This window comes from Nomascus leucogenys, chromosome 10, assembly GCF_006542625.1.
Source record: "Nomascus leucogenys isolate Asia chromosome 10, Asia_NLE_v1, whole genome shotgun sequence".
In the NCBI taxonomy this organism is placed as follows: Eukaryota; Metazoa; Chordata; class Mammalia; order Primates; family Hylobatidae; genus Nomascus; species Nomascus leucogenys.
This window is the reverse complement of record NC_044390.1, coordinates 60,135,026-60,372,572: the sequence shown is the minus strand read 5'-3', so window position 1 is coordinate 60,372,572 and position 237,547 is coordinate 60,135,026. Positions and strand designations below refer to the sequence as shown.

General features: G+C 52.7%; 6 protein-coding genes and 1 pseudogene across 12 annotated transcripts; 5 read left to right on the top strand and 2 right to left on the bottom strand.

Annotated features, from left to right (window-relative positions):
* The first annotated feature begins 3,996 nt into the window (after positions 1 to 3,996).
* On the top strand, positions 3,997 to 120,059 carry DNM2 (dynamin 2). The gene is given in 22 exon segments (XM_030820851.1): positions 3,997 to 4,376; positions 46,355 to 46,428; positions 59,918 to 60,067; positions 63,466 to 63,669; positions 64,884 to 64,982; positions 71,098 to 71,258; positions 74,934 to 75,076; positions 81,676 to 81,811; positions 83,335 to 83,402; positions 84,025 to 84,163; positions 86,442 to 86,528; positions 90,047 to 90,117; positions 93,659 to 93,710; positions 96,366 to 96,377; positions 100,063 to 100,176; positions 107,748 to 107,857; positions 111,564 to 111,675; positions 112,852 to 113,016; positions 117,190 to 117,422; positions 118,293 to 118,327; positions 118,330 to 118,543; positions 119,143 to 120,059. Coding segments are annotated over 22 exon segments (2,610 nt in total). The 5' UTR covers positions 3,997 to 4,215; the 3' UTR covers positions 119,213 to 120,059.
* A 537-nt stretch (positions 120,060 to 120,596) lies between these two features.
* On the bottom strand, positions 120,597 to 124,763 carry TMED1 (transmembrane p24 trafficking protein 1). 2 transcript variants are annotated; one of them, XM_030820853.1, is made up of 5 exons: positions 124,467 to 124,544; positions 123,942 to 124,059; positions 123,733 to 123,830; positions 123,411 to 123,594; positions 120,597 to 121,372 (listed from the first exon to the last, which is right to left on the bottom strand). In XM_030820853.1, the coding sequence occupies exons 2-5, from the start codon at positions 124,014 to 124,016 to the stop codon at positions 121,154 to 121,156; spliced, it is 576 nt and encodes a 191-aa protein (XP_030676713.1). In that variant the 5' UTR covers positions 124,017 to 124,059; positions 124,467 to 124,544; the 3' UTR covers positions 120,597 to 121,153. The 2 variants fall into 2 exon arrangements, with proteins under 2 accessions (XP_030676713.1, XP_003275798.1); XM_003275750.3 differs by lacking the exon at positions 123,942 to 124,059 and having other exon boundaries at positions 124,467 to 124,763.
* Positions 124,764 to 133,865: 9,102 nt separating this feature from the next.
* LOC115837072 lies at positions 133,866 to 134,279 on the top strand (annotated as a pseudogene).
* A 5,924-nt stretch (positions 134,280 to 140,203) lies between these two features.
* Positions 140,204 to 162,103, top strand: C10H19orf38 (chromosome 10 C19orf38 homolog). Its single transcript, XM_030821868.1, has 7 exons — positions 140,204 to 140,341; positions 142,069 to 142,377; positions 147,892 to 147,984; positions 150,506 to 150,533; positions 151,964 to 152,007; positions 154,909 to 154,946; positions 161,530 to 162,103. Exons 1-7 carry the CDS (start codon positions 140,299 to 140,301, stop codon positions 161,677 to 161,679), a joined length of 705 nt encoding a protein of 234 aa, XP_030677728.1. The 5' UTR covers positions 140,204 to 140,298; the 3' UTR covers positions 161,680 to 162,103.
* Positions 162,104 to 163,937: 1,834 nt separating this feature from the next.
* Positions 163,938 to 216,590, top strand: CARM1 (coactivator associated arginine methyltransferase 1). Of its 2 annotated transcripts, XM_012509316.2 has the most exons (16): positions 163,938 to 164,179; positions 197,523 to 197,648; positions 200,909 to 201,015; positions 201,975 to 202,079; positions 205,037 to 205,147; positions 206,759 to 206,936; positions 209,296 to 209,386; positions 209,585 to 209,666; positions 213,100 to 213,185; positions 213,382 to 213,471; positions 213,948 to 214,085; positions 214,171 to 214,260; positions 214,346 to 214,458; positions 214,550 to 214,627; positions 214,875 to 214,943; positions 215,115 to 216,590. In XM_012509316.2, exons 1-16 carry the CDS (start codon positions 163,960 to 163,962, stop codon positions 215,255 to 215,257), a joined length of 1,827 nt encoding a protein of 608 aa, XP_012364770.2. In that variant the 5' UTR covers positions 163,938 to 163,959; the 3' UTR covers positions 215,258 to 216,590. The 2 variants fall into 2 exon arrangements, with proteins under 2 accessions (XP_012364770.2, XP_030676706.1); XM_030820846.1 differs by lacking the exon at positions 214,875 to 214,943.
* YIPF2 (Yip1 domain family member 2) lies at positions 215,695 to 221,778 on the bottom strand. Of its 5 annotated transcripts, none has more exons than XM_030820848.1 (10): positions 221,589 to 221,710; positions 221,458 to 221,518; positions 220,875 to 221,035; positions 220,702 to 220,788; positions 219,110 to 219,197; positions 217,512 to 217,628; positions 217,272 to 217,438; positions 217,014 to 217,196; positions 216,791 to 216,926; positions 215,695 to 216,710 (listed from the first exon to the last, which is right to left on the bottom strand). In XM_030820848.1, the coding sequence occupies exons 2-9, from the start codon at positions 221,492 to 221,494 to the stop codon at positions 216,810 to 216,812; spliced, it is 957 nt and encodes a 318-aa protein (XP_030676708.1). In that variant the 5' UTR covers positions 221,495 to 221,518; positions 221,589 to 221,710; the 3' UTR covers positions 215,695 to 216,710; positions 216,791 to 216,809. The 5 variants fall into 5 exon arrangements, with proteins under 5 accessions (XP_030676708.1, XP_030676707.1, XP_003275799.1 ...); XM_030820847.1 differs by lacking the exon at positions 221,589 to 221,710 and adding an exon at positions 221,720 to 221,778 and having other exon boundaries at positions 215,718 to 216,694; XM_003275751.4 differs by having other exon boundaries at positions 215,718 to 216,694; positions 221,589 to 221,717.
* A 20-nt stretch (positions 221,779 to 221,798) lies between these two features.
* On the top strand, positions 221,799 to 223,306 carry TIMM29 (translocase of inner mitochondrial membrane 29). The gene is made up of 2 exons (XM_003275753.4): positions 221,799 to 221,988; positions 222,065 to 223,306. The coding sequence occupies exons 1-2, from the start codon at positions 221,895 to 221,897 to the stop codon at positions 222,751 to 222,753; spliced, it is 783 nt and encodes a 260-aa protein (XP_003275801.1). The 5' UTR covers positions 221,799 to 221,894; the 3' UTR covers positions 222,754 to 223,306.
* Positions 223,307 to 237,547: the final 14,241 nt, after the last annotated feature.

The following is a 237,547-nucleotide window of genomic DNA, read 5'->3' as shown; positions in this document are numbered from 1 at the left end:
ATGAAGGCACAGTGAGAAGCTCAGCAGGTTTGTGAAAAATACATAAGGGCACAAATCCCATTCACCTAATCACCTGATCGCCCTCCAAAGGCCCCACCTCCAATTACCATCATGTTGGGGATTAGGTTTCTTGGTGTGGTGGGTGATGGGGTAGAGGGCTGGTCTATAAACATTCAGACCATAGTAATCAGTAAATAAACAGGCCCAGGATCTAACCCAGATATGATCAGTTACAGAACTAGTGATCTTCACCAGCCTGGGCAACATGGCGAAACTCCATCTTTACAAAAAATACAGGTGGTGTGCATCTGTGCCCCCAGCTACTGAGGAAGCTGAGGTGGGAGGATCGCTTGAGCCCAGGAGGTTGAGGCTGCAATGAGCCGCAATTGCACCACTGCACTCAAGGCTGGGCAGCGGAGTGAGACTCTGTCTCAAAAACAAAAACCAGTGCTCTTCAAAAATGAATTTTTTGAAATGGAAAAAGTAGGCCAGGTGCAGTGGCTCACACCTGTAATCCCAGTGCTTTGGGAGGCCAAGGCGGGCAGATCACTTGAGGTCAAGGAGTTTGAGACCAGCCTGGCCAACATAGTGAAACCCTGTCTCTACTAAAAATACAAAAATTAGCTGGGCGTGGTGGCACGTGTCTGTAATCCCAGCTACTCTGGAGGCTGAGGCAGGAGAATCACTTCAACCCAGGACTCGGAGGTCGCAGTGAGCCGAGATTGCACCACTGCACTCCACCCTGAGAGACAGCAAGACTCTCCATCTAAAAACAACAACAACAAAAAAGTTGGGCGTGGTGGCTCACACCTGTAATCCTAGCACTTTGGGAGGCCAAGGAGGGCAGATCATGAGGTCAGGAGTTCAAGACCAGCCTGGCCAACATGGTGAAATCCCATCTCTACTAAAAATACAAAAATTAGCTGGGTGTGGTGGCACGTGCCTGTAATCCCAGCTACTCTGGAGGCTGAGGCAGGAATATCGCTTGAAGCCAGGACTTGGAGGTTGCAGTGAGCCAAGATCGCACTACTGTACTCCAGCCTGGGTGACAGAGCAAGACTCCATCTCACAAAAAGAAACGAAAAGGAAAAAAAAGTCCAAGCACGGTGGCTCACACCTGCAATCCCAGCACTTTGGGAGGCCAAGGAGGGAGGATCATCTGAGGTCAGGAGTTCGAGATGGGCCTGGCCAACATGGTGAAACCCCATCTCTACTAAAAATACAAAAATTAGCTGGGTATGGTGGCATGCACCTGTAGTCCCAGCTACTTGAAAGGCTGAGGCAGGAGAATCATTTGAACCTGGTAGGCGGAGGTTGCAGTGACCTGAGATTGCATCACTGCACTCCAGCCTGGGCGACAGAGCAAGACTGTTTCAAAAAAAAAAAAAGTGAAAAAGTAATACATGTATGTAATCCACAATTCAAATCACATCAAAAGTGCAACTACTTTTATCAATTTGTGTATTTTTCCAGCAATTTTCCATGTGTACATATGGTTTTCATGCATGTCAGCGTCCTTCACACACAGTTCTGTACCTTGCTTGTTTTTTCCTCAGTATATCTCAAATTATTTATACTTGAGTACATGAAGAGTTTCCTCAACGTTTTTTGTTTGTTTGTTTGTTTGTTTGTTTGTTTTTGAGATGGGGTTTTGCTCTTGTTGCTCAGGCTGGAGTGCAGTGGTGCGATCTCAGCTCACTGCAACTTCCGCCTCCCGTGTTCAAGCGATTCTCCTGCCTGCCGTGTTCAAGCGATTCTCCTGCCTCAGCCTCTTGAGTAGCTGGTATTACAGGCATGCATCACCACGCCCGGCTAATTTTTTTGTACTTTTAGTAGAAACGGGGTTTCACTATGTTAGCCAAGCTGGTTTCGAACCTCTAACCTCAGGTGATCTGCCCTCCTCGGCCTCCCAAAGTGCTGGGATTACAGGCATGAGCCACCGCACCTGGCGCTTTTTGCCTATTTCTTTGAGACCTGGGGTTTTGGGTCACAAAACAGGCAAATGCCATGAGCCACCCTTCTCCTCTTTCTCCATCTTCTTGTGCTGCCTCAGGTCAGAGCACTTACCTGCTCCTGCCTTCTCACTGGGTTTCCTTATCTCTGGCCTATTTGTCTCCAGAGGGGTCAAGACACTTCAAATCCTCCTGTTTGTCTCTGTCCACTGTCAGGAGTTCCAGTTCCCAGAACCCCAATTTTGCCTACAAAATAGCGTGTCTTTTCACGGGGAGAGGATTTGTTGAGTTTTAGTGGGTTCTCAAAAAGATCCAAAGCCAGTTGGGGGGGTTCACACCTGTAATCCCAGCACTTTTGGGAGGCCGGCCTGTGAGGGTCGTTTGGGCCCAGGAGTTTGAGACCAGCCTGGACAACACAGCAAGACCCTGTCTCTATAAAAAATAAAATAGAGGCCGGGCGTGTTGGCTCACGCTTGTAATCCCAGCACTTTGGGAGGCCGAGGCGGGCGGATCATGAGGTCAGGAGATCGAGACCACGGTGAAACCCCGTCTCTACTAAAAATACAAAAAATTAGCCGGGCGTGGTGGCAGGCGCCTGTAGTCCCAGCTACAGCTACTCGGAGAGGCTGAGGCAGGAGAATGGCGGGAACCCGGGAGGCGGAGCTTGCAGTGAGCCGAGATCGCGCCACTGCACTCCAGCCTGGGTGACAGAGCGAGACTCTGTCTCAAAAAAAAAAAAAAAAAAAAAAAAAAGAAATAATTAGCTGGGCATAGTTGCACACGCCTGTGATTCCAGCTACTCGGGACGCTGAGGCGGGAGGATCGTTTGAGTCCAGGTGCTTGTTGAATTGAGCTATGAGTGCACTACTGCACTCCAGCCTGGGCAACAGAGTGAGGACCCAGTTTCTAAGAAAAGAAGATTCATTGGCTAGACGCGGTGGCTCACGCCTGTAATTCCAACACTTTGGGAGGCCAAGACGGGCCGATCACTTGAGGCCAAGCGTTCAAGACCAGCCTGAACAATAGGGTGAAACCCTGTCTGTCTACTAAAAATACAAAATTCGCTGGGCGTAGTGGCTCTCATTTGTAATCCCAGCTATTCGGGAGGCTGAGGCAGAATTGGTTGAACCGGGGAGGCGGAGGTTGCAGTGAGCCAAGATCGCGCCACTGCACTCCTGCCTGGGTGACAGAGTGAGACCCCGCCTCAAAAAAAGAAAAGAAAAAAGATTCATGCTCTGCTAAAGTTGAAGAAGTGGGGGAAAAACGTTGGAGTGTTAGCGGCGTCAAGATCGGGCGTGAGCAGAAAGGGCACAGCATTTGCAAAGGCGTGGAGGAGTGATTTTATTGCGTTCTATCCCTAGGAAGCAATGACTTGGCCTCTACCATTTGCAGAGCGCATTGGGACCCTGCTCCCAGAGCTGGTTTGCAGTCTGGGAACTGAGATGCGCTCTGGGACTTGTAGTTTTCCCCAGTGCCAGGAAACTCAAAAATCGAGACATCGGATCCTACCACGAGGTGTCGTCCTTGAGCGAGTACGGTGGGATCTATCCTGCACTTCAGAAGACTGTTGCAGACATCTAACAATCACAAGGAAGAACGGGTTTTTCTGATTGACAGATATGGTTCTCAACGATTGTCAAGAGGGCGGGATGTTAAAGCCCGCCCTCTTTTGCCTGGTTGGCTGGAGCAACGAAGTGATATTTATATGAACCAATGGGAAATTCTTAGGGAACTAGGTAGTAGCTCAATCCCCAACACCATTGGTCCACATTGTCTACTGGCACGCCTGCCTGCCAATAAGATGGTGCAACTTCGCCAATGGGCAGAGCCAACGTGCATTTTTCTGAAACACCTCCTTCCTCTCTTGACAACTTGCTTTCTGCCGCTATTGGCTCTTGAACAACAGTGACGGTTCTTTTGTCCAATAAGCCAGCAAGACGGTCCCAGGGGGAAGGTTTACGCAACCATAGGCCCGTGCCTCGTTTTTATTGGCTAGTGTATCCGAGTGGCGGTGCAGCAGGCCAATCGCGTGCCGCGCGAGTGCTTTGGGCCCAGCCCCCGGGGCCGGGGCGGGAGGTCGCTCGGGTCGGGTGTCGCCTGAGAACCGGATGAGGCGGCGACCGTGAGGCCGAGCCGGGAGCGGGCGTCTTGCCGAGGCCCGGGCGGGCGGGGAGCAACGGCTACAGACGCCGCGGGGCCAGGTCGTTGAGGGTCGGCGGCGGGCGAGGAGCGCAGGGCGCTCGGGCCGGGGGCCGCCGGCGCCATGGGCAACCGCGGGATGGAAGAGCTGATCCCGCTGGTCAACAAACTGCAGGACGCCTTCAGCTCCATCGGCCAGAGCTGCCACCTGGACCTGCCGCAGATCGCTGTAGTGGGCGGCCAGAGCGCCGGCAAGAGCTCGGTGCTGGAGAACTTCGTGGGCCGGTGAGCGGGCGCGGCAGGGATCGCGGGCGGGCGGCGGCCTAGGGCGCGGAGGGCGGACCGGGAATGGCGCGCCCTGCGCCGCCGGCGTAAGTGCGGCGCAAGTGCGGCGCTTGCGTGCCCGCGGCGGGGAACCGGACGGGGTCGGGGAGGCGGGCCCTGTGGGACGCCCTGGGCAGAGGACTCCCTGCAGGGGCTCTGGAGCGGGCCCGGGCCCCAGGGGCGGCGTCACGGGCCGGGGCGCAGTAGGACAGGAGGTGCGCTGGAACCCTGCGGTCCATCTGGTCCCAGCTTTTGTGGGTGAACTCTGCCATCTGGTTGGCCATGGGTCTGGGGTAGATCCCTCTTCTGCTCTTTCGGGCTGTCTGTTTATCAGAGGTGAAACCGGCCATCTAGATATCTATTGGGGCGACCCCTGTGGTCTGGCTGGCTTGTTCTTGTATCTGGAGCTGCCCTCGCCGTCTGGTTGGCTGTCTCTCTGTCCTGGGCAAGCCTCCCTGCCACCACCATTTGGTTGTCCATCTGTCCAGTCCCACCTGGCAGCCCCTTGCTGTCTGGCTGGCTGTCCAGGGTGACCTCTGCTGTCTGGCCGCCCATCCGTGCCCCTCACAGACTTTAACACTGAGCAGTCCCTCTGTTGGGTGACACCAGCTGGCCTCCACTGTCTGAATGGCTAGCTGACTCCTAGGGGACCCTGTTTGATTCTCTCTGGCCGACTCTTACAGCTTGGTTCCTGGCTAGCGCTGGCTCCTCTCTTCCGTGTGAATTCTTCTGTCTGTCTGGCCATCTCCTAGTCTGCCCATAACTACCCCTGAGTGTCTGGCCCAACGCCTCTGGAAAGGGGTGGCAGGAGAGTAGAGGGGAGAATAGAGCTGAAGGATGAGGTTTGAACCCTACTTCCCCTCTCAGCTGGAAGGAGGACCCTGGGGTACCTTACTTCAGGATTCCTTTCAGGGTGCTAGAACACAGGGGCCCGCCTCCCAACTACAGCCTGCAAATTGAGGGCCCTCCTTTGGAGCCTGGGAAGGGGCTTCTTGCGGGATCAGGCCTCAGTGGCTAGCGCTGGGATGTAGCCTTCTCTGGACAGCCCTGAGAAGCCGCGGTGTGCCCATCTGTCCAGTGGGCAAACTCCACTCTTTGGGCTGTTTCCAGGATTCAGGAAGCAAATGAATGAGAACAGCCCGTGCAGCCACCTCGCCCTCCCACCAATCCCTCTTGCCTTTCTCGTCTCCCAGATGGGCAGCCACTTCTCCATTCCAGGAACTACTCATTTGTGGTGGTGTGGCTGCCAAATGGTAACATCCTCCTCCTGTCATTATTGTCATTGTTATTGTTGTTATCAGTGTCAAGGGATAATGTTCTTTCTTGATTCAACATCTTGAATCCCAAGTAAGGAGTGGGGTGGAGGCTGTGTTACCATCCCCACCTTAGCTGAGCTGGGAGGCTCAGAAGGGACTGTGTTCACCCAAGGCCACCAGGCTGGCATAAGGCCTTGTGTCTGCCATCCCAGAACCTTGGGGCTTTGCTCCAAGCAGCACAAATCTCATCTTTTGCTACCTTGTCTCTGGCGCATTGCCTTCTGTCTACCGTGGTGGAAAGGTGTGGACTCGCAGCCAGCTGGGCCTGGCCTGATCCCAGGCTGGACTGTGGTGTGGGCCCCTTTGAGTGACCATCTTCCTGCCTGCCCAGGCTTCTGCTGTGGGTGGGTGGGGGGCGGTGTTTGCAAAGCTCTGTCTCTTTCACTTGCCTTGTGACCTTGCACAGGTTGTCTTGGCCTCTCTAAGTGTTGATTGACTCTCCTAAACAAGTTTTTTGTTTTTTTTTTTTTTTTGAGACGGAGTCTCGCTCTGTCGCCCAGGCTGGAGTGCAGTGGCGCGATCTCTGTTCACTGCAAGCTCCGCCTCCCGGGTTCACGCCATTCTCCTGTCTCAGCCTCCAGAGTAGCTGGGACTACAGGTGCCCGCCACCGCGCCCGGCTAATTTTTTGTATTTGTAGTAGAGACGGGGTTTCACCGTGGTCTCGATCTCCTGACCTTGTGATCCACCCGCCTCGGCCTCCCAAAGTGCTAGGATTACAGGCGTGAGCCACCGCGCCTGGCCCAAGTTTTTTTTTTTTCGAGACAGAGTCTCCCTCTGTCATCCAGTCTGGAATGCAGTGGCGTGATCTTGGCTCACTGCAACCTCTGCCTCCTGGGTTCAGGCGATTCTTCTGCCTCAGCCTCCCGAGTAGCTGGGATTACAGGCGTCCACCACCACGCCCAACTAATTTTTGTATTTTTAGTAGGGACGGGGTTTCACCATGTTGGCCAGGCTGGTCTCGAACTCCTTACCTCAAGTGATCCTCCTGCCTTGGCCTCCCAGAGTGCTGGGATTACAGGCGTGAGCCACCAAGCCTGGCCCCAGGAGTTCCAAGACCAGCCTGGGTAACATGACAAGATGCCATTCTACAAAAAATAAAAAAATTAGCCAGGTAGGGCAGTAGTCCCACACCTGTAGTCCCAGCAACTCAGGAGGCTGGCCCTGGGAGGACTGCTTGAGCCCAGGATGTCCAGACTGCAGTGAGCCGTGATCGCACCATTACCCTTCAGCCTGGGTGACAGAACCAGATCCGGTTTCAAAAAAAGAAAAGAAAAAGTGCTTACCTAACGCAGCGCCTGGCACATAGTAGGTCTACATGGATGGGGCTATTGTTGTTTATCTGGCTGGGTCCTTTGCTATCAGGGACAAAAGCTAACCAAAATGAAAGTGCTTTCACGTTACACACTTAAGCCTTATGAGGGCAGCATTGCTGTAATCCCCATTTTACAGAGCGGGAAACTGAGGCTCAGATAGCTGAGCAGAACACTCTTACTGGAGGCCGTAAAGTGAGGAGTTAGGTGCTCTGGGTTGGGAACCTGGGTCTATCTCCCGTCCTTACCTCTCCTCAGTCCCTCTACCCCTTGCCTTTCTCTGCTGTCTACCGTGGTGTCTGGCAGCTGCCAGCCAGTATGGAGCTGGCTCCTGTGGCAACCTCCTAGAATCCTGCAATGCAGGAGTTGCTCATTATATATATATTTTTACAACGAGTCTCACTCTGTTCCCCAGGCTGGAGTGCAGTGGCGCTATCTCAGCTCACTGCAACCTCCACCTCCCGGGTTCAAGCGATTCTCATACCTCAGCCTCCCGAGTAGCTGGGATTACGGGTGTGCGTTACCACACCTGGCCAATTTTTGTATTTTTAGCAGAGATGGGGTTTCACCATGTTGGCCAGGCTGGTCTTGAACTCCTGACCTCAGGTGATCCACCCACCTCAGCCACCCAAAGTGCTGGCATTATAGGTGTGAACCACCATGGCTGGCCTCGTTAAGAGTATTAATTCAGTACCTGAAAACCAAAGTTGTAAAAAGGCCTCTCTTTGGGTATGAGGGGCTCAAACAAGGCTTACTTTTGTTTTGGCGGGGGGTAAGAGATAGGGTCTCTCTTTGTTGCCGAGGTTGGAGTGGAGGGATGCAGTCCTAGCTCATTGCAGCCTCGAACTCCAGGGCTCAAGCAATCATCCTGCCTCTGCCTCTAAAAACACTAGGATTACAGGTGTGAACCATTGAGCCGAGCCTGGATTTTCTGAGGATGTGGTCCGAATGGGAACAGCCCAGTTAGTTCAGCCCTATAGCTGGAGGTCCAGATCACTGGCTCTGGGGGCCAAGGCCTGCCTGCTGGGTCTTTTGTTTTACCTGCGTAGCTTTTGTTTTTAATAAGATTTTCCAATGTTAGATTTCTAGTCAATATCCAGATTTCTTGTAGTGCTAAGACACTCAGATCTATAGAGTTTTGAGTTGTCGTGCACAGGCTGTGGGCCTAAGGCCTGGTTCCACCACGTCTGGCTGTGCGACTCTCCTACGTGGCTTTGGCGTTCTGGGCCTCAGATTCCTTTTCTGTAAGCTGAGGGTGGTAACTGGTACCCTGGGGCCTAGATGGGTGATGTGTGCCGAGTGCATGTGTCTTATACTCATGGTTGCTGTTGTTGTAATCAGTGTCACCTGGCCTTGCTGAGCCTTTGTCCCTCGTGGCACTAATGGCTTTGATTTCAGAAGCAGCAGTCACTGTCCCATCAGACTAAGAGTGGCCACTCCAGCTGCCACAGTCCCCACTACTCCCTAGCACTCACCCAGGCCTAGATCATATTTGCTTGGAGCCTCCTGGCCCTGGAACCTTTGAGTTTGAGACCCCTGTCTTGTCTGCCCTGCACCAGCAGATAGAACTTTGGCCCTAAGGAGAAAGGAGGGCATCACTCCCTCTTGACCCTTGCCATTTAGCCTCAGGGGCTGGCCAGAGGGAAGGCCTTAGGCATTCCCTCACCCTAGCCTCCCGAGTAGCTGGGACTACAGTCGCGAGCCACCACACCTGAGCCACAGAAGGGCAAGAAGAGGCCGAGGCCTCCAGCTCCCATTGCATAGTATGAGACTGGTCCTGTGAGGGAGGTTTACCTCTGCCAGCCTCAGTTTCCTCAGCTAGGAAATGGGCCTGTTGACAGATCTGATTGATCTGTTTCAACTCATAGGGCAGGTAAAGTCACCTAGTGCCAGTCATTGCATACCTGTGAGACCTTGGGCAGGGGACTCAATCCCTCCACTTTATTTTTATTTTTTGAGATAGGGTCTTACGCTGTTGCCCAGGCTAGAGTGCAGTGGCACGATCTCTGCTCACTGCAGCCTTGACCTCCTGGGCTCAAGCGATTCTCTACCTCTCAGCCTCCTAAGTAGCTGGGACTACAGGCACGTGCCACGCTTGGCTAATTTTTCTTTTTCTTTTTTTTTTTTTGAGACGGAGTCTCGCTCTGTCGCCCAGGCTGGAGTGCAGTGGCGCGATCTCGGCTCACTGCAAGCTCCGCCTCCCGGGTTCACACCATTCTCCTGCCTCAGCCTCTCTGAGTAGCTGGGACTACAGGCGCCCGCCACCACGCCCGGCTAATTTTTTGTATTTTTAGTAGAGACGGGGTTTCACCGTGGTCTCGATCTCCTGACCTCGTGATCCGCCCGCCTTGGCCTCCCAAAGTGCTGGGATTACAAGCGTGAGCCACCGCGCCCAGCCTCGCTTGGCTAATTTTTCATTTTTTGTAGATACAGGGCCTTGCTGTGTTGCCCAGGCTGGTCTCGACCTCCTGGCCTCAAATGATCCTCCTGCATCAGTCTCCCAAGGTGCTGGCATTACAGGTGTGAACCACTGCGCCCAGCCTCCTCTTCGTTAAAATACAAGTTACAATAGCACTTCTTTCCCTTTCTTTCTTTTTTTTTTTTTTGAGACGGAGTCTGGCTCTGTCACCCAGGCTGGAGTGCAGTGGTGCGATCTCGGCTCACTGCAATCTCGCCTCCTGAGTTCAAGCAATTCTACAGTCGCAAGCCACCACAGCCAGCTAATTTTTTTTTTTTTGAGTCGGAGTTTCATTCTTGTTGCCCAGGCTGGACTGCAATGGCACGATCTTGGCTCACCGCAACCTCCCCTCCCGGTTTCAAGCCATTCTCCTGCCTCAGCCTCCTGAGTAGCTAGGATTACAGGCATGCACCACCACGCCCAGCTAATTTTTGTATTTTTAGTAGAGGCGGAGTTTTCCCGTGTTGGTCAGGCTGGTCTCGAACTCCCGACCTCAGGTGATCTGCCAGCCTTGGCCTCCCAAAGTGCTGGGCTTACAGGCGTGAGCCACTGCGCCCGGCTAATTTTTCTATTTTTAATGGAGACGGGGTTTCGCCATGTTGGCCAGGCTGGTCCCAAACTCCTGACCTCAAGTGATCTTCCTGCCTTGGCCTCCCAAGGTGCTGGGATTACAGGCATAAGCCACCGTGCCCAGCCCCCTCTTCTTTAAAACAGGAGTTATAATAGCACTTCTTTCCCTTTCTTGAATAGGGATTAAGTGAGACAGTTTGGAGTGCTTGGCATAGAAGTGCTTAAAACATTAGGTGTTGTTTGTTCATTAAAAAATGTTTCCTGAGTACTTTTACTGTGTGCCTGGGGACATGGCCCTGAGCAAGTTACCAGAACTCCTGCTCTGGAGGAGCTGGCCTTTCAGCAGGAAGCAAATAAAGGAGAAACGTGGGCCACTCGGTGGCTCAGGCCCACAATCTCAGCTCTTTGGGATCCAGGCAGGAGGATCACTTGAGCCCAGAAGTTGGAGACCAGCCTGGGCAACATAGTGAGACCCCGTCTCTACAAAAAATAAAAAACATTAGCTGGGCATGGTGACACCTGTAGTCCCAGCTACTCAGGAGGCTGAGGCCAGAGGATGGCTTGAGCCTGGGATTTCAAGGCTGCAGTGAGCTCTGATAACGCTACTGCCTTCCAGCCTGGGCGGAAGAACGAGACCTCAAAAAAAAAAAAAAAGGAGAAACATGGTTGAAGGTGATAAATATGATGGAAAAAAGGATCAAGGAGCAGGATGAGGGAGAGATCACAGTTGGAGGGGGTACATTTTATTTTATTTTATTATTATTACTATTTTTTGAGACGGAGTCTCACCCTGTCTTCCAGGCTGGAGTGCAGTGGCGTAATCTCGGCTCACTGCAAGCTCTGCCTCCTGGGTTCACGCCATTCTCCTGCCTCAGCCTCCCCAGTAGCTGGGACTACAGGCGCCCGCCACCATGCCCGGCTAATTTTTTGTATTTTTAGTAGAGACGGGGTTTCACCGTGTTAGCCAGGATGGTCTCGATCTCCTGACCTCGTGATCCGCCCGCCTGGGCTTCCCAAAGTGCTGGGATTACAAGCGTGAGCCACCGCGCCCAGCCAGAGGGGGTACATTTTAAATAGGGAAATTGGTGACGTTTGAGCAGAGCCTTGAAGAAGGTGAGGAAGGAACCCTTGGAGACAGGAAGAGAATCCAGTGCAAAGGTCCTGATGTGGGAGGATGCCCGGAGGCCAGTTTAGCAGGCAGTGGAGGGAGATCAGATCTGGGAGATATCAGGGTGAGACCAGGCCTCCAGGAACATTGTGGGCAGGGAGGCTGTCTGAGCAGAGGGAAGTCAAGCTGGTGGCGCTGCTGCTGTCCCTCTGGACCTGGCCAAGCTTAGGGCTCTCTACTTTGATTTCCAGCTTTAACTCAATTTTCTCAGTGAGCAGACTCCAAAGGCATGTAGGCTCCCCGTGCCATTTTTCTTTTAATAAGAAGCAGCTGTGCCGGGGATGCTGACGTTTCCAGCTGCGTTTTTATTTGGCTTTTGGTGATGTGTCCCTCCAGGGATATGTGGATGAGCCGCGGGGGCACTGCCTGTGCCTCAGTGGGTGCCACACCAGTGCACATCGGATGCCCGTTGGCCCCTGTCCCTGACAGATGGAGGGGCATGTGATGTGTTCCTTGGGCTGGTTTGTCCCTTTAACGGATCTTATTAGTTTAGAGCCACTTGGAAATGACATCTTCTGTTTCCAGTGACTTTCCTTTTTTTTTTTTTTTTTGAGATGGAGTCTCGCTCTGTCTCCCAGGCTGGAGTGCAGTGGCGCAATCTTGGCTTGCTGCAAGCTCCGCCTCCTGGGTTCACGCCATTCTCCTGCCTCAGCCTCTCCGAGTAGCTGGGACTACAGGCGCCCGCCACCACACCTGGCTAGTTTTTTGTATTTTTAGTAGAGACGGTGTTTCACCGTGGTCTTGATCTCCTGACCTTGTAATCCACCCGCCTCGGCCTCCCAAAGTGCTGGGATTACAAGCGTGAGCCACCGTGCCCGGCCTGTGACTTTCTTTTTGGGCAAAGACAAATTGCATCTTGAAAAGGCCATACATGGCCGGGCGCAGTGACTCACACCTGTAATCCCAGCATTTTGGGAGGCCAAGGCAGGCAGATCACAAGGTTGGGAGTTTGAGACCAGCCTGGCCAACATAGTGAATCCCCCATCTCTACTAAAAATATAAAAATTAGCCAGGTGTGGTGGCGCATGCCTTTAGTCCCAGCTATTTGGGAGGCTGAAGCAGGAGAATCACTTGAATCCAGGAGGTGGAGCTTGCAGTAAGCGGAGATCACGCCATTGCACTCCGGCCTGGGGGACAGAGTGAGATTCCATCTCAAAAAAAAAGAAAAAAGGAAAAAGGAAAGGCCGTGCAAGACTTGGTCAGGGTGGTCTGCAGTGCTGGGCCTGCTGGAATTGGTACAGTCCAGAGGCATCTGAATATGGAAGGCTTGGTGCTGCCACACACCAAAAGAGTGACCTCACTTCTCTGGGCCTCGGTTTCCTCATCTGGAAAATGGGAACATGGTGGTCTATGCCTCCTGGGAATGGACTGAGAATCACATAGCAAATCGTTGTGAAACAGGCAGCATCTGTGATCTCGTTGGTTGGCTCTTGTCTCCTTTTATCTGGGATCAGGACTCTGATGACAGTTGTAGGTTTCTTTTCTCTTGCTCTGTCCCCCAGACTGGAGTACAGTGGCATAATCATGGCTCACTGCAGCCTCCAACTCCTGGGTTCAGGTGATCCTCTCACCTGAGTCTCCTGAGTAGCTGGGACTATAAGCATGAGTCACCACACCCGGGTAATTACAAAAAAAAAATTTTTTTGGCAGGGCACGGTGGCTTACACTTGTATTCACAGCACTTTGGGAGGCCGAGGTGGGCGGATTACAGGGTCAAGAGATTGAGACCATCCTGGCCAACATGGTAAAACCCTGTCTCTACTAAAAATCCAAAAATTAGCTGGGCGTGGTGACACTCACCTGTAGTCCCAGCTGCTCGGGAGGCTGAGGCAGGAGAATCACTTGAACCTGGGAGGCGGAGGTTGCAGTGAGCCGAGATTGCACCACTGCACTCCAGCCTGGTGACAGAGCGAGACTCTGTCTCAAAAAAAAAAAAAAAAAAAAAAAAAAAAAGTTTTTTTTTTTTTTTTTGTAGAGACAGGGTCCTACTTTGTTGCTCAATCTGGTGTCAAACTCCTGGGCCCAAGTGATCCTCGTGCCTTGGCCTCCCAAAGTGGCAGGATTACCAGTGTGAGCCACCGAACCCAGCCCTAGTTTCTTTTTCCTTAAAGAGAAGGAACTCATCATTACTCTGTTGATATAAATGGAGCGCCTATCAGTGCAGGCAATGTTCTAGCTCTGGGGATACAGCCAGGACCAGGACACACAGGCACGCCCTGTTCTCCAGATCCTGAAATATTGACCAGAGGTTGTTCCTGGTTCCTTTGTAAGTGGAAATCATGGCAGCAAACAAGTAATTGGCCATGAGAGTTATTTACACCCATTTTGTGTATGGTGATGAGAAATGGGAGAAAAAATGCCCAGCAGCGGATCACCAGAGGTCAGGAGTTCGAGACCAGCCTGGCCAACATGGTGAACCCTCATCTCTACTAAAAATACAAAAATTAGCCAGGCATGGTGGCAGGCACCTGTAATCCCAGCTATTTGGGAGGCTGAGGGGGAGAATCGCTTGAACCTGGGGGATGGAGGTTGCAGTGAGCCGAGATCGCGCCGCTGCACTCCAGCCTGGGCAACAGAGCGAGACTCTGTCTTAAAAAAAAAAAAAAAAAAAGAAAAAAAACCCAGTGATAGGGGATTTGGCCAGATAAGCATGTCCAGACAACCGACTATCAACTCGCAACTCAGAGGGATCTGGAAGAATCTTTAATGACCCAGAAAGCTGCACAAGACCTGTTAGGTACCAGATGAAATGGGCTGTGGGATCCTGTCTTGTTTAAAACGATTGTATTTGCTCAGTGAAAAGACCAGAAAGACGTATTCTGCCCTAACCCCACATGTGAATTGTCTCCCCATGTGATTCTTGGTTTGTTTTTGCTGGTTTGGGGATTAGGTTTATAATCAGGAAGACAGATTTCTCCAAAGCTTCGCTCTAGGCTGTCCAAGTGCTTTTTCAGAGTTACTTATTGACGGATAACGGCCCTTGATAGGTTCATAACATTGAAATCCCCTGGTAATAGCCTGGATTGTTTCTGGATGAGGGCGGAAGATGGCCTTGGGGACAGTACTAGATTTAGAGAGGAGGTTTTCTTTTCTTTCTTTTTTTTTTGAGATGGGGTCTCACTGTGTTGCCCAGGCTGAAATGCAGTGGCGTGATCACAGCTTACAGCAACCTCAACTTCCTGGACTCAAGGGATCTTCCCACTTCAGCCTCCCAAGTAGCTGGGACCACAGATGTGCGCCACCATCCCCAGCTAATTTTAAGAAATTTTTTGTAGAGGTGGGGTCTCATTATTTTTTGCCCAGGCTAGTCTCAAACCCCTGGGCTCAAGTGATTCTCCTGCCTTGGCTTCCCAAAGTGCTGGGATTATAGGCGTGAGCCACGGCACCCGGCCTAGGTTAGATTTAGAGTTTTCAGAGTTGGCTTAGGAGGTAGAGGCTGGCCTTTGAATGGAACCCTGTCTCGCTGTCGCTCTCAGCATTTATATTTGGCTCAGAGCCACATCTGCCAAACTTCTGCCCGATTTGAATGAAAATGCTGAAATTATAGGCTCCTCGGCTGCTGAAAAAAAGTGAGAACATCATGTAAACCGTAATTTACTGGGGTTGCCAACTACAAGCTGTAATTAAGCCCTTATTGTGTTAAAGCTTTGGAAAAATCCAAGCCAATAATGAGATATTTATAGGGCATTAGCTACAATCTGAATAAAGGGAAAATGTGGCCCTGCGTCTGAAGCAGGACTGCAAAGAGAGGAAAGACGCCTGCTTCCGGGTGCGTTTTGGGTTTCTGTGAATATTGGTAACTAGGTCCTTGCTGGGTGGTGGGAAATTTTCCCCTGTGGCGTCACCCGTAGCTTGAACCGGGAGCTGGATGAGTTTCAGTTTCATCTGCTGCTGGACATTTATGATGTTAAGAGCCAGTGTTTATGGAGAATCACTGTGTGCCACATGTGCAAAATCTGACCAGTGTTTTCTCTGCCCAGGGGTGGCAGCTGCTGCTCTTAGCATCCCTGCTTTATAGGTAGAGAAACTGAGGCCAGAGAGGGAGACTGGCCTGAAGTCACACAGGGAGGAGGACACAGGAGTTGGAGCTTGAACTGGATGTGGGTCCTCTAGAGCTGAACATCTGGGGGCCTCAGGGGTGGGAAGGTGTGGGCCTGACTCTTGAGAGCAGGGTTGAATGGTGGGCACCATGGCATTTGTATCTGAGGGCTGGGCCGAGATTACAGAGGGAGCGAGCAACGTGTGGCTTTGGGGATGCATCGAGGTTGTTGGCTCTGTGTCCAACCGGCATGTTGTAAGCAGCAACCACTCCACCAGTTGCTGGGCACCCAGCAGGGACTGGGATGGACAGGACAGGTGAACAGTTAAATGAGCAAGAACATTCTGGGGCAGGCACAGGGGCTCACACCTGTAATCCCAGCACTTTGAGAGGCCAAGGTGGGCAGATCACTTGAAGCCAGGAGTTCGAGACCAGCCTGGCCAGCATGACGAACCCCGTCTCTACCAAAAATACAAAAATTAGCTGAGCATGGTGGTAAGTGTCTGTCATCCCAGCTACTTAGCAGGCTAAGGTGGGAGGATCTCCTGAGCCCAGGAATTTGAGGTTGCATTGAGCTATGATTGCACCACTACACTCCAGCATGGGTGACAGCAAGACCCGGTCTCAAAAAAACAAAAAAGGCTGTATGCAGTGGCTCACGCCTGTAATCCCAACACTTTGGGAGGCTGAGGTGGGAGTTCGAGACCAGCCTGGCCAACATGAAGAAACCCCGTCTCTCCTAAAAATACAACAACTTAGCCGAGCATGGTGGCGGGCGCCTGTAATTCCAGCTACTCGGGAGGCTGAGGCAGGACAATTACTTGAACCCGGGAGGCGGAGGTTGCAGTGATCCGAGATCACGCCACTGCCCTCCAGCCTGGGCAACAAGAGCGAAACTCTATCTCAAAAAAAACAAAAACAAAAATATTCTGAAGAGTGAGAAGCGGTTTGCCCTGTACTGCATTGGGAGGGGGAATGGCTACAGGGGGCTGCTTCACATGTGGCTTGTTGGGATGGGTGTCCTGCAGTGGAATAGCCCCGCCAGGACTTGGGGGAACAGCATCAAAGGACAGGGAAATAGCAGGTGCAGAGGCCTCGCACACACCCGGCCCACTGAGTGCCCCCTGCGGACCGGAAAGGACCAGTAGGCACGTGAGAGTTAGGACACTGCCAGTGGAATGCCGACTTTTCTAAATTTGAATTACGCAAGTAGAGCGTGGAGACAGTGTTCTTGGAAAAAGGGAAACCATTACAGATGAGGAAGAGCACACTGCCCAGCCCGTCCCTTCCTCCAGCTCCACCTGGGAGCACCACTGCCACTTCAGGGTATACCTAGCCAGACCCCTCTGGTGTTTCTGTACTTAGGTACATGCTGGTACCTATAGAGAATACGTGGCACCATTACGGGTGGTTATTTATTTATTTTTTTGAAACAGGTCTCACTCTGTCACCCAGGCTGGAGTGCAGTGGCACAGTCATGGCTCACTGCAGCCTCGACATCGTGTGCTCAAGCCATCCTCCTACCTCAGCCTCCTGAGTACCTGGGACAACAACCACATGCCACCACGCCCAACTAATGTTTATGATCTTTTGTACAGATGGGGTTTCTCTATGTTGCCAAGGCTGGTCTCAAACTCCTGGGCTCATGCAGTCCTTTCACTTTGGCCCCTCAAAGTGCTGGGATTCCAGACGTGAGCCACCTCTCCCAGCCATGTGCATATATTTGTTGAACGAAAGTAGCTAAAGGCCGGAAGTGGTGACTCACGCCTGTAATCCCAGCACTATGGGAGGCCGAGGCAACATGGCTTGAGCTCAGGAGTTCAAGACCAGCCCGGGCAACATGGTGAAACCTCGTCTCTACCAAAAATACAAAAATTAGCAGGCGTGGTGGTGCATGCCTGTACTCCCAGCTACTTGGAACCCCGAGGTGTGAGGATCCCTTGAGCTAGGGTAGCAGTGGAAGTTGCAGTGAGCCCACACTGCGCCATTGCACTCCAGCGTGGGTGACAGAGCGAGATCCTGTCTCAAAAAAAAAAAAAAAAAAAAAGTAGCTAAAAACCAGAATTGAGTGAATTTCACTGCACAGTCATGGAGGGGACCAGGCAGAGGACAGCCCTGGGTCTTGGGTTTGGAGACTCACAGCCTGCCTGGGGATGCAGGGACCCTGAAGCAAGGACATCTTCCTGTGGGGGAAGTGGATATTTGCTCCGTCTATACAAAGAGTAATAACAGTAATAGGCTGAGACCCTGAGGCTGGGCAGCATGGGTGTCTGTCAGCATTGGCTTCGAGGGCTGTAAGATGGGGCTAGCAGCGTCTCCTCCAGGGCGTGAGTGAGGCCCTGTATGGCAACCCGTGGGGTGCCCCCTCTGACTTTTGCTTCCTGCCTGGCTGCTCAGTGGCCCTGGCAGGGGCGGGCGCCACTGCTCTTTCTGTTACAAGAGACCTCCTTTGGATAAATCTGAACCCGCTCCCATGGCAAACCTATGGGGCGGTAGACAAGAGGCCATCAGAGCTGTCCCAGGCCCTGGTGACACCTCCACGCCCAGGCGAAGGAGGAGCAGGCTACTTGGAGCCTGCCCTGTGACACACTTTCGCAGTGATGAGAGCCGTTCAGGGCTGCGATCCTGGCGGGCCAGTCAAGCGGGCAGGAGCAGCCCCAGCCGGGGTGACCCCGCCTGCTGGGTGATACGCCCTGGCACAACCAGGCCAGCCCTGGGGGAAGCCCCCAGGGTGGATCAGGGAGGGACACAGCTGTCCTGGCCATGAGACCTCTGTCTTTTGTACGGATACACAGGGTCCTTCTAGAGGGTCGCAGCCTCCACCCCCGGGAGACCTCCCAGCTGGCCGTGCAGGCAGGATCCTGCAGCCACCAGGACACTGCCTTTCCAGGTTGTTCTTTTCTTTTTTTCTTTTCTTTCTTTCTTTTCTTTTTTCTTTTTTTTTTTTTTTTGAGACAGGGTCTTGCAGTGTCGCCTGGGCTGGAGTGCAATGGCATGATCTCAGCTCACTGCAACCTCCACCTCCTGGGTTCAAGCAATTCTCCTGCCTCAGCCTCCTGAGTAGCTGGGATTACAGGTGTGCACCACCACGCCTGGCTAATTTTTTGTATTTTTAGTAGAGATGGGGTTTTGCCATGTTGGCCAGGCTGGTCTCGAACTCCTGGCCTCAGGTGATCCACCCGCCTCGGCCTCCCAAAGTGCTGGGATTACAGGCGTGAGCCACTGTGCCCGGTCCCCAGGTTGTTCTTTTCTACATCAACATCAGGGGACAGTGATTGAGAGAGGCCACAGTGACTGAGAGAGGCCACAAGCCACTGGCTCAGCTTGAGGAAGGTTTCCTGTGGTTTGGGTTGATGTATCTCTCTGTCTTGCAACACTGAGTTCCCTGTCGTCTGGGCGGAAGCCAGTCAGACGGAAGCCTGGCTTCTGCGGTGCCTGCCCTGGTGGCCTGGACAGGTTGCTGGGAAGCTCAGGTCAGGCTGCTTTCTAAGGTGGGGAGGCCCCACCTGGAATGTGCTCCCAGCACTGGGTGAAAATCGATGCACAGGCTTGAGTTTTTTTTTTTGAGACGGAGTTTCACTCTTGTTGCCCAGGCTGGAGTGCAATGGCGCAATCTCGGCTCACTGCAACCTCTGCCTCCTGGGTTCAAGCGATTCTCCTGCCTCAGCCTCCCGAGTAGCTGGAATTACAGGCGTGCACCATCACACCCGGCTAATTTTTTGTATTTTTAGTAGAGACTGGGTTTCACCATGGCCAGACTGGTCTTGAACTCCTGACCTCAGGTGATCCGCCTGCCTCGGCCTCCCAGAGTGCTGGGATTACAGGCATGAGCCACCACGCCCGGCCTGCACTGGCTTGATTTTTAAACTCTTTTCTGTTAAAGGAGTTATTCAACTGTTTACTCATTGTATAAAAAAAAAAAAAAAAAAAAAAAAAAAAAAAAGCCGGGCGCGGTGGCTCACGCCTGTGATCCCAGCACTTTGGGAGGCCGAGGTGGGTGGATCACAAGGTCAGGAGATCGAGACCATCCTAACATGGTGAAACCCCACCTCTACTAAAAATACAAAGAATAGCTGGGCATGGTGGCGAGCGCCTATAGTCCCAGCTGCTCCGGAGGCTGAAGCAGGAGAATGGCGTGAACCCAGGAGGCGGAGCTTGCAGTGAGCCGAGATCGCGCCACCGCACTCCAGCCTGGGTGACAGAGCGAGACTCCGTCTCAAAAAAAAGGAAAAACAATTCACCCTGTCCGGAAGTGCACAGAGTAAGGCTGAGTGTCCTTTGCATGGGAACAACCTGTAGCAGTCTGTGGCTCTTGCCAGATTTTTTTTTTTTATATATATATTTCTAGGTGTGACTACCCCCGACTCTAGTAACAAACGCTCCCGCTCCACAGTCCAAAGTCTCAACAGAATGTGACTGCCTTGCACCAGATCCCTGCTATATTTAGTGCCTCCAAGGATGTTTGGCTTTTGTTTTCTGTTTTTTTTTTTTTTTTTTTTTTTTTTGAGACAAAGTCTCGCTCTTGTCCCCCAGGCTGGAGTGCAATGGTGCGATCTCGGCTCACTGCAAGCTCCGCCTCCTGGGTTCAAGCAATTCTCCTGCCTCAGCCTCCCGAGTAGCTGGGATTACAGGTGCCCACCACCACCCCTGGCTAATTTTTGTATTTTTAGTAGAGATGGGGTTTCACCATGTTGGCCAGGCTAGTCTTGAACTCCCGACCTCAGGTGATCCACCCGCCTTGGCCTCCCAAAGTGCTGGGATTATCGGTGTGAGCCACCGCGCCTGGGCTGGTTTTTTTTTGGAGGCACGGTCCCACTCTTTCACTCAGGTTGGAGTGCAGTGGCATGATGTCGGCTTACTGCAACCTCCCTCTCTCAGGCTCAAACAAGCCTCCCAACACAGCCTCCCAACTAGCTGGGACCACAGGCGTGAACCACAATGGCCAGCTATTTTTTTGTATTTTCGGTAGAGACAGGGTTTCACCGTGTTGCCCAGGCTGGTCTTGAACTCCTGAGCTCAGGTAGTCGGCCTGCCTCAGCCTCCCAAAGTACTGGGATTATAAGCAGGAGCCACAATGCCCTGCTTAGAAATAAATTTAGATTTAGAGAAAATAAATAAGCTTTAAATTTACAGAAAGTACAAGGATAATACAGAGAGCTCCTTACATCCTTCACCAGTGTCCTCCAATTTTACATTTCTTACAACCAAGAAATTAATCTAGCTACTCAGGAGGCTGAGGCGGGAGGATTGCTTGAGTCCAGGGGTCAAAGCCCAGCTTGGGCAACATAACCCTCTTCCCTAAAAATAAATGAATGAGGCCGGACATGGTGGCTCACACCTGTCATCCCAGCACTTTGGGAGGCAGAGGCAGGTGGATCACCTGAGGTCAGGAGTTCAAGACCAGCCTGGCCAACATAGCAAAACCCCATCTCTACTAAAAATACAAAAAATTAGCCAGGTGTGGGGACGTGTGCCTGTAGTCCCAGCTATTTGGGAGGCTGAGGCAGGAGAATTGCTTAAACCTGGGAGGCGGAGGCTGCAGTGAGCCGAGATCGCACCACTGTACTTCAGCCTGGACAACAAAAGGAGACTCCATCTCAAAAATTAAAAAAAAAAAATGAATGAATGAAATTAACCTTGGTATACTACTATTAAGTGAGGCCTGGTGGGATGTGGTGGCTCACACTGTAATCCCAGCACTTTGGGAGGCCAAGGTGGGCGGATCACTTGAGGCCAGGAGTTTGAGACCAGCCTAGCCAACATATCAAAACCCCGTCTCTACAAAAAATTGTCTGAGTGTGGTGGTATACCTGTAGTCCCAGCCACTCGGGAGGCTGAAGTAGGAAAATTGCTTGAACCTGAGAGGCCGAGGTTGCAGTGAGCCGAGATCAAGCCACTGCACTCCAGCTTGGGCGACAGAGCGGGACACTGTCTCAAAAAAAGAAAAAAAAGCGAGGACCAGGTATAGTGGCTCACACCTGTAATCCCAGCACTTTGGGAGGCTAGATTGCTTGAGCCCAGGAGTTTTAGACCAGCCTGGGCAATATAGTGAGACCTCATGTGTTAAAAAAAAAAAAAAAAAAAATTAGCTTGGCCTGGTGGTGCTCACCTGGAGTCCCAGCTCCTCTGGAGGCTGAGACAGGAGGATCACTTGAGCCCTGGAGGTCGAGGCTGCAGTGAGTGATGATTGCGCCATTGCACACCAGCCCAGGCAACAGAGACAAACCCTGTCTCAAAAAAAAACAAAACTCAAAGCCAGAATATATAGATTTCTTCAATTTTTCCCATGTGAGACTAATTTAAAATTTTTTTTTTTTTTTTTCTTTATCGAGGTGGGGGTCTTTCTCTCTGGAAGTATACATACTGAGAAATTTTATTTTTCAAACAAAATCACTCCTTTTCCTGTCTTAGGACCGGACATTGCCTTTAGTTGTCAGATCTCCTTAAGCCTTTTTATGGTCTGGGAAGCAACTCAGCCCTTCCTTGTTTTTTATAACCTTGGGAAGTCATGGAATGTCCCTCAATTAGGGCATATCTGGTATTTCCTCATGGTGAGCCTGGGGTTGTGAGTTTTGGGGAAGAAGGCCATTGGTGAGGTGCCCCTCTCTTCTGTGAATCTTTTTTTTGTTTGTTTGTTTTGTTTTTTGAGATGGAGTCTTACTCTGTTGCCCAGGCTGGAGTGCAGTGGCGCGATCTCGGCTCACTGCAAGCTCTGCCTCCTGGGTTCACGCCATTCTCCTGCCTCAGCCTCCCGAGTAGCTGGGATTACAGGCCACCACCGTGCCGAGCTAATTTTTGTATTTTTAGTAGAGACGGGGTTTCACCATGTTAGCCAGGATGGTCTCGATCTCCTGACCTCATAATCTGCCCGCCTTGGCCTCCCAAAGTGCTGGGATTACAGGCATGAGCCACCACGCCCGGCCTTCTTCTATGAATCTTATCGGGAGTATATGATACCAACCAGACTGATAAATTATTGACAGTGATAACTGGTGATGCTGACCTTGATCTCTTGGCTGAGGTAGGCTTGCTAGGTTTCCCCACTGGACAGTTACTAGTTTGCTTCTTTTCATACTCTGTCCTTTGGGATCATGGAAAATTTTATTTTATTTTATTTTTTTGGAGATAGAGTCTCCCTCTGTCATCTAGGCTGGAGTGCAGTGGTGTGATCTTGGCTCACTGTGACCTCCGCCTCCCAGGTTCAAGCGATTCTGCTGCCTCAGCCTCCTGAGCAGCTGAGACTACAGGCGCCCACCACCACGCCCGGCTAATTTTTTTTTTTTCAAGAGATGGGGTCTCGCTGTGTTGTTCAGGCTAGTCTCAAACTCCTAGGCTCATGTAATAATCCTCTTGCCTCTGGCTCCCAGAGTGCTGGGATTACAGGCATGAACCACTGTGCCCGGCCTTTTCTATTGAAAAGACCATCCTTTCTCCCTAAAGTTGCTTTTGTCTGGAATTAGTTTGCCATATTTGTGTGGGTCCATCCTGAACTGTCTGTTCTGTGACATTGACGTATGGCTCTGTCCTTTCGCTAAAACCACATTTCTTTCTTCTCTTTTTAAATAGAGATGGGGGCTGGGCACAGTGGCTCACGCCTGTAATCCTAACGCTTTGGGAGGTGGAGGCAGGTGGATCACTTGAGGTCAGGAGTTTGAAACCAGCCTGGCCAACATGGTGAAACTCTGTCTCTACTAAAAATACAAAAAAATTAGCCGGGCGTGGTGGCAGGTGCCTATAATCCCAGCTACTTGGGAGGCTAAGGCAGGAGAATCACTTGAACCCGGGAGGTGGAGGTTGCAGTGAGCCAAGATCGTGCCATTTCAGTCCAGCCTGGGCGACAGAGTGAGACTCTGTCTCAAAAAACAAAACAAAAAAAAAAAAAAAGAAAAAAAAATAGAGATGGGGTCTCACAATGTTGCCTAGGCTGGTTTCAAACTCCTGGGCTGGTGATGCTCCTGCCTCAGCCTTCCACAGTGCTGGCATTACGGGCATGAGCCACCACACCCACTCATTTCTTTATTGCTGTAGCTTTATAGTAAGACTTGAAATCAGGCCATGTGAGTCCTCTTTGTTCTTGTTTCTCAAAATTGTTTTGTCTAGTCTAGTTCCTTTGCCTCCACATATATATTTTAGAGTCAGCTTGTTGATTTCATAGAAAAGATCATTGTGTATTAGTACGTGGAAAGCCGCAGTATTAGTTTTTTTTTTTTTTTTTTTTTTTAAGACAAAGTCTCTGGCACCCAGGCTGGTGTCCAAGTGGTGCTGGGATTACAGGCATGAACCACTGTGCCCAGCTGGTACTAGTTTTTATAACTGTATTATTCCATCCACTGTCACTACTCCCCCAGGGCCAGTATAGTTTCTGCCTCCTCAGTCTTGCATCTTTAACCCTGTCCTCACCCCGAGGCTGTTCTCCCTTCAGTGGACAGAGGGAGCCTGTTAAGAATATCCTTCCTAGTTGGGTGCCGTGGCTTATGCTGTAATCCCAGCACCTTGGGAGGCCGAGGTGGAAGGATCTCTTGAGCCCAGGAGTACGAGACCAGCCTGGGCAACATAGCGAGATCCCCGTCTCTACAAAACATTTAAAAATTAGCCAGGCATGGCGGTGCATACTTACAGTCTCAGCTACTCAGGAGGCTGAGGTGGGAGGATTGCCTGAGCCTAGAAATTTGAGGCTGGAATGAGCTGTGATCCTGTCACCGCACTCCAGCCAGGGAGACAGAGGGAGACCCTATATCCTTCCTCTACTTGGAATCCTCCCTGGCCCTCAGTTCCCTCAGGGTAAAAATGAAGTCCTCCCTGAGGCTCCATGATGTTCTCAAGCAGGTGAGGCACTGTCCCACCTCATGGCTTTTTCACATGCTGCTTCCACTGCCTGCACTGCCCTTCCCCCCAGATAATCCTGTGGCTCATTTCGTCAGCGCTCTAAGGCTTCTGCTTAAAAGCCTCCTTCTCAAAAGGCTCTCCCCTGGCCACTCTGCTCAAACACCCCACCCTGTTCTCTCTGTCCCCTTCCCCTGCTTAATTTTTCTTGGAACCACTTGTCATTCCTGTCATTGTTCCACCTATGTGTTTGGTTTCTTGTTTTCTTTTTTTGGGCCGGAGTCTTGCTCTGACTCCCAGGCTGGAGTGGAGTGGCGATCTTGGCTCACTGAAACCTCTGCTTCCCCGATTCAAGCGATTCTCCTGCCTCAGCCTCCCAAGTAGCTGGGATTACAGGCACACGTCAACATGCCATTATATTTTTGTATTTTTAGTAGAGACGAGGTTTCACTATGTTGGCCAGGCTGATCTTGAACTCCTGACTTCAGGTGATCTACCAGCCTTGGCCTCCCAAAGTGCTGAGATTACAGGCATGAGCCACCGCACCTGGCCTGTTTGTTTGATTTCTCATTCTGTCGCCCCCCACTAGAAGGGGAGTGCCCAATGGTAGGGCCATGCCCCTGGCTGTAGCCCAGTCCCTTGCACAGTGCCTGGCATGGGATAGGTGATTGGGGCACCCATCTCCCTCTCGGGATGCACTCATTAATGTACTTGTCAATCACTGAGCAGGACCCACTCAGCAATGTCTGCTGCGCCTGCCCTGTGCCAGGCTCTGACCTGAACTGCCACCCATCTGGAGTCAAACAGGCCCGGTTGCCACCGAGAGGAGTTAGGCCTGGCAGAGGACACAAGCATTAGTCTCACACAACAGAAGGAAGTAGGCCGGGCGCGGTGGCTCATGCCTGTAATCCCAGCACTTTGGAAGGCCGAGGTGGGCAGATCACCTGAGGTTGGGAGGTGGAAGTTGCAGTGAACCAAGATCACGCCACTGTACTCCAGCTTGGGTGACAGAGTGAGACTCCATCTCAAAAATAAATAAATAAATAAATAAAAAGGAAGTGGAGACTTTCATTAAGATCAGTATCAAAGGGCACGAGGTGGCAGGGCATGGTGGCTCATGCCCATAGACCTGGCACTTTGGGAGGCTGAGGTGGGAGGATTGCTTGAGCCCAGGAGTTTGATACTAGCCTGGGCAATATAGTGAGACCTCATGTCGACAAAAACAGACAAAACAAGAAAAAACGGGAGGCAGGGCTGCAGGAGGGCGGGATGAGGACTGGACACAGTTCGAGGCCGGGCCCTTCCTGGGGATCCCAGTGGTTGTTACTCCTTAAGAAGGACCTGGCCTGGTGTGGTGGCTCACGTCTGTGATCCCAGCACTTTGGGATGCTGAGGCGGGTGGATCACCTGAGGTTAGGAGCTCAAGACCATCCTGGCCAACATGGCAAAACCCCATCTCTACTAAAAATACAAAAAAAAGTTAGTTAGCTAGGCGTGGTGGCGGGTGCCTGTAATCCCAGCTACTTGGGAGGCTGAGGCAGGAGAATTGCCTGAACCCGGGAGGCAGAGGGTGCTGTGAGCTGAGATAGCGCCATTGCACTCCAGCCTGGGCAACAGGAGCAAAACTCCATCGCAAAAAAAAAAAAAGGCTGGGCTCAGTGACTCACGCCTGTAATCCCAGCACTTTGGGAGAGTGAGGCGGGCGGATCACGAGGTCAGGAGATTGAGAGCATCCTGGCTAACACGGTGAAACCCCGTCTCTACTAAAAATACAAAAGATTAGCCGGGCATGGTAGCGGGCGCCTGTACTGTAGTCCCAGCTACTCAGGAGGCTGAGGCAGGAGAATGGTGTGAACCCAGGAGGCGGAGCTTTCAGTGAGCCGAGATCGTGCCACTGCACTCCAGCCTGGGTGATAGAGCAAGACTCTGTCTCAAAAAAAAAAAAATAAATAAATAAATAAAAGAAGGACATGTTCCCTTGTTCTTCTATGGGGACATGGGGAGTTGATCCTCTACTGTTTTATTTTCCTGAAATATTTTTATTGAAATGTAATTCACATACCATAATACCTAATCCTTTTGAAATATACTATTCAGTGGATTTTAGTATATTCACAGTTGTGTAACCAGCACCAGTATCTGATTTCATAGCACTTTCATTTCCCCTAAACCCATACCTATGAAGCAGTTCCTCCCTCCCCCAGCTCCTGGAAGCCACTAATGTCCTTTCTGTCTGTGAATTTGCCAATTTTGGATATTTCCTATAAATGGAATCTTACAGTATGTGGCCTTTTGTGTGTGGCTTTGTTTATTTAGCATCATGTTTTCAAGATTCATCCATGCTGGCTGGGCGCAGTGGCTCACGCATGTAATCCCAGCATTTGGGAGGCTGAGGCGGGCAGATCACTTGAGGCCAGGAGTTGGAGACCAGCCTGCCCAACGTGGTGAAACCCCTTCTCTACTAAAAATACAAAAATTAGCTGGGTGTAGTGGCACATGCCTGTAATCCCAGCTACTCTGGGTGGCTGAGGCACGAGAATCTCTTGAACCTGGGAGGCAAGGTTGTAGTGAGCCGAGATCACTCCATTGCACCACTGCACTCCAGCCTGGGCAACAGAGCGAGACTCTCTCTCTCAAAACAAAAAAGAAAAAAAAAAAAGAATTCACCAATGAAGCCACCTGGGCCTGGACTTTTCTTTGTGGGATGTTTTTTGAATACTAATTCAATTTCTTGTACATCTATTGAATTTTTCTGTGTCTTCTTGAGTCAGTTTCAGTAATTTGGGTCTTCCTAGGAATTTGTCCATTTCATCTAGGGTGTATTTAATTTGTTGGAATAGTATTCCCTTATCATCTTTTTTATTTCTGTAAGGTTGGTAGTGATGTCCCCTCTTTATTACTGATTTTTGTAATTTGAGTCTTCTCTCTTTTTCTCTTGGTTAGTCTAGCTAAAGGTTTGTCAGTTTGGTTGATCTATTCAAAGAGCAAATTGTGGTGGTGGTAACTTTCTCTCTGCATTTTTTTAAGTCTCTTTATTTCTTCTCTAATTATTTCCTTCTTTTCTCTTTGGATTTGGTTTACCCTCCTTTTCCGAGGTTCTTGAAGTAGAAGATTATTGAAATCTGAAAGTATTTGAAATCTTTCTTTTTTTTTTTTTTGTTTTTGTTTTTTTTGAGACGGAGTCTCGCTCTGTCGCCCAGGCCGGAGTGCAGTGGCGCGATCTCAGCTCACTTCAAGCTCCGCCTCTGGGGTTCGCGCCATCCTCCCACCTCAGCCTCCTGAGTAGCTGGGACTACAGGCGCCCACCACCATGCCTGGCTAATTTTTGTATTTTTGGTGGAGACGGGGTTTCACCATGTTGGTGAGTCTGGTCTCAAACTCCTGACCTCAGGTGATCCACCTGCCTTGGCCTCTTAAAAGTGTGGGGATTACAGGCGTAAGCCACCGTGCCCAGCCAAAATCTTTCTTCTTTTTAAATACAGTTGCTTACATCTATAAATTTCCCTGTAAAGACTGCTTTAGCTGCATCCTATAAGTTTTGATATGTTGTGTTTTCATTTTCATTTATCTCAGTGTATCTTCTCGTTTCTCTTAGGATTTCTTCTTTGATACATAGGTTATTTAGCAGTATGTTCATTTCTATATATTTGAGAATTTCTCAAAATGTCTTTCTTGTATTCATTTCTAACTTCAGTTCACTGTGGTTGGAGGAACTACTTTGTATGATTTCAATCTCTTTAAAATTGTTGAGTCATGTTTTATGGCTTGGCCTCGAATACGGTCTATCCTGGAGAATGTTCCATGTGCACATGATAAGAATGTGTATTTTACTCTTGGGTGGAGTGTTCTGTACACATCTGTCAGGTCTTATTGGTTTCATATTTTCTATTTCCTTGTTGTCTTTTATTTGGTTGTTCCATCCATTATTACTATTTTTCTTACCTGATACCAATGCTGATATCCGTCCATTATTGAAAGTGGGGTATTGAAGTCTCCAACTTTCTTTCTTTCTTTTTTTTTTGGAGACACGGTCTTGCTCTGTCTCCCAGGCTGGAACATGGTGGCATGATCATAGCTCACTGTAGCTTCTGTCTCCTGGGCTCACATGATCCTCCCACCTCTGCCTCCCGAGTAGCTGGGACCAGAGGTGTGTGCCACACCCGGCTAATTTTTGTGTATTTTCTAGAGGCAGGGTCTCGCTATATTGACCAGGCTGGCCTTGAACTCTTGGGCTCAAGTGATGGTCTCATCTTGGCCTCCCAAAGTGTTGGCATTACAGGCATGAGCCACTGTGCTCAGCCCCAAATTGGCCAATATTTCTTTCGTCCTATGCTTTTTCCCTTCTCCCTCCCTTCCTCTTTACCTTCCTCTTTCCCTCCCTCCCTCCCTCCCTTCCTTCCTTCCTTCTTTTTCTTCTTTTTCCTTTTCTTTTATTTTCTCTTCCCTCTCCCCTTCTTTCTTTTCCTTCTTTCTTTTTTTCCTTCTTTGTTTTTGCTTGACTGCAGCATCATGAGAGAGTCCTGTGCTTTTTTATAGCTGCAAGTATTCCTGGGTCCAGCCTACTCCCACTAACACTGATCACTCTCCCACTTGAATTTTTAGGTTATTTCTAGTTTTTCCCCTCCCGCCAGACTTGGGGGTCCACACGCTTGCATGTCTGCTGTGCTCAGGGCGGATACCCTGCAAGGGAGTGCCATGTTGCATCAGAAGCGGATTTAGAGTGACGTTGCCAGGCCCACCAGGAAAGGCTGTGCCAAGGCTCTTTGCTGGGGTGCCAAGAAGAAAGGTCTGTGCCTGTTGTGGTGCCAGGCATTGACATCCTTCACTCCCACCCCTGTCACCCTCATGAACTAGTCCTGTGGAATAGGGCCTTATGCGTGCTAGACCCTGGGTTTGTCCTGCTGACAACCCCATAGTGTGGGTGCTGTTATCCCCATTTCATAGAGAAACTGAGGGCTGGGGAAGTGGCAGCCCTCATTCAGTTCCTGCCATGAGGCTGTGGCTGAGCTGCCAGGCTGCAGAGTCTTCATCCAATGATCTTGCTCAGTTGTCCCCATGAGGAAGCTGAGCCTGGCCTTCCTGTCTGTGGAGTTCAGGGTTTCCTTTCCTTGTGTGCCCCTGGAAGTGCTGTGTGGTGACCGGGATGGTGCCCGGCAGGTGGGGATTGGACGCCGGTTGGATTGGTGCCTCATTGGTCAGGAGGGCTGCTCTTAGCTGTGTGCCAATAGACTGGATGACTTAATCTCTGTAGCCTCGGTTTCCCCATCTGCAAAACAGGGTTGGCCACAGCCCTGTGAAGGTGGAAGAAGGCCCTGTGTGCCTGGAGCTTTGTGCAGTGCCCTGGAGATGCTAGCTTGTTTTTCTTTCTTTCTTTTCTTTTTTTCTTTTTTGAGACAGAGTCTCCCTCTGTCATGCAGGTTGTGGTATAGTGGCTCAGTCTCCGCTGACTGCAATCTCAACCTCCTGGGCTCAAGTGATCCTCCCACCTTAGCCTCTCAAGTAGCTGAGACCACAGGCGTGTGTCACCATGCCCGACTAATTTTTAGTAGAGACGAGGTTTCATCATGTTGCCCAGGCTGGTCTTGAACTCCTGAGCTCAGGTGTTCCGCCTGCCATGGCCTCCCGAAGTGCTAGGATTACAGTTGTGAGCCACCATGCCCGGCTGTGATGCCAGCTTCTTTTGCTGTGCAGCAAGCATTTGCTGAACACCTGCTGTGTACTACATAGTATGCTGAAGGCAGGGCAGCGAACAAGACAGATGAGATCCCTGTCCTGTGGAGCTGATGGTCTTGCTGGGGGCCCGAGGGGTGGGAAGGAAGCACAGGTGCTCGGGTGAGAAAAAACATCATGCGGCCAGGCATGGTGGCTCACACCTGTAATCCCAGCACTTTGGGAGGCTGAGGCAGGTGGATCATCTGAGGTCATAAGTTCGAGATCAGCCTTGTGAAACCCCGTCTCTACTAAAAATACAAAAATTAGCCGGATGTGGCCGGGTGCGGTGGCTCACGCCTGTAATCCCAGCACTTTGGGAGGCTGAGGTGGGCGGATCACAAGGTCAGGAGATTGAGACTATCCTGGCTAACATGGTGAAACCCCGTCTCTACTAAAAATACAAAGAATTAGCCGGGTGTGGTGGCGGGCACCTGTAGTCCCAGCTACTCGGGAGGCTGAAGCAGGAGGATGGCGTGAACCCAGGAGGTGGAGCTTGCAGTTAGCCGAGATTGCGCCACTGCACTCCAGCCTGGGTGACATAGCGAGACTCTGTCTCAAAAAAAAAAAAAAAAAAATTAGCCAGGTGTGGTGGCGTGCGCCTGCAGTCCCAGCTACTTGGGAGGCTGAGGCAGCAGAATTGCTTGAACCCGGGAGGTGAGGTTGCAGTGAGCCAAGATCACGCCATTTACTCCAGCCAGGGCGACAGAGCAAGATTCTGTTTCCCCAAAAAAAAAAAAAAAAAATACAAAAATTAGCTGGACGTGGTAGCGTACGCCTGCAGTCCCAGCTACTCAGGAGGCTGAGGCAGGAAAATCACTTGAGCCCAGGAGGCGGAGGTTGCAGTGAGCCAAGATCCTGCCACTACACTTCAGCTGGGGTGACAGAGCGAGACTCCGTCTAAAAAAAAAAATCTTTAAAAATCAGGCACACTGTGTGGTCTGACTTGCAGTTTTCCAAGCCTGTGGGGCAGGGATGGGGGCAGGGAGCCTAGGGGGAGGCTTTGCCCTGAGAAGGGAGACTTGGCCTCAGGACATTAGAGCCAAACAGAGGAGGAGGGGATGGGTCTGGATGTTCAAGGCGGGATCTGCCAAGAGATACGCTGTGGGGGTGGGACAGAGACCCCAATAAGTGGGTGGGGCTGTTCCTGTCATGTGTGACATTTTGGACTGGGTCTGCCTGGATAGTTCCATGTGGCCTGGCTCCCCATCACACTAGGAGAGTCTCAGGGGCGGAGGGAACTGGAACGTGTCTGCCTGGAGGTCACTACCTACTCCCCTGGAATGAAGGGGCTCCAGGAGGCTGGCTGTGGAATGCAGACTGTGGGCAGTGCCCAGCTGCCTGCATCTAGTTCACTTGGGCCCTCAGGGTGGTACAGAGCTGGAAATCCATACATGGCTGACCACCCTGTAAGGGCTGCAGACACTGAGTGTTCACTTTGCCCTGGCAACCGGAACTGTCTCCTCCAGTCCTCACCACACCCCGTTTTACAGAGCAGGACACCCGTTGCAAGATGGGAGAGACTTTGCTAACAAGGTCTCATAGCTGGCACGCACCAGGCTGGCTGGGGGACTCAGTGGGGAGCAGTTAGGATGACATCGAGGACACCCCTAGGAGGGCGGAGTTGCAAGCTCCAGGACCCCACATTTGAGCAGTTTCCCCGTCACTCTTGAAAATGCTGCTGGGCCGGCCAGTTTCTTTGGGGTTTCTCAGTACTGAAAGTTACAAGGTCAACACTGGCCTGCAATCACAGTTCTGTAAAAAAGTTATAAAAGCCTGACATTCAAATCACGCTGGAGACTATAAAACAGCAAGTTTTCCATTTGCACACCTCTCATGACCTCAAGCCTGCTGTCCATACACAAGAAATGGGGATGTGCAGAAAAAAAACCCGCAGTGGAGGACATCATCCTCCATGAATAATCGGGTCTGTGCATCGCACTTGACCTTCAGCACTGCAGCCTGCATTGCTCCCCGGACTAGCTCCCAAGATTGATTTAGCCAGCTCCCTGCCAGTGGACATTTAGGTCATTATCGGTTTTCATTCCACAAAGTACTGCCCTCAGGGAGTCGGCTGTCCTTGCCAAACCACTGCACTATATGTTTCTGGGTGCTGGGGAAAGGGCGCTTAAGACCCCTGCCCTCAAGGTGTTGATATTCTAGTTGGGACTGTTAGATAAATAAGCAGTTAGGCTGGGCACGCCTGAAATCCCAGAGCTTTGGGAGGCCGAGGTGGGAGGACCGCCTAGGCAGCATATCACTACAGAAAAACACAAATAAAAAAAGTTAGCTGGGTGTGGTGGCAAGTGCCTGTAGTCCCAGCTACTCAGGAGGCCGAGGTAGGAGGATTGCTTCAGCCCAGGAGTTTGAGGCTGCAGTCAGCTGTGATTGCATCACTGCATTCCAGCCTGGATGACAGAGTGAGATCCTGTCTTTGAAAAAAAGGGTGCAAATAAACCAGAAAAGTACCAGCTAGTGGGCAGTGCTGTGTTTAGAAGGAAAGCAGGGCAACATGAAGGGGAGGTAGGCATCAGTAGGGGACAGACCTCTCTGAGGAGGTGACATCTGAGTTGAGTCCTTGGTGACCGGAGGTAGCCAGGATTGTGGAAATACTTGGAGGAGATGAGATGGTTTTTCCAAGCAGGAGGCCAGCATGTGCAAAGGCCCTGCGACAGCAATGTCTGGCCTCCTTGCTGTTTCTTTTTATTTTATTTTTTGAGACAGAGTCTCACTCTGTGACCTATGCTGGAGTGCAGTGGCATGATCTTGGCTCAGTGCAACCTCTGCCTCCCAGGTTCAAGCGATTCTTGTGCCTCAGCCTCCTGAGTAGCTAGGAGTACAGGCACATGCCACCACACCCCGCTAATTTTTCTGTATTTTTAGTAGAGACAAGGTTTCACCATGTTGCCGAGGCTGGTCTCGAACTCCTGATCTCAGGTGATCTACCCACCTCGGCCTTCCAAAGTGCTGGGATTATAGGTGTGAGCTACCACGCCCTGCCTTTTTGCTGTTTCTTGACCACCAATGTGGCTGGAGGCAGGGAGTGAGGGGGTGGTGGGGGAGGAGGGCACGGAGGTGACAGGGCCATGGGGGACACTTGGGAACCGTCAAATGTTATGAGCAGAGGAGGGTCATGCTCTTACGTTGTATCAAGTTTTCCTTTTTTTTTTTTTTTTTTGAGACAGAGTTTCACTCTTATTGCTGAGGCAGGAGTGCAATGGTGTGATCTTGGTTCACTGTAACCTCTGCCTCCTGGGTTCAAGCGATTCTCCCACCTCAGCCTCCCGAGTAGCTGAGATTACAGGTGCCACCACACCCGGCTAATTTTGTATTTTTAGTAGAGACGGGGTTTTCCATGTTGGTTAGGCTGGTCTCGAACTCCCAATCTCAGGTGATCCACCCGCCTCGGCCTCCCAAAGTGCTGGGATTACAGGCGTGAGCCACCGTGCCTGGCTTTTTTTTTTTTTTTTTTTTGAGACAGAGTCTCACTCTGTCACCCAGGCTGGAGTGCAATGGTGGGATCTCACTATCTCAGCTCACTGTAACCTCTGCCTCCTGGGTTCAAGCGATTCTCCTGCCTCAGCCTCCCGAGTAGCTGGGATTACAGGTGCCCACCACCACGCCTGGCTAATTTTTGTAATTTTAGTAGAGACGGGTTTTCGCCGTGTTGGCCAAGCTGGTCTCAAACTCCTGACCTCAGGTGATCTGCCCGCCTTGGCCCCCCAAAGTGCTGGGATTACAGGCATGAGCCACCACACTCAACCAATTTTCTTTTTTTTTAATAGTAGAGACAGGGTCTCATCATGTTGCCTAGGCTGGTTTCAAACTCTTGGGCTCAAGAGATTGCCTGCCAAGATGCTGAGATTATAGGCATGAACCACTGTGCTCAGCCTGAGTTTTACTTTGATTCGATGGGGCGAATGTTCTCTTTTGGGTATCATGGTAAGAGCTTCACAAACCCTTCCACCTCCTCTCTGAGGCAGGTGGCATCATTCCCACATAACAGATTGGGAAACTGAGGCACAAAGCGGTTACCTGACCTGCCCATCTTGTCCAGAAAGGAAATACTGGATTCCAGCCAGGGCCTGGAGAGTCCCAGAGCCATGATCACAAATTGCCACAGGTCACCTCCTGCTTTTGCTCCCAGCCTGGCGTGTCCCTTGGATGAGACCAGGGAGCAGGTGATGCCACGGCTTGAGTGCCAAGGGCGGGCCTTGAGCTGGGAGCTGCAGGATTCCTGAGCAGGGAGGGGCCGCTGGGCTGGGAATGTTGCGGAGGAGTGAGGCCAGGAGTGGATTGTGGAAGCCGAGAAGTCTCCTCATCTGTAAAATGGCAGATTTGGCCCATTGTTCTGCAAGCATTGGTCATCTGCCTCCTGCCTGGGTGTGTGTTGGGTACTGGGGAGAGAGCAGAGAAGGGGCCGCTATAGGACCCTGCCCCCATGAGGCTGTCACTCTAATAGGATGTTGAGGTGGGGGCAGGGACAGACTGCAGCTGGGTGAACACATCAGGAACCTGGATGATGCCAGTTGTGAGTGGCACTGAGCATTGAGCGCGTTGATGTGTGAAAGAAGGGGAGCAGCTTCCTATGGCGGCGGGGAGGGAGGGTGCAGTTTGCTGGGAGCTGCCCGCCTGCTCTGTGAGTGCTGCAGGAAGAAGGTTCCAGGCTGAGGGAACAGCCGGGGCAAAGGCCCTGGGGCAGGACAGTGTCTGGTGTGTTTCGGGAACATGGAGGAGGCGTATGTGGCTGGAGTAAAGCCAGCAAGACAGAGAGTAGGGGGAGGTGAGGACAGGAAGGTGACGGGACAGGTTGTGCAGGGCTTGGGGGGTTGCAGGGAAAAGTTTGGCTTTTATTCCAAGTGAAGCGGGAGCCCGAGGAGGGCCATTAACAAAGGGGTTTACAGTGACATGGTGTGCACAGGCAGATTGTGGGGACCAAGGGCGCGACTGCACTGGTGTAGGCAGGTGACAGTGGGACATGCTGACAGCCTTGGACGTGCAGGGAATTGAGCAGAATCAGGCCTGATGTGGAGGTGAAACCAGCAGGACTCGCGGCTGGACAAGGCGGGTGGGTGAGGGCCAGGGGGAGCCCCAGGTCTGCAGCCTCGTGAGGGGTGTCTCCCCTCCCTGCCCTTTGGGGTGACCACAGGGATGCAGTGGCACCTACCTGAGGACACCGTGTGGGCCGGGCACTGTAAGGCTTGGGCATCCTTGCTGGGTGACCAATGGCTATTGTTGGAAGGATGAGGCAGGGACCGAGGTGGGCAGAGGAGGCTGGGTGTGGAGCCCCACTTCTGCTCCAACAGAGCCACAGAGAAGCCCCCGAGGTGGGTGCGGGTGACTGCGAGTCTGCCTGTTTGGTGTCCCACCCACGTTCGCGTCCTGGCTCTGCTCCTCCCTTGCTGAGCGTCCTGGGCAAGTCCTGAGATTGAACCTCAGTCTGCCTGTCTGTGAAATGGGGCTTTTGGCCCTGGCATCCTTGTGACTTTCAACCCCTCTGCAGTTGTCAGAGGATTTGCTGCTGTGTTGCCCGAGATGGGGTTAGAGACAGCCTGTCGGGCGGCCAGCGTTCCTTGTATGGCTCTTATCAGAGTCCTGAGAGAAGAGGCCAGGGTGGAAATTGGACCTGGAGTGTGGGCTCCTGCCGAAGCCTCTTCCTGTGGCCAGTGCCATGCTGAGGGCTGGCTGTGGTGTTACGTGAGCCCTCCCAGCCACATTCAGGCTCAAAGAGACTGTGCTGAGCATATGGTGACAAGGAAGGGATCCCAGCCCAGGGTCCTGGCCAGGCCCTGCCAGCACCAGGCTGCATAGGTGAGGGGTGGCTGGCCCTGGGGTGCTTGCTCTGGGCCACACTGCTGACTCACCCTCCGTGGGCTTATCTGTTGATTCTCCCTCCCATGAGAAGGCTCTGGATTTGAGCCTGCATCGTTCCTGCACGTAGCCGTCCCCACCCTCATAGGGGCTGGAAGTCAAAAGGCGTCTGGTGGAGCCTTGTGGTCTGTTCAAAAGACGGTAAATAAACAGCCTGGGCTTCTGATCTGCTGGATTCAACCTGGCACCTCTCCCATCGCTGCTGGGTGCTGCCTCCCAGCTGCACCCTTCCCTGCCTGTCCCCTACCGCCTCCCTGGAGTGCTTATCCCCTTCCAGGGAGAGGTGGCCCACTTTAGAGCTCAGAAACCTGCTCTGGTGGGGTGAAGTGACTTGAGCCAGGCCAAGCAGGTGGCTGGGCCCTCTTTGGCAGACAGGAAGTGTCCTCCCATTTCATGGATGGCCATGTCAGTGCCCAGAGAGGGGTAGAGACCTGTCCAGGGCCACACAGCCCAGGAGGGGCGGAGCTGGACTTTGAACCCAGGCTGCATGGCTCCACTGTCTGGATTCTTCCTACCCATTCAACAAACACTTAATGAGCACACACTGTCTGGCAGGCACTGTTCTAGGTGCTGAGGATCTAGCAGTGACCAGGCCAGGTGCAGAAGTCTTGGCGTGTCACAGGACTAGACCTCCATCAGAGGCCGTTTTGCTGGGAGTGGGAAGGGGTGTGTATTTGGGAGGGAGGGGCGCAAGCCATCACACCTGCCCATGGCCAGGTAGGCAGGGCCTATGGGAGGGTTTCCTGGCAGAGGGAACACCCCCTGCAAAGGCTTGCAGGTCAGCAGTGCCAGAGAGAACTCAGAGGAGGCAGGTGCAGGGGGTGGGGCTGGGGAACCCGGTCAGCACTGGGACTAGGACTGGACAGGACGGGCTAGGACCAGTCACTTGGTTTCTGCAAGAGAGAAGCTTGGAGGCAGGATCTTCATTTTAGAAAGGTCACTGGGGAAGGAGGGAGGATGGGCCAGAACCCTGGGCCCTGGCCTGGGCCCATGGATAGGAGGCCAGGTACTGAAATGATGCAGTAGTACTAGGCTAGGTACAGTGGCTCACACCTGTAATCCCGGTGCTTTGGGAGGCCAATGCGGGAAGATTGCATGAGGCCAGAAGTTTGAGACCAGCCTGGGCAACATAGCGAGACCCTGTCTCTGCAAAAAATAAAAAAATTAGCCGGGCATGGTGGTGTGTGCCTGCAGTCCCAGTTACTTGGGAGGCTGAGGTGGGAAGATCACTAGGGTCCAGGAGTTCAAGGCTGCAGTGAGGTATGATTGTGCCACTGCACTCCAGACTGGGCAGTGTAGGAAAATGCCATCTCTAAAAAAAAAATTAGCCAAGCATGGTGACATATACCTGTAGTCACAGCTACTCAGGAGGCCGAGACTGAGGTTTGCCTGTACCCTGGAGTTTGAGGCAGTAAGCTGTGATTGTGCTGCTGATGCAGCCTGGGCACAGAGTGAGATCCTGCCTCTAAAATAAATAAGGCCGGGCGCGGTGGCTCATGCCTGTAATCCCAGCACTTTGGGCTCCTGAGGCAGGCGGATCACCTGAGGCCAGGAGTTTGAGACCAGCCTGGCCAAAATGGCAAAACCCATCTCTACTGAAAATACAAAGAAATTAGCCAGGTGTGGTGCTGGGCGCCTGTAATCCCAGCTATTTGGGAGGCTGAGGCAGGAGTAAGCTGAGATTGCGCCACTACACTCCAGCCTGGGTGACAAAGCAAGACTCCATCTCAAAAAAAAAAAAAGTTAATAAAATACTTAATTGTGCATCTCCTGTGTGCCAGCCCTACTCTATGCTTTGGGGATGGAATGTTGGAGGATCCCACCTTGGGGAGCTGAGATAGGGGTATGGGGTCTGTGTGTGAGCCAGAATAAAACGCAGCTAAGTGACATTTAGCATGTATGTTAGTTCCACAGAGAAAAATGAGGCATGGGGGGCGGAGGGGGGAGAGGTGTGAATGGGGGTGAGAGAAGTATCTGAGGAAATGTCATTTGAGTGGGATCACTCTGAGCTTGGCAAGGTTACCCTGTCTTACTGACCGGGAAACCTAGACCAGAGAGGCCAGGAAGCCCGCCCAGGATCACACAGCACGGAGGTGGCCAAGCAGGGACTGGAACGCAGGGCAGCCTGGGTGCACAGAGGGCACTGTAGCAGCAGCAAAGGGAGAGGAGAGGAGTAGGTAGCTTTCAGTACTCTCAGAATGCGGATGGGATCAGGGAGGAGGAAGTAGATGACGGAGGTTGGAAAGTCACTTCCCTCTAAGTGGCCAGTCAGTGTTCTGGGCAGAGCTGCTTGGGAGGCGGTTTCTGGAAGGCTCCAAGTACTCCTGCTGCTGTGTCCCAGAAAACCCTTAGGGCCAGGCCCCTCCTCACCAAGCTCCTAGGAGATTTCTGGGGGGCTCATTTTGGAGGCAGTCCAGGCCGAGGGTGAATGTTGCTGCCCTTTTCATGCAGCAGTCTGGGAACTTTTAGAAGCAAAATCGGATGAGTCCCAGGGCTCCTGGCTCTCTCAGCCTGGTATGCGAGGCCTTCTGCGCCTGCCCTGCCCTGTCCTCAAACTCTTCCCTGAGAGCTGTGTCTCCGTCGCCCAGTGCCCGACTTAGAACTGTTAGGAATAACGCTCAAAATTTTAAGGAAATTGAACACTCGAACAAAGGATTTTTAGCAAAGCAATTTTACTTCTGTACAGAGGGGTGTTTCTCCTTGGCCAGTCGCCATGAGCGCACACCTGAACAAAGGGGCACGAGAGCTTTTATTCCTGACGCAAGTCCTGCCCCATGCCCTTTCCCCATTGGCTGGGGTCGAGTCGTACAATCTAAACTAATTTTGGTTGGCTAAACATTTGAATTTTTGTAGATAAGGTGGGCACGTAAAAGAGAGAGGAAAGGGAAAGGGGTGTCTGTAGTGAGCTAGAAAGTTAGTCTTCTTTTTAAATAAGGGAAGGAATGTGAGCTGGTACTGGTAACGCCTGGTACTGTGGCATGCCTGGGCATCTAACAAAGGCAGAAAGGAAAAGGAAAAAAAGAGTTGGGGGGGTACTATGAATTAAAAGATTGATCAGGCTATTTGAACAGAAACCTCATCATATTCCACACTACCAATACCCCAGGCCCAGAAAGTCACCTCCTGCGTGTGCCCACAGCTCTCTGTGTTCTCTTGGATGTCACTCCCGCCCTATGTTCTGAAGCTGTGATTGTCCCTTGTCTGTGCTGGGCACTGGTGGCGTCTGGGGCATCACCATTGTCCTCACGGTGCCTGGCGCCTCAGGCACAACTAAAGCAGAGTGACAGGACAGCACAGGCCACAGGCAAACACCAGAGGTTCAAAGCCGGGCCCTCGCTGGGAGTTACTGGAGGGTCCGCCCAAGACGTGTTCGCTCAGAAGGCCAGGTGCCCTGGTGGTTAGACAGCTCAGGCCCTGTGGCTTCAGTCCATGTTCATGCCACCCCCAGATGCTGTGTGACCCTGGGCAGGTCCCCACCCTCTGGGCCTCATTTGCATCTGTAAAATGGAGCCAGCAGACCCATTTTAATGGATCCTGTCATGGTTAAATGGGTTAATAGGCAGGTGCAGTGGGGTCGTTGCAGGGAGTTCAACACCAGCCTGGACACCACAGTGAGACCTTGCCTCTGCAAAAAACTTAAGGTGGGCCGGTGTGGTGGCTCACGCCTGTAATCCCAGCACTTTGGACTCCATTGCAGTCCAGCCTGAGTGACACTGCGAGACTCTGTCTCTTAAACAAACAAACAAACAGAAAAACCAGAAAACTTAAGGTGGTGGTGGGTACCTGTGATCCCAGCTACTTGGGAGGCTGAGATGGGAGGATCACTTGAGCCCTAGAGTTGGAGGCTGTAGTGAGCTGTGACCTTACCACGGCACTCCAGCCAGGGCAACAGAGTGAGACCCTGTCTCTATTTAAAAACAAAACAAAAAAGAAAGCAAAAAGGTTAATAATCCATGAAAAGTTCTCAATGCCTTGCTTGGCATAGAGTCAGTGTTGAATAGCTATTAGCTACTCTAATGTTTTGAACTCAGTAATGCGTGTGTATGATGTGGAATTCAAAGATGTCAGAGAACATGCAGTGGCTCCTTCCCCACCAGGCCCCAGCTGCCCCGGGTCCTGTTTTGTTTCCCTTTGGTTGTCTTAGTCACAAAGTACAGATTTTTTTTCTGTACCTTTTCCCTTTCTCTTCTCCTTCTTCCCTCCCCCTTCTCCCCTCCCCCTCCCCCTTTCCCTTTCCCCTTTCCTTCTCTTCTTCCTTTCCTTTTCTTTCTTCAGTAAAACTGATCGGTACCAACCTTTTCTTTTTTTCTCACTTAGTATACCCAGAAGGTGTACTAAGGTGATGTTTACTAAAATTAACTGTAAAAGCCTGGACAAGATAGCAAGACCCCATCTCTACAAAAACTAAACTAAACTAAAATTAGCTGGGTATGGTGGCCCATGCCTGTGGTCCCAACTACTAGAGAGGCTGAGAGAGGAGGATGGCATGAGCCCAGGAGGCTGAGGTTGTATTGAGCCATGACTGCACTACTGCACTCCAGCTTGGGCAATAGAGCGAGACTCTGTGTGAAAAAAAAAAAAAAAAGGACTGTAAAATGACTAAAGACCACTAACATAACCCCAGAAGGGAGTTACATGTCTAGAAAGGACAGGCTCTTTCTTTTTGCGTGTCTGTTGCTGCATAGCGGCATGAATAGGCTATAATTTATATATAAATATACATATTTTATTTTATTTTAAAGGTTTTTGTTTTGTTTTTCCCCCTGAGACGGAGTTTCGCTCTTTGTTGCGCAGGCTGGTGCAGTGGCGCAATCTCAGCTCATTCCAACCTCCGCCTCCCGGGTTCAAGCGATTCTCCTGTCTCAGCCTCCTGAGTAGCTGGCATTAAAGGCACCCACCACCACGACCAGCTAATTTTTGTATTTTTAGTAGAGACGGGATTGCACCATGTTGGCCATGCAGGTCTCAAACTCCTGACTTCAAACGATCCACCCACCTCGGCCTCTGAAAGTGCTCGGATTACAGGCGTGAGCCATTATGCCCAGCCTTATATCTTATATATAAGGTGATTGAAAATATATGTTTTCTTTTTGAAAACATATATTTTCAATCAGCTTCCTTAGGTCAAACGTAATTTATATTTAACTAGTCCCCCGTTGCTGGACTTTAAAATTCTTTGAGATCTGAATTTTTCGTCTTATTGAGAAACTAGCAGGGTTGTAACAATTCTGTGGGCAAATTTTAATGGAATGTCTACCCTGTACTTTTGTATCTGAATCTTCACAAACATGTTCTCCTCGACTTGTGACCTTTTCCTGAGATTTCAGTTAGATATAGTTAATCGCTTAAGTCTTTTTTTTTTTTTTTTTTTTTTTTTTGAGATGGAGTCTCACTCTGTTGCCAGGCTGGAGTGCAGTGGCGCTATCTCAGCTCACTGCAGCCTCCACCTCCCAGGTTCAAGCAAGTCTCCTGCCTCAGCCTCCTGAGTAGCTGGGACTACAGGCACCCGCCACCTCGCCTGGCTAATTTTTTGTATTTTAGTAGAGACGGAGTTTCATCATGTTGGCCAGGGTGGTCTTGATCTCCTGACCTCATAATCTGCCCGCCTCAGCCTCCCAAGCTGCTGGGATTACAGGCGTGACCCACTACGCCTGGCCAATCGCATAAGTCTTAAACATATACCTTGATTTTCTTTTCTTCTTCTTCTTCTTCTTCTATTTTTTTCGAGACAGAGTCTCCCTCTGTTGCCCAGGCTGGAGTGCAACGGCGCAATCATGGCTCACTGCAGCCTCAGTCTCCCGGGCTCAAGTGATCCGCCTGCCTCAGCCTCCCGAGTAGCGGACACTACAGGGGAATGCCACCATCCGCAGCGAATTACTTTTTACTTTTTGTAGAGACAGGGGCTGGTTATGTTGCCAAGGCTGGTCTTGAACTCCTGACCTCAAGTGATCCACCCACCTTGGCCTCCCAAAGTGCTAGGATTACAGGTGTGAGCCACTGCTGCAAGTTTTGATTTTCTAATAAATGATTGTACCTTGGTACCTACTGGCTAGATCAAGATGCAAGACTTCTTCATGGTCTCAGAAAGTCCCTCCTGCCCCTTCTAGTCCATTTCCCGAAAGGGAACCACTGCCCCGATTTCTATCTCCAGAGACTAGCTTTGCCAGTTCAAGTTCAAGTCCACCCTATGACTCAGCAAGAGAAACAAGGACATGTGTCTACAAAAGGCGCATATGAAAATGTTCAGAACAGCTTTATTTGTAATAAATTCAAGCTAGGAAGACCCCAAATGTCCATCCAATGGTGAATAGACGAACAAACTGTAGTCCATCAGTGCAATGGACAGATTCGACCATGAAAAGGAATGAACGTCAGACACACTAAGCAGACAGGATGTCTGTGATTGCATCACATGCTGCTCCTGTGTTGTTTTATCATTGACATCTTCCATTTGCACACTTCAAAAATAGTCATTGAAAGGATGGAGCAGGGGCACTGTTGTGAGGGGCATGTGCTGTCACCGCCGCTGCTGGTGATTCAGTGTCTAGCTAGCGCCGCATGGTTTCTAAGATGCTACATTTGTCTTTTTTTTTTTTTTTTTTTTGAGACAGAGTCGTTCTGTCACCCAGGCTGGAGTGCAGTGGCCCGATCTCGGCTCACTGCAACCTCTGCCTTCCAAGTTCAAGCGGTTCTCCTGCCTCAGCCTCCCAAGTGGTTGTGATTACAGGCACCCACCACCACACCTAGCTAGGGTTTTTTTTGGTTTGTTTTTTGTTTTTTTTTGTATTTTGTATTGTTTTTGTTTTGAGATGGAGTCTCACTCTGTCACCCAGGCTGGAGTGCAGTGGTGTGATCTTGGCTCACTGCAACCTCTGCCTCCCGGGTTCAAGCCGTTTTCGTGTCTTAGCCTCCCGAGTGGCTGGGACTACAGGTGTGTGCCCCCACGCCTGGTTAATTTTTTTATCTTAAGGCGGGGTTTCACCATGTTGGCCAGGCTGGTCTCAAACTCCTGACCTCAGGTGATCCACCCACCTCGGCCTCCCAAAGTGCTGGGATTACAGGTGTGAGCCACCGCGCCCGACCTGAGACGCTGCATCTCTGATGTGCAAGATGCCAAGTGTCCCTGCCTCTCAGGTCCCTACCTGTGAGCTAGGTGGCCTGGGGCTCTGGGAGGGCCAGGACCAAGGCTACATGTAGTGTTCATAGGGTTAATCCCCTGAGACAGCCTGGTGTCCACTGTGACTACTGTGACAGAGAGACAAGGGGCCATGCTAAGAGGTGACTTTGGGGTCTGTCACCTGCATGGGGGAGCCCCCTCGCTCCTTTTCCCTCGCTCTGCTCACTCCGCCTCCCGATTGATGTAGCTTTCTCCCTCAGTCCCCCTGCTCAGAGAACCCTCTCCAATTATCCCAGGCCCCAACCCCTCTTACCCCTGCAGTATGTCTTCCTCGAACCCACCCCCGTCAGAATGTTGGCGCCAGTGTCACCAGCACCTCCCAAGTGCTCTGGAGCCAGTGAGAAAGGTTTACTCCTTTTCATGCAAGCCATGAGCTGTGATGTTGTCCAAGTCTGTATCCTGTTTGTGCCTCAGGCTCCTCATCAGCCAAATGGGAGGCTGATGGAAAGGGAGTAGAGCTCAGGCATCAGCTTGAACTGGGGCATATGGCGTGACAGGCCTAGTGCCTGGCAGGCAGGGCCCTTGGGCTCTTTGTCATCCTCAGGAGTGCGGCTTGAGGACAGGTAGCATCCCAGGCCTGGAGAGCCGACTGTGCTGCCTGTGGCTGCAGAGACAGGATGCAGAAGCCAGGCCCATCCCCCAGGGCCTTGCAAGTGTCTGCAGGACGCTCCCCTCTGTTTTGCCTCCTCCCACCCCCCTGGCTCTTCTCTGTCCAGCCTGCCCTCAGGTTGTGACCATCCACCTCCCAGACTGCCCTGGAATCTGCCTACGGCCTGTCCACTGCCCTCCGTGCCCCTGCCTGCCATCTCTCTGGTTTCGTCCCTGATGTCACTCACATGAACCACAGCGGTCACCCCCACCTGCCTCCTGCTCCTGCCCTCTCCCCTGCATCAGCCAGAGGGGGGTTTAAAAGCTTACATTTGTTAATAATCTGACTAAAGCTTACATTTATTGTAATCCATCCCTAAATCCCAGCTGGTGGCCTTGCTCTAACAGTGATGACCAGCCTCCTCATCATAATCCCCAGCACCGCCACCCCCAATCCCCCAGCGCTGACCACGGGAGGCTGCTTCTAAAACTTCAGCCTTGCTCTGCCAGCAGCACCCCTGGGGGGTCTTCATAGCCCTGTTGCCCATCAAGATCCCTTTTTTCATGCAGTCGAGGCTGCAAGCCCCCCCCCGAGGGCTTGGGCTGACTTGTTGTGTAGTCACTGCTGTGTCTCTGCACCCAGCCAGAGGAAGCGCTGCAGAAGTGGTGGGACAGCCCCCCAGCTGACGGGCTGGAACCCATCATCCAGGGTGTGTGGAAAGAGCACATCTGCCCCCGACTCCACCCGCTGGGTAATACATTCCCAGGAATTTCCAGTGCCCAGTCCCAGCTGAGAAACAGGTCTTCTGGAGCCCTCCAGCACCCTCATCAGGGGTTCCCAGCATGGGTAGGGCCACCTGCCAGCTGGGAATGATTGTAGTGCTAGTGGTACTCGCTCAGGGACCCAGGATGCTGTCTGTCTTGTTCTATACAGGACACAGCTGTACAGTACCAATTGCCCTGTGTCCTGTACAAATTTTCAACAATCCAAACATTCATCTAGGTGCAAAATCTGTTTGAAATTCCCTGTGTTGGCCAGGCGCGGTGGCTCACACCTATAAACCCAGCACTTTGGGAGGCCAAGGCGGGCAGATCACCTGAGGTCGAGTTTGAGACCAGCCTGGCCAACACAGTGAAACCCTGTCTTTACTAAAAATACAAAAAATTAGCCAGGCATGGTAGCCCATGCCTGTAATCCCAGCCACTCAGGAGGCTGAGGCAGGAGGATCTCTTGAACCCGAGGCAGTGGTTACAGTGAGTTGAGATCGAGCCACTGCACTCCAGCCTGGGCAACAAGAGCGAAGCTCGGTTTCAAAAGAAAAAGAAAAAGAAAAGAAATTCCCGGTGCCTAGAACCTTTCACATTTTGTATGAAACAACAGAATTTCCTTTCGAGCCTTTAATGTACCCCAAGCCCCTGTTTCTACTTCAGTGCTCACTGGGAAGCCTTCGTTTTCCTTTCTGAGTGTCGTACAGGGTGACTTCCTGTCTTCCTCCTTGCTGGAATCCTGGTGTATTCACTGTAAGTCAGAGCAGGCTACTCCCTATGTCTTCTGGGGTGGTTGTGCCTGAGTCTTTTCCATTGTAAAAGACATGGAATTCCTTCCTTCCTTCCTTCCTTCCTATCTTCCTATCTTCCTTCCTTCCTTCCTCCCTCCCTCCCTCCCTCCCTCCCTTCCTCCCTTCCCTCCCTTGCCTCCCTTCCCTCCCTTCCCTCCCTTTCCTTCCTTTCCTTGATGGAGTCTTGCTGTGTTTGTCCAGGCTGGAGTGCAATGGCGTGATCTCAGCTCACTGCAGCCTCGGCCTCCTGGGTTCAAGTGATTCTCCTGCCTCAGCCTCCTGAGTAGCTGGGATTACAGGCATGTGCTACCACACTTGGATAATTTTTGTATTTTTAGTAGAGACGGGGTTTCGCCATGTTGGCCAGGCTGGTCTCAAACTCCTGACCTCAAGTGATCCGCCCACCTCGGCCTCCCCAGAGTGCTGGGATTACAGGCGTGAGCCACTGCACACGGCCAGGATATGTATTTTTCTTAAACAGCTCTGTCGAGTGGTAATTTACATTCTGCGAAGTCGATCCATTTCAGAATTAGTGGTCTTTAGTCATTTTACAGTCCTTTTTTTTTTTTTTTTTTTTTTTTTCACACAGTGTCTCGCTCTATTGCCCAAGCTGGAGTGCAGTAGTGCAGTCATGGCTCAGTACAACCTCAGCCTCCCGGGCTCATGCCATCCTCCTCTCTCAGCCTCTCTAGTAGCTGGGACCACAGGCATGGGCCACCACACCCAGCTAATTTTAGTTTAGTTTAGTTTTTGTAGAGATGGGGTCTTGCTATCTTGTCCAGGCTTTTACAGTTAATTTTAGTAAACATCACCGTAGTCCAGATGTAGAACATTTTTGTCACCCCAGAAAGCTCCTTCCCCTCCATTGGCAGTCACCCCTGTTCCCACATCCAGGTATCCACTGATCCGCCTTCTGCTTCTGTAGACGTGACTTTTCTGGACATGAAACACATCCTATTTTGTCATCAATAACTTTCCTTGTATTTTACCCATATACATGTGGCATTGTGTTGATTTAAAACACATAGGAAATGTGTTGATCTCCTGGGTATGGGGGAAATTTAACAATTACATGCCAGGGAATGGGCCCCCTGGGAGTACGGGGGGTGGGGCACAGCCTGCCAGAGGGAAATGGTTCTGGTCACTATGACTGTCCATGCAGACCCTCCTGAGCTCTTCAGGCCTCAGGACCCTCCAAGACCAGAGCATTCTCCAGGGCCCAGCTGGGGTTGGTGCCTTTGCTGAGGTCGCCCAAATTGCAAGACAGAGTTGCTCCACCACATGTGGTCACACTTCCTGCCCCTCGATCCGGACGTGTGAGTAATTTCTGTCCCTTTCCCCCCGTCACAGGGACTTCCTTCCCCGCGGTTCAGGAATCGTCACCCGGCGGCCTCTCATTCTGCAGCTCATCTTCTCAAAAACAGGTAAGGTGGGGCGGCCTGAGGTTCAGCAGGAAGTGGATGTGGATGTGTGGTGGCCAGGAGTTGCTGGGGGCGGAGGGTGGAACTTGGGTCCTGAGCTGTCATTGGACATTGAATCCACGTGTTCCACGTGTGTGAGGAAGTTGAAAAACGGCTCAGTGAACACTTACACACCCACACTGCAAGCCCTCAGCTGTGACCAGAATGCCAGGTGCCATGTGTGCTTTCTTTTTTCTTTTTTTTTGAGACAGAGTCTCACTCTGTCACCCAGGCTGAGTACAGTGATGCGATCTCGGCTCACTGCAACCTCCGCCTCCCAGGTTCCAGCAATTCTCCCGCCTCAGCCTCCCAAGTAGCTGGGATTACAGGCATGACCCACCACGACCGGCTTATTTTTTTGTATTTTTAGTAGAGACAGGGTTTCACCCTGTTGGCCAGGCTGGTCTTGAACTCCTGACCTCAAGTGACCCTCTCACTTCGGCCTCCCAGAGTGCTGGGATTACGGGCATGAGCCACTGCACCGGCCCCATGTATGCTTTTCATGTGTTATAGATAACCCGATTTTGCTGAACGCTTTCAAAGTCAGTAGCAGATGTGGTGACACATCCATCCTTCATGCCCCAGTGCACCTCCCCATGCAATAAAGACACCTGTCTACAGAGTCCCAGCACCATGCCCCAGAGAATGAGTCATTCCTGCATGTCATCCACGTCCCAGTTTCTACTCAGCATGTCACCAGTTGTCCCCCAGATATCTGGCTGATTTTATAGCTGCTCTGCTCAATCCCATGCTATATACTCTTTTGTAATCTCTTCTTCTCTTTTCATTAAAGCAGCCTCCCCATAATCACTTTTTAAATTTTTTTTAAGAGACAGGGTCTCACTCTGTTCCCCAGGCTGTGCAGTGGTGTAGTCATAGCTCACTGCAGCCTCGACCACCTGGGCCCAAGCAATCCTCCCATCCTCCCCCATCAGCCTCTCGGGTAGCTAGGATTACAGATGCACACACCACCACACCCAGCTGATTTTTTTTTTTTTTTTTTTGTAGAGGTGGGGGTTATGTTACCCAGGCAGGTCTTGAACTCCTGGCCTCAAGCAATCCTCCTGCCTCAGCTTTCCACAGTGCTGGGATTATAGGCATGAACCATCACGCCAGCCCTTCACCATTGCTTTTTTTTTTTTTATTTTATTAATTAATTAATTTATTTTTTGAGACGAAGTCTTGCTCTGTCGCCAGGCTGGAATGCAGTGGCGTGATCTCGGCTCACTGCAACATCCACCTCCTGGGTTCAAGTGATTTTCCTGCCTCAGCTTCCCGAGTAGCCAGGACTACAGGTGTGTGTCACCATGTCTGGCTAATTTTTGTATTTTTAGTAGAGATGGGATTTCACCATGTTGGCCAGGCTGGTCTTGATCTCTTGACCTCGTGATCCGCCCACTTCGCCCTCCTAAAGCGCTGGGATTACAGGCGTGAGCCACCGTGCCCGGCCGCTATTGCTTTTTAATCAGACTTTGACTTTTAGGGAGACCCAGCCTGTTGAATATAGTATGGCCTATGTGTGGATTTTTTCCTGTTCTTTCCTTCCCTGGTCTCAGTGTATTTCTATTCTTCCCACCCGAGGCTGACATGAGGTGGGCGTGTATCCCAGCTGGAAACCCCCTCGGGCCTCCTTGGGAAGGATCTTGGGTCAGAAGCTAGACCCAGGAGAGGTAAGGGTCTCCTTACCCCTTCCCTGCTAATCTGGAATATCAGCTCTGGGCGTTCAACACTCAGTTTGTGTTAATGTCTCCTTGCGGCCCTTTTAAACACTCTCACACTGGGAAGGCAGCTGACACACACACCCCCATTCTATAGATGGGGAAACTGAGGCTTAGCCATTTTGCCTGCCTTTCCAGTGGGCCCCAGATCTGGGACCTGCATCCAGGCAGATCTGACCTCAACGCCAGCCCTCAGCTTGGCCTCCCAAGCCTCCTCACTTTGATCCTCTGTCCCCGCCCAACCTGGCGAGAAGGCGTGTCTCCAGTGAGAGACAGCAGCCGATTGGCCCACCACCTCTTCTTTATGAGCTCTGCCATTTCGTATGCCACCGATGGGCCAATGGGCTGCCACCTCTGGGTTCAGGCATCCAATCAGCTGTGCCAGGAATGGGTAGCCCCAGAGTCCTGAGAGTCACTATGGAAATCAGTCTTGGTAGTTTTCTGTTTCCCATTGAGCAGGATGGGGGACAGATGTGCAAACTGCATATGTTATGTTATGTAATGTAATGTTATGTTATGTAATGTAATGTAATGTTATGTTATGTTATGTTATGTTATGACGGAGTCTCACTCTGTCACCCAAGCTGGAGTATAGTGGCGGGTGATCTTGGCTCACTGCAACCTCCGCCTTTCAAGTTCAAGCGATTCTCATGCCTCAGCCTCCTGAGCATCTGGGACTACAAGCACGAGCTACCACGCCCGGCTAATTTTTTGTGTTTTTAGGAGAGACGGAGCTTCACCATGTTGGCCAGGCTGGTCTGGAACTCCTGAGCTCAAGTTATCTGCCCGCCTCGGCCTCCCAAAGTGCTGAGATTACAGGCGTGAGCCACTGCGGCCGGCCGCAAACTGCATTTTTTTTTTTTTTTTTTTGAGACGGAGTCTCACTCTGTCGCCCAGGCTGGAGTGCAGTGGCGTGATCTCGGCTCACTGCAAGCTCCGCCTCCTGGGTTCAAGTGATTCTCCTGCCTCAGCCTCCCGAGTAGCTGGGACTACAGGCGCCCGCCACCACGCCCAGCTAATTTTTTGTATTTTTAGTAGAGACGGGGTTTCACCATGTTAGCCAGGATTGTCTCGATCTCCTGACCTCGTGATCCACCCGCCTCAGCCTCCCAAAGTGCTGGGATTACAGGCGTGAGCCACCGCGCCTGGCTGCAAACTGCATTTTTAATGAGTCCCTGGTGATGCTGCTAGTCACTGGTCACACCACTGGGAGAGCCTGCCCTGCTTGGTTTAGGCTTGGAGTGGAGACTGCCCAGGTTCCCAACACGGCTCCTAGGGAGGGACTGCCACTGCATTTCCTGTCTGGACAGTGATGACAATAACACCACCTTGTTAGCCTTAAAGAACACGTTATTTAATACATGTCGGGGAGGAGGGGAGAGAAGCAGGCAGAGAGCCTCAGCCAGGAGGGAGCACAGAGCACAGGCCTGCCCGGTGCCTGACCCGGATGAACGATGATGGGTTCCTGATGTCTGTCCCCACCTTACAGAGGAGGGAGCGGAAGCTTCTTGACCACTTGCCTTAGGGCACATGGGAACGTTGTCTTTAAAGCTCACCCTTAAGCCACCTCTTGGGGGAATGTGGCCTTAGGCCAAGGTGTGACTTGACCAGATCCTGTGGCTGTTGGTGGAAAAGGGACCACAGGGGCCAGTGCTGAGGCCAGTGCCCTGAAGGAGGCAGGAGTAGGTGCTGGAAGGGGTGGGGGCAGGTGGGGGATGGGTGTGGCAGCTGTGGTGGAGGTGGATGCATAGTTGCGTCCTGTTGGACTGGTTGAAAAGGGAGTTCCGGGGTGTCCCACATGGGTGAGGCCCTTTCCTGCCTCCCAGCTTGCACCCCTCAGCCCCACCTGATTATGGCATTTTCAGTCTCTCTCTCTCTCTCTTTTTTTTTGTTTTTTTTTTTTTTTTTTTGAGATGGAGTCTCGCTCTGTCACCCAGGCTGGAGTGCTGTGGCGCGATCTCGGCTCACTGCAAGCTCTGCCTCCCGGGTTCATGCCATTCTCCTGCCTCAGCCTCCCGAGTAGCTGGGACTATAGGCACCCACCATCACGCCCGGCTAATTTTTTTGTATTTTTAGTAGAGACGGGGTTTCATCGTGTTAACCAGGATGGTCTCGATCTCCTGATCTCATGATCCGCCCGCCTTGGCCTCCCAAAGTGCTGGGATTACAGGTATGAGCCACCGCGCCCGGCCCTTTTTTTTTTTTTTTTTGAGACAAGGTTCTGCTCTGTGGCCCAGGCTGGGGTGCAGTGGCACGATCTTGGCTCACTGCAACCTCCACCTCCCAGGTTCAAGCAATTCTTCTGCCTTAGCCTCCCAAATAGCTGGGACTATAGGCGCACACCACCCAGCCCGGCTAATTTTTGTATTTTTAGTAGAGACGGGGTTTTACCACATTGGCCAGGCTGGTCTTGAACTCCTGGCCTCAAGTGATCTGCCCACCTTGGCCTCCCAAAGGGCTGAGATTGCGGGCATGAGCTACTGCGCCTGGCAAATTTTTAAATTGAGAAGAAGTCTTGCTGTGTTGACCAGGCTGGTCTTGAACTCCTGGGCTCAAGCGGTCCTCCCATCTCAGCCTCCCAAAATGCTGGGATGACAGGGGTGAGCCCCTGCACCCGGCCAGGCTCCACTCTCTTATTGCTCCAAGTAGGTGGCCACTTGGTGCTGGGCCTTAGCTGATCTCCAGGGAGGCAGTGTGAACACCTGGTGTGGTCCCAGCCCCCGAGCCCCAGCCTGTGAGTGTCTGTTGGATTCACCTTGGGGTTGGGTGCCTAGAGAGAACATTCTAGGTAGGGAAACAGCATTAGCAAAGCGGTGTGGGGAGGCAGTGAGGCTGGGGAGGGCCAGAAGGCAGGAGGGACTGGGACTGGCAGGCATGTTGAGGATTCAGGCAGTGGGAGCTGGGGTGGCATGCATGATGGGGGGAGACCACTGGCCGCCATGTTTAGGAGAGACAGTCAGGGACCAGAATGCAAGTGGGGAGTGGGGGATAGGGGGCTGGCATGGTGCCAGGCAAGAGGCGATGGGGGCCTGGCCCTGGTGGTGCCAGCAGATGCCAGGCAGTCTAGACTGTCTTCCAGGCGAGGCATGAAGCAGCATCGGCACCCTGGCTGGGGGAGGTGGGTGGGAGGTAGGACGCCCTACTAAGAGGAGAGGAAAATGAACACATTGCGGGCATCAGTGATTGCTGGGGCTGGCGGGGCCTTGTGGGGTATACACCAGACCACGTGGCTCCTAGGGATTGGAAGCTGGCTCTCTGTGACCAAACTGAAAACCAGGCTGCCACCCTTTACTGGCCCGGGACTTATTAAAGTGACTTCCCTCTCTGTGCCTTGGTGGCTTCATCTGTAAAATGGGGGTGATGGTGGCGCTGCCATCGTGGCCATGGCACCCCATTGGCTGTGGTATGGCTGTCTCTTCCTATGGGGTCTGATGTCCAAAGACAGGGCCCCCAGGGCGCGGCCCACATTCCCCTCTGGTTCCCGCAGCTTGCCCTCGTTCCAACCATCCCCAGTGAACCATAACTTCTAACCATAGAAGTTTAAACATTACCTAAAACCATAACCACCAGGAAGTTTGGTGGCCCATGGGTGAACCCTGCCCTCATTGGGAAGCAGCCCCGTGAACTCTGGGTGCCTGGGACTGTTCCTGTGTGGAATGTGCACAGCGAGGCCCTTTGAGCCACCCCTCCCCACCGCCCTTGGCCTTGAACTGGCCTTTGGTGTGCTCACCGGAACCAAGGAATAGATGTCTCCTGGCTCCAGGGCTTCCCATTGGCCTCAGAATCAAATCGAGCCTCCTTCTCAAGGCCTTGTGGCCCTTGCCGGTCTCTGGGACCTCACCTTCTCCTGGTCCCCAGCCACTGCCACCATCCATCTCTTTCCTCATTCTCAGGCCCAGCTTGCTGATTCCCACTGCTGGGCCTCTGTGCTCACTGTGCTACCTGCCTGGAACGCCCTATTCCCTACATGCTGCTGTCTCTGCTGCTCACCCCCACCTGGTCACTTGCCGCCTTCGTTGCCCGACAGCACGAGTTATCCTGTTCTTGTTTTTTCTTAATGGACTCTCTCTGCGTCAGCACACGAGGGCAGGCATGCAGATCGGCTCTGCCCAGCACAGGGCCTGGTGCCGAGCAGGTGCTCGGCAGGTATGGCCGAGTGAACGAGCTCAAAGGGCTGGTGCTGTGCCCCTTCTTGCCTACTGGGCGGGAAGTGATGGGGATTACTTTACCAAGCACCTTCCCCTGGTAGAGCCTGGCCCATCGCTCTGCCATTCCATCTGCAGCCTTGTATCTAGAGAGCAGACCAAGCTGGCGTGCGTCAGGCTGTGGGCTGGCTGGGATGCCGGCCCAGGCTGTCACCTTCCCAGTGGCAATGTGTCCCAGACTGGGAGATGTTTGCGTATTGCCTCGGATTAGAGAGAACTCAAGGGCTAAATGGGCATGAGAAGTGTTGTGTGCTGTGCCAACTTCTTGGTCTGCTGAAGGCTCTCAAAAGTCCTGCAGGAGTGGATCCTGCCTGCTGGCGTGGTAGCTAGGGTCTCCTGGCGGTGGCTGATCCCCAAGTTGTTCCCTGTGGTCATGCCTGCCCACGCCAGGTTTGGGAAAGGCAGATCTCCTTGCCTTGCCTTCAGGGCCAGCCTGGTCATTGTGTTCTTTGCTGGGGGAAGGGTGAGAAGATCCAGGGCAGAGCCCCAGTGTGCAAAGCACTGGGACCCTGGCCCAGCCCCTGAGGGTTCCCTGAGACTAACAGCTGAGCCGCCTGTATGCTCCTGGTGGGATTTGATCGCAGTCGTATGGGAGCCCCGGCACTGGGTTCTGTGTCATTGCATTTTGGGGAAACTGAGGTGCTGAGAGAAGGGTAGGAACCTGGAGCTGGATGTCGCTAGGCTGTGAAACCATGAGGCACCCCGAAAACTCTCCTCCCTCTCTCCCTCTCCTCACCTCCCCAAACCCTGCTGTCTTCTCTGTCGGGCTAAAGGCAGGTCTTCCCAGCAGGACCTGGGCATTTCAAAATTCTTAAGCAGTGCCAGCAGGCACATGAGCAGTGTGCTTTGAAGATAGGGAGGCCCATTCTCTGACCAAGGGCCTTCAGTCACTCTGGGGCTCCAAAAGCTCCTTGGAAACAAGAGACTCCAAAGACCTCCAGGGTCACCAGGCCAGAGGCTGCTTCTTCATGTCCCAGGCCCCCAAACCCTGAGAAGGTGGCAGCTTGCATTTGTGGCTCCCTTCTGGGGACACCTTCTCAAAGGGCCTGAGGTGCAGGGGATTGACTGTTTAGCACAGTGGGGCCCCAGTTGGGGGTTCCTGGGGGTGATGTCCTCCTAGGTTAAAGCACAGATTCTTTTTTCATGGAGTTTAATTAAGCAGCTGCTGTATACGAGATGCTAGGGGGAACTGTGATCACACCAGGTCCTTGCTGTCTCAGAGCTCCAGCTTCAGTAGGGGACACAGGCTTGGAGGGAGGCAGAACCTCTCTCAGGAAAAACCCACAAGTGCAACCAGTGGGCCCACAGTTAGGAGGCCCTGTGGTGGGCGAGGACGGCTGACTCCCTGGCCTTGGCATCGTGATTGCTGGATGACCGCCCAGTTTAATCCTTTATTCCTGCTGTGCGCCAGGCTGGGTCCCTCGGAGTCCCCAGGGCCTGATCACGTGCCAGCTTCGAACCTCTCAGAGGGGGCCCGGGCTGACCCTCTTCCCAGGGAGCCCTCCTGGCTCAGGGTGCCTGGTGACAGTGGGGGTGTGTGTGGAGCTATCAAAATGCTTTGCAGTTTGCTGAGGAATTGGAGGAACAGGCTTTGGTATCTGGAAATGTCCTGTCTGTGGAGGGTGGCTGTGGGGTGCAGCTTGATGGCAGGGACCGGGACAGGCAGAGCCAGGGGTGGCTCAGTGGCATGGTGGCTGGGCCTCGGCTGCTGTGGACAAGTTGACAGGGAACTCATTGTTAAGGCCTCTGACTGATTCTTTGGGCCAGTGGATTGTTAAAAAAAAAAAAAATTAAAAAAAAAAAATCATCTCATCTCCAGCACTTGAGCGCATGCAGCGCTCCAGAGCCCCAGGCTAGGCCGTCCGCTCTATTTCTCTTTTTGTGATTGTTTTGAGACAGGGTCTCTGGCCTCCCCTTGTCATCCAGGCTGGAGTGCAGTGGCGTGATCACAGCTCACTGCAGCTTCAACCTTCCAGGCTCAAGCCATCCTCCCACCTCAGCCACCCATGTAGCTGGAACTACAGGCTTGTGCCACCACGCCCAGCTAATTTTTAAATTTTTTTCGTAGACGTAGGATCTTGCTATGTTGCCCAGGCTGGCCTCCAATGATTCTCCCACTTCAGCCTCCCAAAGTGCTGGAGTTATAGGCATGGGCCACTGCGCTCAGCCTGGTGGAAGCTTTTTTTTTTTTTTTTTTTTTTTTTTTTTGAGACAGAGTCTCGCTCTGTCGCCCAGGCTGGAGTGCAGTGGCACAATCTTGGCTCACTGCAAGCTCCGCCTCCCGGGTTCACGCCATTCTCCTGCCTCAGCCTCTCCGAGTAGCTGGGACTACAGGCGCCCGCCACCACGCCCGGCTAATTTTTTGTATTTTTAGTAGAGACGGGGTTTCACCGTGGTCTCGATCTCCTGACCTCGTGATCCGCCCGCCTCGGCCTCCCAAAGTGCTGGGATTACAAGCGTGAGCCACCGCGCCCGGCCGCTTGGTGGAAGCTTTTAAACCTCTATTAGGCTGGGCATGATGGCTCACGCCTGTAATCCCAGCACTTTGGGAGGCCGAGGCGGGCAGATAACCTGAGGTCTGGAGTTTGAGACCAGCCTGGCCAACATGGTGAAACCTCGTCTTTACTAAAAATATACAGATTAGCCCGGTGTGGTGACATGCGCCTATAATCCCAGTTACTTGGGAGGCCAAGGTACGAGAATAGCTTGAACCGGGGAGGCAGAGGTTGCAGTGAGCCGAGATTTCACCACTGCACTCTAGCCTGAGTGACAGAGCAAGACTCAGTCTCAAAACAAACAAACAAACAAAAAACCTTTGTTGACCTGGCATTCAGCATTTACTTCCACCGTGCCAGGGAGCCCTGTGAAGAAAGGCAGGCAGCTGGGGCGGACCTGGTCGGTGCCTGGGCCTTTTTCTCTGGTGTGGTTCTGTTGCTCACTGACCCACTAGGGAAGAAACCACGGTTTCCTGGCACCTGCTGTCCATATCCTTCGCCCGCATGGAGGGGTTGGCCGACAGCAGAAGGATCTTGGAGGAGAGATCACAAAGAACAGCCCCTGCTGACCAGGCGTGGTGGCTCACACCTGTAATCCCAGCACTTTGGGAGGCTGAGGCGGGTGGATCACAAGGTCAGGAGATCGAGACCATCCTGGCTAACACTGTGAAACCCCGTCTCCACTAAAAAATACAAAAAAATTAGCTCAGGCGTGGTGGCGGGTGCCTGTCGTCCCAGCTACTTAGGAGGCTAAGGCAGGAGAATGGCATGAACCCAGGAGGCGGAGCTTGCAGTGAGCCAAGATTGCACCACTACACTCCAGCCTGGGTGACAGAGCAAAACTCTGTCTCAAAAAAAAAAAAAAAAAAAAAAAAAAAAAAAAAAAAAAGAACAGCTCTTGTCTTCTCTTATCCCCTGTTGGTTCCCAGCCTGCATGTGACAACCGGGGAAAGTGCCGTGCTCCAAAGTCTGGCGTGTGGGTCTGGCCGCCTGGTTCCAGCCCCATCTCGTGGCTGCCCCTGACCGCACGGACTTGGGTTAGGCAGGTGGTCCTTCCTGGGCCCGTTTCCTGGTCCCTGCGTTGGGGGATGGCCTGAGGTTCTGGGGGAACCTTTTGCAGCTCAGACACCTAGATTCAGCTTGCTGGGGGCGGGAGGTTGTAAATGTCCCCTGAAGCCTGTGGCAGCTGGGCAGGCAGAACCTCCATTTTCCCACCTAACATGCATGAGTGTGCCCTTGGGGACACAGCAATGACCAAGGCAGATGGGCGTCCCTTCCCTGGTGGCATGGACATTCAAGGTAAAGCCCTCTATATTGACTTCTTCTCACCCTTTGTCAGATGGTAGTAAGTGTTATGGGGAAACGAAGGCAGGGGAGGAGGGGACTGGGTGGAGCAGTTGCTGTCGGGGGAGAGACCTGCAGGAGGTGGGGATGCTGTGTGACTTGAGAGAGTAGCTTGCCCTCTCTGGGCTCCTGCCTGTGTGTGCTGGGGGATCGATGGCGCCCACTGCCCCGGCGCTCTCTTTGCCACATCATTCCCTGGGGCCTTCTGCCCACCAGCTGCTCAGACCATAGCTGTGCTGGCTCTGCTCTTCCTGTGCAGGTATTGACTCTGAGTCCTCATACAGCCTGTTATGATGCGCATTTTATAGATCAGTAGACTGAGACCTGGGCAGGCCTTCTGACTAGACTGAGCTCATTACTGCACATAGCATGCTGCCAGCACATGCTGGGGTCTGGGGTGCTGGAGCCGCAGGTCCTGGCCCCATCAATACAATCCAAAGGGAGCCGGCTCTGATGAGGAAGAGGCCAAGATGCCCCACTCAGGGAAGTCTTCCTGGGAGAGTTGGTAGCCAGGCAGGCCCAGGAGTAGTAGGAGGTGGGGCTGGGCTTTGTAGACACCACACTTGGCGAGGCAGAGGCCTGCTGGGGAGCGGGCCTGTGTCCTTGCCACCAGCCCATCTTCCACGCCATGTCCCCTTGCACTCTTTGAAGGGAGATAGTCTCTTTCGGGGCTAAGCTGGGGTCCTGGAGCCAGAAGAGAACTGAGATTTGCTGTGGGGGGTTGGGAGCTGTTCCATTTTTAGTGGCTGCTACAGGAAGAGCGGCCGAGTGTTTCCCCTTGTCCCTGCAGAAGGCTGGAGTGTAACTGTCCTTGGGAACTGGGTCAGCTGATAGCAGGGCTGGGGGTGGGGGTGGGGATCCTGAATCCTCCAGCAGACGTCCTCATTGCCTCTGATCTGGGTGGCCAGTGCCTGTGCTGGACACGGTCCTCAGTCATCGGAGCCCACTGAGTCTCCCCCTGACCCTGCAGAGAATTTCGAAGAGGCGAAGTTCCTTCCAGTGGCCTCACAAAGGCTATCTGGCTTAGGAGCCACTACCTGAAGCCAGAATTTCTGAGTTCCAAGTCCCAGCTCCATCACAGAACTTGGCCCAAGGCCCTTAACCTCTCTGGGCCTCAGTTTCCTTATCTTTGAAATGGGGATCTTAGAGATGCCTACCTGTCAAGGGACTTGTGGGGCGCAACGGGACCACGCGCAGGGCCTGGCCAGAGTGCCGTAGTTTCTTCGGTTGCCATGATGGGATGGTGAAACTCCTCACACTCTTCTTTTTGCCTTGAAGATTCTAGACCTGGCTGGGTGTTCATCTCCCTTTTTGCCTTTGCTTGAGGCAGTTTATGGCATGGCTGTGTTATTCATGTCGCCAGGTCTCCTCCTGGTGGACGTTGAGGCCATTTTCGTTTTTTTGCTCTTAAAAACGACAGGGCAGTGCACATCTTCGTATCTCTGCGGTGGGTCAGGTCTCTGACCTCTTTGCCAGTGTGACTTATTACCGCTTTCTTTCTTTATTTTTCTTTTTGAGACAGTGTCTTGCTCTGTCGCCAGGCTAGAATGCAGTGGTGTGATCATAGATCATAGCTCACTGCAACCTCCAGCTCCTGGTTCAAATGATCCTCCCACTTAAGCCAATATTAATCTGTTTTCATGCTGCTGATAAAGACGTATTTGAGACTGGGCAATTTACAAAAGAAAGAGGTTTAATGGAGTTACAGTTCCACACAGCTGGGCTGGAGAAGCCTCACAATCATGGCGGAAGGCAAGGAGGAGCAAGTCACATCTTATACGGATGGCAGCAGGCAAAGAGAGTGAGAGAGCTTCTGCAGGGCAACTCCCGTTTTTAAAACCATCAGATCTCGTGAGACTTACTCGCTATCACAAGAATAGCACAGGAAAGACCTGCCCCCATGATTCATTGATCTCCCACTGGGTCCCTGCCACAACACAAGGGAATTATGGGAGCTACAAGATGAGATTTGGGTGGGGACACACAGGCAGACCATATCAGCTTCCCAAGTAGCTGGAACTACAGGTGTGCACCAACATGCCTGGCTAATTTTTTAAATTTCTGTAGAAACGGGGTCTCACTGTGTTGCCCAGGCCAGTCTTGAACTCCTGGGCTTAAGTGATCCACCCTCCTCAGCCTCCCACAGTGCTGGATAATAGGCATGAGCCACTGTGCCCAGCCATTTCCCCCTTATTTTTAGCATCACTACAGTAGCTGTGATCTCTGAGCTTTGGGGATCTCCCCTCCCCAACGTTTTACTCTGAAAATTAGAACATCTGGAAATGTCAAGGCTTTGTACAGTGGATACCTGTGTACTCAGCAGCCACCTTCTGTGATGAACATGCCTTATATTTGCTTTGTCCTGAATCTGTTATTCGGGACTGGATTTCTCTGGTTTCCTGGTGGGACCTACACTGCTTGTCAGTTACTTATTTTGTTCCCCTTCATCTCAGTCTTGCTGTGGCTTTCAGTTAGCCCCAGGTCTTATATACATTCTGGGTTATACCCAGAAAGCATTTCTCCTGGAGGGTTTGTATCTAGGTACGGGACCCTCTTGAATAGCCAGGGGGAGAAGGAAAGATGCAAAACCAGCTCTGAGGAGGCGGGGGGGTGCCCCTTCCCTATACCTGTTGGGCTCCTTGGGGAAGAAGGACAAGTGAGTGCCATGGGAAATACCCCTGGGGATTTTGTGGAGCTGGAATGTGCTGGTGAACCATGGTCCCACAAGGACTTGGGCATCGAACTCCCTTGACTGGGACTCACAGCAAGGAAGGCTCTGCAGCATCACCTTAATCAAATGGACTCACCCTCTCTCTGGGTGATGTATCCCGGTACTTCCTCTTCTGTTCATCAGTCAATCAACAAATAAATGGCTGGGCATGGTGGCACATGCCTGTAATCCCAGTGCTTTAGGAGGCTGAGGCAGGGGGATTACTTGAGCCCAGGAGTTCAAGGCTGCAGCCATCTGTGATCACACCACTGCACGCCAGCCTGGGTGACACAGCGAGATCCTGCCTGTAAAAAACAAAACAAAAAAAACTAAAGAAACTTTGGTCATTGGTCATGTCTACCTGTTTATTTTTTTTGGGGGGGGTGTTCATAATATGTCATGACGTATATTAATAGTTTGCAAAGTGCCACATGGGAACGTAATCTTCAGGATCTGGAAAAAGGCTCAGTCTATTTAGTCTATAGGAACCCCCGCCTCCCCCAAGACCCTTGTCATGAGAATGAATCTCTCACTCCCAAATTCCTAGGGTGACAATGACTGGGTCATTATTTTCTTTTATTTATTTTTATTTTTTTTTTTTTGAGACAGAGTCTCGCTCCATCTCCCAGGCTGGAGTGCAGTGGCGCGATCTCGGCTCACTACAACCTCCACCTCCTGGGTTCAAGCAATTATCCTGCCTCAGCCTCCTGAGTAGCTGGGACTACAGGCGTGTGCCACCACGCCCAGCTAATTTTTTGTATTTTTAGTAGAGACAGGGTTTCACCATGTCAGCCAAGATGGTCTGAATCTCCTGATCTTGTGATCCACCCCTTTCCCTGCCAAAGTGCTGGGATTACAGGTGTGAGCCACTGCACCCAGCCTGGGTCATTACTTTCATTCAACAAAGCATTTCTCCCCACAGTCCATGTGCACCCTGCCCACAGCTCTTTCTCATTTTCAGCATTTCTCTTCCCTTTCTAGAATATGCCGAGTTTTTGCACTGCAAGTCCAAAAAGTTTACAGACTTTGATGAAGTCCGGCAGGAGATTGAAGCAGAGACCGACAGGGTCACGGGGACCAACAAAGGCATCTCCCCAGTGCCCATCAACCTTCGAGTCTACTCGCCACACGGTAGGCAGCACGGGTGGGGACCCATCACTGACCATTTCTGGTCGTTCATGGACAGTGCCATGAGTGAGCCTGTGTACTTCCACTCATGGGTAGCATGTGCCCATTCACAAACAGTTGATATTCACACGCACATAGCCCCCTGATCTGTATCTTCCCACTTGTGCTAGGTATGTAGTACCCAGACCTCTGTCTCAGCTTGAAGAAAGAGCATGCCAGGAAGTTGTTTGGAGTGGTGGGGGATTGCAGCTGTTTCCCCCTTTTACCAAGGGCAGCCACCACTTGGCTCAAGGCAGCCAGATCTGCTGGTGCCTCAAGAGAGGCCAGAACCAGTCTTCTGTAAAATATCCTGTTTTTGTTTTTTTTTTCAGACAGAGTCTCGCTCTGTTGCCCAGTCTGGGGTGCAGTGGCCTGATCTCTGCTCGCTACAACCTCTGCCTCCCAGGTTCAAGCAATTATTGTACCTCAGCCGCCCAAGTAGCTGGGATTACAGGCATGCACCACTACACCCAGCCAATTTTTTTTTTTTTTGAGATGGAGTCTTGCTCTGTCGCCCAGACTAGTGGTGCGATCTCAGCTCACTGCAGCCTCTGTCTCCCGGGTTCAAGTTATTCTCCTGCCTCAGCCTCCCAAGTTGCTGGGACTAGAGGCGACCGCCACCACGCCTGGCTGATTTTTTGTATTTTTAGTAGAGATGGGATTTCACCATATTGGTCAGGATTGTCTCGAACTCCTGACCTTGTGATCTGCCCACCTTGGCCTCCCAAAGTGCTGGGATTACAGACGTGAGCCACGGCGCCCAGCCAAATTTTTTTTTTTTTTTTTTTTTTTTTTTGAGACAGAGTCTCGCTCTGTTGCCCAGGCTGGAGTATAGTGGCACGATCTCCACTCAACGCAACCTTCACCTCCCGGGTTCAAGCGATTCTCTGGCCTCAGCCTCCGGAGTAGCTGGGATTACAGGTGTGTACCACCCCACCTGGCTAATTTATTTATTATTATTATTATTATTATTATTATTTTGTTTTTAGTAGAGACGGGTTTCACCACGTTGCCCAGGCTGGTCTTGAACTCCTGAGCTCAGGCAATCTACCCGCCTCTGACTCCCAAAGTGCTAGGATTACAGGCGTGAGCCACCACGCCCAGCCCACCCAGCTACTTTTTTGTATTTTTAGTAGAGATGGGGTTTCACCATGTTGGCCAGGCTGGTCTCAAACTCCTAACCTCAGGTGATCGCCTGCATCTGCCTCCCAAAGTGCTGGGATTACAGGCTTGAGCCACCTTGCCCTGCCAAATATCCTGATTTTAAAACTCTCCATTCAAACAGCAGCCCGGGGCCATAGACATCCTCTGGCCCAGAGGCACAAATTGCTACCACGATGGGTTCCTTGCGGTAAATTTTAAAATTTGTTTTTCAATAAATGATACTTGCATGTGGCTCAGAATTCAAAAATTACAGAACGGTATATTGCAAAAACCTACCTTGTCAACCAGTTTTGCACACATATTTTAGGTTCTTCAGATGACAATACAAACATGAGCTGGGTGTGGTTTCGCACACCTGTCATTCAAGCTACCTGAAAGGCTGAGTCAGGAGGGTCACTTGGGCCCAGGAGGTGGAGGTTGCAGTGAGCTATGATCACATCTGTGAATAGCTACTGCACTCCACCTGGGTAACATAGCAAGACCCTGTATCTTAAAAAAATGTGTAAGCAAAAAACATATTAAACAATTGTGATTGTATCTATGTATATGTTGTGTATGTGTTTATCACTCCTTTTCCTTAAATTGTTAGCATAACATAAAAATCATTTATGGTTTTTTTGTTTTTTTTTTTTTTGCGGCCGGGTGTGGTGGCTTACGCCTGTAATCCCAGCACTTTGGGAGGCCGAGGCAGGCGGATCACGAGGTCAGGAGATCGAGACCATCCTGGCTAAAACGGTGAAACCCCGTCTCTACTAAAAATACAAAAAATTAGGTGGGCGTGGTGACGGGCGCCTGTAGTCCCAGCTACTCGGGAGGCTGAGGCAGGAGAATGGCGTGAACCCGGGAGACGGAGCTTGCAGTGAGCCAAGATCACGCCACTGCACTCCAGCCTGAGCGACAGAGTGAGACTCCATCTCAAAAAAAAAAAAAAGAAAAAAGAAAAAAAATCATTTATGCTTTTTCTGAGATGGAGTTTCACTCTTATTGCCCAGGCTGGAGTTCAGTGGCACAATCTCGGCTCACCGCAACCTCCACCTCCTGGGTTCAAGTGATTCTCCTGCCTCAGCCCCCCAGGTAGCTGGGATTACAGGCACGCGCCACCACACCCGGCTAATTTTGTATTTTTAGTAGAGACGGGATTTCTCCATGTTGGTCAGACTGGTCTCGAACTCCCGACCTCAGGTGATCTGCCCGCCTTGGCCTCCCAAAGTGCTGGGATTACAGGTGTGAGCCACTGCGTCCGCCTATGCTTTTTTTTTTTTTTTTTGTATGCCTCTCAGAATGTTTCTTTATTCTTTTTTTTTTTTTTTTTGAGACAGGGTTTCACACTGTTGGCCAAGTTGGAATACAGTGGTGAGATCTTGGCTCACTTCTTTTCCTCCTAGGCTCAGGTGATCCTCCCGCTTAGTCTCCTGAGTAGTTAGGACAACAGACGCACAGCATCATGCCAGGCTATTTTTTTATATTTTTGGTAGAGATAGGGTTTCGCCATCTTGCCCAGGCTGGTTTCGAACTCCTGAGCTCAAGCAATCTACCCATCATGGCCTCCCAAAGTGCTGGGATTACAGGCATGAGCCACCGTGCCCGGCCTCATCCATTTGTCTTTTGTTTTTGTTTTTTTGACAGTCTTGCTCTGTCGCCCAGGCTGGAGTGCAGTGGTACGATCTCAGCTCACTGTAACCTCCACCTTCTGGGTTCAAGTGATTCTCATGCCTCAGCCTCCCGAGTAGCTGGGAGTACAGGTGTGTGCTACCATGCTCGGCTAATTTTTGTATACTTAGTACAGATGGGATTTTGTCATGTTGGCCAGGCTGGTCTCGAACTCCTGGCCTCAAGTGATCCACCCACCTCAGCCTCCCAAAGTGCTGGGATTGCAGACGTGAGCCACCGCGCCCAGCCTCATCTGTTTCTCCATAATGGATGGGCTGAAATTTATTCAGTCATTTAGATCTATTCCAGTCTGAACTGTCCTGATTTAGAACTGTGTCATTGAAATGGAGTAGGTAGAAGGTATCCGTAGGATGGGATCCTAGAAGGGGAGTTACTGGATCAAAGCTGTGGTTCAGGCGGAGTGTCAGGCGACATCCTCAGGTCTGAGCCTCGCGCAGGAACTTTGGTAGTCAGCTGGGTAGCTGTGGGCCTGTTTGTGCCTCCCCTCTCCTGGCTCTGAATGCCTTTCCCTCTGGTTTCCCTCCCAGTGTTGAACTTGACCCTCATCGACCTCCCGGGTATCACCAAGGTGCCCGTGGGCGACCAGCCTCCAGACATCGAGTACCAGATCAAGGACATGATCCTGCAGTTCATCAGCCGGGAGAGCAGCCTCATTCTGGCCGTCACGCCTGCCAACATGGACCTGGCCAACTCTGACGCCCTCAAGCTGGCCAAGGAGGTCGATCCCCAAGGTAACCCTGAGCCCAGGGCAGCAGTCCCCTCTTCCAGGTGCCTCTGAGCATGGGACGTGCCCAGCATCCTTGGTTCCAAGTCACTGGCATTCTCTTTAATACATGACCGCTTTAGGAAAAGGCCTCCTGGAACACGGCACTTCCTCCAAGAACCAGCAGTGCTGGTGGGCATCCCCTGGGAAGTCACTGTGTGGCAGTTGGACAGTCCTCTTTGGACATGGCAGTGCCCATGTTGCCAGGGTGGGAAGCTAGCCTAGGGCTGAAGGAAGGGCCCAGTACTCCATGGCCCAGATGCGATCTTAGGTCCCATCTAACTGTTACTCTGCTCCCTGAGACATGGTCCCCTCTTAGTCAGAACGGGCACTTCAGTCCTAACCTGGATAGCTGATGTGAGGACTGTTGAACGTTTGGGTTGTTTCTGGTCTTTGCATGGTGAGATCGTCTATTTGCCTTCGAGTTGACACCCCTGGGCCCCTCTAGTCAGATCCCTCTACTGAACCCTCACTGCAGAATGTGAGCAGGAAGGGGCCCCAGGGAGGGCACAGCTGTGGCCCCCTTGATGCCCAAATTGGCACCCACCAGAGATCTTCACTCTGGCTTGCATCTGTCCCCAATGTCTCATGCACATGCCACACATACAACACACATGGTTAGCACAGAGCCAGGCCCTCAGCCCCCGTGGGAGCAGTTGATCTGCAGAGGTGAGACTTTGCTAGGAGGACATCCTTGAGTCTGGAATGACTTGTGGAGAGGTGGAATTGGATGGGATGGTTTCCAGAGTGGAATTTTAGCCATTCAGGCAAGAGGTAGCCCTGGAAACAGTCGTGTCAAACTCAAATGTTCCCTTGGGACTTTGCTGCCACTTGGAGAGTCCAGCATCAAAATCTGGCCCAAGAATCATGTTTACGTGCGGTTTCCCCAAGCCTGCAGCAGCAGAGGTTGTCCTTAATAACACAAGTGGCAATAACGGCCAGCATTTGTTGAGTATTTGCCGTGTGCCAGGCTCACCCTTATGACCACCCCGTGAGATCAGGGCTGTGACCATCTTCATTCGACATGTAGGAAACTGGGGTCCAGGCCTGTGACATTCTGGCTTTCCCAGGTGATGTGACCTGGAAGTTTCAGGGCCGACTGGACCCCAGGTGGCCTGCAGCTGCCAGCCAATGCTCTTTCCTGGTGGCAGCCTCTGACCTCTGACCTCTGGGCTCTTTCAGGCCTACGGACCATCGGTGTCATCACCAAGCTTGACCTGATGGACGAGGGCACCGACGCCAGGGACGTCTTGGAGAACAAGTTGCTCCCGTTGAGAAGAGGTGTGGCTTTGAGGGTGCTGGGGAAGCAGGAGGACGGGTGGGGTCCTTATTATTACTGAAACCCTGGCACCTGTTCCCTGCCTGCCTGGAAGTCACTGCTTCTCCATTTCACCGTAACTCCTTCTTTCTTTTCCCTTTGAGCATATGTATCTTTTTCTCCTAATTTGTATGCATTCATTTTTCAAGTGTACAGTTAACACCTGCTTGTTTCTGAAACGTTAGAAAACAAGTGTATAGAAAGAGGAAACTAAACTCACCCGCAGCCACACTTCCACCAGACAGCCACTGGTGAATCTTCTGCAGCTCCCAGCTCCCCAGGGTTTATAACTTTAATTAATTTTTTTATTACTTTCTATTATGAGCCTTCCCTTCCCTTCCCTTTTCCCTTTCCTTCCCCTTTCCCTTTCCTTTCCCTTCCCTTTCCCTTTCCTTTTCCTTTTCTTTTTTTTTTTTTTGAGACAGTTTTTGCTCTTGTCACCCAAGCTATAGTACAGTGGCACAATCTTGGCTCACTGCAACCTCCGCCTCCCAGGTTCAACTGATTTTTCTGCCCCAGCTTCCGGAGTAGCTGGGATTACAAGTGCACACCACCACGCCCAGCTAATTTTTGTATTTTTACTAGAGACGGGGTTTCACTGTGTTGGCCAAGCTGGTCTCAAACTCCTGACTTCAGGTGATCCACCCGCCTTGGCCTCCCAAAGTGCTGGGATTACAGCCATGAGCCACCGCACCCGGCCTATTATGAGCATTTTTTTTTTTTTTTTTTTTTTTTTTTTTTTTTTTTTTGAGACGGAGTCTTGCTCTGTCACCCAGGCTGGAGTGCAGTGGCGCGATCTCGGCTCACTGCAAGCTCCGCCTCCAGGGTTCACGCCATTCTCCTGCCTCAGCCTCTCCGAGTAGCTGGGACTACAGGCGCCCGCCACCACGCCCGGCTAATTTTTTGTGTTTTTGGTAGAGACGGGGTTTCACCGTGGTCTCGTTCTCCTGACCTCATTATCCGCCCGCCTCGGCCTCCCAAAGTGCTGGGATTACAAGCGTGAGCCACCGCGCCCGGCCGCATTTTCAAACATTCCCAAAAATGTAGAAAAGAGTTCAAAGAGTCCTCGTGGGTGGCTTCCCCAGCTTCGGTGGTTACTAATATCTGGCTAATAGTGATTCCCCCAAATATCCTAACCTGCTATTATTATTTTCTTCCTGGAAGATTTTATTTTTTCATTTTATTTATTTATTTATTTATGAGACGGAGTCTCTGTTGCCCAGGCTGGAGTGCAATGGCGCAGCCTGGGCTCACTGCAACCTCCACCTCCCAGGTTCACGCCATTCTCCTGCCTCAGCCTCCCGAGTAGCTGGGATTACAGGTGCCAGCCACCACGCCTGGCTAATTTTTATATTTTTAATTGAGACAGGGTTTCACCATGTTGGCCAGGCTGGTCTCGAACTGCTGACCTCATGATCCATCCGCCTCGGCCTCCCAAAGTGCTGGGATTACAGGCATGAGCCACCGTGCCCAGCCATCTTCCTGGAAGATTTTAACACAAATCCTAGGCACTGGCTGGGCGAGGTGGCTCACGCCTGTAATCCCAGTGCTTTGGGAGGCTGAGGCAGGAGGATCCCTTGAGGCTGGGAGTTGAAGACTAGCCTGGGCAACATATCAAGTCCCTGTCTCTACTAAAGATTAAAAAGTTAGCTGGGCATGGTGGGGTACACCTATAGTCCCACCTGCTTAAGAGGCTGAGGTGGGAAGATTGCTTGAGCCCAGGAGTTCGAAGCTGCAGTGAGCTATGATCACACCACTACACTCTAGCCTGCACAACAGAGCAAGATCTTGCCTCTAAAAAAAAAATAAAAATTCTATAAATCCTAGGCATTGTAGCATTTTACACATAAATACCCACATTTCTTTTCAAATACTTCTCCTTGCCATCCTGTTTGTTTTTTTCTATACCATTCATTTGTGGAAGAAACCAGACTACATCCCACATTTGGGATTTGGCCAATTATTGTTCTCTGTTAGCTGGTAATTAGATGGAGACAGAGGCCTGATCAGGTTCAGGTTCAAGTTCAGGTACAGATCTTCTGATAGGAGTAACCTAAGTATTTTTTATTTTATTTTAAAAATATTTGAAATATTTTGGGTTGGGCGTGGTGGCTCACACCTGTAATCTCAGCACTTTGGGAGGCCGAGGCGGGCGGATCACGAGGTCAGGAGATCAAGACCATCCTTGCTAACACAGTGAAATGTTGTCTGTACTAAAAATACAAAAAATTAGCCAGGCGTGGTGGCACACGCCTGTAGTCCCAGCTACTTGGGAGGCTGAGGCAGGAGAATCACTTGAACCCAGGAGGTGGAGGTTGCAGTGAGCCGAGATTGTGCCACTTCACTCCCAGCTTGGGCGACAGAGCAAGACTCTGTCTCAAAAAAAAAAAAAAATTTCAAGCATTTTATTTTATCAGAGCAGCAGTTTTAGGTTAATAGCCAAACTGAGAGGGAGATACAGAGATTTCCTATCAGCCCTGTAGCCCACACATCTATAACCTCCCCCACTTTGAACATGCCCAGCAGAGTGGTGCATTTGTTAGAACTGATGAGCCTAGATTGACCCATTGTCACCACCCCCACCCCACGTCCATGGTTTTACATCAGGGTTCACTCTTGCTGTTAGAAGTTTTTTTCTTTCTTTCTTTTTTTTGACGATGTCTTAGTCTGTCACCTAGGCTGGAGTGCACTGGGACAATCATAGCTCACTGTAGCCTGAAACTCCCAGGCTCAAGTGATCCTCCAAGCTCAGCCTCCCAAGTATCTGGAATTACAAGCATGTGCGATTGCTCCTGGCTAGGTTTTGTTTGGTTTTGTTTTGCTTTGTTAAGACAGAGTTTCATTCTTATTGCCCAGACTGGAGTGCAGGGGCACAATCTCAGCTGACTGCAACCTCCGCCTCCTGAGTAGCTGGGATTACAGGCACTCGCCACCACACCCAGCTAATTTTTGTGTTTTTAGTAGAGATGGGGTTTCACCATGTTGGCCAGGCTGGTCTTGAACTCCTGACCTCATGTGATCCATCACCTCAGCCTCCCAAAGTGCTGGGATTAAAGGCATGAGCCACCGTGCCCAGCCTTCTTTTGTATTTTGTTAAAGCCATTCCTGCCCTCTGGCATCTACTCTAAGCTGCCGGCACCTCCTGCCTTTCCCTTCATGCTTAGCCACAGTCATTTAGAGCATTTCGTTTACTCGTGGGTTTTCCATCTTGATGTCTGAGATAGATGTGGGGAAAAGTTCAGACCTTGGTTGCCACCATCCCCCAGGACTGCTGAGACGTTGAGTGGTGAGGCGACCCCGGATCCCAGGGGAATGCTGTCAGAGCTAAAATCAAAACCTTGTTTAGCTGTGAAGATCCGGAGCTGAGAAGCGATTCTGTGGCTGGCTGAGGTTTGGGGAGAATTTGCTGGTGCTAAAGAGGAAAGCAGACCCTACTCAACCCCACACCCTACTACAGCCACCCCGACCCGGCTGCCCTTGGACACTGTTACGCCTCCACCTTGGATCCTAAGGGGCTTTGGGGTCTGTGGGCACTAGCCGGGCTGAGGATTTGGTGATATGGGCCTCTTTCCCTTCCTCCGGACTCACTGATGTCCATGGCTGCCCTTCTCTGCCTTCCTTCCTGTTTCCAAGAACGAAGGCGCTTCCACTCTCAGCTCACTTGTAGGCCTTCTCCCGCTTTGTGACCTTAGGCTTCAGAAGCCCTCCCACTGGACCCTTTTTCCTGGCGTACTAATGACTCACAACTCCTCTTCCTTTACGGGAACCAGGCTAGGCGTGGTGGCTTATGCCTGTAACCCCAGGATTTTGGAAAGCACAGTTGGGAGGATGGCTTGAGGCCCAGAGTTTGAGACCAGCCTGAGCAACACAGCAAGACCCCATCTCTCTCTTAAAAAATTATCCAGGCTGGGCACAGTGGCTCACGCCTATAATCCCAGCACTTTGGGAGGCCAAGGCGGGTGGATGAAACCCCAGCTCTACTAAAAATACAAAAAATAATTAGCTGGGTGTGTTGGTGCATGCCTGTAATCCCAGCTATTTGAGAGGCTGAGACATGAGAATCGCTTGAACCCGGGGGGCGGAGGTTGTAATGAGCTGAGATTGCACCACTGTACTCCAGCCTGGGTGACAGAGTGAGACTCTGTCTTTAAAAAAAAAAAAAGAAGAAGAAAATCCGTGTGTGATGGTGCATGTGCCTGTACTACCAGCTACTCAGGAGGCTGAGTCCGGAGGATGGCTTGAGCCCAGGAGTTCAAAACTGTAGTAAGCTATGATTGTGCCACTGCTATGCAGAATGGGCAACAGAGTGAGACTCCATCTCTTAAATAAGTAAATCAACCCAAATCCAAGCCAGATGCTTTTCGCTGGCCCCTGCTGTTTCCTTCTTTGTGCTGTCACACAGGTGATGGTGACTTTGGCTTCACAGGGATCTAGGTTCAGATCTTGGGTCTCCTACTGTGACCTCACCTTGGCATGTCTCCGTTTCCCTCCTCCCTCTTGGATCCGAGAGAGATCTGGCGAGGATGAAGAGCCGTGACATCCCACAAGACCCTTCAGGATAGATGACAGGCACCTCTCCCCTGCTTCTCAAGAGAAACATGCACAACCCCACTGCAAAGAAAATGGAGCATAGGCCAGGCGCTGTGGCTCACGCCTGTAATTCCAGCACTTTGGGAGGTCGTGGCGGGCAGACCATGAGGTCAGGAGTTCAAGACCAGCATGGCCAACATGGTGAAACCCCGTCTCTACTGAAAAAACTAAAATTAGCCAGGCGTGGTGACGCACGCCTGTAATCCCAGATGCTCGGGAGGCGGAGGTTGCCGTGAGCTGAGATTGCGCCACTGCACTCCAGCCTGGGCAGCAAGAGTGAAACTGCCTCAAAACAGAAAACCCCACAAAACAAAAACCTAGCCAGGAGTGCAGTGGTAGGTATTCCACTTGGATTCTTTGCAACAGTGTGTATTGAATTATCCAGCTTTTCTCCCCCACATGTTGAAGTGTTAACTTTCAGTTCTACCTCCTTCTCGGTGTAGTTTTGGACTTTCTTTTCAGTTCCATTGATCTCTCTGGACATGAATACCCTGATGTACCCAACTGTTTAAAATATACTCGTTTGATAGTGGATTTTCGCTCTTCCCTATTGCTCTTGATTTTAAGATGTTATTTCTTTTTTTTCTTTTGAGACAAGACCTCACTCTGTTGCCCAGGCTGGAGTGCAGTGGGGTGATTACAGCTTGCTGCAACCTTGAACTCCCAGGCTCAGGTGATCCTCCCATCTCAGCCTCTCAGGTAGCTGGGACTATACACATGTGCTACCACGCCTCGCTAATTTTTGTATATTTTTGTAGAGATGGGGTTTTGCCATGTTATCCAGGCTGGTCTCGAACTCTTGGGCTCAAGCGTTCCACCCGCCTCAGCCTCCCAAAGTGTTGGAATTACAGGCGTGAGCCACTGCACCTGGCCTTGAGATTTTTTTTCTTTTTCTTTTTCTTTTTATTCAGAGTCTTGCTCTGTCGCCCAGGCTGGAGTGCAGTTGCATGATCTTGGCTCACTGCAACCTCCGCCTGCCGGGTTCAAGCGGTTCTCCTGCCTCAGCCTCCCGAGTACCTGGGACTATAGTCACGCACCACCATGCACGGCTAATTTTTTGTATTTTAGTAGAGGCGGGGTTTCACCATGCTGACCAGGGTGGCCTCGAGCTCCTTACCTCGTGATCTACCCACCTCAGCCTCCCAAAGTGATGGGATTACAGGCGTGAGCCACCGCACCCAGCCGAGATGTTTTCTTAGCTATCTTTGAATCTTGGCTTGTAGATTTCATCTGCCCCAAAGCTTTTTTCTGTCCCTGCGCACACAGGCTGGATGTTATCTCTCCTTCCTCCAAATACTTAATGTTGCTCTTCACAGCTGCCATGTGCATTCGCACCCTCTGTGTTCTTTCTGAGTAACATGTTATGACATAGTCTGTGAGTGCCTCGTGGGACAGGATCCATCTCTATACTTGAATCTTGCTCATCCCCATGCCAGGTCCACTTGGCTCACCTAGCTTTGCCCCTGACCTGACTGCCTCTCCCCACAGGCTACATTGGCGTGGTAAACCGCAGCCAGAAGGATATTGAGGGCAAGAAGGACATCCGTGCAGCACTGGCAGCTGAGAGGAAGTTCTTCCTCTCCCACCCGGCCTACCGGCACATGGCTGACCGCATGGGCACACCACATCTGCAGAAGACGCTGAATCAGGTACTGCAAGGGTTTGTACAGTAGTGTGCAGTGGCATAGGCTGTGCACTGCACAACAGCTGCAATCCTCACTGGCACTTGTTTCAGGCTGGAGCAGCACTTGTTTTAGCAAAATGGGTTCAGTCCACATTTATGTGTGCTGTAATAAATGTACTTGGCCAGGCGCAGTGGCTCACACCTATAATCCCAGCACTTTGGGAGGCCAAGGCAGGAGGATCATTTGAGCCTAGGAGTTTGAGACCAGTCTGGGCAACATATGGAGACCCCCATCTCTAGGAAAAATAGAAAATATTAGCTAAGCGTGGTGGCACATGCCTGTAGTCCCAGGTACTCAGGAGGCTGAGGCAGGAGGATCACTTGAGCCTGGAAAATCAAGGCTTCAGTGAGCCATGTTCATGCCACTGCTCCCCACCCTGGGCAATAGAGTGAGATCCTGTTTCAAAAAATTAAATAACTAAATAAAAGAAATGTACTTGATTCAGGGTCTGGTGAAGAGTAGTGACTTGGTGCTGCTGCTACTACAACCATCACTGTTATTATTACCAATATTTTAATTACCATTGTAATTATTCAGTCATTTACCCAGAAGATCGTATGCATTGCCTGGGGTTGGTGACAGGGGGGTTAATAACTCTTTTTTATTTATTATTATTATTATGTATTTTTGTTTTTTGTTTTTTGTTTTTTTTTGGAGACGGAGTCTCACTCTGTCACCTAGGCTAGAGTGCAGTGGCATGATCTTGGCTCACTACAACTTCCACTTCCCAGGTTCAAGTGATTCTCCTGTCTCAGCCTCCTGAGTAGCTGGGATTACAGGTGTGCACCACCACACCTGGCTAATTTTTATATTTTTAGTAGAGATGGAGTTTCACCATGTTGGCCAGGCTGGTCTCAAATTCCTGAGCTCGAGTGATCCGCCTGTGTCAGCCTCCTGAAGTGCTGAGATTACAAGCATGAGCCACCATGCCTGGCCTATCGTTCTCTTCTTATAAGTAATATATTCACATTGTGCATAAACAGAAATGGTATTAAAAGCTATACAGTAGGCCAGTGTGTGGTAGCAGGGGCAAGGCGTTCCTCCGCGCTGTTTTCTAGCACTTTCCAGGATGGCAGCAGAGCCTCAGCAGCACTCCAGGAGTCATCTTTTCATGCACGTATCAGGGGGACACAGTGTCCACACGAGAGCAGGTTCCTGTCCTTGTGGAAGGCATAATTCTAATGGGGGAGGCTGACACCCAACAAACCGCCAGATAAATGCATGATCAAGCATCCAGTAGGGGCGCGGGGGCCAGGAAAAGAGCCGCCCAGAGAAGGCAGCTCAGGAGAGCAAAGAGGGAAGTCAGTGTCTAGAGGGAGGGGCCCTCCAGGAGAGGAAGCTGGGGTCTGCCTGCAAACGGGAGTAGGGAGAGGAAGGGAAGTAAAACTCTGCAGCTGGCTGGGGCCTCCTGAGAGCCAGCAGCGAAAAGCCCCCTCCCATGTGGGGTGCTTCCCAGAGCAGCAGTGCCCCTTCCTCTCCATTTGCTCATGACCTAAGTGCCCTAGTATCCTGTCACAGACCAAGGGATGGCCAGTGTAGCTCCCTGCCTTTCTAGGCAGCCCACACAGATGGGGGTCCATGGCCAGGGCTGCAGGGCAGGGACCCCTGGTCACGGAGGTCTTTGGGTTACCCCACTTGCTCCATGCCATAGATATGAGGTTCCTTCATGCCTCTTTTCTAGCTTGCCAGACACTTTTTATTTTATTTATTTATTTATTTATTTATTTATTTATTTATTTTTATTTTTTTTTGAGATAGAGCGTCACTCTGTTGCCCAGGCTGGAGTGCGGTGGCATGATCTCAGCTCACTCCAACCTCCGCCTCCCAGGTTCAAGTGATTCTCGTGCCTCAGCCTCCCAAGTAGCTGGGATTACAGGCATGCGCCACCACACTCAACTAACTTTTGTATTTTTAGCAGAGACAGGGTTTCACCATGTTGGCCAGGCTTGTCTCCATCTCCTGATCTCAGGTGATCCGCCCGCCTTAGCCTCCCAAAGTGCTGGGATTACAGTCGTGAGCCACTGTACCCAGCCCGGCCTTTCCCCCAACCCCAGACGGAGTCTTGCTCTGTTGCCCAGGCTGGAGTACAGTGGCGCAATCTCTGCTCACTGTAGGCTCTGCCTCCTGGGTTCACACCATTCTCCTGCCTCAGCCTCCCGAGTAGCTGGGACTATAGGCACCCGCTACCACACCCGGCTAATTTTTTTCTTTTTTTTTGTATTTTTAGTAGAGACAGGGTTTCACCGTGTTAGCCAGGATGGTCTTGATCTCTTGACCTCGTGATCTGTCTGCCTTGGCCTCCCAAAGTGCTGGGATTACAAGCGTGAGCCACTGCCCCAGGCCAGTGCCCAGCCTTTTTGATTTTTCAGACAAGGTCTTACTCTGTTGTCCAGGCTGGATTGCAGTGACACAAACACGGCTCATTGCATCCTCAGCCTCCTGTATTCAAGCGATCCTTTTGCCTTAGCCTCCCGAGTAGCTGGGACTACAGGCGTGTGCTGCCACACCACAAACTAAGATGGAAAGATCTCCCCTGAAAAGGTGCAGAATGCACTCAAGATGAGCTCCCTGGCTGCATCTGCATCTACAGAGAGAAGCAAGAAAGATTCAAAATAGACAAATGTGGGCCAGGCACGGTGGCATAGCTACATCTACAGTACCTAGCTAATTTTTAAAAGTTTTTTTATCTTTGGTAGAGAGAAGGTCTCACCGTGTTGCCTGGGCTGGTCTCAAACGCCTATCCTCTAGTGATCTGTCTCAACCTCCCCAAGTGCTGGGATTACAGGTGTGAGCCACTGCACCCAGCCTTCTCTATTGTAGGACAGATGGCCAAACTCTGCTTTACACTTTTCAAGTATAGGCTGATTTTATGGCTTTGTTTTTCTTTTTCTTTTTTTTTTTTTTTGAGACAGAGTCTTGCTCTGTCACCCAGGCTGGAGTGCCATCGTGTGATCTCGGCTCACTGCAACCTCCACCTCCCGAGTTCTTTCTCAGCCTCCCGAGTAGCTGAGACTACAGGTGCCCACCACCACACCCAGATAATTTTTGTATTTTTTGGTAGAAACAGGGTTTCATTGTGTTGGCCAGGCTGGTCTCGAACTCTTGATCTTAAGTGATCCTTCTGCCTCAGCCTCCCAAAGTGCTGGGATTACAGGTGTGTGCCACCGTGCCTGGCCCACATTTGTTTATTTTGAATCTTTCTTGCTTCTCTCTGTAGATGCAGATGCAGCCAGGGAGCTCATCTTAGTGCATTCTGCACCTTTTCAGGGGAGATCTTTCCATCTTAGTTTGTAGGGCCTATCCCCATGTGTGTTCATTGGCCCCTGTGTTCCGTGGTCTGGATGGACTGTCCTTGCAAGCGGTTGCCTGTCCTCCAAGGCGTGGATATGCCCAGTGCCTGATGTCGGCCCTGTGGGCTGTTTGTAGCCTCTTACGCTCATGGGCAGCTCCATGCCATCTCCTTTCCCAGACACAAGTGTGTCTGTGGCTTGATTTATCTGTTGCTGTCTCTCAAGGCTGTGTGGTGTGGTGGCCTCATAGTGGCACCCTGGCGTTGGCCCTTGGTTGGGGGAGTGTGTCTGCCACTCCCTGGTCTCCTGCCCATGCCACCGTTTCTGATCTCTGACCTCTTTCCTGCAGCAACTGACCAACCACATCCGGGAGTCGCTGCCGGCCCTACGTAGCAAACTACAGAGCCAGCTGCTGTCCCTGGAGAAGGAGGTGGAGGAGTACAAGAACTTCCGGCCCGATGACCCCACCCGCAAAACCAAAGCCCTGTTGCAGTACGTACCCCGGCACCCACCACCACCACCAGCCTGGCCCCTGCCTTCCATCAGCCACAGGGCCCCCTAGCCTGGGCACCACTCATCACTTGTTCACTCATTCATTCAGCAGACACTCACTGCAAGCCTTCTGCATGCCAGACTCCATCCTAAGCATGGCAGTCGCCCCAGTGAAGGGGACAGGCGTCCATCCCTTTCCCCTGGAGTGCTCAGAATGGGGGGAAGTGGGATGAATGGGACAAAAAATAAGAAAGAAAATGTATAGTGTGTTAAATGTCAAAATATGAAAGTGGTGCATTAGCCAGGCGTGGTGGTGGGTGCCTGTGGTCCCAGTTGCTTGGGAGGCTGAGGCAGGAGAATGGCGTGAACCCAGGAGGTGGAGCTTGCAGTGAGTCGAGACTGCGCAACTGCACTCCAGCCTGGGCATCAGAGCGAGACTCCATTAAAAAAAAAAAAAAAAGGCTGGGCGTGGTGGCTCACGCCTGTAATCCTAGCACTTTGGGAGGCACTTTGGGAGGCTGAGGCGGGTTGATCATGAGGTCAGGAGATTGAGACCACGGTGAAACCCCCTCTCTACTCAAAATACAAAAAATTAGCCAGCTACTCAGGAGGCTGAGGCAGGAGAATGACGTGAACCTAGGAGGTGGAGCTTGCAGTGAGCTGAGATCGCACCACTGCACTCCAGCCTGGGCAACAGAGTGAGACTCTGTCTCAAAAAAATATAAAAAAAAAATTGCAAAATTAGCCAGGCATGGTGGCACATGCCTGTAATCCCAGCTACTTGGGAGACTGAAGCAGGAGAATTGCTTGAACCCGGGAGGCGGAGGTTGCAGTGAGCCGAGATCACGCCATTGCACTCCAGCCTGGGTGATAGGGCAAGACTCCATCTCCAAAAAAAAAGATAAGCATTGGCCAGGTGTGGTGGCTCACGCCTGTAATCCCAACATTTTGGGAGGCCGAGGCGGGAGGATCACTTGAGGTCCGGAGTTCAAGACCAGCCTAGCCAACATGGTGAAACCCCCGTCTCTACTAAAAATACAAAAATTAGCTGGGCGTGGTGGCAGGTGCCTGTAATCCCAGCTACTCGGGAGACTGAGGCAAGAGAATCGCTTGAAGCCAAGAGGCAGAGGTTGCAGTGAGCTGAGAACGTGTCACTGCATATCAGCCTGGGCGACAGAGTAAGACTCCGTCTCAAAAAAAAAAAAAAGAAGTTGAGTGTCAAGTGAAGACCTGAAGCAGGTGAGGGCAGGACCCGTGTGGGATTAAGCCCAGCCAGTGCAAAGGCCCTGTGGCAGGACTGGGCTGGGCATGTCAGAGGAAGACCCTGTGGCTGGATGGAGTGAGTGAGGGGAGTGGGAGGGGGTGATGGAGCAGGCTATGCAGGGCCTTGTGGGGCCTCAGGGAGGACATTGGCTTTTGCTGTGAGTGAGGTGGGAGCCATGGACAGTTCCGAGCGCAGGAGGGTCAGGACTGACTCAGGTGCTCACAGGCTCCCTGGCCGTGGTGGGAGAAGAGACATGGGAGAGGGGGTGGGAGCCAGACCTTGGCTAGGTTAGGTCCCTCTCCGGCTCGGGCTCTTAAGATCCACCCCATGACTTGGTTGGTGCAGCTGCCTAGCTGTGAGGTTGGGGAGCAGGTGTGCCCCCACAATCCCAAATTCTCACTCGGGGACTCTTCTGCCTCTGACCTTTCGGCATTTGGCCTGTAAGGGACCCTGAGGCACTGGAACAGCTGGACCAGAGCAGGTGACAGGGACTCCTGGGTAGCTCATACTGCAGACGGTGCCATGCATGAGGCACTTCCCACAGGGACACCAGGAGGACACTGCCTCCTCTGGCCATCACAGTCCTGGCATCCCCCCACCCCCTCTGCCAGGCAGCAGTGCATGGTCGTGGGCTTAGGGGCCAGAGTGCTTTTATGCTCAGACATCCTTGACTACGTTACAAAACACTTTCTACAGAGCAGATAGTGGCCCTTTGCAGGCTTCAAGAGGAGATTCATAGCCGGGTATGGTGGTGCACCCCTGTAATTCTAGCTACTTGGGAGGCTGAGGCAGGAGAATCGCTTGAACCCAGGAGATGGATGTTGCAGTGAGCCAAGATCGTGCCACTGCACTCCAGCCTGGGTGACAGAGCAAGACTCTGTCTCAAAAAAACAAACAAACAAACAAAAAACACAAGATTCAGCCTACTAGACTGAAGGAAGTGTTGTTGTGGAGGATTCAGCCTGAGGGTGGACGTGGGCCTGCTGTGTGACCACAGGCAGGTGATTGGACCTCTCTGAGCCTCATTTTCTGCACCTCTAAAGTGAGGGTCATAGCAGCTGTCATCTCACATGGCCATGGGGACAAACTGGCAGATTACAAGGTGCCTGTAATCCCAGCACGTGGGGATGCCAAGGCAGGAGGATTGCTTAAAGCCAGGAGTTTGAGACCAGCGTGAGCAACAAAGTGGGATCCTGTCTCTGAAATTAAAAAAAAAAAAAAAAAAAAATTAGGCTGGGGACGATGGTTCACACCTGTATTCCCAGCACTTTGAGAGGCCTCAGTGGATGGATCACTTTAGGTCAGGAGTTCAAGACCACCCTCACCATCATGGTGAAACCCTGTCTCTATGAAAAAATACAAAAATTAGCCAGGTGTGGTGGTGGGCACCTGTAGTCCCAGCTACTTGAAAGGCTAAAGCAGGACAATCACTTGAACCTGGATGGCAGAGGTCGCAGTGAGCTAGGATCACACCACTGCACTCCAGCCTGGGCAGACAGAGAGAGACTCTATCTCAAAAATAAATAAGTAAATAAATAAATAAATTTAAATGCTACTTGTTAAGCCCATGGCAGGACTGGGCCAGGGGATGCCCATCACAAACAGTCCCTGTCCCCCGGGGCTTAGCATGTTACGTCATTTATAACCAGTTGCCTTGCAGGGCCCTCCCTGCCCAGGTTGTTTTGACCTCACCATGGAGAAGCGCCACTGTTATCTGTGTCCCCTGTCAAGAGCTGGGCCTTCTTGCTATAGCATTTTTTCTGAGGGTCCAAGGTCCTCATGCAGACATAGGCGGTCTTTCTCGGTTCGCGCCTTACAAAAGAACGAGAATTACGGTAATAGACGTCCCCCAGCCTGAATTCTGTACTTGGTTTTTCTCTTCTTGTTAAAGCAAAGCCTGGAGCCTTCTGTCTCCACCTGGCTCAGCCCACAGACTGTTCACGTATCCCAGTGCCCATGAGTTTTTTTTTGTTTTTTGTTTTTTTTTGCCTTAACTGATGCTAGTAAGTTCATCTGTGACTGTACAGGCAAGGATTCCTGCAGGGCAAAGACCCCAGCAGAGGGATCTTGCGTTGAGGAATGTACGTGTTTAAAATTTATTTTTTATTTTTCATTTTATGAGTCTCACTCTGTCACCCAGGCTGAAGTGCAGTGGCATGATCTCAGCTCACTGCAACTTCCCGGGTTCAAGCAATTCAAGCAATTCTCCTGTCTCAGCCTCCTGAGTAGCTGGGATTACAGGCATGTGCCACCACACCGAGCGAATTTTTGTATTTTTAGTGATGACAGGGGTTTCACCATGTTGGCCAGGCTGGTGTTGAACTCCTGACCTCAGGTGATCTGCCCACCTCGGCCTCCCAAAGTGCTGGGATTACAGGCATGAGCCGCCGCATGCGGCCCTCATGTATTTGTTTTTGAAACAGGGTCTCGCCTTGTTGTCCAGGCTAGAGTGCAGTGGTGCAGTCCCGGCTCACCGCAGCCTCACCACTTGGGCTCAGGTGATCCTCCCACCACAGCCTTCCGAGTAGCTGGGAGTAATACAGGTATGTGTCACCATGCCTGGCTAATTTTTGTATTTTTGTAGAGACAAGTTCTTACTATGTTACCTAGGCTGATCTTAAACTCCTGACCTCAAGCAAACCGCCTGCCTGAGCTTTCTGACTATGAGATCGCAGACGTGAACCACCACGCCCGGCCTTGTTTTTTAAATTTTTATTTATTTTATTTTATTTTTTTGAGACAAGGTCTCTTGCTCTGTTGCCTGGGGTGGAGTGCACTGGTGCAGTCATGGCTCAGTGCAGCCTGGACCTCCTGGGCTCAAGCAATTCTTCCGCCTCAGCTGCCTGAGTAGCCTGATCCTCTGGCATGCACCACAGCACCTGGCTAATTTTTAAAGTATTTCTAGAGACTGGATCTCGCTATGTTGCCCAGGCTGTCTCAAACTCCTGAGCTCAAGCGATCCTCCTACCTCAGCTTCCCGAAGCGATGGGATTGCAGGAGTGCACCACCATGCCCAGCCCAACTCCCCCTTTTTATAAGGACACCAGTTATATTGGCTATGAGCACGCCCTGTGATATTCTCTTGACTGATTACATCTGCAGTGACCCTGTTTCCAAATAAGAGCACATTCTGAGGTACAGGGGGGCAGGATTCAACCCGAATTCCGTGGGACACCGACCAGCCGGTCACAATTGTCCAGAATGCTCTGATTGTGCAGCGTGGGTTGGGCCCGTAAATCACCTCCAGGGCCCCCAGGAGGCTGGTGCCCAGGTGTGCTTTGTCCCCTGTGGCTGAGAGCAGGTCTCCAGAGTCTCCATCCTTGCCCAAACCCCCCCTGCCCAGTCTGTTGTCTATCATTAGTTTAGTGCTGTGCCTTTGCTGACCTTGGTCCTGGTTTGGTCCACAATTCAATTTTCCATTCCAGGCCGGGCGCGGTGGCTCACGCCTGTAATCCCAGCACTTTGGGAGGCCAAGGCAGGCAGATTACTTGAGGTCAGGAGATTGAGACCAGCCTGGCCAACATGCCAAAACCCCATTTCTCCTAAAAACACAAAAATTAGCCGGGCATGGTGGCAGGCACCTATATTCCCAGCTACTGGAGAGGCTGAGGCAGGAGAATCACTTGAACCCGGGAGGTGGAGGTTGCAGTGAGCCGAGATTGTGCCACTGCACTCCAGCCTGGGCGACAGAGCGAGACTCCATCTCAAAAACAAAAAACAAAAACCAAAAAAACAAATTCCCCATTCTAGGTGAAGCATTAACGTAGGCCTTTGTGTGTCTCCTGGAAGGAAATTAAATGTGCACATCCTTTGCTTCAAGAGATTCTGGGGATCTGGGCAGCTTGTGCTTGCCTCTCCCAGTTGGGGTATGAAGGAGACCCCCCCTTTCTTTGGCAGCCCAGCCTTGGTGGCCCTGACAGTGGTCACCATTCGAGCAGCTCCCCTTTAGGAGCAAGTCCCCAGGTACTTCAGTAGATCATGTTTTTTGGGAGGGAAACTGATGAAGGGAGACAGCCCAGTACCCTAGGGAGAGCAATTAGGAATGCTTAGGAAAACTAAAACGTGAACAAGATCATCCTACTTTTTTACTATTTACGATGCCACTAGGCAATGCTGAGAGACTCTTTTTAAGGGCCAGGCCCGTTCTAAGGGGCGACACATGTTATTACCACTTTTTGTCCATTAGATGAGCAATTTTTTACCAAAAAAAATTTTCTTCCTTTTTTTTTTTTTTTCTTTTTTTGAGACAGGGTCTCACTCTGTCTCACCCAGGCTGGAGTGCAGTGGTGCGATCTTGGCTCACTGCAGCCTCCGCTGCCCAGGTTCAAGCGGTTCTCCTGCCTCAGCCTCCCAATTAACTGGGACTAGAGGCGTGCACCACCACACCCGATTCGTTTTTGTATTTTTAGTAGAGACGGGGTTTCACCATGTTGTCCAGGCTGGTCTCAAACTCCTGGGCTCAGGTGATCTGCCTGCCTCAGCCTCCCAAAGTCCTGGATTATAGGCGTGAGCCACCATGTCCAGTATTTTTTTTTTTTTAATAAAATGAGGTCTCACTGTGTTGCCCAGGGTGGTCTCGAACTCCCAGACTAAAGCCATCCTCTCACCTCAGCATCCTAAAGTGCTAATATTGCAGGCATGAGCCACCGCACCCGGCCAAGAAAACATTTTAACTTGTGTGAAACCAGGTGTCTTTGCAGAATTACCATTAGTGGCAGCATTGTTTCTTTTTTTGTGGGCACACAAAGTAACAGTGCATTTTAGGATCAGTGACTTCTTGGAGGTAATGAGATCTAGAAACATCTTCAGTCCCCACCAAGGAGGTAGACGTTGTTACCCTCAACCCATTTTGTAGATGAGGAATCAGAGGCTCAGAGGGGCAAAGTCCTGTCCGAGGCCTCACATCCCATCAATGGGGTAGGACCAACCCCAGCAGGCTGGGAGGTGGCGGGAACCTGCGGAAGCCACCTAAATTGTGCGGAAGTAGCAACCTTTCCTTCCCAGCATCCTGCAAATCAAGTTGAGCTTCCGGGCAGAGGTGCTGAGCTTTGACCCCTGAACTTCACTCCAGTCTTCTGCAAAGTGGGAGGAATAAGTGGGCTTTCTCAGATAGAATGGGTGAATAATCGGAACAGGCTTAGCTTGAGCCTGACTCGTAGCCAGCATTTGCCATTGGGAGCTCTTGAATTTGGTTTATTTGTTTTAATATAGACAGAAGACATTTTGCTGCTGAAAAACGGTAAAAGAACAGTAAACCCTGGCTTGACTTGGAACATCATTCCAGAGCAGTGTGGAAACCACCGCTTTGACACTTGCTTTTTCCTTTTCCTCATAGGATGGTCCAGCAGTTTGGGGTGGATTTTGAGAAGAGGATTGAGGGCTCAGGAGATCAGGTGGACACACTGGAGCTCTCCGGGGGCGCCCGAATCAATCGCATCTTCCACGAGCGGTTCCCATTTGAGCTGGTGAAGGTAGCACGCCCCGGGGCTGGGCCCTCCCGTCTCTGGTCAGGCACCCTCCTGCTGGCCTCGAGCCAGGCCTCCTCCCAGGCAATAAGGTCTCAAGCTCCTACCTCTAGGCCTGAACCTGTGGTGGGCAGGGTGTGGCCTGGATGAGGTGTCCCCATGGCCTTCCTTTCCCGACACTCAGCTTTGAGGTTTTGGGCAGAACCATATGAAAACCTCTGTGTTTTTCCTCTGACAAGAGCCAATATACATTCTTTGCAAGATACATAGAAAATACAGATAAATTTACATGAGAAGATGTCCCTAGCATGTCGTTGAAGAAAGAAAAAATAGGCATTGGAGCCAGCATGTGCAACATAGCACTGAGCTGATATATACAACATCCTTATGTATGAAACTGAACATGGATGTCTACAAGTGTTTCTTTGTATTTGCAAGGATGTTTGCAAAAATGTCAGCCCTGGGTGCTGGGATTTGGGACTTCTTTTTCCGTGTGTGTGTGTGTGTGTGTGTGTGTGTGTGTGTGTGTGTGTATGTGTGTGTGATTTGCTTGAAGTTTTATACTGTTTACAATGAGCACATAACATTTTTTATAAAAAAAAAAAACAAAAAACAGTACTTTTTTAAAATCAGAGGAGCAAGACCAAATGCAGTGGCTCATGCCTGTAATCCACGGGAGGCCAAAGGGGGCTGATCACTTGAGCCAGGAGTTCAAGACCAGCCTGGGCAATATGGTGAAACCCCATTTCTACTAAAAATACAGAAATTATCCAGGTGTGGTGGCGTGTGCCTGTAGTCCCAGCTACTTGGGAAGCTGAGGTAGGAGAATCACTTGAGCCCAGGAGGCAGAGGATGCAGCAATGAGGCAAGATCGCACCACCACACTCCAGCCTCAGTGACAGAGCCAGATCCTATCTCAAAAAAAAAGAAAAGAAAAAAGAAAAAGCAGGGTGTGATGGTGCATACTGATAGTCTGAAAAATCTAAGTTTACATGAATTTATATTCCCACCAATATGATGAGAGTGTTGGTTTCATGTCATGCTTTCTGAAACTGTGTTTTAATTAATTAATTTGTTTATTTATTTTTATTTTTTTGAGACAGGATCTTGCTCTTTCACCCAGGCTGGAGTGCAGTGGTGCAATCACAGCTCACTGCAGCTTCGACCTTCCTGGGCTCGGATGATCCTCCCACCTCAGCCTCCCGAGTAGCTGGGACTATAGGCATGCACCAGCCCACCTGGACAATTTTTGTATTTTTAGTAGAGATGGAGTCTCACTGTGTTGCCCAGGCTGGTGTCAAACTCCGGGGCTCAAGCCATCTGCCTGCCTTGGCCTCCCAAAGTGCTGAGATTACAGGTGTGAGCCACTGTATCTGGCCAGTTTTCAATTTTTTTATAAAATTTTGACAAGTTAAATATTCTGCCTTGTGAATATAGCCGCACGTGGGAGAGAACATTCCCCAGATGCACGCCTGCCACGGGGGCGCCCTGGGTGCCTCCATGCATGTGCTTGGTTTGTCTCTTCTCAGATGGAGTTTGACGAGAAGGACTTACGACGGGAGATCAGCTATGCCATTAAGAACATCCACGGAGTCAGGCAAGTTCCACGAGGAGAGTCACCACTGTCCCTTCCTCTCCGCGGTGCCACCCCCCAGCTAATTGGGTCGCCCACACCTCTGAGTCCCTAATCGTTAGGCCTTAAGAGGGCTCTTGGATGGTTTTCAGTAGCTGTGAGCCCCTCCCTGAGGGTCTCCAAGGGCACGTGAGGGTGGATGTGTCTTAGTCCTGCGTCCGTCGCAGGCTTTGGGGCTGTCTGCAGCTCCTGATCAAATAGGGCTTAGTTCCTGCCCAGTCGGTTGGTGTGAACCTCATGCTAAACTAAGAAAGCTCACTGCAGATTTACCTGGGGAGGGGTGGGGCGGCACTGAATCAGGGTTTTGGGAAGGCAGCATGAGTCCCCATCACGGCTTCCTCGTGAGCCTCTTGGGTCCCCTCCTTATTCTAACAAAGGTAGTTGCTCCAGGTGTCTGCCCTTCCATCGCTGTGGGGTCCTCGGGTCACCCCGAGGGTTTCTGGGCAATGGAACTCAGGCATCTGACCCCACACATGACGCAACCTTCGTTCCTTGTTGGGGACCCAGCCAGGGCCAATGAAATTGCTGACCATCCTTTGTTTCTCTCTGACTTATCTCCCCTGACCCTGGGTCTGGACGGTTTCAGGACCGGGCTTTTCACCCCGGATTTGGCATTCGAGGCAATTGTGAAAAAGCAGGTCGTCAAGCTGAAAGAGCCCTGTCTGAAATGTGTCGACCTGGTTATCCAGGAGCTAATCAATACAGTTAGGCAGTGTACCAGTAAGGTATTGCTCCCTCGGCAGGGTGACTCCTGACCTTGTGGAAACGGGGGTACGGGGGTTTGGTATCAGGCTTCCAGCGCCTCATTGGCCCTCACTGGTGCTTTTTCTCCCCATATCGCTTGGTGTCCGTGAACTTGGCCTCTCCCCAGAGGCTGGGGCAGGAGCATGTCGGCCTGGGCCCAGGCACACGGGAGTGCCAGGCCTCCTGGACTGGCCAGATAGATGCACAGTTGTCCCTGGGACCCTGATACCAAGCCTAGCATGTGTCTGATGAAATTGGGGTTTCACTGGGCTGTTGCTTTGCTGCCTCCTGGGAAGCAGAGAGGGACCCCCCGCGTCAACTGCTGGAGGCTGAGCTCCTTGAAGCTCCCTGGCTGTCACCCCTTCTTGACCAATGCCCGGCATTCTCACACTTCCCTGGAGCCACCGACTTCTCTGTCCCTCAGCTCTGGGAATGGCCTGAATGCCAGCGACATCATGAGAGCCAGCTGGGCTCCTAAGTGCCCCTGCCCACCCCCTGCACCCCATGTTGTCCCCCAGGGGCAGCCCATTTTTGGATCCACTCAGTCACAGTGCTTCTATGCGCCCTCGACGAGCCACTGCCTCCACTCGGCAGGACGCGCCGGGCTCCCCCAACCTGCTCCAATGCTGCCGGCCTGGTTACCAGGGCAGCACGCTTTGGCCAAGCAGCTGAAATGCCTCCCAGTGGGCAGTCTGTGCTTGCGCGACCACAGTGTCCCCAGCGCTCTGGGTTGCCAGGGAATTTCTGCTTGAGCCCCTCTGTTCTTAGTCTGGAAAAGCCCACATTTGCTGCTTAAGCTTCTTCGATTAGAAAAGGGAGGGGGAAAACAGCCCAAACTGGAAAATGCTCTTCCTAGAGCCAGGTGTCATGGACATGAACGTTAGAGGCCTCCACACACCTTGGCTGTCTCTCTGTGCAATGACAACCCCCGTGGCCCTTCTGTAACTACACTCCAGACCGAGCCCACACCCCCAAACCCCAGACCTCTTTGATCCGAAGCAGCTTCCGGGGCAAATGCGGGCGCAGGCTCCCCTGTGCATGGACTAATCAGATGACTCTCGTTTCTTCTCTTCTCTCTGTCTCCTGTCCTGCGTGTGTGGCCTGCACTGTCCCTGGGTGTCTTTCTGCCTCATCCTGCCCTCCGCATGACCCAGGACGGGGCTCTTCACCCCCGACATGGCCTTTGAAGCCATTGTGAAAAAACAGATTGTAAAACTCAAAGAGCCGAGTTTGAAGTGTGTTGATCTCGTGGTCTCAGAGCTGGCCACGGTCATAAAAAAGTGTGCCGAGAAGGTAACAGGTTTCGTTCTCATCTCCGCATTTGTCCCCGTCCTCCCCCTCCATGTGTTAGCCTCAACCTGAGCATCTGGAAAATTCAGCCTCGGCAGGAACCCCCTTCCGCCTACCAGTTGTCACTTAGAGATGTCGCCACCTTGCATTGGCAGATGGAATGGGGGGAGTGGCATCGCACGTGGGTTGTGGCTGCCTGTGGGGGCGGTCAGCCTTTGATGTTGCCAAACGCATCGCATTTACTAAGCAGTGCCCTTTCCTGGAACCCCTAGAGAAAGGGGTTTCCCAGCCAGCACCAAAACAGCAAAACACGGGAAACACATCATCTGTGTAGCCCTGCGTGTTCTCACGATCTAGGCCACCTGAGAGTAACCATTCCATTTTCCCCAACTCGTGGACTTGACCCACACTGCAGAAGATGTGACTCCCCTGTGCATGAGGTCTGGTTAAGTTGGTGCTACAGATGAAGCCTGGGGAGGTGGGGGCATTTGGCAAGTGGGTGCCACAGATACAGCAATCAGGAGTGGTTCTCTGCAGGGAGTTCCCACCGAGGCTGATGGCCCAGGTGCCCCCCTTACCATTCTAGAACAGACGCTACTCACTCATGCTGGCGAGGCCCTTCAGGGTTCCTGCTCTTACCCAGTGCTGGGCAAGAGGGGGGTACCCTGAAGCCCTGGATGGCAAACATGCCCCTGCTTTTCTGCTTTCATGCCGCCTCCTGCCTCCTGCCTCTGGGTCACTGGCTGGAAAAGCAGCTCTGCTCTCCTGCTGTCTCCAGTCCATGGTGCCCCCACTCTTCTGCTCTTAGCTCCCAGCTGGACTCACTGGGGGCCAGGAGCAAGATGTGGGCTTGGTGGGCCCCCTCATATCTCATTCCCCACCCCCTCCGCATTTTCTACCTGTGTGGTTCATGTTGCTTCCCGTGCCACGAGGACACCGCCAATGCGGCCACTCTGCTTGTTCCCCCAGCTCAGTTCCTACCCCCGGTTGCGAGAGGAGACAGAGCGAATCGTCACCACTTACATCCGGGAACGGGAGGGGAGAACCAAGGACCAGGTACTGGCCTTTTGTCTTCTTTATTGGGTGTAATTTACATGCAGTAAATGTCAAGTGTACTGTTCTGTGCATGCTGACAGCTGCATATGGCAAAGTAACCCTCACCTCAATCAAGATATAGAGCAGTTCTGTCACCTCCTAAAATCCCTGTCCCTATGCCTCTTTGTAGTCAACCCCTCAAAAACCCACAGGCTAGGCTGGGTGTAGTAACTCACGCCTGTAATCCCAGCACTTAAGGAGGCTCAGGCAGGAGGACTGCTTGAGCCCAGGAGTTCGAGACCAACCTGGGCAACATAGCAAGACCTTGTCTCTACAAAAACATAAAAAAATTAGCCAGGCGTGGTGGCGCATGCCTGTGGTCCCAGCTACTTGGGAGGCTGAGGTGGGAGGATCCCTTGAGCCCACAAGATGAAGCTTCAGTAAGTTATGATCGTGCCATCGCCCTCCAGCCTGGGAGAAAGAGTGAGACCCTGTCTCTTAAAAAAAAAGAAGCAGCAAAGGAAATCCCCAGGCCCTGGCCACCACCAGCCCGCTCCCTATCCTACAGTCTTTTGAGTGGACTCCCATAGCATAAGGCCCATTGACTCTTGACTCCCTTCCTGCCTCCCTTCTTCCCTCCCTCCCTCCCCTCGGCGTCGTGCATTTGGGAGCCAAGCGTGTTGTTTGTTGTATCTGTAGTTTGCTGCCTTGATTACTAAGCAATCTTCCAGGGAATAGATGGAGGACAGCATGGACCTCTACTTGCCTGCTGGAGGGTGTTTGGGGTGCTTTTTGTGTTGTGGTTTTTTGTTTTTTTTTGAGACAGAGTTTTGAGACAGAGTTTTTCCCAGGCTAGGGTGCAGTGGCACGATCTCTACTCACTGCCACCTGCACTTCCCAGGTTCAAGCGATTCTCATGCCTCAGCCTCCGAAGTAGCCAAGACTACACACATGCCACCTTACCCACCTAATTTTTGTATTTTTAGTACAGAGAGATTTTCACCATGTTGGCCAGGCTGGTCTTGAACTCCTGACCTCAGGTGATCTGCCCATCTCGGCCTCCCAAAGTGCTGGGATTATAGGCGTGAGCTACCACACCAGCCTGCTTTTTCTGTTTTAACATTTAACACTTTCTTGCAAAGGCATGCAAGCACACACCCCAAGTCGCTGCCTACCCCTTCAGCTGAGACTGTCACTCACTAAGCACTGGGCTGTCCTTACACTCTCGTGCAGCCTCAGCCTTTTGAGTAGCTGGGACTACAGGTGCATGCCACCATACCCGGCTAATTTTTGTATTTTTAGTAGAGATGGGGTTTCGCCATGTTGGCCAGGCTGGTCTTGAACTCCTGAGCTCAAGTGATCCACCCGCCTCGGCCTCCCAGAGTGCTGGGATGACAGGTGTGAGCCACCGCTCCCGGATCTATTTCGAGTCACTTTCTCTCAGTTGTCCTCTGTGTTCTTTTTACAACTGTTTGTTGAAACCAGAGCTTAATTAAGCCCTTGCTTGTTACGTCATTTTGTTTAAAATGGTCCCTCTCCCCTTGCCATTGATGGGGATGAAATCAGCTCATTTGTCCTGCAGAGAGGCGCCCAGTTTCGATTTGGCCAATTGCTCCCTCGGAGCACGGGTCCGCCTATGCCTCATAGCTGCTGTAGCTTAGAAATTATATCAAAAGTCTGGAAGAGTCTGATTCTTTTAGTTGTTACTGCTGGTAAGAATGCTGCCGGCCCTTCCACAGTCCCTGGTGCCCACCTGCCATGCTGCCGGGCCGGATCTGAGAGCGCTGGGTTGAGGAGACTGAGGCCTTACTAAACCAGCCACGCTCACTCCCACAGATGGAGCACCCTGGCATTTTCCAGCAGGCCGACAGGTTCGAGTGCCTTGCCCTACTTTATTCTTGGGAACTTGGAGGTGCAGCGAGGGGAAGTGACTGGCCCAGGGCCAGGGGAGTCCAGTGAGGCACATCCAAGCCCCTCCTCCCCAGCAGTCTGGCCTGTTACGAATGGGAACCAAGCCAGTGAGCTGCCTGGATCCATGGTTCCCATAGACCAACTTCATCCTGGGCAAAGGACAAGAAAGATGAGGGAGGGAGAGTTTCAGCAAGTGCAGTGGACTTGCAAGCCCTGCTCCTCACATGAGACTTAACCTTTCTAGCTTGATAGCTTGTGTGTGTGTGTGTGTGTGCACGCGCATGCACGTGTGTGTTTTATTTTAGTATTCATAGTTGGACAAATTAGCTTCACAGTTTTAATGCAACACTTTGAACACGCCAGGCGCTAAAGACTTTACAGGCTGGACACAGTGGCTCACGCCTGTAATCCTAGCACTTTGGGAGGCCAAGGCAGGTGGATTGCCTGAGCTCAGGAGTTCGAGACCAGCCTGGGCAACACGGTGAAAACCCGTCTCTACTAAAATACAAAAAATTAGCCGGGTGGTGTGGCGTGTGCCTGTGGTCCCAGCTACTCGGAAGGCTGAGGCAGGAGAATTGCTTGAACCCAGGAGTCAGAGGTTGCAGTGAGCCGAGATTGCGCCACTGCATGCCAGCCTGGGTGACACAGTGAGACTCTGTCTCCCAAAAAAAAAAGAAAAGGAAAAAAATACAAGGCAGTGGCTTGCAGTGGCTCACACCTGTAATCCCAGCACTTTGGGAGGCCAAAGCAGGAGGATCGCTTGAGCCTAGGAGTTCAGGACCAGTCTGGGCAACATAGTGAGACCCCGCCTCTACAAAAAGAAAAGAAAAATCAGCCAGGTGTGGTGGCACATGCCTGCTGCCCCAGCATCTTGGGACGCTGAGGCAGGGGGTTGCTTGAGCCCAGGAGTTTGAGGCTATGATTATTCTACTGCACTCCAGCCTGGGAGACAGAGTAAGTTCTTTTCTTTAAAAAAAACCAGGTGCAGTGGCTCATGCTTGTAATCCCAGCACTTTGAGAGGCCGAGGTGGGCAGATCATGAGGTCAGGATTTCGAGACCAGCCTGGCCAACTCAGTGAAACCCTGTATCTACTAAAAATACAAAAATTAGCTGGGCATGGTGGCAGGCACCTGTAATCCCAGCTATTTGGGAGGCTGAGGCAGGAGAATCGCTTGAACCCAGGAGGCAGAGGTTGCAGTGAGCCAAGATTGCGCCACTGCACTGCAGCCTGGTTGACAGCGAGACTCCGTCTCGAAGAAAAAAAAAACCAAACAGCTGCACATTATTAAACCCTTGGCAGTTGGGCCTCCTGTCATCCCATTCCACAGCTCAGTAACGTGAGGCCCAGGATCACATGGCCAGTTAGTGGCTCAATCAAGACTCCAGACCTTGGGTACAGCGGCCCTGCCTGTGACTGGCACATTGAGCTGCGTGGCTGTGCTCTGTTGTCCCAGGCTCTGTTGCCTGTGAGGGTGTGGGGAGTGTGACACCAGCCCCCTGTTCTCCTGTCTGGGAAGCCTCCTGGTTCCCACGCCTTCCCTGCTGCCAAGACCAGGAAATGCTCTTGCCGCCGCCCCCGCTTGCCAGGCTTAGCCCTATACTCACAGTGACCCCTGCTCTCCCCCAGATTCTTCTGCTGATCGACATTGAGCAGTCCTACATCAACACGAACCATGAGGACTTCATTGGGTTTGCCAAGTAGGTACTTTTGGAGACAGTGGCTGGTCGGGCGGCACCAATCCTCACTTTCAGATCCAAGGAGGTGACCGAGTTGGGATTCTCTGAGAGGGCAGGGGTCAGACAGTCTCTGTCGGGGGTCCTAGGGTGAAGGCAGAGCCACCTGAGAATATCTGGAAGCTCTCCTGAGCTGATAATGGTCCACTGTCCCCAACCAACATGCCTTCTGTGAGGCATCCCCATGGTTAGTTTAGGGAGAGGACAGTGCTATGTTCAGACCTGCACGGAGAGGGCGAAGCCAGCCAGCTGCTGCACCCCCTCTCCCTCAGGACTTCTCAGAGCCTTTAGTGATCAGTGTGCAGCTTTTCCCAGACTCTGCCCCTTCATGGGCAGCATCTCATGGGCTCAGGGCTCCGGAAGCTGCTCTTTGGGAAATGCTGCCTGGGGTCTCCCTAGCTTCAAGGCATACACTGTAGATTTAAACCAGAACCTTCCTTGGCACCCAGATGAGGGCCCAGATCGGGGAGCTCTGATTTCAGCAGGATGTCGATTCAGTGCTAGTGTTCTCAGGCATCACCCGCTGATTCCTTCAGCCCCTTGGCATGCTTGGGCCTCACTCAGATTGTTGGAGAGGCTCACGCAGGCCTTCCTGCCTGAGGCAGGCCGGATGGTGCCACTGGTATGCCCTCTCACTGGGCCCTGTGATGGAGCAGTGGGCAAACCCACACCCAGCTCACCACCCTCAGAGGAAGGCCCCACGCAGGGAACCGACGGGGACCCAGGCCGTTAAGGTGTAGTGTGCTTAGTGCTGGGCGGGGCTGTGCAGGGCCTGTGGGTGTCCAGAGGGCGGCCGTTGGGCCTTGCCTTGAGGGGCCAGGCAGGCTTCCTAGGGGAGGGCCTCTAGAGCTGAATCTCAGGCTATGGAGTCAGCAGATAGAACATTTATCGGTGCAACTGACAAAGCTGATTGAGGATCTGTTCTGTGCTGGGCACCAGGTAGGTGAGGAGAACGGAGGAAGGAAAAGGAAGGAATGAGGGCCTCATCAGAACCCCTCCTAGAGATGAGCCGAGGTCCCTGACTGGGCCTCCCCTGCCTGTGGGTGGCAGCCCCCGGGCCTGTGCTCCCGGCCGCCGGGTGTGTGTGGGCTCACAGCGCTGGTCCCCATCTTTGGTTTGCTGCTGTTTTCCTCACCTTGATGTCTCTGCTTCTCACACTTCATCCACAGTTCCTTCTCACAATCTCTCCTGTTTTTCCTTTGACCACTCTTTCCTCTGGATTCCTGGGCCTTCCCACTTACACCAGCTGTTACTATACTGAGCAGTTGGTGACCTGGTGGGTATTGCCTGCTGTGTGCCTTTGCCCTGGTGTGTGAACGGGTACGCCCTGGCTGGGTGGCCCCAGCCCTGGGTGGGACATCCCTGGGGCCTGCTGCAGAGCTACGGGGCGCTCTGTCAGAGCCCGGGCCAGGACCTTGACCGCACCAGCTGTAGCCCCTGCTGTTTCAGAGCCTGCAGGCTGGGGAGGTGGAGTCCTTAAACAAATTGTCACAAGGATGATGATGAGAGTAGGAAGAGAGGGTAGGGGTAGGCTGTGGGAAAGGGGAGCCGGGAATGTGACCCGGAGAGATCTTCCTGAAGAAGTCAGGTGATGCCAGGGGGACCCCAGAGAATTGGATCCAGGGAAGGAAGGCTACAAGACCAGGCAGGTGGAGGTAAGAGAGCCAGTGGCCAGGCTCCGTTGCCAGGAGGGCCCTGCAGGTCCATGGGAGGATTTTGGATTTTCCCCCAAGACACCAGGATGCTTCTGATTAGGTCCAGGCTCAGGAGAGGGGCCACCTTGTGGGCTGCTATTTGAGGGAGCCCTGGCAAGGATGGGAGCCAGGAGGCCCTCAGGAAATAGCACCTCTGGGACCTCGCTGTCACCCAGCCATCACTGTGAAGGTTGGCTCAGCTCAGTGCCACCTCCTTCAGATGCTGTTGATGAAAATCCTTCTTGTGCTTGGATGCTGTGGGCTTCCCATTGCCCTCCAAATATATATTATAAACAGGGCCCAAGCCTGGCACAGTGGCTCATGCCTGTAATCCCAGTACCTTGCAGGAGGCCAAGGTGGGTGGATCGCTGGAGCCCAGGAGTTTGAGACCAGTCTGGGAAACATGGTGAAACCCTGTGTCTACAAAAAATACAAAAATCAACTGGGCATGGTGGTGGTGCATAATCTCAGCTACTTGGGAGGCTGAGGTGGGAGAATGACCTGAGCCCGGGAAGTCAAGGCTGCAGTGAGCCATGATCACACCAGGGCTCTCCAGCCTGGGTGACAGAGTGAGACTCTGTCTCAAAAATAAATAAGTAAATAAATGGCCCAGATAAGAAGCCCTATAATAAACTTATTGAATGTTGGGAATATCATTGGATAAAATTCTGCCTTTGTTCTTAGTTTTCCAGCCTTTCCTGATCTAGAAACAGAAGCCTACTTTCTCCCTTATTCTGTAGCCAACTTGGACTTTAAAACAAAACCCCCGAGGTAGTCAGGAAAGGAAGGTGACCAAGCTGACTTGCTTTTCCATATTGTTCTGAAAGTTTCAGCCAAAGCAGTAAGAAAAGAAAAGAAAATATGATGGATAAGTAACAGGAGATATACGTTGTTTGCAAGTGGTGATATGATTTTCAGAGTAGAAAATATATTAGAACCGTAAGGTGGTGGAGTAGGTGTCCACATATAAAATATAGTGGGATTTGTCTATGCTGGCATGAACTAGCCAGGAAGTAGGATGGATAAAGAAGAAAAGAGATCTGGGATTGTGGATGAATAAGGAACCTTATAGAAACACACTCTGTCGACCTTGGATGTCCTCTAAATTTGGGTCAGGAGTCATGCAAGATACGTGCCGTTTCATGGCCAGTAGCTGTCCCACAGTCTGATGTCTAAGACTGGATGGCTCTGTGGTTAGAGCCACTTACAGGCTGGTGTTGGGATCAAATGATGAGAAGAGTAGGAAGAAGGGCCGGGTGCAGTGGCTCATGCCTGTAATCCCAGCACTTTGGGAGGTGGAGCCTGGCAGATCCCTTGAGTCTAGGAATTTAAGACCAGCCTGGGCAACACAGTGAAACCTCGTCTCTACAAAAAATCAAAAATTAGCTGAGCATGGTGGTATGCACCTGTGGTTCCAGCTACTCGGGAGACTGAGGCAGGGGAATTACTTGAGCCCGGGAGGTCAAGGCTGCAGTGAGCTGTGATTGTGGCACTGCACTCATCTTAGGCAACACCTTCTCACACTTCCCCTTAGAAACTCTGGGATTCTAGTGACATCTGGAAGTAACCTGCGCTTTAGTAAGTCGGCTGAGATGAGGGCCTAGAAGCCTCAGTTGAACCAGATACATCTACTTGTTCCGTGTGCCCAGGCCGTTTCCCTTGCGCAGTTCTTTGTGTGCAGGGGGCTTCTCTCTGCCTCTACCTGTGGCTGCTCACTTGGTCCCCAGGGAGAGAACAGCCACATTCGCCTCTTGCCCTTCTTCCCCCTCAGCATCTTGTCCACATGAACCCTGTATATTCTTTGGTTTCAGTGCCCAGCAGAGGAGCACGCAGCTGAACAAGAAGAGAGCCATCCCCAATCAGGTAGCACACCCCTCTGCAGCCTGCCGCTCTACCCTGGGGGCGGGAGGATGCTAAGTGACAGCCAAGCCCCAGTGATGGAGCTCGGCCTGTGGAAAGCCCCCCCCACAGCCTCAGTACCAGGCCATCTGCTGTCTCAGCCTCTAGAGGCCACTTAGGAATTGATAATTCTGGGAGATGGTCTGAGAGCCGACACACTGGCAGGGCCTAGTGGGCACATTTTACCCACCCAGAAGGCCCTATGTGCCATTCAAGGCCAGGGTTAGAACTTGACTCTTGGCTGGGCACAGTAGCTCATGCCTGTAATCCCAGCATTTTGGGAGGCCGAGGTGGGAGGATCACTTGAGGCTAAGAGTTTGAGACCAGCCTGGGCAACATAGAAAGACCCTGTCTCTACAAATAATAATATTTAAAAATTACCTGGGCGTGGTGGCTCATGCCTATCACCCCAGCTGCTTAGGGGGCCAAGGCGGGAGGATCACTTGAGCCCAGCAGTTCATGACCATCCAGGGCAATACGATGAGACCTAGTCTTAAAAATTAATAATAGGCTGGGCATGATGGCTCACGCCTGTAATTCTACCATGTTAGGAGGCCGAGGCGGGCGGATTGCCTGAGCTCGGGAGTTTGAGACCAGCCTGGCTAACATGGCAAAAACCCCATCTCTACTAAAAATACAAAAAATTAGCCAGGCGTGGTGGCACGTGCCTGTAATCCCAGCTACTCAGGAGGCTGAGGCAGGAGGATTGCTTGAACCTTGGAGGCAGAGGTTACAGTGAGCCAAGATTGCGCCACTGTACTCCAGTCTGGGTGACAGGGCCAGACTCTGTCTCCAAAAATAATAATAAAGATATAAATAAGAATTTTTCCCTTGAGCGGGGGTCTGTGACCTCTTTGAGCTTTCCAACACAGCCCCAGGGATTGGGAGCCCCTAGGTGAGAGCCGCTGGAAACTACATTGTCACTAGCAGCTCAGGGGAGCTTGGGATAGTTGAAGCCCTACACCTGGAGAGGCCCTGAGCCACAAAGGGTTGTACCTTGACATCTTAACCCAGCTAGAGGCCTTGTGAAATATGAATGGCTGTATCAATGCCTGCCTTCAGTGCCTTATTATTATTATTATTATTATTATTATTATTATTATTTTGACACGGAGTCTCGCATGACAATGGGCTGCAGTGCAGTGGCGCAATCTTGGCTCACTGCAACCTCTGCCTCCCAGGTTCAAGCAATTCTCCTGGTTCAGCCTTCCCAGTAGCTGGGATTACAGGTGCCCACCACGACACCAGGCTAATTTTTTTAAATTTTTTTTCTTGAGATGGAGTCTTGTTCTGTGTCCCAGCTGGAGTGCAGTGGCATGATCTTGGCTCGCTGCAACCTCCACCTCCCGGGTTCAAGCAATTCTCTGCCTCAGCCTCCTGAGTAGCTGGGATTACAGGCGCCTGCCACCATACCCAGCTAATTTTTTTGTATTTTTAGTAGAGAGGGGGTTTCACCATCTTGGCCAGGCTGGTCTCAAACTCCTGACCTGGTGATCCACCCGCCTCGGCCTCCCAAAGTGCTGGAATTACAGGCATAAGCCACCACACCCGGCCTTTGTTTTGTTTGTTTGTTTGTTTGTTTTGTTTTGTTTTGTTTTGTTTTGAGACAGAGTCTCACTCCGCCACCAAGGCTGGAGTGCAGTGGCGTGGTCTCGGCTCATCACAACCTCCATCTCCTAGCTTCATGTGATTCTCCTGCCTCAGCCTTCTGAGTAGTGAGGATTACAGGAGCCTGCCACCACCCCTGACTAATTTCTGTATTTTTAGTAGAGACAGGGTTTCACCATGTTGGCCAGGCTGATCTCAAACTCCTGACCCCAGACGATCCACCTGCCTCGCCTGGACAAAGTGCTGGGATTATAGGCTTGAGCTACCGTGTCCGGCCTTTATTATTAATTTTTTAAGAAAACCTGGCCGGGCACAGTGGCTCACGCCTGTAGTCCTAACACTTTGGGAGGCCAAGGCGGGCGGATCACCTGAGGGTCAAGAGTTAGAGAACAGCCTGGCCAACATGGTGAAACCTCGTCTCTACTAAAATACAAAAAATTAGCCGGGCATGATGGCGGGTGCCTATAATCCCACCTACTTGGGAGGCTGAGACAGGAGAATCACTTGAACCCAGGAGATGGTGGTTGTGGTGAGCCAAGATCGCACCACTGCACTCTGGCCTGGGCGGCTGAGAGAGACTCCATATCAAAAAAAAAAAGAAAGAAAGAAAAGGAAACCCATAATCTTCACAAAATTTCTGCCTATGTCCCTCCCTTCTCCCCATTGGGCAGGGGTGGGGGCGGGGACTCCACCGTGTACCTTGCACGATCATAGAGCCTACTGGAAGGAAGAACGTAACCACTGCATGATTTATTTTTGCGCTTGCCGTAGGTAATACATATGTTGTTGCTTTTTTGTTTCTTGAGATGATAATGAATTAAATATTAACACCATGAATATGATTAATAGCATGTAATTTTTTTTCTTTTGCTGTTTTTTCCCCTGCTCTTCTCTTCTCCTGTTTTTGTGCTTTTCCTGCTTTTTCTTTGTCCCCTTCACGTCCCTTCCATCTCTTTTCCTCTGCCTGCTCTTCCCTGATTTACCCACAACCCTAACTTTGCATATTCAAAGGGGGAGATCCTGGTAAGTACATGCTTAGTGTGGTAGCAAACGTTAGAGAATCTAGTGGTGATGGAGACCCCGCCCACCCCTTAATATTCCCTGTTCCCCATCCCCTCCAAATAACAAAAATACTAAAAATCGAGCTAACCTGGAAACCCCATGCTGCAGCCAGCGCTGGACTGCGCGTTGCCCTGGGTGTAAGTCGACTCACACAGGCACTAACTGGACCGCCACCCTTGAAGGCGCACTCCTGCAGCCAGTTCCTGGCAGGTTTTCCTGGTTTCCTGTAGGTCAGGGATGGCAAATACTTACACACTGCCCCTACCTCCCCTCACATCCCTGGCTGTGGAAGATCTCACTTAAGCCAGACCAGAATTTATTCTTCGCACTGCCCCTCCTCCTTCTATCTCCTATGCAGATGTCACTCATGGATCAGAGCATATTTTTCCACATGGCAGAAAACTTGCCCTCTTGTGCCCATGGCAGACATGGCTAGTTGATCTAGCATTCTTTGCCTTGTGCTGCTCCTCTAGCACATGCCCATGGCAGACATTGCTAATCAATCCTGGCATTCTTTCCAAATAAGCTTGCCACCACTCCTGTTCTATAGCAGATGTGGCTAAGTGATTAAGGTATTGTTTTTTTCCCTATATGATACCCTGTTCTCTATGCATGGCAGGCATGACTAGTCAATCAGGAGCCCCTTTCCTAGTTGCTGCCTCTTGTCCTCCAGATAAATTGATGAGGCTCTCCTGTTCCACTTACCCGTTCTCCTATCCTTTGCCTGTGACAGGCAAAACTAATTGATCCTAGCACCGTTTCCTGCCACGCCCAGAATTCTCACCACAGTGCTCCAGGTATCTTGTACCAGTCGATTGACAAGGCCCCCGAGATGAATCATATTTGCTGTCCGTCCCTGCTGTGGGTAACACCTCCTTACTTTGTGCAGAGCCCTTGGCTGGGGCCCATTGTGGGGCGTGAGATGGGCATAAGGCCCAGTCCAGCCCAGCCCAGTGGGAAGCAGCCTGCTACTCATATCTGAGAGCTGAGCCCAGCTCATGGAGCTCACCTCTAGGCAGCTGGCCTCAGCCCAGCTCTTACACTTGGACAGCACAGCCTGGGCCTCCAGTCCTAGCAGGGGCTCCCTTTTGCTGGACATTCTCCCACTGCCAGCCACCAAGGCACTGGTCATCCCTGCCACTGCTCTCTGGCAGGATCTTCTGGCAATCCCAGGATCTTTCTTGTAGCTGAGCCGATCCTATGCCAGGGCCTCGCTGCTCCCAGGGCCTGGGTGTGCAGATAGGGCCATGAGTGGGGGCAGTGACGGGAGGAATTAGTTGGCCTCGGGCTTGTGGTTTTCAGGTTCCTCCTGTGTTCCCCCCAGTCCCCTTGAATTTGCCAGGCCAAAGCCAGGAACCTACTTCTCCCTTGTACCCCAAGAGGTTTAGGGGTTCCTCTTTTCCTACCAGAGGCCACATAGCCCAGCCCTGTCATAAGCGTGGCTGTGACCTCTGGGTCTCCCATCTGTGGTTTCCATCTCTACCCGGGAGACTCAGGCCAGGACCCTCACCCAGGAAAGAGGCTGGAGCAGCCTGCCAGGGGATCCCTGCTTTCTGCTCCCTGCCTGCCCTGCCACCCATGCCGCCCCATGTGCCTGCCTGCCTGTCACTGTGCACCCCAGCCCGTGACGGCCTGCCGTCTCTTCTCTCTCTCCCACCCCCACTTCCTTCTAAGCCCAGTCCCATTGGGATGTGTCCCTTGGATGCAAACCTGACTTTCTACTGAGGCCTGGCCCCTCCCTTTTCTCTGGGTCGCAAGTGGTGGATGGCTAACAGTGCCTTTGTTTGCCACCCACAGCTTGCAGCTCCCTAGGGTGAGATTTTGTCTCTGAACCCATGTGGACAAGGGCACCTCAGGGCTTCTGCCAGACCTCCTGCCCCAAGGCTCGGTGTGCCATCCCCAGCATGGCCCCGATCAGTGCCCTGGCTCTCTGGCCATGTACCCCAAAGCGTAGCATGGGCCCTGTCCTCCAGCTCTGACCAACACTAACCCCGGCTGGAGGCAGGAGAGCCAGGCCACCTAGGGGTGCGCGAGCACATCCCTCCCCTTGGAAACCGGGCCAGGCCTAGGAGTATGGAAGCCTCACATTTCTCTGGGGGAGCAGTGATAGCCTGTCTCCCTGTTTTCCCTCACCTGGTTGTCCTTCAGTCATGGAACCAGGGTCTACTAAGCACTCGTTCTGTGCCTAGCCCTGGGCTGAGACAAGGCACTGCCCCCACCCCGCTCCCCCCGGGTGAATGGAGGCATTCCCAGAATGCCAGGCCTTTGGTGCTAACACCAGGACGTCCTGGGCAGACCAAGAAGAGCTTGTCACTGCGTTCCCAGGGGGGATGCTGTGGCCTCACAGGGGCTGCTGGCCTCAGCCCCCTCACCCACCACCAGGCAGCCCGTGAATGGCCAGATGCCAGGGGTCACTGCCTGCTCCAGACAACTGTGAGAGTCCTGTCTGCTCATCCCAGGGAGGGATAAGTCTGTACCCTTGGCCTTAACAAGGGGTGCCCGGTGGCATCTCATGCTGTCCCCAACCTGGGCAGTGACTTCTGCATGGTCCAGGGGTCCCTGGGTACTCTTTAGCCACCTCTGTCTTCATGGCCACCTGGGGCTTAGCACTCACATCCAGCCACCAAGGAGCCGCAGGAGCTGCGGGCTGGTGGCCCTGATTCAGAATGTCAGGCCCGGGGTAGGTCGGGGTAGTTCGGATGAAGCCCCTCCAGAGGACCGCCCCCGACTAGGACAGCATCTGGGCCCCAGAGGGATTCCTGGAGGCCCCATCTCTGGCGCTCCTGCCATGCCATGCCCTGCCATGCCCTGCACTGGGGCATGCAGGCCAGCCCTTCGCAGCTGTCTGTGGCCGTGCTCAGCCCACCCTTTGTAGCTTGGCCAAGTCTGTCAGTGCCTGGATCCCAGGTCGCCCTGTGCGTGCCTCTGTGTGCTTCTTGCAGCTCCCAGGGCCCTCGTCCTGAGTGGGGTGGGGGGCTCTGCCCACACATGCCTCCAGCGGCCAGGGAGTGTGGGAGCACAGCCCCCAGGCTGCCTGCCGTTAGCTGTCAGGTGAGTCCCTGCGCAGGCCTGGGTTCTGACCCCCACTCAGATGACAGCTACAACCACACAATCCCCATCCACGGGGTCTCCCAGCCTAGAACCCTGATGTGTCGGTCAAAAGGACGACCACTAGGCTTGCAGCCAGGTTGGGACATGAGCCATGCTCCTTCAGTGTCCTTGCGGAGGGCCCCTGGGCTCACACCTTTGACCCTAGCCCTCTGTGTGGATGCTACTCTTGGAACCTTATCTCACACAAACAAGTGCAGTTCCTCAGATGTCACATTTCATGTGCCACAGCCCCACACACAAGCCCCAGGGACTCCTCCCATGGGCCCCTTTCCATCAGGCCTCTGTGACTCTATCCCCCATCAGCCCCTGGCCCAGTGAGTCTGTCTGTCCGCCCACCTGCCCAGGTGGCACCCCATGTTGGTTTCCCGCTGGAAATGCTTGGGACAGGTTGGAACTGGGTTTCCTGGGCTTTGGGACTGGAGGTGTCTCTATCGCAGTCCCTGGCTTCCCACTGAGCTGTGGGCAAGGCTGCTGCGCTGGGGGATGGCTGGGGCACGGAGGAAGGTTCCCCGCTAAGCTGCGCGCTTTCCCCCAGGTGATCCGCAGGGGCTGGCTGACCATCAACAACATCAGCCTAATGAAGGGCGGCTCCAAGGAGTACTGGTTTGTGCTGACTGCTGAGTCGCTGTCCTGGTACAAGGATGAGGAGGTGAGTGGCAGGCGGGAGCAGGCCACCGGGGTAGGTGGGGCAGCCGGGGAAGAGCGGGTGGGTGCTCCCTCTGGGCAGAACTCATTCAGTCACTGCGCCACTCTACCCCGAGTCACCATTAGGACCGTAACTCGCTGGGCACGGTGGCTCCCGCCTGTAATCCCAGCACTTTGGGAGGCCGAGGCAGGTGGATCACGAGGTCGGGAGTTCGAGACCAGCCTGACCAACATGATGAAACCCCGTCTCTACTAAAATTGCAAAAATTAGCCAGGAGTGGTGGCACACACCTGTAATCCCAGCTACTCAGGAGGCTGAGGCAGGAGAATCGTTTGAACCCAGGAGGCGGAGGTTGCAGTGAGCCAAGATTGTGCCACTGCACTCCAGCCTGGGCGACAGCGAGACTCCATCTCAAAACAAACAAACAAAAAACAACCATAACCCAGGGCTGGAGAGCAGGCACCATGTGCCAAAAGGCTCACATTGTACATGGCCCCCATGGGGCCAGCTCCTAGAGTGCAAAAGGGAGATGGAGGGTGACAGAGTCACTAGCAGGCTAGAAACAGGCCCTGACCTCCAGTGCCACTGTGACTGCCCCATGCTCAAGAGAAGGGGCCATGCCCAAGGGTCAGGGGCTCAGGCATGCAGCCAGCCTCCAGGGGCGCCAGGGTTCCATCACTTACAGCTCAGTCAGGCCCTTTGCCTCTCTGGGCCTCAGTTTTTCTGTCTGTGAAGTGGTCTAGGATGGTCTCTGCCCACTGTGCAGTGCTTGGCCACAGTGTGCAGAACGATCCCCACATGCTCCTCATTATGGGAAGGAAGTGGAGAGGCCCCTGGGTGATGACTACAGGGAGCAGTGTTGAATGCTGAGTCATGGGAGGGACTCGTTCACTGTGAGTGAGGGGGCAGGCCTTGAGCAAGGACACTGCTGACTGGCCTCTGCTCTCCATGCTGACCGAGCATCCCTCCTGATTGTCCTATGTAAAAAAAAGATACATAATGTTTGACATATTTATGGGGTCCCTGTGATGTTTTATTAGATGTACAGAGTATGTAATAATCACGGCAGGGTGTTTGTGGTGTCTGTCACTTTTGTATTCCTCATTTTCCTGTGTTCGGAACAGTTCAGGTCCTCTCTTCTGACTACTTTGAAATATACAAGGCCGGGCACGGTGCCTCAGGCCTATAATCCCGGCACTTTGGGAGGCTGAGGTAGGAAGGTGGCCTGAGTTCAGGCATTCAAGATCAGTTTGAGCAACATAGCATTACCGTGTGTCTATTAAAACTCAAAAAAAATTAGCTGGGCATGGTGGCACATACCTGTAGTCCCAGCTACTCAGGAGGCTGAGGTGGGAGGGTCACTTGAGCCCAGGAGATGGAGGCTGTAGTGAGCTACGATTGCACCACCGCACTCCAGCCTGGGCCACAGAGCAAGACCCTGTCTCAAAAGAAAAAAAAAAAAAGAAGAAGAAGAAGAAATTGACAATACACTGTTGCATTGTTGGCCGGGCGCAGTGGCTCGTGCCTGTAATCTCAGCACTCTGGGAGGCTGAGGTGGGTGGATCACCTGGGGTCAGGTATTCGAGACCTGCCTGGCCAACATGGTGAAGCCCCTTCTCTACTAAAAATGCAAAAATTAGCCAGGTGTGTTGGCGCACGCTTGTAATCCTAGCTACTTGGGAGGCTGAGGCAGGAGAATCACTGGAACCTGGGAGGCGGAGGTTGCAGGGAGCCGAGATCGCCCCATTGCACTCCAGCCTGGGTGACAGAATGAGACTCCCTCTCAAAAATAAAAAAAACAGGCTGGGCGCAGTGGCTCACGCCATTAATCCCAGCACTTTGGGAGGACGAGGTGGGCAGATCACCTGAGGCTGGGAGTTCGAGACCAGCCTGACCAACATGGAGAAACCCCGTCTCTACTAAAAATACAAAATTAGTCTGGCGTGGTGGCGCATACCTGTAATCCCAGCTACTCGGGAGGCTGAGGTGGAAGAATCGCTTGAACCTGGGAAGCAGAGGTTGCGGTGAGCCGAGATTGCGCCATTGCAGTCCAGCCTGAGCAACAAGAGTGAAACTGTGTCTCAAAGAAAAAAAACACCAGACAAGTGTTGTTAACTATAGTCTTAACTGCAGTCACCCTACTCTGCTGTTGAACAATAGAAGTTAATGCCTTTTCTCTAACTGTATGTTTGTACTCATTAACCCACCTCTCTTTACCCCCTACTTGTCCCCACCTGTCCCAACCTCTAGTATTTATCCTTCTACTCTCCACCTCTGTGAGATCCGTTCTTCTACCTTTTTTTTTAGCTCCCACGTGTGAGTGACAACATGCAAGACTTGTCTTTTTGTGCCTGGCTTATTTCACTTAACATAATGACCTCCAGTTCCATTCATGTTGCTGCAAATGACAGGATCTCATTCTTTTTTATGGCCCTGATCAACCCATTTCTTGCTTAATTCTCTTGACGTAACCATGGCTTAGTGGCCTGGAAGGGAAGCTACTTCTGTGTGACAGTTTGTTGCTACTCTGATGCGGTCCAGGTTGGCTTTCAAGAGTCCCTGGCAAAGAGAGCTGTGTTTTTCTCATTGTCCTGGTTGCTCCGGGAGAAGACTGCAGGCTGTCCCGTGAGCCGTGGCTGTGTTATGTGGGCAATGGATTTGCATCTGTCACAGAGGCCCAAAATGAAGGCACTTAAAGAGATGAAGTCTGTTTCTTGCTCACATCTCAGTGAGCTTGGTGACCCTGTGCTGCAAGCCTGCCCAGGGCCTGGCTCCGCCTCCCCTGTTGCCACCTTAACACAGGGCTCCCTTCATAGTTTAAAATGGCTGCCCCACACCCATCACCATGTAGCCTCTAGCAGCCCAAGAAGGGAAAGATGGGCCTCTGTGTGTGGGAACTGTGAGTCCAGCTAACAGTTCTAGCACTTTCTAAGAAGGAAGTGGATATTGGTTGTTTCTGAGCGTGACAGCTGGGGCTTGACACCCTGAATTCACCAGGATATTGGTTGGGTGGTGTCAACCCTTCGTGTCTCGTCTCCCCACCTATAAAGTCAGGACTGTGGCCTGTCCCCTCTGGACTGCGGGAGCCAGTGGGGGAATTCTGGTACTTGAGCCCAGGACTGTGCCTGGCTCACCGCATGTGTCCCAGGTTTTGTCCTGGTGGCTACCAGCGTCAAGTCCTCCCAGCTCCTCTCTGTAGGAGGGAACCTACCCACCTACCCCCAGTGCATAGAGGAGGAGCTGGAGGCTATGTCAGGTGCAGGGCCAGCTGGGCAGTCCCCATGGTCCCTGGGATGGCACAGCCACCAATTCAGTCCAGGCAACCTCAGTGGAGAGGCTGGGATTGCCTGAGGCCCCTGGAGCTGCCCTGCCTGGCTCTCTTCCCTTTGGGTTTGGGGGAATGCTCTGTGGGAGTGCCCCCCCACTGGGGGCTTGCTGGCAGCCACCCCAGCCCCAGGACAGGCAGGACTGGGCTTGGAAGTCCCAGGCTTAGAGAGAAGGCAGGTTGGGGGCCCTGGCTGGCCCCAGGGAGGAGCAAAGAGAGGAGGGCCTCGTGGCTATGGACCCCTGCTCTGTGCTGGGCTCATTGGCTAAGAGAGCCCACTGAGGCCACACCTGAGGAGAACCCTACTCCCCGCGAGGAAACCCTCACGCTTGCCATTCGGGTGGCTCTGTGGTCACCCCCATCTAAGGCTCTGAGTGGTGACTTGCCCCACGTCATGGAGTGGGGGAGGGTCCCCCTGGGGTGGATGCTTCCCCAGTGCACGTCTGCGGGCCCATGCTCCCTGACCTGAGGGACACCCCAGCCTGACATCCGGACACCTCCGCTGCAGCCCAGGCCTGATGTCCCCTTGACCGAGGGCGTTGGGGGTGAAAGGATCATCCTGCTCCACATGAGGCCAGATGCTCATCTCTGGAATGTTCCTGAAACCTCAGGAGCCCTGAGGCCTCTGCAGGACTCTGGGGCACTGTTTCTAAACCCAGGGTGGTGGACTCTGCTGAGCCATCATACAAGCATTTCTGGGGTCCCTGTGGAACCTTCCAGAACCTCAGATCCAGCGAACCTCATGGGGTTGGGATGTGGGAGGAGTGTGGAGCCAGGCGTGGTCCGCAGGCTTCTCCCCGCCTCAGGCTCCTCTAGGAACTCAACGTGTCGGGATCGGATGGCTCCTCAAAATGGCCGGGGTCGGGTGGGGTGGGGTGCCCTTTCACTTTTTCTCCCCTCTTTCCGCCTTGCAGTCAGAAGCCAGCCTGCGCTGTGGTGCGTGGGCTGTCAGGCCAGCTGAGAGCTGGTCCCCTGCCTTTCAGCTCAGGGCTGTGGGGACCTTCCAGGGTACCCTGGGTGGGAATGCCAGGCCTGGGGCAGTGAGCCCTGGAGGAGCCTCTGGGCCTGAACCTCAGCCTGGCAGCTCTCTGCCTGGCAGCACTGCAAGTCTAGTTTTCAGATCTCCTCTTCCCTCACGTGAGGAGCCCTTCGTGTTTTCCTCATCTGAGAGTTGAAAGCCAGAGCCCCCTACCCTCCCGTGGAGCCCCACATTGGAGTCTGGAGCAGTGGTGGGAGAAGGGCCGGGCGCCGGCCGTAATGAGAAACAGCTGACCTGTGAAAGGGGCCCTGTGTGAGCCCCAGACACAAAGCAGGCTCCAGTCAGGAGGGGGCAGTCATGGAACCTGTCCCCCGCCACCACCCAAGTTAGGATCCCAGTAGGGACCCTTGGAGTCACACACGTGGCAGCCACCCCTGAGGAGGAGGCCACCCTCTTAGATGCCTCAGTGAGACACAAGACATCAATATCTCTTTATTTAAAAAATAAACAAGAGAAGACATTTACAGCCATGGGGTGGGGATGGCGGACTGATAGGGCCAGGCCCCCAACCCCTCGGCCGGCCTCGGGGCTCCCTCTGCCTTTCCCCAGCACCTCTTCTCCCACCCAGGCCCTCGAATCTTCTATGCGAGGCTCTGCCACAGTGGGAAACGGGGTGGTGGAAAATGACACTCACCTGCCGGCGAGTTTGGGGGGCCTGTCTCGACGAGCCGCTCACCCAAGCCCAGCCTAACCAATGTGCAGACTACTGTACACATTGAGAGCCTCCTGAACAGGTAGTCTGAACACTGGGTTGGCGGGGCCGGCTATCCATCCTGCAGAACCCCCCAGGCAGATGCCGGGGCCACCAGGCCAGGCCGTGCCTCAGCACCTCTGAGCGGCCAAGGAAACCACCACTCTTCCCGGGACGATCCGCTCTGTCCCTTCTGACGTGGCAAGGCTGGGGCCGGCTCGCATCTGGAGAAAGTTCTGGGTTTTCAGGAAATCCTAAAGAGTGGGGGAGGCGGAGCAGGAGGCAGGGTTTGGGATCGTGGCTTCTGGGCTCAGGAGAATGTCTGACTCTTTGGGGGTCGGGGGTGGGGAGGAGGGGCGCATACATGCCTCTGTGTGTGTGTGTGTGTGTGCGCGCGCGCTCGCGAGTGTGCGTGCCGGCAGCACCAGGAAGGCGGCCACTGATTTCTGGGCGGAATTGCACTGTAAACAGTTCCAGATGTGGCATTAGCCGGAACGGCCTGTGACTCAGTTACTTGGCCCCGCTGGCTGGAAGCTTCCGGCCGCATGACGCGATAGGGTCAGGGCAGCAAAGGCCCTTGGGCAAACGTCCGAGCGGGGAGCAGGGCTTCTGCAGAGCCCCCTCCCCTGGCCCCTTCTAAAGCTCCCAAAACTCTTCCCCGAGAGGTGGGAGGGACCCAGGCCCTGTGTTACCCAGCCTTGCCTGGGATGACGGGTGCAGGCTTTCTTCATCACCTTCCTTCCCTTGGGTCCGCAGTGGCATCCCTCCCTCCATGACCACCGGGCCCCTCTTCTATGCTCTGCTCCCTCCATGGCCACCAGGCCCCTCTTCCTATGTTCTGCCCTACTTCTTTGCCTAGAGCCTGGCAGGCTAATCCTGGAGCCGCTCACAAGAGCCACCAAAGAAAATCCCGGGTGCTCATGGGCACCAGCTCTGCAGTGGGCACCAAGCTCCTCCATCCTCCTTGGATAGATGAGAAAACTGAGATGAGATGGGAGGTGGGGGGGAAGTGGCTTGCCCGAGGGCACACGGCCAGGAAAGGGCAGGGCTGGCATCACCTCAACCATGCTGAGCTCCTAACGCCCTGAGGCTGAGCCCATGTGCCAAGCCCACTGATTCATCCTGGCTCCCCTCGCAAAGTCCTGACACTCCCAGCCGGCCCCCACTTGCCAGGGAGCCCCAGCTGCCTTCTCCACAGTCACTGTGGCCGCTCCTGAACTTGGAGGCAGCAGCCAGGTTAGGCTTTGTGCTGGGGCAGCACAGTGAGGGGACATGAGAGGAGTTTCCAGAGACGGCCCAGAGAGAAGAAGGGCCAGGGGCACTGTGGGGAGGACTGGGCTTTGGGTCACAGGGACCTGGCCTCTGAAGTCCTGCTGTGGCTTGCGCTGCCTGCTGTGTGGCCTTCGGCAGCCAGCTTCCCTCCCTGACTAGGAGGGATCCGTGAACTGAGACCAAGCAGTGCATGGCATGGGTCCCCAAGAGCTGCTGCTGTGGCTGGTGGGCACACACGTCACTGGGTGAGCGTGGGGCTCCAGGGTGCCACCCCCAGCTCCGTGACTCGCCAGCCTCTGGCCGAGGGGCCCACCTCCTCTGAGCTGCCTTCCTAGCAGTTTGGACGGCCGTGCCTGGCACTTGGTTGGTGCTTCTTGAACAGGGCCAACCTTAGAAAGCAAGTGATAGGGCCAGGTGTGATGGCACAGACCTGTAATCCCAGCACTTTGGGAGGCTTGCTTGAACCCAGGAGTTTAAGAACAGCCTGGGCAGCATAGTGAGACCCCATCTCTATTAAAATGATGATAATGATAATAATAAAGAAAGGGAGTAAGGCTTCTGCATCACCTGGCCCAGGCATCAGCTATCCAGCCCCAAGATGTCCTAAAGCAGCCAAGGCTGAAATCCCAGCCCTGCTCCTCTCTGCCTCAGTCTTCCCCTCTGTAAAATGGCATCACAGAGGTAACTCATTCCTAGGCTCGTTTCAAAGATGGAGCCCAGATAAAAGTTCCATTCACTCCGTTCAAGGCGAGGGGCGGTTGTGTTGTGCGTGCAGTCAGCCACATGTCAGTAGTGAACTCAACAGGAGTCCCCGCCCTGGAGAAACTTGAGTCAGTCCAGTGGCAGTCAGCCACCTAGGTCAATAAGCACAGGCAGTCAGGCACCTAGGTCAACAAGCGCAGGATACATGACGTGTTGTGTAAGGGAAAAGGAGGATGGAGGTGGAGAGGGTGCGGGTAGAGTTAGGGCAGGAGGGAACCATGCAGGTGTCAGGATCCGGCAGTGGCCCAGTTGTCCAAAGGCCCTGGGGTAGGAACCCACCTGGGATACCCAGGGAGCATCATGGAGGGCAGCGTGGCTGGGACAGAGTGACGGACAGGGAGGGGCCGGCAGATGGGCTCATCCACAGCAGCGACCAGCACTGAGAAGCCCCCGGGGCTGGTGGTGGCGCATGCTGCACACTCTGGCCTGGGGCATCCTGAGTTGTCACGGGGACAGCTCAGGGTGACTCTTCCCTCCACCCTCAGGAGAAAGAGAAAAAGTACATGCTGCCTCTGGACAACCTCAAGATCCGTGATGTGGAGAAGGGCTTCATGTCCAACAAGCACGTCTTCGCCATCTTCAACACGGAGCAGAGGTGAGGGGCCCAGGGGCCTGGGGAGGGCTCGGGGTGAAGACCAATGGCCTCATTCACACTCCACAGCCTTCATTGAGCACCTGGCTGTCAGCAGTCCCTGCCCTTGGGACCCACCTTTTAGAAAGGGGAGTCACGTGAGGAACAGCAAATGCCAGGGATGCTTCCCATGCTGGGTCAGAGATGACCTTTCTGGGCAGAGACGGGGATGAAGGCAGGCTCCAAGTCAGGTGGGAGCCAAGGAGAGTTCTGAGCACAGGGTGACCAGGACCTGGCTCAGGTGCTCGCAGGCGCCCTCTGGTGGCTGAGAGGGAAACAGTAAGAGAGGGTGAGAGACGGGGGACCAGGGCAAAGGCCGCTGCCTTGTCCAAGTGGGCGATGATGAGGCCAGACACCATAGGGAAGGAGGGTGCAGATTCTGGGTAGAAGAGTCAGGCGGAGCCCTGGTGGGCATGGATATGAGAGAGAAAGGCACCAATGGTGACCCTGAGTACCTGGGCCTGAGCTCATGCACTGCCCAGCTGCTGCCATTGGCCGAGGTGGGGAAGGCAGCGGCAGGGTAGGCCTGGAGACAGCCAAGAGCTCCATTTAGGCCATGCCAAGGGAGAGGGCGCATCAGGGAGGCACCTGGGTAGATCGAGGAGTGTGATGTCCAGGAACGAGCTCCAGTCTGGGATGTGAACTGGGCAGTCACCATTGCGTGGACAGTATTTCAAGGAATGAAACCAGATGAGCTCCCAGGAGAGTGAAGCTCGAGAATGGGAGGCCCCAGGAAGCTCACAGTACATCTGTCCCATGAGGCAGTAGCTGGAGACTTTAGCGGAGACACTGCTCTCAGGAAGAGACCCAGCTGGCAGGAGGGCTCTTCCCATGCTCACACAGTCATGCTCATCCAGGAAGCAGGGCCCACCTGAGTCAGGGATTAGCTGTCAGCAAAGGCCTGGTGGTACCCCGAGACCCTTAGGCAGGCACTGACGTCCTCCCTGCTGGCCCCAGAACCTCCTTGCCTACTGCTTGGCTACACCCACCAACTCCAGCTGAGTCTCCTGGTTCCCTCCTGCTTTGCTCTGGCTGGCCTAAAGCTCCGAGACCCATTTGTCCACCAGCTGGCCCTGAAAACCTTCATAGCTCTTCTAGGCTTGCCCCTGGCCATATGACACCTGGCAGCTGTCCCAGGTCCCTGAGCCATGTGCCTCCTGTACAGGGAGGGTGACAATATTACCTGATGTATCTTTTAAGAGCAGGTTCAGGAAACCCAGAGTAATAGCTGCAAAAACAAGATAGATGGTTGATGGTTTTTTATGTAAATTAAGTCCAGACTTTAGTATCCTGGGCAAAGTGGAGCAGCTCCACAGGCATCAGGGTCCAGGCCCTGCATGTTCCTCAGGATTCCACCTGATATGCAGAAGCCGAGCTCTGTGGTGGGACAGGCCTGCCACGAAATCCTGACTTTTTTTTTCTTTTAAACGGAGTTTCGCTGTTGTTGCCCAGGCTGGAGTGCAATGGTGCGATCTCAGCTCACCGCAACCTCTGCCTCCTGGGTTCAAGCGATTCTCCTGCCTCAGCCTCCCAAGTAGCTGGGATTACAGGCATGCACCACCATGCCTGGCTAATTTTTTATTTTTAGTAGAGACGGGGTTTCTCCGTATTGGTCAGGCTGGGCTCGAACTCCCAACCTCAGGTGATCCACCCGCCTCGGCCTCCCAAAGTGCTGGGATTACAGGTGTGAGCTACCACGCCTGGCCCAAAACCCCAACTTCTACTTCTTTGTCCAAAATGGCTGCCCAGACTCCAGCCATTGTGATGATGTCCCAGGCAGCAGCAGGAAGGAGGAGAGAAGGAGCTACAAGGGCATGCCTCTCCCCGCACAACCCCATCCAGAGGTCGTTCAGGGCAGCCACTTGCTGACCACAAACCCAAGTCTCACTTAAAGGCTTTGTGGGCAGCTTGGCTGTTTTAACCACACCTGGATGTGAGACAGGAAAATGTGTGTGGCATGTGGCACGGGGCCTGGCCTGTAGACCACCATCTGCAAGCATTGTTTAGCATCCATTCCCTTTATCTCCCAGCTTTGAGACCCTGGTTCTTTTTTCTTTCTTTTTTTTTTTTTTTTTTTTTTTTTTGAGACGGAGTCTTGCTCTGTCACCCAGGCTGGAGTGCAGTGGCATGATCTCAGCTCATTGCAGCCTCCACCTCCCATGCTCAAGTGATCCTCCCACCTCAGCCTCCCGAGTAGCTGGGACTACAGGCGCACGCCACCACGCCCAGCTAATTTTTGTATTTTCTGTAGAGTTGGGGGTGTTGCTGTGTTGCTCAGGCTGGTCTCCAACTCCTGAGCTCAAGCAATCCCCCTGTCTCAACCTCCCAAAGTGCAGGAATTACAGGTATGAGCCACCATGCCTAAACTTTACAAAAATTTTTTTGTTTTGTTTTGACACAAAACACTCTGTTGTCTCACTCTGTTGCCCAGGCTGGAGACAGTGGCACAATCTTGGCTCACTGCAACCTCCACCTCCCAGGTTTAAGCCATTCTCCTGCCTCAGCCTCCTGAGTAGCTGGGATTACAGGCATGCAGCACCACTCCCAGCTAATTTTTTGTAGTTTAGTATTGACGGGGTTTCACCATGTTGGCCAGGCTGGTCTCAAACTCCTGACCTCAGTTGATCCTCCTGCCTCGGCCTCCCAAAGTGTTGGGATTACAGGCGTGAGCCACTGTGCCCGGCCAAAAATTTTTTTTTTAAAACACACAGGCCGGGCGCAGTGGCTCACGCCTGTAATCCCAGCACTTTGGGAGGCCAAGGCGGGCAGTTCACGAGGTCAGGAGATCGAGACCATCCTGGCTAACACGGTGAAACCCCGTCTCTACTAAAAATACAAAAAATTAGCCGGGGTGGTGGCAGGCGCCTGTAGTCCCAGCTACTCGGGAGGCCGAGGCAGGAGAATGGTGTGAACCCGGGAGGCGGAGCTTGCAGTGAGCTGAGATCATGCCACTGCACTCCAGCCTGGGCGACAGAGCAAGACTCTGTCTCAAAAAAAAAAAAAAAAAAAAACCACAGCCAGGCACAGTGGCTCACGCCTGTAATCCCAGCACTTTGGGAGGCCGAGGTGGGCGGATCACCTGAGGTCAGGAGTTCGAGACCAGCCTGACCAACATGGAGAAACCCCATCTCTACTAAAAATACTAAAATTAGCCGGGTGTGGTAGTGCATGCCTGTAATCCCAGCTACTCGGGAGGCTGAGGCAGGAGAATCGCTTGAACCCAAAAGGTGGAAGTTGCGGTGAGCCGAGATTGCACCATTGCACTCCAGCCTGGACGACAAAAGCGAAACTCCGTCTCAAAAAAAAAAAAAAAAAAGAGTAATAATAAAGTTCTGGTGGACAGTGCTGCTCTGGGCTTTCCTGAAAATGCCCCAATGGGAGCTTCCCAGCCACACTTGGTGTCGAGGGTCACATGCCCACCTCTGGGGCCCAGGAAAAGAGAAGAGTCAGCTGATCCAACAGAAACAAAGAAACGCAGACACTTGCTGAGCTTGTGCACAGCGCTCTTCTGTGTAGGTGTCACTCACAGTGACCCCTCGGCATGACCAGGTGAAGCCTGGGTCGGGTTTGGGTTCCTGATCAGTCAGAAAGACCCCTAGAGCCCATTCCTCTTGGCAGTCTGCCAGACCCATGGCAGGGTCAAGCCTGCGCCCCTCCCTTCCCCCCGCAGAAATGTCTACAAGGACCTGCGGCAGATTGAGCTGGCCTGTGACTCCCAAGAGGACGTGGACAGCTGGAAGGCCTCGTTCCTCCGAGCAGGCGTCTACCCCGAGAAGGACCAGGTGAGGAGCCGCCCTGTGCAGCCAGGCCCAGCAGCCCCTACCTGGGAGAGGAAGCAGGGCTGGCTTTCCTCAGGACAGGTCATTTTCAGGCCATGTTAGCCAGGAGTCTCTGAAATCATGTAGCAGATGCTCACTTGAGCAAGCAAAGGAGAAATTGGGGGTACTTTGTCATCAGGGCCCAGAAAGTTCCCTCACGGAAGCCAGTGACCAGGGCACAGGGGATGGGGTCCCACTTGCTTTGTTCTTCTCTCTTTTCCCTTCCATCCTGAGGCAGAGTGAACATGGCCACCCTTGGCCCCAATATTAAAATGTCTTGCCGGGCACGGTGGGTGGCTCGCGCCCTAATCCCAGCATTTTGGGAGGCTGAGGCGGGCAGATCATTTGAGTTCGGGGGTTCATTTGAGCTCAGGGGTTCGAAACCAGCCTGGCCAACATGGTGAAACCCCGTCTCTACTAAAACTACAAAAATTAGCCAGGCCTGGTGGCACATGCCTATAATCCCAGTTACTTGGGAGGCTTAGGCAGGAGATCGCTTACACCCGGGAGGTAGAGGTTGCAGTGAGCTGAGATCACGCCATTGCATTCCAGCCTGGGCGACAGAGCAAGACTCCATCTCAAAAATAAAATAAAATGTCCCAAGTTTGGGTGTGGTGGCTTACGCCTGCAATCCCAACACTTTGGGAGGTGATGTGGGCAGATCCTTTGGGCCCAGGAGTTCAAAAACAGCCTGGACAATGTTACAAAACCCTTCTCTCCAAAAAATACATACATACCCAGGCGTGGTGGCGCACCCCTGTAATCCCATCTACTCCAGGGCGCTGAGGTGGGAGGATCACTTGAGCTCTCCCCGGAAGGTTGAGGCTGCGGTGAGCCGTGTTTGTGCCATCGCACTGCAGCCTGGGTGACATAGCAAGACCATGTCAAAAAAAAACAAAACAACAAAACAACAACGTTCCAATGCCCAGGTGAGGGGATCCACCTCAGCATCAGCCAGGGTCACCCCATTGTTTGGGCAGCTCTGGCCCAGGGCAAGCAGGCATATCTGGTGCCAGTGGGGCTGTCAGGGGCCAGCCTGAGGTCAGTTATTGGTGGGACAACAGGGCAGATGGTTTCCAGAGAATCAGGACTTGGCCCAGGCCACAGTCATCCCCTCAGCACCTCCCCTCCCGCTTGCAGGCAGAAAACGAGGATGGGGCCCAGGAGAACACCTTCTCCATGGACCCCCAACTGGAGCGGCAGGTGGAGACCATTCGCAACCTGGTGGACTCATACGTGGCCATCATCAACAAGTCCATCCGCGACCTCATGCCAAAGACCATCATGCACCTCATGATCAACAATGTGAGTGCAGAACTAAAAAATGAGAAGGAGGCAACCGGGTGCGGTGGCTCACGCCTGTAATCCCAGCACTTTGCGAGGCCAAGGTGGGCGGATCACTTGAGGTCAGGAGTTCAAGACCAGCCTGGCCAAAATGGTGAAACCCCATCTCTACTAAAAATACAAAAATTAGGCCGGGCGCAGTGGCTCACACCTGTAATCCCAGCACTTTGCGAGGCTGAGGTGGGTGGATCACGAGCTAAGGAGTTCGAGACTAGCCTGACCAACATGGTAAAACCCCATCTCTACTAAAAAATGCAAAAATTAGCCGGGCACGGTAGCTCACGCGTGTAATCCCAGCTACTCAGGAGGCTGAGGCAGGGGAATCGCTTGAACCCAAGAGGCAGAGGTTGTGGTAAGCCTAGAGTGTGTCACTGCACTCCAGCCTGGGCAACAGAGTGAGACTCCGTCTCAAAAAAAAAGAGAAAGACAGAAAAAAATACAAAAATTAGCTGGGCATGGTGGCGGGCGCCTGTACGGGAAGCTGAGGCAGGACAGTTATTGAACCTGGGAGATGGAGGTTGCAGTGAGCCAAGATCGTGCCACTGCACTCCAGCCTGGTTGACAGAGCAAGACTCCATCTCAAAAAAAAAAAAAAAAAAAAAAATGAGAAGGAGGCCGGGCACCCTGGCCCGTACCTGTTTGTAGTCTTAGCACTTTGGGAGGCTGAGGCAGGAGGATCACTTGAGCCCAGGAGGTTGAGGTTGCAGTGAGCTATGATCATGCCACTGCACTCCAGCCTGGGTGACAGAGCAAGACCTTGTGTCCAACAACAGCAACAACAACAAATTTGAATGAATCACCACCCTTTAAACACCAGAATCTGCATGGCCATCCTCTTTGGGAAACCCTAGGGTTTCCGAGCCACACTGGGTCCATAGTCCCGTCAAGTCCACTAACTGGAGTGAACACTGCAGGTGTGCGCCTTCTCTGAATTAATTAATGCTGTCCTCAGAATAACTGCAGGAGGGAGAACGGCCATCTTCCCCATTTCGCAGACGGAAAACAAGGCCAGAGAGGTCAAGTAACCTGCCCCAAGTTCCTTAGGAAAGTGGGAAGTGGGATTCAAACCCACGTTCACCCTAGTTGCAACCATACCCTTGGGTTGTGTTGGGCAGCCGCTGTGTCCTAATTGCCTGGGGCCCAGCTTCTTCCTCGTGGGCGTCACCCGCCTGGCCCCGGGTTCCCTGGAGACTCTCAGGGCTCTGGGCTCCTCTTCAGTGAAATGCAGCTGTACTGATAGTATCTCCAGCTCAGGCTGCTAGAGGGCTCAGGGCGCTTGTGTGTCAGGCCTTTGGCATGGCACTAGCCACTCAGAAAGCTTTATAAACCAGCTTTGGGGCCGGAGCAGTGGCTCATGCCTGTAATCCCAGCACTTTGGGAGGCTGAGGAGGGAGGATCACTTGAGCCCAGGAGGTTGAGGCTGCAGTGAGCCATGATCACGCCACTGCACTCCAGCCTGCGTGATGGGTGATGGAGCAGGAACCTCTTTCCAAAAAAAAAAAAAAGTGGCTTGGGTTTTGTATATGAATCTCAACCACAGAAACCTGCAGATCTAAGTAAAATGTGGGGCATGGCTGGGCATGGTGGCTCACATCTGTACTCCCAGCACTTTGGGAGGCTTGGAAGGAGGATCACTTGATCCCAGGAGTTCAAGGCCAGCCTGGGCAACATAGTGAGACCCCATCTCTATTTAAAACACACACACACCTCCCACGTGCCATGCCCTCCCACCCTGTTGCTCCCATTCTCAGTAGTGATCAATGTTCACAGTTTCATGGTGTCCTGGTATGTTTCCTCATATACCGACAGGATAGGAGACATATACGGTTCTTCCGCTATGAAATTTAAAATGCATATATCCTTTGACCCTGCAAGTTTACTTTTAGGAACTTCTCCAAGAGAGACAATTGCCCACATGCAAAGTGAGCTTATACATGCTTATTGTTTTCCACGATGTTTTATAGCAGCCAAAGATAGGAAATAATTATCCTTTTTTTTTTTTTTTTTGAGACGGAGTCTCGCTCTGTCACCCAGGCTGGAGTGCAGTGGCACAATCTCGGCTCACTGCAAGCTCCGCCTCCCGGGTTCACGCCATTCTCCCGCCTCAGCCTCCCGAGTAGCTGGGACTACAGGCGCCCGCCACTGCGCCCAGCTAACTTTTTCTATTTTGTAGAGGTGGGGTTTCACCATGGTCTCGATCTCCTGACCTCGTGATCCGCCCACCTCGGCCTCCCAAAGTGCTGGGATTACAGGTGTGAGCCACTGCACCCGGCCTTAATTATCCATTTTTAATAGACTCTTATAAAATAAAAATATTTTATTATTTAAAAAAATAATAAATCTGTCGGCCCAGCTACTCGGGAAGCTGAGGCAGGAAGATCACTTGAGCCCAGGAGATCCAGGCTGCAGTGAGCAAAGATCACTCCACTGCACTCCAGCCTGAGTGATAGGAGTGAGACCCTATCTAAAAAAAAAAAAAGTTGTGACGGCCGGTGTGGTGGCTCACGCCTGTAATCCCAGCACTTTGGGAGGCTGAGGCGGGCAGATCATGAAGTCAAGAGATTGAGACCATCCTGGCCAACATGCTGAAACCCCCCTGTTCAAGAAAGGACAATGTATAAAATTCATGAACAGAAACTAGTAGTGTTTGAACAGAAGCCAGGTGGAAGATGTAACAGGATTAGCCGGGCGCGGTGGCTCACTCATGCCTGTAATCCCAGCACTTTGGGAGGCCAAGGCGGGTGGATCACCTGAGGTCAAGAGTTAAAGACCAGCTTGGCCAATATGGTGAAACCCTGTCTCTACTAAAATACAAAAATTAGCTTGGCGTGGTGGCGTGCGCCTGTAATCCCAGCTACTCTGGAGGCTGAGGCAGGAGAATCACTTGAACCTGGGAGGTGGAGTTTGCAATGAGCGGAGATCAGGCCACTGTACTCCAGCCTGGTGACAGAGGGAGACTCTGTCTCAAAAAAAAAAAGAAAAAAAAAGTAACGGAAAAACTTTTGTATCCAGTAGGAGGTTCAAGAAAGGACAATGTATAAAATTCATGAACAGAAACTAGTAGTGTTTGAACAGAAGCCAGGTGGAAGATGTAACAGGATTAGCCGGGTGCGGTGGCTCACTCATGCCTGTAATCCCAGCACTTTGGGAGGCCAAGGCGGGTGGATCACCTGAGGTCAAGAGTTAAAGACCAGCCTGGCCAATATGGTGAAACCCTGTCTCTACTAAAAATACAAAAATTAGCTAGGGGTGGGGGTGCACGCCTGTAGTCCCAGCTACTTGGGAGGTTGAGGCACAAGAATTACTTGGACACAGGAGACGCAGGTTGCAGTGAGCTGAGATTGCACTGCAGCCTGGGTGACAGAGTGAGACTCTGTCACAAAAAAATAAAGATATAACAGGATTGGCTGGGCGTGGTGGCTCACACGTGTAATCCCAGCACTTTGGGAGGCCGAGGCGGGTGGATCATAAGGTCAGGAGATCGAGACCATCCTGGCTAACACGGTGAAACCCCATCTCTACTAAAAATACAAAAAATAAGCTGGGTGTGGTGGCAGGTGCCTGTAGTCCCAGCTACTTGGGAGGCTGAGGCAGGAGAATAGCGTGAACCCGGGAGGCGGAGGTTGCAGTGAGCTGAGATCGCACCACTGCACTCCAGCCTGGGCAACAGAGTGAGACTCCATCTCAAAAAACAAAAACAAAAACAAAAAAGATATAACAGGATTATTCTACCAAGGTTAAGGAAATAAATAAGCTAAAACAGGAGAAAAGATATTAATGGAAGAGGCAAGATACTAGAAATAAGTTGAATAAGAATCTCATAACCAGCCTGGGCCACATGGTGAAACCCCATCTCTAAAAAAATTACAAAAGTTAGCCAAGCATGGTGTCAACGCGGCTGTCGTCCTAGCTACTCGGGAGGCTGAGGCAGGATAATGGCTTGAACCCGGGAGGTGGAGGTTGCAGTGAGCTGAGATTGAGCCACTGTACTCCAGCCTGGGTGACAGAGCAAGACTCTTTTTCAAAAAAGTCTGGGGGTGGCCCTGCCCTGTGAGGGATGTTTTTCCAGCAGTCACTGTGGGTTCTGGGTTGGGGTGATGCACAAGCCTGACTCTCCCCAACACCTGTCCGCAGACAAAGGCCTTCATCCACCACGAGCTGCTGGCCTACCTATACTCCTCGGCAGACCAGAGCAGCCTCATGGAGGAGTCGGCCGACCAGGCGCAGCGGCGGGACGACATGCTGCGCATGTACCATGCCCTCAAGGAGGCGCTCAACATCATTGGCGACATCAGCACCAGCACTGTGTCCACGCCCGTACCCCCGCCCGTCGATGACACCTGGCTCCAGAGCGCCAGCAGCCACAGGTCCGGAAGCCTGGTTCCCCTACCCTCAAGCATTCGGCCTGCAGGTTCCTGCCCTCCCTGTGTGTCCTACAGGGTCCTGGCAGGAAACAGGACACAGCCCAAGGGTGGCACCCAGGGCTGGGCACTGTGGGAGCTGCTGCCCTGCTGAGGCCGGAGGAGGGAGAGAAAGGGTATGGGGGCCAGCCAGCCCTGCAGCTCTAGGGCAGGACCCGTGAATAAATACCCCGCCTGCCCTCTGCTGGTGCCTTCCATTGGCACAGCCCAAATGGAAGCTGGGGTAAGAGGCTGGAGGGACAGCAGCCACAGGAGAGAGATGAGCCTCCTGGAGCACAGAGAAGAGCAGATGGGAGGCATCTGCACTCTGGAGGGGCAAACGCAAGGTGTGGCCAGAGCTGCCCCCGCCCCTGAGTTATCCATTGAGGCCGTCGGGCAGGGAACCTCAGAGGGGGCTGCCTTGCAGAGCCCTCAGGGAGCCATGGTGTTCCTTACGGGGAGGATATCGCACCCAGGCCTGCAGGTGGCAGGTGCTGAGGCCCAGGAGGGAACCTGGGTGTCTGGACAGGGCTTGCAGGTTCCACGGCCCCTGGAGACATTAGGGCTTGATCTGGAGGACTCTGGAAGTATCTTTGGCTGTGAGGGTGGATCCCAGGCCCAAGGCCTGAGGGACCCTGTGAGTGGGAAGTGCCTGGCCGTGTGGGGGCCAAGGGCAAGGGAAGGTGGGACTGGCGCTCAGGTTGGGGTGGGAGGATCCCACTGCGCTTGCACTGTCCCCATAGCCAGCCCCCACCTCAGGTTCTGGCAGCCACAGTGGCATGGCGGGGGCTCCTACTCCATCTGTATCTGTAGCTCACACCCTCTCCTTCCTCACAGCCCCACTCCACAGCGCCGACCGGTGTCCAGCATACACCCCCTGGCCGGCCCCCAGCAGTGAGGGGCCCCACTCCAGGGCCCCCCCTGATTCCTGTGCCCGTAGGGGCAGCAGCCTCCTTCTCGGCGCCCCCAATCCCATCCCGGCCTGGACCCCAGAGCGTGTTTGCCAACAATGACCTCTTCCCAGCCCCGCCTCAGATCCCATCTCGGCCAGTTCGGATCCCCCCAGGGATTCCCCCAGGAGTGCCCAGGTAAGGCCGACCCCCTGCCCCCAACCCCAACTGCCTGCGCCCTGGGGTCTCTCCTCCTGTCTCACTTCCTCCCAGTGAGCTCTCACTGTGTGCCCAGCTGCTGGAGTGGAGGAATCGTCCTCATCCCTGTTTGGCTCGCGAAGAAACAGGCCCAGAGAGGCCAAGAGGCTTGTTCAGTGTCACAGAGTAGTGGAGCCCCAGTGATTCCAGGGCTCCCAGCTTACCCTCTGCCCACTGGGGTGTGCCACCAGGCAGCTGGGGAACCCTCATGCTGGGCACCTCCTCCCACTGTTTACCTTCTTCTTCCTGCCCCTGCCTGCCTCAACCTACACTGTGGGCCAGGCTTTATTCTCCCCACTTCTCTGGTGGGGAAGCTGAGGCCCAGGGAGGGCAGGGGACTCACTGAGGGTCAAACAGCAGGCGAGTCGATGCCTAGGTTTGGCACTCCTCCCCGACACCCTGGTGGCTTGCGGAGGTCAGCCTGGGGAACACCCTGGGGTGGTGTGTGGGTGGGGGCTGGGTCCACAACCCAGGCCTGCCTCCTACTCATGGCCTCACTGCCGTCTCCCCCTCCCCACCTGTCTTTATTCTCTTTGCAGCAGAAGACCCCCTGCTGCGCCCAGCCGGCCCACCATTATCCGCCCAGCCGAGCCATCCCTGCTCGACTAGGCCTCCAGGGGGGCGTGCTCTCGGGGGTCTCACGCACCCGCGGCTCAGGAGCTTCAGTGGTCTGGGGCCCTCTGCCGCCCCTATGCTGGGACCAGGCTCCCAGTGGGCAGCCCTGGCCTCTTCCTTAATGCTGGCCCCGGTCCAGGACTGGCCCCCATGCCTGGCTGGACACCACACTGCACAAAGGGGCCCTGGAGCTCCAGGCAGGGGGTGCTGGGGTGTTGCACTTTGGGGGATGGAGTCTCAGGGTGGCAGAGTTGGGACCTGAACCCTCAAAGCCATCCTGAATGAGGAGTCCAGCCTGGGGGGGGGACTCTGCCAGGGTCTTCTCAGGCTGGGAAAGCCCATGTAGGGCAGGCCTTCTAGAAGTGGGGGCACCAAGGGCGCCTACATCCCCAGGCCTTAGGGTATATCAACTTCCCATTAGCAGGAGCTCCCCAGCGGCAAGCCTAGCCCAGTGGGCTCGGTAGTGCCCAGCTGCCAGGCCTGAGGTGTACATAGTCCTTCCTGGCCATATTAACCACACAGCCTGAGCCTGGCCCAGCCTCGGCTGCCAGAGGTGCCTTTGCTAGGCCCGGAGCCGTTGGCCCGGGCCGGCCTTGCCCTACTCCTCTCCTCCTCCTCCTCCTCCTGGGTCCCCCAGGGTGGCTGGGCTTGGGCTATGTGGGTGGTGGTGGCGGGGGGCCTTGGGGGCCTCTCAGCTCCCGCCCATGCCTCCCTGATGGGGCGGGCCCCAGGCAGCCTCTCTGAGCAGACCTCACCTACTCCTCGCTCGGTTTGACCACTGTAAGTGCCTGCACTCTGTATCCCATTAATAAACTAAAATAAAGGGAAGACGCTGCTGGTGGCTGCTGTGTGGGCCTCTTGTGTCAGTGTTCAGGCTGGGGACTTGGGCGCCACCTCCATCAGGCCTCCCATAAGGACGCCCAGGTCCCTGCACTCATAAGCGCCTCCCACCTCCCTGAGGGCTCTGCTTTCGGGGGTGTCACCTTTCAGAGGAAGCCACTTGATACAGGGGAGAGCTTTTACTTTCCTTAGCATGTGAGGAGTGGGAGCAGATATTCTCTGATCCCCTGCACACCCCCACGTGCACAGGCCTGGCTGCTGCCTGGTGAAGCGGGGACCCCAGCGCTCCACCCCCTTCCTACCCTCAGGCCCTGCTTCTCTCACTCTCTGGTGGGGAAGCCCAGGCCTCGTGGCCCAACTGGGGCTCAGTTAAACTTTGCTTTCTGATTTTTCTCTTGTGCCAGGCGACCACCTCCATCGGCTCCCGCACGACCTTTCTTCTGAGCTTCGTGGGAGGCCTCTCCCGCCTGTCTGGCTGCCCCCTCGGGGGCCGGTCTGTCCTGGCTGGTGTCCCTGAGCCCCAATCAGCAGGCTCTTGTGATTTTCTGACCATAATTTATTGACTCTGATGCCCAGGCCATACCACCCTTTGTTCCAGGAGGCTTCTGCCTAGACTTTGGCCGGGCCATCCCTCATTCCTGTGTGGGGCCCCTGCAGGAGAGGGGCCGGGGCAGGTGGTCTTCCAGGCCCCCTTCCTGGCATTATGTTACCAGACCTCAACCTGGCTTGGAGGGCCCAGGTTTCCTTGTTAGGCCCTGCCCTGCACCAGGCAACGCTAACACAGGATGGGAGGCTTAGGCTAAGGCACATTTACAGTAGAGGGGCCAGGAAATCCGAGGCTCACGTTCGAACGCTGCAGTGCCCACCATGTGAGATTTCCAGGACCGTCGGTGCAGCTGCTGAGCTGTCCCTTCTACAAGCCAGAGGTGTTCCCTGCCCGCTGAGGATGGAAGGAGACTCACGGGACCAGACCGCAGGCCCCGACTGCACACTCCCGTTTTGGCAGGAAGCTAAAATTGGGGAGGGACCCCCAAGTCTCATATGCACACACCCTGCTGCCCCTCCTTCGTCCCATTCTTCCTTCCATGGCAGGGGCTACGTGGGCACCGGGCGCTTGTCCTGGAAGAAGCGCTTGAGCGTGCAGACCTGCAGCACGCCCACCAGCAGCAGCACCGCCACGTTGACAGCTGACCAGAAGTTGACCCGCTCCAAGTTGCCCTCTTGCAGGTTGCGGTCACGTGCCTCAAAGGCCCGCAGTAGCGTCAGCATCTGGATGCTGCGCTCCAGCCGGGTCCGCATGGTCTCAATGGACTCCTGCAGGGCAGAGGGAGGGGAAGGGTCAGGCTTCCCTCTGCCCATTGGGAATCAGAGACCCAAAAAACCGGGGGATATGGAGGGAGGCTGTATTAACCCAGGGAGGTACAGCTGCAAACACAGACTTGTTCAGGCTAAGTGCAGATCCTCGCCCTGCCACTCACTGGCTGTGTGACCATCAGCAACTTAATTAACCTATCTGAGCCTGTTTCCTCTTCTGTAAGCTTCCAAATCGCTGTGAAAATTTAATGCCTAAATAAACGTACAAGGACAAGCATGGTGGCTCATGCCTATAATCCCAGCACTTTGGAAGGCTGAGGTGGGAGGATCGCTTGAGCCCAGGAGTTTGAGACCAGCCTGGGCTACATGGCAAAACCCCATCTCTACAAAAAATTAGCCAGGGGTGGTGATGTGCAACTGTAATCCCAGCTACTCAGGAGGCTGAGGCAAGATTACACTTGTAATCCAAACACAGGAGGATCACTTAAACCCAGGAGTTCAAGACCACCCTAGCCAACATGGTGAAACCTCGTCTCTACAGAAAACAAAAAATTAGTCAGGCATAGTGGTGCACACCCGTAATCCCACTGAGGTGGCAGGATTGCTTGAGCCCAGGAGTTTGAGGCTGCGATGGGCTATGATCACACCACTGCACTCCAACCTGAGTGACAGAGCAAGACCTTGCCTCGCCATAGCTCACACCTGTAATCCCAGAACTTTGGGAAGCCAAGGTGGACAGATTCCCTGAGGTCAGGAGTTCGAGACCAGCCTGGCCAACATGGTGAAACCCTGTCTCTACTAAAAATACAAAAATTAGTCAGTCAGGCGTGGTGGCGCAGCTACTTGGGAGGCTGAGGCAGGAGAATCGGTTGAACCTGGGAGGCAGAGGTTGCAGTGAGCTGAGATCATGCCACTGCAATCCAGCCTGGGTGACCAAGAGAGATCTGTTTGAAAATAAATAAATAAGTAGTTAATTAAAATACTAATAAATGTACAGAACATATATGCTTGTGGTTAAGAGCATAGTTGCTGAAACCAGCATGGGTTCAATACCAACTCTGCTAGTTGGTCTGTGTGGCCATGAGTTGCTCAGCCATCCTGTATCTCACTTTTTCCACCTGTAAAATGGGGATGACTTGAGCACAGGGTCTGCTTCACAAGGTGGTTTGGAGATTTACAGTATGAGTTATTTATGATATGAGTTCCTTAAACCTTTACACCAGGGTTTATACCTAGAAATGTACTACTTTTTTTTTTTTTTTTTGAGATGGAGTCTCGCTCTGTCGACCAGGCTGCAGTGCAGTGGCATGATCTCGGCTCACTACAAGCTCCACTTCCCGGGTTCAGGCCATTCTCCTGCCTCAGCCTCCCGAGTAGCTGGGGCTACAGGTGCCTGCAACCACGCCCGGCTAATTTTTTGTATTTTTAGTAGAGACGGGGTTTCACCGTGTTAGCCAGGACCGTCTGGATCTTCTGACCTCGTGATCCGCTGACCTCGTGATCCGCCTGCCTCGGCCTCCCAAAGTGCTGGGATTACAGGCGTGAGCCACCGCGCCCGGCCTACTTTTTTTTTTTTTTTTTTTTTTTTTGAGACGGAGTTTTGCTCTTATTGCCCAGGCTGGAGTGCAATGGTGCGATCTCGGCTCACTGCAACCTCTGCCTCCTAGGTTCAACCTCCACCTCCTAGGTTCAAGTCATTCTCCGGCCTCAGCCTCTTGAGTAGCTGGGATTACAGGCGCCTGCCACCACACCCGGCTAATTTTTGTATTTTTAGTAGAGACGGGGTTTCACCATGTTGGCCAGGCTGGTCTCAAACTCCTGACCTCAGGTGATCCACCCGCCTCCCAAAGTGCTGGGATTACAGGCGTGAGCCACCGTGCCCAGCCTGAAATGAACTACTTATTTTAAGAGCTGCTACTGTTACTATAATTCAGTCGGGGGCACCACTACGGAGGGGAGGCTGGGTCAGCCCAAGGGGGGCACCCCAGGTGAATCCTAGAGATCTGGAAGGAGTGGCCCCAGCGCAGCCTGGACACACCTTGATGTCCTCCATTTTAACATCCAGCATCTCCTCGGGCTCCACAGCCTCTGCCCATCCTTCGACCTCCTCGTCATCCTGGAGGCTGTCAAAGATCAGTTCAAAGAACACCAGCTTCTCGGAGATGGTGCTGAAGGAGTTGTCAAAGCACAGCTTGTAGTCCCCGGCCTCCGTTGGCTCTACCCTGGGCAGACAGACACACAGACATGACCCACGGTGGCCGGCCAGCCGACTCAGTGGGGCAGTCAGGGCGGTAACCTGAGGCCGCCTGGGAAGGGCAGGGCTGTAACTGAACCCAGGCAGGCATCAGGACTGAACTCACGTGTGTACCCCATCAGCCTTGCGGGACTCGCTGACCAACAGCACGCCCTGAGGGCTCTCCAACGTGAAGTCCACGTCCAGCCCAGCACCTCCGATCACCTGGGGTGCAGGTAAGAGCGGGTGGAGGGCTAGCGGTAGGCCAAGGGCGCCTGCCGAAGGGGGCTACCGCTGAACCAACACTCTGATCAATACAGATCACCAAGGGCTTACCTGAACGGCGGCACACCCACAACCGGTCCCGCCCCAACCTGTCCCAATGGCTGCGCCCCTTGCCTCCACCCTCATTGATATGACAGCTTGGGATCCACACTTTCAGCTGACCACGCACCTATCAAAAGTAGTTAATGGACGTTTACTTGACCACTCCCCTGGTTGGCTCCTCCTCCGAAAGAGGATAGGCCCAGCCTTTTTCCTTAGTCTAACCCCCGAGAAAGGCCTGTGTCGGCAACGGCCCCGTAGTCGACCTATCAGCATTATAGCCACGCCCACTAGCGAGAGTCCTGTCCTCTCAGTAGCTCCTTATACTTATCGGTGGCCCCGCCCCCTCTGGATCTCTTACTCTAGCCCCGCCTTCTTTATTACTCCCTCCCCTTCCGCTCCCACACACCGTCCCCGCCCCATTTGTCCATCTCTTTCTAGCTCCTCCCCCTTCCTCCTAAAGCGCGCCTCGACTCGGCCGCCTGGCCACGCCCCCTTTCCCTGACTCCGCTCGCTGCCCAGCCCGCGACCCTTTACCTGGTATTCGGTCTCGAGGCTTGCGTTGGCCGGCGCGGACTGGTAGAAACACTGCTTCCTCCCCGCCGGCAACAGGAACGTGAACTCACCGTCCTGGATTGGCTGGGGCCCCGCCCCTCCTACCCCCACTGGTGGCATTAGTAGCCACAAGGCCAGGGCTAGGGCCGCGCCGGCCGCCATCATCCGGGTCACCCTCTGGTTTGCAAAGGGGTCGCGGCTCCTTTAAGCGCTAGCCCTGCCCCCGTCCTACTGGACGGAGCTCATTGGCAGTCGCTTCTGTACGTTGTCCGTAACCAGAGGTGCCAGAAGTGAAGGACCCCCACCCCGCCCCCCCCGCACCGAGGGCAGGCGGCCCGAATGAATGCCTGATGTGCTCGGAAACACTCAACCCTCTAGGAATATTTTTCTCAAAGGCTTCGGCTCTCTTCTTGGCCGCTGGTGGAGGAAAATGACAAAAATAAGTGTCGTGATGGCGCATCTTTTGTAGGCAGTAGTTAAGACAACTAAAGTTAGAGGCTGTAGGGTTCTCTTTAGGCACCTCCCCGCGGTTTTCCCAGAGTGCGCCGCGCTTGGCAACCTTTGGCGGGACCGACGGGGTGGAGTGGACCCAAAAATAGCGTCTAGGCGTGGCCCTGTACGCGACCCGTAGGGCTCGCCTATAAAAGGGCTCAGCTGGGGCGGGGCGGAGATACCTGTGGCGTCGTGTTTTGCTTGCTCTGGGAGCGTGGCCCCAGGTTCGACGCCTTTTGCGCTTTAGACGCATCAGCGTATCAGTTTCCTCGTAAGTCGGGAGTGATGGAACGACCACCCTGTAGGGCGGCTGTGAGAATTGAGATGAGGCTTGGTTTATATTGAGCGCTCAGCTTTCCTGGCCTATAGACAGTGGAGGGGTGTGGCCCCACCATGCACCCCAAGGGTCTCAGACTCAAGGGCCAGCAGGTAAACAGAGCCATTACTGTAGCCTCGGGTCAGAAAAACGACAGCCCAAGTAGGAAGAGGTAAGGACAGTGGGGACTGGGAGCCACGTTGCCTGGTTCAACTCCTGCCCCAACCATTACTTGAGTCAGTCCCTCTGTTGAGCCTCAGTTTCCTCTTCTGCAAAATGGGGATAATAGGCCTGCCCTACTGGGCTGTTGTTAGGATACGTGAAGTGCTTGTTGAGTGCTTGGTTCCGCAGTGCATGGCACATCACAGGCCCTCAGTAAATAATAATCTGTTATTTGGTTCCCGTCTAAACATAAAGTGTGTACACGGAGATGTTTAGTCTTCAAAGATAAGCCCGGAAAAGGTTGGCAGGTGATGACAAAGACCCCTCAAATACAGCTGGCTGTTGTCAGCACTTTCCTGCATTTGGAAAATTTGGGGAAGTACCTCTTTGTAATATCAGTTTGGTATTCCTTTTCACTCCAAGCTTTTCTATCATTTACACTCACTGCTTGGACAATTTGAAGTAATAGTGGAGAATGGGTGACTCCTTTTTTTTCTTTTTCTGTTTTTTTCCTTTTTTTTTTTTTTTTTTTTTTTTTTGAGACGGAGTTTCCCTCTTGCCCAGGCTAGAGTGCAGTGGCGCGATCTCGGCTCACTGCAACCTCCGTCTCCTGGGGTTCCAGCGATTCTCCTGCCTCAGCCTTCCGAGTAGCTGAGACTACAGGCACGTGCCACCACACCTGGCTAATTTTTTGTGTTTTTAGTAGAGAGGGGGTTTCACCGTGTTAGCCAGGATGGTCTTGATCTCCTGACCTTGTGATCCGTCCACCTCAGCCTCCCAAAGTGCTGGGATTATAGGCGTGAGCCACTGCGCCCACCCAGATTTTTTTAGGACAGGGTCTTGCTGTGTTGCCCAGGCTGGAGTGCAGTGACGCCATCATGGCTCACTGCAATCTCGACCTCCTGGGCTCAAGCGATTCTCCCACCTCAGCCTCCTGAGTAGCTGGGACTACAGGTGTACACCACCATGACTAACTAATTTTTTGTAGACATGAGGTCTCCCTGTGTTGCCCAGGCTGGTTTCAAACTCCTGGGCTCAAGCCATCGGCCTGCTGCCTCACCCTCCCAAAGTGTTGGGATTACTAAAATTGATTTTTTTAAATACAGTAAAATTCACATTGCATAAAATTAACCATTTTAAGGCCGGGTGCGGTGGTTCACGCCTGTAATCCCAACACTTTTGGAGGCCGAGGCAGGCGGATCATGAGGTCAGGAGATTGAGACTATCCTGGCTGACAGGGTGAAACCCCGTCTCTACCAAAAATACAAAAAATTAGCCAGGCGTGGTGGCGGGCGCCTGTAGTCCCAGCTATTCTGGAGGCTGAGGCAGGAGAATGGTGTGAACCTGGGAAGCAGAGCTTGCACTGAGCCAAGATCGCGCCACTGCACTCCAGCCTGGGCAACAGACCAAGACTCCGTGTCAAAAAAAATAAAAATAACCATTTTAAAATTAACAATTCAGTGGCATTTAGTACATTCCAGTGTTGTGCAGTGACTTCTATGTAGTTCCAAAACATTTTCATCGGCCTAGTAAGGATCCCTGTGCCCATTAAGCAGTGATTCTGAAACGGCCTCATTGTCTTGAGTAACACCCAGAGTTCATTGTCTCACAGCCACGGAGAACAAGGACCATGACACACACAAGAGTGAGGTTGAGAACGAAAGTTTAATAGGCAACGGAGAGTATAGCTCTCTGCTACAGAGAAGGGTCCTGGAAAAATGGCTTGCTGGTCCATAGCAAAATGCAGGGGGGTTTATAGATGAGCTGGTGAGAGGCGGAGCCTGAGTTACATAGGGGATGAAAACCTGGTTAGAACAGGTGTGCCATTTGCATAGGCTGCGAATTTCCGGTATCTGCTAATCTTTTATTATGCAGCCAGGGTCTCTGCCTGAGCTGTGCCACATTGCCCATTTCTTTTCTTTATTTTCTGTCTTTTTTTTTTTTTTTTTTTTTGAGACAGAGTCTTGCCCTGTCACCCAGGCTGTAGTGCAGTGGCATGATCTAGGCTCACTGCAGCCTCCGCCTCCCGGGTTCAAGGGAGTCTCTTGCCTCAGTAGCTAGGATTACAGGCGCCTGCCACCACGCCCAACTAATTTTTTGTATTTTTAGTAGAGATGAGATTTCACCATGTTGGCCAGGCTGATCTTGAACTCCTGACCTTATGATCCGCCCACCTTGGCCTCCCAGAGTGCCGGGATTACTGGCATGAGCCATCTTGCCCAGCCCCATGTTGCCCATTTCTTAGTTCCTGTACACGTGGTAGCAAAAAAAGGGGGAGATGGAGCTTCTATGTTGGATATGCCTGGCTCCCCGGTAGCCCTTTTCTGTTGGTGCAGCTGCCAGCATTCCCACGTGCAAGCTTCCAGCTTCCTTATCTATGTTTGCAGCTCGAGTTTTCAGGCTGCTCTTTATTAGAAAAGAAATGATTTAGGGGGCTACTTTCTGTTAGAAAAGAAATTCTGCTGAGGACTCTTTGCCCTCACCATCTGCCTAAATAATTTCTTTCTATCTCCTGTATCAACTCCTCATTCCACTTTGCCCCCCGCCTCTCAACTAGCCATGTACTTTTGGCCTCTAGGGATTTACCTACTCTGGATATTTCATATGAATAGAAGCAGACAGTGTGTCACCATTTGTACTGAACTTCTTTTACTTAGCATGTTTCTAGGGTTAGACCATGTATCAATATTTAATTCCTTTTTATGGCTGAGTAGTATTCTATTGTATGCACATACCACAATCAATTTTTCTTTTGTTCTTTTTTTTTTTTTTTTTTTTGAGACAGTCTCGGTCTCACTGTATTACTCAAGCTGGAGTGCAGTGGTGTGATCACAGCTCACCGCACCCTCCACTTCCCGAGCTCATGTGATCCACCTCAGCCTCCCAAGTAGCTGGGACTACAGGTGCACACCACCACAGCTGGCTAATTATTTTTTGTGGAGACAAGAGGTCTCCCTGTGTTACCCAGACTGGTCTTTAACTCCTGGACTTAAGTGATTCTCCTGCCTCAGTGCCCAAAGCGCTGAGATTACAGTTGTGAGTCACTGTGCCTGGCCCCACAATTTCTTTAGCCATTCATTATTGATGGACAGTAGAGTTATTTCAACCTTTTAGTTATTGTGAGTACAGCTGCTGTTAACATGTATGTATGTGTATTTCATTACCTGCATTCAGCTCTTTGGGGTATAGATCTCGCGGTGGAATTGCTGGATCCTATGGTATTTCTATGTTTAACTTTTTGAGGAACAACCAAAGTGTTTTCCACAGTGGCTCTGCTGTTTTCCATTCCCACCAACCACGTATGAGGGTTCCAGTTTCTCTACATCCTCACCAACACTTGTTACTTTGCATTTTGTTTTTTGTTTTGTTTTGTTTTTGAGACAGAGTCTCACTCCTTCACTTCGGCTGGAGTGCAGTAACTGCAGTCTCTATCTCCCGAGTTCAAGTGATTCTCCTGCCTCAGCCTCCCAAGTAGCTGAGACTACAGGCACGTGCCAACACACCCAGCTAATTTTTGTAATTATAATAAAGACAGGTTTTGTTTTTGTTTTGTTTTGAGACGGAGTCTTGCTGTATTGCCAGGCTGGAGTGCAGTGGTGCAATCTTGGCTCACTGCAACCTCTGCCTCCCAGGTTCAAGTGATTCTTCTGCCTCAGCCTCCTGAGTAGGTGGGACTACAGGCACACGCCACCATGCCCAGCTAATTTTTGTATTTTTAGTAGAGATGGGGTTTCACCATGTTGGCCAGGATGGTCTCAATCTCTTGACCTCATGATCTGCCTGCCTCAGCCTCCCAAAGTGCTGGGATTATAGGCATAAGCCACCACACCCAGCCTAGAGACAGGTTTTTGCCACGTTGCCCAAGCTGGTCTCGAACTCCTGACCTCAGGTGATCTGCCCACCTCGGCCTCCTAAAGTGCTAGGATTACAGGCATGGGCCACTGCGCCCGGCCCTGTTTTGTATTGTTTTTGTTTGTATTATAGCCAACCTAGTATATGTGCATTTCCCAAATGACTAGTAAGGTTGAGCATCCTTTTATCTGCTTCTTGGTCATGTGTGTGTCTTCTTTGGAAAGGTATCCATTCATGTCTTTTGCCCATTTAAAAACTGGGTTGTTCGTCTCTTTGTTGTGGGAGGTTTTTTCATACATATTACAGAGGGGAAAAGATAGAAAAGTGAAACAAAAAACTTCTCTGACTGGACGCTCATGCTTATAATCCCAGCACTTCGGAAGGCTGAAGCCAGAGGATCGCTTGAGCCCAGGAGTTTGAGACCAGCCTTGGCAACGTAGAGAGACTCTCCCGCTCCCACTACCATTTTTACAAAATAATAAAAAATTAGCAGCCGGGCGCGGTGGCTCACGCTTGTAATCCCAGCACTTTGGGAGGCCGAGGCGGGCGGATCACGAGGTCAGGAGATCGAGACCACGGTGAAACCCCGTCTCTACTAAAAATACAAAAAATTAGCCGGGCGTGGTGGCGGGCGCCTGTAGTCCCAGCTACTTGGAGAGGCTGAGGCAGGAGAATGGCGTGAAACCCGGGAGGCGGAGCTTGCAGTGAGCCGAGATTGCGCCACTGCACTCCAGCCTGGGCGACAGAGCGAGACTCCGTCTCAAAAAAAAAAAAAAAAAAAAAAAGCCAGTTGTGGTGGCGTGCACCTGTAGTCCTAGCTACTCAGGAGGGAGAGGTGGGAGGCTCGCTTGAGCCCGGGAGTTCAAGGCTGCAGTGAGCCCACTACACTCCAGCCTGGGTGACAGTGAGACCCTGTCTCATAAACACACACAAAAAAATACCCTCACACGGCCGGGCGCAGTGGCTCATGCCTGTAATCCCAGCACTTTGGGAGGCCGAGGCAGGCGAATCACGAGGTCAGGAGATCGAGACCATCCTGGCCAACATGGCAAAACCCCGTCTCTACTAAAAATAGAAAAATTAGACGGGCTTGGTGGCACGTGCCTGTGGTCCCAGCTACTCAGGAGGCTGAGGCAAGAGAATCGCTTGAACCCAGGAGGTGGAGGTAGCAGTGAGCCAAGATCACGCCACTACACTCCAGCCTGGGTGACAGGGCAGGACTCTGTCTGAAAAAAATAAATACCCTCTCACCAGGCACAGTGGCTCACGCCTGTAATCCCAGCACTTTGGGAAGCTGAGGTGGGCAGATTACTTTAAGTCAGAAGTTTGAGACCAGCCAGCCTGGCCAACATGGTGAAACCCCATCTCTACTCAAATTACAAAAATTGGCTGGGCATGGTGGCTCATGCCTGTAATCCCAGCACTTTCGGAGGTCGAGGCAGGCGGATCACGAGGTCAGGAGATCAAGACCATCCTGGCTAACACGGTGAAACCCCGTGACTACTAAAAAAAAAAAATAAAAATTAGCTGGGCATGGTGGCAGGCGCCTGTAGTCCCAGCTATTCAGGAGGTTGAGGCAGGAGGGTGCCGTGAACCCAGGAGGTGGAGCTTGCAGTGAGCCGAGATCGCACCACTGCACTCCAGCCTGGGCTACAGAGTGAGACTCTGTCTCAAAAAAAAAAGAAAAGAGAAAGAAAAGAAAAATACAAAAATTAGCTGGGCATGGTGGCGCGTGCCTGTAGTCCCAGCTACTCAGGAGGCTAAGGCAGGAGAATTGCTTGAACCCAGGAGGCGGAGGTTGCGGTAAGCCGAGATTGCGCCATTGCACTCCAGCCTGGGCAACAGACCAAGACTCCGTCTCAAAAAATAAATAAATTAATTAATTAAACTAAATTTGCCCTCTCCCAGTGTCTGCAGATCTTTGAGGGGATACTCCAGGGCTTAAGCAGGATGCTAACAACTCCACCTCAGCCTTTACTTCCTGCTCATGCTAAGCCTAGAGATCAGCCAGAGGTGACAGTTTAGGGACTTTGAGGGGCATGCACATCGCTTTCTAAATTCTTTGGTGTAGGCCAGGCACGGTGGCTCATGCCTGTAATCCCAGCACTTTGGGAGGCTGAGGCAGGCAGATCACCTGAGGTCAGGAGTTAGAGACCAGCCTGGCAAACATGGTGAAACCCCGTCTCTACTAAAAATACAAAAATTAGCTGGGCGTGGTGGCCCGTGCCTGTAATCCCAGCTACTTGGGACGGTTGAGGCAGGAGAATCGCTTGAACCCGAGAGGCGGAGGGCGTGATCTCGGCCACTGTACTCCAGCCTGAGCAACAAGAGTGGAAGTCCATCTCAAAAAAAAAAAAACAACAACAACCAAAAAACGGCTTGGTGGCTCACGCTTGCAATCCCACCACTTTGGGAGGCTGAGACGGGCAGATCGCTTCCGTCCAGGAGTTGAGAACAGCCTGGGCAACATGGCAAAACCACGAGACTACAGAAACTATAAAAATTAGCTGGGCATGGTGGTGTGTGCCTGTAGTCCCAGTTACTCGGGAGGCCGAGGTGGGAGGATCGCCTGAGCCCAGGAGGTCCTGGCTGCAGTGAGCTGTGATCACACCACAGCACTCCAGCCTGGGTGACAGAGTGAGATCCTGTCTCTTAAATATATATATATAGATATATATATATGTTTATTTATATATATATGTGTATATATTTCATAGGCTATAAGGCGTCGCCTATTGTTTCTATGATTCAAACCTCTACAGCATGTTCCTGTACTGAATTTTGTAGGTAAGTGTAACAATGTATTTGTGTATTTAAACATAGAGTGATACAGTAAAAATATGGTAATGTCACTCTTGAGAACAACATTGTATATGTGACCCATCACAGATAGAAATGTCATGTGACACATGACTTCTTTGCAATGGGGGCTGCTCTGCTCCCCCTTGGTTCCGCAAGAACCAGGACTGGAAACGTAGGCTGCTGTCTTCAAGACTTCTGTAGTACTGGCGAAGGACATGGGTCCAGGGCAGGTGAAAACACCACGGAGCTTTCCTGCCATATTCAGGGTGCCTTTTTCTCAATTCAGTGTTTGCTCGGTTGGCACAAACTTTGATTTTCTGGCCGGGCTCAGGGGCTCATGCCTATAATCCCAGCATTTTGGCAGGCTGAGGAGGGCAGATAACCTCAGGTCACAAGTTCGAGACCTGCCTGGCCAACATGATGAAACCCTGTCTCTACTAAAAGTACAAAAATTAGTCAGGTATGGTGGCGCACGCCTGTAATCCCAGCTACTCAGGAGGCTGAGACAGGAGAATCGCCTGAACCTGAGAGGTGGAGGTTGAAGTGAGCTGAGATCGTGCCATTGCACTCCGGCCTGGGTGACAGAGCAAGATTCCATCTCAAAACAAAAACAAAAATAAAAAAAAAAAACTTGATTTTCCAGTGTCAAAGGACAAAATTGCAACTAAATTATAACTAATTCAGTTAAAGATCTCAATTGGCCTTATTTGTGATCATAGACCCTAGAATCAGGCAACGGTCATGCGGAAGGTCAGAAAACAGCTCAGTTTCAGTTTGGTGATGTAGAACTTTAGCATAAGTGACTCCTTTTTGATTTTTAGTCTTCTCTGTTGGGGCTCAGTGCAGAAACTTAGTCTGAAACAGTGGCCTTCAGTAATTTTTACTTAACACTAGAGCTCAGATAAAGTTGATTCTGACAGGTTTTTTTTTTTTCCTGTTTTTCCTTTTCTTTTTTTCCAAGACAGAGTCTCTCTCTGTTGTCCAGGCTGGAGTGCAGTGGCACAGTCTCAGCTCACTGCAACCTCTGCTTCCTGGGTTCAAGCAATTTTCTGCCTTAGCCTCTCGAGTAGCTGGGATTACAAGTGCCCACCACCACGCCCGGCTAATTTTTGTATGTTTTTTCAGTGTTTCTATGCAAGGACAGGTGCCTGGAGCTCCCTGCTCCACCATTCTCACTGGCCTCTGGGGTCTGAATGGGCGATTCATGTCCCTTGAGTAAACAAAACCAAAAACTCTCCTCCCTAATTATTCACCAAATATTTACTGAGCCTCTGACAGTGAATAAAACAGACACTGTCAAAGCCAGGTGGAGTGGCTCATGCCTGTAATCCCAGCACTTTGGGCAGCCAAGTTGGGAGGATCTCTTGAGCCCAGGAGTTCCCGACTAGCCTGGGCAGCACAGTGAGATCCCATCTCTACAAAAACATTTTTTAAAAAATTAGCTGGGCAGGCCGGGCGCGGTGGCTCACGCTTGTAATCCCAGCACTTTGGGAGGCCGAGGCGGGTGGATCACGAGGTCAGGAGATCGAGACCATGGTGAAACCCCGTCTCTACTAAAAATACAAAAAAATTAGCCGGGCGTGGTGGCGGGCGCCTGTAGTCCCAGCTACTCGGAGAGGCTGAGGCAGGAGAATGGCGTGAACCCGGGAGGCGGAGCTTGCAGTGAGCCGAGATCGCGCCACTGCACTCCAGCCTGGGTGATGAAGCGAGACTCCATCTCAAAAAAAAAAAAAAAAAAAAAAAAAAATTAGCTGGGCATGGGAACAATCCCATTTCCTGAGGGAATGGAAGGATCTGTCTACTTTTCTTATCCTGTTTCAAATGGGATGCCAATGTGGCAACTCCTAGGATTTGTCACGAATGGGAAGCTGAGTGCCATCTTCAAAATTTCAGGTCTTCAATCTGGAGAAGGAAGCCAACATCCTTTTGGAGCCATGAATATTGTCCGAACTCCATCTGTTGCTCAGATTGGAATTTCAGTGGAATTATCGGACAGTATGGCTCAGCAGACTCCCGTAGGTAATGCTGCTGTATCCTCAGTTGACTCATTCACTCAGGTCCAGATGACACCAAGCCCATGTGAAATGTTCATTCTGGCAAATGTGGTTCTGAAATGGTATGAAAACTTTCAAAGACGACTAGCACAGAACCCTCTCTTTTGGCAAACATAATGTGAATAAAATAATTTTTTTTTTTTTTTTAGACGGAGTCTTGCTCTATCACTCAGGCTGGAGTGCAGTGGCGCGACCTTGGCTCACTGCAAGCTCCGTCTCCCAGGTTCACGCCATTCTCCTGCCTCAGCCTCCCGAGTAGCTGGGACTACAGGCGCCCCCACCTTTTTTTTTTTTTTTTTTTTTTTTTTTTTTTTTTTTTTTTTTTTTTTTTTCGAGTAGCTGGGACTACAGGCGCCCGCCACCTCACCTGGCTAATTTTTTGTATTTTTAATAGAGATGGGGTTTCACTGTGTTAGCCAGGATGGTCTCGATCTCCTAACCTCGTGATCCGCCTGCCTTGGCCTCCCAAAGTGCTGGGATTACAGGCGTGAGCCACCGTGCCTGGCTAAAATAATTTTTAATGGAAAAAAAAATTAGCTGGGCATGGTGTCATGCACATGTAGTCCCAGCAACATGGGAACCTGACTTGGGAGGATCACTTGAGCCCAGGAGGTTGAGGCTGCAGTGAGCCATGATTGCACTACTGCACTCCAGCCTGTGCAACAGAGAGAGACCTTGTCTCAAAACAAACAAACAAACAAAAAAAACAGAATTCCAGGTAGTAGATTCCTTCAATATATTGACTCAGGATTTTTCTCAGCCACTTTGCCAGCCAGGGACATCTACGGCTGGCAATGCCCCCCACCACCTGCAGGGGCATGACACTGGAGGCACCCTGCCCACTCAGCCCACCTGTGTTATAGCTTGTACTTGCATTCGGCAGTTCTCTAGCTCTTGTCCTGCATCCAAGAAGAATGAGGAAATGCTGACAATTGAAGGGTAAGGATGGGAGGAGAATTTTTTTGAGCCACAGAACAGCTCTCAGCAAAGAGGAGATGTGGGGGTGTGGTTTCTGTTTCGGTGTGGCTGGGTCCAGGGCTTTTTATGGACTCAGAATGGGGAATGTGTGCTGATTGGATTGTGAGTGTGCAAAAAAGGTTAAAGCGAAGATACCACTCAAAGGTGGGCCCAACAGTATAGAAAACCAATTAGAAAAGTGTAGGTATATGCAAACTAGGTGAAGGGTGGGGATCAATCTAAGAAAGCATGCCAAATAGAAGACAGATTCTCTGTCCAGTCCCTGGATTTGACTTGTAGCTTCGCTTTCAGGCTTTAAACTGTCTTTGGCTTGGAGGTGGGGTTTCACCAGGGACCTGCCCCTATCTGCCTAGGCATTTGTCTGCCTCTTGCCGCTATCAATATCAATCAAAAGCCTTCCCTGACCCTACTGTAGTGGGTTGAGCCCCCTCGGCCACTGCCTCTGTTACTTGCGCATCACCAGTGGACTCTCCTTGTCTTCTTGTCTGACTCTTCTTGTCTTCTTGTCTGACTCTTCTTGAACGCTGAGCTCCTTGAGGACAGGAGCCATTTTCATTCATCCTAATGTCTCTGGCACAATTCTGGGAACATGATGATGCTCAGTACTCAGTTGGTGGAAAAAATAAGCCAGGAATCTCTCTTAACTCCATCTCCTGTACACCCAGTATACAGCCACAGAAGTGGCTTGGATGAATGTTTTTTTTCACTGTCAGGTCAGATGATTGAGAAATATTTATGATGTGCCAAGCATGGTGGGAGGCACAGGACACTGCAGGTGACAACACAGACCCCATCCTTGTGCTCCCAGAGGAGGAGGAAAGCTGTGTTAAGATATCATGAAGGCTGGGCATGGCGGCTCATGCCTATAATCCCAGCACTTCGGGAGGTGGGCGGATCATTTGAGGTCAGGAGTTCAAAACCAGACTGGCCAACATGATGAAACCCTGTCTCTACTAAAAATCCAAACATCAGCCAGCCGTAGTGGCGCACGCCTGTAATCCCAGCTACTCAGGAGGGTGAGGCAGGAGAATCACTTAAACCCGGAAGGTGGAGGTTGCAGTGCAGCCGAGATTGCGCCACTGCACTCCAGCCTGGGTGACAAAGTGAGACCCTGTCTTAAAAAAAAAAAAAAAAAAGGCCGGGCGCGGTGGCTCACGCTTGTAATCCCAGCACTTTGGGAGGCCGAGGCGGGCGGATCACGAGGTCAGGAGATCGAGACCACGGTGAAACCCTGTCTCTACTAAAACTACAAAAAAATTAGCCGGGCGTGTTGGCAGGCGCCTGTAGTCCCAGCTACTCGGAGAGGCTGAGGCAGGAGAATGGCGTGAACCCGGGAGGCGGAGCTTGCAGTGAGCCGAGATTGCGCCACTGCACTCCAGCCTGGGCGACAGAGCCAGACTCCGTTTCAAAAAAAAAAAAGGCTGGGCGCGGTGGCACATGCCTGTAATCCCAGCACTTTGGGAGGCTGAGGCAGGCGGATCATGAGGTCAGGAGTTCAAGACCAGCCTGATCAACATGGTGAAACCCTGTCTCTACTAAAAATACAAAAATTAGCCAGGCGTGGTGGCGCACATGTAATCCCTGCTACTCAAGAGGCTGAGGCAGGAGAATCGCTTGAACCCAGGAGGCGGAGTTTGCAGTGAGATGAGATCACACCACTGCACTCCAGCCTGGGCGACAGAGCAAGATTCCATCTCAAAAAAAAAAAAAAAAAATGAAGGAGGCTGGGCGTGGTGGTGGCTCACGCCTGTAATCCCAGCACTTTGGGAGCCCAAGGTGGGAGGATTACTTGAGCCCAGGAGTTCGAGACCAGCTAGGCAATGTAGTGAGACCCTGTCTCTACAAAAAAAAAAAAAAAAAAAAAAAAAAATTTTAATTAGCCAGGTGCAGCACATGCCTGTGGCCCCAGCTACTTGGAAGGCTGAGGTGGTAGGGTCACTTGAGCCTGAGAGATCGAGGCTACAGTGAGCCATGATCGTACCACTGCATTCCAGCAGCCTGGGCAAGAAAGCAAGACCTTGTCTCCCAAAAAAAAAGCATGAGGATGAATTCAATAAATTCAAGAATATTCTGTGAATTACCTTCACCAAATTGTATTAATATTTAGAGAATATTATACAAACAACTACACAGTGTACTTGAATTTCCAGCGTACGTACAATGTGGATGAAGATATCCTTCACCATTCTAAAAAGTCAATACATTTCAAAGTATTGAAATTATATGGGGTGTATTCCCTGACCATAAAGGAGTTAAAAATCATTAACAGTAAGCTGCCCCCCAAAAAGCCCAAATACTTGGGCATTAAGCAACACACATATTCTCTGGATCATAGAAAAAAAATCACAGTGGAAATAAGCAAATATTTCTAACTTAATGACACTCAATATATATGAAAATGTGGCATGCAGTTAAAACAGGTCTTGGAGGGAAAGGTATGCCTTTAAATGCTTATATTAGAAGATAAAGGTGGGCCGGGCGTGGTGGCTCACGCCTGTAATCCCAGCACTTTCGGAGGTCGAGGCAGGCGGATCACGAGGTCAGGAGATTGAGACCATCCTGGCTAACACGGTGAAACCCCGTTTCTACTAAAAATACAAAAAATTAGCTGGGCGTGGTGGGGGGAGCCTGTAGTCCCAGCTACTCAGGAGGCTGAGGCAGGAGAATGGTGTGAATCTGGGAGGCAGAGCTTGCAGTGAGCCGAGATTGCGCCACTGCACTCCAGCCTGGGCGACAGAGCAAGACTCCGTCAAAAAAAAAAAAAAAAAAAAAAAAGATAAAGGTTTAAAGTTAATGAGCTGCCTGTAATCCCAGCACTTTGGGAGGCTCAGTCAGGAGGATTGCTTGAGCCCAGGAGTTCAAGATCAGGCTGGGTAACAATGGGACCCTGTCTCTACAAATTTTTATTTTTTTAATTAGCCAGGTGTGGTGGTGGACACCTGTAGTCCCAGCTACTCAGGAGGCTGAGATGGGATGATCTCTTGAGTCCAGCAGGGTGAGGCTGCAGTGGGTCATGATCATGCTGCTTCACTGTAGCCTGGGCAATAGAGCAAGACCCTGTCTCAAAAAAAAATTTTTTTTTTAAATAAAAATAGTTTATATAAGCATCCATCTTAAGAAGCTATTAATACAAATTTTTGCTGGTGAAGTTTAAATTTAAAAACAAAACATGAGCTAGGAAAAGAAGAGCCAATTGAACATAAGGTAACCAGAAAAAAGAAAAGAATAAAGTCAAGTCAAAAGGCAATAAATTAGAAAATAAAACAACAAATCCAAACTGTGGCACTTTGAAAAGATCAATAACAACCATTAGCTCCTGGGGAGACCGATAAGATACAAGGAGACTTCGCTAATTTCTGTGTCAGGAATGAAAGAAGGAACATCACTACAGACCCTATAGACATTAAAAGGATAGTAAGGGAATATGAACAACTTTACACCAATACATTTGACAACTTTGATGAAATGAGCAAATTGCTTGAAGATACAAGCATGCCAATTGCAATAAAGGAATATTACAGGGCCCTGTGGGAGAATTTAGCTAGGGGATTGTTCTAAGTCCAGAGGGGCCTGGAAAGTTTTCCCAGAAGTGCTATTTAAACTGAGACCTGAAGGAGAAGCAGGATTGACCAGGTTGACAGAATTATGTTCCAGGCTAGGGAAATAGTATGTGCAAAGGCCCTGAGGTTGGATTGAACTTTCTGTGTCCAAAGAAAAAAGTTCACTCTAATGACGCATTTTGGTGTTTGATGACCACACGCCACATCCTTCTTGGGTCCAAACCCCCAAGCAAACCTGATTGGCTTGAACAGAAATGTTTAAAAAGATAAATGCAAACCCAGTAGTAAGAGAAACTTGGAAGTTTCTGGGCTGTAAACAGGAGGCAGTTTATCCTGTGAACTATACCACAAACTATATCCAGAATTGATTTGGAACTGGTATTCCCTTTCATGTGGCTGATCAAACTTCTGAGCCTTTTTCCTCCCTGTAACTTTACCTTGTGAGCATGCACTACCCACTAGGCATTGCATTTCCTACTACAAGTTCTTTGAATCTAATGTCCGCTACTCTTTTTTTTTGTTTTGTTTTCAGATGGAGTTTCACTCTTGTTGCCCAGGCTGGAGTGCAGTGGCACGATCTCAGCTCACCACAACCTTCACCTCCCGGGTTCAAGCCTGCCTTAGCCTCCCGACTAGCTGGGATTACTAGCATGTGCCACCATGCCTGGCTAATTTTTTGTATATAGTAGAGATGGGGTTTCACCATGTTGGCCTGGTCTCGAACTCCTGACCTCAGGTGATCTGCCCAGCTTGGCCTCCCAAAGTGCTGGGATTACAGGCGTGAGCCACCGTGTCTGCCCTAATGTTTACTACTCTTAGCCCCATTCTGCAGAGCAGTATACTGAAGCCTCAAAGGAGGTAAGCCATGCCTGAGGTCACAGAGACCAAGCCCTAACCACCATGTCCTCCCACTCCCGCCCATATTTGTTTAAATGTTGGCGCTGGTTAGGCTATGGTTTGTGTCTTGGGCGTGGGTTTCCAAACATCCCACTGCTGTCACCCTGTCTCATTCCCAGGAGTTCTCTTAGAAGGAGAGACAAAAGGCTGGGCACGGTGGCTCACGCCTGAAATCCCAGCACTTTGGGAGGCTGGGGCGGGCAGATCATGAGGTCAAGAGATCGAGACCATCCTGGCCAACATAGCAAAACCCTGTTTCTACTAAAAATACAAAAATTAGCTGTGCATGGTGGCTCCTGCCTGTAGTCCCAGCTACTCAGGAGGCGGAGGCTGTAGTAAGCTGAGATCACTCCACTGCACTCCAGCATGGGCAACAGAGCAAGACTCTGTCTCAAAAAATAAAAATAAAAAAAGAGAGGAAAAAATTATGAAAGCCACCTAACTATCTCATCCATTTTTTTCCCCTCTAATGTGCAGAACCGCGACCAGAGAGGTGCGCGGGTCTGATGTGTGTTTGGGGAAGGGGTGGGGAGAGGAGAGAGTCCCTTTCAGTGCCCAAGCCTGTGTGTGCAACTTCCTGCCAGTGAGGAAACTCTCAGCTCGAGAATCAGCCCTGGTTCTCCTTTCCCCGATCTGGCCTCACAGGAGGAGTTGGCGGGGAGCCTTGGGCCCCTCTGGCCTCAGCCGGATTTCCCAGCTAAATGCGGGGAGAGATGCCCTGGACTGTCTTGCTCTTTGCAGCTGGTGAGTCTGAAGCCCCCTCTCAGATCCCCCACGCCTTTCCCCCCATCCTCTGTCCACCTTGCCGCTCCGGGGGCAGAAACCAGTGCAGGGGCTGCCGTTCCCAGGGCATCAAGGAGGCTGAGCCCTGGGCAGATGGGTTTGTCCCTGAGCCTTGGAAACTCTCCAGCAGTGTTGCTTTTTTCTTGTTAGGCTCCTCATTACCCCCAAGTTTACGAGTATCAGAAATATTACCCCTCTGGAGTCAGCTGTGCCCACAGCCCATGACTCAGCCTCAGTCTCTGAAGGCTGCTTGAGTGCTGGGGCAGCAGGAGGGTCTACCTAGGGGGATATCAATGTGGCAGGGGTGGGTGGGGGTTGGAGGCTGGACGAGGGAGGGTTTGTGTAGACCTCACCTGGCCAGACACTCTGCTCAGAAGCCTGTGGGCAGTCAGGAGAGAGATGGATCCCCGGGAGACTTCATCCTGCAGGAAGCCGTGCTCCAAAATCCATATTCCTCACCCCAGCCGGGGAAAGGAGATAAAAGTCCTCTGCCCTTCCTTCTCCTGCCCTCCCTCTCACTCACCCCCTCCCCTTCCTGCTACCCCCCTCACTCACCCCCTCCCTCCTGCCGTGATGGCCTCCTTGCTGCCCCTTTTTTAATATTTATTTTTATTTTTAAATAGCGACAGGGTCTCACTGTGTTCTCCAGGCTAGTCTCAAATTCCTGAGCTTAAGGAGTCCTCCCACCTTGGCCTCCCAAAGTGCTGGGATTACAGGCGTGAGCCACCACATCAGGTGTTTGCTCCTCCTTAAACACCCCCATTCCCCTTCCATACCCTGGACCTTTGCCTATGCTGTTCCCTCTGCTGGAACGCCCTTCCCCAGCTCTCCAAATGGGTCCTTCCTCACCACTCAGGAGTCAGCTCGTGGGAGGCCAAGGTGGGAGGATCGCTTGAGGTGAGGATCTGGGCAACATTGTGAGATCCCATCTCTACACAAAATAAGCAAAATTAGCTAGCCAGATTCACCAGCCTGGCCAACATGGTGAAACCCCGTCTCTACTAAACATATAAAAATTAGCCAGGCATGGTGGCACGTAGTCCCAGGTACTCAGGAGGCTGAGGCCACTGTACTCCAGCCTGGGCGACAAAGCAAGATTTTGTCTCTAAATTAATAAATAAAGTAATAATAAATAAATTAAATTTTAAAAAGTAATAATAAGAGTATAGTTGTGTTGCTATGTAATAACCAATGCTATTATTGAAAACTGATGGCCAGGCATGGTAGCTCAGCCTATAATCCCAGCACTTTGGGAGGCTGAGGTAGGGGGAATCACATGAGGCCAGGAGGTCAAGACCAGTCTGGCCAATATAGTGAAACCCCATCTCTACTAAAAATATAAAAATTGGCCAGGCACAGTGCCACATGCCTGTAATCCTAGCTACTTGGGAGGCTGGAGAATCACTTGAACCTGGGAGGTGGAGGCTGCAGTGAGCCAAGATCACACCACTACATTCCATCATCCTGGGTGGCAGAGTGAGACTCTGACTCAAAAAAAGAAAAAAGAAAAGTAATTCAACTACAGGGAGACATCACCATGTGCCAGGCAGTGTGGGGTAGGGTCACTAGCCTCCTGACTCACAGAAAACACAAGTCTGAGGGAGGGTGATCTACTTGCCCGAGGCCACATAGCCAGGTCAGCCTCCATTCTCGCTACGCACCCACCCACCTTACCCTTTGCATCGCAGGCTCTTTGGCGATCCCAGCACCATCCATCCGGCTGGTGCCCCCGCACCCAAGCAGTCAAGAGGACCCCATCCACATCGCATGCATGGCCCCTGGGAACTTCCCGGGGGCGAATTTCACACTGTATCGAGGGGGGCAGGTGGTCCAGCTCCTGCAGGCCCCCACGGACCAGCACGGGGTGACGTTTAACGTGAGTGGCGGCAGCAGCAAGGCTCCAGGGGGACCCTTCCACTGCCAGTATGGAGTGTTAGGTGAGCTCAACCAGTCCCAGCTGTCAGACCTCAGCGAGCCCGTGAACGTCTCCTTCCCAGGTAAGGCCCTTCTATGGGATCTCACTGCCAGGGGCTTCATTTTCTCACATGGACCTCTTGTGTGTACTGTTGACTCAGAGGCCTTTCCAGAAAAAACCAGGCTTACACCCTGCCAGGACTTACTCGCCTTTCCTTTTTCCATCTTCTCAGCCAGCCCAAAAGGGGATTTGTTGGTTCACTGAGCTGAAGTCAGCTCACAGGGCCGACTTCAGGTATGGCTAGATCCAGGTGCTGAAAGCTGTCAGGAACCATTTGCCCCATCTCCACTCCACATTCTTCTCTGTCTTATTGTCAGGCAGCCCATCTCCCTCATGGTGCCAAAATTGGTGCTGTGATTCTTCCCATTTTGCAGATAAGGAAACTGAGGCACAGGAGATACACCTTGTACACAGGTAACAGGTAGCCAGTCTGGGATGCCATTGCCTTCCAAAAACCATGAATTACACCTCCATGACATACATTACTTCCTCTCTTGGCCACACACTTTTTTGTTTGTTTGTTTGTTTGTTTGTTTTGAGATAGAGTTATGCTCTTGTTGCCCAGGCTGTAGTGCAATGGCACGATCTCGGCTCACCGCAGCCTCCGCCTCCTGGTTCAAGCGATTCTTCTGCCTCAGCCTCCTGAGTATCCGGGATTACAGATGTGTGCCACCATGCCTGGCTAATTTTTGTATTTTTAGTAAAGACAGGATTTCACCATGTTGGCCAGGCCAGTCTCGGACCCCTGACCTCATGATCCGCCCACCTCAGCCTCCTAAAGTGCTGGAATTACAGGCGTGAGCCACTGCACGTGGCTTTTTTTTTAAAAATGAGACAAGGTTGTGCAGACTAGAGGGCAATGACACAATCATAGCTCACTTCATCCTCAAATTCCTGTCCTCAAGTGATCCTCCCACCTCAGCCTCCTAAGTAGCTGGGACTACAGGTGTGCACCACCACGCCCAGCTAATTTAAAAAATTATTTTAGAGATGAGGGTCTCAAAATGTTGACCAGGGCCAGACATGGTACCTCATGCTTGTAATCGCAGTACGTTGGGAAGCTGAGGTAGGTGGATCACCTGAGGTCAGAGCTTAAGACCAGCCTGGCCAACGTGGTGAAACCCTATCTCTATTAAAAATACAAAAATTAGCTGGGAGTGGTGGCATGCATGTGTAATCCCAGCTACTCGGGAGGCTGAAGCAGGAGGATCATTTGAACCTGGGAGGCGGAGGTTACAGTGAGCCAAGACGGTGCCATTGCACTTCAGCATGGGTGACAGAGCAAGATTCTGTCTCAAAAAAAAAAAAAAATGATGTCGACCAGGCTAATCTTGAACTCTTAACCTCAAGTGATCCTCCCACCTCGGCCTCCAGAGTAGCTGGGATTACAGATGTGAGTCACCATGCCCAGCATGAGCCACATAAGGTTTCTGAGCACTTACTGTGCACCAGGAACTGTCTTTGGGCTTGCCCTCCTGCAGCTGACATTCCAGGCAGATGAGGACAGATGATAAACATGAAATCCAATATATATTCAACCTGCCAGCAGGGCACCAGATGAAATCCACCTGGGTGAGGATGTCATTATTTGAAGTAGAGTAGGGCGACTGACCCCATGTTCTAATGGTCAGCCCTCTGGACTCTGAAGTAGAGTAGGGCAATCAGGGAAGCCCTTTCTGAGGAGGTGGCATTTGAGCAAAGAACTGAATGATGAGGAGGAGCCAACCATGTGGATATCCAGGGCACGTGTTGCAGGCAGAGGATACAGGACGTGCAAAGGCCCCGAGGCTGAAGCTTCCCTGGTGTGTCTGAGGAGCCCAGTATGGCTGAAGGATGGTGAACAAGGAGGAAAATGGGGAAAGGTGGGGCAGGGACTTCAGCAGGAGGATCGTGGGGGGCCTTGTAGACCACAGCAAGGATTCGATCTTTTCACCAGAGTGAGGCGGGAACCCTGGCAGGGCTGATGTCCTTTTCTGATCTCTGAATGAGGAGGCTGGACATGGGTTATGGGTCAAGAAGCGGGAGGGAGGAGCCTTCGGTGGCCTTCTGTGTTACCATCAGTCAGAACTTTCCTGGCCGGGTGCAGTGATCCACATCTGTAAGCCCAGGACTTTGGGAGGCTGAGGCGGGAGGATCCTTGAGCCAAGGAGTTCAAGATCAGTCTGGGCAACATAGTGAGACCCTGTCTCTAAAAAAAAAAAAATTTAATTTTTTTTTAGATAGGGGTCTTGCTTTGTTGACCAGGCTAGAGTGCAGTGGTGCAATCAAAGCTCACTGCAGCCTCCACTTCCTGGGCTCAATCAATCCTCCCTTCTCAGTCTCCCTAGCAGCTGGGACTACAGCTGTGCACCACCACGCCTGGCTAATATTTCTATTTTTTGTAAAGACAGGGACTCACTGTGTTGCCCAGGTTGGTCTCTAACTCCTGGGCTCAAGTGATCCCACCACTCAGCCTCCCAAAATACTGGAATTACATGAGCCACCGCGTGCCTGGCTCCCGGCCAATTTTTTTTTTTTTTTTTGAGACGGAGTCTCACTCTGTTGCCCAGGCTGGAGTGCAGTGGTGTGATCCCAGCTCACTGTAACCTCTACCTCCGAAGTTCAAGCAATTCTCCTGCCTCAGTCTCCCGAGTCTCACAGCAACCTCTTCCTCCGAGGTTCAAGCAATTCTCCTGCCTCAGCCTCCCGAGTAGCTGGGATTACAGGCGTGCGCTACCATGCCCAGCTAATTTTTGTATTTTTTTTTTTTTTTTTTTTTTTTAGTAAGAAGGGGTTTCACAGTGTTAACCAGGATGATCTCAATCTCCTGATCTCGTGATCCGCCCACCTCGGCCTCCCAAAGTGCTGAGATTACAGGCGTGAGCTACCGCGTCCAGCTAATTTTTTTTTTTTAATTAGCAGGGCCTGCTGGCATGTGTCAGTAGGCTGAGGCAGGTGGATCACTTAAGCCGGGGAGGTAGAGGATATAGTGAGCCATGATCGCACCACTGCATTCCAGCCTAGGTGACAGAGAGAAACCCTGTCTGTAAAAACATTTTTTTTTTTTTAATTTTTGAGACAGAGTCTCACTCTGTCGCCCAGGCTGAAGTGCAGTGGCCCAATCTCGGCTCACTGCAACCTCTGCCTCCCAGGCTCAAGCGATTCTCCTGCCTCAGCCTCCCGAGTAGCTGGGACTACAGGTGCCAACCACCACACCCTGCTAATTTTTGTATTTTTTAGTAGAGATGGGGTTTCACCATGTTGGCCAGGGTGGTCTTCAACTCCTGACCTCAAGTGATCCGCCCACATCGGCCTCCCAAAGTGCTGGGATTACAGCCATGAGCCACCGCGCCTTGCCCAAAAAACTTTTAAAAAGAACTTTTTCACTGCCAAAAAGAATCTTGTTGCCAGCAGAGGCCAACATGCAGCTATGACAGAGAAGTTCTCCGTCCTTCCCGGCCTCAGGCTCCTCTATCAAAGGCCCCCTTCTCTCATCTTGGTCTTGTGGTCTTGGAGTAGGCAGCTGACAACACCCCTTCTGCCCCAGGTGAATCAATGAACAAGGCTGACGTTATGAGAATACCAAGCGTCTGTCTTCTTCCCCGTCCTGGCTTAGCTCCTCGCCTCCCTTGGGGTCGGGGCATCTCTTCTTTCTCCAGGAAGGGAAAGCCAAGTCCTGTGCTGAGAAGGTGACTCTGGAACTGCCACTCCCATGCCTGTGTGACTAGCTTCTGGGTGGATCTCAGGGTCTACCGTTGGGCTGGGGGTGGATGTCATCTGGCCACTGGCACCCAGACTGCAAGTAATAAAAACCTGACTCACACTGGCTCTACCAACAGAGGGGATTTGTTGGTTCACTGAGCTGAAGTCAGTTTACATGGCTGACTTCAGATATGGCTGGATCCAGGTGCTGAAAAATGACAGAAAGCATTTGCCTTCTCAGCTCCTCTTCTGTCTTATTCTCAGGTAGTGTTTCTCCCCCTCATGGAGGCAAGATTGTTCCCTGAAGCTTCAGATATATATTCTCTTTTCTTTTTTTTTTTTTTTTTGAGACAGATTCTGGCTATGTCACCCAGACTGGAAGGCAGTGGCCTAATCTCGGCTCACTACAACCTCCGCCTTTTGGGTTCAATGGATTCTCCTGCCTCAGCATCCCAAGTAGCTGGGATTACAGGCACGTAACACCTGGCTAATTTTTGTATTTTTAGTAGAGACGAGGTTTCACTATGTTGGCCAGGTTGATCTCGAACTCCTGACCTCAGGTGATCCACCCACCTCAGCCTCCCAAAGTGCTGGGATTACAGGCGTGAGCCACCATGCCCAGCCATCTCTTTTTTTGTTTGTTTCTTCAGATGGGGTCTCTCTATGTCACCCAGGCTGGAGTGCAGTGGCACGATCTCAGCTCACTGCAACCTCCACTTCCCGGGTTCAAGCTATTCTTGTGCCTCAGCCTCCGAAGTAGCTGGAATTACAGGTGTGCACCACACCTGGCTAATTATTTGTGGAGTTTTGTTGTTTTTTGTTTTGTTTGTTTGTTTTTGAGACAGAGTCTTGCTCTGTCACCCAGGCTGGAGTTCAGTGGCGCCATCTCAGCTCACTGCAACCTCCGCCTCCTGGGTTCAAGCGATTCTCCTGCCTCAGCCTCCTGAGTAAGTAGGACTACAGGCACGTGCCAGCACGCCCGGCTAATTTTTTGTATTTTTAGTAGAGACGGGGTTTCACAGTGTTAGCCAGAATGGTCACGATCTACTGACCTTGTGATCTTCCTGCCTTGGCCTCCCAAAGTGTGGGGGTTACAGGCATGAGCCACTGCGCCCAGCCAATTATTTATTTATTTATTTATTTATTTTGAGACGGAGTCTCGCTCTGTCGCCCAGGCTGGAGTGCAGTGGCGCGATCTCGGCTCACTGCAAGCTCTGCCTCCCGGGTTCACGCCATTCTCCTGCCTCAGCCTCTCCGAGTAGCTGGGACTACAGGCGCCCGCCACCACGCCCGGCTAATTTTTTTGTATTTTTAGTAGAGACGGGGTTTCACCGTGGTCTCGATCTCCTGACCTCGTGATCCGCCCGCCTCGGCCTCCCAAAGTGCTAGGATTACAAGCGTGAGCCACTGTGCCCGGCCAATTATTTATATTTTTAATATAGACAGAATTTCCCTGTGTTGGCTAGGCTGGTCTTGAGCTTCCGGCCTCAAGTAATCCACCTGCCTCAGCCTCCCAAAGTGTTGGGATTACAGACATGAATCACCGCGCCTGGCCTAAGATATCTATCCTATGCGATGCTAGCCAGAGGAGTAAACCTCTTTTCCCAGTGGTACCGCCAAAGTCCCACAGTTAGCTCTCATTGGCTCCACTTGGGTTACATGCTCATCCTGAACCAATCACAATAGCCAGGAGGGGGGATATGCTAATTGGCCAGACACAAAGTTTGCTAAGTCTCTTGGGTCCAGCTGCATTCATGTTCTTTGGTTGGGGGTTATGGGGTAAGGGCTGGCTACTCAAAGGTAACCTGGAGAGATGACACTGACCTGCCCACTCTCTTTTCTGATTTTCCTCCAGTGCCCACTTGGATCTTGGTGCTCTCCCTGAGCCTGGCTGGTGCCCTCTTCCTCCTTGTTGGGCTGGTGGCTGTTGCCCTGGTGGTCAGAAAAGGTAACAGCACTCAAAGAAAGCCTGGCACACAAGTTGCCAGTTGACAACTTCTGGAATGTGAAAATGTGCTTACACTCACAACTCACACCATTTTGTTTTCAGGTTCGGTAATTTGTTCATCACACCCCTTTTAAAATTATTTATTTATTTATTTATTATTTTTCTTTCTTTTTTTTTTTTTTGAGACAGAGTCTTACTCTGTGGCCCAGGCTGGAGTGCAGTGGCGCAATCTCGGCTCACTGCAAGCTCTGCCTCCCGGGTTCAAGCAATTCTCCTGCCTCAGCCTCTCCGAGTAGCTGGGACTACAGGCGCCCGCCACCACGCCCGGCTAAATTTTTTGTATTTTTAGTAGAGACGGGGTTTCACCGTGGTCTCGATCTCCTGACCTCGTGATCTGCCCGCCTCAGCCTCCCAAAGTGCTGGGATTACAAGCGTGAGCCACCGCGCCCAGCCTTATTTATTATTTTTCTTTTCAGACAGAGGCTTGCTCTGTCGCCCAGGCTGGAGTGCAGTGGCACGATCTCGGCCCACTGCAACCTCCGCCTTCGAGGTTCAAGCGATTCTCCTGCCTCAGCCTCTCAAGTAGCTGGGATTACAGGCGTGCACCACCATGCCTGGCCAATGTTTGTATTTTTAGAAGAGATGGGGTTTCGCCATGTTGCCCAAGCTGGTCTGGAACTCCTGACCTCGTGATCCGCCCGCCTCAGCCTCCCAAAGTGCTGGGATTACAGGTGTGAGCCACAGTCTCCGGCCTAAAAATTTTTTATTTGGAGATTCACTCTGTCACCCAGGCTGGAGTGCAATGGCAGGATCATAGCTCGCTGCATCCTTGACCTCCTGGGCTCAAGCAATTCTCCTGCCTCAGCCTTCCAAGTAGCTGGGACCACAGGTGCGTGCCACCACACGCAGCTAATTATTTATTTTTTTAAGACAGGGTCTTGCTGTGTTGCCCAGGCTGGGTAACTCCTGGGCTCAAGCAGTCCTCCCACCTCAGCCTCCCAAAAGTGCTGGGACCACAGGCACATACTACTACATCTGGCTAATTTTTAAAAAATATTTTTTGTTGGCTGGGCACGGTGGCTCACGCCTGTAATCCCAACACTTTGGGAGGCCAAGGCGGGTGGATCACGAGGTCAGGAGATCGAGACCATCTTGGCTAACACGGTGAAACCCCGTCTCTACCGAAAATACAAAAAATTAGCCAGGCGTGGTGGCGGGCGCCTGTAGTCCCAGCTACTCAGGAGGCTGAGGCAGGAGAATGGCATGAACCCGGGAGGCTGAGCTTGCAGTGAGCCGAGATCATGCCACTGCCCTCCAGCCTGGGCAGCAGAGTGAGACTCCTTCTCAAAAAAAAAAAATTTTTTTTGTTGAGATAGGATCTTGCTATACTGCCCAGGCTGGTCTTGAACTCCTGGGCTCAAGTGATCCTCCTGCCTCAGCCTCCCAAAATGCTGGGATTACAGGCATGTGCCACCATGCCCAGCCAAATTATGTGTGTGTGTGTGTGTGTATATGTGTGTGTATATATATATGTGTGTATATATATATGTATGTGTATATATATATACACACACACACACACATATATATATATATATATATATTTTTTTTTTTTTTAGATGGGCTCTTGCCCTGTCACCCAGGCTGGAGTGCAGTGAGGTGATCTTGACTCACTTGCTCTGTTGCCAGGCTGGAGTGCAGTGGCACAATCTCGACGCAATGCAACCTCCGCCTCCCAGGTTAAAGCGATTCTCCTGCCTCAGCCTCCCGAGTAGCTGGGACTACAGGTGCGTGCCACCACACCCAGCTAACTTTTGTATTTTTAGTGGAGACAGGGTTTCACCATGTTGTCCAGGATGGCCCAGCACTTTGGGAGGCTGAGGTGGGCAGATCACGAGGCCAGGAGTTTGAGACCAGCCTGGGCAATATGGTGAAACCCCATCACTAATGAAAACACAAAAATTAGCTGGGCGTGGTGGTGAGCACCTGTAGTCCCAGCTACATGGGAGGCTGAGGCAGGAGAATCGCTTTAACCTGGGAGGCGGAGGTTGCAGTGAGTCGAGATCATACCACTGCACTCTAGCCTGGGTGACAGAACGAGACTCTGTCTCAAAAAACAACGAAAAAAAATCTGAGGCCTTCCAGGCCGGGTGGGGTGGCTCATGCCTGTAATCCCAGCACTTTGGAAGGCCGAGGCGGGTGGATCACTTGAGGTCAGGAGTTCAAGACCAGTCTGGCCAACATGACGAAACCTCTTCTCTACTAAAATACAAAAATAGCCGGGCCTGCTGATGCGCACTTGTAATCCCAGCTACTTGGGAGGCTGAGGCAGGAGAATTGCTTAAATCCAGGAGGCAGAGGTTGCAGTGAGCCAAGATTGAGCACTGCACTCCAGCCTGGGTGAAAGAGTGAGACTCTGTCTCAAAAAAAAAACAAAAACAAAAACAAAAACAAAAAACAGAAATTGCTGGATACAATTAGGACCAAAATCTAACACATGCTCATTTCTTTTTTGTTCCAGTTAAACTCAAAAATTTACAGAAGAAAAGGTGAGATCATCCCTGGAGACCCACAGAGGGTGGTTTGGGGATAGAAGGACACTTCCCTGGCAGGGTGGGCACTCCATGCCCCCCACAAACAGTGCCTCCTGGTAGGCATGCTGCCTAATAGGAACAGGAACCACTTATTAAGTGCCTCCTGTGTGCTGGAGGACTGTGCTAGGACTCTCTGAAGCTGGTGCTCCTTATCCTTACAGCAGCCCTGGAAACAGGCACCATGAATAGCCCTGTTTTACAGAAGAGAGGACTGAGGCTCAGCACTCAGTCACAGAGTGAGCAGTTTGCCCAGGGAGAGGCCCTTCCCCACACCCCTTTATCCCCAGCTGCCAGAAAACGGTCACAATCATTCTAGATACCCACAGTCAGTTTCTAAAGAATGCCCCTGGGGTTGTACGGTGCCCAATTGCACTGTAGGCGATGGCCCAGGTTCCTGGGCGCCAGGATGTCCTAACTGGCCCTGGCCTCAGTTTCTCTCCTCTGAGAGTGGGGAGACATCCTGCTGCCTGGAGATGAAAACCTGCTCTGGGGATTGAATCCCAGCTTCACCTGGCCGTGGGCCTGCTGACCAGGAGAATATATATATGTATTTTTTTTTTTTTTTTGAGATGGAGTTTTGCTCTTGTTGCCCAGGCTGGAGTGCAATGGCGCAATCCCCGGCTCACCGCAACCTCTGCCTCCTGGGTTCCAGCAGTTCTCCTGCCTCAGCCTCCCGAGCAGCTGGGATTATAGGCATGTGCCACCACAGCCTGCTAATTTTGTATTTTTAGTAGAGATGGGGTTTCTCCATGTTGGTCATGGTGGTCTTGAACTCCCAACCTCAGGTGATCCGCCCGCCTCCGCCTCCCAAAGTGCTGGGATTACAGGCATGAGCCACCGCGCCTGGCTTATATATATGTATTTTTTTTTTTGGACGGAGTCTTGCTCTGTCGCCCAGGCTGGAGTGCAGTGGTGCAATCTCGGCTCACTGCAACCTCTGCCTCCTGGGTTCAAGCGATTCTCCTGCCTCAGCCTCCTGAGTAGCTGGGACTATAGGCACACGCCACCACACCTGGCTAATTTTTGTATTTTTTAGTAGAGACGGGGTTTCACCGTGTTGTCCAGGCTGATCTTGAACTCCTGACCTCAAGTGATCCACCTGCCTCAGCCTCCCAAAGTGCTGGGATTACAGGCGTGAGCCACTGCGCCTGGCCCAAGAGAATTTCCATGTTTTTTTCTTCCCCTGGCCGAGGGGCTGTCCCACAGTGTGACAGTTCCAGAAATCAGGATGTTACTGCTCTTCCGTGGGGAAGACCCATGGGTCGGTGGGTGGGGAGCAAAGGCTACGTTTTCGGTGTGGTTTGGGGCCAGGGCTTTCCCGATCAAGCCTCCTGACTCAAGGGGCAACCCTGGTCCCTGTCACTTTCTCCTGAATTCCTTTGCAGAGATCGAGAATCCTGCTGGGTCCAGATTAACATCGACAGCACAGGTCTGTGCCTCCACACTCCTGACTCCAGTGGGGAAAGGATTACACCTCCAAATGCCATCAGGCCTCATCACACACCAATCAAATTTCTTCTGTGACTGCTTGTTCCCTTTAGGGTCAAAACACACCCTCGCCACCTCTTCCCCTGGGTTCTCACCTTCTCTCCTTTGACTTAACCTAAAGGTTACCTCCTCTGGGAAGCCTTCCCTGACTCCCTAGACAGGGTCTGTGCCTGCTACTTACAGGACCCCAGGTCCGACCATTCTTACCCCTCGGTAGAAATACAATTAGGCGGCCGGGCGCGGTGGCTCACAACTGTAATCCCAGCACTTTAGGAGGCTGAGGCGGGCGGATCACGAGGTCAGGAATTCGAGATCGGCCTGGCCAACACAGTGAAACCCCATCCCTACTAAAAATACAAATTAGCAGGATGTGGTGGTGGGCACCTGTAATCCCAGCTACTTGAGAGGTTGAGGCAAGGAGAATCATGTGAACCTGGGAGGCAGAGGTTGTAGTGAGCCAAGATTGCGCCACTGCACTCTAGGCGACAGAGCGAGACTCCATCTCAAAAAAAAAAAAAAAAAAAAGGCCGGGCACAGTGGCTCACGCCTGTAATCCCAGCACTTTGGGAGGCCAAGGCGGGCGGATCACAAGGTCAGGAGATCGAGACCATCCTGGCTAAAACGGCGAAACCCCGTCTCTACTAAAAATACAAAAAATTAGGTGGGCGTGGTGGTGGGCGCCTGTAGTCCCAGCTACTCGGGAGGCTGAGGCAGGAGAATGGCGTGAACCCGGGAGGCAGTGCTTGGCAGTGAGCCGAGATCGCGCCACTGCACTCCAGCCTGGGCGAAAGAACGAGACTCCGTCTCAAAAAAAAAAAAAAAAAAAAGGCCAGGCGCGGGCGCGGTGGCTCACGCCTGTAATCCCAGCACTTTGGGAGGCCAAGGCAGGTGGATCACGAGGTCAGGAGATCAAGACCATCCTGGCCAACATGGTGAAACCCTGTCTCTACTAAAAATACAAAAATTAGCTGGGCATGGTGGTGCGTGCCTGTAGTCCCAGATACTTGGGAGGCTGAGACAGAAGAATCACTTGAACCCAGGAGACAGAGGTTGCAGTGAGCCAAGATTACGCCACTGCACTCCAGCCTGGTGACAGAGCGAGACTCCATCTCAAAAAAAGGAAGAAAGAAACGAAAATGAAACAGAATTAAGTGATCATTGGGTGCTTGCATATTTCATACTCATTTCCTCTGCTGGACGGCCAGCTCCATGGGGAAAGGACCATGTCTATCTCCGGGACTCCCGGGCCACACTTGCCTTCCAGAACATGCCATTCTGCCAGCTTCCCCAAGGGGGCGAAAGGCAGCCAGTCTGTCATGCAGGATGTTCTCTTGAAGGCACCCCAAGCAGAGAAATGTATTCTCTCTACTTCATTCCTGGTCCAACACACACACTTATTGAGCACTTACTATGTGCTAAGATCTGAGAGGGTCCTTTCGTAACCAAGACAGATGTGCTGTCTGTCCACAAGCCCATTCTCCAATGGGAAACAGCCCATGGTGGCACCAGACTGTGTCTGGGACAAGGCAGGTGGTCCCCTGAGGAAGTGATGTTTTTCTTTTTTTTTTTTTGAGACGGAGTCTCACTGTGTCGCCCAGGTTGGAGTGCAGTGGCACGATCTCAGTTCACTGCAACCTCTGCCTCCCGGGTTCAAGTGATTCTCCTGCCTCAGCCTCCTGAGTAGCTGGGATTACAGGCACGTGCCACCACGCCCAGCTAATTTTTGTATTTTTAGTAGAGGTAGGGTTTCACCATGTTGGCCTGGCTGGTCTCGAACTCGTGACCTCAGGTGATCCACCTGCCTCAGCCTCCCAAAGTGCTGAGATTACAGGCAATTACAGGCGTGAGCCACCGCCCTTCTTTTTGTTGTTGTTTTTGTTTTGTTTTTTTTTTTTGAGACAGAGTCTTGCTCTGTCACCCAGACAGGAGCGCAGTGGCGCAATCATAGCTCACTGCAGCCTCAACCTCCTAGGCTGAAGTGATCCTCCCCTCTCAGCCTCCTGAGTAGCTGGGACCACAGGCACACACCACCACACTCAGCTACTTTTTAAATTTTTTTTTTCTAGAAACAAAAAATTATGTTGCCCAGGCTGATCTTGAACTCCTGGGCTCAAGTGATCCTCCCTCCTTGGCCTTCCAAAGCGTTGGGATTATAGCTGTGAGCCACCTCACCTGGCTAGAAGTGATGTTTAAGCAGAGACCTGCAAGAATGGGTGATGGAGGCCGGGTGTGGTGGCTCACGCCTGTAATCCCAGCACTTTGGGAGGCTGAGGCAGGCAGATCTCTTGGGGCCAGAAGTTCGAGACCAACCTGGCCAACATGGTGAATCCCTATCTCTACTAAGAATATAAAAATTAGCTGGGTGTAGTGATGCATGCCTGTAATCCCAGCTATTAGGACACTGAGGCAGGACAATCACTTGAACCCAGGAGGCGGAAGTTGCAGTGAGCCAAGATCGCGCCATTGCACTCCAGCCTGGGCAACAGAGTGAGACTCCGTCTCAAAAACAAGAAAAAAAAATGGGTGATGGAGCAATTGGAGGAGAGCCTGGGGAGGAAGAGGAGCTGGCAGGTGCTCCTTCTGGAAGGCCTGAGATAAGATACCCATTTTCCCGAGGGCAGTGAGAGATCCCCCTAGGAAGGCTGTGTGTAGAAAGACTTGGTTCACTTTGTAGCTGTGAACAGTTCACCGTGCAGAATGGGTTGGAAGGGTGCCATAGAGGATGCTGGGAGATGGACCCCAATTGCTTCCCTGTGGGCTGGGGGGGAGCGCGGGGATGGCAGGGAGCAGGGAAGTTACAACTGGCCCCCAATCCTGGGTTTTCTTTCTCTTTCTGTTTCAGACATGTCCTTCGATAACTCCCTGTTTACCATCTCCGCAGTGAGTGGTTCTTTTTCTTGGAACCGGTTCTCTGTTGACCGTCCTACCGGGAGAACGGGGCGGGCTCAAGGGGCACCACGAGGCTAAGTTGACCTGCTGTCTCTAAGCTGTGGGGGGCTAGGAAAAGCCCAGAATCACTGAACAGGGACTCATTAGTGAGCCAAGAGTTGGCTGTGAAAAAATCCCAGGGGGTGTGTTGATTGAAGGTGGTGACGTTAGGCTGTCTTGTGGCCACAGGCAGGCCCCTTGGGGGTATGTCCTGGCCTGGTCAGTGCTGCCTTTGGTCTCGGTCATGACAGCCCCTCAGAATGGTGACAGAGGATTCAGGGTGACCTGGTGGCCTCTCATGGAGGCTTGTGACAATCTGATGCATGCTATGGTCGGTCCCCTCTGGGTATAAAGAAAAGCATGAAGTTGCTGGGCGCGGTGACTCCCGTCTGTAATCCCAGCACTTTGGAAGGCAGAGGCAGGTGGATCAGGAGTTTGAGACCAGCCTGACCAATATGGTGAAACCTCATCTCTGCTAAATACAAAAAACTAGCTGGGCGTGGTGGTGCATGCTTGTAATCTCAGCTACTTGGGAGGCTGAGACAGGAGAATCACTTGGATCCAGGAGATGGAGGTAGCAGTGAGCCAAGATTGAGGCATTGCACTCCAGCCTGGGCCACAAGAGCAAAACTCCATCTCAAACAAACAAACAGATAAAAAAGTACAAATGCCAAGGCTACCCCAAAATGTAGCTGTGCAGAGAGTCCCATAGACCCAGGTTTAAATCCCAGCCCCGACACTGTGTGACATTGGGGAACAATATCCCCCAAAAGCAGAGGGAGGGATTTTTTTTCAAGACAGAGTCTAGCTCTGTCGCCCAGGCTGGAGCACAGTGGCGTGATCTCAGCTCACACAAGTTCCGACTCCCGAGTTTAAGCAATTCTCATGCCTCAGCCTCCCGGGCAGCTGGGATTACAGGCACATGCTACCACACGCAGCTGATTTTTGTATTTTTAGTAGAGACGGGGGTTTCACCATGCTGGCCAGGCTGGTCTCAAACTCCTGACCTCAGGTGATCCACCCGCCTCGGCCTCTCAAAGTGCTGGGATTACAGGTGTGAGCCACCATGCTGGCTGGCTGCAAAAGCTGCTTTAGACAGGAGATCAGGAAAGTCTGAGATGGGTGACAAGCAGGAGGTGGGGAAGATTGGGGATGATTGATCCAGGCTGAGGACACATTTTTGGCACAGCCCAGTAAGCTGGGGTGGAGTGAGGAGTCGAAGGGGACCCCATGGAGAACTTTGACTTTACTGCTATTGAGCTGGGACCCCGGGAGGGTTCCTAGTATAGGAGGGAGGGGACCGGATTCAGGTGCACACAGGCGCCCTCTGGTGGCTTCTGCAGGAGGACAGATTTGGGGAAAGCGGGGATCAGGGGAAGGCAGGAGCCTGGAGACTGAAGAGCTGGGGCCAAGCATGCACCAAGGGGTGGATGGTTTGGTCCAAAATGTTGGCAGTGGAGTTCGAAGAAGTGATCAGATGCAGGTTAGGGGAGATACAGGGGAGAGAAAACACAGAGCTGATTTTTGATGAGGAGGCCAAGGGAGAAGAGGGAGGCCAAGGAGGGCGAGACTTGGAGGGTCAGGAGTATGGAGTCAGCCACCGCAACCCATGGTGCCTGGGAGCAGATGGAGAGGGGAGTCTGCAGTTCGGGAGAGAGGTCAGTTCTAGAGATAGACTAGGAGTGCCTGGGATACAGATGGTAGGAAGGAAGGGGGCTTGGCACGGGCCTGTGCAGCCCTCTGAGGTCTCTGCTTCCAGAATAAATCCTGAGGCCATAAGAAAAACCCAGCAGGCAGGGCTCTATCTAAATGTTTCATGAGAATCCATACCGCACAGAACACCAGCCTGGTGATGCCCCCTCTCCCCACTTTTTGAGGTAGTTTTTATTTATTTATTTTTGTTTGTTTTTTGAGATAGAGTCTTGCTCTGTCACCCAGGCTGGAGTGCAGTGACGTGATCTCACTGCAACCTCCGCCTCCTGGATTCAAGCAATTCTCCTGCCTCAGCTTCCCGAGTAGCTGGGATTACAGGCGCCTGCCATCACGCCCGGCTAATTTTTGTATTTTCAGTAGAGACGGGTTTTCACCATGTTGGCCAAGCTGGTCTCCAACTCCCGACCTCAGGTGATCCGCCCACCTTGGCCTCCCAAAGTGCTTGGGATTACAGGCATGAGCCACCATGCCCGACCTTTTATTTGTTTTTTTACTATTTTTTTTTTTTTTTTAAATTAAGGACCAGGCATGGTGGCTCATGCCTGTAATCCCATCACTTTAAGAGGCCGAGGTGGGAAGATTGCTTGAGCCTGGGAGGTTGAGTCTGCAGTGAGCTATGATTGCATCACTGCACTCCAGCCTGGGTGACAGAGCAAGACTTTGTCTCAAACAAACAAAAAATTTCCGTATGAAAAGCATTCACATGTCAAAATATACAATAAAGTTTTCTTACTAAGCCACGCCTCTTCATCCATTGGTATTCCTTTCTGCAGACATACAGGTAACCACTGTTAGCAGCTGCACATGGCAAATACACGCAGAGGTGGATCTGTACCTTCACCCACCACCCCCGCCAATTTTTTTTTGAGACAGGGTCTTGCTCTTTCTCCCAAGCTGGAGTGCAGTGGCACCATCATAGCTCACTGCAGCCTTGATCACTTGGGCTCAAAAGATCCTCCAGCCTCAGCCTTCCGTGTAGCTGGGACCACAGACATCCACCACCATGCCCAGCTAATTTATTTTTATTTATATATTTATTTATTTTTCTTTTTTATTTTTAAATTTTATTTTATTAATTTTTTGAGATGGAGTTTTGCTCTTTCGCCTAGGCTGGAGTAAAGAGGTGTCATGATCTCGGCTCACTGCAACCTCCGCCCCTGGGTTCAAGTGATTCTCCTGCCTCAGCCTCCCAAGTAGCTGGGATTATAGGTGCCTGCCACCATTACTGGCTAATTTTCTTTTTTGAGACGGACTTTCGCTCTGTCACCAGGCTGGAGTGCAGTGGTGCCATCTTGGCTCACTGCAACCTCAACCTCCCAGGTTCAAGCGATTCTCCTGCTTCAGCCTCCCGAGTAGCTGGGATTACAGGCGAGCGCTAGCACACCCAGCTAATTTTTTTTTTTTTTTTTTTGGTATTTTTAGTAGAAGCGGCGTTTCACCATGTTTGTCAGGCTAGTCTCGAACTCCTGACCTCAAATGAATGATCCACCTGCCTCGGCCTCCCAAAGTGCTGGGATTACAGGCGTGAGCCACCAGACCTGGCCTTTTTTTTAAGATACAGTTTCACTTTGTTGCCTAGTCTGGAGTGCAGTGGTACCATCTTGGCTTGCTGCACTCGGGTTCAAGCAATTCTCATGTCTCAGCCTCCCAAGTAGCTTGGATTACAGGCACATGCCACCGCGCCTGGCTAAAGTTTTTGTTTTTTTTTTTTTTTTTTGGAGACGGAGTTTCACAATTGTCATCCTGGCTGGAGTGCAGTGGTGCGATCTCAGCTCACCGCATCCTCCACTTCCGGGGTTGAAGCGATTCTCTCACCTCAGCCTCCCAAGTAGCTGGGATTGTAGGTGCCTGATACCACACCTGGCTAATTTTTGTATTTTTAGTAGATACAGGGTTTCACTGTGTTGGCCTGGCTGGTCTTGAACTCTTGACCTCAGGTAATCCATCCACCTCAGCCTCCCAAAGTGTTGAGATTATAGGTATGAGCCACTGCACCCAGCCTAATTCTTGTATATTTTTAGTAGAGACAAGGTTTCACCAAGTTGGCCAGGCTGGTCTCAAACTCCTGACCTCAAGTGATCTGCCCGCCTCGGCCTCCCAAAGTGCTGGGGTTACAGGCATGAGCCACCGTGCCCGGCCCAGAAATTTCTCATCCTCCCAAACTTGTCCCCGTGAAACACTCACTCCCCGTTCTCCCTCCCCCAGCCCCTGGCACCCACCATTCTCCTGTCTCTGTGGATTTGCCTATTCTGGACATCTCATAGAAATGAGCTCAATGCTATTTTTCCTTTTGTGACTGGCCTGTTGCGCTGAGCTTGATGTCCTCAAGGTTCATCCATGCCATACGTAGCCTGTGTTAGAATGTCCTTCATGCCAGGCACGGTGGCACATGCCTGTAATGCCAGCACTTTGGGAGGCCAAGGCGGGCAGATCACCTGAGGTTGGGAATTCGAGACTAGCCTGACCAACACGGAGAAACCCCATCTCTACTAAAACTACAAAAAAAAAAATTAGCCAGGCATGGTGGCCCATGCCTGTAATCCCAGCTACTTGGGAGGCTTAGGCAGGAGAATCACTTGAACCTGGGAGGCGGAGTTGCTGTGAGCCGAGATCACGCCATTGCACTCCAGCCTGGGCAACAGGAGCAAAACTCCATCTCAGAAAAAAAAAAAAAGGAAGAACATTCTTTTTTTTTTTTGAGGCAGTCTCGCTCTGTCACCCAGGTTGGAGTGCAGTGATGCAATCCCGGCTCACTGCAAGCTCCGCCTCCCGGGTTTAGGCGATTCTCCTGCTTCAGCCTCCCGAGTAGCTGGGACTACAGGCACCTGCCACCATGCCGGGCTAATTTTTTTTTGTATTTTTAGTAGAGATGGGGTTTCACCATGTTAGCCAGTAGGGTCTCGATCTCCTGAGCTCATGATCCGCCTGCCTCGGCCTCCCAAAGTGCTGGGATTACAGGCTTGAACCACCGCGCCTGGCCCTTTTTTTTTTTTTTTTGAGACGGAGTCTCGCTCTGTCGCCCAGGCTGGAGTGCAGTGGCGCGACCTCGGCTCACTGCAAGCTCCGCCTCCCGGGTTCACGCCATTCTCCTGCCTCAGCCTCCTGAGTAGCTGGGACTACAGGCACCTGCCACCGCGCCCGGCTAATTTTTTGTATTTTTTTTTAGTAGAGACGGGGTTTCACCGTGTTAGCCAGGATGGTCTCGATCTCCTGACCTCGTGATCCGCCCGTCTCGGCCTCCCAAAGTGCTGGGATTACAGGCGTGAGCCACCGCGCCCGGCCCCCTTTTTTTTTTTTAAGACAGGGTCTCACTCTGTCACCCAGATTGCAGTGCAGTGGTGTGATCTCGGCTCACTGCCACCTCCGCCTCCCGGGCTCCAGCGATTCTCCTGCCTCAGCTTCCCAAGTAGCTGGGATTACAGGCGCCTGCCACCATGCCCGGCTAATGTTTGTAGTTTTAGTAGAGACGGGGTTTCACCATGTTGGCCAGGCTGGTCTTGAACTCCTGACCTCAGGTGATCCGCCTGCCTCGACCTCCCAAAGTGCTGGGATTACAGGTATGAGCCACCGCGCCCAGGCTAGTCTTCCTTTTTAAGGCTGAATCATATTCTATTGTATGGATACACCAAGTTTTGTTGATCCATTCAATTGTTGATGGACACTTGGGTTGTTTCCACCTTTTGGCTGTTGTGCAGAACTGTGCCATGACCATGAGTATGCAAATTTCTTTTGGAGTCTCTGCTTTCACTTCTAGTTTCCTTTTGAAGCCTTATACTGCTCTGTCGTTGGCTGAAATGATGAGGCAGCAGCTGACCTGTCTCTAGCTTTCCCCATTACCTTGCTGAGTGCCTGATATGCAACTTTGTAACACCCTTTCAGGTGGGATCGATTATTTTCTTTTTACAAACAAGGACACTGAGGCTGATAATGGGCCTAGGGTCACCCAGCTTGGGAGGGACAGGACTGTGGGTGGAACCCCCAGCCTGCTGTCAACTGAGTGGCTTCAGTTCCAGCAAATTCATCTCTCTTTACCTAGGATCAGGGAATTTGAGGAATGTTTTGCCCAGAATGGGAGGGGAGGAGGAGATAATACTATTTATTTTACTATTTATTTATTATTTATTTATTTTTTGAGACCAAGACTCACTCTGTTCCCCAGGCTGGAGTGGAGTAGCAGGATCTCAGCTCACTGCAACCATCACCTCGTGGGTTCAGGTGATTCTCCTGCCTCAGCCTCCCGATTAGCTGGGATTACAAGTGTGCACCACCACACCTGGCTAATTTTTGTATTTTTCTGAGAGGGTTTCACCATGTTGGCCAGGCTGGTCTCGAACTTCTGACCTCAGGCGATCCACCCACCTCAGTCTCCCAAAGTGCTGGGATTACAGGCATGAGCCACCGCGCCCAACAGAGGAGATAATATTAATGGTTGTGTTCACTTAGCAAAGAACAGCTTATGATGTGCCATTTGCTTTATCAGTTTTCCTCTTTTAAGCCTCATAGCAGCCCTAGGAAGTGGTGGGTACTAGCATTCTCCCCGTTTTGCAGAAGGGGAAACTGAGGTATAGAGGGGTGAAGCCACACAACTGAGGTTACACTGCTATAAAGTGAAGGAACTGGTGTTTGAATCCATGCTCTCTGGTCCCCAATTTAGCAGAGAGGAAGGCAGGAGAAGGGAAGACCAGGACAGGTGGGTGTGGGTGGGGGCGGGATGAGAAAGGACCTGCTGGGCTGGCAGAGTCTCAGGCTCAGAACATGGAGAAACCCTAGATCCTGAAACCCCAAATCACCCACTTCTGTGTTTCTTCTTACATGGACAAAGAAAACGATGCCAGAGGAAGACCCGGCCACCTTGGATGATCACTCAGGCACCACTGCCACCCCCAGCAAATCCAGGACCCGGAAGAGGCCCATTTCTACATCCTCCTCGCCTGAGACCCCCGAATTCAGCACTTTCCGGGCCTGCCAGTGAGGCTGAGGACTGGGGGACCCCTCTGTCTCCAGACATTCGGGGGCCTGAGGTCCCTCCAGCTACTTCTCGGGAGGGCTCTGTCGGCCACTTTCTCAGGGAATTGGACAGAGGAAAGGAAAGGGAACCCTGGCCTTAGTATTTTCATCACAGAGGAGTGGGAGAGGGGACACAAGCATGGGCCTGGCACTAGACAGACAACAGGAAGTTCCCCTCTCGACCTTCGGCTCCTCAGGACCACCAGAGAAGGAGATGTCAGGACCCCTTCTTGTCCCCCAGCTGGGCCATAAGACGTCCCAAGTCTCTGCACACCCGTGGAATTCCTCCCTTCCTCACTGGGTTTTTGAGCATAGGGTGCCCTTGGGTGTGTTGTATGTCTGCCTGCTGGCTTGCTTAAGTTATTAATTATAACACGGGTCAAGGTGTTCCTAGGCCTCTATGGAGTGGAATCCTTCAAGCTGGGGACCTCTGGATCCCATGGTTGGATGGCTGGGGGGTGGAGTGTGCCTGAATTCACCAAATTTGAAGCATCTCTCAAGGGCAGTCAGGGTGGTGTATGCGGAGGCTCCTAGGGGTGTGGGCAGTGCAGCAGTGCCATGCCGGGGTCTCTGCAACGGTACTTGCATTAGAGGGTTTAGGAGGTGGAATGACAGGGGCGTAGGGGTGAGGGACATGAAAGAGAATGAGGGCCCCTCGCAGTGGCTCACACCTATAATCCCAGCATTTTGGGAGGCCGAGGCCGGGGGGATTGCTTGAGCCCAGGAGGTTGAGGCTGCAGTAAGCTATGATGTCACCACTGCACTCCAGCCTGGGCAACACAGTGAGACCCTGTCTCAAAAAACAAAAGGGGCCGGGCGCGGTGGCTCATGCCTGTAGGCCCAGCACTTTGGGAGGCCGAGGCGGGCGGATCAACTGAAGGAGTTGAAGACCAGCCTGACCAACATGGTGAAACCCCGTCTCTACTAAAAATAAAAAATTAGCTGGGCGTGGTAGAGCATGCCTGTAGTCCCAGCTACTCGGGAGGCTGAGGCAGGAGAATCACTTGAACCCGGGAGGCGGAGGTTGCGGTGAGCTGAGATCGAGCCACTGCACTCCAGCCTGGGAGACAGAGCGAGACTCCGTCGCAAAAAAAAAGGAATGAGGCGTAAATGAGGTCTAGGGAAGAGTTAAAGCTGGAGTGCTGGGAAGTGGCCCAAGCTCACTGGGTCGCCCAAAAGGGATGGGGCCACCCAAAATGAAGGGGGATGCAGAGAGAAGACGGGTTTATGTGGCGGGAGGGGGGCCCTGCGCCGGGCCGGGCTGGGCTCAGCATCGTTGGAGGAGGGGCTCAGAGAGGAGGGGGTCAAAGGATATCTTGTGCGAAAGGAGACAGTCAAACATTAAGGATGAAGAAGGGAGTGTGGGCAGAGATGATGGGGAAGGGAGAAGGAGCGGTCGAATGTCTGGGAGGGGTCCTTTCAACCGGGCTCAGGTTGCTCCTGGAGGCCAGGGCTCATCGGAAATGGTCGGGGCGGGGGCGGGGGCGGGGGGGGAAAGGGTTGGGGGGCGAGTCCCGGGAGCTGGCCACGCCCTTTCCCCCGCCCATCCCCAGAGCGGGGCGCCTGACAAAGCGAGTCCGGGTGGGAGGGCGCGGGCAGGCACGGGGGCGGGACCTCGTCGCGGCTGGGCCACGCCTCCCTGCGGGCTGCCTCACAAAGCCGGGCGGGCCCCGGGGGCGGGGCCCGGTCTCAGGGGCGTGCCCAGGTCGGGGCAGGGAAGCCGCATCACGTCGCGCGGCTGTTCGTGCGGGGCGGTGTACGGGGCGTGTCCGCGCGGCCGAGCACCGCCCCCGCCGTCCCCGCACCGCCTCACTTGAAAGCAGCCGTTAATGAATCGCCGGCCTGGGGGCGGGGCCCAGGCCTCCGAGGGGCGTGTCCACGCCCCCGAGCACCGCCCCCGACGCACCCTCCCGCCCCGCAGTTCCCGGGCGGTGGAGCCACCTCACAAAGCGGCGACCGTTCTCGCGGGGCGGGGCGTAGCCGGTCCCGCCCCCCGGGGCGCCCTCTCGCTCGCTCGCTAGCTCCCCGCGCCCATGACGGCCGGCAGGGGGCGCTGCGCCACGGGGTCGGGCCGCGGCGACGGTGGCGGCGGCGGCGAGGCGGCGCGTGGCCGGCAGGCGGCGCTGCCCGGCTCGGCCTCGGCCTGCACGGCGGCGGCGGCGGCGGTAGCGGCGGCGGCAGCGGCGGCGGCCTGGGCCCGGGCGCAGCGGCGGCGGCGGCGGCGGGGCCTGGAGCCGGATCTAAGATGGCAGCGGCGGCGGCGGCGGTGGGGCCGGGCGCGGGCGGCGCGGGGTCAGCGGGCCCGGGCGGCGCGGGGCCCTGCGCGGCCGTGTCCGTGTTCCCCGGCGCCCGCCTCCTCACCATCGGCGACGCGAACGGCGAAATCCAGCGGCACGCGGAGCAGCAGGCGCTGCGCCTCGAGGTGCGCGCCGGCCCGGACGCGGCGGGCATCGCCCTCTACAGCCGTGAGTACGGGGCCCTGGGGCAGGCGCAGGGCCGGGGCTGCGCACGAGGCCGGCCCGGGGCGGGGGCCGGCGGGGAGGGGCCCTGAGCGCTGGGGCCTGGCGTGGGGTCCCCGGGACTGAGCCGGTGGCCTGCAGGGAGGGAGCGTGGAGGGCCGGTGTCAGGGGACAGACAGAGAAAAGAGGGCGTGCGTGGTGGCCGGAGGGGCGAGGTGCCCAGAGTGAGCAAGGAAGCGCGAAATGGGTAGTGAAGGGCCTGAGATTTGGGAGGAGTGGGTGCGCAGGACGTGGGGGGCTGAGTGGAAGGGGAATTTGGAAGACGCCAGGCGTGGGGGGCTTAAGGGTGGGGGGGAGGGAGGTCCAGGGTGCGGGAGAGGTGGGCGTCTCGGGCGGGCGTGGCCGCCTCTGCAGGGTGGAGGGTGGGGCGTGGGAAGCCCGGGATCCCTCTGGGGACCCCCTGGATAGCTCAGGAGAGTCGGAAAGTGTTTGCTGGTCTGGGGCGCCCGCGAGGACCGAGTTCCACCGCTGTGCAAGGCGTGGTGTTCAGGACCCCCGAATGGGAAACTTCGGGACCTGGGGAGAGGGCCCATGCGAGGACGGTGGGAGCCGCAGGGTGAGCTCCTTGTGGAAACGTGGACGGGACGGGCCCCTTCCTGATGCCGGGTTTCGAAGAGGTAACAGCCTCCTCCCATCTTCTTTTGGGGGATGTGAGAAGCTGGTTACATTTTCCGAAGCTGCTTTCAAAACTGACATTTCACTGGGGGGAAAAGAAAATCACAAATGTGTTTCCCAGCACCCCCCGCCCCCGCTCCCAGTCTTTGTAGTTCATTCTTCATCTTGTTACTCCTTCTTTTCTTATCTCTTCTCTTTGATTCCTCGTTCACATTTTGCTACTCTGTGTCATTTGACTTTGTCTCTCAGGGCTTCTTGCACTGATGCCCCCGGGAACCCCTCAGGAGGCTTCTAGCTGGCTTGGGTCCTGTGTGAATTTTTTGCCACTTTGGGAACAGCCTGATTAAAGGAAAGCCCGAGGAGCAGTCCGTTCACACTGGGTTTTCCCTGCACCTCGACTTTGAAAACGTGGACTAAAGGAGTTGTGTCTGCCGCCCGAGGGTGCCGTCTCTTTTTGCTGGTGCAGAGCCTGGGTCTTCTTGGACCAGATGAGGAGAGGGGAAGGAGGGTATTTCAGGGGGGGTTTCAGAGTTCAAGGCAGACACTCAGCTCAGCAGAACCCCAGATCATAAGCAAAACCTATTCACTGGGCAAGCATTGGTAGCCAACTTTGTCCTGAACAGAACAAAGTGGGGCAGCGTTTCCAAAACTAGGGTCCCAGGGCTTATCCTCAAAGGAGTTCCAGGAGAGTTGGCTATCATTTTTAAATAAACCTTTAAAAAATTTTTTTAGGACCAGGCACGGTGGCTCAGCACTTTGGGAGGCTAAGGTAGGAGGATCACCTGAGCCCAGGAGTTTGAGACCAGCCTGGCCAACATGGTGAAACCCCGTCTCTACTAAAAATACAAAACAGCCGGGCGTGGTGGCATGTGCCTGTCCCAGCTACTCGGGAGGCAGAGGCAGGAGAATCACTTGGACCTGGGAGGCAGAGGTTGCAATGAGCTGAGATCGTGCCATTGCATTCCAGCCTGGGAGACAGAGCGAGACTCCGTCTCAAAAAAAAATAATTTTTTTAGAACAATTTTAGTTTTTTTTTTTTTTTTTTGAGACAGAGTCTTGCTCTGTCCCACAGGATGGAGTGCAGTGGCTCAATCTTGGCTCACTGCAAGCTCTGCCACCCGGGTTCACGCTATTCTCCTGCCTCAGCCTCCCGAGTAGCTGGGACTACAGGCACCTGCCGCCATGCCCGGCTAATTTTTTGTATTTTTAGTAGAGACGGGGTTTCACCATGTTAGCCAGGATTGTCTTGATTTTCTGATCTCGTGATCCGCCCGCTTCGCCTTCCCAAAGTGCTGGGATTACAGGCATGAGCCACCCCGCCCGGCCAGAACAATTTTAGTCTTATAGATGTATTGGCAACATAGGGAGATGTTCCTACCATCTTACTCCTGGAGTAACATTTTGTGTTTGTGTTTGTGTTTTTGTTTTTGTTTTGTTGATACTTTTGAAAGTATTACTTGTTATTAAGACAGCACTTCTCTTTGAGAGGTAATTGGTAACTGAAACATTTTTTATTATTAGAGACAAAGTTTCACTATGTCACTGTGTTGCCCAGGCTGGTCTCCAACTTCTGAGCTCAAGTGGTCTTCCTGCCTCCCAGAATGCTGGGATTACAGGTGTGAGCCACCTCACCTGACCGGAAACATTCATAAAAAGGAGAAAGTCCACATTCCTCAGAGAGCCTCAGTCCCAGATTCCCAAATGATATATCCTTAGGGGTCTGAAATAGTGTTTTTTTACACTTTTTTGTTTTTTTTTCTTTCTTTCTTTCTTTTTTTGTTTTGTTTTGTTTTTTTCAGACAGGGCCTCACTCTGTTGCTCAGACTGGAGTGCAGTGGTACAGTCTCAGTCTCAACTCACTGCAGCCTTGACTTCCATGGCTAAAGTGATCCTCATACCTCAGCCTCCCTAGTAGCTGGGACCACAGGCATGTGCCACACCCAGCTAATCTTTCATATTTTTTGTAGAGAAAGGGTTTTCACTGTGTTGGCCAGGCTGATCTCAAACTCCTGGGCTCAAGTGATCCTCCCTCCTTGGCCTCCCATAGTCCTGGAATTACAGGCGTGAGCCTCCGCACTGCCCCTCTTTATCCTTAAGTAACATTGGCATGGAGATTAAAAACATGGGTTCTTGGCCAGGTGTGGTGGCTCACACCTATAATCCCAGCACTTTGAGAGGCTGAGGCAGGCGAATCACTTGAGGTCAAGAGGTTGAGACCAGCTTGGCCAACATGGCAAAATCTCGTCTCTACTAAAAATACAAAAATTAGCCGGGTGTGGTGGTACTTGCGCCTGTAGTCCCAGCTACTCCGGAGGATGAGGTGGGAGGATCGCTTGAACCAGGGTAGCAGAGGTTACAGTGAGCTGAGATCGTACCACTGCATGTCAGCCTGGGTGACAGAGCGAGACCCTGTCTGAAAAAAAAAAAAGCATGGGTTCTGGAGTTGGAGGTGATCAGTGCTGGGTATATTAATTTCCCATGGCTGCAATAACGAATTATGACAGATTTTTGTCAGAATTTGTTATGTCATAACAAATTATGACAGATTTGTCACAGACGACAGGAATGGATTCTCTCTCAGTTCATGGCCAGAAGTCTGAAATCATGGTACTGGCAGGGCCACAATCCCTGGGGAGGTTCTAAAGGAAAATCCTCGCGTCTTCCAGATTCCAGTGGATCCGGCTGTTGCTTGATTTGCAGCAGCAAAACCCAAGTCCCTGCCTCTGTCTTCACTCCTGTGTCTTGTGTCCTCTTTTTTCCTTTTTTTTTTTTTTTTTTTTTTTTTTTTTTTTTTTTTTTTTTTTTTTTTTTTTTTTTTTTTTTTTTTTTTTTTTTTTTTTTTTTTTTTTGTTTGTTCCTCTTTTTTCCTTTTTTTTTTAAAGTGAGATGGAGTCTCGCTCTGTTACAGGCTGGTCTCGAACTCCTAGGCTCAAGTGATCCTCCCACCTCAGCTGTTCTTTTCTTTTCTTTCTTTTTTTTTTGAGACGGTGTCTTGCTCTGTCGCCCAGGCTGGAGTGCAATGGCGCGATCTCTGCTCACTGCAAGCTGCGCCTCCTGGGTTCAAGCCATTCTCCTGCCTCAGCCTCCCGAGTAGCTGGGACTACAGGCGCCCGCCACCACGCCCGGCTAATTCTTTGTATTTTTTGTAGAGACGGGGTTTCACTATGTTAGCCAGGATGGTCTCGATCTCCTGACCTCGTGATCCGCCCACCTTGGCCTCCCAAAGTGCTGGGATTACAGGCGTAAGCCACCACACCCAGCCACAGCTGTTCTTTTCTTATAAGGATACTGGGCATTGGATTTAGGGCCCACTTTGTATCTAGGATGATCTCATCTCAAGATCCTTATCTGCAAAGACCCTATTTCCTAATAAGGTCACCTTCACAGATTCCAGGGGTTACAACTTGGATGTCTGTCTTTTTTTTTTTTTTTTTTTTGAGATGGAATTTTGCTCTTGTTGCCCAGGCTGGTGTGCGATGGCATGATCTCGGCTCACTGCAACCTCCGCCTCCCGGGTTCGAGTGATTCGCCTGCTTTGGCCTCCCAAAGTCCTGGGATTACAGGGATTACAGGCATGTGCCACCACGCCCGGCTAATTTTTTTTGTATTTTTAGTACAGACGGGGTTTCTCCATGTTGGTCAGGCTGGTCTCGAACTCCTGACCTCAGGTGATCCGCCCACCTCGGCCTCCCAAAGTGCTGGGATTACAGGCGTGAGCCACCGCCACCAACCTCACATATGGCTAATTTTTAAGTTTCTTCTAGCGATGGGGTTTCACTATTTTGCCCAGGCTGGTCTTGAACTCCTGGGCTCAAGCAGTCCTCCTGCCTTGGCCTCCCAAAGTGCTAGGATTACAGACGTGAGCCACTGCGCCCGGCTAATAAATATTTGTGTCCATGTTACTGACAGCCGTGTTCATTGGTGTGGCATGGGAATGAGCTAGCTTTTCTAGGAGCCCCCTATGCTCCAGGGCTGCCCCGCTGTCTTGGCTCACCGGCCGTGGGAGGGACTCCTGGGCCATGACCTGTACCTAACATAGGAGGCCCAGGAGAGGCACGTGGGGAGGACTTCCAGCCTTGTTCCTTGACGTCTGCACCCTCCAGGGGAAGGATGACAGCTGCAGAAGGGCCTGTCTCTGTCACTCTGTAGTGAACAGTTACCCTCCCCAGCTCTTCTTGCCATCTGAAGTCACCCTGGACTACGTCCATGAGATTGGCCAAATGGCAGCTACCAACACCAGGCCATTTTCCCTGGGCAGAGGGGGAGGCCCTTTGGCGTGGGCTTCCTGGGCTTGAGGAAGCTTTGGCATGGCCTCTGGAGTTCCTGGGCATAGGCTGCCTTCCCTTGGAAAGGAGGCAGTTTCTCAGGGAGGGGTGCCGGGAAAGAGAACAGAACAAACTCTCACTTCCCCAGCCCCGTGGCGCTCTTTCTGGAAATGACTGTGTCACTTTTCTTTCTTGGTCAGCACGAGTCAGTGTGGCCGATGCTCCAGACTCTCCCATCCCCTTGGCTCAGAAGCTTACACAGCAGCATGGGCTCCATCGGGGGCTAAACTTCAGTTTGTGGGGGGCATGCCAGGGGTGGAAAGTTCAGAGAAAAACCCTTTGTCCAAAGAAGGTGAAGAATGGCCTGCTGTCACCGAACCGGGGGCCCTTGTGACTTCCTTTGGTTACACTTCTGGGATCCCCCTGACAGCTGGGGCAGGGGTACAGAAGAGCTTGTTATGTGCCCCATCTTTAGGACATCTCGGTGTCAAGCTGGAGTGACAACAGAGAAAGTTAGTAACCCCGGAAAGGCATTTGTGTTTCAGCGGTGCCTGCATGTTGCTAATGGATACTGTCATTTATTGAGCATTTACCCTGTACCAGACTGTGCATAAACTTGTGTTGACTCAAAATGCTTGACCTTGGGGGCAGCTAGGGAAAGGTCAGTGGTATAAATTAGGCCTATGGGCCACATTGAGCCTGTGGCCTATTTTTATCTGTGTTTGTATTTTATATTGAGACGGAGTCTCACTGTGTTGCCCAGGATGGAGTGCAATGGCATGGTCTCACCTCACTGTAACCTCCACCTCCCAGGTTCACGTGATTCTCATGCCTCAGCCTCCTGAGTAGCTGGGATTACAGGCCTGTGCCACCACCCTGGCTAATTTTTGTATTTTTAGTAGAGACAGGGTTTCACCATCTTGGCCAGGCTGGCCTCGAACTTCTGACCTCAAATAATCTGCCTGCCTCCGCCTCCCAAAATGCTGGGATTACAGGTGCAAGCCACCGCACCCAGCCTGTATTTTATTATTTATTTATTTATTTATTTATTTTGAGATGGAGTCTCGCTCTGTTGCCCATGCTGGAATGCAGTGGTGCAATCTCGGCTCACTGCAACCTCTGCCTCCCAGGTTCAAGCGATTCTCCTGTCTCAGCCTCCCAAGTAGCTGGGATTATAGGCACATGCCGCCATGCCCAGCTAATTTTTTGTATTTTAGTAGCTCACTGCAGCCTCTAACTCCTGGGCTCAAGTGATCCTCTGGCCTCAGCCTCCCAAGTAGCTGGGACTACAAGCACATGTCACCACCCTTGGCTAATTTAAGCAATTTTTTTAGAGACAGAGTCTTGCTGTGTTTCCCAGGCTGGCCCCAAACCCCTGGCCTCAAACCATCCTCCTCCTGCCTGAGCCTCAGAAGTAGCTGGGATTATAGTCACGAACCACTGGGCCTGGTGTGGCCTATTTTTATACAGACAAAGCTAAGAAAGGCTTTTACAGTTTTTGAGAGGTTGATTAGGGAAAAAAACTAAAACCCAATTCACAAACAACAATAATCAGTTGAGGCCACAGTGTCCTGCAAAACCTGAAATATTTACTCACTGGCCCGAGGCAGGGAAAGCTTGTAGACCCCTGGGATAAATGAATGAGGCAGGCAGGAGTTGGGGTCTGTGGGGAGTTTGGCCCCAGCCAAAAGAGAAACCAAAAAATCCTTCGTTTGTTTTGGATGTGAAGGGTCCCACTCACTCAGGCCGAATAGAGCACACTTCTGAATTGTGTGAGCCCCTTGTGCCAATTGTGGTGTTTACTGTATGTTACCACTTATTCTGAAAAGAGTTCTGTGAGGTCAGAGATACCAACCCCAATTTACTGGTGGAAAAACAGAAATGAAAGAACTTGACTGGCCAAAGTGATGTGGTTGGCAGGCAGCAGAGATGGCTTTGGCATTCTGGGCAACTGGATGCCCACCTTAACTGCATATATAGGTGGTTCAGTGACATTTATCTGTTCATCACAAAGACCCAAAGTAGCAGAGGCTTAAACACGATGGCATTTTATTTTTTGTGCTCTCATGCTAAAGTGTGAAGATTGGCAGGTGCCAAAGTCTCTTGGGCTCTTGGAAGTTCCCAGATCCACGTCCTCCACATTTTTTTTTTTTTTTTTTTTGAGACGGAGTCTCACTCTGTTGCCCAGGCTGCAGTGCAATGGCGCAATCTCGACTCACTGCAACCTCCACCTCCTGGGTTCAAGCAGTTCTCCTGCCTCAGCCTCCCAAGTATCTGGGACTACAGGCGTGTGCCACCACACCTGGCTAATTTTTGTATTTTTAGTAGAGATGGGGTATCACCATGTTAGCCAGGTTGTTCTCAAACTCCTGACCTCAGGTGATCCACCCACCTCAGCCTCCCAAAGTGCTGGGATTACAGGCCACTGCCCCAGGCCAATCCTCCACCATACTTAAGGTGAGGTCTTGTCCTCAGGTTTCAGCATGGCTGCTGGAGTCCTGCCATTACACCCTGGCTTCCAGACAGCAGGACAAAGGAAGGGACAAAGGAGAAAGGGTGCAAAGGTCACATCCAGGTGTTGTTAAGAAACGTTCCTGGTAGCTGATGCAAGGTGCTTCTGCTTTCATTTTGTTGGCTAGAATGTAGTCACATGACCACTGCCAGCTGCAAGGGATGCTGGGAAATGTAGTTTTCAATCTGAGCGGCCATGTGCTCAGCTGAATTTAGGGTTCCAGTTTCCATGGACAAAGAACATACAGGGAGTCACCTTGGCCACAGTGGGTAGGATCTGGACCTGGCCAGAATGTTGGGAAGGACGTTTCTGGGTTATGGAGAGGTGCTCCAGTGGGCCAGGGCTGGAGACAGCCACGTGGCTTGGAGCACAGGGTCCCTGTGAGAAGTGGAGGGTCTAAAAGTGGAAACAGGGCTGGGTTGGAATCGAGGATTTTTTTGGTTTTTTTGGAAATGGATTCTCGCCCTGTCACCCAGGCTGGAGCGCAGCGGCTCAATCTCGTCTCACTGCAACCTCTAGCCTCCCAGGTTCAAGTCATTCTCCTGCATCAGACTCCCAAGTAGCTAGGATTACAAGTGTGTGCAACCACACCCAGATAATTTTTGTATTTTTAATAGATACGGGCGTCTCACCCTTTTGGCCAGGCTGGTCTTGAACTCCTGACCTCAAGTGATCTGCCCGCCTTGGCCTCCCAAAGTCCTGGGATTACCAGCATGAGCCACCACGCCCGGCCTCAGGTGAAATCTTAATAGAAGGTGGCCAGTGCTGTGAGCATCTCCTGGTCACCAAGCGCTGGCCCTCTGTGTGGGGGGTCTGGATGAGATGGGTGGGCAAGGCCTTTCAACAGAAGCTGGAGTGTGGTGTGAACTTGCTAATGACTTTGAGATGCCAAGCCTCACACACCTCAGACCAGGTTGGATTTAGCAGGTGGAGAGGCTCAGGAAGACCTCTGTGGCAGGTGTGTCTCCTTTCTGTGGAAACCCGCTCTGCTTCTAAGGTCTGCTGGAGAACCTGGGAGGTGGTGAGTTTGCAGAGACATCCGGGGAAGCAGCCACTTAAGCAAGGGCAGGATGGAGGGGCCCACCTGGGCCACACACCTGGCTGCTTGAGGTGGCAAGTTGAGGCTGGGAGGGGTTTCCGTCAGTTCCGTCAGCTCAGAGCTAAGATTTTTTTTTTTCTTCTTTTTTTGAGACAGGGTCTTGCTGTGTCACCCAGGCTGGAGTGCAGTGACACGATCATAGCTCACTGCAGCCTTGAACACCCAGGCTCAAGGGATTCTCCCACCCTCAGCCTCTCTACGGGCTGGGACCACAGGCGCACATCACCATGCCTGGCTAATTATTATTATTTTTTTTTTTTTGTAGAGACAGGGTCTCACTATGTTGCTCAGGCAGATGTGAAACTCCTGGGCTCAAGCGATTCTCCTACTTTGGCCCCCAAAGTGCTGGGATTGCAGGTGTGAGTCATGGCAGCCCGGGGCTCGGATTCTTAATCTGGCCTGTGGATGGCCCCTCGGGGCCGTCCCATGAGCCCCTCACAATTGGACACAGTTTTGCAAAGGGGCAAAAGGACAAGAATCAGTGGCTGTGACCTTGGATGAGCCTCTGAGCTTCACTTTCCCTGAAAGGGGGTGACAGTAGCACCTCCCTGGAGGTTTTCGTGGAGGGGAGGAAACACATGTAAAATACTTCACCCCAGTTGGACACAGAGGCTCATGCCTGTAATCCCAGGTTTTGGGAGGCCGAGGCAGGAGGGTAGTTTGAGTCCAGGAATTTACGACCAGCCCGGGAAACACAGTGAAACTGTATCTCTTAAAAAATAATTTAAAAAACATTAGCCAGCATGGTGGCACATGCCTGTAGTCCCAGCTATTCCAGAGGCTGAGGCGGAAGGATTGCTTGAGCCCAGAAACTTGAGGCTACAGTGAGCCATAATCGTACCACTGCACTCCATCCCAGGAAACAGGGCAAGACCTTGTCTCTAAAAAAAATGCTTCTTGCTTGATGACTTGTGATATGTGAAAAGGAAGAAAAAAAAGAAAAGCTTTGCCCTGTGTGCCTGGCCTGAAGTAAGTGCTCCATAAATTGGCCATGGTGTAGCTGTGGATTCTCTGCACATTTTTCTGTGCAGAACCTCCCCTGATTTCGGTCAGCTTCTCAGAAGGATCTGTGACTGAGAAAGGGTACCAGTCCCTGGAGGGGACCAGCACCAGACTGGGGAGTGGAGTCTGCCCCGGCTGGTAAGGGACTGGGGGGCTCTCTGCGCAGGGCCGGGACACCTCTCTGGGGACAGTCAAGAAGCTTTGAAAGGGCAGGAAGGAGAGGTCAGCAAGGTCATGCTGTGAGAGGTCAGAGTGGGAGCCAAGGGGCAGTCACTGGATTTCTGATCAGGAAGTCACAGGTGACCTCAGAGAGCAGCCCCCTGGAGGGCTGGGGTGGGGGAGGGGCCAGCCAGATGGCAGGTCTTGGGGGAGGTGACAGTGGAGCTGCAGAGAGAGCAGGGGGGACGGCGACCTTTCCCAGCCCACTGAGACCCACCCTTTCATTCATTCAGCCAGAAACATGCAGCGAAAGTGGACTCGCCGTTTCCATAGTGCGGTAGCTGCCATCCAGCCAGCTTGAAATGGTCAGCGGAAATTCACCGAGCGTCTGCTGTGCACCAGTTACTGTTTTAGGAGCCCAGGGATGTGGTGACACCCGAGATAAACACAAGGTCCCACATTTGCAGGCCTGGGGACATTGCCTGATGAGCGCTAAATCAGCAATCACTTAAAACAAAATAAGCTGAGGGGCTCCAGGATGCTGGGGGAGGGGCTCTGCTTACAGGGAGGCTGAGGGCAGAGTCGTGCTTGTGGAAAGAGCTCTAGCAGGGGCCAGCTGGCAAGTCCTGATCCACTCCTTAGCATCCCGGTGACCACTTTGTACCTCAGTTTCCTTGGCTGTCAGTTGTGGATCTTGACATCCTCTACCTTAGAGGGTTGTTGTGAGTGGCGAGCTGATAGAAGTAAAGTGCTTAAAATAGCGTTTGGCACTGCAGGAGGGAAGACCTCCTCTGGGAATGAACTTGTGGGCCTGGCATGGCCAAAGGCACACAGTGGGGGGGATGGGGAGGCAAGGGACGCCTGTGATGGAGGCTGGGCTCCAGCCGTGCTCTGGCCCGCTGTACTTTCCTGGCAGGGCGATCGTGGGCAAATGCCTCAGTGTCCCCGAATCTCAGCTTCCTTATTGGTGGGAGGATTCGGTGAGTGGCTTCCCTGGTGGAAAGTGGCCTTGGCCAGAGTAGACATCTGTGGCTGGACTGTGTACAGAGCCCTGCCCAAGTCGGACACAGCTCCCCCATCTCCAGTGCACTCTCAGTCTTCTTCTGAGACAGAGTCTCACTCTGTTACCCAGGCTGGAATACAGTGGAGCGATTTCTGCTCACTGCAGCCTCTGCCTCCCAGGTTCAAGCAATTCTTGTGCCTCAGCCTCCCGACTCTCTGGGACTATAGGCGTGTGACACCATGCCCAGCTAATTTTTGTGTTTTTAGTAGAGACAGGGTTTTACCATGTTAGGCTGGCCTCGAACTCCTGACCTCAAGTGGATCCACCCGCCTTGGCCTCCCAAAGTGCTGGGGTTGCAGACATGAGCCACCATGCCCGACCTCAGTCTTGGGGAGCAGAGAGAAGGCAGACAGAGAACCCCATCTCCTCTGCTGGGGAAGTGGTCTAGGGAGCACCTTGAAGAGAATGGCAGCTAAGGAGAGGTAGGGGAGAGGCTGGCCTGGCCAGAGAGAGGTGAGCTGCAAAGGAGGGGGACCCAGGGGCCCACAGGGTCTCTGTGGTCAGCCCTGCTGCTGTCTGCCTTTCCTGGCTGGAATGCCATCCCTGACCTCCCAGCACTCTCTGGGTTAGAGGCTGCAGGCGGTCCTGATTAGCACACATGGGAGCCTCACCTTGGCGTGACCTTGCGACCTTGTCCAGGGAACTGTGGTTCTCCCTCCAGTTTCGTCCCATTAAATGGAGGGGGCTTTCGAGGATTGGCCCACACCCAACATAGGTGAATCCTTGGTCTCCTAAGCCTGCTATGTGGCCTGGAAGAGAAGATGTATCCCAAGGCAGCCAGGTGTGGGGGTAGATAGGACACAGAGGAGCCTTGGGAATCCTGCCCAAGACTCCCTCGTCCCCAGTGATTGAGGAGGAGTCCCTTTCCCCAGTGTGGTTTATCTGTCCCAGGGGCCTTCTCTGGGACCCTCTGGATCTGCTTCCTGATCTCACTCTGGGGACCTGCTTGGGGAGCTTCACGATTCAGTCTCAAGGATCATGCAGGGCGGGCCGGGCGCAGTGGCTCACGCTTGTAATCCCAGCACTTTGGGAGGCCGAGGCAGGCGGATCACGAGGTCAGGAGATCGAGACCACGGTGAAACCCCGTCTCTACTAAAAATACAAAAAAGTTAGCCGGCGTGGTGGCGGGCGCCTGTAGTCCCAGCTACTCGGAGAGGCTGAGGCAGGAGAATGGTGTGAACCCAGGAGGCGGAGCCTGCAGTGAGCCGAGATCGTGCCACTGCACTCCAGCCTGGGCGACAGAGTGAGACTCCGTCCCCCAAAAAAAAAAAAAAGAATCATGCAGGGCGGACCCTCAGCAGCCTCCAGATCTGCCCAAAAAATCCATGGTGCCTGCCCTGCCACTTTTTTGTTTAGTTTAAGAGACGGAGTCTCGCTGTGTTCCTCAGGCTGTTGTGCAGTGGTGCTCACTGTTAGCCTTGAAGTCCTGGGCTCAAGCAATCCTGCTTTAGTCTCCTGAGTAGCTGGGACTACAGGTATGCGCCACCACGGCTGGCTAATTTTTTAAAAAAATTGGCTGGGAGTGGTGGCTCACGCCTGTAATCCCAGCACTTTGGGAGGCTGAGGCAGGTGAATCAGTTGAGGTCAAGAGGTTGAGACCAGCCTGGCCAACATGGTGAAACCCCATCTCTACTAAAAATGCAAAAATTAGCTGGACATGGTGGTGCATACCTGTAATCCCAGCTACTTGGGAGGCTGAGGCAGGAGAATCACTTGAACCCAGGAGGCGGAGGTTGCAGTGAGCCAAGATCATGCCACTGCACTCCGGCCTGGGTGACAGAGCGAGACTCTGTTTTTTTTGTTTGTTTGTTTGTTTGTTTGTTTTAAATTATGGGCCAGGTACAGTGGCTCACACCTGTAATCCCAGCACTTGGGGAGGCCGAGGCAGGCAGATCACTTGAGGTCAGGAGTTCGAGACCAGCCTGACCAACGTGGAGACCCCGTCACTACTAAAAACACAAAAATTATCCAGGCATGGTGGTGCATGCCTGTAATCCCAGTTACTCGGGAGGCTGAGGCAGGAGAATCTCTTGAACCCAGGAGATGGAGGTTGTGGTGACCCGAGATCACACCACTGCACTCCAGCCTGGTCAACAAGAGCAAAACTGCATCTCAAAAAAAAAAAAAAAAAAAACATAGAGGTGGGGTCTCAGTATGTTGTCCAGGCTGGTCTCAAACTCCTGGACATAAGCAGTCCTCCCCTCCTTGGCCTCCCAAAGATCTAGGATTACAGGCCTGAGTCACTGTGCCCAGCCCAGCCTGCCGCTTTGACACTACACAGCTCTGACTTTTGGTTGAAGAATCTGGAGTCCCCAGTTGCCCCCCTCCCCCTGTACTTGCCTTTGTTCCCCAAAAACCAGTTACATGAAGGAAATGGAGACCAGGCCTAACCCAGGGCTGAAGGAGTTGGGTCTAGAGATTCTGGGCCCTCCTGTGTCTCCTCTGGTGTTGATTCTCTGCATCGCTTCTTTATTTTATTATTTTATTTTTATTATTTTTTTTGAGACGGAGTCTTGCTCTGTCCCCCAAGGCTGGAGTGCAGTATCGTGATCTCGGCTCACTGCAACCTCTGCCTCCCAGGTTCAAGCGATTCTCCTCCCTCAGCCTTCTGAGTAGCTGGGATCACAGACACGTGCCACCACGCCTGCCTAGTTTTTGGATTTTTAGTAGAGACGGGGTTTCACACCATGTTGGCCAGGCTGGTCTCAAACTCCTGACCTCAGGTGATCCACCAGCCTTGGCCTCCCAAAATGCTGGGATTACAGACGTGAGCCGTCACGCCTGGCGGCTTATTTATGTTAATTGTTGTTTAGTGAGTACATACAGACGCCCAGGCCTTAGTTCTGTTTGATGCTTTTGACAATTATGGACACCCATGTCACCACCACCCAAAGCCAGACATGGAACTTGTTCCCCTCTGGGTAGGTTTGTTCAGTGAGACAGCCCCTCTTTCCCTGTCTGTTCCTCTCATCGTATGTCCCCTGCTGCCAGGCAGGGCATTCTTGTAAACAGGTCCAGACTGGTTTGGGGGGGCTCTGTGTCCCCCGACCCCTGCCAGGAGAACCCCCTTTTATTCTTCCTTTTTGTCTGTCTCTTTAAAGCGATTCATTAGCTTTGGCAGGCGTGGGTCTGAGCTGTTTTCCTTTAAGTCGTTGGCAGGTCTTTCTCCCGCTAATTGTGTTCTCGGAGCTGGGGTTCATTTTTGCCGGATGTGTTACACATGTGCAAGCATAGTGGTTTTATGTATAGAAAACCTGCCTGGCGGTGTGGGCATGGGTGCTACTCCTGGCGAGGACTGCAGAAAGGCCCCTGGCTCTCGTGAAAGAGGGATGCTCTTGTTAACCATCCCGGGCAGGGTGGCATGTGAATAAATAATCAAAGACTGGGGGGCCTCTTGCAGACTGAGGAGGGACATTCCAGAGAATTTGCCACATTCTTCCTTGAACAGGATGGGAAGGCGAAGATAGGCTGGAGCTTCCAGATTTCCATCCTGTGCCCTTGAGGGACCCTCCGCAGGAGCCTGGCGCTGCCTCTGAGCCCTGGAGCCCCTAGATGCAGGATGATGGGATGCCTGGCTCTTACTCCCGCTCGCACACTCCAAGTCCTGTTTATTGGTGCTGCCAGGTGCTATCATAGCTAATGTTTGCTGAGCACGAATGACGTGGCAGGCAGGCCTGGTTCCAAGAGCTTCATGTTCATTGACTGGTCTCGCTATCAGGACAGCCCCCCACAGGGAGCCGCAGCAGCCACAGCTCACTCCCTCATTTCTTTCTTTTTTTTTTTTGAGACAGGGTCTTGCTGTGTTGCCCAGGCTGGAGTACAGTGGTGTGAACACAGCTCACTGCAACCTCAACCTCCCAGGCTCAGTTCGTCCTCCTACCTCAGCCTCCCAAGTAGCTGGGATGGCAGGTGGCCCCACACCTGGCTAATTTTTTTCTTTCTTTCTTTCTTTTTTTTTGAGATGGAGTTTCACTCCTGTTGCCCAGGCTGGAGTGCAATGGTGTGATCTCAGCTCACCACAACCTCCGCCTCCCGGGTTCAAGTGATTCTCCTGCCTCAGCCTCCCCAGTAGCTGGGATTACAGGCATGTGCCACCACGCCCAGCTAATTGTGTATTTTTAGTAGAGATGGGGTTTCTCCATGTTGGTCAGGCTGGTTTTGAACTCCTGACCTCAGGTGATCCACCCGCCTCAGCCTCCCAGCCTGTAGCTGGGATTACAGGCGTGAGCCACCGTGCCCGGCCTAATTTTTGTATTTCTTGTAGAGACGGGGTCTCACTATGTTGCCTAGGATGCTCTCCAACTCCTGGGCTCACGCAGTCCTCCCACCTCGACCACCCAAAGTGCTGGGATTACAGGCATGAGTCATCATGCCCCTCTCGCTCCCTCATTTTTATCTTTAATCTTTTTTATCTTTTTTTTTTTTTTTAGAGATGGGGGCTGGGTGCGGTGGCTCACGCCTATAATCCCAGCACTTTGGGAGGCTGAGGCAGGTGGATCACAAGGTCAGGAGTTCAAGACCAGCCTGGCCAAGATGGTGAAACCCCATCTCTACTAATAAATACAAAAAATTTAGCCGGGTACAGTGGCAGGCACCTGTAATCTCAGTTACTCTGGAGGCTGAGGCAGGAGAATCACTTGAACCTGGGCGGCAGGGGTTACAGCGAGCCAAGGTGGCTCCACTGTGCTCCAGCCTGGATGATAGAATGAGATTCCATCTAAAAAAAAAAAAAAAAAAAAAAAAAAGGATGGGGTCTCAATATTTTGTCCAGGCTGGTCTCAAACTCCTGGCTTCAAATGATCCTCTTGCCTCAGCCTCTCAAGTAGCTGGGCCTCCTGCCTCAGCATTCCGAGGAGGTGGGCTACCTGCCTCGGTGTCCCGAGGAGCTGGGACTGCAGGGGGCACCACCATGCCCTGCTCACTCCCTAATTTTTATAAGAGGAAACTGAGGCACTAAAAGTTTGGTAGCAGAGTTGGGATGTGAACCCAGGTTTGGCCCTGAGCCTTTCACTTGGCCACCAGCCCTGCAGCCCCTCCTGCCACTTTTCCCAGTCTCTGACTCCTCCACAGGGCAGTGCAAGGCCATGGAGGAAGTGCCTGCCCAAGGCTCACCCCTGCTGCTCCTGGTCCTTGTCTTGTGTCACCGTGTTGGCCATGGCGACCTCTTCCAGAGCTCGCCAAAGCCAGTCTCCCATCTCACCTGGTTCTTGCCATGTGTCTGATTTCTTTGTGACATCAGTAGTGTCTGCCCCCCTCGCCTGTGCCACATCCGGAATCACACCTGGTGAAGCAGCCTGCAGGTCCTGGGGTGGAAGGCGGCCTTCCTAACCCAAACATACTGTTCTCTGAGCCTCGGTGGGGCCAGAAGGGCTCCTGGAGCGCCCTGGGACCTGGCAGAGGCCCTTCCTGCAGCTTTGTGGCCCAGGACATCCTGTGTCTCTGGCTGATGGTCAAAACCTTTCCTTATTCTTTATTTTTTTTTAATGTTTTCCTTTTTGTAGAAACGGGGTCTCGCTTTGTCACCCAGGCTGGTCTCAAACTTGTGGTCCCAGGCCATCTCTCTGCCTTGGCCTCCCAAAGCACTAGGATTACTCTGACTCAGACTCTTTCAAGAGGTGCACTAAGCAGGGACTTCGAGTGGGCCTCAGCCCCAGGGCAGCTTCTCCCTGACCCAACTGCGATTTCCTCCATTGGAGGCTGCCTCCGCCCCAGCCTCTCTGGAGCGCCCCCCTGTACTCCCCTCCTCTGGGTGAGGCCCTTTTGCCAGCCTGAAGGCAGGCCCCAGCCCAGCTTGCTGCACTGAGCTCTCTGTCTTTGGCAATGAGAGCCAGGGTGTGGAGGGTCCCAGTCGCTCTGGGAGATGATCCCCCTCAGCAGCCTGGGGTCTTCTTGCTGCTCCGTGACACGCCTCACTCAACCCGACCTTCCAGGCCACTGTGGGTGTCCCCTCTGCAAAGGGCTTCTCCTGCTGGCCTAGTCCCCATAGAGAGCTGCAGCCCAGCTCCTGCCATGTGTCACAATGCGATGGACCCTCTTTAGCGCCAGGAAGCAGGCTTGATCGCCTTCTTGTAGTGATGAGGCTCAGGGGTCAACTAGCCTGGCCTGGCATTGCCCAGGCCCAGAGCACAGGTGGAACCTGGTCCCCTGAGCGTGGCCCCCAGTACCTCCTGGCTGGCTCTCTGGAGGCTGGGATGGAATTTGGCTGTCTTTGGACCAGCTTCTGGGTCCCCAGCTGAGCCACCTGGAGCCTGTCATCGCTCTGTTGCTTGGTTTCCCCTCTTAAAAATAGGACTAAGGTCGACCTGGAGGGTGGTTTGAGCACTAACCAAGGCTCTGCACAGCCAACACCTAAGAGTGCTTCCTGGGGCTCCATAAATCACAGCTTCAAAGTCTTGGCCTGCGGGAGAAGAAAGACTGGGCGAGCTGGCCCAGCAGACAGCTTGTGGAGCAAGGGGGCTGGTGCAGGCCGGTTTTGTGGCTTTGCACACCTCCCCCGCCCCGCATCCGCAACCTCATGCTTTTCATAATTATCCACTAAGCTCCCGCGCTTTCTGGGGCTGTGGAACCCCAGCTCACATCTGCTGTCTCTTTTGTAGTGCACAAAGCCCCAGGCGGTGGCAGCTGATTAGCATGGATGCAGGAGACATTTGCATGTAATAGCTCCCAGTGAAGGGGGTGCCCCGTCTCTTTTTCAGAAAAGCCAAGCTCTTTCTTTGTCTTGGCCTTCTATTCTTGGGGTTGCCCTTCGCACACCCCACAACTGAGCAGACTGTCACCCACAGGCCAGGACTACAGGGGAAGCTGTCAACCCTTGAAGGTAGAGCTTAGGGACCAGCCTTAGAGGGAGCCCCCTATTGAGTGCCCCCAGGCCTCTGACTCAAGAAGCTTCACAGTGATTTATGAGGTTTGGGTGTCCTCAGTTCAGGGGGCTTTCTCCAGAGCCCACCTAGATGGGGCACGCGTTGAGTGCTCCGTCTCCTGAGATCTGACCTGGCAGTCTGGGGCAGGGGGAAAGGGCAGCTGCCCCAAGTCGTGCTTGGGGGCACCATGGAGGCCTTGGCCTACCTGAGATGCCAACAGGACACCCACAGACACCTGTCTTCCCTAGGTGGCTGCCTCTCAGCCCTGCCCACACACCGCCCAGTGTCCTGTCACTGCGCAATTTCAGAATTTTTTTTTTTTTTTTGAGACAGAGTCTCGCTTTGTCACCCAGGCTGGAGTGCAATAGTGCAATCTCGGCTCACTGCAACCTCCGCCTCCCCGGTTCAAGGGATTCTTCCGCCTCAGCCTCCCAAGTAGCTGGGATTACAGGTGTTCACCACCACGCCCGGCTAATTTTTTTTTTTTTTTTTTTTGTATTTTTAGTAGAGACGGGGTTTCTCCAAGTTGGCCAGGCTGGTTTCGAACTCCTGGCCTCAGGTGATCCACCTGCCTCAGCCTCCCAAAGTGGTGGGATTACAGCTGTGAGCTACCGTGCCCGACCCAGAATTGTTTACTACCTTCTGTAATCCTACATTCTTGGGGACTCCTGAAGTAGATTCAACACTTTGACTTTGTGAGTTGCCAATGCATTTCCAAGCCCAGATCCAACTGTGGACCCTGGCCTTTTGGGCCAGCAGAAGAGGTGGCTGCTTTTTCTCATGAAATATTTTTGAAGGAATGAAGACGAATGCAGCCAAGACCTGTGCACTTCCCTCCCTCATTTTAAGGAAAACTTGCCCATGGAATGAAGCCCCCCCATCCAATCCCCTCCCCGGGGAACAGCCTTATACTAACTCTGGTGGTCGGCTTTTGGAGGGGCCATAAATGGCCTGAAAAGCTAACCTGTAACCTGTAAAGCTTAAGCTTTACAGGTGGGATGTAAATGTTGAGGCGGGAGGATCGCCTAAGGCTGGGAGTTTGAGACCAGCGTGGGCAACATAGCAAGACCCCATCCCTACAAAAAAATAAAAAATTAGCCTTGCGTGGTGACGCATGCAAGCCTGGGGTCCCAGGTACTCAGGTGGCTGAGGCAGGTGGATTGCTTGAGCCCAGGAGTTTGAGACCGGCTTGGGCAACATAGGGAGACCCTGTCTCTACAAAAATTTAAAAATTAGGTGTTTTTGTTTTTGTTTTTGTTTGAGACAGAGTTTCACTCTTGTTGTCCAGGCTGGAGTGCAGTGGCGCGATCTTGGCTCACTGCACCCTCTGCCTCCCGGCTTCAACTGATTCTCCTGTCTCAGCCTCCCAAGTAGCTGGGATTACAGGCGCCCACCACTACACCTGGCTAATATTTGTATTTTTAGTAGAGATGGGGTTTTACCATGTTGGTCAGACTGGTTTCGAACTCCTGACCTCAGGTGATCCACCTGCCTCAGCCTCCCAAGGTGCTGGGATTACAGGTGTGAGCCACCGCGCCCGGCCTAAAAATTAGCTTTGTGTGGTGGTACATACCTGGGGTCCCAGCTACTTTGTTTTATTTACATATATCTATATCTATATAGATATATGTATATGTATATACACATATATACACACACATATATACACATATGCGTATATACACACATATATACACACATGCGTATATACACACATATACACATGTATACACATATATATACATATATATACACATATATACACACACACATATATAGATATATATATTTTTTTTCCTGGTATAGCTCTATCCTTCCTAAGTCCCAGCTCCTTAGGAGGCGGAGGCGGGAGTTGCTTCTTGAGCACAGGAGGTCGAGGCTGCAGTGTGCTATGACCGGGCGGGCCATTGCACTCCAGCCTGGGTGACAGAGGGAGACCAAAACTGAGTCAGTGTTCCCAAGCAGTGTGTGAAGCTGATTCTCTGTCAGCCACGTGCCAGATGGGTTGGGTCCCAGGGGTGGCCACCTGGGGGACAGGGCCAGACACTTGTTCTCGGCCCAACATGGCCTTGTGTCCAGAACTCTCTCGGTGGCTCCTTCTCTGAACCCTTTGCCTTGAGCCAGAGCGCTATGGGGACACAGGGACCAAGACTGGTGTTTTGTGCCAGTGCCACACGACTGTGTGCCCATGGGTCTTGGGCCGGGCATGGGTGGGTTCGTCGTCATGGCTACACAGTGAACCACGTGTTATTTTATTTTTCTAGACACTAAAGCTGAGGTGTCGGGAGGTGATGGTCCCTTGCTTGCAGGTGGCAGAGCTCAGGTTCAAACCTGGATCTTAACTGCACCTGGCTCTTTTAGTTGGCCTCCCTTGCTGGAATGCAGGTCAGGGAGCCCCTGCTGCCCTTGGGCTGACTGCCCCACCTCCATCACACCCACTGAGGGCCTCGGGGTGGGTGTAGGGCTTGGTCTGGGAGATTCCAAGCTGAGGAAAGCAGGGCTGTCCGCCAGCCTCCAGCTGGGTCACAGAAGAGGCTCAGGGCCTATTCCCACTCCCCTCCCCCAGCCAGCAGGGTCCAAAAGGATGTTGGGGGGTGGTCCCCAGTCCGGCCTGCCCACTCTAGGGAGGCGCCCAGATAACTTGCGTAGATGCCGGCCCTTCCTTTCCGCCCCAGTCTTCGCCATTGCCTTTTGTCTGGCCATCTTTTATGTACAAGGGAGAAATTCAAGCCACTCAGGAGGGTGTAACATGAAAAGTCAGTCTCTCCTTCCCTCCGCACTGCCCGTGACCTGTGGTTTCTCAGGCACATACAAGCGCGCACGCATAAATCTCCTCCAACCTGCTGGGCTTCAAGTTATGCACGTTCACACAATGGCAGAGGAAGGTGCGGATTGAAAAGTATGACTTGCTTCCCGGAGGCAGCACTGAAGTCACTTTATTGTGTTTCCAGACAAGCCCCATGAATGCAGTGTGCACTGCCCCTCCCTCTGTCCCTTCCCCGCCCATCTGTACACCTGTGGTGCATAGGTTTTACACCACTCTGTCCCTTACCTTGTGGCTCGATCATTTAACATGTCATTGTATACCCATGGAAATCGATTTCTTTTAATTTGCCACATCTTCATTTATTCATTCTTTGATTAATTCATGGATATTTCGGTTTTCTGCTTTGGGCGCATTCAGATCCAGGTATATCTCTGCAAGTAGAGCTTGTAGCATACATAAGGCTCTGCAAAGGGATTTCTGGGCCAGAAGTTTTTGATCAGTTGCTCAGACATAGCTCTGATGTGCTGGGGCAGTGCCCGTTTAGAGCCATGGCTGCAGGGCTCCTGGACACCCAGCTCCAGTGCTGGAGTGGGGATGGGATTTGCCCAGAGGCCAGGGCTGCGCCAGAGGAGCCCAGGGTGACCTCATGGTCCTCAGATACCCGGGGCTGGGCAGCACCTGGGGACAGCTGCTCCAGAGCTTCTCCCAGGACGACATCGGAGGATCCGACTCAGGTTACGGCAGGAGAGGGAGGCCAGGCCGGGTTAGGGTTCTGGGGTTTGGGATTCTCTTCCGAGGCTGGCATTGATCTGTTGCTGATGATGGTAACAGCAGCTGCTCTTGTTTATGAAGTACTTAACACCTCCCGCTCCCTCCATTACCTAGGAATCCTCACTGCAGGGAGGGGTTTTCATCCCCATTTTGTGCCTGTTTTATTTATGTTATTTTATTTTTTGAGGCAGAGTTTTGTTCTTGTTGCCCAGGCTGGAGTGCTATGGCATGATCTCTGCTCACTGCAACCTCTGCCTCCTGGGTTCAAGTGATTCTCCTGCCGCAGCCTCTTGAGTAGCTGGGATTACAGGTGCCCGCCACCATGTCTGGCTAGTTTTTTGTTTTTTTTCGGTAGAGACGGGATTTCACCATGTTGGCCAGGCTGGTCTTGAACTCCTGACCTCAGGCGATCCACCCACCTCAGCCTCCCAAAGTGGTGGGATTACAGGCGTGAGCCAACGCGCCGGCCCTGCCCATTTTATTTATTTATTTTTATTTTTATTTATTTATTTTTATATATATATTTTTTGAGATGGAGCTTTGCCCTTTTTGCCCAGGTTGGAGTGGAATGCAACCTCTGCCTCCCAGGTTCAAGTGATTCTCCTGCCTTAGCCTCCCGAGTAGCTCAGATTACAGGCGTGTACCACCACGCCCAGCTAATTTTATATTTTGAGTAGAGATGGGGTTTCACCATGTTGGCCAGGCTTGTCTCAAGCTCCTGACCTCACGTGATCCACCTGCTTCGGCCTCCCATAGAGCTGGGATTACAGGCGTGAGCCACTGCCCCTGTTGTGCCTATTTTATTTTATTTTGAGACAGAGTCTTACTCTCTTCCCCAGGTTGGAGTGCAGTGGTGTGATCTCGGCTCACTGCAACCTCCGCCTCCTGGGTTCAAGTGATTCTCCTGCCTCAGCCTCCTGAGTAGCTGGGACTACAGGCACCCGCCACCACGCCCAGCTAGTTTTTTGTATTTTTAGTAGAGACGGGGTTTCACCGTGGTAGCCAGGATGGTCTTGATCTCCTGACCTTGTGACCTGCCTGCCTTGGCCTCCTAAAGGGCTGAGATTACAGGCGTGAGCTACTGCCCCGTCATTGTGCCCATTTTATAGATGGGGCTCCCGAGGCCAGGGGTCAAGGCAGGTGCTAGTTCGGGGGATCCAAGCCCTGCCAGACTCTGCTGCATGTGGGCTCTGACCTAGTGAAGTTCCAGGATGGTGCCCTGGGGCCGGGCTGCCAGGCCTTCCACGTGGATTATGTCACCTCATCCTTTGGGATGTGTCAGGGTGGCCGTTGGACAGATGAGGAAGCCAAGGCCAGGGCTGCAGAACAGCGGGTTCGGCCCTGAACCCAGTCCCTCCTTGATAAACCCAAGTCCTCCTCGATGCCAAAGCCCATCCTTTCAGCCACCTCCCTGCTGGGTGACCCTAGGGTCATCTCTGCCGCCTCTTGGGCACATGAGTGCCAAGCCATGCAGGAACAGGGGGAAGCTTCTGGTTCCTAGTTTGGAAATAAGGTCACCTCTGCCAGGGCAGTGGGGCCTGGCTCAGGTGTCGCCTCCTCCCGAGTCTGCCTGGAATCTGAATTGGGCCTGGTCCGCGTGCATCAGCTTCCGTGCTTTCCCTCCTCTCAGTGCTTACTGCCAGTTCCTGTTGTCTGTCCCCTCACTGGCCTGCTGAGTGCTGTCTGCTTCCCATTATGGACTCCCAGCATGGGAGGGCCGGGGGTGGCTCTCTGGTTCACCGCCATGTCCTCTGTGCCTGCACGTGGTCCGGGCGGAGCAGGCTGAGCAAAGAGATGCCAGCCGAGTGGGCTTCGGTAAGCATGTTTTTTTCTGTGCCTGTGGGATGGGAGTTGGCCACGGGGGGTGGGGGGGGGTCTCTCTCTTTTTATCTAACTCTCCTCCTTTGATCGGGAATGTTTTCCTCTGGAAGGTGAAGAGCCCATGTTGTCTTTGGCAGCAGGAGGCGATTTGATAAAAGACGTACCATTTGGACAACGGCTTCTACAGCCACCAGCTACTCCCCCGCCCCAGGTCTGCCGGGATAAATAGCTGTAATTATTCCTCCATTTGGTGGCTACAGTTGTGTTCCCCCTGGAGATGCAAGAGCTTGACATGTGGCTTTTCTCCCCCCCGAGCTGCTGCTGCTTTTCTTCTTGCCCTCCACCTCCTTGTGTTTTCTCTCTCTCTCTTTTGTTTTCTTCTTGAAATGGGGTCTCACTCTGTCGCCCAGGCTGGAGTGCAGTGGTCACTGCAGCCTTGACCTCCCAGGCTCGAGGGATTTTCCTGCCACAGCTTCCCACATAGTTGGGACTACAGGTGTGCACCACCATGCCCATCTAATTTTTTTATTATTACTTGTAGAAGATGGGGTCTCACTATGTTGCCTAGGCTGGTCTCAAACTCCTGGGCTCAAGTGACCCTCCCTGCTCAGCTTTCCAAAGTGTTAGGATTACAGGCAGGAGCCACTGTTCCCAGCCGGCCTCCTTGTTCTCTATCTGCCAAAGAATGTGGCCCTGATGTCACGACGGCATGGGAGGTTCTCTTTTTTTTTCTTTTTAAGAGAGAATCTCTCACTGTCACCCAGGCTGGAGGGCAGTGGTGTGATTTCTGCTCACTGCAACCTCCGCCTCCCAGGTTCAAATTATTCTCGTGCCTCAGCCTCCCAAGTAGCTGGGATTACAGGCGCCCACCACCACTTCTGGCTGATTTTTGTATTTTTGGTAGAGATAAGGTTTCATTATGTTGGCCGGACTAGTCTCAAACTCCTGGCCTCAAGCGATCCACCTGCCTTGGCCTTCCAAAGTGCTGGGATTACAGGCACAAGCCACTGTGCCCGGCCTAGGGATGGGAGGTTTGAAGGGACTCCAGGTCCCCCTGACCCAGGTCTAACGAGCCTCAGGGGCCCAAAGACCCCCTGCTTGTTCCATTGCTTTCTGGAAGCAAGGGGGAGGGGAAGGAGGTGAACAAATAGTGCTGCTGTGTGGCCACCGGATGCTAAACATCTCTGCATGGTGAAGCCACTTCCCCAGTCAAGGCCATGCTCACGGTGAGGGCAGGCTAGCATTCCAACTTGGACACCTGGAACCCTGAACCCACTGCCCCCTGTGCTTAGGGAAGAGGCTGGGCTGCCCCTACGCCTATCCCGGGGAGGGCATTCTGGTCAGTACCCATGAGTGCCCCTTGTGTGCTAGGTACTGTGTGAGTTATGCCCAGAGCCCTGGATCTGCGCTTTGTGGGGCTGTCAGGTAGGCGTTAAATAAGGAGCTGCGAGGCAGTGAGCGCTTGTCTGGGAAATGCTGGAGGACCTCTAGGAGGAAGTGACAAGGAAGCAGGGGAAGAGGGGAGGGTGATCTCTAAGGAGCATCAGAGGCCAGAGAGAACCTCTGCCCATGATCTTGACCGGGAGTATTGAAGGCCAGCGAGGTTTGGCTGGAGTGACCCAGGGGGCAGCAGTGAGACTGCGGACATTGGCAGGGGGCTGGTTCCAGAAGGTGCTGGGGAACCGTGGGGTGGTGTGAAGCAGGCGGGTTGTGTTAGACACTGTGCGGCTTGAAGGGTGGACTGGGAGGTGACTGAGGCACGGTACGTCCCCCGGGACCATCTGCTCAGTGAGACCCTTGAGAGATGTCTCCCTGTTCTTCCAAGACCCTCCTGCATGCTGGGACCCAGGGCTGCCATGGAGCTGCTGCTGCCCCGCCCACCATTCTCTAGTGTATTTTCTTCAAGTCTAGGGCTAGGGAGTCCTTATACCTTAGAGTCCCCCAGATTCTGCTGCCCTGGGGGGCCAATAAGGAGATGTGCAGGATGCTAACTCTTAAGGCAGGTGGGGAACAGCAGCCGGTCCTCCAAGAGCTGCCCTCTTCCCCACCCCCGTTGCCTCCTGCCTGGCCAGCCATAGCCCTTGGCTCCTCCCCTATCCTGTGTGATGGCAGGTCTCTCCCCACCCTGTGCAAGATCCCTCCCAGTGCTGCCCAGAGCCAAGCCACCAGTCCACTGGGGCCTCTTGCGGTCCCTCCACAGCGCCCCTACCCACATCAACCCACGTTGCATGGAGGTCTGTCCCAGCAGCCTCCCAGGGCTCACCGCACTGTCTTGGCCACCCCTGTTTCCCTGCCTTCGTGCGCACTTCCCCTCACTGGCAGATCTGTCCCCAGTCTCCTTCCCAGGCTGGGTCAGGTGCCACCTCCAGGCACCTACAGAGTCCACCACCTGGGGATCTCTGTCTGCCACCGCCTCTAGGATGGGGAGCGTGTCTCCATTGCCTAGTGCCTGGTGAACAGATAAGGAAGTGGGTGGCGAAGACGCTGAGGGTCCAGCCTCTGCTCTGCACCTGTAATCCTTCCGGGTTTTTCAAATAAAGCTTTATGGGCACACAGCCATGCTCATTTGTTTACATATTGTCTGCTGCAAGGCAGAATAGAGTAATTGTAGCAGAGATCAGATTCCCCAGCAGAGATCAGATTCCCCAGGAAGCACACAATATTTACTGTCTGGTCCTTTACACAGAAAGTCAGCCAAGCCCTGCTCTAGGAAGCGCAGAGACATCGGGTGGTGCATTGGTGAGGAGTGGGCATGCCGGTGCCAGTCACCTCAGCCACTCTTGCTGTGTGACCTTGAGCAATATACTTAACCTCTCTGAGCAAATAAGAGCATAGTGAGAGTAGGTACTCCCAGAGGTGATCAGAAGAGGAAACAGGAGGTCGACATAAGGCACTGGAACAGAGCCTGGCCCTTAGAGTGTTGTCACTCTTACGTCATGTGACATCCCAGCCTCCGCAGGGTGTGGGCAGGCCTGGCTCATGGCAACTGGGGGTTTGTGACCTGGATTCACATGGTGAGGGGCTGATTCCTGGGGAGCAAGAAAGGCTGCCTCAAAGATGGGGCAGTTTTTCTACCCCCTTCCCTGCAGTTCCAGCCCCTCCTCCCTTGGCCCCACTGCTTCATCAGGGCCAAGTGCAGCACAGCAGGCCAGCCAATAGCCCCAGGCTGGGTCCAGGGGTGGCCGAAGCGTAACACTCAGTCTGGGTTCGTGTTCTTCACGTTCCCTGTTGGAGACTCCACCTGGAGATCCCAGTCCCTTTCCTTTTACTGCAGGATAAAGAAATGCTAGCTCTGGGCCAGGCACGGCGGCTCACACCTGTGATCTCAGCACTTTGGGAGGTCGAGGTTGGCGAATCACCTGAGATCAGGAGTTCGAGATCAGCCTGGTCAACATGGTGAAACCCTGTCTCTAATAAAAATACAAAAATTAGCCGGGTGTGGTGGTGCATGCCTGTAATCCCAGCTACTCGGGAGGCTGAGACAGGAGAATCGCTGGAACCCGGGAGACAGAAGTTGGGTGAGCTGAGATTGTGCCACTGCACTCCAGCCTAGGTGACAGAGTGAGACTTAGTCTCGAAAAAAAAAGATACCCCAACTCTGGCCTGGCCTCAATTGGCCTGAACTCACCACAGCCTCCTGGCTCTGGAGTCTGCTTTTTGGTCACCCTGGCCTGCTAGCCCTGCAGCCTGTCCCCCACCTCTCCAGGCCATGTGCACACAGTCCCCAACATGCGCTGGCTGATGCCGCAACAGTGGTGCCTTTTCGATTAGTCTCTAGAGGCCGACACAGAGGGCCTTTCTGAATCCTGGGGTCCTGCCCCCTTCCGCAGCTCCCATACTGCTTCTCCCCAGCTGAATGGCCGCTTTGGGAGGTGGTTGTTGGCCTTGAGAGGATGCCACAGTGAGTTTCCCGCGGGCAGGGCTGCATCTGTGGCGAGCACTGAATCACCACTGCTGGCTCCAGACGCCTGTGCATCCCGGGCCCCAAGGCTCCCTTCTGCCCTCCTCCTGGGGTGCTGTTCGTGAGCCAGGAGACAGGCTTGCATTCCCTGCCTGCTCACAGGTGACCCTGGGCCAGGTGTGCGATGGCCCACTGGACCCATAGTAGCAGAGGGAGGGGAGAGGAAGGGAGAAAGTGGGAACAGCATGTGCAGAGGCCTGGGGCCTGGCCCATGTAGGGATTAGAGGATTGAGTGTGTCCGTGGGGAGGGGCCAAGGCGGAGAGAGCCATGAGGAATGATGGGCACAGAGCTCAGAGGCTCGGGTGTTTCCTGAACAAAGAGAGGAACATGGTCTAGCTTGTCGTTTTTCTTTTTTCTTTTTTTTTTTTTTTTTTTTTTGGTTTGTCAGTATTTCCCAGGTGTCTTCCGTGTGCCAGGGACTAGCTTGGGGATAGAGCTGTGACTTTGAGAAGCTGCCGGCTCCACGGGCTTCAGCAGCTGCTGCTGTGATGAAGCGATCCACTTGCCCTCAGCCCCGGCATCTTTGGCCTAAGCCCAGCCCTAGCCTTGGCTGGGTACAGCCAGGCTTCACTTGGCCACAGGTCCTGTAGTTGCCTGCCTGGCGCCAGGTCAGAGAGGGGCGCCTCAGGCAACATCGGGTTGCCAGGCTGCTTGGTAAACAGGCCTCCCTGGGCCCACTTGCTGTCACCCAGGTGTGGCCAACAGATCGACAGTATCTCTTGCCCCAGGACGGGTATGAGTGTGGGCACCATGCCAAGGTTGGATGTCCCTGGGACCCACCTACAGCTGGGAGCCCTTTATCTTGGGGCCTCTGTGGGTGTGGTGAGGCTGTGAGTCTGGGGCAGTGGCCTGCTGACACCCTCCTCCTGGCAGGGCTCAGGAGGTTCCTCCATGCCCTGCCCTCTCAGGAGGGCGGCACCTGGCTCCTGGGGTGGGAGAGAGTCTGGCAGGACTGGCTGGGTGTGGCTGGGGAGCTGCCCTGCAGGTCTCATATCTGTAGGCCCTCATACCTGGACTCATCACTTAGGAACAGTTTTCTTTTAATTTTTTTTTTTTTTTTTTTTTTTTTTTTTTTTTTTTTTGAGACGGAAAGAGTCTCGCTCTGTCGCCCAGGCTGGAGTGCAGTGGTGCCATCTCGGCTCACTGCAACCTCCACCTCCTGGATTCAAGCGATTCTCCTGCCTCAGCCTCCTGAGTAGCTGGGATTACAGGCACCCGCCACCATGCCTTGCTAATTTTTGTACTTTTAGTAGAGACGGGGTTTTGCCATGTTGGACAGGTGTTTCTCAAACTCCTGGGTTCAAGTGATCCGCCCACCTCCCAAAGTGCTAGAATTACAGGTGTGAGCCACTACGCCCGGACCATTTTTCTTTTTCTATTGAAGCAAAATTCACACCTGTAATCCCAGCACTTTGGAGGCCAAGGTGGGAGGATCACATGAGCCCCAGGAGTTTCAGACCAGCCTGGGCAACATAGTGAGACCCTCATCTCTACAAAAAAATAAAATTAGCCAGGGGTGGTGGACGCGCGTGAGGTTCCAGCTACCCGGGAGGCTGAGGTGGGAGGATGGCTTGAGCCTGGGAGGTCAAGAGCTATTATCTTATAACAGGAAATCAGCCCCTTTACAATGTCGCATAACAATCACCTCTGTCTACTCCCAAAATATGTTTGTCACCCCAAAAGGAGACCCCACTTCCATTAAGCAGTTGCTCCCCATTCCTGCCTTCTCCCAGCTCTCAGCCACCAGCAGTGTGCCTTCTGTGAATATTTCATATAAATACAATCATTTGTGTCTGGCTTCTTTCAGCATGATGTTTCTGCTATTCATTCATGTTGTCGCATGGCTCAGTGCTTCCTTTATTTTTATGGCTGAATAATGTTTCATTTTATAGATAAGCCATGTTTGTTTATCTGTTTGTCAGTTTATGAACATTTGGGTTGTATTTCTATCTTGTGTCTGTCATGAATAAGTACTGCTGTGAATGCTTGCATACGAGTGTCTGTTGGGTTTTTTTGCTTTGTTTTGTTTTTATTTATTTATTTATTTTTTGAGACGAGTCTGGCTCTGTCGTCCAGGCTGGGGTGCAGTGGCGCGATCTTGGCTCACTGCAAGCTCCGCCTCCCGGGTTCACGCCATTCTCCTGCCTCAGCCTCCCGAGTAGCTGGGACTACAGGCACCAGCCACCACACCCGGCTAATTTTTTGTATTTTTAGTAGAGACGGGGTTTCACCATGTTAGCCAGGATGGTCTCGATCTCCTGACCTTGTGATCACCTGCCTGCCTCAGCCTCCGAAAGTGCTGGGATTACAGGTTTGAGCCACTGCGCCCAGCCTTTTTTTTTTTTTTTTTTTTTGAAACGGAGTTTCGCTGTGTTGCCCAAGCTAAAGTGCAATGGCGCTATCTCAGCTCACTGCAACCTTCACCTCCCTGATTCAAGCAATTCTCCCTGCCTCAGCTTCCTGAGTAGCTGGGACTACAGGCACCTGCCATCATGTCTGGCTAATTTTTGTGTTTTTAGTAGACATGGCGTTTCGCCACGTTGGCCAGGCTGGTCTTGAACTCCTGACCTCAGGTGATCTGCCCGCCTCGGCCTCCCAAAGTGCTGGGATTACAGGCATGAGCCACTGCGCTTGGCCAGCTGTTTTTTTTTGTTTGTTTTTGTTTTTGTTTTTTTAAAGAGATGGAGTCTTGCTATGTTGCCCAGGCTGGAGTGCAGTGGCTGTTCACAGGCACAATCATAGCTAACTGCAGCCTTGAGCTCCCAGGCTCAAGCAATCCTTCCACCTCAGCCTCCCGAGTAGCTGGGATCTCAGGCATGCACCACCATGCCCGGCTAATTTTGTTTATTTTTTTGTAGAGATGGGGTCTTACTATGTTGCCTAGGCTGACCTTGAACTCCTGGCCTCAAGTTATCCTGCCATCTTGGCCTCCCAAAGTGCTGGGATTACAGGCATGAGCCTGTGCCCGGCCCTGGCTATCTCTTTGTTGTTGAGTTAAAAAAGTTCTTGGCCCAGCCCAGTGGCTTATATATAAATATATATATATTAAAAATATATAGGCCGGGCGCAGTGGCTCACCTCTGTAATCCCAGCACTTTGGGACACCAAGGCAGACAGAGCACTTGAGCTCAGGAGCTCAAGACCAGCCTGACCAACATGGTGAAACCCCATCTCTACTAAAAGTACAAAAACAAGCTGGACGTGGTGGCGCACACCTGTAGTCCCCCAGTTACTCCGGAGGCTGAGGCAGGAAAATCCCTAGAATCCGGGAGGCAGAGGTCACAGCAAGCCAAAATTGTGCCACCACACTCCAGGCTGGGTGATGGAGTGAGACTCCATCTCAAAATATAAATATAATAAAAAGAGATAAAAAATCATTGTTGTTTCTTTTTTTTTTTTTTTTTTTTTGAGACAGAGTCTTGCTCTGTTGCCCAGGCTGGAGTGCAGTGGTGTGATCTTGGCTCACTGCAAGCTCCACCTCCCGGGTTCACACCGTTCTCCTGCCTCAGCCTCCTGAGTAGCTGGGACTACAGGCGCCTGCCACCACGCCCAGCTAATTTTGTTTTGTTTTGTTGTATTTTTAGTAGAGACAAGATTTCACTGTGTTAGCCAGGATGGTCTTGATCTCCTGACCTCGTGATCCACCCATCTTGCCCTCCCAAAGTGCTGGGATTACAGGCGTGAGCCACTGTGCCCAGACTTTTTTTTTTTTTTTTTTTTTTGAGACATGCTCTTATTCTTGTCACCCAGGCTAGAGTGCAGTGTTGCCATCTCTGCTCACTGCAGTGTCAACTTCCTGGGCTCAGGTGATTCTCCCACCTCAGCCTCCCAAGTAGTTGGGACTATAGGCACATGCCACTACACCTCACTAATATTTTTATATTTTTAGTAGAGATGGGATTTCACCATGTTGCCCAGGCTGGTCTCAAACTCCTGGGTTCTAGTAATCTGCCCACCTCCCAGAGTACTGGGATTACAGGTGTCAGCCACCGTGCCTGACCCTAAAATAGTTTTTTATATATTTTGGACACTAAATACTTAACAATAGATGATTTGCAAATAGTTCTCCTAAGAGTTTTCTTGTTTTAGCTCCTTTTTTTTTTTTTTTTTTTTGAGATGGAGTCTTGCTCTGTCACCCAGGCTGGAGTGCAGTGGCGCAGTCTCGGCTCACTGCAAGCTCCGCCTCCCGGGTTCACGCCATTCTCCTGCCTCAGCCTCTCTGAGTAGCTGGGACTACAGGCGCCCGCCACCACGCCCGGCTAATTTTTTGTATTTTTAGTACAGACGGGGTTTCACCGTGGTCTCGATCTCCTGACCTCGTGATCCACCCGCCTCGGCCTCCCAAAGTGCTGGGATTACAAGCGTGAGCCACTGCGCCCGGCCTTGTTTTAGCTCTTATATTTAGGTCATTGCTCCATTTGAGTTCTGTTTTGTTTGTATATGGTGTGAGGTAGGGGTTTAACTTCATTCTTTTCTCTGTGGTTATCCAGTTTCCTCAACAGTGTTTGTTGAAGACACTATTCTTTCCCCATTGAATGTTCTTGGCATCCTTGTCAAAAATCAATTGAGGATAAGTATAAGGGTTTATTTCTGGAATCTTGATTCTGTTCCATTGATCTGTGTCTCCTTTCTTTTGCCAGTACCACTACACTGTTTTCATTACTGTACCTTCATAGTAAAATTTGAAATTGAGACATGGGAATCTTCCAACTTTATTCTTTTTCAAGATTGTTTTGGCTATTCAGGGTGATTGAGAACACTTTTGCCATATTTGCACTCATGTTGTTGTTGTTGTGATGGGCTATTCAAAAGCAAGCTACTGACGTCATGGGAATTTGCGATAAATACTTCCACATGTGTTTTCTAAGAAAATATGCATTTCTCTACAAAACCACAATACCATTGTCACATCCAAATAACTTAAAATTATGAAATATGTAGTCCATGCTCACATTTCCCTAGTTGTCTTTTTTTTTTTTTTTTTTTTTTAATAAGATCTCACTTCTGTTGCCTAGACTAGAGCGCAGTGGCACCATCATAGCTCACTACAGCCTCAACCTCCTGGGCTCAAGCAATCCTCCCACCTCAGCCTCCCAAGTAGCTGGGACCACAGGTGTGAGCCACTCTGTCCAGCTCCCCAGTTGTTCTTTATTTATTTTTTTGAGACAAGGTCTTGCTCTGTCAGCCAGGCTGGAATGCAGTGGCACAGTCATGGCTCACTGTAGCCTCAACCTCCCAGGCTCAAGTGATCCTTCCATCTCGGCCTCCTGAGTCTTTAAGACAACAGGCACGTGCCACCACGCCTGCCTAATTTTTAAATTTTTTTGTAGAGACAGGGTCTTGCTATGCTGCCCAGGCTGATCTCCAACTCCTGGGTTCAAGTGGTCCTCCTGCCTTGGCCTCCCAAAGTGCTGGAATTAGAGGTGTGGGCCCAGCCTCCCCAGTTGTCCTTTATAACTTTTAAAAACATTTTTCATTCGGCTCCAGCCCAGGGTCCCACTTTGCATTGCATTGGGCACTCCCCTCTTTCTTGTCTCCTGCACTCTGGAATAGCTCCCACCATTTTGGTCTTTCCTGACATTGGCCTGTTCGAGGAGACCAGGCTGGTTGTCCTGTAGCCTGCCCCACAACCTGTCCTTTTCTGTTGTCCCTTGAAGATGGGACTAGGGCAAACATTTTTGCCAAGAATACTGCAGATGATGCACCTGTCCCACTGCAGTACGGCAGACAGGCACAGCGCCTGATTGGGCCGGACCGTTCCTGGCATCGCTAAGTTTCACCATTTGGCTGGAGTGGAGTGGCCGCAGGTTTGTGGAATGAATTACTAGTAACAGCTATCATGATGGGTACAGGGAGACAGTGTCATAATTCACTAGACCACTGCCCCGCCATTAGCCCCATCTGATGGTGAGAACCCCAGTTCCAGAGAGGCTGAGGGACCTGCCTGTGTCACAGTGAAAAAATGGCGGGGATAGGGTGTGAACCCGGCAGTCTGGCTCCACTGGCCACATGCAGTCACTGCACTGCACCCATCCAAGAACAGAAGGGCTCAGCCGAGCGGGGCAAAGGCAGCTCCAGCTCTGAGTTCTTGTGGGCCAGCACCATGCCTCGTTGGCCCTGTCTGCCCACCTCAGCCTTCACCATGCCCCTGTCTCATCCCTGGTCATCCTGAGGACACAGGCTGTGTTCCTGCAGTCTGATCAGCCGCTCCCTTGTCTTCAATGTGGGCTGGGCAGTCAGGGCACCCGGCAGTGCTGCCAGGGTGGTTTTGTGGCACTCTGGAAGAATCTGGGGGCACCAAGGGGAGGCAGCAGGAGGGCGACAGGGACTCGGGCTCAAAAGAAGGCAGCCAACAGGGCTGCACCGCTCACGCCAGCCTGTCTTCTCTCGTAGATGAAGATGTGTGTGTCTTTAAGTGCTCAGTGTCCCGAGAGACAGAGTGCAGCCGTGTGGGCAAGCAGTCCTTCATCATCACCCTGGGCTGCAACAGTGTCCTCATCCAGTTCGCCACACCCAACGGTACGTGGCCCTCCTTCCATTCCGGTGACACCAGCCCAGAGCGCCCAGAGCCCTGGTGGGCAGGGGCGTGGAGCCTGGCTAAGGGGTGGCCCGTGCATCCTTGAGAAGGCTCCGCTGCCCTCAAAACCGCATTCCCACACGCAGATATGCCCAGAATACACTCCACTGCCTGGGCAAATGCTGGATCCCAGACCCTCCCTCGCCGGCTCCTCTGGGTCTTTTGGGGCTTGGCTCGTATGTCCCCACCTCCAAGAGGCCCATCCTGACCACCTGGGCCCAGTCTTTCTGGCAGTGGCCAGCCCCGGGCCAGCTGTGATTGGAGTTTAGAGGATGGAGTGAGACAAGGTCCTAGAGGCAGGAAGAGTTTGTTCAGGGTGCAGAGAAGCCACCAGAAGGGCCTAACCAACCCACCTTGGGGGCACAGGTGGACACAAGATTCCTGACTAAAGGTGGGAGAACCCCAGGTGGATACAGCCAGGGTAGCAGTGGAGGTGTCGAGGGACGCTCAGGGCTGGAGACGGTCTGAAGGTCCTGCTGCAGGCTCGGTTACCCGAGAGCTGGAGTGAGCCCAGTGGTTGACACGGGGGCTGGTGCAGGGACAGCTGGAGGTGGGAGGCTGACTGCCCATAGCCACTGCCGGCCTCCCCCTTGTCTCAAGGAGGCTGTGCAGTGACCCAGATGTACCTTGGGCAGCCTGAGCCCTCAGGGCCACCTGTGTGAAGCTGCCACGCCTGGCTAATTTTTTGTAGGGATGTGTTGCCCAGGCTGGTCTCGAACTCCTGGCCTCAAATGAGCCGCCCTCCTCAGCCTCCCAAAGTGCTGGGATTACAGATGTGAGCCACCGCACCCGGCCCTTTTATTTTTTTTTATTTTTATTTTTTGAGAAAGACTGTCACTCTGTTGCCCAGGCTGGAGTTCAGTGGAGCTATCTTGGCTCACTGCAACCTCCACCTCCCAGGTTCAGGCGATTCTCATGCCTCAGCCTCCTGAGTAGCTGGGACTACAGGTGTGTGCCACTATGCCTGGCTAATTTTTGTGTTTTTATTATAGTAGACATGGAGTTTTTTCATATTGCCCAGGCTGGTCTCAAACTCCTGGCCTCAAGTGATCCACCCGCCTCAGCCTCCCAAAGTGCTGTGCTGGGATTACAGGCATGAGCCACTGCACCCGGCCATTCCCACTCTTAAGACTATTTGTATTTTAATATTTTTTATTTCAGTTCTGTCAGTTTTTAAAAGTTGTGCTAAAATCTACATAACAAAATTTGGTCATTTTAACCCTTTTGAAGTGTGTAGGTTGGTAGCAAGCAGCACATTAACATTGTTGTGCAACTATCACTACCACCCATCTCCAGAACTTGCTCATCCCGAACCGTGTCTTTAATTTTTTTTTGAGACGGAGTCTCGCTCTGTCACCCAGGCTGGAGTGCTGGAGTGCAGTGGCGCGATCTCGGCTCACTGCAACCTCTGTCTCCCAGGTTCAAGCGATTCTCCTGCCTCAGCGCCCTCAGTAGCCGGGATTACAGGCACGTGCCACTGTACCCAGCTAATTTTTTGTATTTTTAGTAGAGACGGGGGTTTCACCATGTTGGCCAGGCTGGTCTTGAACTCCTGACCTCAGGTAATCCGCCTGCCTCAGCCTCCCAAAGTGCTAGGATTACATGCGTGAGCCACCTTGCCTGACGTGTCTTTTAATTTTTAAAGAGATTGTCTTAAATATTGTTTTGTTTTCTACTTGATATAATTTAGTGGCTATTATTCTATGTTAATAAATACAGCTTTAATTTTATTTTAATTTTATTTTATTTTATTATTTCGCTTATTTTATTTTATTTTAAGACAGAGTCTCACTCTGTTGCCCAGGCTGGAGTGTAGTCGTGCAATCTTGGCTCACTGCAACCTCCACCTCCCGGGTTCAAGTGATTCTCCCGCCTCAGCCTCCTGAGTAGCTGGGACTACAGGTGCCCACCACCATCCCTGGCTAATTTCTGTATTTTTAGTAGAGACAGGGTTTCACCATGTTGGCCAGGCTGGTCTCGAACTCCTGACCTCAAGTGATCCACTCGCCTCAGCCTCCCAAAGTGCTAGGATTACAGGCATGAGCCACCGTGCCTGGCTTATTATTTCTTGTAGAGACAGGGTCTTGCTCTGTTGCCCAGGCTGGCCTCTTAAACTCCTGGGCTCAAGCAGTCCACCCGCCTCAGCCTCCCAATGTGCTGGGATTACAGTTGAAAACCACAGTGCCCAGCCAAATAGATAGAGCCTGTTTTAAAGGGCCACATACCGTTGCGTCTTGGGGAAGGGTGGTGATTGGTGATTCTCTGCCGTGCTTTTCTTAATTTTTTTTTTTTTTTTTTTTTTTTTTTTTTTTGAGATGGAGTCTCACTCTGTCGCCCAGGCTGGAGTGCAGTGGCGCAATCTCGGCTCACTGCAAGCTTCGCCTCCCGGGTTCACGCCATTCTCCTGCCTCAGCCTCTCCAAGTAGCTGGGACTACAGGCGCCCGCCACCACGCCCGGCTAATTTTTTGTATTTTTAGTAGAGACGGGGTTTCACCATGGTCTCGATCTCCTGACCTTGTGATCCGCCCACCTCGGCCTCCCAAAGTGCTGGGATTACAAGCGTGAGCCACCGCGCCTGGCCCCCCTTAATTTTTTATTTCTTGTTTTTGTTTTTGTTTTTTAACGAGGCAGGGTCTTGTTATGTTGCCCAAGCTGGTCTGGAACTCCTGACAACTGATCTGCCCACCTCAGCCTCCCACCTCAGCCTCCCAAAGTGCTGGGATTACAGGCATGAGCCACTGCACCTGGCCTCTACTGTGCTTTTCTGTGCCCCTGGGGTTTGTCCAGTCCCCTCTTACTGGACATTGCAGTGTCTGCTGCCCCCACACAGATGCCGCCCTGAGCTTCTGGGTGGACTTGGGCTTATTTGTCAGAGCTTTGACTCCCGGGCCAGTGGGCGTGTGCTTGAGAGCTTCACCAAGCTGCCCTTTGGTGAGGAATCCCCAGGCCCACTCCCACCAGACAGCAGCCCCACATGCAGGCTACCTGCCCTCTTCTCATGTCAGTCACCAGGGTGCAGGCATGGCTGCCCTTCATCTTTTCTTTGAACTTTGAAAATTGTTTTTTGGGGAAGAGAAATCACCAGCCCTGTATGTTCAAGGGAGAAATGTCAGGACATACGGCCATCCAGAACCTTCCCTCCCAGATGGCCACATGCTGGGTTGCTGACCGCCCCCCGGTGACTTGGCTTCCCTGTTCCAGATTTCTGTTCCTTCTACAATATCCTGAAAACCTGCCGGGGCCACACCCTGGAGCGGTCCGTGTTCAGCGAGCGGACGGAGGAGTCTTCTGCCGTGCAGTACTTCCAGGTGGGTTGCACTCGTCCTCAGCCAGGCCGCCTCCCCCTGGCAGCCCCCCTGCCACCCGCCCACAGGAGGCCACGCAGCACAGGAAAGGCCCACCCAAGTTCCCGTCCTGGCTCTGTCCCTTACTGGCCATGTAGCCTTGGGCAGGTTTCCTCCGCTGGCTGGGCCTCAGTTTCCTCATCTGTGAAGCGGAGATGCAGGTGCCTGCCTGAGAGGGTTGCTGGAAGGATCTGAGCACAGGTGGAGCTCAGGGCCACAGGCGTTGTGAATAACGGTAGAGCAGTTACAATGCCCTGAGCGCTCCCTGCATGCCAGGCCCTGGTCTAAGCGCTGTCACATGCACAGAAGCACTTGGACCTTCCCAACAACGCTAGGAGGTAAGTGCTATTATTGTCCCCATTTTACAGATGAGAAAACTGAGGCTCAGAGAGGTTAAGTGACTTGCTCCAAGTCACACAGCTATTATGCAACAGAGCCAAGATGGGAAGCCAGGTCTGCCTGATGCCAAAGCCTGTGCCCCTGCCCAGGTGCCACGCTGCCTCCCGATCGCCCGTTGTCTTACAGAGAGACACCACACCTCACCTGCCTGGCGCTCTGAGTTCTAGGGCTCTGTTCGATCCGCTTCTCTTCTTCTTTGGGGCCCTCAAGATGGGGCAGGTGGCCCCCGATGCCAGAACCCTGCCTGTGGCAAATCTTGAATTCTCCTGGGTGGCTTCCAGGTCCAGGCGGCATCCAGCCGTTGCCACTGGCTGCAGTGATAGTGGCGGTGTCCTCCTGGGGGCTGCCCTCCGGCTTCCTGCTCCCTCTCCTGGAGCTGCTAGTGGGGCCCAGGCAGAGGGTGCACGGCCTCCCGAGGGAGGTTTGTGCTTGAGATGGCCCCTTGCTCTATCACAGGGCTGGCCAGGGCCTTGGCTGCCTCGTGCCACCTTGTGCCCCGTGCCATTGGTGTGTCTCTGTTCCAGTTTTATGGCTACCTGTCCCAGCAGCAGAACATGATGCAGGACTACGTGCGGACAGGCACCTACCAGCGCGCCATCCTGCAAAACCACACTGACTTCAAGGACAAGGTGAGTGGCCCACGCATGTGCCCACCTCTCTGCTTCTGTCTCTGTTCTTTTTTTTCTTTGCTCATTGATTTTATCTTTAATTTTCTCAGATTAGAAATGCATTTATCCCAGCTACTGTGGAGGCTGAGGCAGGAGGATCGCTTCAGCCCAGGAGTTTGAGGCTGCAGTAAGCTATGATTGCGCCACTGCACTCCAGCCTGGGCGACAGAGTGAGACTCTTGTCTCTTAAAAACAAACAAACAAACAAGGCCGGGTGCGGTGGCTCACGCCTGTAATCCCAGCACTCTGGGAGGCCAAGCCGGGCGGGTCACAAGATCAGGAGATCGAGACCATCCTAGCTAACACGATGAAACCCTGTCTCTACTAAAAAATACAAAAAAATTAGCTGGGCGTGGTGGCAGGTGCCTGTAGTCCCAGCTACTCAGGAGGCTGAGGCAGGAGAATGGCATGAACCCAGGAGGCAGAGCTTGCAGTGAGCTGAGATCACGCCACTGCACTCCAGCCTGGGCAACAGAGCGAGACTCCATCTCAAAAACAAAACAAACAAACAAAAAACCAAAAAGCAAGAAAAACAAATGCATTTGATATATAAACTCAACACAGCATGTACATTATAGGCTTGAGAGGCCTCTATCAGTTCCCTTCAAGACAGCCACTACCCCTCAGTATGAGCTCTCTTCTTCCAGATTTTTCCCCATGCAGACATCAGCGTATATTTTAGAATTATTTTATTGAGCTGGGCAGAGTAGCTCACACCTGTCTGTAATCCCAGCACTTTGGGAGGCCAAGGCAGGGGTATCATTTGAGCCCAGGAAGTTGAAAGTGCAGTGAGCTGTGATTGGGGTACTGCTCTCCAGGCTGAGCCACAGTGCGAGACCCTGCCTCAGAAACAAAATTAATAAATAAGCTTTTTGATATCACCAAATAATGTGCACTCATGATTAGAGAGAGCAGAGCAGAGCGTCTGTATTCAGAAGTAGAAATCGGCCAGGCACAGTGGCTCACACCTGGAATCCCAGCACTTTGGGAGGCTGAGGCAGGTGGATCACTTGAGGTTAGCAGTTCGAGACCACTCTGGCCAACATGGCAAAAGCCCATCTCTACTAAAATAAAATACAAAAATTAGCTGGGCGTGGTGGCAGGCACCTGTAGTCCCAGCTACTCAGGAGGCTGAGGCAGGGGAATTGCTTGAACCTGGGAGGCAGAGGTTGCAGTGAGCTGAGATTGTGCCACTGCACTCCAGCCTGGGCAAGAGAGCAAGACTCCGTCTTAAAAAAAAAAAAAAAAAAAGTAGAACTGTATAATGTATTCCCTTTTCATCCCATTTGCCAGAGTTTTTGGTGTCTACCTTTTTTTTTTTTTTTTTTATGAGATGGAGTCTTGCTTTGTCACCAGGCTGGAATGCAGTGGCCTCACTGCAACCTCCACCTCCCAGGTTCAAGCGATTGTCCTGCCTCAGCCTCCTGAGTAGCTGGGACTACAGGCACACGCCACCAAGCCCAGCTGATTTTTGTATTTTTGGTAGACACAGGGTTTCACCCTGTTGCCCAGGATGGTCTCGATCTCTTGACCTCATGATCCGCCCACCTCAACCTCCCAAAGTGCTTGGATTACAGACATGAGCCACTGCACCTGGCTTACTCAGAGTTTTTGTTTTCTCTTTCTGTTTTTTGGGGGTTTTTTTGAGACAGATTCTCACTCTGTCACCCAGGCTGGAATGCAGTGGCACAATTTCAGCTCACTGCAGCCTCCGCCTCCTGGGTTCAAGCGATTCTTGTGCCTCAGCCACCCAAGTAGCTGGGATTACAGTCATGTGCCACCATGCCCGGCTAATTTTTGTATTTTTAGTAGAGATGGGGTTCTGCCGTGTTGCCCAAGCTGGTCTCAAACTTCTGGCCTCAAGCAGTTCGTCCGCCTCAGCCTCCCAAAGTGCTGAGATTACAGGTGTGAGCCACCGCACCCAGCCTGTTTTCTCTTTTGAATCAAATGGGAGCCTGTTTTTTACCTCCCAAGTATTTTGGGGATCTCTCCACGTGGATTTGCATGGATCTGCCTCATCCAGCGCCTGGGTCATGCCCCCCTAGCATCGCTTACCGTCCCAGAGGACAGTAGGCCCTGGGCCCTGGGGAGGAGTTGTCTTGACACGACAGTGTCTGCCCCAGCAGGGCCATCCCAAGCCTCCTGACCGCTGAGGTCTGGGAAGGACGTCCTCCGTTGGTGAAGTCCCTTCCTGCTCCCCAAGGATGGAGATCCATTTCCTGGTTCATTTGGAGCTCTGATCGGTACCCTGAGGCCTTCCCATCTGACCCCAGCTTCCCCTGCAGGCACTCACCGTGCCCAGAGCATTTGTCCTTCAAAAGCTCATGCCTGTCACCACCAGGAATGTCTGCCCTTGGTCTGCTCGTGTGGAAGCAATCCCACAAATCCAGAACAGGTGGTGTGTTCTCCCAGACCTTGGCCTGGACTCTGCCATGAGTGACCATCATAGGCCAGTGGCCCTGCGGGGAGCCCAGCCGGCCCCAGGGCTTGGGCGGCTCACCTGCCCCAGCCAAGACGGGCTGCTTCTCCAGGCGTGAGTCAGCATGGAGCTGGGAGACACTGCCACCAACACCTCGGGCCCCTTTCCTCCATGCTAGAACTGCGGAGGCCCCGGAAAAATGCTTTTCAACTGCCAGTGAGCTTCCAGGGGAGGCCCGTGCGTCTCACCCCAGATGATCCGGAGGCCTGCAGGCCACAGGGTTGGGGCCGAGCGGGAGCTTCCCCAGGGCTTCTCCTCCGAGAGGAGTGGCCCATGGCTCCTCTTGAGTTCTCGCTTCATTTTGACCAAGAGCCCATAAAGGGCAAACATTGAGAGTGAAGACAGATGCCTCATCATGTGCACATCCCTTATGATCACTGTCACCTCCCCATCACCATCACCTCCTATGTCTCGCTCTCACCTCCCACTCCTCCCTCAGATCGTTCTTGATGTTGGCTGTGGCTCTGGGATCCTGTCGTTTTTTGCTGCCCAAGCTGGAGCACGGAAAATCTACGCAGTGGAGGCCAGCACCATGGCCCAGCACGCCGAGGTCAGTGGCCCGCTGGTGCCCGCCCAGCCTTGTCCTCGCCCATGAGTGCCATGCCGGCCCCAGCCTAGAGAAGCTTGGGAAGCCCAGGGGCTTGGGGACATTACTTGTGTGCTTTGCTCTCTTTGTTGTCCCCAAAACAGTCATTTCGGGGAGGGGCGTCAGGGCCTGAGATGATTTTCCCTCGTGACCGGCAGTCAGGGCCACGTGTCATTTCCCTGTTTTCTTTTTTTTTTTTTTTGCACTGAAACCTTCCTTCACAAAGTTCAAAACATAAAAGCTAAAAAAGAGCAAACAGCATGCTCTCCTCCCCCACCCCTGGCTCCCACCCCCAGCCCCATCACCAGAGAGGAGCTACGGCCACAAAGTCTGAGCAGAGCTGTTCTGTGGCTGTAGACGTGAGCGTCCTCTCGCACCAGCGGGGGCTGCACCCTCCATTCCCTGCTCTGCCTCTCTCATAGATGTGGGGCCAGGGTCGTGGAGGGGGCCATCTTTGCTCTGTCTTGCCGCCGCAGAGCACTCCTTTGCCCAGCCGTGTCGCTGTTGCTTTAGCTGAATTGTGTCTGCAACGACACTCAGACTCCTTCCAGGTCTTCACGTGGCCGACGCTGCTGTCCTGAGCCCCTCTCCCACATGTGGTTGTGTCTGTAGGACACACCCTAGCCCTGGAATTGCTGGGTTGGGGGTGTATCCAGCTTTAGCTTTGGTGGCGTTGTGATGTCTGCTCGTCCCCCTCTTTGCAGCCACCAGCAGTTGTCGACGAAGGTTGGGGGACCTAGGAGGCCGCAGCAGGGGACGGCCCTGAGGCAGGGCTGGGGTCACAGTGAACTCTCTTTTTTTTTGGGTGGGGGGCGCTCTCACTCTGTTGCTCAGGCTTGAGTGCAGTGGTGCGATCCTGGCTCATTGCAACCTCCACCTCCCGGGTTCAAGTGATTCTCCTGCCTCAGGCTCCTGAATAGCTGGGATTACAGTTGTCCACCACCGCAACTGGCTAATTTTTGTATTTTTAGGCCAGGCATGGTGGCTCACACCTGTAATCCCAGCAGTTTGGGAGGCTTAGGCGGGCAGATCACCTGAGGTCAAGAGTTCGAGACCAGCCTGACCAACATGGCGAAACCCTATTAGCCAGGTGTGGTGGTGGGTGCCTGTAGTCCTGGCTACTCGGGAGGCTGAGGTGGGAGAATCGCTAGAACCCGGGAGGCAGAGGTTGCAGTGAGCCGAGGTGGTGCCACTACCACCTCCAGCCTGGGCAACAGAGTGAGAATCTGTCTCAAAAAAAAAAAAAAAAAAAAAAAAAATTTTTTTTTTTTTTTGGTATTTTTAGTAGAGCCTCCATGTTGGCCAGGCTAGTCTCCCAACTTATGAGCTCAAGCAATCCGCCTGCCTCGGCCTCCCAAAGTGCTAGTATTACAGGTGTGAGGCACCGCGCCCGGCCCACAGTGAGCTCTTTAACAGGCTATGGCCAATCGCAGCCATGGTTGGGGCGCCAGCGAAAGAGGCAGAGGGGCACCCGATGGCCATGTGCGGATGGAGGCTGTCCCTTGAGAGGAGGTCTAGGGAGGGCCCCACGGCAGGAAGACGCAGGGAAGCCCACATGGCCCTGCCCGCCTGCAGGTCTTGGTGAAGAGTAACAACCTGACGGACCGCATCGTGGTCATCCCGGGCAAGGTGGAGGAGGTGTCACTCCCTGAGCAGGTGGACATCATCATCTCGGAGCCCATGGGCTACATGCTCTTCAACGAGCGCATGCTGGAGAGCTACCTCCACGCCAAGAAGTACCTGAAGCCCAGCGGTGAGCACTGGGGGGTACACAGGCCGGGACCCTCGGTGGAGCCCCTGGCTGCCACTGAGCCAGGCCATCAGTGCTTCAGCTCCCTGCTTGCTGTCGGTGGCCCGGGGTGTAGGGAAGCCTGGGCTTTTCCCCCACTCCCACCCCAACCCCACTCCAGCAAGCTGTGGCCTCTGGAGCCCTGGGCCCCAAACACGTCCAGACACCCAGCTGCCCACCCGCCCAGACAAAGTACAGAGGATCTCCTGGCACCTCTGCCATCCCATGTCCTGCTCCTGCAGGACAGCCTCTGGTTGGGAGTGGGGATTGGGACAGGTTCTGTGGTCAGCAGTTCCCCAACAAGCCCTGCTCTCCTCACAGTCCAGGAGGTGGGGTGGGCGAGCATGTGTGCAAATGCAGGGGTGTGGGTGCGTATGTACGTGTGTGAGGAGGTGAGGTAGCTGTCTGGCAAGCCCATCTGTCACTTCCCATCCATGCCTCTAAGTATGGCCTCTGGTCACTGGGTGACTGTTTCTTTTTTTGAGACAGAGTTTCACTCTTGTTGCCAAGGCTGGAGTGCAGTGGTGCAATCTCGGCTCACGTCTCACTGCAACCTCCACCTCCCCAGTTCAATCGATTTTTGTGCATCAGCCTCCCGAGTAGCTGGGATTACAGGTGTGCACCACCACACCCAGCTAAGTTTTGTATTTTTAGTAGAGACGGCGTTTCACCATGTTGGTCAGGCTGGTCATGAACTCCTGACCTCAGGTGATCCTCCCGCCTCAGCCTCCCCAAGTGTTGGGATTATAGGCATGAGCCACTGTGCCTGGCCTGGGTGACTGTTTCTATTTGCCCATCTGTCTTGGGGTCTGTGCAGCCCTGATGCCTGAGGCATATGTCTGTGGCTCTTCTCATGCTAGGTACGTGCGTGTCTGAGCATTTCTGTACAGGGAAGCAGCTGTGTGTGCGTGTGGAGGGGGACAGGTCCTCAGCCAGGGTAGCAGCCATGGGATGGAGCATGGGCAGCAGCAGGCTGGTGGGGCTTGTGCAGGCAGGGGTGGGGGCGAAGCTTCCACTCTCGTCTCTGGCCCGCCCTGGATCCAGGCCCTCAGGTCCTGGCTGGCTGTGCTCCTGGAGGTGGGAGGTGGTGTCCCACAGCTGTGTCTCATGTCTTGGGTGTGAGTATGGGAGGCAAGGCTGCTCCAGGGGCTGCGGGCCCCACCCTCCTCCCCTTCTGCCCTGATGGTGGGGATAGGGGTGGGGACAGCCCCAGCGGAGGGGGGCCCTCCTGATGGGACATGAAGCCAGACGGGAGTCAGGCTCTGTGGGCAGCTGCATGCGCCCCCCACGGCCCAGCAGCCAGCTTGCAGGGAGAGGGGAGGCCAAGCCTGTGCAAGGAGGACTCCTGTCCAGCTCAGGAAGCTCTTCCAGGGGTTAAAGGCAGCCCTCCCCTCTCCCAGTCACATGTCTCCTGGTCAGCAGGAGCCAGAGGTTCCTTCCAGGCTGGGTCACTTCCCATGGTGCCTGTAGGTCCCCCAGGGCAGAAGCCCCAGCATGTGCATCTCCCTCCCTGTTCCAGCAGCTGCAGCCCTGCAGCTCTCGCCTCGGGTACAGCCTGGTGGCGTAAGGAGGAGGCAGAGTCCCACTGATACCTCAGGATCTCCTCCCCTAGCTTGTAAGGCTGGGGGGCCCACATCTGGAGGCCAGGTGCTCCTTGGGGTAGGCGGGGCTGTGGGGCGCTCGTCCTCCCTGCCGCTGGCCCTGACTCATGCGTCTACCCTTGAGTCACAGAGGGAGGCCCTGCCCTTCCCTTAGTCTGTGTGCCCAGACCAGGCAGGCCAAGTGGCCCACCCTGCCGGCTGGGTGCCTGTGCCAGAACCTAGGCAGTCCCTGTGGTGTGGATTCAGCTTCCCCCACCTGGCTCTTGGCCTCAACTGAGGTCCCCAGCGGCGTTGGGGTAGCCTGGGGCCCACCACCCTCCCTCTGTCCAGAGCAACTTTGCTTTGCTTTCCCGGCTGCACACATGCACAGACGGCAGGGCCTGAGAGGCAGCGCCTGGCCATATCCTGGGCACTGCCTGCTTCCCCGTAAGTCTTTGGCAGGTCCCTCACACCTCCCAGGTCTAGTAATGGGACATAAAGATGAGCCACTGGCCTCCCAGTCTCAGGTGGAATCCGTGAGCTGGTGTAGGTCAAGTACCCGTGGTGGTGATGAAACACTGATCAGAATAGGTGCTCGGTGCCACTGTCACAGGAGTGCAGGAACGAATGGATGACAGGCTGGGAGCACCCAGGGTTGGGAGTCTTGGAGTCCTTTGGAAGTTCTGCCAGGCAGTGTGGGACGTGTCACCTGACGCCAGCACCCCTCCCTGCCCCGCTCCCAGGAAACATGTTTCCCACCATTGGTGACGTCCACCTTGCACCCTTCACGGATGAACAGCTCTACATGGAGCAGTTCACCAAGGCCAACTTCTGGTGAGTGTGCCCTGGGTGTCATGCCTGGGCCCCACAGCCTGCCTTCTCAGGGACAGCCCCAGCTCCCCAGGGAGCCTGCACTCCTCTTTTTCTGAAAGACTTGGGCTAGATGAGGGCTGACTGGGAGAGAAGGCAGGGCTACCCCACCTGCCTCTTGTGCAGCCCTGACCTTGCTGTGGGGGTGGGGCCTGTCCACAGGTACCAGCCATCGTTCCACGGAGTGGACCTGTCGGCCCTCCGAGGTGCCGCGGTGGATGAGTATTTCCGGCAGCCTGTGGTGGTGAGTAGGGCCTCCAGGGCACTGCTGCAGTGATCACTTGCCATTGCTCTGCAGCTGTGCAGCCCTCAGGAAGCTACGGCCCCTCTCTGAGCCCTCTCCTCTGCCCTGCACAGAGCTCTCTCACAGAGATTTGGCCCAAAAGCGTCAATGCATGTAGACGCTTAGCACACAGGAAACATGCAATACATGTGGACCATTATTAGATGAGACTAAGGCAGGAGGGGCATTTAGGCTCAGGAGTTCAAGATCAGCCTGGGCAACATGAGACGCCATCACTATTTTTAAAATTAAAATAAATAATAAAAAAGAACCATTACTAGATGAATTTATCCTTGCTAAGCTGATGTGATTTACTGATTGATTTTACTTGAGGTTTTTGATACATAGATCCATGATTAAAAAATCAAAAGGAAAATAAAGCTAGGTGCGGTGGCTCACACCTGTAATCCCAGCACTTCAGGATGCCAAGGCGGGCAGATCACGAGGTTAGGAGATCGAGACCAACATGGTGAAACCTTGTCTCTACTAAAAATACAAAAAATTAGCCAGACGTGGTGGCGGGCGCCTGTAGTCAGCTACTCGGGAGGCTGAGGCAGGAGAATGGCGTGAACCCGAGAGGCAGGCGGAGCTTGCAGTGAGCTGAGATCACACCACTGCACTCCAGCCTGGGCAACACAGCGAGACTCCGTCTCAAAAAAAAAAAAAAAAAAGTTCCGTTTTATTCTGTTTTCCCCCTGCTCTTGATGTTTTTCATTCATTTTGGGAGACTCTTGGACAATCTTGGATAATATTTCTTTAAACACTACCTCTGCCCCATTCTCTTTCTCCTTCTGGGATTCCAATTACGTGTATAGTGGACCTTTTCACCGTATCTCAGATGATTCTTATACTCTTTTCTGTCTTTTCCATCCATTTTTTTCTCTCATTTTCTTTTTCTTTCTTCTTTTTTTTGAGACGGAGTCTTGCTCTGTTGCCCAGGCTGGAGTGCTGTGGCATGATCTTAGCACACTGCAACCTCCACTTTCCGGGCTCAATTGATTCTCAGACTCCTGAGTAGCTGGGAGTACAGGCGCTTGCTACCACTCCCAGCTAATTTTTTGTAATTTTAGTAGAGATGGGGTTTTGCCATGTTGGCCAGGCTGGTCTGAAACTCCTGAGCTTAGGTGATCCGCCTGCCTCGGCCTCCCAAAGTGCTGGGATTACAGGCATGAGCCACCGCGTCCAGCCCCGCCCCTCCCCCCCCCCCCCGCCTTTTTTTTTTTTAGATGGAGTCTGGCTCTTTCACCCAGGCTGGTATGTGCAGTGGCACGGCCTTGGCTCACTGCAACCTCCACCTCCTGGGTTCAAGCAATTCTCCTGCTTCAGCCTCCTGAGTAGCTGGGACTACAGGCGTGCACCACCACACCCACCTAATTTTTGTATTTTTAGTAGAGATGGGGTTTCACCATGTTGGCCAGGCTGGTCTTGAACTGCTAACCTCAAGTGATCCACCCACCTCAGCCTCCCAAAGTGCTGGGATTACAGGCGTGAGCCACCATGTCCAGCGTGTTCAGTCTTTTGTGATATCACTGGGGAGTGAATGAGTGAAAAACGCAGGAAATATTTTGGTGGTATTATGAAAATTTTGTATTATGATGAGGGTGCCTTGGAAGAGGCCACAGTTTGAGAAGGTGCTGCTTTATGGTATAGCCTTCGGTAATGTTAATGCAAGCCCAGTGGTTAGCCTCATTACCAATATGCTGCTGAACCACCCGTTAGCTTTTATTGTTTTTTGAAACAGGGGCTCACTCTGTTGCCTAGGCTGGAGTACAGTGGCTCAATCACTTCATGGCTTACTTCAGCCTCGATCTCCCAAACGCAAGTGATCCTCCTGCCTCAGCCTCCCAAGTAGCTGGAACTATAGGAGTGTGCCACCATGCCCGGCTAATTTATTTTTTTGTAGACATGGGGCCTCACTGTGTTACTCAGACTGTTCTTGAACTCCTGACCTCAGGTGATCCGCCCGCCTCGGCCTCCCAAAGTACTGGGATTATAGGCATAAGCCACTGCACCTGGCATTGAGCCTCTTATTAGCAGCTTTCTGCTTGGTGTCTTAGCCTCTGATGCCCTGCCCCGCTCAAAGCTCAGGAGTTGGCCAGTTTCACAAGTGCACTGAGTGTGCACCGCCCACCTTGCCCTCCTGCACTTATTTCCCTTTGCTTTGACATCACAGCCCCTTGAGTCCGAGCTGCCTTGGTAACCCTGAGCTCCCATTTTGCTTTCCCCACCCAGGGAAGCTGCTGAAAGGTCAAGGTGGCCGTTTTCTGCCCTCCCCATGGGGAAAAGGCAGAGGCCAGAAAGGGCTCCCTCCAGAAAGGGCATTTCCCAGGAGCTTGAACCTCAAAATCCTGGCCACTCTGGTTGGTCACCAGTGCTTCCAACAACTGGTTTATTCTTTTTTTTTTTTTTTTTTTTTTTTTTTTGAGATGGAGTCTCGCTCTATCGCCCAGGCCGGAGTGCAGTGGCGCAATCTCGGCTCAGTGCAAGCTCCACCTCCCGGGTTCACGCCATTCTCCTGCCTCAGCCTCTTCGAGTAGCTGGGACTACAGGCGCCCGCCACCACGTCTGGCTAATTTTTTATATTTTTAGTAGAGTTGGGGTTTCACTGTGGTCTCGATCTCCTGACCTCGTGATCCGCCCGCCTCGGCCTTCCAAAGTGCTGGGATTACAAGCGTGAGCCACTGCGCCCGGCTGGTTTATTCTTTTCTTTGGATTTTATTCGGTTTACATAGTTCATGACAGGTGTGTTAGTCAGATATAAACATCGCTGGGAGTGGACAGCAGCACCAGTGTTGTTGTTGTTGTTTTTAAGAGACAGGGTCTCTCTGTTTCCCAGGCTTGATTCACACTCTTGCGCTTAAGCAATCCTCCTGCCTCAGCCTTCTGAGTAGCTGGAGTTACAGGCATACAATTCCACACCCAGCTAGCACCTAGTTCTTTAACTTGCTTTTTTGGTTAACTTGCTTAACGATTTAGCTTGGAGATCTTTCCCCATCTGTTCATAAAGAGCCTCTTCATTCTTTCTCATGTCCGCATGGTCTTTGATGGGAGAGCCATCATTGGTTTAATTAGATGGTTTCCAGTGTGTCACTACCACGGACAATCTGTAATTATACATGTAAGTTTGTTGATGTGTTCATGTATCTGGAGGTTAAACTCCTGTAGTGCCAAATCTTTTATGTGGATAAACACTTGTCATTTTGAGAGCTGTCACCGAATTGCCCTCGGTGGCGTTGTGCCAGTTCACCCTCCTCGCAGCGTGTCTGAGAAGAGCAAGCTAGTTTTAGCTGCACAGCCTAGAAGCCGTGGCCAGACCTGGGCGAAGGAGCAGGGCTCTCCCCTTCCATGCTGGCCCTGGTGTCAGATGCCAGGTCACACCTGTGGTCTCTCCCAGGACACATTTGACATCCGGATCCTGATGGCCAAGTCTGTCAAGTACACGGTGAACTTCTTAGAAGCCAAAGAAGGAGATTTGCACAGGTACTGGCACCCACACTCCATCCTCCCAGGCCTGGCTCAGGCCGAAGGTCAGGGCCACCCCTGGCTCCCGCCGATATCCTGCCGTCCCAGGGCAGATGGTGGGCAGGGGCCCCGGGCCTCTGCACCTGGCACCCCCTCTTCTCTCTCGGCAGCGCCTGTCTGGCTTCCCCAGCAGCCACTGCCCTTTGCCTTCCAGGATAGAAATCCCATTCAAATTCCACATGCTGCATTCAGGGCTGGTCCACGGCCTGGCTTTCTGGTTTGACGTTGCTTTCATCGGCTCCATGTGAGTGCCGCAGAGCAGCCGGTGCTGCCTCCTCCCCACTCCCAGGGCTTCCTGCAGCTGCAACCTGGCTGGGAGGGTGGAACGTGGCTCCAGGTTCCACCACCCCTTCCAATGGGAGTGAGAGCCTGTCTCGGAGCAAGAGACTGTTGTGGGTGGTTGTGTGTGTGTGTGTGTGTGTGTGTGTGTGTGTGTGTGTCTCCTGTGTTCCCAGTGTCTGTCCCTCATGGGCCTGCGTCTATCTCTTGGCACATGTCAGGGTGAGTAGGGATCTCGTGGTTGCGGGTCCCTCGTGTGCATGTGTATGCCTGCTCATGTATGTGTCTGGGACTGCCTGGGGGCCCGCCCCTCTCTGCTTCAGGGTCCCAGGGGTCCCTGGCAGAGGGGACAGGTGCTTGGGGAGGACTCAAGGCACACAAGGTGGTGGCTCCAGTGGTGTTGCTGGCCCAGTCAAGTATGTACCTGTCCCTACTTCACAGAATGACCGTGTGGCTGTCCACAGCCCCGACAGAGCCCCTGACCCACTGGTACCAGGTGCGGTGCCTGTTCCAGTCACCACTGTTCGCCAAGGCAGGGGACACGCTCTCAGGGACATGTCTGCTTATTGCCAACAAAAGGTGCAGCTGCTCCCTGGGGCAGGTGGTGGGGGGCAGGGGTCCATCTGCCCAGCAGCTCATGCCACGGCCTGCACCCTCTCCACAGACAGAGCTACGACATCAGTATTGTGGCCCAGGTGGACCAGACCGGCTCCAAGTCCAGTAACCTCCTGGATCTGAAAAACCCCTTCTTCAGGTAGGAGGGGCCCCTTGCCTGCACAGGGGGTTGCCCCAGCCCTGCAGCCCCCTCGCCCCTGCCCATGGCTCTGTCTCTGCCACAGATACACGGGCACAACGCCCTCACCCCCACCCGGCTCCCACTACACATCTCCCTCGGAAAACATGTGGAACACGGGCAGCACCTACAACCTCAGCAGCGGGATGGCCGTGGCAGGTAAGCAGGGCCCAGCCAACCTGGGAGGCCGCCCTCGCCGCAGGCCTGGCCCCTCTGCCTGCAGCCCTGATGTCTCCCTCTCTGGACACAGGGATGCCGACCGCCTATGACCTGAGCAGTGTTATTGCCAGTGGCTCCAGCGTGGGCCACAACAACCTGATTCCTTTAGGTGAGTGTCCCCCAGGGCCAGGGGCAGCAGGGAGCCATGCCCAGGACTGCCCAGCGGCCGGGAAGGGCCTGTGGCGACCAGGGTTGGCCTCTGCTTGGTCCTTTCACATTTTCCTCTTCCTGGGGGCTCTCGGCCAAGGCCCTCCGTCCTCTGTGCCTCGCTCTGCAGCCTGCTGCTGCGCATGGGCTGGGTGGCTGGGGGCGGTGACGCCGTCTCCCTTCCTTCTTTCCTCCCTCTCGCTGCGCAGCCAACACGGGGATTGTCAATCACACCCACTCCCGGATGGGCTCCATAATGAGCACGGGGATTGTCCAAGGTAATGAGGGTGGTGGGGGCAGGGCCCGTGGGGGCCGAGCTAGCATGTGAGTCGCCATCCTCTGTCCGGCCGCCCGCCTGCCCTCTTGCCTGCCCTTTCTCTCTCTCTGTGACTCTGCCTGGGGGCTGGGCGGGCCAGGGCAGCCCCTCACTGCCATCGCCTGCCCCACAGGGTCCTCCGGCGCCCAGGGCAGCGGTGGTGGCGGCACGAGTGCCCACTATGCAGTCAACAGCCAGTTCACCATGGGCGGCCCCGCCATCTCCATGGCGTCGCCCATGTCCATCCCGACCAACACCATGCACTACGGGAGCTAGGGGCCCGCCCCGCGGACTGACAGCACCAGGAAACCAAATGATGTCCCTGCCCGCCCCCCCGCCGGGCGGCTTTCCCCCTTGTACTGGAGAAGCCCGAACAACCGGTCACAGTCCTCTTTGCTATGGGAACTGGGACACTTTTTTACACGATGTTGCCGCCGTCCCCACCCTAACCCACACCTCCCGGCCCTGAGCGTGTGTCGCTGCCATATTTTACACAAAATCATGTCGTGGGAGCCCTCATCCCCCCTCCTGCCCGCTCCACCCTGACCTGGGCTTGTCATCTGCTGGAACAGGCGCCATGGGGCCTGCCAGCCCTGCCTGCCAGGTCCCTTAGCACCTGTCCCCCTGCTTGTCTCCAGTGGGAAGGTAGCCTGGCCAGGCGGGGCCTCCCCTTCGACGACCAGGCCTCGGTCACAACGGACGTGACATGCTGCTTTTTTTAATTTTATTTTTTTACGAAAAGAACCAGTGTCAATCCGCAGACCCTCTGTGAAGCCAGGCCGGCCGGGCCGAGCCAGCAGCCCCTCTCCCTAGACTCAGAGGCGCCGCGGGGAGGGGTGGCCCCGCCGAGGTTTCAGGGGCCCCTCCCCACCAAAGGGTTCACCTCACACTTGAATGTACAACCCACCCCACTGTCGGGAAGGCCTCCGTCCTTGGCCCCTGCCTCTTGCTGCTGTCCTGTCCCCGAGCCCCTGCAGGTCCCCCCCGCCCCCCCACTCAGAGTTAGAGCAGGTGGCTGCAGGCCTTGGGCCCGGAGGGAAGGCCACTGCCGGCCACTTGGGGCAGACAGAGACACCTCAAGGATCTGTCACAGAAGGCGTCCTTTTTCCTTGTAGCTAACGTTAGGCCTGAGTAGCTCCCCTCCATCCTTGTAGACGCTCCAGTCCCTACTACTGTGACGGCATTTCCGTCCCTCCCCTGCCCGGGAAGGGACCTTGCAGGGACCTCTCCCTCCAAAAAAAAAAAAAAAAAGAAAGAAAAAGAAAGAAAAAATAAACGAGGAAACGTGTTGCAGCACAGGCAGTTTTCTTCTCCTTCTGCTCCCCTGTTTCTCATACCCCCAAACTCAGATTCAGATGCTGGAGCTCAGGCCCGGCCCCAGGCCCGCTGTGTGTGCACCCAGGCAGGAGCGGGCACTGTCCAGGCTGGGCCACCCCCTTGGCTCTCCCTCCTGTTCCAGGGGAGCCATAGGAGGGAAAGCAGGTGGTCCCGGGGGGATATGGGGGCCCCAGCCCTGTCCCAAAGCTCCCTGCTCGGCTGCCCCTCGCCCGCCTTTATATAAATTCTCTGAATCACCTTTGCATAGAAAATAAAAGTGTTTGCTTTGTAAGAAAAGTCTGGAAAGTAGCAGAGTCATCTCAAGGTGTCAAAGGAGCCTTCAGTCATCGTCTAGGGGGCAGGAAAGGCAGAGGGGTTGGTCCCCTTAGGTGTTGCCTGAAAGAAAGAATGTCTGGGAGTGGCCCCAGAACCTCTCGCCTTGACTGGGGGTGGGAAGGCAGCCCCCTTAGCCCAGCTGGGAATAGTCCTTACCCGTGGGACCCGGGCCTTCCTAGGAGGGGGCCATGGACTGCGGCAGGGTAGGGGACAGCGCGATGTTTGAGGGCAGAGATGTGATTTGGGGTGGAGGAGCCATGTTCTCCGGAGGCAGCGACTGGAAGAAGTACAACTGCACAAGACCCCTGGGGTCAGAGGCAGGGCCAGCCCGCGCCCCTCCAGCCCCTTGGCCCCACCCGTGGCCACCCCAGACCCGTACCTTACAGCCCATGGCCAGGAGGGCGTGGAGCAGCACGACCACGGACAGCAGCGCCGTGGCCACCAGCCTGGTGTCCTCACGGACCACGGGCCAGAGGGTGAATACCAGCCCAGCGGCTGACAGGCCCAGGGCCAGCGCCCCAAAAATCCACTGCAGCCAAGGCACAGGGATGAGCCACAAGACCTGGGAGCAACACAGCAGCAGGTGACTATGCCAGTCCCCACAGCCACCACCCACTCCGCGCCAGGCCGCACTCACCACCATGGGGATGAAGACAAAGAGGGAGTAGCCGTAGATGCACACGGTCTCCAGGAAGGTGTAGGGCCCCATGCGCTCCTGGACACCCTTGCGCCACCGCAGGAAGCCCCACAGGGCCAGGGGCACCAGCCATGCGTAGCAGTAGATGCTGATGCCTGCCACGGTCACTGGGGGCAAGGTGAGCAGTCACCCCCTGTCCCCCAGGGCCCTGCCAGGCATTGGGCCTGCCCGCCTGCTTACCCTTGTGGAACTGGGGGCTGTAGTGGATGGAGGGGTCCCTCCTCTGGGCCAGCACCAGCGTCAAGTTGCCAGTGACAGCCAGGACAAAGGCCAACGTGGCACAGATCCAGAAGGGGCCTGGGGGTAGGGGGCACAGTCAGGGTCCTGGGCCCTGCGCTCCCAGGACAAGCAGACATGTATCCTGACTGAACTGTGCTGAGACCCCAGCCTCTTCCTAAGCACCTTGCCTGACTCACCAGGACACCGGGGGCCTCCTGGTGGCTGAGCCCAGTGCTGGCTCTCAGTTCATCCCCCTCCCGGAAACAGTCAGGACTGCACACCCTTGGCTTGTGTCTCACCTCATTGGTGCCAGTTCCTCAACCCCTGTCACCACCTCTTTGACTCTCTGACCCCTTCAGCCATGGGGAGCAGCCAGGCCCAGTCCTTGGCCCCTTCCATGTCTGCCTTCACCCCTGGTGTGACCTCCTTCAAGCCCAGGGCCTTATGCCTCCTCTAGAGCCCAGGGCTCTGCCCTGAGCACTGCAGACTCCAGTTCAAGCTCCCAGGTGGGCATCTCCAGCTTCATCCACACCCTTGCCCTCTGCCCTCACTGCCCAGTGGTTACATAGCAACTCTATCCATCCCGTAGTCTAGGCAGAAATCCCTAGAGCCTGCCTCGGCTCCTAACCTCCCACTCCCCCCACCCCCACCTATCTGGCCGCAAAGCCAGTCTCTTCTACTTCCCCAGCACGTTCCAGAATCCAGTGCCACTCTCCACATCCACAGTTCCCACCATGTGGCCACCTCCACCCCAGCCTCCTAGCTTCTGCCCTCACCACCCATGATGGCGAGAGGGACCCCGAGAACACTTAAAGATCCACTCTCGGCCAGATAACGGCGACTCACGCCTGTAATTCCAGCACTTAGGAGGCCAAGGTGGGCGGATCACCTGAGGTCAGGAGTTTGAGACCAGCCTGGCTAACACGGTGAAACTCCATCCCTAATAAAAATATAAAAATTAGCCAGGCATGGTGGCACGTTCCTGTAATCCCAGCCATTCAGGAGGCTGAAGCCGGAGAATCGCTTGAATGCGGGGGACAAAGATTGCAGTGAGCTGAGATCGCATCACTGCACTCCAGCCTGGGTGACAGAGCGAGACACTGTCTCAAAAAAAAAAAAAAGATCTCTTCTTGCCACAGCGTGGGAGGCCTGTGTGATCTGTCCCCTTGCCTGTGACCTCCCTGCAGCTCACTCGCTCCAGTGGCAATGCCGCCCTGCAGTTCATACAAGTTCCTGCCATGAAGCTTATGCCATTTCTGGAACCCTCTTTTCCTAGGTCTCCCCCACCCCTCCCGTTGCCAACAAGGCTCATTCCCTCACCCTCCTCAGGGAGGCCTGCCCTGCTGCACCCCGCAAAACTGCAAGGCCGCTTCTCCTGTCTGCTCTGCTGCTCTCTACCTGCCACCCTCTGCAGTCCTTCATGTCTCTGTCTCCCTGAACAGCAGGTAAGTCATACTGTCTGAGTGACTGATTTGTCCACAGCTATACGCTGGCGTCTGCAACTCAGGCCACACTTGTTGAGTGATCCACCAAGGAACCAAATGCACAACCTCACTCACCATACAGATCCGGCCGATTCCGCAGATGGTGCCGCACAAAGTTGTGGCCAGGCCGGGGCAGCAGTGAGCCTTTGATCCGGTCCAGGACCTGGGGGCAAGGCCAAGGTCAAGGATGGAAGTCTGCCAGGAGCTTCTCCCTTGTCCTGAGAGGCTCCTTCTCTGCTGACCTCCACCCTTCTCTCTCCATGCCCCACCTGAAAGAACTCGGCCTTTCCCTCTTTTTTTTTTGTTTTGAGACGGAGTTTCGCTCTGTCACCCAGGCTGGAGTGCAGTGGTGCCATCTCTGCTCACTGCGAGCTCCGCCTCCCGGGTGCACACCATTCTCCTGCCTCAGCCTCCCAAGGAGCAGGGACTACAGGCGCCTGCCACCACCCCTGGCTAATTTTTTGTATTTTTAGTAGAGATGGGGTTTCACCGTGTTAGCCAAGATGGTCTCAATCTCCTGACCTCGTGATCCTCCCGCCTCGGCCTCCCAAAGTGCTGGGATTACAGGCGTGAGCCCCAGCCCCCTCTTTTTCTTTTTGAGACAGAGTCTCACTCTTTCGGGCTGGAGTGCAGTGGCACAATTTTGGCTCACTACCACCTCCGCCTCCCAAGTTCAAGTGATTCTCGTGCCTCAGCCTCCCGAGTAGCTGGGACTACAGGTGTGCGCCACCATGCCTGACTAATTTTTGTATTTTTAGTAGAGATGGGGTTTCACCATGTTGGCCAGGCTGTTCTCCAACTCCTGACCTCAAGTGATCCACCGCCTCGGCATCCCAAAGTGCTAGGATTACAGGCGCCCACCACCGCACCTGGCTAATTTTTGTATTTTCTTTTATTTTATTTTTTATTTTTTTATTTATTTTATTTTATTTTTGAGACAGAGTCTCACTCTTTTTGCCCAGGCTGGAGTGCACTGGCGCGATCTTGGCTCACTGCAACCTCCACCTCGAGGATTCAAGCTATTCTCCTGCCTCAGCCTCCAGAGTAGCTGGGATTACAGTTGCCCACCACCAAGCCCAGCTAATTTTGTTGTACTTTTAGTAGAGATGGGGTTTCACCATGTTTGGCCAGGCTGGTCTCAAACTCCTGACCTCAGGTGATCCACCCACCCAGGCCTCTCAAAGTGCTGGGATTACAGGCATGAGCCACCCCACACCCCGCAATTTTTGTATTTTTAGTAGAGACGGGGTTTCCCCATGTTAACCAGGCTGGTCTTGAACTCCTGAGCTCAGGTGATCTGCCCACCTCGGCCCCCTGAAGTGCTGGGATTACAGGCAGGAGCCACTGCGCCCAGCCCATCTTTGGTCTTCTGCATATGCTGTTCCCTGTGCCTGGAACATATACTTCTGCGCCCCTCCCCTATTCCCCAGGGAAGCCTTCTGTCTCCTTTAGGTCTCAGCCAATTCCTCACCTCCCCCAGGAGGCCTTTCTCTAACCCACAAGATTGTGTGTATCCCCTGTGTTCCCATAGTCCCGATCTATAACCAGTCCCACCATAACCCTTTGGGAGCACCACAGTTCCTTCACCAGCACCCTGCCCAGGGGACAAGTGGCTGAACCCTGAGCATAACTCTGAGCCCCATCCCATCTGCCTCCCCAGGCCTGACCTGTGAGGTGTCCACGTCAAAGAAGCTCTGATAGTAGCTGAAAGTCCAGAATCCGGGCTGCTGCTGCTGCTGCTTCTCCTGCAGGAGCTGCACATTGCGGGCAGGCATTCAGTGCCTGCCCGGAAAGCCTAGGTCAGCTGGGGGCTGCACGGAGGCAGGACACAGGGACTCACCGCGGCCTTGTCGCTCTCCTCCTCCACTTCATCCTCGGCTCCATAGCTGCCACCTGAGCCCACGGCCACAGCCACGTGCCCTTGTGGGGTCAGCTGATCGCTTCTGCTGGTGGTGGCTGCATCTGGGGTCTCAGCCAGAAGATTAGTGGCCTCCTCGAATTCTGTGGAGGAGGCATATGGGACACACGCACGTTTGAAGGGTGGAAAGAACTCAACTGGGCCCAAGCTAAGCCGATGCTCATCTGGGGGCGGAGGCTCTGCTGAGCCATTGATCTCCCCCAAGGTGGGGCACAACTTCCTCAGTTTGGAGGCATTCAGCCGACATCTGTTCCCTTCCTCCTAAAATGGAACTGCAAGTTAGGGTTGGCCCTGGGATGGGGTCAGGGTCTGGGGACGAGAGGCTCGGGTCTGAGGTCTGAGTTAAGGCCGGGGTGGGGGGTTCGATTCAGGGATGGGTCTCACTCGGGGGTCAGGGTTCACAGCCGCCTAGGCTTCGGGGTAGAGAAGTTGGAAGCCGCAGGGTGGGGGAGGTTCTGGCGCGGGGCGGGAGTAGGAGATCCGGCCACTTCGGGGCCGCACTCACCGTGGAAGGTCAGCTCGTCGGCCGATGCCATGGTCATTCAGGGGCGTCTCCGCATCCCTCGCTGAGGACAGAGACTGGTCAGGCACACTTCCCCACCGCCCCCGAGCCGGTCCCTCAGCCCCCAGCCCTACCTGGCGACCAACTGCACCCACGGAGGCTTGAACTCGTCGTCCCGTCCCCACAGGTGCGCTCCGCCCCCCCCCACCTGAGGCCACCTGGGCCGGCGTGGCTGGGGCTCTCTGCGCCTGCGCGTCTCGCCTACCCGTCAGAGTCTACCCGACTGAGACCTGACAGCAACATCCGGCGCCTGTCCTCTTTCTATACTCTCTCGTTGGGAAGCCACTTCCGGTAAAGTTGGCGCTTGCGCAGAAGAGACTCCCGGGCTCTTCGGGTATCAGTTTTTCTTCCCGGAGCAAGGACCCCCAAGACGGAAGAGGATGGCCGCGGCGGCTCTGAGGAGATTTTGGTCCCGGCGCCGCGCAGAGGCAGGCGACGCGGTAGTGGAGAAGCCGGGAGTGTGGGCGCGGCTGGGTGAGTAGCGGCGGAAGGCGGCAGGGTGGGTGGCCGCCGCGGCCACATCACTCTTACCGCGCTCCTCTCCCCTCAGGGTCCTGGGCCCGCGCGCTGCTCCGGGACTACGCCGAGGCCTGCAGGGATGCGGCGGCAGAGGCTAGTGCCCGGCCGGGGCGCGCGGCCGTGTATGTGGGTCTGCTGGGCGGCGCGGCGGCCTGCTTCACGCTGGCGCCGAGCGAGGGTGCCTTCGAGGAGGCGCTGCTGGAGGCGTCGGGGACCCTCCTGCTGCTGGCGCCGGCCACCCGCAACCGCGAGTCCGAAGCCTTCGTGCAGCGGCTGCTCTGGCTGAGGGGCCGTGGCCGCCTGCGCCACGTCAACCTGGGACTCTGCTCGCTGGTGTACGAGGCACCCTTCGACGCCCAGGCAAGCCTCTACCAGGCGCGTTGCCGCTACCTGCAGCCCCGCTGGACCGATTTCCCCGGCCGGGTCCTGGACGTGGGCTTCGTGGGTCGCTGGTGGGTGCTGGGGGCCCGGATGCGCGACTGCGACATCAACGACGACGAATTCCTGCACCTGCCGGCTCATTTGCGGGTGGTCGGGCCCCAGCAGCTGCATTCCGAGACCAACGAGCGCCTCTTCGATGAGAAGTACAGGCCTGTCGTGCTCACCGACGATCAGGTGGACCAGGCGCTGTGGGAGGAGCAGGTCTTGCAGAAGGAGAAGAAGGACAGGCTCGCCCTGAGCCAGGCCCACTCGCTGGTGCAGGCGGAGGCCCCGAGATGAAACCCTGAGGCCCCCGAGTCCTGGCAAACTGCTTGCCTGGGGTGGTGTAGTTCTGAGTGTGCCTCACCTGCAGAACAACTGAGACAGAAGATGTGCAAAGTGTTTTCTCACTGGATTTGCACAAGTTTGGGGAACATTTCTGCCCCCCCGTCTTTGTTCTTTATTAGCTGAAGCTAATTGAGAGCCACCTGGGTCCAGGAGTTTGGGGACAGCAGAAAGACTTGACACATGTTCATCACTGGCAGAGCTGGTCATGAGCCTTTTATATAAGCCTTTTTCATTGGGCCTCAGAGGCCCTCCTTAAGGAGGTACCACATTGGTCAGGTGGCTTGCAAACTCTTCTAAGACCACTTAGATTTTCTTTTTCAAGTTTGGGTTGTGACGTGGCATGGTGATGTCTGTAATCCCAGCATTTTGCAAACTGAGGCAAGAGGATCGCTTGAGGCCAGGAGTTTGAGACCAGCTCGAGTGACATAGCAAGACAACGATGCTACAAAAAGAATAATAATAGTAATTAACTGAATAAAATTTTAGCTGAAATGTTTTTATTCTATGATCTATTCTCTCTCGATTTTTTTTTTTTTTTTGAGACAGGGTCTCGCTCTGTTTCGCCAGCTGGAGTGCAGTGGCACAATCTCGGCTCACTGCAACCTCTGCCTCCCAGGTTCAAGCGATTTTCCTGCCTCAGCCTCCTGAGTAGCTGGGATTACAGGCCTGTGCCAACATGCCTGGCAAATTGTTGTATTTTTAATAGAGATGGGGTTTCACCATGTTGGCCAGGCTGGTCTTGAACTCCTGACCTCAGGTGATTCGCCTGCCTCGCATTTCCAAAGTGCTGGGATTATAGGAGTGAACCACCACACCCAGCCTTTCATTTTGATAAGTAACGTTTTTGCCATTCCCAGCTCTTTGGGAGGCTGAGGTAGGAGGATTGCTTGAGATCAGGAGTTCAAGACCAGTTTAGGCAAAATAGTGAGACCTTTCTCAAAAACTAAAATATCTGGAAGGATAAAGCAGGCGAATCACTTGAGCCTAGGAGTTCAACACCAGCCTGGGCAATATGGCGAAACCCCATCTCTACAAAAAATACAAAAATTTACCAAAAGTGTTGAATGAGGATTCAAAATATGTATACGTAGAAAAATTAGTAAGGAAAAAAATAACGCTGGGTGCAGTGACTCACGCCTGTGATCCCAGCATTTTGGGAGGCTGAGGCGGGTGGATCACAAGGTCAAGAGCTCGAGACCATCCTGGCCAACATGTGAAACCCCGTCTAACAAAAATTAGCTGGGCGTGGTGGCGCACACCTGTAATCCCAGCTACTGGGGAGACTGAGGCAGGAGAATCGCTTGAACCCGGGAGGTGGAGGTTGCAGTGAGCAAGATCACGCCACTGCATTCCAGTCTGGGCAACAGAATGAGACTCCGTCACAAAAAAAAAAAAAAAAAAAAAAAAAGAAAAGAAAAAATAACATAAAACTGAAGTATTAAGGGAGTGATGCTACCTCAGTGGCCTGGGCAAGTTAATAAAACCAGGTGATAAAACAACTATCTTGGTTGTGATACTTGTTTTTGTGTGTTTGCTACTTTCAAGTTTTGGCATTTGACCCTTGCATTCATAATCAGTGGGTTGAACAGGTGTTGGTTTAAGTCAGCATCTCACTTTTACAGAGGAAAAGCTGAGGTTCAGAAAATTTATTTTTCCAAGGCTGTGGCAGGACCAAGATTCAAACTCTAACTCCCAGCTCTGTGACTTAATCCTCAAATTTGTGGACTATCTTTGATCCTAATAATTCTTGTCAGAAATAGTTAAATACTGCTATGAGTTGCCATAAATAAAAATTGGAGGCCGGGCGCGGTGGCTCACGCTTGTAATCCCAGCACTTTGGGAGGCCGAGGCGGGCGGATCACGAGGTCAGGAGATCGAGACCACGGTGAAACCCCGTCTCTACTAAAAATACAAAAAAATTAGCCGGGCGTGGTGGCAGGCGCCTGTAGTCCCAGCTACTCGGAGAGGCTGAGGCAGGAGAATGGCATGAACCCGGGAGGCGGAGCTTGCAGTGAGCCGAGATCGCGCCACTGCACTCCAGCCTGGGTGACAGAGCGAGACTCCGTCTCAAAAAAAAAAAAAAAAAAAAAAATATTGGATATAGAAATACATATATATAGCCAGGCACGGTGGCTCATGCCTGTAATCCCAGAACTTTGGGAGGCCAAGGCGGGCAGATCACAAGGTCAGGAGATCGAGACCATCCTGGCTAACACGGTGAAACCCCGTCTCTATTAAAAATACAAAAAAAATTAGCTGGGTGTGGTGGCGGGTGCCTGTAGTCCCAGCTACTCGGGTGGCTGAGGCAGGAGAATGGCGTGAACCCGGGAGGCGGAGCTTGCAGTGAGCGGAGATCTAGCCACTGCACTCCAGCCTGGGTGACAGAGCGAGAGTCATCTCAGAAAAAAAAAAAAAAAAAATATATATATATATATATATATATAGGCCGGGTGCAGTGGCTCACGTCTATAATTCCAGCACTTTGGGAGGCCGAAGTGGGCAGATCACCTGAGGTTGGGAGTTCGAGACCAGCCTGACCAACATGGAGAAACCCCATCTCTACTAAAAGTACAAAATTAACCAGATGTGGTGGCGCATGCCTGTAATTCCAGCCACTCAGGAGGCTGAGGCAGGAGAATCGCTTGAACCCGGGAGGTTGTGGTGAGCTGAGATCGTGCCATGGCACTCCAGCCTGGGCAACAACAGCAAAACTCCGTCTCAAAAAAAAAAAAGAAATACATATATAAAAAAATGCAATGAAAGCAAAAGACACAGCCTGGATAACATAGCAAGACCTCGTCTCTACTAAAAATAAAAATAGGCCAGGTGCGGTGGTTCACATCTGTAATCCCAGCACTTTGGGAGGCCGAGGCTAGTGTGTCACCTGAAGTTAGGAGTTCAAGACCAGCGTGGCCAACATGGTGAAACCCCGTGTCTATTAAAAATACAAAAAATTAATCGGGCATGGTGGCAGGCGCCTGTAATCCCAGCTACTCGGGAGTGAGCCGAGATCGTGCCATTGCACTCCAGCCTGGGCAACAAGAAGAGCAAAACTCCGTCTCAGTAAATAAATAAATAATAATTTTAAAAAAACAGCCAGGTGAGACAGTGCGTGCCTGTGGTCCCAGCTACTTGCAAGGCTGAGGTGAGAGGATCCCTTGAGCCCAGGAGTTTGAGGCTGCAATGAGCTTGGTCATGCTGCTGCACTCCATCCTGGGCCACAGGGCAAGACCCTGTCTCCCCTCTAACCCCCAAAAAAGAAAGGAAACAAAAGACATTGAAATGATACTAACTGGCCAGGCGCGGTGGCTCACGCTTGTAATCCCAGCACTTTGGGAGGCCGAGGCGGGCGGATCACGAGGTCAGGAGATCGAGACCACGGTGAAACTCCGTCTCTACTAAAAATACAATTAGCCAGGCGTGGTGGTGGGCACCTGTAGTCCCAGCTACTCGGAGAGGCTGAGGCAGGAGAATGGCGTAAACCCGGGAGGCAGAGCTTGCAGTGAGCCGAGATTGCGCCACTGCACTCCAGCCTGGGCGACAGAGCGAGACTCCGTCTCAAAAAAAAAAAAAAGAAATGATACTAACTAAATGCTATCTCTACACCATTACCTGCCAAAAATCTCTGGCCCCAAATCTGCCCTCTGTTAGACATTAGCAAACTTCAGGGAAGGGTTTTGTTTTGTTTTGTTTTTTGTTTTTTTGAGACGGTGTCTCGCTCTGTCACCCAGGCTGGTGTGCAGTGGCACAATCTCGGCTCACTGCAAGCTCCACCTCCCGGGTTCACGCCATTCTCATGCCTCAGCCCCCCCGAGTAGCTGGGACTACAGGCGCCCGCCACTGCGCCCGGCTAATTTTTTGTATTTTTAGTAGAGACGGGGTTTCACTGTGTTAACCAGGATGGTCTCGATCTCCTGACCTCGTGATCTGCCCGCTTCGGCCTCCCAAAGTGCTGGGATTACAGGCGTGAGCCACCGCGCCCGACCCAGGGAAGGGTTTTAAGATGTGTTGTCATCAAAGACACTTGTTTCTCACTGATCGGAAGTATTGGAAAGGGTCCACACCATCATTGCTTGAGTCAGTTATTAAATGCCACTTTCGACTTCTCACCAGGGTGTGTTCCCGGAAGATCATCTGAAGCTGCTGGGAGCTTGAAGCTGAGGGCAGTGGTCGGCGCTGGTGGTAGGAATTGTGGAGCTTGGGCAGCCTGAAGGCTTTGTGTCTTGGCTTTAGTCAGAGGGTCAGCCTTTCCCAGAGATCTCACTGTACTTCAGCCCACGCTCTGGTGTAAGGCAGAGGACAGGAGGGATAAGTGGGCTTTAAAGCCAGGGTTTAGGCCGGGCGCGGTGGCTCAAGCCTGTAATCCCAGCACTTTGGGAGGCCGAGGCAGGCGGATCACGAGGTCAGGAGATCGAGACCATCCTAGCTAACATGGTGAAACCCCCGCCAGGCGTGGTGGCGGGCGCCTGTAGTCTCAGCTACTCAGGAGGCTGAGGCAGGAGAATGGCGTGAACCCGGGAGGTGGAGCTTGCAGTGAGCCGAGATCGCGCCACTGCACTCCAGCCTGGGGGACAGAGCAAGACTCCGTCTCAAAAATAAAAATAAAAATAAAGCCAGGGTTTGGAACTCAGCTTTTACACTTCCTTGCTTTGTGAGTGAAGTCACTTCTCCATGCTTTGGGCTCCTTATCTCTAAGTGTGGGCTTGTCAGAAAAATTTAAAAGCCCACTAAAGCACTTGGTACAGAGTAGGCATTCACAGTCTGTGGTGTGGCTGTGTGGGGAAGATTATGGCTCTGAATCCACGCTGTGACCTTCCTAAGTGGTTGTGGAGGGGCTGATGCACCCTGCCTAGTGGTGCAGGGCCACCACGTAGGGAGGGCCCAACATCTGATAGGATAGAGCCAAGGCATGCTTCTTTCTCAGATCCAAGCGACAGCCAAATCTAATATGAACATTTCTGAGTTCTCCCCCACACCTTGTTTTCAGAGGTGGTCTCACTCTCTCTCCCAGGCTGGAGTGCAGTGATGCAATCTCGGCTCACTGCAACCTCGACCTCCCTGGACTCAAGCTGTCCACCCACCTCAGGCTGTCAAGTAGCTGGGACTGCAGGTGTGCACCACCATGCCCAGCTAACTTTTGTGTATTTTTTTTATAGAGACGCGGTTTTGCTATGTCGCCCAGGCTGTTCTCGAACTCCTAAACTCAAATGATCTTCCCACCTACGCCTCCCAAAGTGCTGGATTACAAGTGTGCATCACTGCACCCGGCCCGAGTTCTCCCTTGAAAAAAAGGTGGGGGCGGGGGGGGGGCGGTTTGGAGATAGAATCTCGCTCTGTCACCCAGGCTGGAGTGCAGTAACGGCCCATTGCAGCCTTGACCTCTTGGATTCAAGCAATCCTCCCACCTCAGTCTCCCAAGCCGCTGGGACCACAGACACACACCACCACACCGGCTAATTTTTTAAGTTATTTGTAGAGATGAGATCTCACTATGTTACCCAGGCTGATCTCAAACTCCTGGGCTCAAGTGATTTTCCTGCCTCAGCCTCCCAAAGAAATAAAATATTCTTGGTTAGCTTTAATTATTTCCGCTTTCCAGGCTAGCCCAGGAGTTGCCCTCCAGCACATCCTTTGAAAAGTATTTTTCGGCCGAGCGTGGTGGCTCACGCCTGTAATCCAAGCACTTTGGGAGGCCGAAGTGGGAGGATCACCTGAGGTCAGGAGTTGGAGGCCAGCCTGACCAACATGACGAAACCCTGTCTCTACTAAAAATACAAAAATTAACCGAGCATGGTGGTGGGCGCCTGTAATCCCAGCTACTCAGGAGGCTGAGGCAGGAGAATCGCTTGAACCTGGAAGACAGAGGTTGCCGTGAGCCAAGACGGTGCCATTGCACTCCAGCCTGGGAGACAGAGCAAGTCTCTGTCTTAAGAAAAAAAAAAAAAAGTATCTTTCTCACTGTTGTGATTAGAAAGACCAGCAGAGGGCATCAGAGACTCAGTTCGGAGACAGAACGTGGCTGACTCCGCCCTGCCTTACTTAGCCCTCATGGAATGGCTCAACGCAGTTTCCTTTCGTCCGCGGGCAGCAGCAAGTGGAGGTCGTGCAGCTTCCACTTGGCACCTGTTTACTGTGCCTTGGAATTGGATAGATGATGGCAGAAGTCGAGGCCCCAGGGAGGGGCCGCCTTCATCTCTGGAACCTGCACCTTTACCTAGTTATGTCCACAAAAAGAGTCAGACTCTTAATCTTGTTTTGTTTTGTTTTGTAACAGAGTTTTGCTCTTGTTGCCCAGGCTGGAGTGCAATGGCACGATCTTGGCCCACCACAACCTCTGCCTCTCAGGTTCAAGCGATTCTCCTGCCTCAGCCTCCCAAGTAGCTGGGATTACAGGCATGCACCACCATGCCTGGCTAATTTTTTGTGTTTTTAGTAGAGACGCGGTTTCTCCATGTTGATGAGGCTGCTCTCAAACTCCCAACCTCAGCTGATCCACCCACCTCGGCCTCCCAAAGTGCTGGGATTACAGGCGTGAGCCACCTCGCCTGGCCCAGACTCTGAAAATATTTGAAGAGATTTATTCTGAGCCAAATATGAGTAACCAATGGCCTGAGACACAGCCCTCAGGAGATCCTGAGAACATGTACTCAAGGTGGTTGGAGCATAGTTCGCTTTTATACATTTTAGGGAGACATGAGACATCAGTCAATATGTGTAAGATGGGCTGGGTGTGCCCTGGCTCACATCTGTAATCCCAGCACTTTGTGAGGCCGAGAGGGGCAGATTGCTTGAGCCTAAAAGTTCAAGACCAGTCTGGGCAACACAGTGAGACTCCATCTCTACAAAAAGTACAAAAACTAGCCAGATGTGGTGGTGCGTGCCTGCAGTCCCAGCTACTTGGGAGGCTGAGGTAGGAGGATCACCTGAGCTAGAGAAGTTGAGGCTGCAGTTGACCACGCTGATCTCGAACTCCTGGCCTCAAGCAATGATCCTGCCTCAGCTTCTCAAAGTGGTGGGATTATAGACGTGAACCACCACACCCAGCCAACAGAAGTTCTTTTTTTTTTTTTTTTTGGTCCCAAACTTTACCGTTGACAATCGAAATATTTTAAAGCAAATCCCAGATATCCTGTCATATTACCCCTATAATTTCATTTTCTTTCTTCCTTTTTTTTTTTTTTTTTTGAGACAGATTCTCACTGTGTCGCCCAGGCTGCAGTGCAGTGGCGTGATCTCGGCTCACTGCAACCTCCACCTCCCAGGTTCAAGCAATTCTCCTGTCTCAGTCTCCTGAGTAGCTGGGACTACAGGTACACGCCACCATGCCCAGCTAATTTTTGTATTTTTAGTAGAGACAGAGGTTTCACCATATTGGTCAGGCTGGTCTCGAATTCCTGACCTCAGGTTACTGCCCCCTTTGGCCCCCCAAAGTGTTGGGATTGCAGGCGTGAGCCACTACGTCCGGCCTATAATTTCATTTTCTTACATCATGACACTACCATTATCACACCTATCAAAGTCCACAATTATTATTTGGTATCATCTGATATTACATTTCCCTGAGGATCTGAAAAGTGTCCTTTTACACATGGTTTGTTTGATTCATGATCCAAAGTCCACATATTGTATTTGGTTGTTGTGATTTTTCACTCTCTCCTTTTTTTTAAGACGGAGTCTCGCTCTGTCATGCAGACTGGAGTACAGTGGCACAATCTCAGCTCATTGCATCCTCCGCCTCCTGGCTTCAAGTGATTCTCCCTGCCTCAGCCTTTTGAGTAGCTGAGATTACAGGCGCCCACCACCACACCTGGCTAATTTTCGTATTTTAAGTAGAGACAGGGTTTTGCCAAGTTGGCCAGACTGGTCTTGAACTCCTGACCTCAGGTGATCCTCCCTCCTTGGCCTCCCAAAGTGCTGGGATTATACGCGTGAGCCACTGCGCCTGACCTTAAGTCCTTTTTTTTTTTTTGAGACGGAGTCTTGCTCTGTAGCCCAGGCTGGAGTGCAGTGGCGCGATCTCAGCTCACTGCAACCTCTGCCTCCCAGGTTCACGCCGTTCTCCTGCCTCAGCCTCCCGAGTAGCTGGGACTACAGGCTCCCACCACCACGCCAGGCTAATTGTTTGGTTTTTTTTTTTTTTGTATTTTTAATAGAGACGGGGTTTCACTGTGTTAGGCAGGATGGTCTTGATCTCCTGACCTCGTGATCCGCCCGCCTCGGCGTCCCAAAGTGCTGGGATTACAGGCATGACACACCATGCCCAGCCTCTTAAGTCTCTTTTAACCTAGAAGAGTGCCCCCTATGCATACACTTTTGATGTGTTGCAGAAAACCATTTTTTTTTTTTTTTTTTTTTGAGACAGAGTCTCACTCTGTCGCCCCGCCCCAGGCTGGCTGGAGTGCAAGTGGGCAATGATCCTCCAGGCCTCAGTATATAAAACTCCTCCCCCCATGCCCGGAGTTTCAAAGTGGATTGCTCCTGGCATGTCTCCTGCCCTCAGCCTCCCGAGTAGCTGGAAACTAGAGGTGCATGCCACCATGCCCAGCTAATTTTTGTACTTTTAGTAGAGACGGAGTTTCAGCATGTTGGCCAGGATGGTCTCGATCTTGACCTCGTGATCCGCCTGCCTCGGCCTCCCAAAGTGCTGGGATTACAAGTGTGAGCCACCATGCCTGGCCCACGGTGATGATTATGAATAGCTATTCATTATTTGAAAAATGAATAGTATCTGAAGTATCTGAGACAGGTCTCCATCAAATTAGAAATTCATTTTGCCAAGGTTTAGGACATGCCTGGAAGAAATAAACACAGGGCCAGGTGCAGTAGTTTACACCTGTAATCACAGCATTTTGGGAGGCCAAGGCGAGCAGATAACCCGAGGTCAGGAGCTTGAGACCAGCCTGGCCAACATGGTGAAACCCCATCTCTACTAAAAAATACAAAAATTAGCTGGGCGTGGTCGTGGGCGCCTGTAATCCCAGCTACTAAGGAGGCTGAGGCAGGAGAATCGCTGTGCACCACTGCACTCCAGCCTGGGCAACGGAGGGAGAGAAAGAGAGAGAGAAAGAGAGACAGAGGGAGGGAGGGAGGGAGAAGTGTGTCAGGGAGGGAGGGAAAGGAAAGGAAAGGTAGGAAAGAAAAGAAAAAGAGAAAAAGAACGAAACACAGAATCATGGAAACAGTTCATAATCTGTGTCTTTCTCCAAAAATTATTTTGAGGGCTTCAGTATTTAAAAGGGAAAAGTGCGCTGGAGGGCAAATGGGAGAGTAATGTGTCCATATGTAATATAATCCATATATGTAATGTATCCCAAATGTATCCATATGTAATTCACATATTCCCACAGAAAAGGAGCAGGTAGGGGGATAGTCAATTATGTATTCGTCTGGTGCCCAGTAAATGGTCACTTTCCATAAGATAAAGTGAACACAGGGTAGGTACCTATGGAGATTTTTTTTTTTTTTTTTTTTGAGACAGAGTCTTGCTCTGGCACCCAGGCTGGAGTGCAGTGTCACGATCTCGGCTCACTGCAAGCTCCGCCTCCTGGGTTCAGGCCATTCTCCTGCCTCAGCCTCCCGAGTAGCTGGGACTACAGGCGACTGCAGCCAGGCCCAGCTAAATTTTTTTTTTTTTTTGTATTTTTAGTAGAGACAGGGTTTCACTGTGTTAGCCAGGACGGTCTCGATCTCCTGACCTCATGATCCGCCCGCCTCGGCCTCCAAAGTGCTGGGATTACAGGCATGAGCCACTGCATCTGGCCTGCTTTTTTTTTTTTTTTTTTTTAATTTGAGAAGGAGTCTCGCTGCGTTGCCCAGGCTGGAGGTCAGGGGTGCGATCTCGGCTCACTGCAAGCTCCGCCCCCTGGATTCACGCCATTCTTCTGCCTCAGCCTCCCGAGTAGCTGGGACTGCAGGCACCCGCTACCATGCCCAGCTAATTTTTTGTGTTTTCAGTAGAGACGGGGTTTCACCGTGTTAGCCTGGATGGTCTGGATCTCCTGATCTCGTGATCCGCCCGTCTCGGCCTCCCAAAGTGCTCAGATTACAGGCGTGAGCCACCGCGCCCGGCAGATTTTTTTTTTTTTTTTTTCATGGAGATGGGGTCTCAGGCTTGTCTGGAACCCCTGGGCTCAAGTGATCCTCCAACCTCAGCCTCCTGAGCAGCTAGTTCTTTTCTAGTGTAATATATTTTCTCACAGAATGTATTCCATTGTCTGCATGGACCCCAGTTGGTTTATTCACCCATCTACTTAGTGACATCTTGGTTATTTCAAAGCTGACATGGTAGGTATTACTGGTCCCCCTGCAGGGGAACAGCAGGACAGCTGTAGTGTGTGGTGAACACTAGAGGGAGTGAGAACCCCCTTTCTCTATCAGGTGGGCGTTACCTATTTCCCAGCTGCACTAATCTGTGGTTCCTTGTAGAGGCCTGATCTGGTGTTTGCCCTGAGTGAGAGTTGATCTGGAAACCATTTGTGGGAAAATTAAGTTAGATATCCTTCCATTGAAATAAAATGCAGGGGCCGGGCACAGTGGCTCACACCTGTAATCCCAGCACTTTGGGAGGCCGAGTCGGGCTGATCACCTGAGGTCAGGGGTTCGAGAACAGCCTGGCCAACATGACTAATTTTTTTGCATTTTTAGTAGAGACGGGGTTTCACCGTGTTAGCCAGGATTGTCTTAATCTCCTGACCTTGTGATCCACCCGCCTCAGCCTCCCAAGGTGCTGGGATTACAAGCGTGAGCCACGGTGCCCAGCCTTGCAGCAAATAATTACATGAAAAAATAATTAAATTCTGGCAAGTTCTTTGAATCAAAACCAGGGAGAGGTGCTCTGCTGTAATAACCCAGCTCTTGTGGATGTTATTCATGCTAAAACTTGTAGGATTTTCCATTGCTTGAGTTCTGCTATAGTGTTATTGCTTATCAGTGTAGGATCTGTGCTCTGTGGATTGGTTTATTTTTTATTTTATTTTATTTTTTTTTGAGACGGAGTCTCGCTCTGTCGCCCAGGCTGGAGTGCAGTGGCGCGATCTCGGCTCACTGCAAGCTCCGCCTCCCGGGTTCACGCCATTCTCCTGCCTCAGCCTCTCCAAGTAGCTGGGACTACAGGCGCCTGCCACCACACCCGGCTAATTTTTTGTATTTTTAGTAGAGACAGGGTTTCACCGTGGTCTCGATCTCCTGACCTCGTGATCCGCCCGCCTCGGCCTCCCAAAGTGCTGGGATTACAAGCGTGAGCCACCGCGCCCGGCCTGTGGATTGGTTTAAACTTTACTCATGGGACAGCTGGCTTTGAAAAGTTTTCAGAGCCGGGCGCGGTGGCTCACACCTGTAATCCCAGCACTTTGGGAGGCCGAGGTGGGCGGATAATGAGGTCAGGAGATCCAGACCATCCTAGCTAACACGGTGAAACCCCGTCTCTACTAAAAATAGAAAAAATTAGCCGGGCGTGGTGGCGGGCACCTGTGGTCCCAGCTACTCGGGAGGCTGAGGCAGGAGCACGGCGTGAACCTGGGAGGCGGAGCTTGCAGTGAGCCGAGATCGCGCCACTGTACTCCAGCCTGGGCGACATAGCAAGACTCCATCTCAAAAAAAAAAAGTTTTTGTCATCCCCTGCAGGGGCTGCACTGGTCTTTGTTGAGGCACATCTAATGTTGACAGCTCTGTTTCCTCCCAGCTGGGGCTCCAATCTGTGACCTTGCTTAGGTAGTGATGCTCTGAAAAGTCTCCCTATTTCTTCTGAGCACAGTTAGATATTGGGTGTAGGCTTCTGAAATAATATGATAGGCCTCACTCTGTAGGGGTTTTACAAAAGCCACTATAGGCTGGACATGGTGGCTCACACCTGTAATCCCAGCACATTGGGAGGCTGAGATGGGAGGACTGCTTGAGACCAGGAGTTTAAGACCAGCCTGGTCAACATAGTGAGACCTCCATCTCTTTAAAATTGCTGTTTAATTATATAAAAGCCACTATAGAATGCTTTTATAGAAAGCTTATATAAAATGCTTTCTATAAATGCTTATATAGAATGTATTCTATAAGTGCTTATATAGAATGTATTCTATAAATGCTTATATAGAATGCTTATATAGAAAGCATTTGAATGCTTTCAAAATATTAAGAGGATGACCACAATGAAGTAACCTGTCACAGTGGGGCACAGTGCCTCATGCCTGTAATCCCAGCACTTTGGGAGGCTGATGTGGATGGATCCTTGAGGATATGAGTTTGAGACTGACCTGCGCAATATAGGGAGACCCCATCTCTACTAAAAATATTAAAAATTTAGTAAAAACCCCGTCTCTACTAAAAATACAAAAATTAGCCAGATGTGCCAGCATGTGCCTGTAGCCCCAGATACTGGGGAGGCTGAGGTGGGAGAATCGCTTGAACCTGGGAGGCAGAGGTTGCAATGAGCTGAGATCATGCCACTGAACTCCAGCCTGGGCAACAGAGCAAGACTCCCTCTCAATAAATAAATAAATAAACAAATAAATAAATAATAAAATAAAATATAGCCGGGGCACAGTGGCTCACACCTGTAATCCCAGCACTTTGGGAGGCCGAGGTGGGCAGATCATGAGGTCAGGCATTTGAGACCAGACTGGCCAACTTGGTGAAACCCCATCTCTACTAAAGATACAAAAAGTTAGGCATGGTGGTGGGTGTCTGTAATCCCAGTTACTCGGGAGGCTGAGGCAGGAGAATCGCTTGAACCTGGGAGGCAGAGGTTGTCATGAACCAAGATCGCGCCACTGCACTCCAGCCTTTTTCAGACTCCCTCTAAAAAAAAAAAAAAAAATTACCTGAGTGAGGTAGTGTGCTCCTGTAGTCCCAGCTACTTGGGAAGCTGAGGTGGAGGATCACCTGAGCCCTGGAGGTTGACTCCATAGTGAGCCATGATCATCTCACTGCACCCCAGCCTAGGTGAAGAGAGTGAGACTCTGTCTCAAAAAGAAAATAAAAATAAAAAAAGAGGGAGAGGCTAGGTGTGGTGGTTCATGCCTGTAATCCCAGCACTTTGGGAGGCCGAGGCAGGCAGATCATGAGGTCTGGAGATTAAGACCATCCTGGCTAACATGGTGAAACCCCGTCTCTACTAAAAATACAAAAAATTAGTTGGGCGTGGTAGCACGTGCCTGTAGTCCCAGGCACGTGCCTCCTCGGGAGGCTGAGGCAGGAGAATCACTTGAACCTGGGAAGTGGAGGTTGCAGTGAGCTGAGATCGCACCCTTGCACTCCAGCCTGGGTGACAGAGCGAGGCCCTATCTCAAAAAAAAAAAAAAAAAAAAGGAGAGATAACATGTCACACCCATGAGAACAGCTAGTAAAACAAAACAAGGCTGGGGGCCAGATGCAGTGGCTCACTCCTGTGATCCCAGCACTTTGGGAGGCTGAGGCTGGCGGATCACGAGGTCAGGAGATCAAGCCCATCCTGGCTAACATGGTGAAACCCCATCTCTACTAAAAATACAAAAAAAAAAAAAAACTAGCTAGGCGTGGTGGCGGGCGCCTGTAGTCCCAGCTACTCGGGAGGCTGAAGCAGGAGAATGGCATGAACCCGGGAGGCAGAGCTTGCAATGAGCCGAGATTAAGCCACTGCACTCCAGCCTGGGCGACAGAGGCGACAGAGGGAGACTCCGTCTCAAAAAAAAAAAAAAAAAAAAAAAACGAGGCTGGGTGCTGTGGCTCATGCCTGTAATCCCAGCACTATCGGAGGCCAAGGCAGGAGGATCACTTGAGCCCAGGATTTTGACACCATCCTGGGCGAGAGAGCAAGACCCCATCTCAAATTAGAGATGGGGTCTCGCTCTGTCGCCCATGCTGGAGTGCAGTGGTACGATCTCAGCTCACTGTAATCTCTCCCTCCTGGATTCAGGCGATTCTTGTGCCTCAGCCTCGCAAGTAGCTGGAATTACAGATGTGTGCCACCATACCTGGCTAGTGTTTTGGGGTTTTTTTTTTTTTGCTTTTTTTTTGTTTTTTTTTTGAGACAGTCTCATTCTGTCGCCCAGGCTGGAGTGCAGTGGTGCCATCTCAGCTTACTGCAACCTCTGTCCCCTGGATTCAAGCAATTCTTGTGTCTCAGCCTCCAAAGTAGCTGGGATTACAGACATGTGCCACCATGGCCAGCTAGTGTTTTTTTTGTTTTGTTTTGTTTTGTTTCATTTTGAGACAGAGTCTCATTCTGTCACCCAGGCTGGAGTGCAATGGCATGGTATCAGCTCACTGCAACCTCCACCTCCCGGGTTCAAGCAATTCTCCTGCCTCAGCCTCCCGATTAGCTGGGATTACAGGCACACACCACCACACCTGGCTAATTATTGTATTTTTAGACAGATGGGGTTTCACCATGTAGACCAGGCTGGTCTCGAACTCCTGACCTCAGGTGATCCACCCACCTTGTCCTCCCAAAGTGCTGGGATTATGGGCATGAGCCACTGTGCCAGACCAAAAAAAATTTTTTTTAATTAGCTAGGTGTGGTGGTGCATGCCTGTGGTCCCAGCTATTCAGGAGGCTGAGGAGGGAGAACCACTTGAGCCCAGGAAGTTGAGGCTGTGGTGAGCTTTTTTTTCATTTTTGGAGACCGTCCAAAAAAGAAAAAAAAAAAGCTCCTTCAATGCACATGTTTGCTATCAGCTAATGGCCATTTGCCTCTGTCTTTTTCAATTTGCGCCCTGCTGCTTTCCACAAAGGTTGCACCATTTTACCTTCCTACCAATCATGCTGCACGGCACT

Coding starts and splice junctions, on each gene's coding strand:
- TMED1 (XM_003275750.3), bottom strand. CDS start 124,649: ATGATGGCGGCCGGCGCGGCCCTAGCCCTGGCCTTGTGGCTACTAATG. Junction 123,831..124,466: donor GCCTCGAGACCGAATACCAG/GTAAAGGGTCGC, acceptor CCTGCACCCCAG/GTGATCGGAGGTGCTGGGCT. Junction 123,595..123,732: donor AAGGCTGATGGGGTACACAC/GTGAGTTCAGTC, acceptor CTGTCTGCCCAG/GGTAGAGCCAACGGAGGCCG.
- C10H19orf38 (XM_030821868.1), top strand. CDS start 140,299: ATGCGGGGAGAGATGCCCTGGACTGTCTTGCTCTTTGCAGCTG. Junction 147,985..150,505: donor TGCCCTGGTGGTCAGAAAAG/GTAACAGCACTC, acceptor TTTTTGTTCCAG/TTAAACTCAAAAATTTACAG. Junction 154,947..161,529: donor CCCTGTTTACCATCTCCGCA/GTGAGTGGTTCT, acceptor ACATGGACAAAG/AAAACGATGCCAGAGGAAGA.
- CARM1 (XM_012509316.2), top strand. CDS start 163,960: ATGGCAGCGGCGGCGGCGGCGGTGGGGCCGGGCGCGGGCGGCGCGGGG. Junction 214,086..214,170: donor CTGCTTATTGCCAACAAAAG/GTGCAGCTGCTC, acceptor CCCTCTCCACAG/ACAGAGCTACGACATCAGTA. Junction 214,628..214,874: donor CAACAACCTGATTCCTTTAG/GTGAGTGTCCCC, acceptor CTCGCTGCGCAG/CCAACACGGGGATTGTCAAT.
- YIPF2 (XM_030820847.1), bottom strand. CDS start 221,494: ATGACCATGGCATCGGCCGACGAGCTGACCTTCCACG. Junction 220,789..220,874: donor AGGAGAGCGACAAGGCCGCG/GTGAGTCCCTGT, acceptor CGCAATGTGCAG/CTCCTGCAGGAGAAGCAGCA. Junction 217,439..217,511: donor CAGCCCCCAGTTCCACAAGG/GTAAGCAGGCGG, acceptor CCTTGCCCCCAG/TGACCGTGGCAGGCATCAGC.
- TIMM29 (XM_003275753.4), top strand. CDS start 221,895: ATGGCCGCGGCGGCTCTGAGGAGATTTTGGTCCCGGCGCCGCGCAGAG. Junction 221,989..222,064: donor GGGAGTGTGGGCGCGGCTGG/GTGAGTAGCGGC, acceptor CTCTCCCCTCAG/GGTCCTGGGCCCGCGCGCTG.